Source organism: Micropterus salmoides, unplaced genomic scaffold, assembly GCF_014851395.1.
Source record: "Micropterus salmoides isolate LMB-PRFRI ecotype aquatic unplaced genomic scaffold, ASM1485139v1 Ms_hic_scaffold_16, whole genome shotgun sequence".
Classification (NCBI taxonomy): domain Eukaryota; kingdom Metazoa; phylum Chordata; class Actinopteri; order Centrarchiformes; family Centrarchidae; genus Micropterus; species Micropterus salmoides.
This window is the reverse complement of record NW_024040707.1, coordinates 22098129-22341921: the sequence shown is the minus strand read 5'-3', so window position 1 is coordinate 22341921 and position 243793 is coordinate 22098129. Positions and strand designations below refer to the sequence as shown.

The 243793-nt window shown below is 41.5% G+C and overlaps 3 protein-coding genes across 12 annotated transcripts; 2 read left to right on the top strand and 1 right to left on the bottom strand.

Annotated features, from left to right (window-relative positions):
* The first annotated feature begins 828 nt into the window (after window positions 1–828).
* Window positions 829–3308, top strand: LOC119905173 (complement C1q-like protein 2). Its single transcript, XM_038721936.1, has 5 exons — window positions 829–856; window positions 1133–1204; window positions 2526–2609; window positions 2783–2914; window positions 3022–3308. Exons 1-5 carry the CDS (start codon window positions 829–831, stop codon window positions 3306–3308), a joined length of 603 nt encoding a protein of 200 aa, XP_038577864.1.
* Window positions 3309–3407: 99 nt separating this feature from the next.
* LOC119906002 (complement C1q-like protein 2) lies at window positions 3408–5829 on the top strand. Its single transcript, XM_038723462.1, has 5 exons — window positions 3408–3638; window positions 4279–4371; window positions 4665–4748; window positions 4967–5098; window positions 5210–5829. The coding sequence occupies exons 1-5, from the start codon at window positions 3422–3424 to the stop codon at window positions 5491–5493; spliced, it is 810 nt and encodes a 269-aa protein (XP_038579390.1). The 5' UTR covers window positions 3408–3421; the 3' UTR covers window positions 5494–5829.
* Window positions 5830–12989: 7160 nt separating this feature from the next.
* Window positions 12990–190787, bottom strand: prdm16 (PR domain containing 16). Of its 10 annotated transcripts, XM_038723525.1 has the most exons (17): window positions 190656–190787; window positions 130351–130817; window positions 95938–95988; window positions 37828–37962; window positions 32814–32916; window positions 28605–28806; window positions 28332–28479; window positions 27885–28038; window positions 25648–27295; window positions 25393–25480; window positions 23369–23541; window positions 23126–23203; window positions 22257–22426; window positions 21004–21175; window positions 17684–17941; window positions 16944–17124; window positions 12990–16389 (listed from the first exon to the last, which is right to left on the bottom strand). In XM_038723525.1, exons 1-17 carry the CDS (start codon window positions 190690–190692, stop codon window positions 16255–16257), a joined length of 4200 nt encoding a protein of 1399 aa, XP_038579453.1. In that variant the 5' UTR covers window positions 190693–190787; the 3' UTR covers window positions 12990–16254. The 10 variants fall into 10 exon arrangements, with proteins under 10 accessions (XP_038579453.1, XP_038579451.1, XP_038579447.1 ...); XM_038723523.1 differs by lacking the exon at window positions 16944–17124 and having other exon boundaries at window positions 25648–27328; window positions 28314–28479; XM_038723519.1 differs by lacking the exon at window positions 12990–16389 and having other exon boundaries at window positions 16410–17124; window positions 25393–25477; window positions 25648–27328; window positions 28314–28479.
* Window positions 190788–243793: the final 53006 nt, after the last annotated feature.

Here is a 243793-nt window from a genome sequence, read left to right as displayed (position 1 = left end):
ACTTAATCCATGGGAAGAGAACCAGCAAAGACTTCAGACCACCAACAGACCTGTACACAAGATATCCATGCTGTGCTGAGAGAGATGAGCGCCTCCTTGGCTGAACAGAGGGTGTAGATCAGGCACTTACAGAGAGAGAATGAAGGTACAGTATGAAAGGTAATCCGGGAAGTAATAGAAATAGCAACCATTTTTTTGTTACAGGAGCTTTTTGTATAATGTTGTAACACTGAACTATTTTGCAGTATTACACTTACAGGTAATGATGAGTCAAAGATAAACTTCAATGGAACTATGTTTCAACACACACACCACATGTCAGGTTAGCAACAGCAACAACAGCTTTTCAGTCTAAAACATGTCTTATTCTACTTTTAACTACTTTTATTTCCCATTTACATTTCCCATGTCTTATGATGTCATACAACTTCCTACACAAATGAAGGACCGAAACAAAACAAGACTAGTTTGGCATGCTAGCATGCTATGTTATGCTAATTAGCGCAAACACAAGGTGCAGTAGGCTGATGGGGGCAACTGTTGTTTTGGTTATAAACCAGACTATCAGGCTAACTATGACATTGACCTGATGGTGACCTAGATGAAAAATTAAGATGCCCCAGAAGTTTTAATTCATCCAAAGGAGAACATGAATGTCAGTACCATGTCAATTGTTAAGACATTTTCAGAAGATCAGCAAAGTTATTACAATTCATTCTGTGGGGAACATGTATCTCTAACATGTATCTATCATGGTGATCCATCCAGTAGTTTTCAAAACATTTCACTAAACTAAAATGTCCTGCTGGTGGCAGTAAAGTCATAAAGATGTGTCCTCTGGTGATGACAGATGTCTGTACAAAATTTCATCCATCCAATAGTTGTCCAAGATATTTCAGTCTGGGCCAAAGTCAAGGACTGACTGAATAATCAGCATGCCCATCTCCAGACTTGTGCAGCTAGCATAGCTAAAAAAGCAACTCAATAATTTACAGGAGCTTTTGTGTTGTTTGTTGAATCGAGAAGTATGTCCTATTATTCACTTGTATTGGAGCAATTTCCAAGGAAACTGATGGTGCGGTAAAATAAAAACTAACTTAAAGACATTTATTTATTTATTTATTTATTCAAGCACAAGCAGCTAAACTGAGAGAACTGGAGCTACAGAAGACTGAGGTGGACAAGCTAAAGCAACAACTTCAAGGTATTTTGTGGAGAAAATCCTGGCTCTGATAATGTTTAATTAAAGTAACATTATAGTATATCATAAGCGAGTATGAGTAAGTAAATGGAAACTACGGAAGCCCTAAGCGGCCATCCATTCAAATATTTTTTTACTCCGTTTCCCCTGTAGCTAGTTAGCTTTGTTAGCCGGGAAGCTAGCTGTCCTAACAGATTCAGCCCCGGGGTGCCTAGAGCCAAACCCAGCAAGAAAACCACCTCGGTCCTGTATTCCCTGTCGTTAAACTGGCCTCTGCTGGTCTCGGAGGCTGTGTTAGGTCCCAGTCTGGCCGTAGTGTTCACTCAGTGAGAGCTGAACCAGTCTGCACAGAGTCTGCATGACATGGTGGGGGGGCGTAATGCACATTCAGCGCTATTGGCTACTATAAACGACAATATCTGCAAGTCCTTCCCTGTGGATGTGTTTTCATGCAGAAGCAAACAGCATATTCATGAGAAAATCACATCAAAAAATGTATATTAAAATGTTATAAGAACAAAATGAATCAGTTATTTGTTGTGAGAATGAATCATTAGGCTACATTGTATACGATTTAATAAAGTTAGGCCTATGTTATTTTTCCAATAACTTGCTAGATCAAACCCACAACTCCAAGAGTGAGCATTGTGTCCTCTACCAACTGAACCAGTCACACTGAAATTTCTACTGAAATTATCATTAAACTATTGTGTTAAACTATTGTTTTGTTATCTCGAGATTACAAGAAAATGATCCCATTATCACAGAAAAAAGGAGTAAAACAAATGTTTGAATCAATGGCTGCTTAGAGCTCCCATAGGAAACACAAATCAGGACAATAAAACTTTGTTTGAGTAGACATTAAGATCAAGAAATGACTTACTATTCAAGAACATTGAACCATGTGCAACATTAGGCCCCATCCACACTACTGCGTTTTCTAATTAAAATAGAGACCTTTTGCTACATTTGCACCTCCCATCCAGACTACAACGGCAAAAACGAAGACCTAAAACGGAGAAGTTTAGAAACGCTGCCGAATCCCGTTTTGCGTTTCAAAACTCTGGAGGGCGTTTTAGTGAAGACGGGCCAAAACGGATGACTTTAGAAACGATGACACAGCACCAGCACGCCATGCCCAGTGTACCTGAACGGCCAATAGATGTGCGTTTTCAGTCGTTTTAATGTAGACGGAGAACAATTCCAAAGCGCAGCTAAAACAAACAACAAACCTTTATAAAGACAGCTATGACAAAATACTTGTTACTATCAAATATTGGTTTTATCAGAGACAAATATGTCATGATGTTACTTTTATTTACAGCACAAGCAGCAGAGCTGATAAGTGTGAAAACAAGATCAAACATCACAGAAAACCAGGTAGAGGCCCTAAAGAGAGACGGAGAAGGTAAGGCTGAAAACTGAAATATCATTCTAAAAAATATCTTCATAATTAAAATACTTAATCAAAATGTGGATTATAGCACAAAAATACAGAAGATTTCAAAAAGTTGGTCACACCACTGTATCCACAGTAATTCTTTTTACAATAACGTTTCTCTCTCTCGCTCTCTCTCTCAGTCAAACAGGTAGCTTTCTCAGCCTCTCTGTTGGCTTCAGGCTCAGGAACTGTTGGACCATTCAACACATTCACTCCTCTGGTCTTCAGACACGTTGCCACAAACATTGGAAATGCCTACAACCCAAACACAGGTACTCAAATTCACAAATTTAAATATTTTATTTGACATTTTAACTGTATTTTCTTAAAATTAGTTGATGATTCTCCATGGACATTCACTGGCAAAAATGTCCTACAGGTTTCTTCATTGCACCAGTGAGAGGAGCCTACCACTTTGAGTTCTACATAGTTGCACATGGACATGCTTCACATCCTTCAGGTGCTGTGTTGGTGAAGAACGGACAGCATGTTTTTATTGCATATGAGCATCAGCCATCCCATTATGGAACTTCTGCTAATGGCGTCACGCTGCTTCTAGAGGTCGGAGATGTTGTGTTTTTACGTCTGTGGGTTAACACAAGGAAGGAAGTTTATCTAATGGATCGTCTGCACATGTCTCCTTTATCAATTTCTGGTAATGATTGATCAGCATAAGACACTATTTAAGACTGGAGTTAACACAGAAACTACAAAGTAGAACTGCATAGACTGCCACTTTGAGAATGGAGCTGACAATGTATTTTCCACTGTTGTTCCTGATGTGCTTTCTCTCCACAGCTCAGCTCCTTCAAACAGAGTCTGACAATGATATTATTCCGCGTGGAAAGCAAACTGAATCCCTGGGAAGAGAACCAGCAAATGCTTCTGACCACCAACAGACCTGTACACAAGAAATCCATGCTGTGCTGAAAGAGATGAGCGCCTCGTTGGCTGAACAGAGGGTGGAGATGAGGCACTTACAGAGAGAGAATGAAGGTACAGTATGAAAGGTATTCTGGAAATTAACAGCAATAGGAACACTTGCTTTGTTACAGGAGGGTTTTCTATAATGCTGTAACACTGAACTATTTTGCAGTATTACACTTACAGGTAATGATGAATCAAAGAGAAACTTCAGTGGAACCTTATGTTTCAACACACACACAATGTGACAGATTAACAACAGCAACAACACCTTTTCAGTCTAAAACAAGTATTTTTAACTCTTTCTTTAACTTCTCAACTATGGCAAGCAACTGAGGTCATGTTAGAACATGTTCCACAATATGATTTCCCATTTACTGTCTTATAATGTCATACAACTTCGTAGGCTACACAAATGAAGGATAGAAACAAAACAAGACTAGTTTGGCATGCTATCATGCGCTAATTAGCACTAACGCAAGGTGCAGGCTGATCGGGGCAACTGTAGTTTTACCCAATATTGGCCTGGATGAAACATTAAGATATCACAGAATTTACAGTTCTTCATGAGGAGAACTTGAATGTCCTAAATTTCTTGACTCTCATTGTAGAGTCATTAAAAGGTTCATGAAACAACAAAGATCCACCTTGTTTTGGTGTTCCATGGTGTAAACTAAAAACCAACATATTGGCATTTATTTATTTATTCAAGCACAAGCAAGTAAACTGAGAGAACTGGAGTTACAGAAGACTGAGGTGGAGAGGCAGAAGACTGAGCTGGAAAAGCTAAAGCAACAACTTCAAGGTATTTTGTGGAGAACATCATTGCTCTGATAATGTTTAATGAAAGTAACATATTATAGTGTATCATAAGCTCAAATGGAAAAAGTTCAGGACAATAAAACCTTGTTAGAGTAGACATATTACAAGAAATACTTGTACTAGTCAAGAACATTGAGCCATAATCAACCACATTATAAGTGTTTTTCTAATATAATATCTAAGTGTTCAATGGCCAAACAAACCTTTATAAAGACAACCATGATAAAATAATTTTTTAATCAGATACAAATGTCATGTTGTTACTTTTGTTTACAGCACAATCAGCAGTGCTGATCACCATGAAAGAAAGATCAAACATCACAGAAAACCAGGTAGAGGCCCTAAAGAGAGACGGAGAAGGTAAGGCTCAAAACTAAATCATTCTAAAAAATATCTTCGTAATTAAAACTTTTTCCTAAAATGGTGAATAGCACAGAATATTTTCAAAATTTGGTAACATTGCTGTATAACCAGTAATTTTACAACAATAACTCTCTCTCTCTCTCTCTCTCTCTCTCTCTCTCTCTCTCTCTCTCTCTCTCTCTCTCTCTCTCTCTCTCTCTCTCTCTCTCTCTCAGTCAAACAGGTAGCTTTCTCAGCCTCTCTGTTGGCTTCAGGTGAAGGAACTGTTGGACCATTCAACACACACACTCCTCTGGTCTTCAGACACATTGTCACAAACGCCGGAAATGCCTACAACCCAAACACAGGTACTCAAATTTGCAAGTTTAAATATTTTATTTGAAGTTTTATTTGTGTTGACTTAAAATTAGTTGACAGATTATTCCTCATTTACATTCACTGGCAAAAATGTCCTACAGGTTTCTTCATTGCACCAGTGAGAGGAGCCTACCACTTTGAGTTCTACATAGGTGCACATGGACATGCTTCACATGCTTCAGGTGCTGTGTTGGTGAAGAACGGACAGCATGTTTTTATTGCATATGAGCATCAGCCATCCCATTATGGAACTTCTGCTAATGGCGTCACGCTGCTTCTAGAGGTCGGAGATGTTGTGTTTTTACGTCTGTGGGTTAACACAAGGATATTTGACAATGGAAATCACCATAGCACCTTCAGTGGACATCTGCTTTTCACCATGTGAGAGGGAAACAATCTTTCTGTTTCTTTAGCTATATGATAGCCTTTCACACACTGCAGCAGTGTATAAGTGTGTGTTGATAAAAGTGTCTTTTTCCTTTATATGAAGCTGATTGACAACACTGGGACATAACAACAGTAATAGTTTAGATAGTAATAGTAAAGAAAAGGTTCATGAAATTTCATCTCTTTCTGGAGCTGTATCAAAATACTCAATAATAGACAATGGTGGGATACTTTTGCAAGTTTTTTGAACATTAGATTAAGGAAATGCACTAATTCATGAGGAAATTGTGGAAATGTTCAAAAATCTCTTGATTTCTGTTACAATTTTTAAAGAAGAAAATAAAAATCCTTTTTTTATTATATTCAGTCTATGGTTTTTTGTTTTTTTCACCTGAATCCAGATCAGCATCGGAAACTTTTTGCTTACTCCTTGGACCACAGCATCCAACCAAACCATCTCACCTTTACTGTCTGATTTTTTTTACACAGTTTCATACTTTGTTCTATAGAAACTTGAATGGTCTTGTGTTGTTCATGTGAGAGTGAAATTCCTTAGAATGCATGACACAGTAGCTTTGCGTTTTTTATTTAAGTAAGTACCATGACAAACAGCAGTACTGTGTACGTACCTGCAAATAAAAGTCTAATTTACAGTATTTATCCTGTATATGAAAAACCCGTGATGATGCTGGAACTTCCCAGAAAAAATAATTTGTACATTTTAAGTTTATTATATGATTGGATTAATCTTCTTTAAATGTAATTTTTCTTCCACTCATGGTAAATTTAGTTTAAAAATGAAATATTATTATTATAAAATATAATTAATTTGTCATATTTGTGTTTGGCAGTAGGAAATGTAAGATTCACCAAAAATGTATTTTTATGGTTAAACAAAGGTCCTCAAACATAAATTGTGCTTTACTTTACTCACAGTGAGTAAATGTGATTTAAACTGACTGTGTGGTTAATGAGATTATAGTTCATATTATTCAATACAAACAGTAGTTGTGTTTGGATCTCTACTTTTATAACTTTAATGTTCCTGTAATATTTCTTTCTGCCTGTTCATTCACTTTCAAATTTTAAATAGCTGTTGTCACAAGTGTTGATGAGATTACAAACTCAACACAGTCACCTTGATCCACTTTCAGTTGAGAAGCTCTACATTTTATGGCTTGGCACTTGTCTTTGGTTTTGGGAGGCACTTGTTGATATCCGTCAGGAAGAATGAGGCTGTGGTGAAGATCATATAAACTGCACACATAACTGCTGCTGCCTGCCCGTGGATGTTTCTGTAACATTATGTTGTTGCTCTTCAAAAGCAATACTTTATAAGTCTGCTGGATTTATTGAGGAAGAGAGAAAAATGTTTCTTTATTTCTCATCTAACTTGGGTTTCTGACAAGTCTTTTATCTCAGCCAATTAACAACCTGAGGGAGGTCCCTCCATTTAAACAGGTAGGGATGATATTTTTTGTTTACTTCTCCTTCAAGGACTTTAATGACTATTGAGTTATTAATTTTTTATGCTCTTAAATTTTAGTGAGGATGACAATTATATCTATCTAGCACTGTATTTCCTAGAACCTGCCAACGTTATCAGCCATGAGGTGATTTTAAACATAGATTTAACTCTTGATAATTCACATTGTAATAATTAAAATGTGTTTGCAACTCCTAAAATTACACATTGAGATTTCCTAGACATACATAGCAGTGAAAATATAGGTAGTAGGTTAACTGATTATGGGATAGAGGACTAGTCCCGTCTTGTACTCTTTCTTTAATTTCTCAGCTACAGCAAGCAACTGAGGCCATGTTAGAATATGTCCCACAATATGATTTCCCATTTACTGTTTTATATACTAAATACTGAAGCCCTAAGCAGCCATCCATTCTGTGATAACGGGATAATTTTCTTGTGATCTCCAGATAACAAACCATACCTGAATACAAGAGTCAGTACGTATGTTTTTTCACAATAATTTCATACAAATTGTCAGTGTGACTGATTAGCTCAGTTGCTAGAGCATTGGGCTTGTAATCCAGGGATTGTGTGTTTGACTTCTGCGTGCAATGATTTTTTTTTCTTCTTTTGTGTGTGTTTTTTATTATCCTCTTCAACAAAGTTGTTATTAAAAAAATTCAGGTGAATCCAATCACACATTTCCTGACGGCTATTTCCCCTGAATGAGAAGCACAGGAATATCCTCTGCCTGTGAATGATGGGGAAAAAGTTCACAGGTTGATGGATGTGGACCAATCGCTGTGATGCACACAGTCCAGCAACAGTTACTTCATAAAAACTTTGTTGAAGAGGATTATGTGAAGATTTTTTTTAAAAGTTGGTCTAATGTGAGGACCAAACACACAATCCTGCAATTCTGAGTCCTACACTCTACCAACAGAGCTAACCAGAGACATTGAAAATCATATGGAAATTACCGTTCAGAAATGTTCGAACGACCGCTGTGTTAAACTACTGTTTTGTTATCTCAAGATCATGAGAGAATTGTCCCGTTATCACGGGAAAACATTTGAATGGATGGCTTAGGGCTTCCGTATTATAATGTCTTACAACTTGATACACACTAACATGAAGTGCAGCTGAGGCTGATGGGAAAACAGTAGTTTCGGTTATAAAAATGTCACAGGACCAGTAAAGTTATCCTGAGGGGATGTCTATAATGGTCATCCATACAGTAGTAGTCACAACCCTGCCTCTCCATGATATTTCAGTCAGGGCCAAAGTGGAGGACCGACTGAATAATCATGATTTCCATCCCTAGACTCATGCAGCTAGCATGGCTAAAAAAGAACTCGCTTTTGTGTTGTTTGTTGAATCTGAGAGCACTTCCTATTGCTCAACTGTGTTGGAGCAATTTTAAAGGAAATTGATGATGCAGTAAAATAATAGTAGTAATAAATCATAGTCAAAACTTACAGGCATTGTTTATTATGTTTTCAAGCACAAGCAGCTAAACTGAGGGAAATGGAGCTGCAGAAGACTGAGCTGGACAAGCTAAAGCAACAACTTCAAGGTAGGCCTACTGTGTGGAGATCATTCTTGCCTTGATATTGTATAAACAATGACAACAATGTATCACATTAAAAACAAAAACAATAAAAGTTTTTACAAATATGTTGCATAAGACTATTTCTTTATATTATTTATATTATTTTAAGCACAAACAGCTAAACTGAATGAATTGGAGTTACAGAAAACTGAGGTGGGCAACCTAAAGCAACAACTTCAAGGTAATGTTTGGAGAACATCGTGGTTCTGATAATGAAAGTAATTTAATAATAGTCTCATCAGAGACAAATATGTAATGATGTCACTTTTTTCAAGCACAAGCAGCAGAGCTGATCACCGTGAAAGCCAGGTCAAATGTCACAGAATACCAAGTTGGGACTCTAAAGAGAGACGGAGAAGGTAAGAAATAAAACTAAACTATTTTATGTTTGAAGAGTTTCATTCTAAAAATATGTTCATCATAGCTGAAATGGTGTATAGCACAAAAAGACAGAACATTTTTGTCATATTGCTGTATCCCAACAAATTAAGATCAATGACATTGCGCTCTCTCTCTCTCTCTCTCTCTCTCTCTCTCTCTCAGTCAAACAGGTAGCTTTCTGTGTTTTTATGTCTGTGGCAGGATATTTGACAATGGAAATCACCATAACACCTTCAGTGGACATCTGCTTTTTCACCATGTGAGAGGGAAACAATCTTTCTATTTCTTTAGCTATATGATAGCCATGCACACACTGTAGCAGTGCACCCGTACTTATTGATAAAATTTCATCATAAATATTTATTGTCATTAAAAATCTTTCATTCTGGAGCCACGTGTTCACAGATTTTAAAGGAGCTGTACATTTGCTGCCACTAAATGTCAAACTAGAGCACCAGCATCTAAGAACAATCTTGCAATCATTGTCAAACATACTTCACTCAAACTGGACAGAAACAAAATTAAACTTTTTGAGTCTTTCCACAACAATAATCAACCATGTTAGATGAGAAAAGAAACCGTCTGTTATAACACTCTCCTCACAGATGAACAGTTTCACGCAGAGGGACTCTGGCTGTAAAAACTAAGCATAGAGAGGCTGGGATAACAACACAGGCAGAAGGAGTGTGAAGTCACTCTTTGCTCAGGATGCCATTAGTCTACTAAATCTTTACATAGCAAATAGCTGAGCTTTTCAGAATCCCAAATGCAGAACCTTTGAGTAGGCTACATAATTATTCTAATTTTAATCTTTTACATTTGAATAAAAGCATCATGATGTCGGAAAAGATTCTTTAACACATGATCATTTAAAAATAGAAATATCAGTCTCTTATTGTTAGTATAAAAAAAAAAGTCATAGCTGTTTAACATTCATTGTACTTCTATTAAATATATTCATTAGATATGTTTTAAACTGGCTATGTGGTAGCTCTAGTCATTCATCAGAATATGGTAACAATATTATTTATACACATAGTAGTTGCATTTCAATGTCCAATTTTTATAACTTTAATGTTATTTAATTCTGCCTGTTCTTACACATTCTAATTTTAATTTAATTTTCAGGGTCTTGTGATGCTTTCACATGCTCATTATAAATACATACTTAACTTCTGTGATCTGGTGTTTTAGGCTATGCCTTCTCTGCATTCACATATTGTATTAGTCTGCTTCTTCATTTTAATACTTTGTGTAATAGTGTCAGTGGGTATACTGACCAAAAAAAGAGTAGAAAGAAATAGTTTTGGTATTGAACTAGTTAATGTCTGCACACATATGTTTGAAGATATGTTGTTATGCAAATTCATTTTGTATGTAAACTGTTGTTACATGTATGTGGTTCATTTAAGTTAAATCTACACGGAACTTATGAAACACTGGAACCTAATTTAACAATCTTTATATAATTGTGTAAAAAGTTAGTTTAATGTTTGAACAAATAGTTGTTAATTGAGACTGTTAATGTAATTGTCCCCTAAGTAAATGGTGTTTTGTTTGACGCATGGTATTGTGACCACTTCTCTGATTTGTTCAGGGATTCAAAAGTGTAGGTTCGTTTTCTGATGGCGGACACTATTAAACCTGCAACAGGTGATTTTTTTTGGCCACTTGGGGGTGGAAACAACTTGTTGACATATCGCCTTTCGAGTTGATGGCGAACTTGTTAACAAACACAACTTACACATTCAGCAGTTACAGAACATTCAGACTCAAAGCTGTGTTTTTGGTTTCTCCTGAGGAAAATATCTGGTTCTTCAGCTGCTAATTGGTTATGCCACTATGGTCACTTATTGTGGTTGTATATTGTTTTGCAAGGCAGGAAGCGTACAGTGGGTTTTTAGAGCTATGGAAGTGTTGAGCATACAGCTGGGAAGCTAAGCAATAAACTGAAACTCAATATAAAGCTGAGGGAAGGTAATCTCTACGAGCAATCCTTTTACATTGTTATATTGTTCTCACATTGTCAGTGGATATATATGTAATTATAAAAATATCAACTATAGCCACTTTAAGTAATAGCCTGCAATAATATGCATCTGCTAAGTCTATCACAAATTACAATGGTTATCGTGTAATCCATAATAATGGTAGTACAGTACAAACAAAACACAAATAAAATAAAATAAATAACTAGAAAAAAATGCTATGTGAACCTCTTTCAACATGATTAGCACCCTGCTTAAGTCATGTTTTTGTTGATAGAGCCCTGATCCTTATATATAATGTTGTATTTTCACAGTTAGATATGCACTGTGCTTTATTACCTTACCTTTGACCGATGTTCGTTCTTCTTGTTTTTGGGAGTATATTAATACTAAATCCTCCTCTCAGATGCCATGTAGCCCCTACAACCTCCTCCTGTCAGGTAGGGCAGTCTGTATGTAGCCTCAGATGCAAGACCCAGGGCCAAAGTCCCTGCCACACCATTGGCAGCTGCCCTCAATTTTGCTGCTCTGAGAAGGCTCACAATAATAACTGAAAGCTCATCAAGCGCCTCTCTTCTCTCATTTACATCATGGTGGCTGAGCATTAAAAGGGCAGGATGTTGGTATGAAAATCAATCTCTAACCATAAAAGTGAGGGATCATATGCCCCTACCCTATCCCCAGGGGGTTAGGGTTAGGCCTGAGTGATGAGGAGCATTGGTGTAGCACAAAACTCTGGACTGTACATATCCTCCACTGCTGTCTCCACAGACACAAGACCAGAGCCCAATGCTTTGTATCTAATTTGCATTCATTGACTGTGTGTGATTTGTAGATTTTGTAGGGTAGTGGTCGGCAATAGGTGGCTGCTCACCTGCATCTGCACTCAACCTTATCCTGACACTTGCATGAACAGAAGAATAAAACTTCACATGCAGTTCACAAAGACTTGCAACTCGACTTTGACTTTAACTTTAACACAAATGACTCCTGATTTCACTTGAGCCTTTTGACTCCAACTGACTTGATAACCCCCCAAGCCCAAATCTAAATTATGATATTAAAAAAAAATGTGTGCTGCACACGGGCAACACACTGGTGCAGTGGTTAGTGCTGTCACCTGACAGCATGAAGGTTGTGGATTCAAACCCCAGCCTTTCTGTGTGCACTTTGCATGTTATCCCTGTCTGTGTGGGTTCTCTCTGGGTGCTCTGGCTTCCTCCACTGCCAATACAATAGGTTAATTGGTGACCCGAAATTGTCCTTAGGTGTGAGTGTGACTGGTTGTTTGTCTATGTGTGGCCCTGCGATGGAATGGTGACCTGTCCAGGGTGTACCCTCCCTTTTGCCCGATGTCAGCTGGGATTGGTGCTAAGACTTCAGACTTACTTGTGACTTCTAAAACAATCACTTGGTCCCACCTCTGCTGTAAACTTGGAGGCCACAAAGGTTAGCATCTCAAATACAGACTGGTTACTATAGGACCCTTCAAGTTTAGTTTGTACAGTGTCAAAGAAAATATTTATAAGGTCTGACACCTTACTGTCCCTCCACATCGCTGCTGTCCTACATGTTTCCATTCACTGTGGCCCCCGCTAGTGCACCATTGCAACGAGGTCAGAGTCCCATGAATTCACAATAATATTAACACACCTTTTATCTAGCTCTATCATTATTCTCTCTCCTCTTTTTCTACCCTTTCACCATGTCAGTGGGTAATATAGAATGATTTAACACCTGCTCAGAAATGGTGTACATTTTCAGTTGTATCTTTACTCTACATTGTGACGCAACCCATTTTAATAGGTTATAGCTATGTGGTTATTTTGGATGTGGCTGTAAATGTCACAGAAACAGAAAAGCAGCATATCGTCAAATTTGAGAAGCTGGAACTAGGAAATGCTTGTAAGTTTTGCTTGATAAATGACTTAAACAATTAATCGACTTATTGTTTGAACTTTAGCTGATCCTATATGATAAATAATGATAGGGAAAATACTTTAACAGATTCACTTATAGCTTACAAATACACAGTGGACAGCTCATTTAAAAAGCACACAGGTTTTATTGCATATCAATTTCATGTATAAATTCTTCATAGCATTGGAAAGATTACATTTGGTATACATTGCTATTCTACAGAATTAACATCAGAGTCATATCTTTTCAATGAAATTTCTCTAAAGTACATCTTCAATAATCACAAGCATCAAAAGAACTGCAATTTCAGAATTGTTCAATATTACTCTACAATCCTTTATTGTTTTTCATTATGTCTTCTCCCACAAGTCTTTTCTATGTCTTTCAGAGCCACCTGTAAGGCAGTCAAGAACTTGAAGTCAAACCTACTAACCTAACCACATGTACAATAAGTGCATCTACGGATTTATTTTTTTCTTTTCTTTTTTTCTCATTTTTTGATTTGATACACATTTCACAAATGGACATCATTATGACTGCTAAACACGTCATGCACAATATCTTTTTTTTGTTTGTTTTCAATAAACATAACAGAGGCGATATACAACTCAGATTCAAACAAAACAAGCACCATCCATTTAAACCCATATTTTTCAATGATTTTTTTCTTCAGACAAATGCATCATTGTTTTTCATTCTTTAAAATACTATACAGTTAAAAAGAAACAATATGTATATTTTTACTATCTCCTGTAACAGTGGGGGGAAAACAGCAACCATGTTCTATCATGCTGAAACATATGTCAGCGACCATCTGCCAGAATACTTTCTGAAGTTGGCAAAATGGAATACTTCAATGCCTTCAATTCCTTTGCTTTACACAGCGCGTACTTATTACAGTAGTCCATGACATGAATTACTACATATAGTCAACTAAAAACTTAGCAACCCAAGTCTTTACATTTTATAACCATGAGTTGGAAAACAATGTGTTTACCATGAATGAAATCTCATTCAGTAGAATTATATAAAAAAAAGACTTCTGTCTTTAGAAAAATGAGATGACACATCAGTCCTAGCATCACACTACCACCTGCTGTGGTGAAGAAAAATTACAGTGCTTCTGTTTCAGATTTTTTTTATTTTATTTCTCCTATTGAGCAGGAGTTGCTCATTTGCTAAAAGTGAAACTAGCCAGAAAATGTATCTGTGTTCTAAGTTCTAGAGACGTAAGCCTGATCAATTTATGGCTTGGACCCATATGGTTAAATTTGAAAATACAGCATCAGGCCTAGTTCTGAAAGTCCCAGTACGCAGGAAGGATCAAGGCAACAATGATCAACAATGCTTACCCCCCCCTGCCTCCTGCAGCTATCTACAGTTATCTACAGTAAATGACTCATGCCCTCCATGGCACAGCTACCTTGTAGAGCTTTCAGTATGATCTCACAAGTAGAACAGGGAATATAAAGTTATACTCATGATCAAGTGTTTCTCTTTTCCCCATCTAGAATCAAGTAGACTCTTGTTTTTTTTACATGTGTTGGAAGGATGGACCAGCAGAATGACAGTGTGTTTTAACACTATCTGTGTTTAGTTGACTCTCTTGTTTTGGTCTCATGAGTCCTTGCCTTATTTCTTGCATGACCAGCAATTTTGTCACTCCAATGCAGTGAAGACCAGATGTTCATGCAGATATGACCGTTTTAGACTTTTGGATTGTGTTATATAGGACAACTAATTTAAAAGAAAATATTCACTGGTTACACTACATGTATCAAATGAAAAACAGAGGGAAAAGGGAGCTTAATGTGGTAGAAACTAGTTAGATTCAATAGTTTGACAATGTAATGCCCCTTTCTGACATTTATAGTGAAAATTGTCCAGGTCTGGACGCCCCCCCATAATATTTGAAGCGATTTGAATAAGATGCATTCAGCATACTGGGTTGAACTGAATAAAAAAAACAACAACTAAACACTGCAGGACGTTACAATGCCAAATAGGATCTAAAACTAACTACAACTATCTTTCACTATAAATAAAACAATTAATTTCATGGGTTCTTTCCATTTTGGCACACTAACGCATCAAAACCAGAGATTCAGAATCTCCCTCGTGTTCTGGTAGGCGTTCATTCCTTCAGCAACAAGAAAAGAGGGATAAAATGACTTTTCTTCATTTTTACTCCTCCAGTCATGACAAAACAACCAAAAATAAATACATACACACACTTCAGAAATCAAATTTATAAGAGCGTAGTAAGAAAAAACAAACAAACTATGACAGCAAAGGCAAGCCCCTTGGAAATGAAATGATTGTCAGAGAACAAAACATTTTCTATGGGTTATTTGGCACATACCACTCTTGCTATGAACATCTAGGTTATTTTGTACATCATATGACAATATCATACAATTTTGGTCCTTCTCTAAAATAATTATATTAACAATTTAGCACGGTGGTGCCTACAAAGAAACAATACTGTGGTATCTAAGAGGAAAGAAACTAAAATAAAATTAACAAATGACGATGAAATAAACAAGCAGAGAAAGACTTTCCTCATTCTTTGAGTATGATTTAAATTCATTTTCAGCATGATCAAATTGGGTAACCAGTTACAACGGCTAGTGTCCCACATAACTCATTAAAATCACCAGTTGCTGTGCACATTTGAACATTGAACATCATTCACCATGTAATCACTCAAAAAAATCAACCAACTACTGGAACTGTCATTTCCTCAAGTAACATTTAGTGTGGTGCTAATGTTGATTCTGCAGTTATAACTGAAACAAGATCAGTAAATGAGTTGCCCATGATTGGTGGCGGAAACCTGGAGACAATAGTGCACGCGCCCACTATGTTCCTAGTGAAACACCACCACCTTGTGGACACTCAGTGCTAATGCAGTGCTGATGCTGCAGTGCTTGTAGTAGGCCGTGTACACAGACTTTAGAGACATACTCGTCATTAAGTGTCTTTAAGAGAGCCTTACGTAGGGTCTCTGTGGTGCTGGGGTGAGCCTTGTGGACTGGAGGAAAAATGCAGAGTGTTAATGCTGTTGAGAAGCATTCATCATGTCCTTCACATCAACAGGAGCTTAGCAGTGCTTTCTCTTTGATAGAGTCTTGCGAGACACCTCACCTATAGGGACAAATTCCCCCTCCTCATTCTCTCTCACACTCACACACAAACACGCGCACACAAATGAACACACATATCCACACAAATATATTCTTTCTATCTTGAATGTATGTGACACTGAATTCTTCTCCGGTCTCCACATATTCTCAATATTCACGTCCAACCAGTCTCTTGTATCTACCCATTTGCAAAACTTATGTTTCTCCTACTCTTCCTCTCTCTCTCTCTTCCTCTCTCTCTCATCTAGATGTGGTTGAGCGGGTGAAAGCTGCTTGTCTCAGACGGTCCACCTCCCATGCTCAGCCAAGCATCCAGAGAGTTCTGGGAGGGCGCGTGCAAAGGGTTGTTCTCTGAGAGAGACAGCATCATTGCATAAGCCTGCGGGAGAAAACAGGTGACTTTTAAAAAGAGGAAACTGTATGGTTAAATGTTTTCAAACACAAATTTTCTCTTGTCCAGTGACCTGTCAGAAAAATAAATGACTATTTTGATCTATTACACCTTAGGTCTAATTTCTGTAGCTTTGGCCATTATTTCTATTAGTAATTATAAGATTGTCTAACTGCTTGGCTTTCTTGCTCCTCTGGCAATGTTGCCATGTTCCCAGACCACTGGTTATTATAATATCAATTGTAATTATGCGTCATTAGAATGTGTTGGGCTGAAGGTCACAGAAGAGATAAGAGCAGTTTATAGGTAATATGTTAGTAGGTTAAGAGAGAGGAAAAGACGTGAGGGGGGCAGGACAAGAGGTGATTTTTAGCTACAGTTTCAGCCACCTTTTCTTTTATCAAGCACCTGAAAATGTGAAAGGATCTCAGCCCTTTATCTATTTATGCACAGGACACACTTTGCCCTTCCTCCTGTCTTATCAGAACAAGTCTATTCTGTCCCTCCCTCTTTTAGAGGACATCCAAAAGCCAGTCACATACCTGGGTTTTAGCCTGCCTGTACAATGTCTCTTTCAATGCCTCCGACTCTAGCGAAGTGTTAAATATGTCTTTAACATCAAAGGGTTGCTCTTCACTGGCTGCTTTACGTAACCCCTCCAGGCTCTTGGGAAAGCTGGGCAGACCCTCCAGGTCCAAGAGAGACCCCTGCTCCTCTATACACCTGCACACCGATGGATGGATGGATGGATGGATGGCAGAAATAGGGCAGTATTGAATGGTGGATTGGTGGATGAATGGATGAGTAAATGGATGTAAAGATGGACATAGGAGATAGAGGGAAAGTGATTGTAATGGAGGTGGGATTGAAATTTAAAGGAGGAAGTTTAGGTGAAAGATAACATGAAGAGAAGAGAAAAGGAGAGGTACGATTAATAAAAGGACAGGCAGAGGGAATAAATTTGGAAAGGAAAAAGGAGAGAAGAGTAGGAGAAGCTGACCCCACATTTGCTAAACTTAAACTGAGTTTTGGGTATCTGTGAAGGGAATCTAAATATTCAGTTTATGTTTTCCTTCTGTCCATCCTTCTTAGGGTGTAGCCTTGTTTTAGTACTGACATTAGTTACAATAAAAGAATCTATAAAGGGCTTAAACATAAATAGATGTTTGTCTATAGAAACAATATATGGTGTACAATTGCTGTGGTTGTTGAATTTAGATTCATGTAAAGAGTCCATGAACCCTCAACTTATGCGGCTTTCTATAGTTAACGAAATGAATACCTGCGAGTGTGTTCATAGCTCATAGCTAAAGGAGCCGTCTCCGTCTCTTCCTCCTCCTCGTCCTCCTCATACACTCCTGTTGTGACGGGACTCGGGGACTCGGGCGCCTCGTCGTGAGACTTCTCTGTCAGGCTGCCTTCCTCCTCCTCTTCATCGTCGCCCTCCACTTCCTCTTCCTCCTCCTCCAGGCCCTGGAGCCCTAGTTTGGAGTTGGACAAACTGTGGCTTGGTGGCTGCTCCTCCTCTGCCTGGTCTGATCTACAGAGGGATGAAAGTAGACAGGAAGTGTTACTGTTTCAGAAAAACAATTTTCCTCCCACACTAGTGACATTTCAGTATAAGACACAGGCATTTAGAACTCATGTAAAGGTCTATTTATCCAGTCTGAGGCGCTGCATATTCTCAAACATTATTACAAAAGCAAAAAAAAAAGTTTCTAAAATTGTGAAAGGCAAAAATAATAACTGTCTCTAGACGTTTCTGCCTCTTAGAGCAACTTTTAGCCAGCTCTCTTAGTTTCTGGAAGAACTGTATGATGTGAGCAGTCTACCTAGCCAGTCAAGGAGGCCTTAAGAAAAAAGATGTAGTACCCAGGGTTTTTCAAAGATGCATAGAGGAACTAAAAAGAGAGAATATCTGGTTCTACTGCTTTGATTTTAAAAATGTTTCTTTTTACAAATTTGCAAATTCACATTGCTGAGTGCTCTTTTTATTGTTTACCAACAATAATCCAAAAGTGAGAAGGACTTATTATTTTAGTTTGTTCTCTGAGCGCTATGTCCAGTCTTGAGCAGGGAGGCTGTTACCATTTCCCAACCATCTAAAGGCGTGACTCATCACAAGCAGAGAGAGAAACATAAATAATGTGTTGACAGCATGCATAGTCCAATTCCAGTGTCCACACAAACAACATGGGTGCTGAAAGTCTGCCTGGAGCACTTTTCAAACGGGCCACACATGATTAATTGGCCAGCTCCTCAGAAACAGAGCAGGAGATGGCCCGCTTCAGACTGGTTCCTCTACACCCTGTAATGGTGGAACATACTTTGTGTGACTGAAGGAAGACGATGGCTGATCTGCAAACAGGCTATCAGCACACCACCATTATGACCTGCCATCTGTACATTTTCCAGCCAGTATCCCAAACTCCCCCCTCCATCACCCCCAGACCACGATGTCATGGCTCATGATATCATTTCCTCTGGGACGGCAAATTTACCCTTTCCTTTTTTTGCCACACAGTGGACATTTATCAAATCAGACAGGATTACCTCTGGGAAGGGGTGCACAGGGACAGGATTGGGTCACACACAGTGGGTGGGTAAATACGGTTAGGGGGACTTTAGGGGGGAAAAAGTTCTCCTCTTTCAATCTAGATTAAATATCACCATAATCAAATTGCAGAGCTGGTTGGCGGGGGAAAAGTCCATGTCTGTGTACAGAGAAAGAAGCGTAGCTCTGACATAGGGGGCCCTGGATTTTGTCATTTAGTCTAAACACGTCAGTTGGGTGTTTGTGTTAGCGGGCTGGGGGTATGGATATATCGGTAAGGGGGAAGAGCTCCATCATCAGTGGATCTCCTAGATATGTGCCTCAACCTGAGTCCCCCTCAGGGTTCAAACTGCCAGCCACTGTAGCCCAGTCCCAGACAAGGAACTAGCTCCAAATGTAGTTTTATCCAAACCATAGAGCTCAAGCCATAGCTTGGATCCTCATTCCAGCCCTAATTATGACCTGGACTATGGTCCAGAGGAGACAAATACCTCCACTGCGCGCTGGCAATATCTGTGTACATCTAAAACCTCTAACTTTTTTGTTTGAAACTTCCCACCCTCAGAAAAGCAGTGCTGTATCAGCATCTACGACGTCCCCAGCTTGAAAACTGGTCAAACAAAGTTTTCATGTGAAAACAAAACCTACCATGGACTTCTATTTTGACTGGCTATGAAGCTGAAATTTTTTAAAAGGGGAAGAAACTATGTTGCGAGGGCGGTTAAGAGCGATTACAGATAGTCATCCATGAATGTGTGTTTGTGTTCGGCTTTTGACTTCAGTCACTCAGAGGGAGAATAAACAGTGGGCTGTCTGGTGGGAGGACAGAAAGCATAATACTTAGCCTGAATTACAGATATTAAAATGTCAGACCAGCTTGTTGTGGATGAGACTCGGTATTGATCCCAGATGGCAGAGGGGCTAAATTGCCACTGGGTCTGCTGGCCATAATGCGTGTTGACAAGAAGGAGGGGGGATGATGGAAGAAGAGACAGACAGAAAGTGAGACTACACGAAAGGAATTCACATTGAAAGAGGAAGAGATGAAGAGTATATAGAGTCAAGGAAAGAGGCAAACCACTGACTGAAAGAGAAAAACATTTCATCCTCCTTTTCTTTTCCGATACCCTCTCTTGCCTGAAAGTTTCCCACCAACTGAGCTACTAACATTGAAAGCATTTCAGGACTCAAAGCAGAAAGCTTTTTGTCCATTGGCAGTTAGGTTTAAAAATAGACCTAGCCATTTTCATAGTTTTCCAAGCAAGTTGTGTTTCTTAGAGTGCAGGAAAAAAAGACACACAGGATGATCACTCCTGCTAGAGTTACTGGTAAGCAGAGTAATTGACTAATTACAGAAGCATACAGCAGGTATAAATTGCTATTTGTCACAAAGAGAGTTTTAATAAAATGTGTGATATGGCTGAAATGTATCAAACTGGAGATGGAAAGAAAAAAAAACGTTTTGTTTTATTTTTGTAATATTTAATTAACATCCATCCATCTACCATTATCTTCCGCTAATCCGGGATCGGGTCATGTGGCCGCAAATTACAATGTAATTAGCAATGGCATTTAAAAGTTGCTGTTGCAGATTAAACGGTTCATCCTAACCTACTGTTAGTATGTGGTATGGAATTAGGACTCAACTCTGACTATTACCATACAAAATCACGCCACTAGAGATCACTGTGCACCAAGTACTAGCATGTACACTATGATGCTGTGTGCAGGGAGGGAGGGAAGGAAGAAGTAGTAAGAGCACTGTTGCTTTTAGTTGACAACATGTGTGTTTGTTCCTGCTTTTCCATACCTGTCTGGACCACATGTCATGATAAGAGAAGAAATATTTTTTTCAAAGTGAGTTAATTTCACCAGCTCTTTTTGCTTCAGAGTTAGTTTTACATTTAGATTTAGGATGAGGTTCAGGTAAGAAGTAAAGTTTGGCATGAAGAGTACAGGGTTATGCTCATGGATCAAATGTCATCACTGAAGGTCTTTGCAAAAATCACAATACAAATGTGGCCCGTGCAAGCAACTTTTCTTGTTACCTCTTATCCGTGGAGCTGGAGGCCTGGTTCATCTCACTGTTTGAAATGAAGTTGCGGATTTCTGAGAAGTACGAGTCCTCCTTCTCATCTAAAAGTGCATGATTGTCTGGCTCGGAGTTTGGGGAGGAGATGGTGGTTCCTAGGTTGGAAAGCATCCCGGACTGTTGGCTCACTGTTGGGGAAAGCGTACAAATCCATACACATGCACACCAGCCCACCACACACACACACACACACACACACACACACACACACATAAACACATCAGCGGGATTAGTTTGATGATCATCAGACATACATAATAGATGAGTTTAAGGAAATTTTTACACTGTCTTCACATTTTAATATCACATCAAAAAGCTGATTGGTTTGGTTCAAAAATGGACATGAACATATTTTGACAAACAGGATAATGTTCAGTGACGAAGTGCAGAAGACAAGCCTTGTTACATTTTGACATTTGTATTCTTGCAATTTCCTGAATGTTTTTACATAATCCTTTCCTGAAAAGTATGTAGAGGAATATCACATTTACATACTCATATTAGGCTACTGGAGACAATGTATTGCATTTTTCTTTTGCTAATTTGCTTTGATTTAAGGGTTTAAATTAAAAAAAAATTTGTGTTTAAGTTAAGGATAACGTTGGAGTGGATATAACATGAAGAAAATATAATATACTCCAAATATACTGTTTTGCCAGCGAAGCTAGTCAATTTTCCTAGTCTGTATCTTTGCAATTTACACTGAATAATTTTAGCAGATGTTATTGCCTACTCCAGTTTGACTCTAATCAAGGATACAGCAAGAAACAAAACATCTGGTCAGTCAGGCACAATGAATGGGTTTATGAATTGCCTCTTAATAACATACTCATGTCAAACAATGGCATCCCTTGGTATTTGAGAAATTTAGCTTGTATGTTGGTGATGTCACGGCTTCACTGGGAATAAGTAGCATAAGGTGGAAACCAATTGTGTTGCCTTGTTTTATTAGGGTGTCACTTTGGACATAAAACATAAAAAGGACATAAAAAGGATGTTTTTGGCAACGTTGTAGGAAAAGCAAGTGAAAATTCTTTAAATAATGGTCTTCCTACTTTAAATAATTTGCAGCACCATGCTAAACATTTATTAAGGTGAAGATTTAATATCTTCAAAATGGGTAATGCGAGCCCTTCATTATTCAGTCCAATAACATAACACAAAATACCAGGTCCCCCTCCCCCCGAATCATAGATATTGCAAACTGACCAGGAATGTTCTCATGCTCGTGCTTCTTGAGATGGCGGTCCAGGTTGGTTTGCTGACCAAAGCAGCGGTTGCACAGGTGACACTTGAAGGGTTTCTCCTTGTTATGGATGTTGCGAACGTGGCGTTGAAGATTGGATGAGATGCTGAATGAGCGGTCACAGTATTTACACCTGCCAAAGGAGAACAGGAGCATGTGAATGTGGGTTAAAAGAGCAGCAGAGTGGCTTAGTGGGCAGGGACTGCCCGTCAACCCGTCCAGACAATCCTTATGGCTGACCTTTTTTATAAAAAAATAAAAAATAATACTAGGATAAATACTTGCAAATAAACTGCCAGTTCTGAGCTACAGTCCTGCAGAGTCAGTTAAAAAAATGATATTAATTGAAACTACATAGTGGTTGCGAAGACAAAAGGTATTTTGTTAAATTCAGTTTTCATTATTAACTAATGATGTTTTCATTCTCCGATCGGATCCAGTACCTCAACTCAGGGCATCTGGCAAAACCAATTTCCAGTCTGATCCCTCTGTTGTCTTTATACCACAGGGAAGTCATGGGGATCATTCTTATTCTTAAGTACAAATAGGCCAGACATAGCTAAAAACTGTCTGTTGTAACTTAATGAATGTAACTGATACTGACACACTGAATTTTATAATGACAAAGAAACAAAATTTACGGTTGAATGGATCACTCATGTTTGGCTCTTGATACCAATACAGCATCTTTTTTAAAATAAAACAAAGATAGATTATTGGATATTTTGGCAGTAAGACAACCAGACAAAGGGAAAAATATCAACGAGAGCATCTTTGGGAGCAAAGAGCCTTTCATAAAGGTAACAGACTAGACTGAACTAGAATAGAATACCTGTAGGGTTGTTCCCCTGTGTGTGTCCGCAAGTGTCTGGTGAGGTTTGCTGAACGAGGGAAGATTTTCCCGCAGTACCTGGAGGGCAGGAAGGACAGAAAAGCAAGGAAAAATAAGTAAGTAAAGATGGTTGAGCAATGGTATCGTCACTGCAAACATTGTAACATGTAACATAATTAAGTTTTATGTATGTTAACATCTAAACAAAAACACATATACCACACTGCACCACAGGACACTTACCTGCATGCGTAACGCTCCTTGCCCTTGCGGAGGATGGCATCTGAGAGGGAAGGTGGCGGTGAGCGGAAGTTGAAGAGTGGATGAGCCGAGTGTTGCAGTGAATTGGGTGGTGCGTCTAGTTTTAGAGCACCAAAGCTCTCCAGCTTCTCTGTCATGTTCTCCATGGCTGACATCTGATAGGAAAGGAGAATAAGGAGATGCGAATCAAAAGATCACATTTTTCCCCCCAGTACAGCTGTTCAGCAATGTCATTACAGAAATTGGTTTGATTTTTAATCAAACCTTAAGAAAAGTATATACACATATATATACACATATATATACACGAGTGAGTGTGTGTGTGTGTGTGTGTGTGTGTGTGTGTGTGTTTGTGTTAAAAGAGAAGCACTAGAAACAAAGACACAATGACACAATGTCAAAAAAACAGGGAGTGAGGGAAAGAGACAGAGAGCGGAAGCTTTCAGGAAGCAGTATATCAGAGGTTAGCCTTAATGTTTGTGCTAAACGCTAGTAACCTCCATGACCTATAACACATTCACAAGTGCTCGAGTACTGTTCCTTCAGTAGCCCCATCCGTACACCCTCCCCTCCAAGGTTTAGCCAGTGCTTTGTTCTCTACCTCTTACCTTTTTCTGCCAAAGCTACTGTTGCAGGCCGTCAAACTGCCTAAATGAGGCATTCAAGAGCCACGATTGGAGCTGTACAATATAGTTTGAGATACCCCCAACTGATAGCCGCTTCCCTTCCCCCAGAAGCTTGTGAACAAAGGGGGCCAGTTATGTGGGAGTTTATTTGCCAAAAACAGCTTACATCCTTCCTTTTTTAGTGAATACGGGACGGGAGAGACACAGGGACAGACACTCCGTCTCAATGTGTTTATTCGCAGTCTGAGAACGGGTGGAGGGGGAGTGGGTGATTCCGTCATGAGACTGAATTAGTGGAGGTATTGTGTTTGTATCACCGGGAGTATCACAGCTGAGACAATCTGATACGAGACGTTTTTACATGGGAGCCTGTGAAAACATTTCATCCTGGGGCCACTGCTCAATTACGAGGTGATGCTTTCAAAAAGGCAGATCATATCATTATCATCCTATTATGAATAATACAGTGTTTTAGAGGAATATGGGTGGGTCATAAGGGTGAATGTAATTAATGTTAGCTTGTATGTCACTAATTTGTAAAGGAATAACTAAGTAATGTCATATATACAAATGCATGTTCATGTGTAAATGCATCTATCTGCATATGCACCAAATGAGTGTATTGCAAAGTCACGGTTGATAGAGGACACAGATTTCCAGGTCAGATTAAACCGTTTCCCCAACGAGAGCCCCCCATTCTCCTGGAGACAAACACAGGATGTCCTTGATGGACACGGTGCTATTATCTAGCCAGCCAGCCAGCCAGCCACAGAGAAAAAAAAACTTGGAGGGGGTTGAGTTATTAGCTGGCCTGTGGGCTCCCAGTCCACGAAACAATGCCACAACTAAGATTAGCATGGCCAAGAGAGGCAGCTTGTTACAATTCAAACGGTTATTATTCTCTCTTTTATTAATACTATCATTCCTTGTAATCAAGATTTGTAGAGGTAGGGAGGGTCTGGGGACAGTCGAACAATGTGACTGATTATCAAAGGGGCTGCGATAACAGACCGTGTCTTCTGAAATAGGTAGAAGTGACGAGGTACACAGGCGCCATTCAGTAAACAAAGGAAGAAATCATACAGAACCCTTGAGAAAATAACATCAACACTGTGGAATGATGGTGCGTAGGGCCCTATCAATTCAGGTTGCAGCAGCGTGGGAGGCAGGACTGAGGTATTTTCACATAATACATGGTTTGAAAATAATAGTCGATAACATCTGGGAATAATCAGCCTGTATGCAATATCTGGAGGTCAATTCCCCTGTTTGGTATTCCCTTGCTGTAGTTTCTGTTCACAGAACTGTTTATTGTTTCTACTTAAGATTATACCAAGTGCCTTCCTAGATCTGAAAAGTGTGTGTGTGCTGTAAGCCTACCTGTGGATGGAAGAGTGGTGGTGAGGGCCTGAGGAACTTTTCCTTCAGAGCTCCTACAGGGTCGAGTAGCTTCCTCTTCTCCACCCTGCTGGACCAACAACAAGGAAGAGGGTTACGTACCAAAGTCAGAGTTCATCTACAATCTCCAACCAAACACTAAACGTCAACCTCTACCTTCTTCAGCGTGTGAACATAAAAGCGTTGATGTTGGTCATGTGGAAATAGCAGTTTCTGGTCTAATCGGGGCTGAAATACCTGTATATGGGGTCCATGAAGAATGCTGATGGCTTGGCATAGTGCAGGGGTGGCGGCTGGTGTGGCTGTGCCTGGGGCTGCTGGTGCTGGGACATTGAGGATTGGTGCAGTAACTGGGAATGAGGGTGTGGAAACCCAGCTGGGGTTTCATCCTTGATAGAGACCCCCTTTCCAATTCCAAAGATGTGGTTTTTTCTATTTTGTGGCTCAGCTGCCACACCATTATGACCACCACGGTTCCGGCTGCCAATGCTAAGGTCCAACGGCTGTTCTTCACCACTTGATATTGCTAAAGTTCCACTACTGCTCCCAGAAGTACTGTTGGGGTTTGAGGGGTTTGTTGGGGTAGAAGGAGCTACCTTGGTGTCCTTGGGCTTTGTGGTGAGATCAAATGGTGACTCTGCTGTGGAAGCAGGAGCTCCTGGTACACCAGAAACCATCTTGTGCAGCTGCTCACGAGGTGACTTGGGCTCTGCCTTAAAGAACATGCTAGGATTGAGGGCCCCTCGATCAGCGCCGATGGGATAGAGGGAGTTGTGGAAGTTAGGCAGGAACTGGAAGGGAAACATGGAATGGTAGGGCAGTGGACCCATCTTTTTCTCCTGATGAAGACCAATCAAACCTGGACCAAAATATTTCTCAGCAATAGAGGCGATGGCTTTAATGGAATCTGTGGTGGCTGAATTGGCATTTGCAGTGGTGGGCGGGAGGGCTTGCTCATCAGGCGGAGGGAAGAAGGAGTGCTGGGATGATGCAGAAGAGAGAAAGGGACGATCAATAGCAAGGTTCCCCGAACAAGACACGGCTGATATCAACGCACTGTTTGTGTCTTCTATCTGGTGACCTTCTTGACTTGACACAGTCCCAGACGGCTTCCTTCTTTTACCACTTCGCTCACGTTCACTCTCTCCATCACTATCCAGGTCAGAACCGTCACCTGAAGCAGTACCAGTGGTGGTGTCCAAATCTGTCCCACTTGTGGTATTAACGTCTTCAAGGTCACTACAATCAGACATGTCTGCCATCTTCGATTTAGGTTTGGCTTCTCCACTAGAAGACAAATCCAGTTTGTTCTCTTTCTCTTTGTCTTCCAACTGACTCAAACTGTGGCCTCCATTGCTGTTTGTGGAGCTAACCAGGGACAGAGGAGGGGCATCTAGGGGACTCCGGGGCAGTTTCACCTCCTGACTGCTGCAACCCAGAGGGTTCTTTATCAATGAACTGGCTGGCAATAAAGGTGGTCGGGGATACAATGATGGGGGGAAGATACCTGGGAAACCATGTGGGAGGGATGGGAAGCCATGAGGTCCTGTGGAAAAGGGCAAGCCAGCGTGAGGGTGAGGTCGAGAGGGAAAGTAGTCAGTGAAGCCTAAACCTGACTGGTTTAGACCTGCAAGGTGAGGATGGTGAGACTTGGCCTTGGCCATGATGGGGCTGGAGCTCATGGGGATGCCAGGGTTGAACATCCCTGCTGGAGAGCCATAATGGTTTTTGCCCTCACAGAAGCGACGATGTTTGTTGAGGGAGGAGGTAGTGCTGAACAACTGCCCACAGTCCTTACACTTGATCTGGGTGCGGCAGTCAGCATGCATACGTTTGTGGCGGCAAAGGTTGGAGAACTGGGTGTATGATTTGTGGCACACCTCACCTGGGGGAGCAAAAAGACGCAGCCCATCAGGGCCTGGTTAAACCCATTTTAACACTGTCTCTAACTTTGTATACCAAATCAACAGCAACATATACATCTGAATGGAAACTGCAGATGAAATAGCTCTAGAAATGACTGTTTTCTATGAATTAAACCAACTACTTGCCAAAGTTTCTGATTTACTGTGTTTACACTGTATGTATTTTACTGCCCAATAATAACTCAACATGTGCAAGAAAGTTAATAAAATATATATGTATTTAATTACCTTAAAGAGAGCAAAGATAGGTCTCTGATACATAATTAAAACATATTTATCCAAACAAATTTAACTACATGTCAAAAAGTTTGTCTAGAAAAAAAAGCATAAGCGATATATTTATTATTTACAGTATATCATTAAATTAATAGCAACAGAAAACTGTGAGCTTGGTTCAAACAATGTAAAAAGGACAAAAAAGCTGGTGTACATGGAGAAGAAAGAGACTGCAGAGTGATAGAGAAGTAGATGAGGTAGAATGAAAAGAAGTGTCAAATAAATGGACTGGTAAGAATAATGCGGTATTTATCTTCCAAAGCTCTCACTTACAGATAAAAGGTTTAACACTGCTGTGGATGTGCTTATGCTGCTTGAGGCCTGACGAGGTGGCAAAGGTCTTGCCACACTCAGGACATGTGTGAGCACGTGCCCCCACGTGTTGGGAGCGGATGTGGCGTTGAAGGTTGCTGGGATCTGTGAACACCTGAAATATCAAATAAGCATATAAAAATGCAGTGTACGCCATAATTGACAATGCAAACATTTGATATTTCCCCTTTTTGTATTATATTTTGCCATTATTAGCATTGTGGAAATATAATGGAAATATACAGTTTTCATTGCTTTAATATATATACAATAAACATTCTTTCAGGATTACTAAATATATGTCCAGTACCATTATGAATGAAGACTAAAAAACTAAACCAGCAGAATTTCTGAAGCAGATGAAGCCTGTGTGTCCTGTGCACAACTTACGTGCCGGGTATGCTGTACCTTATCACAGTTTTCACACTCAAAACGCTTGCCACTGTCATGTGACATCTGGTGACGGATGAGGTTGGACTTCCAGTTGAAGGCTTTGGGGCACTGGTCACACTTGTACTCCCTCTCCTCTGTATGGACTATCATGTGTTGGCCCAGACTTAATAAGGAGAGGACAAGCTCGTGAGTGAATTAAAAAAAATCATCCAAGTCACATTTGGATTAAGTGGACTGTATATGTTGAAATGTGTTGTCTTGTACATATTTTATCACGTGTCTGTGTACCTGTACTCATTTGGGAAGATCTTCTCACAGTCTTTACACTCGTGGACGGGTTCGTCGCTGTCCTCACGTTCCTGTTTGAAGTCTTCTCTCAGTGTGTCAAAGATGGAGCCTGTACTGGAGCATGAATACTTCTGGTGCCGCCGCAGCTCGAGTGTTGAGGAGAACAGCTCATCACAGTCTTCACAGCGGTACATCTGCTCGTCTGCACATACACACGCAAAAACACACTTGTTTAGCCATCAAGCAATTGAGCTCCCTGAAATATATAATACACATCAAAATCCACCTTCAATGCGCAACGGAAACTTTTACACACTTTTGACTTGAATAATAAAACAACAATCTGTTAACAATGAAAGAAAACCTACAAAATTCCTTATTTTTGCCTGTTGTCTTAACTGCATTTTCCAGTTCCATGTTTCCTAAACAAAATATCTTTATCCTATAATCCTATAATGTGTAGTATATTATAAAAATTAAGCAGTTTTTTTACACACAAATATGTACTAAACTGTCATAAAGTCATAAAGTCATAAAGATAAAGAACAAATGTAACATTCTCCAATTATAGCTTCACAAAAACCAAATGTAGATTCTTATATTTTTTGTATCATAGGTACTAAATAGTTCCATAGGGATGTTTAATTGTGGCTACTGGATTTTAATGTATAACAATACAACTACATTTTATGGGAGTCAAGACAGAACCAACTTTGCTGTGCACATTGAAACAATTATGAAGATGCACTACCAAATATCCAATTGTAAATAAAAACTTTTAATACAACTACACAAGAACACAAATCTACCGATCTGTGTGTTAATTACAGCTAAATAGACTACCATTCAAATGGTGAAAGAAACAATCCTGCAATTGACATTCGCATAAAATAGAAATCAATTAGCAGTGAAATGTAGCCTACATTAACAAAGGTAATTGCTTGTTAAAGCAAGTGTTTGCTTGAGACTGTAGGTGTAATTGCACACAGGGGAAACAATAGGGGCCAGTCCTCCCCTTCCATGTTGATAACCTTTACAATACTTCTCACCACCAAGGTCAAATGCATAAAACTTGGGCCAGCTTTTTCAATAGCAAGTTCCTGAGTCAGACGCCAAGTTCAACAGATCAGGGGAAAGCCCAGCGGAGTTTCTCTGTGCACAGGCATACATGTGTGTATGTGTATGTGTGTGAGTGTGCATGTTTTTATGCGAACATTTTCCAAAAAGAATGAGCCACAAGAAACAGAGGTAAGCAGGGGCACAGTGGCGCCAACCCCATGGTGATTTCAGCGCCAACCTGCCATACCCTCTTTGCCATGACCCAAGTGGCCGACGCCTGAGTCGCCCCCCCAGGTGTCTCCAACACGCCATGCACGCCCATCCATCATTTCAAGCTGCGCTAAATGAGTTTATCCAAAATGACTTACAGTGCATGGCTCACCTGGTTTCTACTGCATGTGACCATTTATCCAGCTGGAACTTCTTGTACACATTAAAAGGGCATTAGTGTAGCAACATCAATGTGTCTGACCTTGGGGAGAAGGATAAATGACCTTCTGGTCAATGGCCCATTACACTGAGCTCAAATGCTAAACTAACTCCCTCTCTTTGACACCAGTGTGCACTTCCATTTCACAGACAGCAAGTGTTTTACTGTGAGAGAGTTGGGTATCATTTGCTCTGAAGATCAGACTCAACACTGAGACACTTTTTGTATGTCACCTTTAAGAGTGGACAATGTTTTTGGAAAAAAGAGGTGGTTCATACACTGTGACAATAAAATTTGGATGTGTGTGTATGTGTGTGTGTGTGTGTGTGTGTGTGTGTGTGTGTCACAAAAAAACTTTGTGACGCCTCTCGCAAAAGGGTGTTGAGAAAATATCTGAGTGGATGCCCAGGTGTGCATGTATGAGCGTTTCAGTGAGAATGCAGATAAATAAAGGTGCTTGCGTGTGTGCCTGTGTTTTTTCAGTCAGTCTGGTCTGGGTGGTGTGGGGTGGGGTGTGGTGGGGTTATAAAGGGGAGACTAATAGCTCTCTGGGAGACGAAGGGAAGCACAATTATGTGCAGTTTAGCAGCTAATCTGGGAGCATGGGTGAGGTCCCAGGGGACTCCTCAAGTCCTCTACTTCAAATTCCTTCTCCGATAAGCCAGACACAGCGAGAAGGGCTGCACTGCCAAGCTCCCACTCAGCTCTGCTACCTTTCTCTCGCTCTCTCTCTCTCTCTCTCTCTCTCTCTCTCTCTCTCCCTCTCTCTCTCTCTCTCACACACACACAGAAAGAAATAAGCTCACAAAACAGACACTCTCATCCCTACAGTTGGTGACAGTCTCACTCTTTGTCCTTCTCTCGTTCTGCTTTTCTGTCTGTCTGTCTGTCTCACTCACAAATAAAGATCTTGAAACAGTAGATGACCTGTTACACTTTTTTTGTCTGTCTTCATCCCTCTCTCACACCAACACACAAATCTGCCAAATGCTTTGGCTCTGACACACACATTCTGGCAGGTGGAGTGTCTCTCTTTTCTCTCCGTCTGCCTCCCTCTCTCTATATATTTTACATGCACACAATCACACAGAGGAATTGAACAAATCATGATGAACAAGTCTGCTCCATCTTTGAGGCACGCCTACAACATGCCAACCTGCTTCTTTTCAATAATCAAGCTCGCTTCAAGCTCCCGTTTCCTCCTGCTCCTCTGGCACAGAGATCTATGGATAAACTGCGCATCATGCAGGGGGAAAAACTGGTGAACTGCAAACCATCTCACGAACGTCTTGTTTTCCCTTCCACTATTTTATAATCAATGACAAGTAAGAGTAATCAGATTTTTTTCATCCCTGGTTCCAGAAAGACTGGAAACACAACAAAACAATGTTACCTGACAACAGCAGTTCACCACAATAAGTCCAAGATGTTTAAAGAAATACAACGGAACTACAGCCCCTTTTCCGCTTAAGTGAATTTTGAAAGAAAAGCCCAGATCGACAGTGAACAGCTGTCCAAGTTAGATTATACGATAGAACATTGGACATATTCAGTCTGACGTATAGAGGCACGGTTGAAAGTGAATCAGGTTACCCATTCAGAAGGAAGACGGGTGGGTGAGAGCACCTAAAAACATAAAGCACTTTGAAATGTGAGCCAATTTGCAGACAACAGTGTACACACAGCAAGGTGTATGGGAGCACTTAATGCACACAATCTTGCAAATATTAATGTTATAAGGACAGCAAAGATCAAACTAAAATACAAAGGCTTTTATTTAGAAGATAGATACATAGACAGATATCCAAAATTAGGCTATAGCATATATCACAAATGATGCAACAGCCAGTGTTAGGGAATATAACTGTTTTCTCTAACACATGTCTAACTAAAAATGTGGGCTAAAAGTGGATTAAATGATTAATGAAAGGCTGAGATGAGATTTCACTTATTTTTTCATATATAAATTTAATGCTTGATCACATGTGCTGCTTGTTATTCTTTTTGGAAATGAATATTAAAAGTACCACTAAGAACAAGAAAATAGGTTTGATCAACTGTTTTGGGTTGTATGTTGTTGTTTTTTTAAACTCAGGAGCTGATTCCCAGGGGCATCAAGTCACTAAACACATGGCCATCCCCGTGAGTCTCACACTATATTAGGCCACTAAAAATTCCACAAATGCCTAGGTGAATTTCTGGGGACAAACTGCAACTTTGACTTATGAATAACAAGATATAATTATTCTTTGGCCGATGTGATCAATAGAATTCCAAAATCTGGTCTCAAAGGTCCTGAGTGTTCCCATATAGGTCTTGAGGATATGGCTTCCTAATAATTTCTGTTTGATCTTGGCTTTCTGTTAAAAGACATTGATGCCCTATAATACAGAATTTCAGGCAAAGAGGCCCATTACATTGCAGCATTGTATAAACGCACAATTCAGACCAGACTAGCCTTCATTATTGGCAGGGCTATTTTAAATGACAGGTCCAAAACGGCCTTCAACCAGATGCTTTAATGCGGGATTTAATTCCATCCTGGAAATTTATGATTCGAATAATTCACATTTCTTTAGGGGGGTGATCTTGAAGGGAGAGATGGTGTCTTTTTCCCCGTCACATTAGCGAGGTTATGGAGTGTGTTGGCCGCGAAAGCAGCACAGGATGCAGGTTGGAGTTTGTTTAAAATGTGCGCTAATGACGCGCATTAATCTTACCTTGTAGGTTGGGTGCCATGGATCCCTCGGGGAAAATCCCGTCCTTCATATACACTAAAAGCTCCTCCCCTGCTTCAATGTCCCGGACAGCTTTATAATAAATCTGAGAGGGAGAAAGAGAGAGGGAGACTTTAACTTAAGGTCAAGATGGAATTAATGGACCCCCCCCCCCCTCCCCCTTCCCATATCTATTATCGCAGTTAAAGACGGGCCTAATGTTGAAATTGACAATATTAGCATAATAATATTGTAATAAAAATAAGATACACAGCAGAGTAATGAAAACATCTCTTGTTCACAAATGTTCACCATATTTCACAATTTATTTCTAGGCCCACAAATTAAAAGCCTGGTCGTCAGGGGTTATTTTAATATATGATACAACACAATGATTTGTTTCAGGCTATTCCATATTTACTTGAACTTAATGAAATAAACAAAACGAATATAAACTGTCCCGTCTTAAGAATCACTTGAAAACAAACAAAACACAGGTCCGCCTTCTCTTATAAACAATTACTCAAACATTCACACACACGTAGAAAGAAAATGTAGACGTGATCCAGACGATACAAATGCGGCTGTAATGGGTCTAAACAGTGTGAAGAGTGGTGGGTGAAACGAAAATAAACAACAAACCGCTCAGCTGCTCTCGAGCGTTTTTTGTTTTGTATTTACAGCTGCAACAATCCGGGAAATTTCGGGTCTTTATTTAGGCGACATACAACTATTCATTTGATTTTTTAAACTTGTGTGATCGGTCATAAATTACTGCTGGACTATGGGTTTTAGCTAGTAGCCTACTAAAGACAAGTAAAACTAAGAAAACCGAAATAATGGCAATATTCGAGGCCATTCTGAGCCGAGGCCTTAACCAGTCTCTATCCAACACATAGAACATCTGTGAACCAAAACAAGCTCAGCCTATAGCCTACATACACATATACACTGAAGAAAATGAATTAAACTCGCTCACAATTAACGTTTATAGGCTAATTATCAAATAAAAAAAATAGTAAATAGCTTCATGCTTTCCAATTAACCACAACGCAAACTGTCACTTCAAGCTGCATGCCGAAGCTGTGATCTCTGAACACATGGGGGCGCTCTGCACCAGTTCAACGAAGCCACCACAACAAGGAAGCCAGAGCACTCATTCATACACACACACGGAGGCATCCACGCAAACACTCATAAAGGCCAATGAAACTAACTTCCACGACTTAGTGCAGAATGTGAAAATATCACGTACTGTTTATTCTTCTTATCATTATTATTTGTAACCTATTTACAACCATCAGACTTCACACACCAGCTGCGGCAGCCTCTCTGCACTGTTTGGACCTGACCTTTCTTTTCTCCGTGAGATGGAAGAGTTGAGAAAGTTGCGCGGCGCTGCGGAGAGCCTCCAGCTGTAGTAGCACTTCAGTCCCGGTGGAGTTAGCGACACAACCCATAGTAGGACTACCGGAGAGGGAGCGGGGCGCTGGAGCGGACAGGGCCGGGGCGAGGATGTCGCGGAACGGCCCGGCGCGCTACGGACGGTCGGTGATCGTTCTCTCTGGTTGGATGAAGCCCGGCGTTCCTCCGCTGGGCTACTCTCTAATCTAGTCAGTGAGCGCGTCTTTGATGATGATGAGTCTCCCCCTTTCTCTCTTTCTGACTCTCTCTCTCTCTCATTAGTGATTCCCTATTGCCCCTTGGTGCTCTCTCGGTTACCCGTCGGCCACTCCTCCTCGTCTTATCTCCAGCCAAAAGGATTGAAGGATCTGCGGCGCAGACCCCTCCCCGCATCTCCGATCCCAGCCGCCGCTTTGGCCTCTTGATAAATCTATTATTGATATAAATAATAGATAAAGCAGCCGGACAGAGACTTGAGACACTCTATCTCCCTCGAACATGTTGCGGACCAAAACACGCACGCGCACACAAAACATAAAGATAAGCACAGACAATGTATCAGTTGCTGCTTATTGTTGTTAAAGTTTTGTGCAGAAATGCAGAAAAAAATATTTCGTTCACTTTCTTCCAGTCTGGCCCAAACATAACTGCAATTTCTTTAACCTCTGAGGTCAGGTTTGGATTAAATAGGGTCAAAATAGTAATCTGGTAAACTGTTTTGGTAAATGTTTTATTTTTGGTAAAAAAATAAAATGTCTATTTTTTATGGTTTCACCATGAAACGTTTATTTAAATAAGCTATTCATAATTTAATTATTATTAATTATTATTAATTATTTCCTCAGTTATTTTGATTTATATTTGTAGCTAATAAAACAAAGAGAATACCTTCAATACAGGACACACGCAAATGTATTGAAGAAAAACACTTCAATGAATTATCAAGAATGAACAAAGTTGCAATATTCTATTTAAATACTTCAACAATATTTATATGTAATTTACCTTGCCATCTATTTATTTTAAATCATTAACAGTAGCTTAATTTGTGAAATTAATGACACGTTGTCCTTATTATTATGGCAGGATTATAGATTAGCATATATCAGCAAAGATTAGCCCTACACACTTTTTCTTTTTAATGAATACAGCCAGCTGATAAATCAAGGAAATTTTAATTATATTCCTAATTGATATTTGTAGTTTCTGCAGCATTTTCAATCTTTATGAATCGTTGTTTGTGTGTGTGCAAGTGAGGCCCACACACTCAGACCTGTCTTGACCTCTTCCCATCTCTGTCCAGTGTTCAGAGGACAGATGCCTCATCGATCAATGCCAGCCGTAGGGCCCACAATAATCCCCCACAGTGGCCTCATATACACACACACACACACACACACTATTTATTGATGGATCCATCCTGGGGTAGAAGGGCAGATCAAACAGCATTGGAAAGGGCTCCACTCCAAAACACAAAAGATGAAGGACTGACAAGAAGGTGGACATGGTTCGTCTTCTCTTCAAACCCACATCAACTACCCACCAAACACACACACACACACACACACACACACCACCTCGGCCGTTTCTTTCAGTACATGCAACTTGGCCTTAGAACACCCCAGTTTTGGGTGATTGTTGGCATTCTAAATGAATGGAAACTATTTCATTGGGGTGGACACACGCGCACACACACACACACACACATACACACACACACACACAAACTCACACACACACACACACAAACTCACACATACTTACATACACACATGTACACAGATGCCTACACAATGCACTGGTACATCTTTTTGACACACACATTTCTCTTGTTAGGAACACTCAAAGCCAAACAGAACTTCTAAAGAAACTGTGTCCAGAGCACATTTATTAAATGCACCTGATATATGGAAACAAACATATAAAATAATACCAAATTATTACATGACCATAAATATCTAAATTATGCATGATCTTGCACACATTTGTTCATCTTACATCATTAATGACAAACAAATAAACAAATAAATTATCCACTTGCTTTTTAAAAGGTTACTGCCTGCATTTGAATTTGCCCCGTGTGCACATATTTCCATAAACTCATGCATTGTGCATGCTGATCCAAAAAAAAGGAAAGAAAAATCACTGAATAGTCTGTTAAATTATACATTTTAGCACTGAGTGGCTGTGTATATGCGCGTGTGTGGTGTTTGTAAATAAATGATAGGGTCATACCTGTGAGCCACTACGCCAAGCAACTGGTCAGGCAAACAAAAGCAAAGCCGTTTGCTGAGTACCAACAACCGCAAAACACATCAAAAAACAATCGTGCACGTGGCCTTTTCTGGGTCTGATAATTCTCCACAATTTTCGGCAGTGCCCTGATTCTTTCTTTGACATTGTGTGGCAGTGGCAGGGGGCACTGATGTGAAAATCTTAAAAGGATTAGACGGGTTGGTGTTGCCAGCCAATTGGTGCTTGTCAATCTCGGAGGCCCCTGTGTGTTCCCTCTCTTACTTGGTCCAAGCTCCCTTTCTCTCTATCGGTCAGGCTTAATGTCTGAAGCTTAAATGGACACACTAGCCTGTCCCCTCGGTGTGACAGAGTGACAGGTGGCAGATCAAGACATGAGGACAGAGAAAGGATACAAAGACAGCAAGGAACAGGCGGCTAGAGACCGAGACAGGAGGGGGAAAGAGCCATGTAGGCAGGGATTAGGAAACAAATAAGTGCAGAGTGACATGAATGTGGAAACACACAGGCAAGTCATATGGATGCATTTGGCTACTGTCATACCGGGATTGTTTTGTCTTGGTTCGTTTCCATGTGTTTGTTTTGAGCTGACAGTTTTTAATTGTCATTGCTCCTTCAAATAAATTTTTTTGTCTTGTATTTCCTAGTGCATGACTGCGAGTTATCGTAACAGTCCAAACTGAACTGAAAGTGAAATGTGTGTCAAGTAATAGCAGAGTAACACCACTGGTATTTCATTTCCAGAAACTAGGACAACAGTCAGCAAAGAAAAACAAGAAAAAAACACATCCTCTGCTGGATAAACAGAAACAGAAAAATAAGCTAATATATTGCAGTGGTACACTGTGGCACACACATTGCATGGGGTTGGGGTTAGGGCCTAGTTAAGCAGTTGGGATTTTATGGGCACTGGCTGGGCATCTTTCCAAAAGTATCCGATGCCTTACCCAGGTTTCTTTAGAGAGAGAGAGGACAGGATATAAGAAGCAAAAAGGGAGCGAGACTGCTCCTCCATAGAAGAAGGCCATGCATTGGATAATGGTTATTATGGGACTCAGGAGTGTCAGGCTATTCTTCAGCCTCTTTACATGGGTCATTTCCTAACAGCATTGGCAACTGGCCCAGCCACAGACACACAATAGAGCCATTCCTTGGTCATTACCAGCGCACACATTTTACTACCACAATGGTAAACACACACACACACACACACACACACAGACACACAGACACACACATATTCAGATAGATCAACACAGTGTCCACTCCCGCCCCTTGTCTCTTGCTGACAACATGGTGCTGTTTCTCTCATATCTTGGACCACAAATCCAACCAGGGACATCTCTGTCATGTCACTCACCTGGTCTCCAGTGAGGTGACAGGCGGCAAGGTTTTGCTCCTCAAATGACGGGGCGGAGCGGACGTATTTGAGCCAGCTGGTGCCGTCCGGGCCTGTGTCCAGTGCAAACTTGACGTTGCCCATGTCGTCCACCACCTGTTGGAGAGCAACAGGAGATATTAAAAAAGGGACCAAAAAAAAGACATTTACAACAAACAACATGCTTTCATCTACCACCTACCAAATCAGTTGGAATATTACTATAAATTACATTTTCCAAGGAGGTTTTTTAAAAAAAAAAAAAAAGCATCATTTTGAAGGTGCACATGAGGTGGCCGTGCCAGTAGTTTATTGTCAGTCAACTTTAAGACACAGAGAGGCAACATGTCAGTGGGTGTTAGGGCCACCTAACCTTGTCAATCCCGACAACAAGAAGAGGAAAGAGGGTAAGGAGGAGAAAGGAGGAGGGAGTAGACAAACTGTGGCTTCTTTCACTTTACTAAAGACTTTCTCTGGCACATATTGATCACCCTTTGTAACCCCTACACCCCCCTGAGACTCCAAGAGCGGGTTTCACGTTACCCGCTTTCACAGAGAATGAAGGAGGATGGAGGTAGAGGTGAAGGAAGAAGAGGAGGAGAAGAAGAAGAGAAGAGGGGCTTATTGTGGAGCACAAGGAGAGGGGGAAACCCAGGAAAGGGTTACAATGCTTTATGTATGTATTATAAAAATGGGACCATTTAAAAAAAAAAACTACATTATGACATTTTTGAATGACACGGAATGAGAAGGCCTTAAATTTGCTAAGAGATAGTAGAGCATTTATGAAACAGCAGAGATCGCAGCGAGACTGCAAACATTTTAAAGGCCAGAAAAGTTGCCGTCTTCTACTCCTGGCTCCTTCGAGAGCATTTGTGTGTGTTTTGGAAATTTGTGTGTGGTGGAGTACAGAAGTGCTGGGGAATCTGGGGGCGGCTCCGCTGAACCCCCTAAGCTCACCCTCCCGACCAAGTTGGGGTTGAAGCTCCGATTTCGCCCCAGCGCTGCATGTGATACTGAGCCTGTGTAAATCCTCCAGGGAGAAGTGGCCTGAGACAGAGCAACTCCTCTAATTACAACTCCCAATCAGCCCGGTCTGCGTTCAGCGCTGACCTCTAGCTTGACTCTCTGCACTCCTAATCACAGTCAAATGTCTGCTGAAGGAAATCGAGGTGTGATGGAGAAGAACCAACAAGCCGTATGACGTTTTTAGATGTGCAAAGTTCGTGAACCCCTCTAACTGGCTGCTTTTCTAAAGGCACATTCGTGTACCCCCCCCCCCCACCCCAGCTCGTAAATTGTGAATGGTCATGTTCTTGTTGTCTGGGTGAGGCCGTGCAGAAGGTGTATTTTCGTGGGTGGGGGTGCAGGTGCCAAGTTTGGTGAGTAAATATGCAATGGGCCTGGTTGGAGGTGTGGAAGAACTGGCATGTACTTGTTTGTATAAATACGGCAACCGTTTTAGGTGAATGCATGTGCGCACTGGTTGAGTTCACAGCTTGAGGTAACAGAAATGTACTTTTGTGCCAAGGTGCAAGTTTACCCTCTTCACTAAATGTACCTGCTTTAGAATAACAATGCCTGTTATTGCCTTTGCTAAAATAATCAAAACCTTGACCTATGTTTAAAAACCTTGTTTCACAAGCCTGAAAGAAAAACTGTGGCTACTGCTTATGTAAATGTATTTGCTGACTGAGAGTGGGAAAAGAGACTGTTCAAAGCAGTTCATGTTATGTATTTTCTATAATTCACACTGAGATACTCAGAAGAAAGTAATGTAACAATGTCTACTGGAAGAGCTCATAAATAAAAACTTAATCTTATCCATTCCTCACACTCCACAACTGCCTCTTCTGCTTCCAGTTTACAGTTTAAACACTCGGCTTGATCGAGTCCAGGCCTTTATTTTATGTGTGAAAACAGTCACTGAAAACTAACCAGGCATACCCCCTCCTACACACCTATGATTCCGCCCAATATCTTTTCTGCAGGCGGTGGAGTCAGAGTGCACTTGTCACGGTCTTGCCAGGGAGCTGCGACAGGTATTGTACATGTTTTATGAACACATGGAGAAAAGCTGAGATCCAGGTGGAGTCAAAGTGGGATTATTTCTTTTTTTTAGGGGGAATAGGTGTGGGAAGGGAGGTGGGGAACTGCACAGACTGACTCTCAGATGTATGAACACTGCCATGCCTACATATTGGGTATAGCAGTATGCACACATATTTTGGTTCCCCCCTTCTCCTGTACACACACCCATGGGTCTGATCATGGCCTTAATGAGCAGCAGACCCGTGTGTGTTGTGCGTTTTTGTATGCTCGTGTGTGTGTGTGTTGTCTGGGAGGCCTGCTAACACCCTGTCTCCGGGTGGAAGCCTGATTTATAAGGCTTCAAATGAGGTGCAACAGAGAAGGAGAACCAGAACAAGCCCGCGGCTGATTGTTTGTTTATTTACCTTTCTTTTTCATTCTTCCACCCTCCCTGCGTCATGGGGGGAGGAAATCATCAGCTCCACGTGCAAAAAGGGTTTCAACAAAACAAAGCAAACCAGGCTGCTTAAAGTTTGCCACTAAGGATCTAGAAAGGCTAGAAACAGAAACTGGGACACTAAAGATATCAGGAATGCTGTTTGAATATTAATGTCTAACAATAACCACCTTGCACTGACTCATTGATAAATTTGCCATGTCTTCATTTATCCACTTGTTCTCCTTAATCTGTTCATCTGGGCAGATCAACATTTCACTTCTAACCTAACTGACCAAACCAATTTACTGATCTCCTGTGTCTGAGAACCTCCTTCCTCTCCACAAGTAAAGGGTACGTCTGGTTTATTTCAAAGAGCATCAATTTTTATAGTTGAGGCGATCATTCCTATCAGTACGAATAAAATTATTTTCATCATGTTAATTGCTACAACCTGGGGATGTTAAGAATAAGTTTGACAGGGCAAGAAACACCAGCAGTCAGACAATCAACAAACAAAACCTGATGGTTAGCCAAATTTATTTGGAAGAGAAAATGAAGACAAACAGTTTTTGCCCAAACCTTCCATTCTAAACATCCATCACAGTTTAGAGATTGACTTCCTGTTTCAACTTTAACCTACAAAGCTGTTGTTGTGAGTGAACACAGTTTGCCCATACAAAGAAGGATTATTGTCCTGGATCTGATAATTGGGCTGCTTGTGTTTCTTGCCTCATCACACTACATTGTAGAAATTTCGCTGTGTTTCTAGATCTCAGTGAGCAAAATGGTATTATAACTGAACAAATGATGGCAAAACATATGAAAATAAGAGAATCGAAGTGAATTCACTTCAGTATCTCCGAATTACTAAGAATACATTTTGAGACATTTCCTTTCAGAGCTTGATCTATAGTTTTATTTGATTAAACACCATTTGAAAATGACTCACATGACAGCACACACGCACATGTACCAACACGTGCACGTATGCACAGACACAATCAGACTTCAGTGAAAGAGAAGCAGCTCTGAGTGGACAGGATGCAGAGCAAACTCCACAGGAAGCTCTGATAAGAGCACGACACTTATATCGCTCCTCACAACACAAAGGGGAACCTTTGACAGCTAGGAACCTTTAATGGATGTCTCGGCATGCCCTCTCCTCCGCCAGTTATATCTGACGGATGTGTGTGGCGTGCAGGGCTGAATTAGTAGAGGAAAGTTGCCTGCACGGGTAGACGTTGGTGACAAGGTACATATTATTTTCTGTTTGACAGAGGGCAGAAAATGGAAATGGCAGCTCAGGAGCGCAGTGGTGATTGTGATTTTGATGTGAGATGTAGATAGAAGCAGACTTACAGCATGTGAGACATAACTGCTAGGTTATTATGTGTCTCTAAGGGAGTATTTTTATGAAGCGTGATTTTAGTGCTTTGTTGCCCTGCCCTGGGTTTGGATGTGTGAACACACCCTAGTTTGCATGTATTTGACTATGAGCCTGTGATAGAGAGGAGAGTAGTTGTTTTTATACTATTCAATATTTTTGTTGTTTCAAAACTGACTGATGTTTTACTTGGCAGGAAATAGACAAAGGTTTGTTTTTGTTTTTTGTAATACATGCTTTAGCATAATGACAAAATATTGTTTAGCCTTTTTCACATCAGAGGGTATCAAGACAAGCAAAAGTCACGACCCTTCATCAAGGTAAAAATCTACCACACACATCTTTTTTGGATTCAGGTAGTCAAGAGATTATCACACAAAGACACATAGAGAAGGAGACTCTTGACCAATAAAAGTTTGCTGAAGAATTCTCTGCATTGAATGTTTTTTCTGCATGTGGACAGCACTTTGAATATGTAGAGATGCCTAACCCTCCCCTGGTCCCCCCACTCATGTCCTGGGAAAGTGGCTGACAGATAAAAAAAGGTTGTTTAAAAGAGGAAGAGCAACAAATAAGCGGCTGACTGCCTTTCAATATGGATCTTGCTTTTTATCTATTTAGATAATGAATATGTGAAACTGTAGAGAAAGACAAGCAGAGAGAGACAAGGAGTAAAAAGAGGGGGGTGCACTTCTCCTTGAAGCAGCTAGGGGGCAGCCTAGAATGAAATCTCTCCAGGTATAATAGCAGATGTTGAAATTAAACTTCCCTCTCCTCTCTGCAGCTCTACTGACATACATATACAAAAACGGAATATAAAAATGGTAGAGCGAGTAAGAATTACAAGCAAATACACACACACACACACACTCAGATTTACTCCAGCGTGAGGGCCAGTCATGGAAACAGAGCAGTGACAGTGAAAGATTGAGTGGCTGTGAAGTGGGCTGCGGAGCTGGTTGTTAGAGGTGTTGCAAATTAAGGTGCAGGACGTCTAACAAGAAATAAAGAAGTGTGTGTGAGAGTGTGTATCCTTTCTGGAGAAGGGTCTGTTTCCATTTGGGAGGCCCCTTAACATGCACGCACACACACACAAACACACAGACGGACTAATAAAGCGGCTGACAGAGTACAGATCCCCACAGCCTTCGATGTGTTTGTGCACATTTATGTGTGTGTGTGTGTGTGTGTGTGTGTGTGTGTGTGTGTGTGTGTGTGTTTGTGTGCATGCTCCCGTGTGTGATGGATGGGGGCCTGCAGAGATGACCCTACCCTGCCACATCACTCAACAGTCTAAATGAGTGTGTGTCTGAATTTGTGTGTGTGTGTGGAGGTGAGAGGTGGACAGGAACACAAGGGGTCCTGTCAAAAAAAACTTCTCTTGGAGCAGGAAGGGAAAAGACAGAGAATAAAAGACAAACAGAAATAGAGACAAAGGGAGATTATTCATATTTTATTAACTTCACTGTCTCTTGGTGATGATGATGTGGGGGTGGGGGGGGAAGTGAAACCCTAGAGGATGAACAGTAAGATGAAGGAGGAAACATGCACACATAAAGTGATAAAACTGTCTAACTCTTAATTCTTCATGCATGTTAGTAAACCTAGGAGGGTGTTTGTGGATGTGAGTATGTGAGTACATGTGGAGTATACGTAAGAAGGATGAAGAGTCGGAGAAAACTATGGGCTCAAAAAGATCTTGACCTTCTGAAATGACGTTCAAAGCCTGTGGTTTTGATATCACTCTTTGTAAACACGAGATATTTAAGTTTGTGCATGAAAAGATTTGTAGTTAAAGAAAAAGTCTGAGCATTTCTAAATAAAATGTGTAAAAAATGTGTTTCTATTCATGATGAAGTTATAACAAAGACTCCAAGTGTTTGCTGTAAATTTGCACTCAGATGTTAACAAAGGCATTTCTTATTTCTCAGTCTAACCTCACTGATGATATAATTTGTGCTCAAACTTTACTTTGCTTTTACTTTACTCATGCTAAATACACTAAACACTAAATTGTTTTTTTTTTACAGGTTTACAAAATGCTATATATAATCAGAACATGTTGCATCATCATCACAAACTCAAAATCTTACTGACCTTTATATGAGCCCACAGAAAACAGCATGCAAAATACATGCAAGCACAAATTGCAGTGTTACACTATGTCAAAAAATGCTAAATTGATGTGGGAGAAACCGCAAACCAGAAGAGATGCAGGGGAGTTGATATATTCCTTGATAAGGCTTCAGTTCATTTCACTTCGTTCAAAATCATATTTCGACACGAGTGTAACATTTATCAATCCATGCTTTTCAGCACTGCTCTGATGGTGAAGTTGACAGTATTTGTCAAGCATGACTCTAATCCACATTTTCCCAGACAATCCAGAGATTTAAACAGACACAAGCTCTTGCAGAATGAGTTGGTGTTAATGCTGCACTTGCACATCTTACAAGAGTCCTTCTTTTGATACTATACATTTCCTTTTCCTCTCTTTCTGTTACCACCACATTTCCTCATTCCTGACTTTTTATGCATGTACTGTATATACACAAAAAGATACCAAACTCCATTCACGCTACATTACCAAAAGCCTAAAGTAACTGTCAAATATAGAAGCCAAGAATTTGTTTGTCCAGCAAAATGCAAGTTACATTCAAATATTATTTAAATGTGTTCTTCAGACAGCTTAAATGTGGGAAGACGTATGCACGTCAACTGTCTTAGCCCATCAAATTGTTCTGACAATGTCACTTTTATTAATAAACATGCTCAAAGATTCAGTTCAAACCATTGGAATCTTTAACTTACAGATTTAGCTGTCACTTACACATGCTTGAATGAAAATTTAAGATTTCAAATATTTTCAGTAAAAATATGTTGAGTCCAAAATAAAGAGAATCAGTGGCAGAGCCAAAGTGTTTCATCAGGGGGAGCCATACTGTGAGTATAGATTGGGCCTTTAAAAATGTATGTGTGTGTGAGTGTGTATCTGTGTGTGTGTGTGTGTGTGTGTGTGTGTGTGTGTGTGTGTGTGTGTGTGTGTGTAAGTCCAATTACTGATGCTGGTAATAGTACACCTGTGTAGCCATGTCTGGCAACCTAATGAAAACTAAAGAGGAAACAGAATGTAAATCCACACACACGGACACACACACTCACTTTTCCGCGATAAAAGTGAGTGTGTGTGTAAGAACTCTTGTGTTGACTATCACATGTTGTCTCTGTCAAAGGCACAAGTGAATACTGTAAAACGGCGTGTGTCTGTACCTTGTGTTCATTGTATCACTAGTAATATGTATGCAAGGTGTTGGAGTGTGTGTTTGCAGTGTGTGAGTGTAAGTGGTGTGTGTGTGTGTGTGTGTGTGTGTGTGTGTGTGTGTGAAGGTGAGTGAAGGCGTGTTAAATGTGACCCATTTTATCTGGGCCGGGCAGCCATCGACATAATTAAAAACCAGGCAGGCAGACCAGGGAGGGCCTGGGGCCTTGTAAAAGCCATCTGGGTTGTAGTGTGTGAGTGTGTGTGAGTGTGTGTGTGTGTCTACATGCATTGTGAGTGTGAGAATGTGGCCCGGCTCGCTAATGACCCAACTTACTTCTCTTAAATCAGCGTCTCTACAGTCACCGTCACACAGCTATCATTTGTTGCGATTGTGCATTTGCCACACTGAAAACAGCTTGTGAAAAGTTCCAGTGTCTCTCTCCCACACTCACAAATCATTGTAAAGTCAGATCTCATTTTGTTTAGAGTTTGACGCTTTTAACTTTTCCCGTTAAGTGAGACTTGAACAACAGTTCCCATGTAGCTAAATGTGTAATAGGCTAAATGTGGCGATTTATAATCATGATTTAATTTTAGAATTGTTGAATTTGGTAGGCATTATACGCACAGAGACAGACAGAATGATAATAAGTTTTGTAGTATCTGATAATATAATAATCACTAGATAGTGTTGTGTGTGTTGTGTTTTTTAGTTTCTAGATTATGTAGTTATAACATAATGAAGTTTGTGAGTCACATATATTATTACCTGACTATATAATAATACCAACTACTATGGATTATTATATTAAGAGGTTTCAATATATTTTGACTTCTTTTCCTGTTAAGTTACCCTGCAGTCATGACAGTTATTTTTACATACAGTCAGTAGCTACATATGTTTTTCACTCTCTGCTACCTTTTTTCCAGCAGCAGGAGGCCAGACATCAATTCGGCTTTTAAAATTATGTGACTATTGTGAACCCATTTTTCAAATTTGGGTTGCTAATATGTCTAATTGAAAAAGGAGAGGGGCTTTTTTCATGTGTGAAGCCAGTGATTACATATTTGCTGTCACATTGTGTTATTTTTAGCATCACACCACCATGTCCACCTCCGCACCCCCTGCAGCTCATCTGAATGAGCAGGTTGCCATGTGCTGGGTTGCCAGGTTAGGGTAACTTTAAACAGGAAGTGTGCACTCATTTTAAATGCAGAGAGGCAGTGAGTGTTCAGGCTGGACCTCGTTAATGAAATGGCTTTGTGTTATTTACAGCCCCTTGTTAAAAGGCTAGTTGAGTGTGTGTAAGAGTGTATGTATGTGTACGACTGCACATGCTTGTGTATGCCATCTTATATGTGTTGTGTGTATACGTGCAGGTGTATATGCACAACTTTTTTGCCTTCGTACATGTGTGTTTTTATGTATGTGTGATGTGTTCAGTGTATGAGTGTATATGTGTGTGTGCACACAGGTTACCATCATGCCATGTCTGTTTTACTGTTGGACAGCCTTTTACAGGCCGGGCTTTATGATATGTATTTAGGGCAATTAGTGAGCAGATATATTGGCTCATTATAGTGAAGCAGGTGCAGTGTAAATGGGGAAATATATGAACAGTACATCAGGGTCACACACTCTGTCCGTGGTGTTTGAAGGCTAACAGCTAGACACACTGAACTGAGAGCCACACTGAGGAAACATGTTCTCATACCGGCCTCTGTCAAAGAAATCATGCGATGAATGAAGAACATCGTTCACTTTTTAAAATTAGCTAAAATAATTGTTAACAGGCTCAAGGGGAGAACAAAGTGAGTTAACTGGTTGAATATTAACTGAGATGGAGGCAGAGTAGTACAAATTTAGTCCAGTATGTGTTTATTGGCTGGAAGGAACGCACAGTGAGCAAAGTGGTTGTTTATTGGCTACAGGGACTAATGTTTGATGGTGCCGCTGGGCTTGTCTCTTGAGAAGAGTCCACACACACAGACACACATAAACCTACAAACACATATACATATACTGAATTATAACTGAGTTTTTCTTAACTGTGAATTTTCATATTTCACACATGTTTTCTAGAGCAAAATCACAATGTGTTTTTTTATACCATTGCAGCACACAATGAATGTGTTTTGTACTACTTGCGTCATTTGGAGCATAGCCTCCACACCAAGAATCTATACATTTCAACAAGCCATCCTGGAAATATTTAAAACACAAGACATTTACTTAATGACACATCAAAATGAGGAGAGTAAAATATGGACCTCAAAATTAAATTATTGCCTATCAGCAATCGTAGCTTTCTCTTTTCCAAGTTTTCAAATAGTGGGGATCCAAAATAAAATTCCCTGCGTTCAAGCAAAGCAACTAAATCAATCAAGTCTAATGCATCCATGCCAAGAATAATGGCAAATAATAATGAGGCAAGGAAGCTTGCATTCAACACTGACACAACTTGACCTGCACTCTATCGACTGACATCGGAAGTGAAACACAGAATGGGACAATTCCTGGAACCGTGCAAACACAAATAGGGAAGTGGTGCTCGGTGCAAATTTGTAGAGCATGTAACGCTATCAATTATTTATTAACACCCAAATAAAGGAATACTTCCTTCAACAACATTTGCTTTTATGATCCAATGGAGAATGATGGTGGGAGAGGGAAGCAGACAATGAGAGACAAAGAAACGCAGTGACAAAAACTATCAATTTACAATCATATTTCTAGTGAGCTAAACCAGACAACAGGGGTTTCCAATATGAACTGAAAGAGAATGTTTCCCTCTGGATGTCAGTTCCTGCTCAGTATCAAATTAATGTTCCTCAGCATTTTTCCCACCAACTACCTGATTCCTTGAATCACAGAGAAGGAGACTGACACAAAGCAGAAGGTGTCACTTCTATCTCCAACCATGTTGTTTAAATTCCTTTTGTTTGGGAAATTTCATTTGGTCCCTGCATTGTAGAAAGCTGCGACGTCCTTATGTGTTATGAGATCAATAAGTTGTCAGGACAGCAAGTAAACTCTGTGAGGTACATTCAAACCGGAGAGAGCCAGCAAGAGAGTGATAGGCACTCATGCATTCCTCATTCTTTTTGTCTTTTAGTCTTCCTCTCTCTTTCTCACCCCATCATCACCCATACATGCACCTGGGCAGGAGGTTTGAATTTGAAAGCCCAAAAATGGATAGTGCAGTAAATTGGTCAGAACAGCGTGTGGCAGAACCCCTGTGGTTGCAGGCCTGGGACTTATTGGAACCATCTGAGCTGAGCTCTTCGTTTACTGTAACGGCCATCCTAAGCTTGCTCCTCTCACCACCTTCTTACTTCTCCTCTTCACCTGTAGCGAGAGCAGGCTTTACTCCTCAGCCAAATAAAGATTTACTCTAGAATCAAACTTTTCCTAATTAGAATAAGAGACCTTGTATAGGCTAAATAAAAACTAGTAGAGACCTAGTTTTAGATAAAAACTTTAAAGACGAAAGGAATATTTAGAATGATGTTAATGTGTATATATAGTTTCCCCACACAAACAACAGTTTTAAATTAAGTTAATTGGTGGTAAATAAAATAAAGTAAAAACATTCAACTAAAACCTTCTGTTTTTTTTATACATTTAAAAATTAAAATGTGACAGCTCAGTTCTTGGCTGCTTTATACTGTAGATGACTCTGTCTGGAGCATTTCTGTGGCATTTTGTATGACAGCAAAACACGTACCATGTGCAACTCCTCGGATAACTGGACACGTTTTGGGTTGACTATCTCTAGCATAAAAACTGTAGACAGACTGCCTAGCAAAATTAAAGCTAAAACCAACCATAATACAATCCTGTCTTGGAATATACAAGCTCATTCTGCAATACAAGGCCTCCCACCATTCAAAAACAAAACCTGCTGCTATGAATATAATAATAAAATAAAGTCCAGAGAATGAAATACACTGCTATATTCAGTCCAAATAACACAAAGAGACAGGCATTAACATGGACATGAGAGATGAACTTAGGATAAAGCTATTTTTCCAAAAGGAATAATTGTTAAATGTACAAATCATTACCAGCAACAACTGTAGATGCATCAAAACAACATGAAATGGAAATGCAAAACACAAAGGCAAGACAAAGCCTAATTGATTATTGGTGTTGCACGTTATTATTGTTTTAAATACTTTTTTTGTAAAAGGGGGAAGTAAAAAGGAAAAATAAAACAACTTGTAACTTTTGACTACTCTGTCTGGTGGTTGTGGCGAGAGGTGCTATGCCCAGAAGGATTAGCTCGAGTCATGGAGGCGTACGTGATGCTATGAGACGTGTTGCTCTGCTCGAACAGGATTAGAGGAATATCTGGCTATTCTCATCTCTACCAAAGGATAACTCTCATGTGTGTGTTCTCATCAGCGCACTGTGTGTGGCTGCTGAACATAGGTCTGCATATGTCTCAGTCCAACACTAGCCTCTATGTCTGGCTCTCCTGTCTTCTGCCCTACTGGCTGAGACTAGCCAGGACAGGGGGGCCAATAAAGCTTACTCTCTGAGTGTTGGGCCTGCCGGCGAGAAACAGAGGAAAAGACCCATTTCGCTGTTGTGTAAACCATTGTTTCATTTCCACACTTCTTTCTCCCTCTCTCTGCTCTGATATTTCACAGGGTTTTTGGCCCCCGTTCAAGTGTGAACACAATACAGCTATTGAGATCATGGCTCACACCTCCTGGCCTGAGCCGGGCTCAGCGCTAGCTTTACAGCTACCACCTCATGCTCAAACCGCCATTACTACTTCTAATACTCCTTTTCTTTCCTATCCTTAATTTTAGTTTTGACTCAGTATGCGGCACAGACAGACTCACCACACACCCAGCCCCATCCCCCATCTCATCATCTTAAGCCTGTATCCTAACTCTGGCTCTGGAGGGGCCCACTTTGAAGGTAATGGATCCTGCTTGACCACCTCCAACCAGAGGCCCATATATCCAACTTTTAATTAAGAACGCTCATCCCCTCTCCTGACAGAGCGGCAAGTGGTAGAATAGGCTGAGAGTAGCAATGTGTGAGTGTATCATGTGTGTGTGCGTGTGTTGCAGAAGAGCCCTGCAGCCATATGGTTTGTGTTAGACACAATATTAAGAGTGTGTCAGTGGCCAAGGCCTGGCTGATGGCTATCAATCTGCCCTTTAATGTATGACGGGATATATGGAGGGATGGATGGATATGGGCCCCCCTCAGAGAAGCTAATGGTTAAACGGGCGCATTAAGGTGATTGAGGCCCATGGCAGAGATGGGGCCCACAGTGGAGCTGCACAAAGTGGCTTGAGGGCCTTCCTATCTCCTATGGCCTTGACGCTATTGGAAACTGCAGCTGTTGGATAAATTAAAGGATGGAGGGAGGAAGGAAGAAACGGCAGAGGACTGTGGCACTAAAACAACAGGAAATTTGCAGGAAAACACGCACAGGGGCCTGAAGCCATTAGTCAATTAAACCATATTTTTAATTAATCGTTTAGGTGACAAAACAACAGGTTGATCAATATTTGATGTAATTATTAGTTGCACAATGGGCAAATAAATGGAAATCAGCAATAATAAAACATAATAAGCAAACACTGGGCAAGCTTTTAATTTATGAGAAAGAAAAAAAAGGGCAGGAAGAAGAGAGGAGGAAAAGACTGAGAGAGATAAATGAGGAGGAGCAGCTGTTGACACAAGCCTTCTCCTCTCTGTCAGATAAGAGATAACTGGGCTGCCAGTGTTTAGACACACCATTAGTAGTGTCATCAATCACACACACGTATATTCACACACATACACACACACACACACACACACACACACACACACACACACTCGCACAGAGTGAGGAGATGGAGCAGGATTACTGCGGGGTGACACAACATATTGCTCAATTACTGCTTCAAACACGGCAGACTACATCCTTTTCTTTACAGCTCATCACACACCCACATACTCACACGTGCACACACACACCCTCTCTGTAGCTGCCGGTGAGCATTCAGTTCCATTCATCTGCCCTGCACAACGCAGCGCCAACCAACATTAGAGATTTGCTTGCAGCATATCTAGAGACTCCTAATACCACTGTGGCATAAGAACACAGGCAGCAACCCAACATCAAACTGAGCTTCTTTTTTTCTACTCTTAATGGGCATACAGTAAATATGTGTGGTTGTGATTGCATATAGTACATGTGCGCATGTATACGTTCATTATATATCATTAATTTTAGTGCAGGTAAAGTAAATGACATGAGAACTACAGCATGCAGTCACAGTTAGATATACAGAGTTAGGCTGGGTACAGAGGGGTTAGAAAGGGCGCATATCCAACTTTAACTCCCACCTGTAAACTTCTCATTATCGCTCAAACGGCCCACGGCATCCTAGCAAATAACAATGACTTTCAAACTATCCTTTGACTAATAACGCTGTCACAAAACAAAATTACGTGCGGCTTTGCAAAGACCACGAAAACTTTTTGGAGTGGTCCTGGGCTCCCCATGGTCACATTAAAAGCTAAGGCATAATTTGGCCATTCACTAACAACTCTTGGAGAATGCTTCCCTCAAGGAACACAATCAGGCATAATTGGCCAATCAACATTGGGAACAAACACAACAATATACCTCACACAGTGAGGCTGTTTGATACAGTCATGTGGACAAGACTTCAAACACAAAAAAAAAGCGGAAAAGGGCATAACACATTACTAAGACTATACATTGTACTGTTTAAAGGTTGATTGAATGAAAATATGATAGACACAATGTATTTTGTATTTAATGCAGGGACGTGCTCAAGTATATGTGTAGTGGAGTGATCGTAGAAAGAATAAACAAGCCTCTTTAAGCCTCAACATGTTTTGTTTTGAAAGTCCAGTCAATAATAATTTTAACCATAGAAATTACATGTATGGTCACATATAGATACACAACCTTGCCATCAATATAAAAGTGATAAGAGATATTCTGTGTGTTTTGAGTTTTGGTTGTGAGGTGACCCTCTTGTTTACATCTGAATAACTGATAATGCCTTTAAATCAAGCAGCTGCTAGAACAAAACTTCATGTTTTGTTTTTATAATGAGTCCCTGAAAAGTTGTAAATTTGATAAAAAGGCTTTCACCCAACTACAGTGAAATGAATTAAACTAATGTCAGTAAATATAAGCTGATCTGTTAGGCTGTTTGAGTATGATCAATAACACTGAGGACATTTATGGTGCCACGTGTCATCGCTCAGCACTTAGGAATCATTATCTATTATTGACAAACTATCGATCAGTTCAGCTAAAATGAGTCAATACAAGCATAGGAGACTTAATTTGATAGACTTTAAAGTCAATTTAAAGTATTTTAATTTGATGGCATGAAAGAACAGGGTAAACTCATCCTGAATATAGAAAAAAAACATTGCCTTCAGTCCCAGCAACTGTATTTGTCTTTGCATTTGTTTTGGCAGTATTTCAGTACTTCAAGGTGTCATGAACATACATTTGCATCCATTTTGCCTTCATGATAAAATCAACTAAATGCAATTCATTTCTATAAACAACTTTTGTATGTATGTATATGTGTGTGTGAATGTAGAGTATATCTCTCTTTACGTGGGCTTGAGCTAGTTAGTTGTACTAATTACTCCAAACAACACAACAGATCTTTTTAGCCTGAGGGGCGTATTCACAATGACCTCCCTGCGTGCTGGAGCTCAGTGGTCCTGGGGGGTATTTAGGAGGTAAACATGTTGACTGCACCTCTACCCCTCTATACCACCATCCATTTACTTCCCCACACATCCAATTAACGAGCCACTAGCTAATTTGGGGTTGGTGCATATATGTAAATGAAAGGCAAACAAAAGGAATGGGTGATGGATGACAAGAAAGGGGACTTGGGAAGGGTCCATGTGGGACACTTAGCACTGCGACACTAATTAAAAAGCCATAGCACTGAGAGCGCTGAGGTAACTCATTAGCCACAACCTGCTTCCCAGCCACACGGCCCACCGAGTGCTAATGCTAGCTAGTTGTGAAAGAAGGAAAGCCACATAGAGAAAGAGAGGGAAAAAAACAGTGAGAGAATGATGGACGTGGGCATTGAGCTAGACTGAGGTGTCCATGTGGGCATATAAGCCCAGCCAAATTAGCTTGGTTGCATTAGCCCTCCTGTGCCATTACCCATTAGTTTGGTGCAGGGGGTAGCAAGCTGAAGAAAGGTTACCATAAGCATGGCAATTAGGGCTATAATAGGATAAACAACAACCTAGCCGATGGAGGGAATGAAGCAGAACACAGCGAAGGGAATGATTACAGAGGCCAAGTGTGTAGAGGTGGGTGACTTTAGCTATATTGATCTGTGGCACTGCGGTGGAGGGAGCTGAAAGTGGCACCCGCTGAGCCTGCATGGCTTCTCTACTCAGTGGAGACAATACCAACAGGGTCCACATGAAAACACAGGCACAAACAGATGTGTACAGGCGCCTATTCTCTCATACCTACAAGCGCACACACATACACACTGAACGTGCATGTGATTTGTGTGTGTGTACAGTTAACGTAGCCTATGTGAGTGACCCCTCTCCACCAGTGTCTCCACCATGGTGGGTTTCTCCTCTGGCAATTCATTTCATCTCAGTATGAATCGTCGCAGTCTTTCCCCTGCTGCTCTTTATAAAATGCAGCCATCTCCTAACATTTACTTCACCCGTTAACAACAAAACCTCCAGAAATACCATTTTCATAGAGGTGTACCAGGAGAAGGAGAAAAAAAGAGGAGGGAGAAACAAGTGCTGTGGGATCAATGGTGCAAAAAATTGTTTTTATCGAATGCTGCGTGGCTCACATTTCCTGCAGACAAAGATAAGAGAATGCGAGTGAGCAGACCCTTCTGTGTATTTGTGTACCTGCGTGTGTGTAGTTGGTTGGATAAGAGAAAGAGAGGGGGCATGAAAATAAATGAGATTATTGATGTTACATGTCAAATGTAATTGCTGAGATTTGAGCAAAGAGGAGGAGGGGGTAGGCTGATGGGCTTGCTGATCCGTGGAATGCTTCATTTGGGAGAAAGGCCAACAAGTCATAGAATTTGGATTGTGACCTCGGGTGTGTGAATATATACTTGTGTGATATACTGTGGGGGAATGAGATTGCTTAGCCTTAAAACTGAGTTTTAAACTTTTAAACTTTAATGTCACACACACATACACCCACACACTTCTCTGGCCTGCATGTCATAATCCCAAAACAAGGCGTCAGAGTCACAGTCCGTCAGACGTAACATGTTCAGATGTTTGGCTTTGCATATACTCTTGATTTGTCATCTCTTAGGTCCGACTTTTTGGAAAGACCTGAAACCTGAGAAAGACATTATAAAATTATCTAAGGCCTTAAAGCATGCATGCTTTATTTCCACAGTGGATCAAGCTTTATTTGGTGACGAGCTGAATGATAACTTAGCTATGCATACACAGAGTATATCATCAGCATAAGTGATATAAAAAAATCATCTTACAGAACGTGGCAAAACAAGAATTTGTAGATTGGGAGATCCAATTTGATTAGAGTTTCAAGATGACTTCTGACTTCCCATTGGATGTGTCATTTTAGGTTAATTTCTTGATCAGGTGCAGTGAGATGGAAAGGCTACAGCAAACATTTAGATAAAGACTGATAAACAGACGGATGAATGAATATGTGTGTGTATTCACATACACACATATTCATGTGTGAGTTTTTGGATAATGTATAATAAAAAGTCCCATAGCTGGTGGCTGCAGTCCCAAAAAGAGAGATGTTCAGAAATTGTATGAAATTAGAGATCATCTTCGATGCCAAATGGACATCTGGCGTGCGTGTGTGTTCGTGTGTGTGTGTGTCAACCCACTCACAAAGACACATTCAGGGCCTTATGGCTCCGGAGAGGTTTGGGCTTCGTGATGGAGTCAGAAATCTCATCTCATTCACAAAGCAAACATTCCAGTTTTGCAGCCCTTTTCAACACTTTCAACTAATTCTGCTCATTTCCAGTGTACATCCTCTTCATAAGTAAACAGTTGCTCTCTCCTGGAGGAAAATCTCAAATCCTGACTTATCCATCTTAAAAGGTAACATTTTCCAGATCAGTGGCCAGGATGGCCCTCTGGCTCTGTCATTATTTAAATGTCAAATGTCAGCATCAACGTCAGGACAATATGTTCCCTTTAACAGAGAGATGTGTTTGTGGCAACACAGGAAAGTTTTACAGAGACTGAGAGCTGTGCCTGATGGCTCAACAGCCTGAGCTGTCCATCCACACAAAGGAAATATTATAATATTACAATATTCATTATAAGACAAATATACTGTTTTGTCACAATGCGATGCTGTAGCTGCACTGTAGAGCTCATTTTAAAACAGTAGCAAACTACCATATAGTCATTATATTTTCAAAAGACAAAAACAATATATGTTTTTTTTATATTTTTTTTATATTTTATTTTAAGTCGACTTTAAGATGTTGAGTTTCTTGCCACAATAAAACACTGACCATCGCAATTTACACTAAACAAGAAAACTAGCAAACCTTCAAAAACAGTTATTAAAAATGCAGAGAAATATGGGGGGAAAATGTAAACATTTTAACATTCACAATTAACAAATGTATTATGGATTCAATGTATTTTCAAAAAAAGTGAAGTGGTGCAATTATTAAATGTGTCCTTTCATCCATAGAATCATATTACGACTTTCCACTTCCTACACCAACGTACTGCTACAAATTGTGTGTCTGTCAACGAGCTTGTGGGTGATTTTGTGTCTCCGTGTGTCATTGTGTCCTCCCCATTGTATCTCTCTCCAGAGCACATCCTGTCCATCTCCGGTTAAAGCAGGCCAATTTGCAATAGGATCCCAAAGGTAGTCCAGTCACCCTGCCAAGTAGCTCATATTTTCAAGCTGACCGTTTTATGGCAAGATCTGTAAAATAAGCCCTCCACCTTGGCCTTGGGTTCACGCCACCTTCCATAAATACTGAGCTTATGACAACAGGGCACAAGGGTCAGGCCAGGTTGAACAGAGTGGTGGTTGTCAGAGAACATCTTCAAGCCAAATGGTTTTATTAGAAGTCTTGCATCTTTTATTACCAAATTTAATTCCTATTTTACTTCCTATATTCATAGCACACTTTTCAAAAATACAAGACTATTACAATCATGTTCATAGTGAGTTGTAGCTGTATGCCAGCAATCATTGTATGGATTTAAGTGTTGCATTTTAAACTTGGCAGATATATTTCCCCTTATACTGCCTCTCTTCTCACTCCCCACCCGTCTCTTTCTGTCCACAAACACTCCACGTTCTTCTGAGTTTGTGTGTGTGTATTCAGATGGTGGTGGAGAATGTATCTAATGACTTCAGCGCTGCTCTATCCATCAACTGCCTTATGTGGACAGTTAAAATCAATGGTTCCACACAGAGCTACCTGAGGTCCCCCACACTTCCTTTGTCATAACCGCTCGATACGTCAATGAGCAGAAACTACAACACATTTCAGTCAGGAGGCTATTGGCAAGCGTGGTGGGTATAAATCTTTTTGGTGTTTTCCGATGATTGTGAACTTCTCCATTTCAAAGCTGCATTGTGTTGTTTCAAAGATCACCTATTCAAGTCTGTGCCTGTAGTCTTTCTTTCATTGATAATTCATTCAGCCATTCACTTTGTTCCCCTCAGCCTCTCATATTTTGTGTACATGATCTTTCTTTGATAGCTTCAGTTTTTCTTTCTCTTTTTCCTGTCTACATTTCTCCCTCACTTTCCTAACTCTCTTCTCTCTGGGCACTTCCCTGCTAACCTTCTCTTTTACGCTCACCTTAATGTGTGCTGCCTTATCAGATGCGCAGGAGGTTTGGAGTTTCATTCGACCTCACTCCCTACTCTCCTCCTTTCCTCCAAGTTATTCATCCCTCCTTCCTGTGCTCTGAAAGTCAAGCTTCCCTTTACAAAACCCCTGCGGTCTTATCTAGGAGACCCCGCGACCCCACAGTCATTGCAGCAGCCAGTGGGAGAGAATAGACACCACAGCTCCCTTGGGAAGAGGACAACGGGACCAAGGTGTGTGTGTGCGTGTGTGCGAGTGTGTGTGTGTGTGAGTTCAGTGCCATTAGAGCAGTCTATTTACTGCCCAACTGTCTAAACACTTGTGATAACATACAGTTGTGCAGCAGTGGACTACAGTACTCCAGGGACAGGGCTGATGCTGCTCTACATGGAGTGACACTAAAAACTAGGGCTGCAATGAACAATTCTTTTCATCAGTGATTAAATCATTGATTTTTAACTGATGTTGGTATGTCAACAAAATGTCCCTGAGCTTAAGGTAATGTCCTCAAACAGCCTGTCTAAAACAGACCGAAGCCCAAAGCAATTTAAGTTACAATGCTTAAATGCTTAGATTAATCAGTCATGAAATTTGCTTCATTTTCTGTTGATTGGCAATTAAATGAATTGATTAATATTTTCAGTAATAAGAAACCCGTTGCCAGTAAATTTTGGTGTCGACTTCTGCTAAGCACACTAACAGGTTTCTCACAACTCTTGACATTTCGAGATTTAAGAAGCTGCTTTTTTTACTTAGAAACTGTAAAGTGAGAGAGAGAAAGATAGTGACCAGGTTCAAGAGAAGTTGCATGAAGCATGCATACTGTGCTATGGAATCTCACATTTCCTCTCTATGTCATTTGTTTGTGTGTGTGTGTGTGTCTGTGTGTGTGGTATTTGTCACACTCTGCAGGTGCACATATCCTATTTTCATATCCTTATTCTATTCTGGCCAAGAGGGCTCCCCAAGGAGAGCACCTGCCACACACACACACACACACACACACACACACACACACACACACACACACACACACACACACACACACACACACATTTTGATTAATAGAGAGAACAATGGAGAAAATACGCATGGAAGAGCAGGAAAGAAACCGACACCAGAGGGAATATTTAGGAATTACAATGATATGAATGGGTATTGAAAATACAATAAACCACCAAGCTCAACAATAAAGGCTTCTAAACAAATTAAAAAGTGATCAGTTGCCAAGTAATGATCGAATGAAATCATAGGAACGACAGATGATTATTTTTCACACAATCTATGTAATCTATATTATATAAACTTCAAGTAAAATTGGACTAAATGGTCTGTGCTAAAACATCTTCATATATGACTATTTAAGGTCATACATTCCAAAATGGTGAGATGGGTAGAGATAGACAGACAGGACCTGGCTGCTGCTGCTGCTGCTGAGTGTATTTATAGGTATTATCATCCAGTCTGTAATGCTGGAGATCTACACTGAAGGCATGCTATAAGGTTAAAACGGGAGAATGACATCACATCAAAATGAGAAGGATGATCGAGACATTACAGTTGCTCACAAAACTTTACTTCAATTGCCCATTTTGGAACAAAACGTCCTCCCATCAGGTATGATGTCAGATATTTTTTAAAAACCGATTTTGGGAAACAGTTATGAGCTCATTGTTATAGACGCAACAATCCACTTTCTTCACAGCTACCAACAAGGGTTTTGTATTTTTGAGAAGCTGATTACAGAGTGTGTAAACCTGCTGTTTTCACCCAGTCACAATGAAAGATGTGCAGTGGGGGTAGGAAAGAGCAGGGCTGTGTCAGTGGTAACAGGTAAACCATCTCTGCTTGAGGGGCGGGACAATTTTTCTATTGCAAAGTATTTTGACCCTGTGATAAGAAAAACAAGTGCATTGATACTGAGTGCCTGAAGTGCCACATGGGTGAAAGTTTTTGCTAACAAAACAGCCTATAGAGAGCACCACAGGCTTCATTTCAAAAATAAGTACAATATCCTTGCAGTTCACTTTATAGAAACAACTTTAAAAACAAATTATTACTCATATCAATGGCACTACTAGAGCTGGCATGTGGTGTATAGGCTAAATGACAATAATATCACAATACAACACAATAGTTAAGAAAACAAGAACAGCCTCTTATTTTGCCTTTTCATGCTCCTTTCAGTTCAGTTATAGTGTACTCCAAAACACGTTGCTTGCACCATAGTAAGAATAATGTCATTTTTTCTGAATGTCACAAATATTTTACATTATACAGTAAGTGTGGTTCTGTCCCACGTTGTCATTAGGATTAGGAAACCATAATAGACCATTATATACTTAGAAACATTTCAGATGCCACTATAAATAAGTATAACTAAGCTAATGTTGCATGACTGTTCAACGATGACACACTGAAGAATCAGGAACAGTTTAAAACAACTCCAATGTCAAACAGTGTATCTGTTCTGAAATAGTACTGTTCACAGTGCGTACTGTAAATCTGAGTAGCAAGTGCAGTGTTTCGAGAGCACTAATTTGTCACTATTTTCGGCGCTAATAAAATGTATCTATTCAACAAGTTGCCACTTCAGTTTGAGCCATATTTCTTTATCAGGTTTTGAATATTACACGTGATAAAATGGCAGAGTAAACAGCCACCTTTGGGTACGTAGAATTTGTTCTGTTGTCAGGGTCAGAGCAGCAACTGTCCACATCTACAGCAGGGAGAGGATGGATGATAAGGGACACATAAAGAAAGAAAGAGGGATGTGAAGATGAATAAGAAAGTGAAGAGGTAAATGAGAGGGAGAGGGAAAGAGAGAGCGTGCGCACACTCTGAAGTTGACGGCAGGAGGTGAGAGCCTGAAACAGCATTATGCAGGAAGTGACAATTTGGTTGTCACAGAGCGCTCTATAATCTACACCTCCTTCTGCAGCCTTGCTTTGCCTGCTGGACACTGCCCAAGGTTTGTGTGTCTGTGTCCACAGTACATACTTGTGTCTGGGTTGTAATGAGGTCTAGTGTTTCACTGCATACACAACATAAGCTTGTCTCTGTGGAGGTTGATATGTGATGATATTTAAGACAGTTTTTACTCTGTGTTTGCTTGCAGTTTTGCTGCACTCTGTTCTGTTTATATTTTCCTTATGAGATATTACCTTGGATGTCTCACCTTCACTTTTTTTGTTTCTCTCTTCTCTCCTCCTTTTCCCCCATCTTATTCTCTCCTTTCTCTCTCTTCTCTCATCATTTTTCCTTATCCTCCAAGACAGGGTCCTTCTCGATTTGACGACATCTCGTGGAATACATCTATGCTATTGTAGAATTCTTTACTGCTAAGGATAACTTGCTAGATGGCAGTGTACAGTGTTGTGTCTAGTCTATCCACTGTTGTGTTTATCACACAATACAGACAGCATCTGCTACACTACATCCCACTGTTTATATTCTCCAATGCTTGCGTACTTTAGTATCTCTTCATATACATGCTGTGTTCATGTGCACACATGTTCAAGTGAACACAAAGCCTCTCTATATCAAATGAATAATATATAATAATAATAATGTGTGAGCCTCAGTGCATGATAACCAGCCATCGGTTTGTTACTGAAACCTGGGGATCTGTGAAACTGCTGAGACGCCAGCACAGATTAAGCTGACATGTTTGCAGAGGGGCACTGGGAGTCCACATACACACACCCGTGCACACTGACACCAGTGACATCATAATCCAGACAGCAAGAAGAGTGTGTGTTTGTATTAGTTGGATACATATTATACATGGAGGTGTACACACACACACACACACACACATTCCATACACTGAACGTCGAGTTGAAGGATACAGTAGCTAAACTTCCAGACAGAAGACAAGTCTTGCCTTTCACCTAAACACTAAAGGTTCTCTGTCTTTTCAACTATTAGCCCAGGGGGCAACAGATAATGTTGTTAATGGCTAAAATAAATGGTTCTCCAATCACGGAGGGTGAGCGGCGGAGGTTATCATTCCTGGTGTAGGGAGGGAGAGGGAAAGACAGCCTAATACCTTCCAGCTGCAAGGCTCTGTGTGTGTGTGTGTGTGTGTGTGTGTGTGTGTGTGTGTGTGTGTGTGAATGACTGAATGTTCAGGGGCTAAAATGACAGATTTACTTGGCCCCTTAAATGCACCAGACAGGCCAGGCTGCATATACTGTAAGAGAGGCCTTGTTAGAAGAAGACGAGGCCCCTCACACCAGACTCTGTGTTGATGTACGTGTGTGTGCATGTTTAAGTGATCTATTTGTTGGTTTAAACAAATGTATTGATTCTATTATCACTCTAGTGCTGCTGTTTGTGAGAATCCTGCAGCACTGATATATGTTCTGTGTACTTCCGTTTGTATGTGTGTGTTTACTTTAAATATGCAGCCACCTTGACACACACACACACACTGTCTACACACACCTTTTCTCCCAAGTCCACTTAATTCATTTCCTCACTTATGTAGTTATAGTAGTGGGACCACCACAACCTCTCCTGCAAAGCCCACCTTGTGGCGAGAGGCACCTAGTTCACAGCCTCGTGCAAACACATAAACACACACACACTAAGTGGGTTTCCCAGACATATACGTTGGTCTTGGCCAATGCTCGGCCAATGCATACTGTATAAATGAGGTTGGCAGCACTCACTGTAAGGAAGCCACACATTTGGAAAGGGAGAGGTGAGTGGTAGAGAGGGAGGGACAGGAGGAGAATGAAGGAGAAGTGTTAGAGATTCTCAGATGATGGCTTGTGTTGTTTTTCAAGCAGAACTATTGAGGGGAACGGAAAAAGATTTTTTTTCCCCCCAGATTGTTGGTTGACTAGGTTTGTGTCTCTTATTGTCCCCAAGGCACCATCTTCAAATAGCTTGTTTTGTCCGACCAATAGTCCAAAACCTAAAGATATTCAATTTTCAAACAATGATACAAATCAGGGGAAAGCAGCAAAGACTCACATTTGAAGGGCTGGAACCAGTAAAAGTGAAAGACTCTGACCATTAATCATCTCTTAAAATAGTAGCCTAGTCATTTTCTGTCGTTCAAAAAAGCTATTAATCAATTAACTAGTTCAGCACAATTATCACGTTAACTGCAAACAGACTGTAACTCTATGTTACAAAGGAATGCAAAATTTTGAACACATCACACATATACTCAGGATCTTTACGCAGGACTTTGAGGAGACTATGAGATCATGATAACTGGGGTAGAGTAGAAAGACACTCATCCTCCCTCAAACCTTCAGAACAGAACGCACGCACGCACGCACGCACACACGTGCAAAAGTACATGCACAGATATTTTTCACACATGGAAAGCAAAGTCACATATGGTGCACTTACACAGTACAAGCATACACACACACATCCACATGCATGCATGCAGACAAACATAGCCAAAAGTACATGTTAAGGTGCATACTGTAGATTTGGTCACTCAACGTGTATGCATATGTACAGACACAAAGAAAAAGAAAAAAAAGACGGAGGAGGAGCACAGAAAAAAATGCAAAGGGTATAATTTTCCACAATCAGCCTCTGCTTGAAACAAGCAATTAGGGGGAATGTGCAGAGCATCCCCTTGTGCTGGGGGGAGGCTCAGTGTGTGTGTGTGTGTGTGTGTGTGTGTGTCCATGTTTGTGTAGACCTTTCGTCTCCTCCTCTGGGTCTTTCTTGTGGTTGGGTAGGCTGGTTCAGGGGCAGTGCACAGCAAATTCGATAATTCCACCACCAAATGGGCCAGAGCGTGCCCTTAGATCAGGGCCATCACATACAGCCTCAAAATACAGTTTATCTGTTATACTCACAGAAAAATACAAGCTTCTAGAGTATGTTAAATGATAAGTATCCCACATAAATGTCTTGGCTGCCTACTTAGGTTACTTATTAAAGAATGGCTAGCTATAAATATACTGGATTAATTACTGAAATATATTTCACTTTATTGGTTAAATGAGGCATTTCTTTCCATGAACAAGTAGAATAATAGGAATAAAATAAATCAACAGAACATAAAAGACAAAACACCTCAGTGTCTAAAAATGCTGCCTTATTTTTGCCATAAATGGATTTTTAAGGGAATTCAAATATTTGGTTTATAACTCCTATTAGGGTTTGTCTTAGGGGTTTTCTTTACGAAGACGTTGCTGATGAAGAGATGACAAGAGAAGCAATCATATAAGACGAGCAGAACAGAAATATATTGTCCGAGGCAGCCATGCCAGTAAATTGGAGAAACACAAGCCTTAATCCCAGAGGTGGAGTTTCCTCCTTCAGGTTACTTCAGGAGGAAAAAGAACAGAGCACACTCTTTTATCTGTGTGGTCCACCGGCTCAGCTTTCTTTCTCTCTGTCTGTCTCAGCCCCTCTTTCCCTCCTGCTATGCCTCGTTCACAGTTCACAGATGTGGCTTGTTCTCTGTTCAGGTAGTGTGTGTATGTGCATGTGAAGTCTGATCTCCTCCCTCGAGATGCCCCTTTACCCCTCGAGTCACCTGTGTGAACTGTCCTTCCTATTAGCGCTATCTATCTATGTTCATGCAAAACCCTAGATTTATACTAAAGACCACTTTTCACATCTGATTGACTATGTCCTTCACTGTTTATTTTGTCCGGTGACCTTTAACCTTTCTTCCTGCCAGTTCCAGAATCCACCTCATGCAATCGCAGAACATGTGAGGAAACAGGATATGCGGTGGCTGCTATCAGCTTGCAGCCTTGTCTGGCTATAGAATAGACACCAGTGTTTGTCCTCCAGATCACTTCAATACGTGTTCCCATCCAAAGTACACGGTGGCAGGATCTTACAATGCTTAAAACTTGCATTCTCTGGCATGATTATTTTCCTACAGGGTACTTCTGCCTAACACATGTGTATGTGTTAGGCTCTGTGTTTATCTTAGATTAATTACCAAGGCATGTGTGTGTAGGAAGAAGTGAACGTGCATGAGTGTAGGTGTGTGTGTGCGCAGCGTACAGGAGCAAGGTTTATTGAAAGCTGCCGTCCCTCAGATAAACATACAAGCACCGACAAGATTCTCCAAAGAGGAACAAGGTGTCATGGGAGATGCAGGGAAAATAATCGGCCGAGTTCAGAGGTGGAGAGAAGAAAAGTGCGGAGGAGAGAAGAGCACGGAAAACAACATGAGAGAAAAATAAACGGCAGGTGTTTGAGAAGATTTAGTGTAGCACTTGCAAAAACGGGAAAGCGGTTCACGCAGTGGAGGAGGAGGAATTCCACATTCTTAGGAAAAGACCAGCATCAGGGGTACTTTGGAGAAGCAAAGCAGGTGGGGAGACTAAAAGTAAACCTTTCTCTATTGTTATGCTACACTTTCCCTTTTGCTAAGAAAAACACATGGTAATTCAATAAACATTTACTGCTTGAACAAGAAGGGGCTTACTCCTACTCCAGTCTACAGACTCGGGGAGAATTGCGCACCCAAATGGCAGCTGGATTGAGGCTGCCCGGGTTTTGCTTTGTGGGCCGGTATTAAAATGAAGTGCTTGTGGCTGGTGTGTAGAGAGCTATGCATCTGATATGGGGTCTGTAAATGGCAGCAGTAAAGGAGGGAGACTCATTCCACCTCCTCATTTGGGGGAATTACGGTGACAAAGAGCAGGCCTAAAAAGACCAGCAGCATCCTGCCATACATATGCTCACACACACACAAATGTGGGCATGAAAACAGATGCACAGCATCTCTGTTTAAATGTGTCATTCATTGACTGCGTGCTTCACAGTGAGTGAAGGAAAAAAAAATTGGACCACATTTCAATAAAAACTTTGTAGTCCAGTCCTAGCAGGAACACAGATTAAAATAGGAACACCTCACAAACCACAGACTTGCTTTGTTGGAGAGAAATTCTGAGAAAACTCCCAGAGGAGGGAAAAAAACAGGGTAATGTATGGAGAAGGCAGAAAAAAAAAGGTTTCCTTGCTTAAGAGGTTCTTCCTCGCCGCCATGGCAGCAAAAGCCACAAAGCGACGGCAGTACCTGCTTCCCAGGACTGGAAATACGAGCACTCCTAAAATAAACCTTTAACTCTTGCCACCAGGCAAAAATGGGCACTAAATGGGGTTTTCAAAACAGCAACAGCTAAAAATACAATGTTGGTGGAGTGTGAGGTCCAGCAGCTGTGCATGTGTGTCTGTATGTGTGTGTGTCTGTGTGTGTCTGTGTGTGTGAGAGAGAGAGAGAGAGAGAGAGAGAGAGAGAGAGAGAGAGAGAGAGAGAGAGAAACAGTTTGGGCAAGAGGCTGGCATTTCTGTGGCGGGCCATGAAGCGTGAGCCAAAGGACCCGGGGCAGGCTAGCCGCTGGAATGCCTGGGCCAACCACCGGCTTCCTCCTAACAGTTATTGACAAGTCACTGCTGGCACCTGCTAGGGACGCCCGTGGGACGGCAGGAACCCTCTTTCCTCCCCATCTCTCAGTTCTAATAGCAAGATAACAAAACTCCTTTCATATTTAATCCTGGTTCATCTTTTTTGCATTACTAACTATAAACTATTGTATAACACAGGAAAGCATAGCAAGAGCACTGTTCCATAAAAATGGGTGCAATTTCTTCACAGTTCATCTGATACAGATGCACTCACCCTCAAATTAAGGGAGAGTGTCAGTACTTGGACCTCATAGATGTTCATTTGCTGGGGTACAGAACCAAAACAACAAGGTACTTACAGAGAGTAATTTGTTAAAAAAAAACTGTATGAATTCCATTTCACACCCTTTCATATACAGTATGTAGATTACATACAGTAGTCCTGAATAATCAATATGTTAGCTGACTGCCAGAAAATGTATTACTATAGGACATTAATTAATTAATTAATACTGAAAGTAATTTTTAAAGTTTGTTGCAGTCTAATACACAGAAAACATTCTATGCAGAGATCATGCAAAGGTAGAATTTGTGTTACTAATTTCCATCGCAGTGAAACATTATTTAACATTAGTCAAGGGGAAATTTAAAGGAGATTTGTTTTAGAGCTGTCACTTTTCCTCCCGATACTGAGTAGGTAAATAGCTACAGACAGGGAGAATGAAGCAGGGGAAGATTTCTGGAGTATGCCAGGTAAAATATAAGCCATGTTTCCTTTGGCCAAATGGAGGCTAATGGGGAGATTTGGGGGTTTAATGGGGGGCAATAGCAGAAGAATCTGCAAGCACTGTCAGCGTCTGGCATAACCTCTTCCCTTGTTTTAGGAGGCCAGGAGAAACCACCGTGGGCCTTTGTGGTGTGTGTGTGTGTGTGTGTGCAAATGTGTGTTCTGGGCCCATCTCCAGAAGCAATGTATTACAAGTGTTCCTGCTGTAAGATTATATTTGGATTCTCTAGGCCCGCTTCCAATTATTACTGGCACTAAATACTTTTCACACCACTCACAGATCCCCACCATCCGTCATCCTCTCTCTCTCTCTCTCTCTCCCTGTATCTCTCTCTCTCTCTCTCTCTCTCTCACACACACACACACACACACACACACACAGACACGCACACACACACACACACACACACACACACACACACACATCTTGTCAGCTTTTATTGGTTTAGGAAGGGAGGTATAGGGGCAGGAGATTGAATAAGTAAAGGAGGATGTGATTTAGCCCGTTTTAGGTTGAATCTCAAGATAACAGGAGATGACTTTGGGCAAATACATCATGCAAACACCAACTTGAGTTTTCTCTGGTGAGCTACGAACATTTGCTCATTCAGAAGAGAATTTAGTTATGTGGAAACACAACTTCACTAAAGACAAAATGCATCTTCTGTCTATCTTTTAAAGGAATGGCAGAGATTATAGTTGGTTTATTTTACTGTTCCTGATAATCACATGCACATACATATACAAACAAGATATTAAGTAGTGAAAAAACAGAGGAAGAAACTATCAAACAAGAAACTGAGGCAGCAGGGGTGAAAGAATGAATGGATGAGAGTGAGTGACAGGCTGTAACAGAACAGGGATTGTTTCAGCACTGATCTGCTTTTCATTACACCGGAGGTGTGTGTCTGTATATATGTATGTGTGCATGTGCATGTGTGTGTGTGGTATGGCTGGAAAATTTAAAAGGGGAGGCTATAAGGGAGAACATTATATGAACCCTCTTTCATGTTACCTGCCATAAATGTGTGTACATGTGTGCGTGAACTTAACGACAACAAACAAATGTGCACATTAATAATAGAACGGTAAGTGAATGGGTGTGAGTGTAAAATTCGTCACGCACACTTTTGCTACAAATATCTGTATAAATTTATATTTTCAGCAAAACATCCGTAAGCAGCATAGTATTATGCAAAATATTATTGCCAATATTATCCAAAAGAAACAATGACTAATTATTTTCGATCCAGTGAAATGTTTCAAGAAGTTGTTTCCCATTAGGAAAGCCCAGAGCTGAGAAAAGACAAGAATTGTAATGATGTTATTTTTCTTTCCTGGCATGAAATGGAGGTCAACACATTGTTAAACTGTGCCAAACGCACAGTCCATTTTAACAACCTTTTAAAATAGTACAAAGGATAAAGGCAGCCAACCAAAAGCAACTCAACTGCTTGTTTCATAATGAATGGAGACCATGCTTGTTTGGATTTTATTACCTTAATAATAGAACAGCATGGATACATGCATATAACTACTGTAGATGCAAGTCTGTGTAAATGAAGCCAATTTCAAGAGCAACGTCTCAGTTTTATTTAACAATAGCCCATTTTATTCAGTCTGTTCAAGGTGGGGATGTTGCGTCGTATCCTGCCTCGCCATTCTGTGTAAAACGTACGAACATGGAACGGGGGAACATTGTTGATAAGCCAGAAGCGAGGGGGGTGTGACATTTTGATGACATGTTATGCGTGCGACCCACCACTGGGAGATTTAAAATCAGCTAGCAGCAGTTAGCATCCAATCAATCACACAAGCACATTGATCAGACAAATCCACCATTGTTCGCATAATTTTCTATACGATGCACCACATTGCTTTGCACTTTGTGCGAGGCTAGTAAAATCACCTCAACACTCACCAGCCAATGTTGTTGTTTAGAGAGCAATATCGCTGCCCAACGTGTAGTTCACAATGGATGCAGATACTACTGTGTTACACGTCCCGCTTCTTTTGCTCCTGGAACGCCGGCATGCTTTCTAAAATCACACACTGGGGCAGCATTATGCCTGCGTTGTTTGGTTCAGTATGAAAAAGCAAAGCCGGTTCTTTACAGCAGTAGTGTGGGATCTCTGTTTAAAAAAGGGCTTATATATATGTTTGTGTGTGTGACTGGTAACTATTGTCAAAAATCTTGACTTGACAAAGGTCCATTCAGGATTTTATCTATAACCATAAGCAACTATTGATTCTTTAAGGCACTTGACAGGTTATAAATTAGCCTACTTGTCTGTGCAAGTAAGGTTATTTCCAACACACACTGCAGATAACATCAGAATACACCACCAGGGAGCCCTAATATTTGGTTAGTACTCATTTTGCTATGGATTTTTTCTCTTTTTATCACCTGGATGCCACTCATGTCAGTAATATGGCATTGGTGATTGATATGATGTCATGCAAATATAATCCATATCGTGCTCCTTTCCATGATATTATTATTACCACTATACAGTACAGTGGTGGGCCTTTCATGCAGTTAGAGCAGTAAAAGTTTCTTGCTTTGATTAAGTTTAGTAGCAGGACTATTGTTTTGGACACGAGAGCTTCCAACTCATACGTGGTCGGCAGGCACATTGAAGTTCTGCGTTTGAAGTTCAACTAAGTTCTATTTTTATGGAGCAGTAAGACACGCTTTGACTTGGATTTCTACATGGTCTGCTTGGTGTCCAGCAGTACGCCTGGTGTGTTCAAAGCTTTGTGTTCTCATCTTTGGAGTGAGAGGGGGTATGCTCTGATTTATTCAACCAGCCTGAAAATAAATGCACGATCTAGCAACATGACATGTGCACTACGGTGCTATTACAAAGATGTAAAAGGTATACTTCAGCTCACAGAAGCTGCTCAAACACTCATACCAATCAATTGGCCATGCCCCAAGAGTGCACACCTTTCTTGGGGAAAAAAAGGAATTATAATAATTCAATAAATAAACAATTGTATTTCCAGAGTCAGCAGAAACCGGATATTCCATTGTGTGTGTATGTGTGTAAGATTCCTTTTAGTTCACAAAGGTAAAACATCCCCCCACACCAAACATACACACACCTCAGCACACACACAGCCTGTGCCTCATCATCTGTGAAGAAATAATGGAATTATATATATTTTCTCCCCTGCGTGCGGCGAAGCATCAAAGTTCAGTGCTGTGATAAGTTGCCTGTGTGCTTTGCCCCTGGCCATAACGGTGTGTGGTGTTTTCCTATTACTGGCATGTCCTGTTTCATAGATGGATGGACCTCAGGCTGACGTCTGCCACTGCCACTGCCTCTGCTCTGCTCTCCGTGTTATTACCGAAATCGATGTCCATGTCTGCCGCCATTTATTATCCCCCTACCACCCCAACAAACAACTACACACAAACACACACACACATGCATGCAACATAAACAGAAATGAGATGAAGGGGGAATATTAGGAAGTTCTATAGCATGGAAATTCTGCTGGGCTTGTGAATCTCTGGGTGTGTGCGCTTCAGTGTACACTTCTGCCCCAAGACAAGCAACGGTTTGCAGATTTAGAAAAGTAAGTAATGTTATTTGTCTCATGCCGCCTGTTTTTTCCTCTTATTTTAATTTGCTCTGTATGTGCAACCCATACTTTACTTTTCTGTATTGTTTCTCATAACATGAGATCATCATAACAAGGCCAAAGGAACACATGTTAATGTGAAGAAATAATGAAAACCAAGTGTGTTGAATTAAGGTGCAGTTTTACGAATACAAACACTATCTACAAAAGATCAGATGAAATCTTCACTAATAACAGGGCTATTATAAATTCAGCTGGATTACCACAAACTCTTTTCTGAGACTAGCAAGCAAGTAAACTTTTTTGTGATATAACTACAGATACTTTTGTCTATACGTGCAAATGTATTATCATTTTAACAGCCCTGATAATACTGATAATTCTGCTCAAGCATTGTTGTCTAAATGCATTCTTCACTGGAACTGCGGACAGGAGAGTGATGCACTATGTGTAGTAGCGGTCTGTAGTATCCCTATGAAGACAACACAGACTCTTTTCTGTCACATTCGCTAAAAAAAAAATAGTGCACCATAAAGTCTGACATTCAGAGAGCAGAAAGTCCAACAATAACAGCAAGCCCAGTAAAAAAAAAGTGAAATATTTTAAGTGTGTCTCTTTGTGCATGAGTGTGTTTGCTTATATGTGTATGTATATGACTGTGTGTGTCAGTTTGAAGGCACGTATCTTTGTGCATGTGTGTGTGCGTGTGTGTTATGTGAAGGTAGTGTCTCAGCCGAGCCCCCGCGGTGCTCAGGGCCTTCTGTCCTCCCCTCATAACCTCACAAAGACACTAATAAGCCCCCCGATGATGGACGCTTATGGATTTCTGCGCCGCTAATTTCCGTAACTATCACTGTTTGAAAGATAGCTGAGGGATTTAGCAGAGGGGGCCAAGAGAAGGCCCCCTTGTATTCTGTGAGAACACAAGAGCTGTATTATGTGATATAAAAAAATGGGAACGTCCCCCCTTTTCTCTCCCTCAGGCTAAGTCCATGATATTTATCTACACACAGTCACATGAGACCATTATGTTTACAGAATATCAAATGCAAGCCAACACTGTTGTATTGAGTCGAGTCTTCGTAATTACCAGGGCAATGCACAAGTTTTCTGCCACAATCCACTCTTTCAAAGGTGACATTTGAACTTTGGCTAATAGTCTGAGATAAATGTGTGTGGGCTACTGAGTGGAAAGTGCAACGGCTAACTCATTTTACAGTTAAATGCATCAGCAGTATACAACTGGATGGCAACACCAATGTCCTGCTGATAAACACGTACAGAAAAACAAGCTAACGTGAATCCCAGTTCTCTCAAAACAACAACCTACAGTATAATGTGGCTTCAAAATGTATTAACTTTCTACAATTGATTTGCTAATAGATTTCCTATCAAGCATCCAGCTCTCCAAGCAAGAGGAGTTTGTCATTCTGAGGCCGTAGGCCCCCAAAATCCCTTAATTACATTGTAAAGACAAATGCAGGCGAACTCCTGTAACCCTATCCCATGCAGCTGAACCAAACACTGGCCAGAGACGGCACTGCCTGATAAAAACAATGAGCCAGAGAGCAGAACTTTCATCTCACATGCACCACATATCATGCACACATCTCCTCTTGCAATTCAAAAAGCTCTGTTCATGTTATGCAGCTGTTTACTTTTCCACTTCAGCTTAATTACGCTGCTTCCAACATCCAGCATTGTTACCATGTTCACTTTGCTCAGACTTTCACAAAGATTCACACATGCTGCAGTCTCTAAAAAGTGAATGTGGTACAGGTTTTCCCCCCACTTCCCCACTTACTGCTGAGTCCAACACTAAACACCATCCATCACTGCCTGTCATATTAACATGCTACTGAGCTCACTAGATACACCAGTCGAGGTAAGTCAGACCACATGCACAGTAGCTACACACACCAAAACATGAATGTGTGTATGTGCATGCGTGTGTGTGCATTTTCTCTTCCACTTGCATTAATTAATTTGTCATCACCGGTTATCCCCCCTGCCTTCACCTCTACAGTGGATGGATCCTCCCTGTGTTCCAGCCATGCTATGGCGGGTTTTGCTACCTGGGCCTTTTGCAGGGGTGGTCAGGGGCCAACTTTCTGTCAGTAAGGAATGTAATTAGGGAGAATTAAGCGGCATGGGGCTACAAGGGAGGTCAGGAAGAGCTGGCAGGGTCGAGGCGGGTCACTACCAAGCATTCTCTTTCTTTCTCCCTTTCCCTCTCTCTCTCTCTTACTCTTCTCTTGTAAGACAGGGTCAGGGTGAAGAGGTGTCATATTTAGTCCTTTGCTGCACTGTGGGGGGCTGACACAATAAGCCATGAATCTTTTCTCTCTCTGCTCCTCTCTCTTCCTCCAGGTTTACTGTCGTCCCCACTCATGGGTTACCTAGGCTTTAAGATTTCCCTGTTTTATTGACTCTTATTGTTTCGAGCCTGACCTTCTCTCAATTTCCTGCAATGAATCATTTCTGACTGAAAATCACAGATGACACTTCAGGTTTCTTTGTATAGTCCAATATAACATTGAATGTCTCAATGGAACTGAGAGTCTCACAACAGTGGGATTGAATCTTTGCCCAGTGCAAGGGAAAACGCCACCCAAAAGAACCTAAGCAATAGGGGAGAAAGAAGGAAGAAGCTATAGGAGGAGAAAGACATTTACAAGAAATTAATAGAAATTGGTAACAGTAAGCATAGCCTGGTGTCCAAAAAGATCAAGGCTATCTTAGATTGTAAGGTAAGATGCTATAAGGTCCAATGATTTATTTCTAGAAAGAGTTACTGTAATTGTTGGGGGTATTTTTTGTTGACACTGCCTGATATTAGATTTAGGATACAAAATCAAACCACAACCAAGTGCTCCAGATAAAATGTTGGTGAAGATCTAAGTCCTGACCAAGCAACAACAACCATTGGCTTCAATCACAAAAGCCAATGTAGAAAGATTTCAGACGCAAGTCCCCTAACTGGCTCTAAGATAACTGACACTATCAGAGTGAAGGACAACACGATTTTCCCCCCAAGAAGAAGTTATGGCTCCAAAAATGAATTGTACTTCTTCTTCTGGCGGTTAATGTCTTAGAAATATTAATATATTAGGAAATATTTAGGATAGTACGCTTTAAGAGAGCCATATTAGGGTGCATGTCTGCTTTGAATTGATGGGTAGCTTGTCATGAGCTGAGATGTGCCACTTACTCATCCCACCCCATATCCATTCAGGCACACGTTCCAGTCGCCCAAAACTGGCTTTTCTTGCCCTAGTGAGAAAGATGTTCCAAGATGGGGCCCAATTCATTTCTATGAAAGTTGCTCACAGGGAGACATGCATGTTTTGTGCCCACAGAGCATGAGCATGAGTATATCAGGGTGTTTCTGGTGCTCAAAAATGTATTCATCATTTTCCAGCTGGGGCTTTTGTCTAGGACTGTGTATCAGTGTGAGTTTTGTGATAATGCAGTTCTATATTTTTGTACTATCTGTGCTCCTAGCACAAATATGTGAAAGTTTCTTCAATAATTTCCGACAAGAATTTCGGGAACAGAGAGAAACAAGAAAAAAAGCTTTTTGATATTCAATATAAAGTCATGTACAAATGTAAGTTACTGTATACTTGTAGAATATTCCATTGACTTCGGACATCTGCAGTGCAATCCTAGGAGGGTAGGTGTGTATGCAAGGATAAGAGCGAGTTTATGTGTGAGACATAAAAACCACATGTGTGTTAAGGCCATCAGACACAATGTGGAACAACATTAAGACAAAATCCGGCAGGAAGACCTAGCCAGAATACATCCAAACTAACAGAACTGCTCCCGGCCATCTAACCAAGTGGGAGGCCTATATGATTCTGAATATATTAGGGACTGTGTGTGTGTGCGTGTGTGTGTGTTCCAGCAGAAGGTCTGTATAAGTGCTTTTGGATGACATAATATAGACATGGAGTCCTCGGGGTAGAATACACTGTATAAACTGAATACACCCCTCTGACTGTCTCAATTACACTGTGCGCGCTCACACACACACACACACACACACACACACACACACACACACACACACACACACAGTGCAGCTGGGTGATTTTATTGAATGTGTGCACAGAGGGGATTTCCCCACTCATCTCCGGTTCAGTCTGTCTGTCATTGGGCTACTCACTCACTAACTCACCCTACCCACTTCTCTCTCTCGAGACGTCTCCTCTTGCGCTGCCTCTGCATCTCCTCGTCTCCTTCCTTCCTTGTTTTTGGCTCTGACTCTCACTCTATTTTGGCTCAGTCTGTATTTCCTCTCCCTGTCTCTCTCTTGCTTGTCCTACAACTCCACTCTTCATCTGTCGCTTCACCTGTGCGTTATTTCTCAGTTGTCATCTTTGTCTCAGTTTTGTGTCTCTGTCAGTGTTTGCTCTTCTTGCTCTTCTTGACTAATTGAAGGATGCTCTGTTCTGCAAAATCATTTTATCATTGAAAAGCCAGCTTTGGAGGAACATATAATAAAAGGATTGTTCTGAATTTCATGAATAAACATTTGTTTTAAATTCTGGCATGTATTTCGAATATGAAAAAAATATAGTTCCAGACCACTACAGATTCCAAACTTTTATTCAGTGGTTCAAATAGGTCTGGTATTTTGCTCATTGATGGCTCTTTCCCAAGTTGGGAAAAACAACAGAGCCAATCAGAGCTTAGGCGATTAATAATGATACCTTCTTCTGGTGCCAGAGCCAGAAAAATGGTGATAAAAAAATCGTCTAATGTGTACAAACATTGAAACTACTTTAAATGTTGTCGAGTCGGAAATAAAAGCTTGTTAAACAATTTCAATCAACATGATAAATGTTAACAGCACCAAGTAACCACTACTGCAGCTTCTGTGTCAACTGAAAATGACATCAGTGGGATGAATACGTTAGTCACCACCAATAAAATAAACCCTCCTCCCACACAGAAAATGGATAAAATGAACTCAATGTCAAACTGAAGAATGAGGTGAAAATGAAATCGCCATTCAGGACTTCATTGGTTTTGAAAAGGATTCACAGCTTCACCTATGACACACATGAACTGTCAACTCAAATAAAAACATGTAAAATATGTATTAAAAGTATTTTTTTGTGACAGGAGCAAGAATTCCTTTATGATCTAACCGGGGCTTTACAGCACTGCAGTGAAAACAAATACCTCTTTTCCTTCCTTTCTCATCCCAACATCTCCTTCTCTCTCACTTTCTAAAAACTGATGAGACTGACAGGAGGCAGTGTGTGCTTTCTCCTCCTTTGGCTTGCGGCAACTGCCAAATCCTCCGAGGTAGAAGTGGAGGGAGGGGATGATCAAGGGAGAGGGAGGGGAGAGAAGGAAGGTCCCAGAGTTTGTGTTGTGTCTGCTGGATCCAATAAGAGCGTAGATGTGGACAGACAAAGACTGGCTAGACAGAGAGCGAAACAGAGACGGAGGGATGTTTCATGAAGGTTAAATCATGCCAACTTTCATGGCCACACAAAGGAAATAACCACATTTTGACAGAGAATGAACTAGAATTACACTGCACAATGATTTCCAGGTGATTTGTAACTAAAACTGAATATGGCACATTATTATGAATGCGGATTTTAAAATATTGGTTGCCTTATATTCTACTTCATACTGTACAACTCTAAAACTATTTCAGAAGTAGTATTAGCCTCGTACAGTATATTACAGTAAAAAAATGTTTTACCTTGGTCATGTTGGCTTTAAATGCCATCTATCGCTAACGCCTCCTGTCCTCCATATGGTTTATGCAACAGCTGGAGAGAATTACAGCTATGTAGGGTCTTGGAAAGCGACCCAGAGGTTTTTGAAGAGACAAGCCAGATTTAGGCCTTACATATAGTGTTTTAGACCATAATTACATATGTATCGTATAATGGTCCAAAATAGAAAATGCCTGGTAAAAAGCATAATTAGGAAGAAGTGCTGCTGCTGGCGATGACATAGCCTGAGCTGGTGCTTGTGGTGCAAAGAGGTGACTGTGCTTTATTGGTGGTGGTTTTTGGGTAATTCATGAAATCACTTTTCAAAATAAATGCCATGGGAATATTTGAAAAGGAGTCAGAACATCTGTTTATTCATTATTCATCAGAATTCTTTATTACGTGAATTATGCTCAGCATTGGTGGAAAAGTAGCAGTACAGCTTCAGTAGATGTGTCATATCTGAGTAAAATAATTATTTTCATGGTTTCAGTAAAAGGAACAAGTTCAGTTCAAGCTTTACCTTTCGATTTCAGTAATGAAGACAGATATATTACCCAGGTCTTCAACTCTCAACTTCCTGTTTCTGTCGCAAAGCCTGAGGTTGCCAATAATGTTTTTGCAACTCAATCTTACTGCTGAAGTTGGGGCAGTAACACACACGGACGCACACACGCACATACATATACACACGCTAACAAGTATCATTATGCGGCGGATGGTTGTATGATGTTTCTGTAGAAACAGTGGGGGGATATTGGAGCCAGACGTGTGGAGCTGTCAGGGCCTAGTGATAGGAATAGGTGTCAGTCACATCCCAGGGGTCCGCACACACCGTTATCGTTCACCCCTTTGCTCTCCTTTGTATGCAGACACACAGATGAGTGTGATTTGATGTGCTGTAGCGGATGTAAGTGGACACCCTTATTCTCCTTAATGAAGATATATTCTTGGCCAGGGGTGGATGTGGGGCTCTGACTCTGCACCTTTACCATGCAGGGCTCAGTCCACATCTGCTTCCCATCAGCCACAAAGCTTACCTTTTTAAGGCACAGGCGAGGGGGTGCTGGGGTGGTGGGATGAAGCAGCGTTCGGTTTTGGCTTGATTCAATTACTAGCACCACCATGAGAGAACATTCCCCCTCAAATGTCTAACTCTGTGTATGTGTGCCTTTGCTGAAAAGACTGACTATGTATCAGTCTAGGAGTGTGTTTGTGAGCGTGTGTGTATGCATGCGTATGTATGTATGTGTGCAATGGTTGACAACGCAGGGTCACTGACATGTTGGCCACTCAGTGACTCGCTTAGGCCCATGAAAAAGTTTCTGGTCTTCCTATTATTGCTCACCTGGAAATAAGCTTGTTACATTTCCTCTCTGCCAGTGGCCCACTCTGCTCTCTGTTATGCGTTTTGACAAATCAGACAAGGTAGTTCTTCAGAATTAGTGGAGAGTGGATTTGGTTAGTGGAGAAAAGACTATTACTTTGTTTATAGAAGCATTATTTTATTTAGGTTGAAAAAAACAAACAAATCCTAGTTTGTACCACTTCTCAGCCTTTAATAACTGGCATAGGTTTTTAAGGGCACCAGCAGTTACCACAAATATTCACTCTGTGCCCATGATAACAGCCGGCAGCACACGGTCCGTGTGCTGGCAAAGAGGGTAGCTGACAACTACTCATCAGGACCCTTTAAAATAAAGTGGATGAAAACAAGCAGACAGAATTCTCCTTCTGGTTTATGTTATTTTTATGCTACTGCTGGTTACAATTACAGAAAAGCTTGAGTTAGTTATCGGGGACTTATCTGTGACTACAATAATTGCAAAAGGAGCCAGCTCATACATTTAACAGTTGTCAACAATCACACACTTTGATTTTGTCAACAATTCATTCATTATTTACATTCTTTAGGGAAGGGCCACTCACGAGGGAATCGATTTATGATTGTCTTAGCTCCACCCAAAGATGACATCAGATAATTAGCACCACCACAGAACAAGAATAGTTGACGCAGTTTGTAGCGATCCATCACCTAAATGTTTGAAAAAGTGCTTATTTTCATCTTTTCTGTGATTGTGTACAGGAAAGCTGCTGACATTATTATTTAGTAAAAGAGAAACTCCTGCTGTATAATTGGATTTTTCATTATCACCACCTCCCCCTCCTCTTCAAACTATGTGACATTTTCATTTTAATAATAATATGTCATACTGATAAGGAGTGAAGGTTAGCCCATGTATGGTCTGGGATGGACTGTACTGTTGGACTGCCACATCTTAAATATGTGTAGAAATGATGACAGAGGTGCTGTCTGTGAATTTAATATGGATGCAGTAGATCGTAGATTCATTAATTCATGGTAGAGGGGAAGTCCATTCCCAAATTATGGAACTATAAAATTTAGTTTATCTGTAATAATAACACACTTTTCTACTCTTTTTTCTAACTGTGGCATGCTGTGTTTTAGAGAGCTGCTGCCTGATGGGTTCACTTTTTTGTGTTTTGAGAGGGGGTGTTGGTATCTGAGAAGGTGAACAATGGCCAAACTGTTGAGCAGCGACTCAACTCGGCCCAGAGGATTTCCTCCTCAACCCTGGACCACCTAATACTATATGACACGCTACATCATGAGGAGAGGAGACACGCATTTTAAAAAAAACAGGAAAGCTAAAAGTGAGGTCTCTTCTATGCTGTTTTGTCTTGGCTCACTAAATCAGAGCGTTGCCACTTATTCACACCCAAAATCCTGGCTTATTTCCTTATTCCCCTTATAAAAAACTGAGCGCTTGGGTGTTGGTAGCAATTGTTGGAAGGTAACACGTGGGTGTGATTTTAAAAAAAAGTAGCAGGCAGACAGACTGTTACACTTCTCACTACACTCATCATCATCAAATCAAGTTTTTGACTCACACATGGGTTCTCTTCCATCGCTTCCCCTGCCCAAATGCTTTTACATCATAAATCAGTAGTAGAAACATCACTATGTGTAGCTACTCCTCTCGTCACATGACTCGCTTTAATCTTCTCCATCAAAGATCTCCCGCTTCGGCCTACTGTAGCCTTTAGTGCTGCTAACCAGACACAGATGGACATTTACATTTGATAGAAGATAGAAAGAACTTCACGCACTGTACCCCCAAAAATGTAGTTTCGTGACACATGTAATAAGCCCTGTTTTTATGATTGCACCATGTACCATGTAAGTCTTTAATAAAAAACACATTAATAACTGATTAGAAGCTTACATTAAAAAAGTCAGTTTCAATCTGTTAATAATATAATACAGTTAACAAATAAAACTTATAATAAAGTTCATAGACCTTACAAATCTGTCTGCATTTCTCAGTTCCTAAAAGTTTACTTTTGCTATGAAACATGAACTCATAATTGTTCACAATTTACTCAAGTCTGGAACTTGTCAGTATCATTAGCAGCATTTGACATGCATTTATCATTCTCATAAAACATTTGTAGCTGTTTATTGATATATTAAACATCATGACGTCCATTATCTTGCTTTTTCTTTCCTCTCCTCTCCTCCTCGTAACCCCACCTACCCCAAACACACCCAGGGTTGTCCTGCGGTGGGCAGACAGGGCTTAGGCCAGGGATAAGAGAAAGTGCTTGGTAGACAACGCAGGCTAATTTGTAAAAGATACAGCCACTGCATGGCTTTCCAAGGCGCTGTGGGGGAACCAAAACATTCAGCAGTTGTCCAAACAGATTCCTCGCTCCACTCCACAGTGGACGACACAGCACTGCTAACATTTACACATACACACACACACATGCACACAAACACACCGGCTCTCTCTACTGACTCTCTCTTTCCTCCGGCGCAGGAATTTATTTTGCTTGGGGTGATTGCTGTGTCTGCAAGTTTTGAAGCCTTGTTAATGAATTTGAAACGGGGTCACGCTGGGATTGATGGGTGAGAATTGTGTGTGTGTGTGTGTGCAGCAGGAAAGGGAAGTAATGTGGGTAGCTATTATGGGATCATGCAAGCTAAGCACCTTTATTTCACTGTAAAGTCTGACATTATTTTGATGATGAAGATGATCTAATGGGTCAGATTTGATTAATATATGATCTTAGATGGATGATTGGTTTATATCATATATATATATATATCATATTGCTATGATAACATGATTGTGCTACATTTGCATTTATGTAAGAACATGTGTATGTGTCTGCGTTCATATCTGTAGCTTTTCTCTTGTTTGTCTTCTTCAGAGGGGAAAGTGAAAGGTAATAAGCAATAGGGGGCGCCTGTACACAGCTGGACATTCAAGTAATGCCACTACATCCACAACAGGACACACACACACACACACACACACACATTGACAAGAGAAAGCTGTGTATATGAAGCCTTTGTCTCCCCTGTCACTCATTATCTTTGATCAAATATATATTCAAACATTAACAGTACATATCCTGGTTGAGTAATCTTTTTCAGCTCGAATAACTTCAGCATAATATTGGATCTGGATCTTTTCTCTGGGCACTAGCTGTGCCAGTGTGTATGAGTGCGTGACCACCGCTGCCCTTCCCATATCTGTCTCCCATCGCTCTGTCTTATCACAGCACACATACCTCAGCATTGCCTCCTGTGATTGTGTAAAAAGCCTAGGGCTTTTTTTCCACGCCACAGAGACAAGGAGAGGAAAAGTGAGTCTAGTTATTTGTGACAATACCAGGGTGAACGGGCGCTGCAGTGCTGGGGAGATTCTGTTGTTATAGGGACAAAACAAATAAAGTGTCAGCATTCAAAAGATGGCTCGGCTCAAGAGGGTCAGGCCAAGTTAATTCCTTTGGAAAACAATCAACTGCCATCTTGTTCTCTCCCTCAGCAGCTGTCTTGACTATTTTTTGCTTTGACAACACCGATGGACATTTTGGGAAACTCTCCAATAGTTGAAACCAAGGTCAAGGGTTAGGTTACTAGCAAACATATACAATAAATTACACGTTAAAGGGTTGCAAAAAAAACAAAACATATTTTCTGTGAAGTGTGTTCATTGGAACTACTTTCTAGAGAAGAACTAGCCCCTATGAAAACTGTTGACTATGTGTTTTGTGGATTATCAGATTCTGGGAAATTGTGTTTTGCAAACTACACAGTTATTGTGTTGACCGTGCCTCTTTAGAATTTCTAACAACATTTGCTCAAGCATTGATGCCAGGTTAGGCAGGTTGCCAGTTCATCCCTTGCCTGCCTTGTTGTTTAAGGGCAACAGTCCAATGGCTCTCTTTCCTTTCTCAGTGAGAGTCAGTGCTTTTAACTTGTGTTAGAACTGGAAATGGCTGCGCTAGCTGGCTCAATACATAGGTCAGCCAGGATAACCCCCATATCCTGATTACTGATACAGAGTGCCCTCTGGAACGTAGGCCAGCAATAAAAAAGGCTTCAATGAGCTGCTGCAAACCTGCCTGCATGGCTAGTATGGCTATTTGGGACAGAAGCTGTGAGTCTGAAGAGGGAGATGAATCTACTGGGGATAAAATGTGATGCTGTGCTGTGTTTTCTTAATGTGTGTACGACACCACTGTATAGGGTTAACTACTGACAAAAAACTCATCTACAAAAAAATGTTAAAAACAGTTTGAAAAAGTGAATATGTATGTGTGTAAAAATGAATCGGATGTTGAGCCAAAGAAGGACTAGTCACAGTGGTTTTGAGGCCAGGACACCGGAGAGCTTTTTGTTTCTCCTGCTGCCTCCACTTTGTCTACCAGGCTGAAAGATTGATTGAGAGAAAAGAGAGAAAAAGAGGGAGACACATAAGAGTGAGAGATACAAAGAATAAGGGAGACTGCGTGTAAGGAGAAAAAAAAAACAAGGCTTTTAAATCTTCAGCCGATATGGCAGAGTGAGAGCCCCCCCACATGTCTATGAATATCTCTTTTATTATTACTATTGACCCATGTGCCATAAAGAACAGCAGGGACTCTGCATTACTCAAGCCTCAGAATTATGCAGCTAATACTAAAGGGCAATGGGCTCACACACAAACAAATAAACACTGCCACAGACACATTATTGTGCCCATTAAAATATGGGATCTGACATCAGATTCCTCTCAGAGCAAAGATGAACTTTTATCGATCTGTTAATCCGCATTATTTAATTATGATGATTCAAAATAATACGAAAATATGTGAACAACGCAATCAGTTCTAAGTGCAATAGCACCAGCTATACATTAATATCACAATAATAACACCAGTGTAGAAAAACTCTTTAAACTAGTTTAAAATTACAAATTGCTTACAAACAATTTGGACAACATAAATTTGTCAAACAATAACACTATATGTTCATATTATCAGGAACAATGCCACTGAAAGATGAAAAATTATTATACCAATAAGAGACAACTCATCTTAGAAATATGGCAAGATGCAAAGTTGAAGAAGATGTGCATTGTATGAACAAATGACAATATGCTACTACTAAACAGCTTTTTCCACCACTTAGACAATACTCAGCGACACCTCTAGTGTGTGTGTGTGTGTGTGTGTGTGCGCGCCTTTGTATGTGCGTGTACTGGGGGGACACGTTGATAAATGGCCAGTTTATGGTGCTGTCACACAGAGGATGTCTATGGGGAAATACTTCCCCACAAGCGCTAGTGTGTGTGTGTGCGTGTGTGTGTGTGTGTGTGTGGTGGGGGGGGGGGGGTTTATGTGTGGAGTAGGGCACAATGCTCTGGTCATCTGATTGCAAGACTGTGGTCTGGCGCATGATTAATCAAACTGATTGGATGGGGCAAATATGGTTTGTGATAGCACAAAGAGGGAGAGGGTCAGAAAGAGAAATGGATTACTCTGTTGTATGTGAAGATGTGTGCATGTGAGTGTTTGTGTATGAAAGTGCAGAGGTGTGTAGGGGAGCTGACGTGAAGCTGCTGTGAGTTTGAGGGTCAGGGGTCAAATAAATGGAACATGAAAGACTAAAAACACAGTGCTGACAAAGCCACAACCCTGTTAATATCTCACAGGGGCTACGCACTCACTTTGAGTACACAGACTTTTTCTCACGCGCGCGCGCGCACACACACACACACACAAACTCACTCACTTAAAACACATGTATCCCAACGCGGTACACAGCAACGTTTGAGTAATTGAGCTGTGCCACTGCAGCTTTGTAATCGCTGACGTGTCTTTACATAGCCTTTGTGCCTGAACAATAGAGTGCCCGGACTAAGTTGTTGCTGGTCAAGAAGGGAGGAAGAGAGAGAGAGAGAGGGAGGGAGGGGGTAAAAAAGCAAACAAGTAGCTCGGCCCGCATGTATGGGTGCCACCTGGTCTTAGATCAATGCACTGACACATAGGTCATTTCTAATATGCTTTGATCTGTCACCCCAGCTTGGCTGTGTGCGTGTGTGTTAAGAGGGGTGTTGGGTGTGCTCTATCAAGCACATCTTGTTTTAGGATGCCAGACACGGTGTGTGAACTATCAAATTGTCCCTTTAATAACCCCATTTGTCTTTGCTCATTATCTCTCTAAGTGCCGCCCTTGAGATGAGGAGAGGGAGACAAAGATGGGCCGACAATTTGAAGAAGGGGTGACATGGGAGCAATTTTATCTAGTTATTAATTAGAAATTTATTCTCTTCATTTATGAACTATTTCTATGCATATAAAAGAATTATTTTGTCAAAGTTGAAAGTAAAACAGTGATAATTTTTTCATTTCTAGAGCATATTTGTCATCTTCTAAGACTATACAATTATTTATGTTAGCTGAGTCGAAACACAACACTTATTATAGCTCTCAAAAAAAAAATAGGTAAGCCATCCATATTTACACAAACCGTTAATCAAAGTCAATCTTACTTCTTTCAACCTCACATTCTTCTCCCTTTGTACCACACCACACCACCCTTGTCAATCATGAGCTGTATGTGAGAAAAACAACTCCTAATTGTGAGAAAGAGGTGGTGGCACATAAGAGCATCCCTGGGTTTACTGATTTGTTGCACTCAATCAGCAAGACATGAAGATAATAATACACATTCTCCGTCTTTCTTTATTCCTCACTCTCTTTCATTTTCTTGTCTCTTTCTCTGTCTCTTTCCTCTCTTTCTCTCATTAAATCTGTTCCATCCTTTAACCCTGTGGGCAGGTGCTAGTGTAATTAGCCATTATTTGACTATCAAAAGTCAGGAGTTGATTAAATGGCCGCGAAGCAGCACGCAGAGCACTTTCCCTCTGAGCCCAGCCCCATAATTTCAAAAGCTTCTTGCAACCTGCTGAGGGCCTTTCAGGTCTGTGAGACGCCGCTTCCGACCGCTGGTAAGAGCCTGTTGCCGGCGGTAATCAAAACTGATAATCTTACAGGAGAGAAAGGGGGGAGGGAATGGGGTGTGGGTGGAGGAGAGAAAAGAGAGTGAAAGAAAGAAATGGTTGGGGGCTTTCGGGAGGTTGGAGCTCAAGCAGAGAGCCTTCCATTAGAAATGTGTTGTGGCTCTGAGGGGGCCGGTGGCCAGCAAGCGGTGAAAAATGCTGCCTTCTTAAGGCAAGTGAATGGCATCTCTTTAGTGATTAGGAGCGGTAATAATGGGCACCCCTGCCTGTTACCCCTAAGTCCATTTTATTGCTAATTCATTTACCTGTTATTTGAGACAAACTTGACAGGAGTCACCTGCTAAGAAGTCATGTTTGTCAGGCAGGTATGCCCATTAGCTGGGGATCTTAAATCAGCCTTACAATGGTGCCGGTAGGGGAGTAGAGAGGCTGGCCTTGTTGTTAGCAGATAACACCACACCACAGTTATCCTGACCAATGTGGAAAATCTTTTCTGCTCCAAAAATAATTAGACTTCATCCCTGGAGCGATTCTTAATTAATGCATTCTTTTTTTTCATTGTGAGTGGATTTTAAGCCAAGCTGATCTGCTTTTGTGCTGTGAAAATCCTGTACACTCAGGAAAAATATAACATCTGACATGGTGCATTAAGGAAAAACAGCTGATTGAAAATGAGTTATGAAAACATGTAATAATCCCTTTTGGTGTGAAATTAAATCTAGCTTTTGGATCCGAAGAACTGATTTTGAATTTGGTACAGTTTCAATGGCAGCGGGACCTTTTTGCATTTCCACGTCAGAATCGCCCTTCACTGAGCAAAGCCATTAACATCCAAATAAATATCTGACTAGATATCATTTATTCATTTATATTAGAATAAATCATGTCAAATACATGCCATTATATTCCCAAAGGAGAATTGGGGCAAAATAATCACTTTGATTCCCTGGTTAATGTTCTGGATAATTCTCCCCAGGGAAACACTCTCTATGATAATATCCTCATACGAGCATCTCGATGTGAAATGTCACAGCTGAGATTAAAGCAGGGTTGACTCCCACTGTATATTCTATTCCCATGGAGTATGGAAAAACAAAATGGGTTTTGGTATTAATGTAGCAGAGTGAAGAAGCACAACAAAATATGTAAATATTTACAAAGATTTGATTGGATTATTATATTTGGGCAGAGAATTTTTCTACGAAAGCCTACAGCTTGAGACAGTAATCACCACTGAAAAAAGGAGGTGTTGTTGTCTCAGTCTGCCCTCTCCTTCAGTGCCCAGTCGAGAGGCATTGTCTGTGAGGGTTTGTATCAGTATGAGAGTGCAGGTCACTCTCTGTGACAACAGAGAACTGTTCTCATCAGTTTCAATGTTGTTAGCTGAATAAAAGGATAATCCACTATGAATTAGAACTAAGACACAGAAAACCCCTCTCTCGGGATGATGCTCTGTGCGTGCGTGTGTGTATGTGTATGAGGTCCCCTCTCATTGCCTGCCTCTCCTGGGATCCCCCACGCGGCCTAATCATTGTTTCTCTAACAGATAATTCTCCATGTCCTCACACGTGTCTGTGCGTGTGTTTGAGTATGTGTTAATTAGCACAGTGCCGACTGAGGGTGCTCTTCCTTGTAATCACTTAATTAGGGGTGACGGCCCCAATGCTTGTTTACTCAATTAGCCATCCTCTTTAATTATCTAATTCAGAGCAAGTCAACTATCCTTATTAGCAAGCTCAGTGAAGGAGCGATATACGTGTATGTGTGCATGTGTGCATGTTTTGTGTGTTGTGTCCTTCCACCTGCGAGGGAGAACGTGTTTGTGGGACAGTTAAAAGCCAAATGCAGAAAAGGAATGCGAGTGTCATGTAAAATAGTCTTGTGTCATTTTCCTCCTAAGAGAACGCACTCACATATGCATCATCAGACACTAGGCCATGCTCATGGACTGCATATGAGTGCTGAGCCACATGCCTCAGATTACTGCTCTGATTCCCTGAGATTTTGTCATTAATGATAAGATCTACGTCAAAAACAAGAAAGAAAGTGAAATCTCATGGTGAGTATGATTGATGGTTGCTTTAAATGGAGGGGTCCAGAGCCGGCTCTATTGTTTCTCCTGACCAGCCTTGCCACCTACTCCACCATCTCCGCCCCCGCTCCTTCATGTGGATTAAGGCCTGCCGCTTATTTAACAGTTCATTTGAGCGAAGGGGTGACCAAGGTGAAGCTGGTGGGGCCGAGGGGGGTTGGCAGGGTGTCTGTGCTGTGCCGTTGCGGGACGTCCCTTTGCGGGACAGTGCCAGGCTGCGCTGTGGGGAGACGAGACAGGGCCTCCCCAGTGGACTAATGCCCTGTAATGAAGATTAAGACTCAGTCAAAGACCATACTGTTCAGCCGAAATCAGAGGGAAGGAGAGAGGATGGAAGGAGGGGGAGAGGGGAGGAAGTGAGGATAAAGAATAAAGTAGGGGCAGAGATGGTAGAAACCCTGTTTTCGGAATCTGTTTGAGGGTGGATTATCCTAATTTGAAGCAACAGGTACAGATAGTATAAAAAACAAATAATGCATAAAATGCTGTGATTCATGGTTCGAGGAACTATATCAACGTACATTTTTTATGTCTTCTTAAGCTACCAGGAGAAATTGTCACTTCAACCATCACTGCAGCCACAAACCTTTACAGGAAAATTCAGTGAAACAAAAACCGCTATAAAAATCACCATTCGGCATTCAAGTAAAACAACAAAAACGTTTATTGGGATAAGATTCGCACATTTCCATGCCCCTTTCCTCTGACTTGCCTAGGATCATAAACAATATGGATAGCCATTATTGAGCCAAGTCATTATTGAGCCAAGTCAAGTCAATAACAGAAATTGCCCAACACTACTTACTTACTTAGCACTCCCATCAATGCTCATTGATATAGCCCTGAAACAGATACAGTTGTCACAGCCAATGCTGCTGCTTCTTCACATCTAACAGATGCGGGTCATCATTATTGTCCCACATTCCTGACAAAAGTATTCATTGGCTTTATGGCTCTGTTTTTGTCTTCTCAAATTCACGAGAAAAACATCCCTTAAACTACAAAATGCTCGACATTCTTCTCACTACATGTAGTCACTAACTTTTTCTGTCTGCTGTTTAGTGCAGGCAGGTGTATTGCTGAGCTATGAGACAACATCATATAGGAATGGAGTTGCAGAGTTGGCTTCGAGTAACCCCTTCCACATTGCATATTATCTGATTCAGTGTTATCGTGAAAAATGTTCACTAACGCAGCTTTGAGTAGTAGGCTCTTCCTGGGGGAAAGAGTAGCTGTTGTGTTTTTGATCTTGACAAGCAGCCCCAAGGGCTCACTGTACGAGAAATGGACTGAGCCCTGTTCCCAAAGTCTAGTTGATTTTAGTGAAAGTAGCTGCTGAATTTTGAAACTTTCCAGCCACTATTGCCAATAAACAAAACAGTACATGTTCTGGCCAATCCTGGGCCCTCCAAACAGACACTAACACCTATGTGTGCCTATGTTTATGTGTGTGTCTGAGGCCCTCGTTCGAGGTATGAAGACAGTTAACCAGAGCAGCCTCAACACACGGCGCGCTTCACTTACCACTCTGTGGCTAAAAGCTCCCCTAAGACCTGTTATGCCCAGACACACTTCCACTGTCTCCAGCCATCTCCTCATCGAGTCTGTTCTCTCCACTACTATTCTCTTCTTTTATTTTTTTAAGAACAATTTTCAAATGTTTTGTCTACCTAAAATATTCAAGGGGGTACGATGTGCAGACACATGGGTGGATGGATGGATGGATGGATGGATGGATGGGTAGGTGGGTGGAGAAAGGGGGATCTTTTTTTCACATGACCTTGTGTTAGCGGGGCCAGTCTCTCACCCCCACTCTCTGTCTCTCTTCCCCAGACGGGCTGTGTCTGTGACTGGGCTGGCAGTTCTTGCCTCTCTTGGGCATTCTGGCATTCCTCCCCGTCATGCCCCCCATCCCCCTGCCTCCGGCTGTCTCTTGCCCTCTGAAGGTTTCCATCTTTACTGACGCTCACTCTCTTCCTTGAATTCCATCTTTTGCTTCTTTATCTATACATTGTTTTGTGTCAACACATTTTTGTTTTTCCTCTTTTTGGGTTGATTAATGAAGTGTTAAACATATAAAAATAATGGCGGTGGTAGTGTGTCAAAAGCGAGTGAGATTTTCTGAGCCGTACAAAATATTAAGATATGACTTTGTGCAAGATATTGTTAGCTGCAACAGCTGTTTTAAAAGGTAGACATGTCCGCAGTACAATGCGACAGAGGACTCGTCTAACACAAAAGAAATGCTCCCTCTTGTGATGTTGAGTTTCAAATGCACCCAGCCATTCTCACGTGCAGATGAACCTTTATCTCCCTTGTCTGACACGTGAAAATATTGTTGACGAGCAGGACCACACAACTCTCTGTTCTACGCCTCCCCCTGGCTTCTAGGTCTCCGTGGCAACGCCATGCGGGTCATCATGTTATTATCGCCAATGCTTGACCAGCCGGCCCTCTGCTTTCACTCTGTCTGCCTTAATGGACTCGCTGCTTTTTTGACAGACAAGACAGAGCGTGTGTGTGTGTGTTTGCTTTTGTGTGTGTGTTTGCTTTTGTGTGTGTGCGTCTATTTTTAAGCGTATGAGCACAAAAATGTCCTTAAAAGCACAGAAATGACAATATTCCTCCAAAGTGTGGACATTTTACCAATAAATAAGGCCGAGACATGACTTCAGTTTTGAATTTTATAATAGAAATAACTGAGCTTTCAACCACAGAATATTAGAACATCAGCATTGGGATCATCTTTAAGGACTCATAAAGGTTAAAGGAAAATTTGGAAGAAAATCAGTCTGACTTTGAAGGCATTCCAGGAGGGATGAAGTGTAAAAATAAAAAGTTCAGGCTGTGGCTGCATTGTATTGTGGTTTATTGAAGCTACTGTTGGCGCCTCAAACAATGATGAGCCCTAATAATATATTAATAGTCCTTGTGGCTAATAACATTTCTGTAGTTAAATAAATTTCAACTTGCAAAATATTGTAGTATGAAGTTATTTCACTTAGGCCTATATTTGACAGGATATCCATCGGGACAGAAAAAAGAAATTCATGACATGCCAAAAAGTACTACACTTAAAACAAAATAAACCCATATGTTCAAGGGCATTTTGTTTCTTTAGACATGTAGTGGAGAGGGTGATAATTAGGGAAGGTCCTCATATGGATAGTAATAACAAATGTGTGAAAGTGAATGTGTGTGTGTGAGGAAACTCATATGACAGCCCCTGCAACTGTCAGACTACTGCCCTCCTCCTTTTGTTAGGTGACCCCAGAGAATGTGGTGGGAATGGCCACTGGGAGAGAGATTATGGAGAGACAAAGACTGCAAAAGAGGGAATGAGAGAAGGATAGAAAGAGTGAAGGGCACAAGACAAGAACGAGAAAGAGAGAGAAAGTGAGTGTGAGAGAGAGAGAGAGAGAGAGGTCAGGGAGCCAGCTGATGTGAAAGTGCCTCCGATCACCTCGTGCTTCTCCTCCGCCCCCGAGCTCTGTCTCTCTATCTGTTCCACTCTTTCTTTCTTTCGTTCCCACTTGAATTCCTCTCCCAGAGCTTCACTCCATTGTGACGCCGGGTTTCGATCCGTGATAACAACAGAGATGCGTCAGTCATGGCCCACACACACAGGCACACACACACACAGACACACACACATGCACAACTTAAAAGTGCCACTGCAAGTTAAAAGTGGCACTCAGACACTCAGCGCGCACATACAGACACACACAAACGCACACATACATGACACACAGCAGTGGCCTTTGAGTGAATGCTCCTCACAAGGCATAATGACAGCATTCTGCAGCAACCATAGCTGGGACAGTTCCCACAGACAGGACAGACAGAGAGAGAGAAAGACCATTTCTTTCTGTCTTCACCTCTCCTCCTACTCCCCACCTCCTCTCCAACAACCCTGACTTTGTCCAGACCATGTGACCTGCCACAGATCAACGCTATTGGCTAACAAATTCTGGACAGATTAATCTTCTAATGCAACCGGGGATTATAGACACGATAAAGAAATACTCCACCACAAATCTGTGTTTTCAGTATCAAAACATTTGTAACCCTAAAAGTTGGCTCTGAAAAGTTTGCGGCTTGCTGAAAGTTGTCAAAATGTGCATAGAAACTTCTCAACTTCTTCAAACATGCATGCATTGAGTATTTTGGTGGATTATTCTTTCAACATGTGTAATTTCTCTATGCAGGACTGTTAAGAGGCAACCAGTACTCTGAAAGATTATCCCGCCTTAGGATTCAAACATTCCACAACATACATGATTTCGACCATGTGAGCTCAATCTCTGCACATTTGTCTGTCTGTCTGCGAGGGACCACTCCCCATCTCTCCGTTACCTACCACACAAACACACATGGAAGCTCAGTGCTGACTGTCTCTGGTTTCAAACCACTTTTTTTCCTCCTCCGACACATTGCAGGAGTCGGTGGTGTATATTTTGAAGTGGGGGAGATGGGGACGAAGATGGTGATGGTGGTGCTAGTGGTGGTGCTGGGTGGGGGGGCAGCATACAGAGCCAAATGAAAACATGTCACTCAGGGCCCATTAAAACGTAACCCTGCCCAGCAGAAGAAAGGGACCCATATCATCATTAAGTCATCTCAGGGCGAAGCAAAAACCGCAAATATTATTTCTGCGCCCCCCCCCCAACCCGCCCACCGACCCAATACACACACGCTCACACACTTTTCCTTGTAGATGACAGAGAAGATGAGATGATTGGAGTTACGGTGTGTTTGCTCACTGCCTGAGAATGACAAGAAGATGTTTGGGAACTTCCTGATCATGATCAAGGGTTTGTATGTTTTCAAGGGCAGACATGAAGTAAATCAAACATGTGAGGTCTGTTTTTCTGGTTTATATATCTTTATATATATATATATTTCTGTTGAACAACTTTAGGGATGACACATGCTTACATATACAGTATCTATGCCATACTGAGTGGAATTCAACTGTACCAGTTGTTTTGGTAAAATCCAACTTTTTCGGCCTGCACTTTAGGCTTTGTATTCATGTCTATCTGTCTGTGTGTGTGTGTGTGTGTGTGTGTGTGTGTGTGTGTGTGTGTATAGGGCATTTCCTGTTCTTCACTCCACAGTCAAGTCATGGCCCTGGGGAGCCCGCTGCCAGGCCCTGGGCATTCACACCCCCACACACAGATAAACACACACACACACACACACACAGCCACCCCTGTGACCAGGGGGCATTTGTGACGTTCAGCATTATGAAAAATGACTTACTCCCGTGGCGCACTGGGGTGGCAGTGATTATAATATCCAGATAATCATTTCAAACAAATTATCATAATTATCAATCAATCATGAGCCTATTTAAGCATGGGCAGGGAAAGGGGAGTGTGGTGCTGTTGGCAGGGGGTAAACTATGGCCCAGAGCGCTGGATCACTTCTGTGACCCATGAGCCTCCCTCTGTCCACATAATAGCCCTCATACATTCAGGGTCATTTAGCTAGCGTATTTAGAGACTCAATTCCCCAGCTTGATATGCGGGGGAAAAGATACTCACAACTGCATGCACATACACACCCATAAAATCACAACTGCAGCTGACCCCCATTTGGCTCCCTAGTCTTTCAACATGCAGTGGGAAAAATCTACTTATAGGTCAGAGTTCATATCAACCCCTCTCATTTTCCCATTTACAACTAACCCTGCATCTAAAACACACGTTTACTACATATTTTGCATTATGATGCAGATGGAACACGAACTAGCGCAAGAGTTTGACTAAAAGAACATGAAAGCGCCAGCATCTCTGTCAAGCATAGAAAAAAGACATTTATCTAAAAATCATCAGAAATATGTTAGGCAAGCATGTCTATCTTCATTCAGACAAATAAGAGAGAGTGACACAGGCGGAGAAACAGAGACTTGATCGTCTTAAAGAGATATTCCGCTGTATCTTTTCACACTAAATCCCCTGTGAAAAGCAGCATGAATTGATTCAATCTCAGTGGTATTGAGGGGTGAATGAATGGGGCTTGGAGAGAGAGACAGAGAAATTGAGAGAGAAAGAGGGATAGAAAGAGAGCGAGAGATAGATAGTAGCCTTCGGGGGGAGATGATCGTCTTGGGAAAAAAGCAATCAGTGCTCATTGATTTTCCCTGCTGGTTGAATGGAGAGTGTCTATCTGGAAGTCATTATCTGCCATCTGATCTGCTGGAGTGTTTACACACGTCGGGATGGACAGCGGCGCTCTTCTGAAGATGAGGATTAACACACACAGACACACACAAAACACATACACAGAGCATAGACTGCCTTCTTTTGCCCTGCTCCCTATCGGGCTACCACTTTTAAATCCAAGGAATCCAAAAAGAAACACAAGTCCTCCGATACCCTATTAACTTCCACACACACAGACTTAAGTGTATGTACAATGTGTGAATGAGAATATACGTAAGCAGGGCCCAGATAGACTATCAACAGACAGATAGTCCTGTTTTGAATGGCTGGACCGGACCAATTCAAACAATCCCTGATCCTATCGCCAATAGCCACCGATAGCAATCTATAGCTCCAACAACAACCATCCTGTCTGCTGAGAGAGAGAGGGGGATGAAATGAAGATTCAGATAACATATCTTTTTATTTTCTGTCAGTAGGTGGGGTGTGAAGATGCATGTGTGTAAGCCAATATGGCTTGATCCATGTCTAAGCTAGTGCAGAATCCAAGGCCTCAAACCTCATACACACATACATATACACACACACACACACACACACACACACACACACACACACACCCACCCCCCACACACGCACATATGAGTGTACAGCTGTGAGCTCTGGGCAGCTTTCAGTAAGTGGGCTGGAGAAGCTACAATAACATCTTTGCTTCCGTTTTATCCCTCGCCTTAACCCCGACTCTACCAGTGCCCCCCACTTGCCTTCACACTCCTTTCAGGCTTACTCAGCAACGTGAATCAAGCCTGTGTTTGTGGTCAATTTGAATGTGTCATTGCATTGAAAGGGTGAACACATGTTTCTATTATAAATATGATAACTAACTGAATAACTGTAATGTTACTATAAATTAAATTTTTTAAGCATACCTTTATCAGAAAGAAAACCAAGATTTTACGTGACTTTTTAATTTTACTTGTCTATTTAAATCAAATATTTTATTTTATTTTTCTTTATTTTACATTACTGGGATATGTGTAGTCTTTTTCATCATTAAAAAAATATATATTTTGTTGATTTTAATCTGCTGCCTTGTGTGAATCAGTTTGTAATCTGGGTTTTGATAAATATACAGCATTATTGTTTAAAATGACCATAATAATTACTATAACCCCATTTTACACATTAGTAGTAGCTTCTGGCTTTTTTCATAAATCCTGCTCTTCTCAATCTAATTACTATTCAGTTCAATTTTGTTTTATTTGTCTCCCATGTTTATATTATTCATAGTAGCTAAAGTAAACAGTATAATGCGCACTGTGGTTGCATATAGATATTTTCTTCTATATAAAATATGTATAACGTATATAAACACAACAACAGATCTGTGTCACTGTAATGTAAAGCACAACAACACATAATAACTAATAACACAAACTCACACACACACCTTTCAACAGTAAACTAGTTTATTCACAAGCTACAACTTAATTAACATTCTGCCTTAATCAAGCATCGCAATGGTAATCACATGGTGGTGGCAGGAGAAGTTTTACGTGCACGTGTGCGTTTGTGTGTGTGCCCATGCCCTGTGTTTGTGTGTGACTGCACGATGTGGATGAATGAGTCATGTCATAAGGAATGGCTCATGCATAATTTCATTCATATTCATAACAGGCATGTGGTCTGCTACCGCCCGATGAGGGCCCACCGCAACTCACACTCTGCATAATGAGATGTGGCCGGCGTGTGTGTGTGTTTGGATTTTATGTACTATAGGTAAGCGTACTGTATGTCTGTGTTCTGTCATCTGTGTGAGCGTTAGTGTGTGTATTATGACTTTACACTTCTATCAGTGCATGTATGTGTGTGTGTGTGTCTTTGTGCCTGTGAGTGTATAAATGTGTGTGCATGCAGAGTGGAGTGCAGAGGCCACTCCTCTGTGGAAGGTGGTTAGGTAGTTTATAAAACCATCTAGGTTTTTCCACATTGTACGAACATGTGGGGAACAGGGAACAGCCCAAACCACCTGCGGTCAACTCTTAAAATAAGCTCATTGACTAATGTAGGATTTCAAATCAACCAAGCAGTCTGTGATTTGCATGCTGTTTATAGAGGGTACAGCAAGAAGACCCTTGACCTGAAATGCAAATTAGGAAATTTAAGTGATTTTGTTTTTCTAAGGGTCAAATTGGTCATAATGGTGACTTATGCCAAAAAAGATTTGAAGTGAAATACGTCCTGCTAAGGTTGCACACGAGACATCTCTGCAAATACGTTCTCCACTCTCACACACTGCTTTTATTAAGAGGAGCTGGATATTGTACTGAAAGTAGTCCACCATTAGTTCTGGTCCTGGTGTTTTGACCGTCCTGTCATGTAAGATAAGACAATAGGCACATGCAAACCTTGGAGACAATGTCCAAATCTCAGTTTTAATTTCTTTGATAGCTAAATCCATAATTAAAAAAAAAGGCAACAACTGCAGCACATAACTCACTTGACATAATGAATGTCTTGCCAACCAACATGAATCCAAGTTCACACAAGAATTCTAAATAAATGTTTCCATTAAAAACTCATATTTCAATAAGCCATTTTAAACTGATGGTTATTGTGCAGCAACGTCAGTCAATCAATTTTGAAATGAAAAAGAAAAATAATCACATTTTTCTAGACAATGCCAATAGTAGTTTTTGACCTATTTGAAATACTGGTGCCATACTGCAAATGTAGATTGCTCCTCTAAAACTCAAATCTCATAAAAACCCACATAATTTACAGCTGTCCCATTTTCAACCATTGATTTAGGCTTCAACTAACCTGCCATTGACTTGAGTTGGCGCTACGCCTGCATGGATTCAGTCATTCTGAATCTGAAAGAGTTGTCCACTCTACTGCAGCCATTGTTCTTTCATGGACCATTAGATGGACATGAACTCTCTTGCTGTCCTGTCTTGACCCGGCAACACTGGCCGTAAAAGCAAACTGCCCAGCCTCTTCAATAAATTTATCACCTCATAAAGTGGTCAGTGACTGGTCAATGGGACGTATCGGTCACAGTGTTTGTGTGTGTGTGTGTGTGTGTCAGTGTTTTTGTTTTTGAGTGAAGAGAGGGTTTCCTAGATTGCAGATCACTGTCTGTTAGTATATGTTAGTCATCTTTGATAAACAAAACTTACAAGTTACTGAATAAACTCACCACATGTATACTCTGCTGAAGTTTTTGTAGAAAGTTCAAGTTTAATACAAATAAAAAATATTCTATTATATTAATATAGATATTTTAAAATGTGCATGCCAATCAGATGTTTTAGTTAGTTTAGCTTTATTCAAGAAATGTCATTGAGATTTAGATTTCTTCGCAAGTGAGATCTGAGGACAAAATACACTTCCACAAGAAAATCATTTCACTCAAAACAACCATCACACACACACATACACTAATTAAAACACTCACAAATATTATTAGAAATATTAGCTGTTACAGCTCTCAGATGAAAGATTGTCTCTAACGTCCAGCAGTGTTGCAGTTCATTTAGCAGTTAGGCATTTAGAACCAGAACTTCAGTCTTCCCCATTTCAGAGTTGGTATAAGAAACATTTAAAGCCATCCTGGAATCTGGTGACATGGATATTTGCTCTGAACTCAACTAAGGATGTAAAATACCCCAGCAGCTTAGATAGCAAGGCTTTATAAATGAAGACACATTTATATGGCCTTAGCATGGCCACAGAGCTATCAGTCAAACAAAGCTGCAACTGGGCATGCATGTATGAAGATATTTACTGTATGTGTGCTCAAGCAGAGCCAGAAGATTTGAAAGAAAAGATTGCTAAATTACCTTGCAAATACAGTCATACAAAGGTAAAATAGAAGTCGTATTTTTACTTTTCGTTCTTGCTATAAATTTATTTATTTATTACTTCACCCTCACAATTACTTTAATGCCTTTGATGTATAGGTAAACCCAGCAGGATATTTTAATGCAGGGCAGAGGTACAAAGCCAGGATTCAAAAAAATTGTATGAACAGGTATAACTATCCTACCTTTTTGATGCAGCTGTCAGGGGAGGCTTCTTCATGGTCATTCATCATCTGCTAAGAAAGACAAAAACAAAAAGATATGTATTTGTAAATGATTTGCAGGAATGAGAATGTTGATTCCTACGCTTCACAGGGCCTCGGCCATGGGTTCACAGTTCACCACACAGACCCTCTGGGCTACAAATGTCACCAAAGGGATATAATAATGGACTGAGAGGTCACAAAAACACACACAGAAGCAAAGATAACACTACACACACACACACACACACACACACACATACACACACACTCAGATGAATGAATGCCCCACAGATTTGACGTTAATTCTCCGCTTCAGCGTTGCAGGAAATTTCGCGGAGACTGTCTGTGAGAGTGTGTGTGTGTGTGTGTGTGTGTATAATTAAGCCTTCAAGCAATATTTACTGGGGGCAGATGGGTGGTAGAATGCTCCCAGTGTCTGCCAGAGGAAATGAAGGAAATGGGGGAATGATGAAGAGATGGGGCAGCTCTGCTGCAATGAGGGGGCATTTCACATATAATGGCAACCCGGAGTCTTTCGCCGTCTGTCTGTCTCTTTCTCTCCCTCTCTGAAGCCCATTGATGGCAACTGAGGATCAAAGAAGAGATGCAGACTGTTTTCAGAGCCATTTTAGGTGGGGTGTGGGGGATCAGCATGGTATGTTACTGAGTTTAAGTGAAATTAGGCCTATAAAACTTCCTCAAGCACAGACACACGGCATATCTGAGCCTCCCTTTTCCTGCTCCCTATCCTCTCCATCTGCACTTTAAACAGTAGGAGTGTTGTTTGGGTGTTGTGACAAGACTGGCTGCCTTTATATTTGAGCTGACATATTAAAGTTTATATTTCCAAAACCAGTGTGGCCCAACGTGATAGGGAAGGAGACATTCATCTGCTGTGGAAACTGTGGAGCTATTCTTTTCAGATCTGGCATACAGCAACTTCTTTTATGCACCTTTGTATGTAAGGCCTCAGTTTACAGGAAGTCATTTTGAATTGTGTGTATGAGCTTGTGGATGTGTGCACTCAAATGTTACTCAAGATAAAGATGTCCATAAGTCTATGTATTCCTCAGTAAAACAGTATGTGAAAACATAGTAGAACATAGAAGTTTACTCTCAATTCTTCAAAACAGTGAACCAGATGTGCACTGATGTACCATACGCAGTGGTTTCCTACATTAAGCTGTCATAGGATCTGTTTCTCAGCCTCAACAAATGGGAGCAATTACAACACAGATACTTAACAACAGTGTTCTCAGCCTACTTAAACATCATCTAAACCTTTACAGAAGCATCCTGTTCCTGAATCAGTTTCAAAGAACGCAACAGTAAACATGTCATACCCCACAAGAGATGCAGTCTCCCTCATGGCCAATCCAATTTGTCACATCGTTTTGACTCGTACCTGTAGCAATCCTATTTTTAAAAATGTGCAGAAGAGTGGTGAAGTGCAGTACTGAAAGTTTCATCAAAATGTGATGCAGATGCACTCTGGCCACTATACAGCATCTTGTGAAGGTGTGTATGAGAGAAGTGGTTAGGTGCAGGTTTGAACAAGCAAAGGAGACAGATTACAAAATGGCCATTTTGTCTAAAAACAAACAAACATAGCCATTTATTTCTCTTGTTTTTTAATTTTTTCAAAAAATAACATATTTTTCAATATGTCTGCTCTGTACGTAACAAAATGTGCTGGTGAACTTTAAACATGGCGATAGAGTGCGTAAGAGAGAGAGAGAGAGAGAGAGAGGGGTGGGGATGGGGGGGAGGACTTCCCCTTTCTTGTAATGCACTAGACCAGCTGCAACAGTTTACAAAACCAACAGCTTGGCTGGGCCATCTAAAATGCTACCAGGCGTTCAACAACTATAGGACAATTTCTGGACTTTCCCCCTGCTCTGTTCAGCTACATGCCAAGTGTAAATATGTGTGTGTATCAAATTGTGCAAGAGTAACCCAAAACTGTAGAAGACATGCAAGCAGACATGAGTGGTTTTACTGATGCCTTAATGTCTTTCAGATTCATGTGGGGGGTCGGTATGGTGTGGTCTTTCTATCGTCCAAACCTCAGTCTTTGGCCCAGAAACACAGAGCTGACTTCCAGGAAAACGCTAATTATAAAACTTCCTGTCTTTGAATTCTATGCAATTCTGATCCAAATTGTTTGTTGAAAAATTACCCAATGAGGTTGTTTATTATTGTTGTTGTTTGTTAAAAAAAGAACAACAGGTGGTTCACAGGGTTTCCAGTCATGAAAAGCAAAGGCTTGTGCGATGGTGAAAAAAAAATAAAACTGTAACACAAAGGCAGGTGGGGATGCTCTTTCAATACTGGCATACTGTATATGCACACACACTCTCATATATACACTGACACACATACCAGACAAACACACACAGACAGAAACACACACAGAATAGCCTAGCCTTGCAGCAGGACTCCACCAAGCAAATAAATAAGCTATTAATTAGGGAAGGAAAATGTGATTGCCCACTGACTGGCGGTGCTATGATTTATTGCACGTGTCACCGTCATCTCAAAGTGACTTTTACTCTGGGTCGGTGAGACAGGTCCAAATAGAGACTGGGCTATGTTGAGAGGGATAGATTTTCCACTGCACAGAGAGAGGTAAAATTGTCCATTCGTTCTGTATCTAGCCTGCTGAATGCTGACATGTCAATATGTCTTATGAAAAAGAGAAAACACTGAAGCAAGGGTAATTAGAAAGTGTGTGTAAGTGTGTGTCTGGGCACACAAACTTCTCTCTCTGGCCCATATGACCTCAAACATAAACAAATCCAGTCGTGGCTTGATGAAAGTGCAGCCACCTGCAGAATCCTTCCACCGAGAGCTGTCCAGACCCTCATTAGGGGTATGCGTAAATGTGTGTGTTTGTGTATGTGAGAATGTGTGTGTATGTGTCTCTCACCATGTCTGTGGTGTGTACATTCACACTTGGCGGTAGGGAAAACCCCCACTTTATTAGTGTTTCATAGCACAGCTTTTGTTATTGGACAGAGTCAGGAGTTTTTCAACACCACTTTAGCACCATTCGTATTGACATGCCATGATGACCAAGCGGACAAAAGAAAACACGACGTGGGGTGAGACACTCAGTCAGTGGACTGCCTCATTGTTTTTACAAGACCTGTCACAGCCTAAAACACATGACGGAGTGAAATCCCGCTCAGTTTATTTCCAGAACTCATTTAATGTGAAAAAACAGCAGAAATGCCCCAAGAGATTTTTCTATATATGGACCATAAAGCATAAGGTGGTTTTGCATGTATCGCTTAAGTCAAACTTTAAGAGAATGACCCATAAAGTAATCTTCTAGTCATAGAAATCACCAGTGAGAAGGCTGAGTAAGTAGCCATAACAACTAGAGTAGGATCTTACAAAGCTTGCTCATCATCATCATCCTTAGGCGCGAGGAGAAGAAGAGGGCCCCACTTGGAGGTTTGCGCCGTAGGAAAATGTTAGCATTCTGTTGCCAAAAACAATTCTCCTCAACTCTGGATAATATGAGGCAATACAGCAACATGGCCCAATGGATGGCTGCGGATGTCACAAAGCCACAAGTTTCCAAAAAGAACCAGCAGCAAACAAACCTCAGGGCTTTTTGAACCAGGGCCCTGACTGACAACCCATTGGCTGCAAGAGCCACACCAAGAAAGCCACAAATTGAAAGTTTTGCTACGCATTTATTGGGAACTTTTGCAGCCTCTTGGCACGTTGACAGAATTTCACTGTGGTGGCAATGCCCTGGATGGGTTATTGATCTTTTTGACATACGGATGGGAGAGGAAGCGGACTTTCACTTCACGGTCGTGTTGAATAATAAACTGCAGAGAAAGTGTATTTGTGTCAGAGAGCAAGAAGGAAAAAGAAGAAAATTGAGAGGGGATGCTCTGTTTTTCATTGTTGGAGCCTTTAAAATAGGAGCTAACTATCATGTCAAACATGATCTCAACAAATGGATCTGACTCCTTTGACTCTCAGATACTGGCAAATCAGATCGGAACACTTTTACAATCAATGAAACACAACTGCCCCAAAAAAGGAAAAAAAATATCGAGTCTCCAGTGTTTTTCTCTGAAGTATCTTGCTATCATTTGAACTCCATGATAACAAACATTTTACATGTTCCTGCCAGATTGTTTGACTAAGGATATACTTCTGATTCAGTCGGCTTTTTAGCATTAAGTCAGATGGTGCCTGGTCGTAGTTCTATGTCCTTTCTTTGGCTTGTCGTTTAAAAGGGTGTAAAATGGGGCTATTTTGGGACTTCCCAGAGATAGGTGCCTTGACAGCTGACCCAAAACAAGACCAGAGCTATCATTTCTTAAAAACATGCCTTAACAATGAGGTTGCTAACAGAGCTTAAGTAGGGAGGTGGGAAGACTGGAGTGGAGGAAATAGGGTAGAAATTTGTGCTGCTAAATACCAGGAAGCTAGGCGTCCATCAGATATATTTATGATGACTTTAATAAGCATATGACTTGAGGTGTTTCAGCCAAGGCAAACATCAAGGGGAGTGCTGATAGGAAACTTTCTCTCTCTTGCTCCCTCTCTTTCTCTTGTCTTAGTTGATAGTGAAGGTAATTATGAATATAATCACCTCTTGGATTCTTATCTCCATTTTCACTTTGCTGTGAAGCTTAATGTGAGAAAATTATACAGTTCATTAGTAAAAGTAAAATAAATTGACGTTAAAGGCATGCATGAGATGCCATTGTTTGAGAGAAAGAGGAGAGATCAGATTAGCTTGGCACTTATCACACCGCGCTAAAGCTAACACTGTTACCCAACCCTACATCCAGATGGGTCTATGCAGGGTGCGGCCTGTGACGGAACTGAGAACTGTTGGTGAGATAGAGCTTAGCGCACAAAGGTTAGATTTGGAAGGCAAACACTCAGAACTATTGTGAGACTCTGGAAAGTCACGGCCACTTGTCAAACACAAACGGCTGATATTTACAGAACGAGCATTGACCCCGAATGTCCTCAGAGTCTTTGTGTGATTTATGAAGAAAATGCCATAGTGAAATATCCTGGCAGGGTTTACATTGACGCCGGACAGGCTTGTCTCATCATTTCAATGTCCTGTATGATTCACAGGTCTTGCATAGACATGTGTGGCCTAGGTGCCACTCATACAGTTGGCACAAGTGACAACAATTCAAATATTTGTATTCATTAAGTCTGACAGTTGCTGCGTTTGAAGTCACTTCTCTGTAAGAAAGTGATGTTACAAGGTGAGGTTTGCAAACAAAGCTTGGGAAAGAGGCTCACTCACAAAAGAGAGTGAGAGGAGGTGCAAAAGGAGGTGGAGGGAGGAGGAAGAGAGCAGAATTCTGCAAATTTATTAAAAGGGTCATATTTTCATGGAGCCTTGTACTACCATCCATCACCCGACGTCCATGGCCTCTTATCCTTTTAAGGCCGTTGACTCTGAACTTGATATCGACAGAACCATACAGATAAATTAACTGCTTGGCCTCCGCTTTATTGATAAGTCATTTGGGCAGATGATCAGTAATAATCATAAGTGAATAGGGGTGTGCCGATAGATCATCTGCTAGCAGATGTTTTGACAGCCACAGGGTTGAGGCCCAATAAATAACCCTACCTTTTGGCCTAAGAGGATTGCCTACACAGCATCGGTAGCTGCTGTGGCATGCCTTTCAGATAATGATATATCACGTCCTGTCTCTTCATTTTGATAAAGGTTGCAGTTTATCGATATGTGGCAGCAGGAAGAAAAATAATATTGCCTTATTTCTAATGATCTCCTTTTCTTTCTATGACACATATTGCCTCTTAGCAAGCGGGGGTTATGGGAATAAGATTTAGGGTCTGGACTTGAGGGCATATAGATCAAATCAAAGGTCATGCCATGGATACTTTTCATTTAACATACCTCAGCTGAACAAGATGCCTACGCAGCCTATGCATATATGAATGTTTACATTTATGCACTACATAAATCTGGTATTGGCTTTTCAGCTCTACAGTGTCATATGTTTCATATCTCCATTTCCTCTTGCAAACTGAATTTGTGTATTTAGAAACATACACCAGACCACACTGTCTGCCCCTCTGTCTAGTGCCAATATGAATCCATAATTCAAACCAGGAATTCCTTTAGGTAGGTAGAAAAGGACACGGAAACACAGAGAGGGGGATCTCTCATCACGTCAGGGGCTTTTCTGGACAGCAGCCACTGAGATATTGTCACGTGACGACGGATAACTGGCGAGTAAATTGCATATCGTTTATCAGGGTCCGGCTAAATATTTACACCGTTTGCATATTTCAACATAAACAGAGGGGTTTTGGTAGCTTTTGATTTCTCCTCTCTCTCCCTTTCTTCAAATCCAATATATGTACAGGAAGGACAAGCTGGCTCAAGCAGAAAGAGTGAACGTGGACAGAAGTTAGACGCAGATGGAGGGAAGCAAGTAGAAACGAAAAGACAGAAAGCTAGTTTTTGCTTGACAGAGTGCATTTATTTTATATCTAACATCTCCCTGCAAATCCATCCTGTGGCTTTTCTGCATTTTTGGACCACACACACATACACACACACATGCATACACTCACACACATATAAAAGGAGCTTGGGTGCGGGCCCAAACATAGAAGTGAAAAGTCTCTAGTGACTTGGAGGCTAAGTGCATGTATATATGGTGTCTGGGACAAGCAAGGGCATTCTTCAGGGCTCCGAGGGTTTATACCAAGGTCAAGCCCTACACACGATGATGATGATGATGCTTAAGAAGGCCAAAGCCATGGCAAGTGACTTGCTGATGAGATTTCTCCAGCAGATAAATAAACAAGGCCTGACCGTGGATTTCCTGCTCATGGGTATGAGTGTGTTTTTGTTTGTGTGCAGCAGGGTACTTTGGATATATGGCTTTGATCTGATGCACCAAACAGAGACAAATTATACACATTTTAGAACCATTACATAATTACAGTAGTAACAGTTCAGTACTATAGATCAATTATCAAACACACCCCACAGGTCCTCTGTTTTCTGTACACTTGAAGTATCCACTTAGTTCTTTAGCCTGTCTTCACTCGCTCAATGGTCTTTTTGTATTGGCATGGCCTCTGTGTTTACAGGGAAGACGTAGAGCTTAGATGTTAGGTCATCGGTAGGACAGAGGTGAACGGTGTGGCGTGTGCTGAGGAAAGAGTAAACAGATCCTAGTATTCATAAGACACTCTTTGTTAGCTAGGTAGTCCGTGGACCAAAACACCTGAACACACTCTTTTTCGAACACTCTTTTTTAATAACCACAACAAACATGAGTATAATAAACTAAAATAACTCAGACATGGTACTTGCCTTTACTGAAACTGATCCACTGTAAGAAAAGAGTGTGTTTGTGCATTATATGATTGACTTGACATTCTACAGTGCCATCAACAAGCCAAGTCAAAAAATCAAACGACTTTAAGGTTGAATACAAACACAATTACCACTGACTGAAGCACGTACACGATATAAATACCAACAATAATAACAGCAACTTAATAGTTCTAATGGCTGCTATTTGCATGTGTATTATTTCAAGTATGATGTGGAGATAAAACACAAATAGCGTTTGTGTATAACAAATGGACTGTAACTAGTGCACTGTTTATCCTTGTGATTTCTTTTGGTGGCCAATCAGATTATTTACACGGTGGAAACATATAAAGGCCAGAGCAGTTAAGGCAGCTGCTACTGCCAAAAGATACTGTCTGAAGATACTGGCTACAAATGGTTTCTTTCACTATGGTAGCCAGAGAGGAACACATTTTGCATAGGGTTTATGCTAAGGGAAAAAAAAATACAAAGTTGATTGCCAAATGCATATAATGGCCTCTAAATCATGATGACTGGTTGTTTACAAATTCTGTTCTTCCACTAGTCATTAAGTACATGAACAATTACATACATTCCAAATAATGACATAAAAGCTTCCACAGTCTTAGGCACTGGAATTGGAAGTGTCCTTGGATTGACTGCTGACAGGTTTTGTTAAAACAAAGAACTCGCCACACTCGACAATCCACATGGAAAAAAGTGTGACTACAAATTAATACACTCTAAAGTACTGAAAGATACACTAATTCAAAGAGCAGCAAACATTCGAAACACCGAGGTAATGTTGCAAAATGATAGATCGAGCCCACTGGGTAAATGAGTCATCCACCATTCTACGCTCAACATTTGTTGCTTGCACAGCAACCTCTTTGGAGCTCTCATGCTCTGTGTCCAGTTGTTTTTCTTTCCAACCCTCCCTCAGTCTTTCTGTACACACACTCTATTTATCCTTGCTCTCAAGAGATAGCAACATTTATCACCACGAGAGCTGTCTCCAAGTCCACGGGATCAACCCATCACCTCCCCAATAAATGTCAAGCTGTCATGATTTATGCAGCTAATGAAATTGATTAGATGGCTACAATGTCCGAGAACATTGTAATCGCATGATTCACTACTATCCTGTTTACTCAACTTTCTTGAAAGACATGTGTGTGTCTGGGATGAAACCAGCAATGGGTTGAAAAAACAGGTTGTGAGGCTAACCATCGCTTGACAATGCACTGTTACATCTTTGGAGCCTCTGTCGTCAGTCTTTATGGTTTGGCCTTGAGGTCTCTTCGAAGAAGATATAATTGAGTGGAGATAATGCAGCAGTCCCACTCCCTTGTACAAAGGCCATTGTCTGATGTTTGTGCCATCCAAACCCAAGATGAGTTGAAGTGTTACTGACTTTGATAATTTCAGGGATGGTCTCAGACTTCAAAAGGCTGTCTGGTAATGATGTTGCAAAAGCGATGATATGATGCTGCTGGCTATCCTGGGGCAGTGAATGGAAAAGCCGTGTATAAGACATAACAGTGGACTTTGTGGTGCAAGGCGCTGCCAAGTAGAATTTTAATATCTGACAGATCCCTGATGTCATTCCAAAGTTCAATCTCTCTTATGATATATAAACTAAGAACTGTTACATCAGCACCAAAGATCACAATTTTGAGCACTCCATCACAGGTATGTCAGCCCAATATTCTGTACTTTTTAATAAGAAAAAACCCACCTCTAATATGCAGGTGAATGTGAATATCCATTCAGTTGACCTTCGGGCTCATCACAAATGAGTTTATTAGCTGGGCCATATAACGTGAAGGCCCTTTACAACCCTATTAGTGTGAAGCAGAGACTATCTCTGTCACTAAGATTGATGTTCCCCGGCTTATCGTGCGCTTCCGTTATCAGCAAAAGCCTTCAGCAAGGGATACTAAGTCTCATTTGCACACCTCAGACTTGAAACTCATCAAACCTTACAGGTCTTTAACACCTGCATCATCAACTGTTAAAAACTCTTATCATTGTTATCTTCATTGATGTCAGTGATAGCAGTTTTATTTTTTTTAATGTAGCGCTATCATCATCATCCTGGCTGTTAGAATAACCAAGGCATGACATGTACAGATCGGATGCTCTGCCGTGGTCTCTGAACCCTAGTTTATAGCTGTCTGTCTGCCTGGCCAGTCTACTGGATGATGACAGATGACTTTATTGGTGGAGTTGCATGGTCACAACTTGCAGCCGGGACTTTCCATTAGTCATCTAACTAGAGCAATCAGAATGGAAAATGTTTGTGAACACCCTATTGACCCTTTTTTGTTGTTTTTATATCTGTTACGAAGCCAGAACGTAAGCTATTCTTCTCCCACGCCTGAGTCTATTTCAATAACGAAAAAGAATAAAATGACCAAACAAACTAGGAGCAGGGAAGAAACTGATTTTGGAGCAGTTCACTCATTAAATTTCTTCTCATTTTGGCCCCTGCAGTTGTAATAGATGACTTACAGAGAAAGTTATTGGACAAAGGAGGAGGGAGGGTGAGGGGTGAGCATGGTGAGAGGAAACTTATCTGTCCTTGGGCTGTGGGACAGAACACAGTGCCGGCTTTATTCAGCTTCTCAGCCCTGTCGTTAAGGAACGATGACACACTTCTCCAGGCCCACATTAATCTTTAACAGTGTGATTTCTAAAATAACACAAGTGTTTTCCCTGAGGCACGTGGGGAGAGAAGGCCCGTTCAGTCCTGTAGAGCTTCGTCAGGGTTTGCTTTTTTTCCTTTTTCCCCACACTGTTAACAGTGGAGAGCAGAGAACAGGGCAAGGGGTTAGAAAACTAAAAAGATGACAGAAAGAAAGAAGAGACACACTGCATGGAACTTTAGCACCCGCTAAATGTGGGTAGAATTCGCCCGTGGCATATAACACAGTAAATCTTACTAGCAACTTTGGCTGGTGGCATTCATAGGGTTGCCCCCTAAAAGTCCATGATTCAAGTGATCAGGAGAGAAGATCCAGAGTCGACTTGCATTTTGTCAGTTGAATCAATACACTCTTTTGTACACAGAGCAATGCAGGTACAACAGCATAGCAGGTCAAACAGACCACAAACCACCAAACTAACTGTGATGGAAGCGGAGATGGGTAATAGAAGCGGAGGGCAGTGTGACACTGGACAGCTCAGCAGGACGGCACAACTGCAGTCTGATGGGTGCTCCAAAGCGCTCTGCTCCGGTGAGCAGGACACACTCCCTCTGACTGTGTGCAGATCTGATGTTTCACATCACAGATGATGAAGAGAAAAAACAGGAGACTCATGTAGGCTGATGAAAGAAAACCCAGGAACAATAATCACATCTTCATATTGAACAGCCAAATCCAAGTCCTGCATGGGAGTATGGGGAGCATAAAGAAGAGCTGGAGCAGATTCGGTGCAACGTCACCAGATGTTAAAAAGCCCTTGACCTCACTTACTCACCCTGACAGTGGCAGCTCCTGTGGCTCCCTCACGCCACACATTGCTGTTGTTAACAGTGTTATCACAGGGCTGCCCTGGGCAAGATAAAGGCTGTGGCCACTGATTGGCCTTAAGTGAATGAGGGACTGGCTGCAGACACATAGACAGAGAGGGGAGTGTCAGTCAGCCAGCCTCTGGTTAATGACAGTGGAGAGATAGAAGCTGAAACAACAACATTTTGTGGGGAACTGTGTGTGTTTAACACAGGCTGGGAAAAGGGAGCACGGGAGAAATAGGACGGTGCCACTAATGTTGTTTGGGTTTTGGGAGCCAGACAGGAATCTCTCTTTCTCTCTCCCTATCAGGGCCAAGGGAGGTAGCTTGGCCACTTGCTAGTGACCATTACACAGCATGATAGAGCTTAAGATTTGAGGTTTCCCATCAGGAGAAGCAAGAGGTCTCATAAGGCACAAAGAGAAAGATGGAAGATCTAGTGAGCTAACTCTGACAGCCAAAACCACTGGCTCGTGAAGCCAATGGATTCTAAACATCTTTTCTTGAAAAATAGCATCTCTCTCCCTTTATCTCCCTCATTCTCACCCACTGTCTAGATACAGTATATCTTGTTTCACAGCATTTTCAATTCCACAGATGTAAGAGTGATAGAGTGGAAGGCTCCCTTTATGAGACTTTTTAAGACTTTCTTCTGCTAAGTTGTCAGATAGGCTTACCCATTCTGTAGCTTTCAATAACTTTCATGTGCGTTTCATTTCTCATCTCCTCCCTCCTGCCTCTGTGTCATTTCCGCTGAGTGCTCCACACAGTATACAGAAGGTCTGGCCAAGGCTAACATGTATCTATAATGTGTTCGTCTCAGGCAGCACCCTGATGAGTGGAGCACTGCTCTGGCTTCTTGGAACAGCGGACAATGTGGGTGTTGTACAGAGGAGCTGGCTGGCTGTACACTCACGGACGAGTCAATCTGGGGCTACTGCTGAACTGCTGCCTGTCCTGCTGCTCTAATGCCTCAATAAGACCACACTCAACACATTTTAAAAGTTCTTTTCTTATTTGTTTTGTATGAAATTGTATTAAAAAATGTCTTAACTTTTTCTTTTACTCCCCATGCTGGATGTGATCTCTTCTCACCCCTCACACTCAGTACAGCAGGCTTTCTTTTATGGGCTTGTGTGTCTCTCTATAAGTGTGTGAGTGGCTACATGAGAATACTCCTTTTCACAGTGCTGACACCCGGCAGATTGAGACATCAGGCGCCTGCTTGCTGTGGTAAATTAGCCATTCTTCTTGGGGGCTAATTGGAAATCTAAATGTTTTGCAGGGGGAGAGAAGAGCTGTGAAGGAATGCGGCCTGCCTGGGAGCGGAAAATCAGATTATGTTTCTTTTTTTCAATATTTTTATTCAATGGTATTTGATATGAATTTACTCTGATCATCACGCTGTTGAGGGAAATTACAAAGAACAAAACATATTTAGTGAAAATGGATACTGGAATGCAGTAAACAATGTTTATCAAGAACCCTTTGTGGAGATGTATTCCCATCCTGAAACCCTTGACACTTGTAATGAGCAAACACTCAAAGCTCTGAATTAAAGGCAAATAAATTTCCATGCATAATGACCCAACCAAAAAAAGGGGGAAAAAAGGCATTAATTACAGTGCCTCCATCTGCATAATTCAGAATAAAATATGAAACAAAAAATGCCACTAACACTAATTGACTAATTCATCACAGGACCTTGTTGGTAAATGTTCTTTCCTGCTTGAGTAGTTTCGGCAAAATGAAAACATTTGCATAAAGTTAATGTTTGAGGCCCGCCAGTAAGCACTGAAAAGTGAGACAAAATATTTTTAAACAATGTAGCATTTCTTGATGCAATAATTATGGATACTACTTTCTTAAACCTTCAGTAATGAGTAACACTACAAAATAAAGTTTCCTTAAGAAAATGGCGACTTAATGAATGTTATAAAATTTGTTACTGCACAGCTGCAATGTATGTATACAAAAGAAGCAAATGTATATATATATTTCATTTACTAAAATTAGCTTTGAAAACGTAATCTTTAAAAAAACTTATAAATAGCATATCTTTGCAATGCTAACTGTCCCGGCAAGCATCATCTTCAAAGTATCTGACAAGTCAAAGTGGTGTGACTTTGTTCTTTATAAGCTGACAGTCCTGTGAATGTGGCCGGAGTCTGGCCCGTGCACAGTTATGGGCGGTACTCCCCGTTGTTGGGGGTGAGTTTGAGGTGCTGGGAAAAGGGCTGTGCATTCACAGTAAATGAAGCCTTGCGAGTAACCTTGGAGAGAGTGCTTCTTAACTGATGAGTCCAGAGACAACTTCCCATATCTTCTCTGCCACATGGAGACACCCACAATGCTAAAGACCTACTGCCATCTTTAGAGCAAACCACAGAAAGCCACTGAATAGCTGAGTTTTAGCCTCAGCCATGAAAACAAATCTAAACACCGTGAATTGAGTTTTGTCTCATTCTTCTTAATTGGCAGCAGCAGGTTTTTGCCTCTTTTTCTTCTCCGTTCAATATGAATAAATGCAACAAGCTTCTGATCCCCGCTTTTCAGCCTATGACTGTTTATTTATCTATTTCAACTACACCCTAGGGAACAAAAGGCATGTAGAATGGCCACTGACAGCCATGTCGAATATCTCTTTCTGCCAAATCTGGCTGTTTTCTCTCACTGCTGTCACTTGATGTCTTTATGTGAGGCTGAGAGTTCGCCACTATGAAAAGGGTGGGGGCGAGCTGAGTGAGTGACCCCCACAGGAGGGGAGTATTAAAAGTAAAAAAGAGAGCGAGACCAAGGGATGGATGAACCAGAACGCAGGAGAAAAGTGGAAGGGGGAGAGGGGGCACCCCTGCCGGGTCCCAGGCATCTCGGCTGGCAGTCCCCATCTTGGCTTCAGACGGCTTTTGTCAAGAGGGGAAAAGAGGGTCTCTTCTTCACTTGGGCATGGGACAATAGATGTTTTGTCATTCAGGGAGGGGGTGTCAGTGGGGGAGTATGGAGGGATGCTGAAAGAGGAATAAAGCCAAGGACCCATCTTCACAAGGGATGGGGTGGCGGTGGTGGGCAGCCCTTTGGGACTGGGCAGATGTTGAAACGAGGATGATTTATTAGCCTTAGTGTCCTTGGTGGCACTTGGCCACCTTCCCAGATTTAGGAGGGAGAGTGACTGAGAGTAAGAGACATGGGGAGCAGAAGGAGCAGGAGGAGGAGGAGGAGGGCAGCTATGTGTCAGGGACATCTTAATACCTTCTATGGGCATGGGGCGCTTCTTGCTCTCCGACCGTCATGGTATTTTTGCCCGATTCTCTTGTAGAAAAATAACTTGGTCGGGAGTCATCTGCATCACTGAGCTGGACCTTGTCACCCAGCATTACCCTACCGCTCCACCACAACCTCCCCCCAACAGACCCAAACACACAGACTGTGTGTGCTACCCTGCAGCACCACCATCACCACCGTCCCTCCCCTGATTATATGAAACAACAAATTACCAAATTAACATTCCCTACAGTCCTCACTCTCCCTTCACAGATCTGGGCAGAGACTCTCTCAAAGTTGCCAGAAAACAAGTGTAAAAGAAAAAACACTCTATGAATGCATGTGGTTGTGTGTGTGTGTGCGTGTGTGTGTTTCTGTGTATTATGCTATGTTTTGTTATGTTTTGCGTGCATGTGTGGTCAGGGAGCTCTCCACTTGCTGAATCTATTGATAAACAATTAAAAATTAAAAGAGGCAGCCGTAGATCTCTGTAGCATTAGCCCTGCGCTGTGCTTTAATTGGGAGGTGTCACATGTTTTTAAGTCACAGCAAGTCACCCTGTCATGCCACCCATGAAGACCCATGAGCCTAGTTGTGTGTATGTCAGAAGCTACTGAACCTGTAGTGAGAAGAAATAAGACGCATTCCTGAGTGCAAACCTTTCTGAAGTTTTCCATTTTTTTAATAAGCTCCCCTTTCCATCCCCACACCACATCTCTGCCCATTCTTTAATCCACACTCTGCCCCTTACTCCTTTCACCCACACATATTTTTTTTCTGAACTTGACCTCCCAATTTCTCTCCCTGCTCCTACAGTCCTCCCTGTATTTCACTTTCCTTCCCTCTCTCCTCCCAGCAACATTTAATCTTGTAACTTGTTTGTCTACCCTATTTCCCAGCCCTCTGCTGACAAACTGTAGGAGGGTTACTTAAAGTAGTTGGGGAAAGTTTGGACAGCTTACATCAAGGGTACACAGGGGAAAGATTGATTGGCAAAGTTAATTTACTGCCCAGTGTCCAGTCTGTACTCCTCGTTCTCTACCTCTCTCCTTGCCCTTCTCCTGAACGTCTATCCATCCATTCATTTGTCTCCAACTCTTTACAAATCCATACCTGCTGCCTGGAGGTAAAGGTCTCAGTGGCAGTGATAGTGAGTGTGTGTGTCTGTATACATGTGTGTCTATGACAAGGTCTGCAGGTCTGCATGTAAGGTTGGAGTCTTGGTAACCACTGGCACAGATGACAAAGACTGATTGTCTTTGGGTTCACTAGGAGATTGACTAGATGGCTGTGATAGTGCGTGTATGTGGCATGCACGTGCATGTGTGTATGTGCACATGTGTATACAATCGGCATGTGACTTTGGAGGTCTGTGGGACAAGAGCTTTTCAAATGAATGAGAGGGAGGGTCATTTATCATCTGAAGAGAAGGGTTGAGGAGTGGTTTGAGGAAAAGGCAAGAGAAAGGAGACGAGAGGTTGCGGGGTCAAGTCTCCATCACTCTCGCTGTCTTCTTTTCTCTTACTTTCAACCTCATGGCGACTGACCACTCAGCAGACTCCACTTCAGCCATGGCTATGGCTGTTCTCCCTCACAAACTGCTCCCCCCCTTCCACAGGGCCCCTGGAAACTTTTGTTCCGTTCATTAGTACAACAAATACATACAGATGCTTGGGGAAGAAGGATGCAGAGAGAGAAAGGATTTCTAAACACATGCCCCCACCCCAAAATGACTGCTGATTCGGAGACAATCTGCTTCTTTGTAAACAAACGGCATGCAGAGGAGCTCATGCGAGAAGTGGTCTTATTATTCAATGTAAACCTGGACAGTAAAGTGTTTAAACAGGGTATTAGTGATAGGACAGTCTGTGATTTGCTTTACTTATTTTCAGGTTAATAGTGGAAATGTAGAATGGAAAAAACGAGCTAATGCGGCATGTGACAATGAAATGGACACCCATGAGTAATGGTAAACTGACAAGTGCCCGTGGGACACTGGAGGTGCTGATTTTAAGGTTCGTGTGTGTATGTGAGTGTCTTACACATGTGAATATCATGTGAACATGTCTAAAAATGAGTCCTTATGGCTAACGTCAGCATCACCTCCCCATAATCAAGTTTAATTTCATCTGAGCAAAGCCCTGGCTCTCTCTTTCTCCGCCTTGATAGCTACAGTACATTCACGTTAATGACATTTGCCTCTGCGGTGTCCATCACATTTTCAACATCAGCAAAAAAAAGGGCATGAAACATATATTTCCCTGGTCTGCCAAGATGCGATGAAATGATTTCTTTCCCATGGAGACTTGTCTTGATAGGAAGAGAGACGGCGGCTTATACCAGATGTTAATGACGAACATGGGACAATGACTGTGTGTGTGAGGAGTGGTGATGAATGGAGAGAAGCAAGGAAGATGGTTCTGGGGGCACAAAGACTGGCATACATATCCCTCCACCCCCCATGACAGCGCCATCCAAACTTTTTTTTACTACTCAATGGCCCGTTTTCTCTTGTGTGTCCCATGAATTATGTAAACGACTATGGAATCCCTTTCTTCCCCTGGCCAGAAGAAGCTAGAAAAGACAGAAGTGAGAGAAAGGCCTCCTCCTCACTTTTTTCTCTTCCTTATGCTGCCTCTGAACAACCTTTCATGTTGGCAGGGTGGGCCTGAGTTTCGGCTCTGCGGCCATGTGAAAGGATGATGGTGGCCGCTGAGTTGGTGGAGGGGGAGGGTCAGGGCACAATGACATATACAAGGAACGGAGGAGGCAGGCGGGGAAAGAATGCAAGCCTTGTTGTTGGACGGCTTGACATTGATTAATGAGAGAGAGAAAGACAGAGAGAGAGAGAAGAGAGAAAATAAGAAGAGAGGGGTGGCATTGGTATAGTAGGTCAGACTTGGGGGAGTTGGACTCGTAGGGGTGAGAGACTCCGGAAGAGCCCCGGGCTGTACTGCTGATCAGGAAGAGGGTAGCGGCAGTGTAACACCGCCCATCAAAAATTGTGTGTTTGTGTGTGTGTGTACCTAGTGATACCCTGACTATTTAGCCTGAGGGTATGTCTGTCTTCTTTCATACACAGAAATGCATGTAGGCCCACACAATTCAACGTAAGTCACATCAATCCTCATCCATCAAAGTGCTCCTAAAGACTGCCATCATCATCATCATCATTAGGAGTTGCTTTGTTGTCAGTTTGTCACGCACATACACTTAATATGCTCAGCTGCTCCACAGAAAGGGGGGGAAACAGTAGTAGTCAGAACTCTACAGTGCACGGATCTAGTTGCTAAAGTTTTATTTTAATGATAGTTCAATCTTCTGCCTGTCCTTTTTTCTTTTCTTTTAATAGCATTGGTAATACTAAGGCCTTAAGACATATGAGACTAGTACAGCAAGAAAATCTCTACTTACATTATTGTTTGAATGTTGAGAAAATAAATGTGTTCTACCAGCTTCTATGGTAAGCAGCATCAGCTAATTCTGAAAATGAAATGAAAATTAGCTGCAAATCATCATGCTGGATTATGTGTTTAATGTCATATGTCTATGAGTTGTATTACTCCCACACCTAGATTTTAAAAGCAAATTGAAATCGGCTAATACACCTAATACTAATACAATAAATGTAAGAAGTTTCTATGGACAATTTATTTTCCTTCAAGTTAATTCCTCATCTATTTGGTGTCTGTGCACTGTTGACCTTTTCTACTCCAGGACCTACTCCAGGCCGCCTCTGTCTCCAGCCAAGAGGGATTTCAAAGCCTCTCCTGGATGTCCCAGGATCCTTTGTCTCCACTCTCATCTATAGGTAAGCACAGTGTGCACCCACTCCCCACCACCAGGCTCTTCAAAACTCTGCACAATAGCCAGATTTCCTCCCAATTTGCTGGTAGAGAAAAGGAGGCTCAGGAACTCCTTTCAGTTGCTTTGAATGGTGGGCCTAATTCAAACTCAATCCTTGGGTTTGCCAGGCCTCACCCCAACCTTAGCTGGCCTTACTTTGGAGCTCCTGACTTTGGCTAATGCTAGGGCAATCCCACTGTTGAAGGACTTACCCTTGTGCACATTTGGGCCTCTTTGGCAAAACACGCCGGCTTGCATTCATACTTTTGTGTATGCCAACTGATATTTTAAATCTTACTTGCCAAGGGTAAGCCGACAGAGCACATAAGCTCTTTCTCAGTAATGTTATGCTTCGCACGCTTACACTCATTTCCATCTGGGAGCTTCCCACTACAAACCACAGGCCTCTACTGTTGGTCATCCCTGACTGGGGAGTGGAACTGGCAACTTTTTCCATCACAGCCTCACTTTTCTAACCTCAAAGTGACCAGTGCCCTTTAAACATACATATATATGTGGTGAGAGTTTGTGTGTTTTTTATAGACTTTGAGTTCACTCTGCTGACCATTTGTTCTACTTGACCTCGCTGCACTCATCTCTGCCCCAATTATGCAAGCGCACACGTCCACTTTGCATATTTGTACTGCTTTTTCTCCTGACACTCTTGAGGTCAGTTCTAATCAACCACCCTTCGGTTGAACACACACTGCACACACACATACACACACCATTCTCACCAGAGTTCCTCAAAGACGCCCACCTTCCAGGTCCAAGGACTGCTATTAAAGCAATCAGGAGCTTTCTAAGCTAGGTCAAGAGCAAGGTGCTCACATGGGGATTCTGATTTGAATTATGCAAAGGGGGAATAGGAAAAGAAGGAAGAAAAGGGAAGGAGAGACACAGAGAGAAAGATGGGAAAGAAAACAACAAAACCTTTTGTAGTCACACGGAGGTGAAATCTTGCAAGCACAAGAAACAGTAGAAGTGAAAGTGATAAAGGTGGGCAAGTGACTTCTGATGAGACAAAAGGCACTGAAACAGTGAGGAATTTAAAAGATTAGTCTTAAGTCCAAGACCCTGACCTGTGGACCTGATGAAGCATTAGAAAACACAGTGAGGACTGAAATGGTAGGACCACACGCAGATTTTTGTGTGTGTGTGTGTGTGTGTACTTGTGTGTGTGAATATGTGTCTGTGAGATCAGCTTTCCCTGTGGTCCATTCAGTGTCTAGTGGTTCAGGATACTGAGACATAAGGAGAGAGAATTATCTTGAAATACAACTGGATCCTGTATGTGTGTGTGTCTGTGTGTGTGTGTGCAAAAGAGATGGCAAGAGAAAGAGTCAGTAAGTGAATAGTGATAGTAAACATGGTAACTGTAGAGCTGATATAGAGGCAAGGGGGGCAATGGGGCAGGCATAGTAAGTGTGTTTTGTGTGAATCCAACATTTTATGTATGTGCTTGCACGCAAGTGTGCTGATATATTAGCTGATGCATGTTTGTGTCAACAATTGAAATGAATTTAAATGCGTGACTTCACACCTCTAGTTTTATCTAGCCTTGCAGATAGTATCTGGTGCTCTATTTTGAAATACCCATCTTTATGATTTCTGCCTCCACTGAATTGTAGTGGTAGATTGGAATTCTGTTTGCCCATAGTATTGAATAATCACATTTATAAAAAACACGTGTTTCCAGAAACAATGTTTGCCTGATAATCTGCACACTTTGCTGTGAAAGGTTTTCAATGGAACTATGTTATGCTGAGAATACAGTCCCTAAACACTATTTATGGAAAGAGAAGTTTGTGATTAAATTTTAAATTATACCTTTCAATGCGCTGAGCATCACAAACTACATTCAATTTTTTTTGTCATTTTGGTTGAATTGACCCTATTGGAGAATGTTCTGACAAAGGTAACACATCATAATGACACTGGTCTCAAAATTGTCACACAACACTAATTGAAACATTTTTGCAATAGAAAGTGAAGAAAATGTAACTAACTTGTGGAAAATATAAGCCGATAATTGCCCCGGTGTCAACCTATGTCATTGTATGCGTGTCCCTTTGTGTGTATAGCCAAGTGTCCTCTGGCCAAGCCTATCCTGTGGTGAACATAATCATGGCCCTGTCGTCCCCAGGTTAAAGGCTCACTGCTGGGTCCTCTGGCACTAATGCAGTGCCAAACTATAGGGGTCACATTAGCCTCGGCTACTTCAGCAAGCATTACAGTAGAAAGAACTCCATTCCCCATTAAAAGCCACCAGCAGGCTATGATGTGGGCCTACCTGTGATGGCCTAAATGAGTCACTTAATGATAGCTGTGCTGCAGGGAAGGAGTGCTCAGACAAAGAAATGCCTGATTGGATACTGACTTACTGCGAGGGTCAAAAGAATATGAGTCAGAGTATCATATCAGTTCTGTCACTTTTGTCACTTCAGGAATAGCAGGGGTCCAAGCTTTGAGTGGATATTATTAGAGATTACATACTTTACATACTTTTTGCTACTTTTTGTCACATTAATACATGTGCGGGCTTTCCACATCCTGGCTTTCTAGATTAGACCAAAGGTATCACATCAGTTATGTATATACCAAAAAATAAAATGAAATATTACAATTATGTTCATTATCAGTTAATCTGGACATTCTTTTCTCAATGTATTTATTAATTAGTGGGTGGCTGTTGCTCAGGAGGTAAAGCAGGTTGTCCAGTAATCGCAGGGTTGGCAGTCCAATCCCCAGCTCCTTCTGACGACATGCTAAAATGTTCTTGAGCAAGACACTGAATCCCAAGTTGCATGGGCAGGCCAGTGCCTTGGTGTGGTGTGTGTGTGTTTGTGTATGTGTGTGTGTGTGTGTGTGTGTGTGTGTGTGTGTGTGTGTTTGTGTGTGTGAATGGGTGAAATAGAGGCAAATTGTAAAGCCTATACAGACTAAACAGAATACAAGTGCAGTCTGTCAACCATTCTTTTGTTTAATCTGCAAAATGACAGAAAATTGTCATTTTTAGATGATTTACAAGCACAAGGTGACATCGTCAAATTCTGTCTGACCAACAGGGGAACAACCAAATAAATTGAATTTATAATCATCTACAACAGAGAAAAGCAGCAAATCCCAACATTTGAGAAGCTGGAATCACTGAATGTTTGTCAGTTTTACTTGAGAAACGACTTCAACAATTAATCCATTATCAAAATTTCTGATTGTGTTTTTATCACTAAACTAATCAATTAATCATTACTTGACATTGGTGGCTATGCGAGCAGCAAGCTTATATTTTGTCATACCTTAAAACTGTTTCTTATCCTTCACTGGGCGTCCACTGTGTGTTGTGCTACTTGTTCATTCTGTATGTTGATTTGTGTTTCTTTAAGTAAAAACAAAAACCACCTGTGGGTCATTTTAAGATTACCGGAACTCTGTTCATCTATCTATGAGTTCATCTATTTATACAGCAGACCAGGAAGAAGGCCCACAACATCCTGGAGGACTGAAATCAACTCCTGAGTCCCCCCCGGGTCCATCAGCAAGGTCAAGTGCACAGCAAATAGGTTCAGAGCCTCCTTGGAGTCTGGGTGAGTCTGGCCATATGGCAAGTAAGCAGCATGATTAATGAGAATTTTGGGCTAATATTAGGGTTAATTGACTGTGTTAGTCACTCCTTGGATATGGAGTTTCTTGTCCTTTGCACTACTAGTGTTGACAGCAGAAGTTACCAGACTTAGTGCTTTCCGAGATTACACTCCTTATAATGACTGTGGTTGCATTTGTCCTTTCATATTTCCTTTTTCAACTATAGCAGTCAGCTAAATATGAGTTTTTCAAATGCACTTCCTCTGTGCCTGTACTGAGTTTTCTCACCAACTACATTCCTGTCTTCCTTTCACTGTCTGTATCTATTGCCTCACATGAAGCCCTTTTGTTGCCTCTAAAGCCAATATCCCAATGGAAATCAATGAAGCTGAACTTAAAGAAACCAACTGAAGAATAAATACCTGATTCTAGTTGGTTTATTTGAAATAAGACTGGCAATTGCAGCAAATCTTGGAAGTCCTTAGAATGTCGTTGGTGAGCATTCGTTTCGATGTTGGTTCATCTCAGTGGAACTGAGACGGAATTTCGTGAAGGAATCCACGAAGACTTCCTCAATGGATGTTTGTATCCTGGGTGAAGGGTGTGGGAAGAGAGGGTGAGTATGTCCCAGCAGTGGAGATGAGAAGAGGGTAAGTGAGCCATGTGGAGGAAGCCAGAGGGTGAGTGGTGATCTGTAAAACGATATCCTGCTACCTTCCCTGACCCCCCTGTCGGGCCACTCTGTTACCTGGACAAGATGGGAGGTATTAAGTGGCCCGCTGTCCCGCTAGGTTGAGTTGCTGATCCGCTAGCCAGAGAGGAAAGCCAACCCCTACTCCCATCTTCACTTCAGTGGGAGCGTTTGTTTTGATTTTTGTCCTCTCTTTCTCACAGACAAACCTGAGAGGCCCAATTTATCTGGGATAGAGTGAGGGGAAATAGGGCGCCTTGCCACTTGAACACTAGAACTTTAAGCCTGCAACGGTTCGCCGACTCTCTCTGCCAATGTCTTCCTTGACTGTAATGCAATGCTGACATACACAGAACAACAGAGAGCTTTTGATAATACATTATTGACTGATTAATAAATAATACATGATCATATCACTGTAAAAAATTGGAATCAGTGATTGAATATTCTGGTTCTTTGATGGATTTGGCATTCGAAGAAAAACAACTGATAAAAAGGGAAATCAAAAGCCAACACTTAAACCGCGATTCTTTTTTCTTTTAAAGTAGAGGACATCTCTAGGTTTCCTGTGAGGAGTCAACAATGTGTGCTGGTGCCCACCCACATCTTTAGGCTCGGGCAAAACAGGGACTGCCGAGAGAACAGGAGGAACAATTTGCTCATTCTCAACCAAGACATGGGGGCTTTGGACGAAGGGAAAAAAAAGACACCCAATATCCAAAATCCCTCTCTCAGGGCCATCATGTGAAGAATTCCCCCTCTTCTCCTCTTCATGTGCCCTCCCTCCCTCCCTCCCTCCTTTCCCCTTCTCTTCTCTTCTTTTCTTTTTTAATCAAGCCGTCTGGGGTTGTCAGGTCTTTTGAGACGAAGACTCCCAGCCATGTGAAAAGTTAATCCCTTGTGGGCCTTCTTCTCCGTGGCGCTCATCTCCCTGGGAACACTGGTGGTGGCTTGCAGGCAGGTGGTGGTTGGTGAAGGGAGGTGGGAAGGAGGAGGGATTGATGGAGCGATGAACACACGGCCACCCTGACCAATGGAGCAGATTCTCTCCAATTCTCCATCACTAACTCGGAAGCCCACACCTGAAGTTAGGGCCCAGTCATGCCCCAGTCCCTCGCACCCCCCACGCCTACACACACACCACCACTCTGACTTTACACTAACAACTTTTCTTTCCTCCCCTCTTATCCACCATCCTGCTACCCTCCACCCACTCTGTCTCAGTCCCCAACTCCTAGACCTTTTGATGAGGTTCCCTGCCTGACCAAAGGCTGGAATATAGAGCAGAGAGGATTTGCGGCGTGGAGAGCTAGTCGAGTGGCTTCTGAAGGATGACAGTGGTTCACAATGGAGACGGTACTCCTGTTGCATTGTGCCCCAAACCTCCACCAGCACAGCATCGACCCCCACCCCATCCACCCACCAGCCACTTGGCTTCAACTGTTTCTCTCTAGCTTCACTGTGTGTCAAAGCAACAATCCCGACAGACTCCTCTAGGGCCTACTGCCAAGGAATGAGGGACATGATAGATAACAATGGAGGTAAGACGAGGGGTTCAGCGGTGCTTTTTTCAGGATTCTCTCAATGAGTCGTTTCAGGGACATCAACAGCAAGTACAAGTAACTAAGACAAGCTATCTTTCACTTTTCTGGCAAAGAAATAATATTTCTGGTTGAATGTTGAAGGCAGAAAGGTCACAGAATGTGGCTCACAAAAGCCTTCTCTAGCAGTCTGAAGGAGACAGAAAAATGCACACTTGAATGCTTTGCTTGCAGTGCACTCTTTCCTCCTCGGCTTCCCTCTCAGAGCGAAGTGCCATTGGAAATATAGACAGGCTCAGTCAGCCATCTTAATCCCTCTCCCCTGTCCATCTCACGCTCACTCAATCCACCCTGACCCCACACACTCTCACTCTTTCACACACAAACACATGCACACACACTCATTCGCCTTCTCCCTCCCTCTTAATGTGCCCCAAGCCCCCACCACACACACTCAGAAAAGAGCTGGAGGCAGGGAGAATCTCTGTTGGAGGGGTGTACAGAGCGAGATTTGGGAGTTTGTAAAGGTCAGCGCGGACTTTGTTCAATCTGAGGGTTTATCTCAGCAACAGCAGGGCAGGACAATGGGGCCGCTCGCCGCGCAACAGAAACCCAAGCTGTGGCAGCTAAATTACTTCACTGATAAGGCCGAATTAGAAGCACTGGGACCCCGGAGGCCAGGAAAAGAAGAGGAGGGAGCAAAAAGAAAAGGAGAGGCGAAATAGAGAGGGAGGGCACATAAGGTTGAGAGAGGGGGTTGAAAAATCAATGAATCACAAAAGAAAAGATTTGAGTCTGTGAGTATAATTAAAGCACATGCCCTGTATTTTGTCATGAAAGCACAAAATGTCTAATGCATGACATCCGCACTTGACAGCACATTGACATGTAAAAAGAGATCACAGTCTAATATCTGTAAGCATTGTAATGGGACAGTAACATGTTCTTATATAAGTGTACAGATGAACACAAGACTCTGTCACGGAGGCTCAGAAGGCCCTGTAGCGATCGATCATGTAAATGCTAGAGAGGGGACTGTGCTTTGTGTTTGCGTACTTGTGAACGCGTGTGCAAGTGTGCGAGAACTGGGTTGAAGAGATAAAAAGAGGAAAATGGAAATGGAAAGCGATGTTAAGACAGAAAGTGATGATGACTCCTGTCACGCATCCCCCTACCCCGCAGGAGAGGAAGAAGAAGAGGGCTTGGGAAAAAAAGCAGACGTGTAATGCTTGAGTACCCTGGTAGGCACCATGCTTCAAGTGCGTGTGCACTGTGTGTTTGCTGGTGTGCTCTTATACTGTAAACTTGTATGTATTCTACTAGAATGTCTGCCTCTTTCTCTCCCTCCCTGAATAAACAACGTCACAGCACTTAGAACTTGTTCAGAAAGTGGCATTGTGAGCTCTTGGCCAGCAGAGGGGAGCAGGCTTTGTCACCAGAAACACATTCACACTCAATGAAATAACAGCAGACAAAGGTACATGCGAAAAGTAATATTAAAAACCAGGGTTTCCAGTATTTAATGTAAACTGCTAAACAATGAGGAATGGCACATAACTTATGGTGGTAGGAAAAGGGAGGATTTGGATGACATACCTTGAAGATAATATCTGCAGGTAAGGGTGGGGGGCATATGCATTTAGTAGCACTCTCACACAATATGGCACTTCTTTTGTTCTGTTTTTTTTGTCTTAACTTCTGTATCACATGGCTCTGACCTAAGAGTCTCAGAAAACTAGAATATTTGTCAGGGTTTTTTTCTGTGGTACCGGGTGGCATGCTGGGTACCGCTGAGTACCAGCTGCACCAACATCCGCTCACCTCCTCACCAGAAAGGGTGACACAGAGTAGAATCATATGACATTTACAGAAGACAGAATGACCGAGAGGCTTGCTGTGCACTGCTCTGACCAATTAGAAGATTTGCAGAAATCAAGTTTGCCTCACGCACCTTCCCTTTCTTTCAGGACACCCAAACTAATAATCAGGTTACTGTTCCTCATGGTGAGAATAAAGAGAGGACTAGATTGATATTGCTCATTTACTTGTTCCTTTGCTTGTATATAATGTTAATTTCTTCATTTGTCCATCTGCTAGTGACATTCCTGATTGTATTTTTACAAAACGTGGCTTTACCATGACTTTTCTTTTTCAGGTAAAGAAGGATTTAATGTGGTGTCTGCAGTCTCATTACCTTTTAAAGACTTTCAGGCTGTCATTTTAGGCCATCTTTAAACACAAAAATGCCACAGTTATAATGCATATTCTTACAGTTACTGTACATCTAATGATGACAATAATAAGAAACATAAAACCAACTACATACCACTGAACTAATGCTTAACAACAGGGATTAAACATCCAAATTCACTGTCACACTTACTAGTGTGCAGAATAATGAAAAGAAAATTTAATGAGGCAATGATATCTCATAAATGAAATGTCTGGGAAACATCTGTTTAAACTGTTATTTGTCATCTTGACACAAGCACTTGTACTAAATTAAGATATTACACCAATTCCTGGTGAGATCCTGTTTTACCTGGGGAAATGTGACAGATTTAGGACTATGTTGAGGGTGGACCAGTGCCCAAGAAGATAAAAGACAGTAATGCACATACACACACACAAACACGCAAACACACACACAAACACTCACACACACACACAAACACACAAGCACCCCTCTGCAAATCTTGATTCTGTCAAAACCTTCTTGTTGTCTCATGCAGAGAAGACTCCAGGCCTCGCTCCCCATGACAGTGGTGGAGAAAATGAGCGAAAATCACTCGAGCGATTCCGGAGACTTTCCAAAGTAAAGACATCCCGGTGTGTTCGACACTTCAACAATTCAACACTGTTTTTAGATCTAATGTCGTCATCGTGCTTAGCTTCTCACTCTACTCTGTTATTCTAAATGACCGAGTAGAGGAAAGAATAACACGAGGGAATGTCTTTTTCCTGCCTGCCTGTGTCTCTTTATGTTTGCGTGGCTGTATGTGCGTGTGGTAATATTCAGTTCATATGCTTGTACATGTTCGCGTTGAACCACATTACAGTATATACACACCCTAACATACAGTACATTAATACTGAGCTTTAAAATAGATGAACAGAGAATAGGAAGGTTACCTGAAACTTTAGACTGGTTAGTGAGAGCCCTCCCTTCCTAGCTAGAACCAATCATATGCTTTTGTGGGCCCTTTATACTCTCTGCTTGTACTATTACTGTTTGACTCTGACAAAGACACACACTGTGCCAAAACGTTAGTCCTTATACCTAATAAAAAGTAATTAAAAGACACCTCCTGGGCTCACTACTCAGGTCTACAGTACAGCACAAGAACTGTAAGGAGTTAACGAAAATAAGTATTTCTATAGCTGAGGCTTTTGGGCCGTGTTGTGTATCTGATTATGGAAAATGGCAATCACAACAGCCACGGGAACCTGATTAATAGGTCACCACCTCCTGCTTGAGTCACAGAAATGTTAAGCGGCACAAGGGATTGAAATTTAAAGAGAGGGAGAAAGGGAAAGTGAGTGAAAATGGAAGAATGAGTGAGTGAGTGATCTGTGACTAACAAAGGTCTTGCACCTTACGCTTATAGACACACAAATATAACACAGAGATATTTGACAAAATATGAAACTTGGTGTGTACGTTCGTGAGACAACGCAAGATGTTTCCAGTTAGTTGAGTCTCTGATGGGATTATTCATCAGGGCAATGACGAACAATGGTGTCTCACTAGATACATTGTGCAGTGTGTAGGGAATTGGACAGGAGTTACCTGCGCTTCACCACAGAGGACTGATGAGCCAATGTGAGGGATTTTAAATTGATGCTTAAAGCACCTCTGCTAAGAGAAACATTGTGCAATAAAGGATAGCATTGTGGTGGAGATGTGTGAGGAGACTGTGGGGGGGTGGGTATACAGGCAAACAAGAGGTTCCATTGAGAATGCTTGGCTGGAGTGGCTGAGGTCTGAAACCAATGACCAAGTAATAACAGCCCAAATCCCAGGGACAATATTTGTCGAGTTCCCCTCTCTTCAAAGATGGATGACTTTGCCCTGTGTACTTCCTTGGGAGCCTGCACACCTTTCATCTGAGCCCTGCAGATTAATTTATTAACTAATTAACAGATGTTGGTAACGAGTTATGAACAAATGATAAGGTATAAAGCTTCTAATCAAACCTGACATTTAATTTGCTGCCCTGCTTCCTCGTTATCAATTACAATGTTCATTGAAGATAATTGACAACGGTTTGCACTGGGACACAGGAGGCTTGTCTTTAACAGCTTTCTTTAAAAAAAAACAGCGCTGCTGTAATGTTTCTAGGGGCAACGGCAACCATATGTTTAATATTAGATGTAATCTGTTCCACTGGAGTGCTCTGAAAGCTGGGAAAATTGGATTAAATTGGCTAATGGCATGTTTAAAACCTACATAAAATGAACGTGAATGGAAGATATTACAGCACGCACGCCCGAGACTTGTGGTGTTACACTCTCTCCCTGGTGTTTTGCTCCATGTGTAAACTTGGGGTTTCTGTCAAAGTCAAATAATAATGACAGAAAACCGCACACTGCTGGTCAATACTGTTATTAGAAACCACAGGTTTGATATCCTTTTCATTACAATGTGGGTCTATATGCACATGTGCCAATGTAACCTCCTTGCGTTAACATAAAATTTCATATAACCAATCGTGAAAAATATGCAGTTAGTTCTAAATGTATGTATTCATTAGTTTCACCATTAAAAGATTTTAAAAGATTCCCTTTGTTAAAGGTTTTTTTTTTTCATCAAAGTTTTGATGTAAAATCAGGATACTTCATGTATCTATCACATTATCTGTATCTCAAAATATGTTTTTTTTACAGTCAGACAGTTTCAGTTTTATTCAGTTTTGAGAAATGTACTTCACTATCTATCTTTGTTGTGTAAGTGTAAGTCTCAGTTTTGAATATTTGACCCTTTAATATACAACTATCCTCTACTTTGCACTGAAAGTATATTTGAGGAGGTAAAACTAAGAAGGCCTGCTGTTTTTCCTGTTATGGCTTGGAGAAATACTCTCAGCTCATGGCCATGCTCATCAGAGCACAGTCCTGATTTGATTACTTAAAGACATAATAATGACCCTACGTATTTACATGAAGAGCTTCACTCATGCTATAGAACGGTAGGGGTTAAAGTTAACTAGAGGTAATGTTGGGTGTGAGTGTCTAAAAATGGATGATGAATAAATGGGTTCCTGTTTTACGGGTAGTGAATTCTTACTTTCTCTGACCTTAACCAACACTCATAATTGAAACGGCAGAACATGACTGTCACCGCGAGCACACTGGAAAGCACATTAGTCAAATCAAGCAGGAAATTACTCTCTCATTGTCTCACTCCCTCTCTTTCTCTCTCCGTCTCATACTATCCATTCACTTGGTGTGACCACTGTCTCCTGGCAGTCCTAGGGAGTTTCTGCCCTATCAGTTTGGTACCAGTCACCTTAAGGGCCAGACATCAAGATAAGAACACCTTTCTGTGGAAGGCAAACAGATCAGACAAGCTCCAAGCTGCACCTTGAATGCCCTATAGGGATATCTTGCAGCATAAGAACTTGGCCATCCGCCCTCCTCAGGCAAAACACAAAAGGCGAGCAAACACTTTAGGAGGCGAGAGGTGGGTCAGGACAGATAAGTGTCAGGGTGCGCCAGGACTTCTTCTCCCGAAAGTTTGGATACAAGGACGTTAGCTCAGCTCAGCGATTAGGACGTGAACAAAAGGAGCAAAGCGTCAGCGTGAAAAGTGAGCTGTCAAGCTGAAGATTAAGTGCCTGACATAGGGTGAGGGAGATGCATGATGCCATGGCCGAATCAGTATCCGTCACGTAGAACCTTGGCGACATGAGAGTGCCCGCCAGATGTCTTAGCCTATCACTAAGTCAATAACGGGGTAAACAGAAGAGCTAGCATACTTTTGCCTCTTTTCAAACATCACTGGATGAATGATACTGATATGGAAAATCACCCCACAAAAAGTAAACAGAAAAAGAATGAGGGACAAAGAAAAAGAAGTTTGCCTGGCAACAATGTCATCCCAAGGTCCACTTCTGCAAAGAGACAAACATGGCTGCAGGGCTGACATGGCTTCTATGATACATGTTTTTATGTGTGAAAGCATTTGTGTTGACCTTGTCCAAAGGGGCTACATCGGTGAACATCCCTAAAATCAAAATGCATAATATGTCCTTCTTACGTCCCCCGTTATCATGAATCAGAATATATGATACCCTAAAGGTGTTGTGCTGTGTAGGCCTATCATTTATATTCTATAAATTGACAACGGCAGAACACCAACATTGGCAATTACAAGTTCAGCAGCCAGTAAATTGTCCAAATGTGTCCTCTTTAAGGCAAAGGACTTATTCTTCTCCCAGTTGGTGAGATTGTGCTGCAACACTGCCTTGACCTTCAAGTAAGACTTTTGTGAGATATCAAACACTGAAGCTGGTGAAATACTGAGAAAAGACAAGGCTAATAGGTGCTAGGGGAGTTTCAAAAGCCACGATTCAGAGGCGTAAGGACACGCCCAGTGGTCACAGGGTAAGGAGATGTGAGAGTAAGCACCATTAATATCGCTTCAAGAGGGCTTGGCCATAACGTTTGTTTGCTTCACGGCTATTGTGAATATAGACTTTGATTTTCTCTTGGTTTTCCTCTAAGGATCAAAGTCAAAGCCTTTACCTACCTGAAAATGAACAGTTTGTTCCTATTAACATGCACTGATTCCTTCAAACACATCCACAAATGTGTTGCACTCTCTCCTACAATCTGAACACCCAAGGGAGTTAGATCAGTGAGTCTATTCAATGCCAGTCAGTGAAGAGTGCAATACCTCCACCATTGTATGGTGACATGACTCTATCAATAGGCAAGTCAGGTCAATCTACCGGCCAGATAATAGCAGCAGTGGCACTCTGACAGTAGATCCCCACCAGCACTCTCTGAGGGCCTTGCCTCACTGCTTGCTCAGGCCTTCCTATCCTGAGGGATTGGCAGCCCTACACACACACAACCAGAGAGACACACACACTTATAGTAGACCTGGGGCCCTGGCGTTCTATCATGTTGTGCTAAAGGGAGAGCATAATGGTTTTTAAATGGATGACTTGGTGCTGGCCCAGAGAGGGAGTCTGAGACAGAAGAGAATGGCCATGGCCTGCAGCGAAGCAGCTCTTAGATTGAGCTGTCCGTCTCACTGAAATGAGTCTGAGTTAACACCTCTTCCAGTCCCTGGTGCCCCGGGACAGACAATAGTAGGCTTCCTCTCTGCCTTCCTCTTTCTTCTTTCTCTCACTCCTATTCATTCACTCTCTCTTTCTATTACTCTCTCGCTTTCTCTCCACAAATCTACACTTCAACTCAGATATATAAAAAAGCACTACAGCATCCGCCATGTGATTGTTAGAGCTGTTTGGCTTCGTTGGTAGACCGCGGGGCTTGCAAAGCCAACATAATGAGTTATTGCCAGTGTTAGTAAAAAATCCACAAAAATGCAGTCAATGTAGTTAAACTGTTTTGGATTTAAGTGTACGACTGCAGATGGCATATATCATTGTTGATGAGTAAAACTTTGTAACTGCAATTTTGGTGTTTTCAAGGATTATACAGGTCTAAAACCTTTGATTTTAAGATAATTTAATCAACTCAAAATGATGGTCATCAAGTCAGACAAGGTTGTTTATCTCTTAGGAATATTTTGGGAAGAAAAGGTTTTATTCAACATCAGCAAGACTGTACAGTACAATTTATTATAAGTGTAAGCACACTGTAATCACTCTGATAACTACATTCAGCAACTAATCCAATTTTGAGCCACAATGTATGAGGCCTTTTTAGATATGATCATATTTATACTATAGAGACTGATGACTACACTTATTATCTTTCACAACACATCCCCCTGTTTTGGCAGGGGGCCAGTGTAAAGCACACACAAACACATATTCACAGAATTTGCATGACGAGTATAGACTCCTCTAGCCTTTCTGATGCTGTGAGAAATGTGTTTTTTTCATCTTCTTTTTTACTCTATCCATCCCCATTAATCCTTATTTCTCTCTCATTTCTTTTAACATCTTTCTTCACTCAGCCATATTTCTGTCACTCCCTTGCCTGTCTATTTGTCTAAGACCAGAGGCAGTAGAAGGGTAGAGGGGTAGATGGTGAAAGAGGGGAGAACGGGGTGTATGGGACTCCTAGGGGAGTCTGTTGATGATTATCAACAGGCTGATTGTTATGACTATCTGTGATAAGAGTCTGAGAGAGGAGAGTCCCTGAAGGCTTCCAGCTCCAAACCAGACAGGATATCTTAAAAAAATAATACAGCATAAGCCAGAGGGAGTCCTCCAACGACCACTCAGGAGGCGGAGGAAGAGAAGACGGATCAATCTTTCCCTTTTGTCAGGTTGGGAGGCAAACACCAAAGATTTTACCTTGAGGGGAAACAAAATTGACCTCAAGCTAACAGCAATATGTAAATTGATTTGAAAAAAATGCATTGCTCATAAACAAAGCTTCCAAAACAATAAGAATGTGCCAAAGTCAGTGATAGAATTTGGACTTGGGATTTGTTTGTGCCCATACTGCATCTTATGTGTGTGTTTAATAAACTTCATCTTAACTTCAAACTCCAGTGGCCAAATAACTAGACATCATTTTTGGGGAGGTGTGTGTGTGTGTGTGTGTGTGTGTGTGTGTGTGTGTGTGTGTTTGTCTATGCCAGGACATTTCTGTGAGCACATGTGTGAATGCATCTCTTTAGAGCTGAAGGTGGCCTTTTTTCCTAAGCCAGAGAGCTAAAGTTTGGTGATGAATATGCATTAGTTGGGTGTCTGGGGAGAAAAAAGGAAGGAGGAGGAAAACTGAGAGAAAACATGAGAGCTACGGGGAGATTGTAGCTTTTGGAGAGGTGCCCTTTGCACCCCGAATGGCTAGCCATAATATGAACTTTAAAAAGGAAAATGTTCAGCATGGCACACTGCCACATAGCGTGTTTCTGTATGCTCTAAACGCCTGCATGCTCCTACAACTGTTAAGAAGAAAACAGGGTAAAAAAAGAAATGAAGGCTTTCATGGAAAACACCAGGAGTTCTCCAGACTGAGCATATTTGGGGAACCATTAGAGATTCCTTTAAAATCTCGTTAATGAGGAATTTGAATTTTTGAGAAATATTATATTTAAAATATTTTATGAGAAACAATGAAAACATTTGCCACATACTTTTGCAACTAATTTAAGAATTTTAATTTCATTTTAATTTAAACTCTCCAATATTAGTTTTACTGTGCTAGTTAAAATGTACAAGAGTACAAGGTTGAACAAATTAGTACATTTTGCTGTTATGAAATAATTATTCCCGCTACTATGGTACTAGCTCTACTCCATCTGCCTAAATATCAACTACATCAGTAGCAGGCAACTCACGTTTTGATAACTATAACTTTTGCCATTGCTTTGTTGATTATAGTGCAAAATATGAGATGTGTAAGCTGAACAACAAATCCTCTACAAGTAAACCTTTTATTTCATCAGTTTATGTGGTCCAATGTGCAACCATTCAATACAAAATATTTGCTTAAAATGGAAATGGTTTTCTAAATGCACAGTTCCCAGAAACTACAATTTAACAAAACCATCTCAACATCATTGCATGGCCTGTTAATCCACAGGTAAAATTTTATAAACGTGTAACTGTGTAAGCCTACATGAGCTGGTGGTGTTTTATTCAAGCGCATCATGCCCTCTCCAACATGGCGTTCCATTGATTAACTTGTCAAAGTCTCTATTCCTTATAACGTACAAATGTAATATTAGATGTGATTAGATGTGAATGACCGGCCCCTGAAAATGAAGAGTCAAGGAGTCAGTGAAATGAAAAGCAGGCCAGTATATTTCATCTCTGATTAGGCATATGAGAAAGAGAGAAAGGGAGAGAGAGAGACAGAGATCAGGAGTTTCTTTTTTTTTTCTTAATGAGCTTACTGAAGCAACTTCAATATCCTCTAATGTCATGTTGAAATGAAAATTAATAGTTCAATATGCCGCCACCGCACTGGGCCATGCTTCTTCCATTTCCATATCGGGTGGCGTGACCAAATGAGTGTGCTCGCTCGGACCGACGCCCAGAAAAGCTGATACCTCCACTAATCAGCAAGATTTTTCCATCTGACATTGCTGTGCTGCTGGAATTCTGGGCGAGTGCGTTTTGTATGCGTGTGGAGGCCTGTGTGTATGTGCAGGATCAACGATGAGGTCCAATCATCCAGGGGACGCAAATGGAATGGCATCTTGGCTGATGATGAGATCGCATGTGACGAGTGTTGGCTGGAAATGTGAATGCGTGAACAAAGAGCGGCACGCTCATTTTACCCTCTTCAGTGTTGCTTCATTGTTTCTATCGCTCTTTCATTTCATATGTTACAGTACATTCGTGTTTGTACCACACAATATGTAAGTGGTCAAAAGTGATAGAAAAAAACAGTAAACAACCCAAAACAAAGTACAAAGAAGCCGTGCTGGTTCCTACCTCCCATCCGAAGGAGCTGTCTTTGCCCGTGGCCCCATGATGCAGCGTGCTATGAAGACCAAACCTCTCACCAGCATCAATGCGGGTCTTGGCCCAAACACCCAGACCTGCACCGGGCACAGAGGACTCCCGCAGCTCTAGTTCGCTGGGAATGGGAATGTCGTCTGGAATGTAGACAGGTGCCTCGTAGGGCGAGCCCTCCTTGGGTGTGGTGAAGTCCTGGTCATTGCTGCTGCTGTTGCTGTTGTTGTGAAGGTGGTGGTGGTGGGTGGCATAGATGTGAGGGTGCAGCAGGTGGTGGTGGTTGTTGTTTGGATGGGAAGGAATAGGTGAGGGCAGGGGGGACATGCTGATGATGCCGTCTTCTGCATCATCTTCTGGGCTGTCGGCACCACCTCCGCCGCCGGCTGCTAAACCCAGGAGGTCAGCCTCTGTGTCGTACATGCTGTCCACTGGCTCACTGTCATCTATGAGACAAAACACATGTACAGAGACGATTGTTAATAAGCATACAATTTTCAGATTACACCAAGGAGGTCATGGATTTCACCATCAGCATGTTAGGAAAAGACAGAAAATATCTGTTTTAACCCGCCAAATGTATGCTATTAATCTCAGAATTACACAGAAATACAGAGTGTGGCGAAGGGAGAGAGCAGTCACCCCACCCAGATTCAAACCCAGGTCATCATGGTAATAAACAAACTTGACCACAGTGCCTAAGAGCCAGGGTTGTTGTTGTTACGGCAGTCAGTGTGCATACTCAACCGTAGTGACGGTACTCCTTTACACAGAGACTGAAATACTTTAAGCAGGGATTCACACCAAAAACATCCCTACCTTAAAACAGCGCAGGGGGTAGAATTGGGGGTTACAACCCTACAGGTAGTCAAGTTTAAATAACAGATCAATGCATTTATCAGATGACAAAATACTGTACAACAGTTTATAATACTCACAGACAGGATTTTACATTCACCCTGGCATCTCTTTTATTTTATGTCATGTTTAAACTATTTTAGTAGCAGAAATGATCCACTCATGTTACAAAAGTAATCCACCAGGACTGTGTTCTTGCATGTATTTGTTTGGTAAGCACAGCACCTTGCCAATGCAGCCAATGTTGAGGTTCAGCACTGTTGCCGCACAATCCTTCGCTGTTTTGCCGAAGCCCTCTGCTTCAATAGATGGCTCCATTCAAATGAATAAGAGGGCTGCGTTTTCTTTCACCCAGTGCTACTGCCGGTCTGATGGCGTACGTCATATCCCTAGCCTCAGTAGACACTACGCATCCAGTGACTTCTTGACTCTAAATTACAAAAAACACCCCACCGCAATCTCCAAACCTCTAAACTGTTAGAAAACCACACTGTACAAAGAGAGAATTGGGGGGTCGTCACAAAAGAATCCTATCATTTTGATTGCCCTTCAGCTACAAGACGCTAAGTTCACAGATTTTCCAGAGGCCGTCTGAGAAGAGCCAGACAGATGACGAGAAGAAGCTTTAGGTTAGCCAAGATCTTGATGGGAAAAGTTCTCACTACCATCGCAGTCACTATTTTCTGCCAGGACTCATCTTACAAATAATGGCTATGTCTATCACTGACCTGGTTAGCCTCGTCACCTATCATTATTGTCATGTCCAGAGATTGACAATATGATTGTGCCTGCACTCCAGGATCCCATCATTCCAACAATAGTAAAAATGATGATGAGCACTACAAGTGTGTGTGTGTGTGTGTGTGTGTGTGTGTGTGTGTGTGTGTGTGTGTGTGTGTGTATGGATGCCATAACATTTGGCTTCAAGTTTCATCCGATTTCTCTAAGTGTGGTTTTATGAAATATTTTTGTGGACAGTGAAGGTTTGTAAATGGGCATGTGCAAATGTATCTTGGAGAGCTACTTCGCTGTGTGGGGCAAATGGGATTTTTAACAGCACATGATATTAGTCATAGTGTATTAGTAGACCATTCACCATATGCCTTTTTGAATATCAGTGCTGAAGTAATACCTGGGTTTACATACTTACCTACACAATACTCTTTTCAACTTATTTTTTTTAATTAAACAAAGAAACCAAACTTCCCAAGTGCTAACCCAAGCAGCCACACGAGGACTTTGTCTTCATAAAAAATATACAATTGGTAAAATTAGGTTTAAATGTTCTGATCAAAGAAATGTCACCAGATATTTGATGCAAACTGGATGCCACATCTGACCGCGTCAGTACCAAAAACAGGTTCAGCATCCAGCCCTACTCTGTCCATATTTGTTTGTGTATGTGTGTGTGTTTGCCTCAGTACATCTATATGTGTCTCCTTTTCCTCTCTGGAGGGCTCCTGGTGTCTTTAGTCAAAGCACCACTGCAGTTTTACTATCTAAACACAGGGACTGGCAATCAGCAGGCTAACTAGGCCCAAAATTACAGCAGGAGTGGTTCCAATCAAGCTCTCTCCCTCTGTTAGCCTCCATGTAGCCTGCTGCCAAGCCAGCCGCCGCTTCCCAGGTTTTAGCTGGAGCTGCAACATGACATTTAAAGAATTTGCTTGTAAGTACATGGAAGTTTATTAGGTCACAATGGAAGTTTGTGGGTTGAATTTTAATAAAACGTGATGTAAGAAATATGCATCATTAACAAGTTAAACTAAAACAACAGATAATACATTTTCTTTCAGTTTTAAGAGTGTACTAATTTCTAAACTATTTTTCTGTATATGCTTAATAAGGTGAGGAGCGAAACACTGAAGCTTGTAAACTGTAGAAAGATTGAATGAGCTAATCAAGAAGCCATTATAGACAGAGTCATCACTGAGCACATTCATCATGTAGTGCATCAGTTTTTTTCTTCTTTGATAAATATTTGGGTTTCTGCCCAGTGACAGATGTGGACTGTGAAACTTGTTAAATTAACTGACATGTAAGTTTTAAATGCGAAACGTGAAACTATGAAAGCATGCGACAAGGGCTTTTCAGTGCTTGGCAAACTTGCAGCCTGTCCACGCAGATCCGGGAAACTTATCATATAAAGCTACAGCAGTAAAATCCAGCCTTTTATGACTGATTCTGCGTCATCCAGTGATTTTGACTGGAAAAGAACCCATTTTTTAATGATCACTGTTTCATAGGGGCTCAGACCAGGCGTGCAATTAAGCATTGGAACATGTGAGCCAGCAGTAGCTTCCACTTTTCACAGATCAATTAAAGTTTTATAACATAGCCCTATCTGCTGCTCCCTCTGCACAATCAAAAGTGTTTTCAGGCTGTTAAACACTTTTTTTAAAAACTCAATCTCCCTCTTCACTCCCCCACACTGGCACTTGACCCATTGAGAGCAATTCTGACAAGCAGAAAGACAGGATTGGAAAATCTATTAAATACTATTTGGCTTTAACCGTCTCTGTGCATAAAAAAACATGCACAGATCACTACGTCAAATAATTGAGTAACAAGGAGAAAGAGAAAAAAAAACTATTAATTTTAATGAACCAAACATCTTTTGTGAGACACGTAAAAGAATTGCCTGGAGTGCAAACTGGGAAATTTTTAGATTCCTTGCCACTTGAGACAAGCTCTCTCTCTCCTGTTTTCTGTAAGACAAGTGGACCATGTTCAACCAGTGCCGATAAAAGTTGCACATGAGAAAAGTAAGCAGGAAATTAATGAAAGGGGCCATGAAGAGGACGAAGAGGAGGAGGTGAAGAGTCTAAAAACTGACGGCTACACTGCTTTTAACCAGCTGTATGTTAGCTCTGCGTCTCAAAAGACCCAGAAAGAGATGTTAGGTTCGTCTCCCAGAGGACTTCTTAAAAAACACCCGGGCCAGATAGTGCCTTCCTCTCCCTGGCTCCTTATGTTGTTCTTTCTCTCTCTGTTCCTCTCGCCATCTCTTTCTCTTTTATGGGGAGCTATTTATCCTGATTACATCAGGGGTCAATCATTAATTCGCACCTTGGGGGTCCCGGTGCTGGCTGCGGCTACAATGGGCTGCTTGTTCAGCGGCTGTTATTCCAGTGGAAAACTACGCTGCTCTGCCTGAGAGCCGGGCCCAGGCCACATGAAGGCATCCCATTTATTTGATAAATTGTAAATGCGTGCCATAAACGGAGCTCTTTGCTTTGTAGCACGGCTTGCAATAACAAAGATTTTAGGGCACGTATGAACACAGATGCAGGCTATCACACAAACACACATCTGTTTGCAACTGCAGGAGCTGTTACTGTACTCTAAACACATGTGCAAGAGATCAGATGGTGTTGTAGGTAAAGATGATATCTCATAATCACTGCATGTCACAGTGAAATTAGAAGATATGACATGGATATGACATTTATAGACACTAACCTCTAAAATACACATCTCACAATGTCAGATAATTCAAAAGACAAGTGCAGAACACTAGCACAAGCCATTAAAAAATATCTGACTATACTTCCTTTCAAGAGTCAAGATTAAAAAAATAAAAATACAAAAAAATATGAAAAGCCGATAACACTGTAATCAGCGTTGCCATGGCAAAATAACTTGACACAGTGCTGAAAATCAGCAGTTTAATCGGAGAGCCTTACAACGGGCAAATTGTTCTGTGGTTGTGTTTAATCAGGGCACTCTAGACTTAAATGCAGAAAGATAGAGATCTGGAGTCATTTTCTGCCGTCTGCCTGGACGCACACAAACACATGTGCCTTGTGGCATATAGACTGAGCTGTATTGTAGACGTAGTCTGGGGAGAAAGAAACAACACTCACTGCATCCAGGAATTCTGGGAAGAAACCTATAAATATTGCATCAAATGAGAGTTTAGAGAGCAGAATAAGCCCTCATGCCTTCATTGAGAACCATTGTGAATCTTTGTAAAGTCGTAGTTAAAGATGCATTTTTACTTGTATAGGGGCATGCACATATTGTAAAGCACAGCAGACCACCAGGTAAGAATGGATGCCAACAATAGCTTGAGTATTCAGAGTCAGGTGTATGCTTTGCTAGAGAGCGAGCAGCACACTGGAGCCATGGCTGTGGCTATGATAACAACAAAAGAGAGCTAGGAAGAGAATGTTTGTGCCAATGATGGCCATCATAAAGCACACACGTCCTATTTCTCTCACTGCCTTCCCTCTCCAACGCACACAGAGACTGTATCTTTGTCTGGCTGTAAATTGATCTGGTTCAATTCAAAAGAAAAGCCAGCCACTGATGAAAAGACAGTATCCAGGGAAAAGGCAAAACTATGCAAAATTCTGCACCGGCTCCAAATATGGGGAGAAAAGATCGTCTGGTGAAAGAAAAAAAAGAATTAAAGGCAGAGGGAGAATGTGTGGACCATGACAGATATGAAAAATGGCTAGTTGGTTGAGCAATAAATGACCAAACATTTTGATGTGGGAGCTCTCTGCGTACATGTGCACACGTGTGTGTATAAGTGTGTGAGGGGCGGCATTCAAAGCCAGACTTAATCTGCTGTTTGTGCCTCTATATTGTGTCAATATGGTCCCACTTAGCTGCATTATTGGGCCACAGAGTGATATTGGTACCTGTTTCTCTGTAGTAAGCAGGCCTTTGATGATTCTGTCTCCACACAAAAGAGCCTAAACACCCTCTGCTTTAAAACAGGAGGGGTGGAGGATAGAGGCAAGCTGTAAAAATCAAATGAGTGCAAATCAAAGGTAGAGTGAGCGAGGCTGAGAGGTGAAAAACTGTACAGTGGTGTATTTTTCCACAGTGGCACAGGGGTACCATATACTCAAAATGACGTATAAATGGAAGCATGTGACGAGGCGGCCAAAAGAGTGCGTTCAGGGGAGATGGTGTGTGTGTTTGGTGTTTGTGTGTGGGTTTGGATGTAGTGAGTGAGAAATAGGGGCACGGTCAGCTACAATATCTGCAAGCCTCTCCGTGCGAGAACGCCACACTGTTTCCCCTTGTAAAAGCACCAGGGAACATTTCCAAGCAACACTTAAAACTACAACATGGCTTCTTCAGAGTGGATCAAGAAGGATCACAGCGGCAGAAAAAAATGAAGGGAACATAGAAAGAAAGAAAGAGAAAATAGAAAATGAGGACAAAATCTGAAGGCCTGTGTGCATCCACATTGATTATTGCTGTTTAAATTTGCACATGTACTGCTGCTCTGCATAATAATTTCACAATATCATAACAACTATAGTTACTGCTACATTACATTTCGTGCTATTCTTATTCAAAGTTTATACCGTTTAATTATGTGTTTTTTATTACTTTAATTGCTAACATGACCAACACTTACATGAAAATGCACATGCACAGTGTCATTTTACTAACAGTGAAATTCATACATACTGTACTGTGCTACATTAGAGCATTCAGCATGTGTATGTCTTTTTGTGCCTCTAAATGGGTGCTGTTCCTTTCCTATGTTTGCCTAGTATAGCAAACTGTCTGTGAAAACTGCTAGGGGGAGCTGTCCTTATGCTGTTCTCTTTCTCCATTCTTTAGTATGTCTCTACCTCACTTCCTTTCTCTTGTCATAGTGAACAGTAAAAAAAACTATAATCACAGCAACGGTGAACATTTCAACATGTCTACATAAAAACAACCGACAACTGGACTGATTTTGGTCACTGCAGCTCAATAATAAACAGACTGGAGCTTTTTTGTGTTTTTATATGTGTGTGGGTGTGCACTGTGTTTGTGTGTAGTGCCGATACAACATGGTTGATGTATTGATGTGTTATTTGTGCTGAGCAGCCAAGAGGCATTCTGTCCTCCAGTAGCGCGTATGTATGTATTTGTGTGTGTGTGTGTGTGTGTGTGTGTGTGTGTGTGTGTGTGTGTGTGTGTGTATGCTGAGATCAAGCCTCCAGGCAAATAGAAGACAGCAGGCAACCTCCTGCAGCTGAGAGCAGGTGTGTGTGTTTTGTGTGTGTGTGTGTGTGTGTGTGTGTGTGTATCGTGGCCCCGTGGTCCCAAGAGGCCCCGGGGCCCAGGCTGCTGCAGACATTTATTAACAGGGCAGATTAATAGCTCCAGAAGAAAACATGGTCGCAAACATGATAAATATTAATAATAATCAATATTGAGTTACATTTGCCAAATTGAGTTGCAAACATCACCCAGGGGGGAGAGAGGGACAGAGAGGGGCAAAAACCGAGAGAATGGAAAGAGAGAGGGGCTGGATAGAACAGGAAAAGATGGGATGGGTATGAATCACATGAAAATATTATTTTTACTTATTTTCATGTGATTCACATCTTGGTGTCTTTTGAGGAGACAGAAATAAAAAGAGTAATAATTCAGCTTCATAAAAACAGAGATGATGGAGGACAAAACCTTCACAGAGGGAGCTTGGTGTCACATCTACACATTTCAATTGAGGGCCAGAGCCAGCTTTACTGTGACTTAAATTAGACCATTTACCTTTACTCAGAGTTCATTTAAACCAAGGCATTGCTACTTAAGATGCCATAGCACCTATTGGGAGAAATGCCACACACTTTTCCAGATAAGCATAGCAACCAAATGTTTTACGTATTTTCCTGTCTGCAAGGCTCCCAAGCATGGAAAACATTTGTTGGACAGTGGCACTGGGCACACAAACAAGGTGGTGCTGCAAAGTTTGAATGTCCACCAGCGTAGTCAAATCTTCTCTACCATTAATCAATTTTATGGTTTCTGTCCTATTTCACTATAGGGGTGCTTTTGGAAGTGGACAATCAGATTCACGAACACACATCTCTCAGGGGGAGGAACAGCGAGGAATGTGTGTCAACATGGATATCAATATGAAAAGCAATGAAATCAATCAAACGTTCTGACATAATTGACAGATTCTCCACAATGTGAAGTCAAATGTGGAGTTTATAATTCTAATAAATAAAACGTTAAAGAAACATGTCCTTTACGAACTCCAGTTAAACAATAATGCTAAATAAGGTGAAAAGATGCAGTTGTCCCAGATAATATAAGCAAAAGTCAATGTGAACAGAAAACACCTTCCACTATGCAGCAACAAACATTTGCCCTACTCCTCAGTGCCTCTTTCTTTTTCTCTCTTCATCTGATTGTGCGTGCATTTGTGTGCGTGTGTGTCCCTACACCCACTTTTGGTGCAGCTTCATTTAGCAAGCCACTCAGGAGGCCAGACAGCCAGCTAGGGGAGCACCAAGGCAGACAGTGTACAGAACTAACCCATCCATTCTTATTAACCAGGGAGAACAGAGGGTTAGCTTGTGTGTCTACTTGTGTGCACGTCAGTTTCCATATGTGTAAGGGGAGACATCTTTTTGGTAGCACCTTTTGTTTTAGTGTTATTCTTTGGTCTAAAATGCAAAATCATGATGTCTTACTCAAGTTCCTGTCACATCCACCTGAGTTTTGTACTGTCTTTACTCTTGTCGTACTTAAAAACTATTAAAAAAAATCTTTGCATAGATTATCTTACATGTGCAATATTTAATATAAGGGAATGTGAAGCAGAGAGAATGCTTGGTGTAAAAAGCTTAATACTTTTTATTATTTCATTTAAAAATTCTTTCCTTCTGATAATTCATAATCTTGTAAGGGTAATCTCGAAACCCATCAGCTATCATCTGACGACGATTTAGCCTCTGGGGGCAACGGTCAATATTTCGGGGCTTTGGGTGGATATCCGGTCCAAGACCTCTTGCGTGTCCCAGTCATTGTTTACCGTTCAAATTACAATCTCGGAACCCATCGGCTATCATCTGATGATAATTTGAAAGCAGATACATTTTTAAAAAGATAATAAAATGCTAATCTCTATGGTTCCGAGACTGATAAAAGGCTATATCGGCATCAGATGATAGCCAATGGGCTCCAATGTGTTCCGCCTCTTTTGCTCTCCACCCGGGCTGTTTACGTGCATGCAACCAAAGCCCTCTCAAATGTGATTAGTCAATACTAATCAGACAATACGAACTGATTACAAATGGAAACCGTAACACCAAAATAATGTCCCTTGCCTACAGATTCTGCATTCATATATAAGCAGATATCTATTTGTTGAGATTATTTTAACCGCAACAATTACCACAAGCACATCCCTAAAATATTTACAGTATCCAGTAATTCTTGGTGACAACTACCAATCACCACAATTGTCCACATAAAAATAATCCAATTAAGAACCACGTTTATGTTCCAAAGCAAAATGAAAATCTGCATAGCTAATACAGAAAGGCTCGACATATTCTTCCTTCCAAAAACTCAGTTTTACTTTCTCTGTAACTCAGTGCTGTTTAAATGTCACAAAAGTTATCTCGAAATAACAGATATTTATGGAGGGATTATTTTGGAAAAGTCACAAATGAGTAATTTTGCAGTAACTTAAAAAATGCCGTGAGTGATGAACTCTTTCATTAAACACAATTCCCAATATCTATTTCTATCTAAGTTTTAGTACTGCAAAATCATGTTCACTGCACGTGTTATTTGCTGAAACATCACCTGGGTTATATGTACCTACACATGTGTATGCGTGCAAGATCCTAGCCTTTTCTGGTTAATATAGAGTAAGTCTGAGGTTGTAGTGTGTATGGGGAGGGTTGGTGTGGATTGGGGGGGATGATTTTCACCTCTGCCAATAGAAGCAGCCTACACCCATACATCAGTCTATTACTCTGCAGCCTCGCTCCGCTCTGCTCCTCTCTTCTTCTCGCCCACTCCCTCCAGTCATTAGCCAGTGAATTAACGACAATCCAGCGTGCTATTAATCACCCTGACAAAAGTGTTAGCATTGCCTGGCTAGGCCGGCACGAGACTATGTAGGAGGAGGAGCTGGGTGGTGATGGGGGGAAGAGGAGGGTGAGAAAGAGAGGGGGGAGTCTAGAAGGGTCATGGGAGACTGTGTAGTAGGAGAGGAGAGGTGAGAAAGGATGGAAAGGTAGTAAAGGTGAAGATGAGTTGTGAGAGAGACAAAGGATATGAGATAAAGAGAAGGGAGTACTGTAGTTCTAGATAGTTTTGGATTTCTGTTATAGAACACTTACAGACGGTTAAATAGAGTTACAGAAGGCAAACTGTGCTCAAGGTGAGAGACTCACAGTGAACGAAAATAACAAACCACTTGACCAGCAGTGGTCTTGTGGAGTTCAATGGGCAGAGTGGCTGCAATTAGGAATTCAAAATAGTTTAAAATAGTACCTGTTTTTGAGCATACCACTCAGCATACAATTACATTTATTTTTAGTTCAGTGTAAAGAACTGAATGAAATTACTTCCAGTCAAATAAAAAATCCAACAAATAAGTCTGAACCTTATATCAAGTTGTATTTAAATCGAATATATTGCAACACACTATGTGCATTTTTTATAACAGCAGCCATTGTTTGTGGTGTTGTTTTTTTACATGATTATTGCCCTTTTCATACTGATTCTAAATGTCTATAAGTCTACATGTACTCTTATCTTCTGGCATACACAAAGTATTTCATTAAAAGTATGCATCCTCTATGAAAAGGTTCAGATAAGACTCAAATATTGCATCATGATACACTTTTTTATTTCATAAACCTAACCAATTATATGTAGAGAAGAAGAACAAAAGTCATAGCACCTAGAGAAAAACTCCTTAAATGTAGAAGTTCTTCATTTACTGGAGCAAACAAAAAGCACCCATCTCCAAGGCATCAAGGCTCAGACACAAAAAGACAAACAAAAAGCCACTGCTGTCCACCTAAAACTGCTGGGAACATGACTTTGCCTTTTATAAGCCCATCATGGACTTCCCCCCGTCTCTCTCTCTCTCTCCCTCCCTCCCAGAGTCAGACCACCTGCTGGGAGGCCTGAGCTGTGGACGTCAGGTGGGTCGCGGCCGTCACACAGTCCCATGTCATCAGGCTGTCACAGTGAATGGAGCTGACATGAGAGATATGCTAATCCACTTAGCTTCAAACTCAGCCAGGAGGCCGGTACGCAGCCCTGTCTCAGCCCACAACGAGCAGAACAAGCACCAGAACACACACACATCTGAGGCAGACACATTAAGCCGTGTAACACTGAACTTTCCAGAATATGTATATTAGATTAGATCAGATGAATTTTAAATGATCCCTGTGGGGATATTAAGCTGGAGCTCAATAGGATATATATTATATGAGAAGAATAGGCTATACAGGGGGTGGACACATTAACACAAACAATGTAATGTCAATGTAAGGCAAGTCAAGACAACAGGCCCTCAGTAAATACCGGCCTTGTGAAAATTTTAACATTCAGGTTTCGCTAAGATTGTGTCAGAGTGAAGTTGATTCTGCTCTGAAACAAATGACAGAACATTTCCGACAAGTTTTCTGATAATCACTTAAACACTTATCAAGCAAAAACCAAAAAATATTCTCTTGTTACAGCTTCCCAGATGTTTTGTCAGATAGTACTGTTTGTAATACTGATTTATTTTATTTTTTTCAGGACAGTTTGAAAACATAAACCATGGCTTTGGGGGAATGTCATGACAATGTATTAACTCCTTTTAGCATATTTCATAGACTAAACATTTAACGTGAAAGGTTGAGTGTCAGTTCTTCCCATAATTATGCTTCTTCTTAAACACCCACAGAACCACAGAGTGAATTGGGAATAAATACAAAGTGTGTGATTAGTGCAACATGAAATACAGTTTAAGACAACTTTGTTGATAATTATCATGCTAAAGCATTCTCTAGTTACAGCTTCAAAAATGTGAGGATGGATTTCACTTTTTTTTATTTCATAGATGAGATAGAATAGATAGAAGTGTTTAATATAAAATATGTATCAACAGTTATTGGTAATGAAAACCGCTTATCATTGCAGCCCTTCAAATCAGTGCATCCACAGCACCAACTGCTTTGAGCAGAATCTCTGTGACTCAGTCTCAACAAATACAGTAATGTTATAGGTTTACCAAAGGCAGTTACTACATTTAATCCCATTGTACTTGCAGGTGTTGTTATGTTCGCCTCATGTAAATTAGAGGTCCTACAAATATATCAACCGACTGCTCTGACAAATTTGAAAAAAAAAGTTAATTTAAACATTAACAAAGTTAGTAAAACAGCAGAAGGTGGAGAATTACAGCAATACAATATATTTCATCCTGCACGTACACACACAAACACACACACAAACACTGCACCAAAGTGATCAAAGTCAGCCAGCGAGCAGTTAGGTGTCAGAGTTCAAAACTATTGCGCCACTCAGCTAGATGATATCTCACACCGATCCATCGTATTTCCCGACCATGACTTCCCCTATTAGGAGCTGTGGCGGTGCTATTACTAATCTGTTCACTATCCCACAGAAACAGGAAGGAAGAAAGGGAAACAGATGGGAAGGTAGGAGAATGGCCAGCAAGGGACACAATGCTTACTGCTCCCTTCCTCCTCCTCATCCCCTCTCCCTCCGTCTCCCTCCTCTACTCTGCTTGCTCTCTAGCCGTCCGTGGAGCGCAAGAGAGCGGAGGCTCACAATCAGTCTGACAATACTGTATACAAGTGGTGGCGAACAATGGAGGCCAACCACAAAGAATTCTGGGAACAGGGGCACAGCCTTCTTCTCCTTCGGGTGGCTCCTGCATGCCGGACCCATCGATACACATCGGCCTGCTGAGACTGACCGGTGCCAGAGAGAGGGAGAGGGAGGGAGAGAGAGAAAGAGATACAGAGAGAGAGAGAGAATATAAAGATATGAAGCAGCTATATGAGAGCTGCATCATAATATTCCTGTGGGTGCATGTGTGTAAAAATGGCAATAATCAAACTGTTTCCTGTTTCTTACAATCAAATACATACGCACACACACAAACACACATAAACACAAACACACACACACAGGCGTCAGTGTCAAATTTTGCCATAATTAGGCCACTTAATTAACAACCAAAGAACCACAAAGTGAACTGGGAATAAATACGAAGTGTGTGTGTGTGTGTGTGTGTGTGTGTGTGTGTGTGTGTGTGTGTGTGTGTGTGTGTGTGTGCGTGTGTGGTTGAGTGGGTGGTTGGTTGGGCTGACTGCAGAGCCTGCAACAATAAGTGCAAAAGTATTTCTCACTGGATAAAAAATGCTGAAACAAGAGAAGGAGGGAGAAAAAGAAAGAGAGTGTACTTGGAAGAACGAATGAGTTACACAGACAGAGCGAGAGAGGGAGGCAATTTTGTCCCTCTCCTCTTTGAGTGTGCAGGGTGTGGGGTGAATGCGGTCCATTTGGAAATAATTGGCTGGTAATTAGGCGGGGGTCGACAGGTCGATTTGGGAACAAATGGCTGTCTTTAGCTCAGGTGGCCCTCCACACGAGATAATGGACTGCCCCCCCCCCCTACTCTCCACTTCTCTCCTGTCCTCTCGCGTTCCTTTTCTTTGACTTCCATATCTGCTAGTGTATGTGGAAAAACTAAAGCTCTGCTGACACTGTTGGCAGTGTCGAAATACCTAAAAGTAATATGAAGACAAACTTTATTCTAGAAGTCAGACCAGCAACAACACATTACACAAAACCTGATATTCTAGTGGATGCTGGATTCACATCCTGTAGCTTTAGAGCAGATGAGGGAAGGATGGAAAGTCAGAGAGGATCAATGGGTGAGAAGAAAATATGACATTTATACGTAGACACACATAACCAATCACACCAAAACAAGGTGGCTTACATTAATATGAGTATAATTGTATAATTGTGTTAAAAAAAAAAAATCTGTTGCACTCCAGTTATGTTTCTGCTAGGATCATTTAAAGATCATGTTTCCCTAAACAAACCCACTTGCTCACTTGCAGGACACAAACAGGATGTTGCTATTTTAAACCCCCTCTGCCATTGCACTTATTTGCCTTTAATTTTATATTACTGAAAACGTAAAGGAGATAAGCTTGTTGGAAAGGGGCCTTTGGTAGATGCTCTGAATATTTAGCTCTGTTTGCGCTTGAAAAATAGCACTTCTTCCTGTTTTGTGTCGTAACACAAAATTCAGCCCGATAAACTTCTTTGTAATAGTCAAGTTTATTTATGGAAATCATACTGAAAACTTCCATCTTTGACCTTTAAAGTAGGCTGCATTTTTATTCAGAGTCCCTGTATCTCTTGTCTTTGTATTAGCATGAGGTATACAGTACTGCCTAATTGTGAAGTGGAAGTGCCCCAGTTTATGGGCCCCCTGAGTTTTACTTAACCTTTATTTAAATCACAGAGAACATGTTGAGGGTGAAGAGCTCTCATTTACAATGGTGCTGAGTCGTTACAGCATAATAAGAGAGCAACATAAGAATAAAGGAAGGCAATTGCAGTTCACACAAAACTAAATAAATAACAAATCATTTTAATGTTTCAGTGTTCTCACTTTGTCAAATTTGAACTGATATTCATACAACACAGAAAATACTGTATGTTTGTAGTTTCTTAAGAACCAAAAACTATTAATGCACACATTCAACTATACACAGACATGAAAGGAAAAGCAGGAATATAATTGATCGTGCACCAAAACAGTGCATGTGTGTATGTTGGTCAACGCGAGCCCCCCAACTACAGGCGCTCACTCTCTCTCTTTCTGTTTCTCTCCGTCTCTCTCTCCCTCTCCCGTTCTCCCATTCAGCAGTGCCGGGGTCTTGTTTGGCTTCCTGCTGTTTGTGTCCAGACAAGGCCTTGATTTGAATACTGATTCCCCATTGATAGGCCCGCACTTCCGATCTAATTAACTTGTTTTGTCTTTGGCTAAATGGAAACGTCCGAGGGAGGGTGAGAGAGAGAGAGAGAGAAAAGAGGAGCGACACTAAACAATGTCACAGATCTTTGCAGGAGACACGCCGTAAATAACAACAAGTAAATACAATCAGGATGGAGGTTAAGGAAGGACATGTTAAGAATAAAAAAAAGTATTGTATTGCACATTAAAAGGATCACAATTGCTTAAAGGATACACGTTTATCCTATAGGACAATGAGGATATGATTAGAAATCAAAGCCTCGTTGAAAGGTAAGCAAGCACAACAAACTCAGGGAGTTTTGCAGTCAGAATGCAGGCCCACATTCCCAGAGCTGAGTGGTCACTGAAGCAATAAAAATAGACTGCTCTTAAAAAAAATGTGATTAAATATAGTAAATGTCATCTTATTTTAAAAAACAGACTCCATGTGTTAAGGCTGAGTTGCAACTGTGTGGCCATTTTTGACACATTTCCCCTTAGAGATCAAAGAGGATTTTCTTTTATAGCCAACTTATTTAACCCAGATGTTGGCTGACTCAATGGCCAAAATATCAGCACACACCACATCACCATTTCCTTTGATTTGATGTCCAGTCAAATACATGTCCTTCCACTTAGCACCGGAGACTTACTCATTTGGATTCATTTATGTCTAACTGTTGATTTTATAGTCATTTTATGATATCATTTAATGTCTGTGTCACATTCAATAGTGCTACATCATGAGCTGCGGATGAGAACAAGCAAAACAAGTGTGCATGTGGCTTCTCTGCTGTGTATTGTCTTCTGGTCCCCAGAGTACGTCTATTTGTGAGCGCATGTGGCCCTTGCAGCTATTTACCCTCAGCTCCGTCATAGAGGGAAACATCGGCTAACAGGGCACCAGAGGACAACACACAGCATAAAAGACACACATATGCAGCAAAGAGGAGAGGGGAGGCAGACAGAGAAAGATGACAACAACTACAGAGGCTATTGACAGGAAGGCGGAGGGGTGTGGAGAGGGGGTGCAGATAAAGACCCAAAATAAACTGCATAAACAAAAGAAAGACATGGGCTAAAGGAAGAGGAGAGGGGGAGACGGAGGAAGGATCAAAGGGGATGTCCACCGCTGATACCGCACCGCAGATAATGTGTGGCGCAATTAGCGCGCTGTGACGATTTCCATTAGGGCTAATCAAATATTTATACTGCCTTCTGAGCATGTCACAATGCTGCCCTGGCCCTTCATATCAATTTGACAAACGCCTAATGAAAGAGCGGGTGTATAGACAGTGAGAGGCGATGGAGAGACAGGCAGAATGAAAGGGAGATACAGAAAGACGGAGGGGAGGTGGAGAGGTGTTAGAAGTAGAGTTTACCCTGTCTCCCATTTCCACATTTGGTTTGCAAATGGTGAGCCCTCTGTCATCAATTACAAGGCTGGTCTGGTGGCAATGACTGGCTATGCGTGTGTGTGTGTGTGTGTGTGTGTCACTGTTTGTATGTGTGTGTGTGTGATGAAACAAGGATGTGGCAGCGTTGATGCTACCTTACCTAGAGCCATTAATCAAACTGGGCCGGCTGCAGAACCAGTTCAAATTGGGCTCATCAGTCTGGGCATTAAGTAGGAATCAAGGTACAAGGACAGGGAGTCAGGGAGAAGGAGGGAGAGGAAGAGAGAGAAAAAGGATGGGGTGGGGGGGGGGGGGGGGGGGGGGGGGGGGGGGGGGTGAAATACATTTAAATCTACACTATTTTACTTTCATGCTCCTCTGCACTGGTGACATTCCCCTTAAGAGAAAAATGTTCCTCATCTTCGGATTTTTGACTCTTCACTGAAACTTGCTTGAGACGCGGAGAGCATGACGGACTAGGGTAATATTCCTCACACCTCCACAAAATAACATTAAATCTGTCTTCTTAGGACCACATTGTCGCAGAGGTATTGGTGTTGAAAAGGTGGACAACAACAGTGATAATGTTCAACATCTGAATTTGTCATGTTTAAAATGATCTGAGCTGATCCAACTCAGTGGTATTATTTTACCCCCATTCCCCTATCTAACCAAGTACAGACATATTTTTTCTTAACATTTGTTAAAGCTACTTTCCTTTTTTCTAAAATATTACAAGAACCTTAATTTAGTTTTCACCCTAAGTGATTTTCCATTTTATGGTTGGCTTTCAAACCTTTTTCTTTGAACCTGTTTCCTATACTGTTTTCAGAGACACATTAACCATTGCTGGTCAGTGACACAATCAACTGAGGGTTATGGGTAACAAGATGGGAAGGCCTCCGGAGGTTAGAGGTCAAGTTCTGACCTGACAGACAGATGGAGGAGAGTGGTCAGTACTTGAAGGATGAGAATGGAATGAAGGATGGACCTAGTTGGGTGCTGTGACAGTCTGGGATATGGATGACCCTCCACACCAATGTGACAGAGAAATGGTTCCACGTTAACAAGGGATATACCTTTTTTTGTTTTTCAATTCAAGGGAGGGGGTTTATAGGGCAGTGGTTTTTTTTACTCAACAGACAGCATGGAAAAACATTCCCACAGCACAAAAACCAATAGTACACACAGGAATTCAAAAAACAGAGAATGCAGTGATGGTATACATAAACACATACGCTACAAAGCGTCATGCAACACAGTTAACACTTGGCCCAAATACAGGTTACAGGTTTAAAATTGTATATAGAATTATATGTATAATGAACATGAATAAGAAAAATGCATATCCTAAAATAAGGAAGCATAACAATTTCTTAAAAAGCTACAGTCCAATATTACTAAGTCCATTAGAGAGAAAATATAGATAGAAAAATGATCATTTAAAAGAAAATATGAAAACTGATATTTAAGGTTTTCTTAAATGAAGTGCTGGTCATGCAACAAACCTGCTCTGCAACTCTCTAAATATTATTTCTTTGGCATGAGGCACCTGGGCAAAGCCTTGAAAGCATGGAGATAGACCCTTCCTTCTAACCTATATATCTCAGGATAACAGAAAATGTCAGGATAAGATGCTACAGCGGGCTAATCTCCGGCGCAAGCGATAACATTCAGTGGTTGAAACCATGACAGATGGGTATTGATCCTAGTTGTTGAAGGAGGGTAAAATACATAACTAGACCACTTTATTGATATTGATTGAAGAGTCAAAGGGGGAAAATAACTTCCCCTCAAAAAAAAAACCTTGTTGAATTATTGTGCAATTAATGTGGATTACGTGGAGGACAAAAAATAAAAGATTAATGTTTAATATATGTGGAAATAAATGTTAGCAGTTGGCTATAGGAAACAACTGCAAGCGAGCAACGTATGAATTAAAGGAATATCACATGCATACACAAACAAACTAAAATATTATTTTGTGTTATCCAAAGTTGTCCACATTTAAACGTAACACGGTCGCCCCGCTCAACAAACACCAGCATGAGACGAAAACAACATCACCACAACGTGACCTCTAATTCAAACAGCCCGTGCAATGACCCTAATCTTGCACAGTGTCGTACTTCAGACATACACCTCAAACACTCATGTGTTCATAACTCACCAAAAGCCGCCATATTATCTCATGCGTCTTCTCGCTACAGCGTAGTCAAACTATAAGTTCTTCTCTACCCATAAAGTCTAGTTACCGATTAACCATGTGTGTGTGTGAGAATGTGTGTGTGACAGAGATACTAGGAGAGCACAGAGGGTGTCTGGCAGGCCTATCTGTGGCGCTGCGATGCGCTAACGTGAAAGAATTCCAGCACCAATGTGATAGAGATATGGGAAGTGCAGGGGGCCAATGGGCTGGGTGAAGGTCGATGCTGAGGTCAAGTCCTAAAGTGGTGACCACTCCAGCGACCGCCACGCGTTTGTAGAAGCAGAAAACATTCACAATGTGGTTTCTGTTGTTGAAGTATTTCAATGATTTAACACTAAAACGGTCCAAATGTGACTTTTAAGACCTTCAGTGAAGTACGTTTGTTCAGGCCGTGTGACAGCTGCTGTGAGCTAAAGAGAGAGCAGCACTTTCAGGTGAAGTCCACGTTCTGTCGACACTTTCTCACATTTTTTGAAGCCTTTTCAACACCGTCTCCTGGATATTCTTACTTTCCTCTAATCCGTCCTTTCTCTGTCACAGAAACATCCATCTTAGACTGACGAAGTATCTGCTCCCTCTGCATGCTACCGGAGATCTTTGTTTTTTCTGGTGATGGCAGGAGACAGGGCAAGTCAGTTTCAAGTCACTTTAGAAATGTCCAGGTCAAGAACTGAGTCACTGAAGACAGGTTCAAGTCAAGCGTCAAGCAATTTGGGACAACCCCCCAGTCGAGGCTTTAGTTTGTCCACTCTCAAGACCTTAGTGCGAGTTTCAAGTCATTCGAGACAAGAGCAAGTCAAGTCTTGAGTCAAAAAAATGCCCATTACAATTTCCCAGACAACACCCTTATGTTCAAGCCACACGTGCTCATTTTTATGAGTCCAAGTCTCAGGTCCTAGCTACAAGCTCTGGCAGGATATGACCCAGAGGGGAGGCAGAGGGAGAGGGTGAGAGGGTGCTTGGATGGGTGAAGCCATGGGACACTGGAGCTGGAACAGACCAGCATTCCTTATGAAGGGATGATACTGGCTAGGACGGAGCGATGTGGGGTGGGGGTTGGAGGAATGGGTGGCAGAGGGTGGGCACAGAGCGGGGGGATGAGGGGGGTCATTAGCACTAAATCTGTTCCATATGACACACTCACATGGCTTCTGTCTGGACTCTCTCTTTCTGTCTGTCTGACTGTCTCCCCACCTCTTTCTCTCTCTCTTGAAGGGAAAGGAGGTGGGTGTAAGGGGAGGGATAGAGGTGGATATTTCTCAGTCACAACAGGAGCTCTGTGATGACAGGGGCCAGGCCATGTCACACACCAGGGACTCTGGTGGCTTTCCTTATCACGCATAATATTCATCTCTGATCATCTATGATTTCTCTCTCTCTCTGTTTTGTGGCACATGGGCGAAAAGTGGGGACGGCCATAACCTGACTGCTAATACCTGATTATTATGCAGCCACAACACACACACACACACAGGCCTGGATCAGTCTAGTCCCCTCATCCGGCACACCATAGGCCTGATGACTCTCCACCATCACACACACACACACACACACACACACACACACACACGCTAATCACACAGTGCTCCATGCCGCTGCCTGTGAAACAAAAGCCGGCCTTGTCTGACCAGGTCCAGCGCTTGTAAAAGAGGCTTAGGTGCATTTTTCTCATTTTTGAACAGCTAATATCTTGCAAAAGTTGTCTAATCTCTTTGCGTTTAAGTTGAGATTTGTGCGCCCCCACCCCGCAACACCCCCACCTTCTCCACATGCCTAACACCTACCCCTGCTAGGCCCTGACGCATGGTGCTTAACCAGGCCATTTTAATAAGGTTAGACGTGCGTGTGTGTGCGTGCGTGTGTGTGTGTGTGTGTGTGTGTGTGTGTGTGTGTGTGTGTGTGTGTGTCAGCATCAGGAGCCCGTAGACTTACAAGCTGATATAATGAAACACAGCAGGTGATGAAAGATCAGGGCCGTTTAGAAATCAACCAACTCTATTTGTATAGACCTGACAAATATGAACCGGTTCCAGGAAAACACAATATCTGTTTTCTTGCGCTGGCTATTTGCCTGAAAATTAGCATCTAGTGCATATTCATTTGTCCGGAAGACGGTTTCAACCTCTGTTGCTCTTCCTGGGTTTTTTTTCCCTTTCTTTTTTACTGTTAATAGGTTCTTTTAGGGAGTTTCTTCTTATCTGAATTAAGGATCTAAGTATAAAGATTTCCATGTTCTACAGATTGTAAAGCCTTTGAGATAAACTTGTCATTTATGCAAATTAAACTGACCTGGCTTGCCCTGATCTCTATCCATCTCTCACAAACATACAGTACATGCATGCAAACTATAATGACATACTGCACATATTCACGTAAACTGACATTTGGATACACATTATAAATCATACATTTAACTAAAGGTGAAGAAGAGGAAGACGGTTGCAATGAATCCAGTTTAGTCTCTCCCTGTCTACAATGTGAAAGGGACCACAGAGATTAAAGCCACTGTGCTGGGAGGTGCAGCGCAACTACAAACCAATTCTCTCAGTGAAAGAAATAAAGGCTACCAGGGTTACAGGAAGTACAACCAACTTGGAGAGTGACAAAGAGACACAGAAAGGAAGAGAATGAAGGACAGAGAAAGAGAAGAAGGGCTGCTTTTGAGAACTGAGAGACGGACGGGCTGTTTTCCGACAGTTTGCCATGCCAGCTCCAAGCGCACTGATGGCTGTGATTTCTAACCGGCTTTAAAGAGGGTCATTTTCTGGGCTCTGCTTCTCTCTGTCTGTACACCTTACAATCTATCTTCCTCTATTTGTCATTCTTAATGTCATTCTGTCTGCTATGCTATCTCGCTGTCTGTATGTGCACAAGATTGCATGTGTGTGTGTCTACGTATATCTGTGCCAGTGTTGAGACAAAGTGAGATAGAAAAGACAAGGATAGGGTAAGGGCAATTTTGGAACATTCATATAAATGTTCCAAAATTGTTTTTACCCCTTTATGTGTACGTGCGTGTGTGTGCGCGTGTGTGCGTGTGTGCGTATTGCCGGTGTGAGCCATGTTCTGTTCTACAAAGGCAGCTGATTAGAAACAGTAGGTGAGCTTTGCTTACAATTCCTGGTGAATATGCAAAAAGAGACAGGCAAAAGAAAGAGATGGAGATGAAAATAATGAGGACAGAGAATAAAGGAATCGCAGAAAAAAACCCGGCAGGGATGCATACAGGTCTCAGACAGATGAAAATGAGACAAGCTCAGCTCAGTTTCTCTCTCTCCTGACTCCTCAAAGCAAATTCTGCTGCAGCTTTTGATCTGAGACCTTATATGGCATCATTTCATAGAACAACTTGGGCTCATACACACACAAACACACGCATGCAGACACAGATGCAAGTCAGCTTACACTCCGTGTGTGCAGGGAAAAAAGCATTTAAACAACACATGCACAGGACCACGCTTCTAAGGAAATGGCCAAGTTTTAGGCCTGACATTTAGGAGTCATGAAATAATCGAGCCACTTGACTTTGGTTAGCCTGGCCCTGCAACATACTAAAAAGTGAAAGAGGGCTGCTTATGTTGTTTTTCCATCAGTAGTATAGACAAGGAATCCACTGACTCTGTGGCAAACTCTTCCAAGTCTTAGTAAACTTTCTGTAGTTTAACAGGAAGTGACCTCCTCTGTCTGCCTCCGCATTATGTTTTAACTTTTTATACTTCACCACTTAAACACGCAGTGTGCTCAAGTATTACAGTACATGCATAATTCTATTAAATCAAATGCATATGGGTGAAGGCTGTGCTTATCTACTTGTTTTCTTGTCTTTGCCAAAAATTACATATTCTCCTGTAATATTCCCAAGATGCATGAGGGTTTCTGATCTCGAGTCCTTTCCAGACCCTGCTGAGAGTCTGATCCAAAAGAAGTTAAACTGATTCCAGAGCAGCACTTACACTCTCAAGAGCTTAACTTCCATCCCTATTACTAGAATCAAGCACTGTCGCTGGCAGCCATTGGCCTCCTTAGACAGCTGCTGAAACACTGAAGCTGAAATCAGGGAAACTAGGCTCTCACACAAAGTAGCGCTTTATGTTCAGGGAATCATGCTAATAACTGACCTTTTTATTACCTCTACCTGTCGCATGTCTCCCCTGTCTTTCCACTGTAACAGAAATTAACTTTTCTCTGAGCTCTTAAGTCAAACAGTCAGCGTCCTCTCCTCATAATAAAAATACCAATTTTTCCCTTAGCTTGAGAAGTTGGCAGACTACTCCAGTAGACATTCTCTTCCTGTTGCTTCATGTTTTTGGATGGGGGCAGCATGTACCCTTGACTCGCTGCTTTATAAATTCTAAATAAAAAGTGTTTGGGCTATTTTGGGGCCAGATATGTTTTCAACCCTCTTTAGCTGGGTCAGACAGGTCTTGGGTCAACAATAACAGAAGGCCAGTTGGAGATAACTGAGGAGGAAAGCTGTGTAAAGAATGAGAGATTCTTGAAATGAACACATATCCTCTCTCATAAAGACTTTTTTTGTATTTCAGCAGTCAAAGTGTGTGCATGTGCTCGTGTGCATCAACATGTCTCAGCAGGGCGCTTGTATTCAGGGTTGCAGGGGCTCTCGCCATCAGCTGCTCCGATTAGAACCGTAATTAAAAGCTGTGTTAATTGGTGTTGAGGCCAACACTGGCCACACACTTCATTAAGGACATCTATACAATTCTCCTTATGCATTCCACTGAATGGGGAAAGAACTGGCATTATTAATCTACTACACCCGGGGGACGAGTCAAGAGTGAAGGAGAGAGACAGAGAGAGAAACAGAGCCAAACAAAGAAGGAGAGAAAGAGGGAGCGCTTTCCACATTGATCAAGTCGATCCCTTCTTGGTCAATGTGTAAAGGCAATGGCTTCATGGTGATATAGATTAAAGCAAACTGAGGAAATCAGAGGAGTGGTGAGAAGTAAATTCACTAAATGTATCCAAAGTTATGTTGCAGAAAATTTGAAGGAATTGATTGCAGAGAACAGCAGCACATTAAACACTGGGCAAACATGAAATGCAAAAAACACACTTACCTGATTCCTGCAATTGTTTTTTTTTTCCTCATATATGTTTATCTATTGCCCTCTCTGTCTATCTCTAACACACAAACACATTTTCCCCTGTTCTCTGTCCCTTTCCCACATGCAAGAGCAATGCGTTAAATCAATCAGTCAATCATTAGCATGTAAGCTAGTGCTAACAGATTTTTTACCTGGTTTTGGTCCTTTTAACTCTAGGTGTGCTAGCTAATCGATTTCAAATGTAAACACACCAGTGCATTCAGCAACAGGAGGTAAAGGAGAGGTCGGTCTATTCTACTGACAAACTGGCTGGGTTAGTCTATACTAACCTCCATCTGATTTTCCTAATTGCCAAGTTACCGGCAGGCTCATTATCACCGATTTTCCCAAATTACTAATCAAGATCCAAGAAACAATTACTTTTCACAGGTTGGCTACAGTGAGAGCTAAAACATGTGCTGCTGATAATGACATTTTTTTTCTGGTGGTTCCTGCCCACACCTTACTCACTGTGGTGTGTGTGTGTGTGTGTCGTAGGTCAGGTGGGGTCTCTCTCTATACAGATGTCTATCTCACTGCCCTGCCGACCAGAAACAAGCTCAAGAAGGGCATTCATGCCTTAAGGAATGCTACTTTCTGCCAAACAGACCAACAATGTTTAGCAAAAGCAGCAGCGGAAGTCTGGGATACCTGAAAGGCATGGTCTTTAACTCCTTAATGCCAATATTCACAGGGGCTAACATTAAGACCTTGTTTTCCACACCAGTTTCCTGCCCTCCTTTCATACCTGTCTTATGAATGTGATATATATGCACAGCGACATCACTGTGGGAAAGTTAAGGGGAGAATCTCAGTACCCTTCCGTGACAAAAATGTTGCTTTTACTGATTAGTTAATCAGGTGCATGTAAAGTTGAACTGTACATTAAATAACTCCCTTGCACGGCGCTCCCTTTGTCAGTAAATAGTCTAGACTGTGCCCCTGTTCCCCGTATGGAGCTCACCAGCTACGATGTTGACACAATGAATCCCTCGCAATAACACTTTTGTTTTTGCGCCCTCTCTGGTTGTGTTTACATTCACCAAGCTCCACAGACAAGGAAGCTGTTCAGTGTCCAATGGCCAAAGGTTCTGTGGGTGCGTGCAGCAGAGGTGGGAGGAGAAGAGGGAGGAGACGCAGGAGGACGGTCCTGGTGCTTTCCCACGTTTTTTTATTTTTAATTTTTTTTTGGAGGTTGGAACGACAAGTACAGATGAGAGAAAGCGCAAACAAACAGGAGGGAGCAGAAGGGAGGAGCTTCAGACTTTTTCAGGTGCCCGACATTTCAACGTGGTGAAGGCAACTCGGGTTTCACCCACCCATCCCAAGGTCAGACGCTACTTTTCATGCAGCCTCGCCTGCAACAAACACCTGGCACGCTCCAGGGACAGGCCACTAGCCATGCCCAGCATTCGTTAGTCATTACTGGCTCGGCAACATGGCCCCGGCATTCTCATGTAAATATCCACACCGGTCGGCATTTTGCATGGAAGCCTGTGATTAATGATAGAAATCAAGGAAAATGGTGCGTCAGTATGTGCAGAGTAAATGTACTGAAAATGGCACAACAAATGCACAAGTAATTATAAAAAGTAAAGATAAACACTTGAGTGTATTGTTGTGTTTAATGCATCCATGACATGTTTTGAGAGAGTATGCAGCTGGGCTACAGCGCCATCATGTTTGAATCAAAAGTAAGCCGGAGCCCTTCCTCATACACTAAGCAAACACAAGCCAGCATTCCTCTTGTCTGCCATTTTAGCTCCAGTCAAACCTCACGTCGACGCGAGGGCATTAAAGCATTAGTGGCTAATGTTTTTAAAAGTGTACGGTATCTTGGAGGGATTCAGGAGGTGGGCGCCGTATGCGTGTGTGTAATGGTGGATGAGATGGGTCCGCACATGGCAACCATTACACACACAGCCCCTCTAATCGCTGCCGACCTGCCTCCTCGCCTGCAGCCATCCCACCTCTGACTGGTGTGTTTATGTATGTGTGTGTGTGTGTGTGTCAGGGGGCATCCCAGGTTCAGGAGGGCAGAATGTTCGCATAGATGCATATTTTGCCACATTAGCACACCTTTTAACACACACACACACACACACATACACACACACATATATAAACACACACATATATAAACACACACATATGAGCTTTGAACATTTTAGACAAAACTTTTTTCAATTATATAAATATGTAATAGCACTGATAAATAAACATAACGCTCCTTCACAACTTTCTCCACTCCTGTCAATAAAGTACTGTCTGCGCTCAGCGGATTGAATTTGCTTGTGTTCATGAAAAGTGGCTGCAAGTAACTTTGCCGGATAGAGTCAAGAGGAAGCACAGGGAAATAACAAGAGATATGTATATGATTATAGGAATCTGATAAATAAATGAATGATTTAGAATGGCTTTATTGTCTCTTGTGTGAAATCCGCCAAGGACAGTTGAGAATCAGTAAAGCTAGATGGATGAATCAATGGATGGATAGGACTTGGTGTTGTTTAAATGTTTTTGTTATTCAGTAATAATGTTGATATGACAGCACCAAAATAAAACCTTTTACAATACCTTTCTTTAAGCTAAGTTATCTCACAAAACCATTATTTCATTTAACAAGAAGAAGCCAAACTTCTAAAAAGTGAAATGTTGTCTAAACACAAGCGGCCACAGAAAACATTTTGCCTAAATGAAACAGTCCAAATTTGGATAAATTGAAGAAACTGTCTGATCAAAGCATAAAAACAATAGTACAAATGAGCAATTATACAATACCAGCTTTTGATACATGACACTTTTCTGTTTATTCAACACTATGAAAGCATAGTCCGTCCGGAGACGGTATTGAGGTTCAATTCACAGACTTATGGACTATTGGATCTAGGATTGGTTGTCTGACTGACGAAGCACTAAAGCTACTCGATACTGTTGAGCGTGTGAGAGACTGAAACAAAAACAGATATGAACCCAGACGAAAAGAAGCAAGAACAATGTGTCTTCGTGTGTATATACATGGGCGTGCACATGTCTGGAATTGTGTGCATAGGGAAATATCTAAATATTATGGAAGATTTTGTTGTATGTTTATGTCTTGAATCTGTGTATATGCGTGAGTGCGCGCATGCACGCTTGTCTCTATGTGTCTGTGCGCACATGTGTGCACCGGACATCGGTGGGAAGAGCAGTGTGCCCCGAAAATTGATAAAGATGCGTCATGTGTTGAATCTACACCTACTCGTCTCCATGAAGACACGCACACACACAAACACACACTCGCACGCAACAAACATGCACACACTGCCTCAGGTGAGCGTGTGTGTGTGATCTGGAGGGGGGATAACTTTGTGGCGAGACCACACAGGAGACAGCTTTCAACTGAGTAAACACCACATCAAACACACACACGCTCTCTCACACACACACAAACACACACACATATAGCACTGGATACAGTTTGCTTGCCTCCCTCCTGCGTAATTGAGAAAAGCTGCCGTCCATTAAAACTTGCTGACATCACTTAGACAGCTAAGTATGCAGGGAGCTAACGAGCTAGTGGGGCCTTTGATTGAGCTTCCAAACAGGTTCAAACTTTATCGCCAGCTACCCGCAGGACAGGACACAGGCCTGCCACACACTCGCAATTGAGCATCTCAAACAAACAATCCCAGACACCAGCAGCGGAGGTAAATATCTGGAGAGTTGCGTTTCCCATCCCCTATACATGCAACCTTGTTCGTCACACTATGCCCCCTCTAAACAGCAGGCGGCATCACAAATTTAACTTCATGTCCACACAGAAGTAGCCAGCGTCTGTGTGGACATGCTGATGCTTTAGTTTGAATGTTTTATGTTGTTTTTTTTCAAGAGCGCAGCCAGCCAACATGCAAGAGGCCTGACTGCAGTCTTCATTTCCTCCCCCACATCCTTCTATCTCTCTCTTTCTCTCGCTGTATCGCCTCCACCTCAGAGGAAGATATAAGGTTGGCTGGGGCCTGAACAAGCCTAATTAAGTCTGGTTAACTTAGCTCTGAGACTTCTATTACACGCATGCACTCACACACACACACACACACACACACAAAACACACACTCATACACACACTCTTACCGTGGCTCTCTCCTCTCTCTATTAACACCTGCTTCTTTTCCAATTAGCCCTCCAAATAGAGACAAATGGGCCAGAGGGGTCTGATTAATTCACTTCTGTCAAGGACTCTGCTGCACAATGCCGTCAGGGTGCTCAGGCAGGCGTGGACTCATGCATGTATAGACACACACACACACACACAGCATTAAAAACTTTAATTAAAAACAAAAATGGATAGTAGTCTATGATCCTAAAAATGCATTTGAATTTTGAACAAGTTTGGCATCAAGAAATGAATAAAGAGAGGAGGGATGTGTCACTGAAAAACAGACACAGGGACGTTTCTTTCTTTTCATCCTCTTATAAAGATCAACCGTCTATTTCCACCACTCCTCTTCCGGGGACAAATTCCTCTCGTCTTTGCTGAGTGTATGCGCGTATGTGTGGGTGTCTATACATGTGGATGTAAGCTGCGTGGATCCCATCATTAGTCTTGCTCTCCTGTCCTCCCCTGTTTGTTTAAGCAGGGCTCCGTGTTTGCTTGGAGCTGCGTGTCCTCCAAAGAGACTGCTACAACGCAACCACTTCAAAACCTAACCTGTTCCCTTTACACACACCTACACACACAAACACAAGCAGGTAGCACATAGACAGGCCACGGCTTGTCTGTGACTTTGACTTTTCGGGGCACGCATCTTATTGATAAAGATTTTTGTCTTAAGATCTCCTTGTATAGTTTTAGGCACTTAAACAGTGATAATGTAAATGTATTATTAAATTATGATTTTTTAAAATTATTTGTTGCTTTAACTTTAGCAATGAAGCCACATCTATCAAACTAGATAGGCAGATAGAAAGTTGACTTTGTGGGCTCAAAACAGCACAGGAGGTTTTGAGATATAGTCACAGATGAGGATATGACAATCTCACCTTTGAACTATGAATGATGAAGACAGATCTTTTTATGAAGATTACCACTGTTTACTCATTGGGTGGAGGCTTGCATTTGTCTCAAAGAGACAGAATGATGCACTACCTTCCACTGTTCAAAAAGGCAGGTGCCTATTTGCATGTTTTTCTTGCATACAATATGCTTACATCGACCTAAAAATAGAACGCCATGACCTACTCTTGGCATTTGGATTTTAGGTCCAAAGTAAAAACAGCTATGTCTATCCACCCTGGAGAAAGAGAAACCCTAATTTTAAAAAAAAAACAACCTTTGGGTCCTTTTGCCATTTCTTTATTGGTTTTTTGACAGATGACAATTCAGTCAAGCCCTATTGTCACTGGTCTTGAAATGGTATTAGCACCCACGTCTGCTGACCACCAGCTTATCCAAGCACACAGCAACTCAAACACAATGCTAACATTGCTCCAAGCCTCCGCACAATGGTGTGGCCGCGCATTAGTTCCACACCAAATAAATAGCTGCTGCTTCAGTTCATAAACTCTGGGTTCAGAGGTCAAGCTATGTCAAGTAGGGCGCTGAATGAGACGCATGGGATAAAAGAAAGACAGAGAAAGGGATTTAGACGAGGAGGTGGGTGGGGGTGCTTATAGAATACCCCGGCATCTCCCTTTCTCCGGTCCACCCGTTGAGTCTCAAATGCCACTCTACCGTTGGCCCCATTGTGCGTCCGTCTCAAAGAGCTTGTCTTCAATTAGCCTGATAAGAGGAGAGAGGATGAGGGTGGGGCAGAATTGGGGAGGGGGTTACCTGGGCAGCCACTAATCGCTTTGATGCCATTGGGCCCTCGGTTGCTTTTGTCTTTTTGCCCCCTGCGTTGATGCTAAATTTGAGTGTGCCATGTATCTTGCAGCTGGGGCAAATGGCAATTATGGAGGCAGCCACCTTTACTTTTGTTGTTTTGATAACATCAGTTGGATCTGATTATATGCGCTAAAAGGAGGTGTAGGGAACAGAAAAGAGTATGTGCAAGTGTGAAGTCAATGCCGTGTCTCATTAAATCTTCTCTGTGTATGTTGCACCTCTCTCAGACCGGAATCATGGTTCCTCCTCTGTATTCTGCATCTGTCACCAAGCCTTCCAGAAAAGCTTGGAGAAGCAAGGGCCTCTTTCTCTATGTCCTCTTTCTCCTACCTCGACCCCTTCCTGCTCCCTTTTTTCTCTCTTTTACCAATCTATTTACTGAATGATAGTTAATTTTGAGCATGTGATTTATCAGTGAACAGCCATTGAATGAACGGCTGTTCCCTGAGCCAGCTTTGTCTAACGGAGCAGGCAGGTAAGTAGGTAGGATATAATCATAGGAAAGAAAGGTAGGGGATGTGAAAAAGAAAGAGAGAGGGAGGCAAAGAGAGAAGATAAAGGAGGGAAAGTGTACGAGTGGAATTTATTACCAGCGGTGTCTGCTGATTGCATTCGGCAGGGGATAGGGAATGGGTAGCCAATGAACCATCTAAACTCTGTGCTCTGAGATCCTACTCATGCAGAAGTGGAGAAAGGAGAGAAAGGAAGGCATCAGAAAGAAAGGTTTTATGAGAGTTTATGAGTCAGGTCACTGCAATGTCACCTATTGCCAAATACATGATCAAATCCTCAACTGCTTTACTCTATAACGAAGATGAGCTGCCACTGCAGCTACTGCGGATCATTTAAATGAGGATCCATGTCTGTATAGCTATAAATCTAAGATTCTTTACATTTCCTCCTAATTGAGGTTGTCCTGGGAGTTTTTATTTGTCCTCAATGTTCTGCATTTATTATTTTCATTTAATGTTTCACAGCATGGGCTCTGTGTAGACCATGCCTACTGTTACTGTCATTAAGAGCTCTACAAATAAACTGACTTCACGTGACTTCACGTGACTTCACGTGACTTCACGTGTTGGATCTTGTGTTACGGTCACTCCAAATTATGTGGCTGTTGATTCTTCAGAATAGTTGAGTCCCAGAATATATTTCACCTCACTCCTCTGCAGCTTATTACAGCCTTAGGTCTTCACCTAGTGACAGAATAAGCTGTTGTGACAATCCAACAACACTGTCTGCCAGTATCTTGTCAATGTGTTATCAGCATGAGGCCTGATTTGGCAAGGCCACAGGCTGTCACAGCTGTAAACTCTCACACACACACCCACTAACAGACTCACAAGATCTCCTGTATGCAAGCAAAGCCCCTGACCCCAACACATCCCAATTCCAATCACCCTGTTCCACAAGTTCAACTATTATTTTCCAATGGCTCAACATCAAAGTAAAATATATTTTTTTTGTGCATTAAAGGATAATTTCGGTATTTTTAAACATGTGCCCTATTCGATATTTTGGTGTCAAAATGACTCCTGTGAGGATCCCTGTGAGTGACTCCCGGTGACACCCTTTGTCAAGGACAATTCTTACTCTGACATCTCGTTGTTGCAAGAAATGCTGGCGGAAACGAGGGAGAGGAGTTTGTTGTGTACATACAGGAACTGCTAGCAAGACTTTATTTGTTAACGTTACAACACAACAGACTTCTCTCCCCAACTCTGAATCACGTTTCCACCGTCGTCTTCCTGCAACAGCACATAGTTTATTTATAACTCAAAAAGAAAGTATAGCCAACATTCAATTTTGTTACATATTGTTGTACAACAATAAACATTTGATACATTTATCAAAAGCACCTGAGAATAGTTTGCTTATCCAACCAGTGTTCACCTCTGTTAATCACAGTCAGTCCAACTGTGCTGCAATCCACCTACTCTGCTAGTACACAGCAAGTGTACTGTATTACAAACTAATGACAGAAAACAAATAGCTTAGCTGTTTGCTAATACAGGTACGGAATGTACTAAGCCAGGGCGTGTGGGTCGGAGGGGAGTGCGCGTGTGTGTGTGTGTGTGTGTGTCTTGGCCTTTGTGTGTGTTAGATGGCAGAGTAGGGATCTACAAGCATTATGTGCGTCCTGCCTAATCACTGTCATATGGAAGGGATTGCAGTGACCACTGCCACGCAATAGGCCGAATCACACCACATCTGTCACCAAATAGGTCCCCTGAGAGTGTGTGTGTGTGTTTATATATACAGTATATTACATGTGTATATATATATATATATAGTATATTACATCTGTATTGTTCTTAGTTCAATGCCTTGATGCCACTGAAGATAGACACCAGAAAGATCCCCTATTCAACAGACTGGACTTGACAATCATGTGGCAACCTTTGCTCATGATAAGAAACACCTGAGTTCGTCTTTCTGTCTACAGACATACAGAGGGAGTGCAATATCGCCCAAACGTCTTAAAGGAAATTGAGTCTGCTAGCATGACAGGGCTAGCAGTCCATCTGTAAGTGCTTATCGTGATAGATCCAGCCCTCCAACCGCACATCTAGCTTCTCAAGAGGGACAGAGATAGAGGGACGGACAGAAGACTGAGGTCATGAGAAATGAAACAGATGACAGAGGACAGCCCAACCCAAGTAGAAGATGCTTGGCAAAGCTGAGGTCTGCACATTTTGATAAACCCCTTTCTAAATAAAGAACACATTAGAGACTCAAGACTCAATCAAAAGTGAAAATGTGTAATCACATAACGGACTGCAGAGTGGATGACATTTGGTGGAATGATGATTATTTAGTCAGATGTGAGCTACTAGATCAGGATTTACAAAGCAAATCATGGTGAATCTTGATGGTAATTTCATGCTTGAATTAATAGTAAAGTGTTCTCACCTATTTTATTATTTTTCTATGTATTGTATAATTTACCATTTTTACTACTTTGCTTTTTATTGTTTTTCTGTGTGACCCCTTATTGCACAGCCATGTCTGCTTATAATGTGTAAGGGTTGTGAGCAGTTCATCAGTTGATTGATATTGCTTTCTCAGGTTTTTTATGTGCATTTTTTAAAGGCCTGAAGAAATGAAACTATTCAGTATTTAACAAGATTTAACAAGAGAAAAAGCAAACATCTCTTTGCACCAGAAATTAGCTATTTAACATTTTCTACCCCTTGTCAACACTTAGATTCATCCTATGACTCCCTGTGAAGATGCCAACCCCTAGGTTGGGAACCACTGCTCCATATTGGGCAGTTCAGCTCTGTTCTGCACCAGCAGCAGACACAAAAAAAGCTGGAGCTATGAACTTGGAACAAGCAGCAGAGTTGCTGTTGTGCAGATGTATCCCCACAATGGCGGCTGTCACCTCTGACCCTGCACACCCAAACATTGTTCAGGAAACCATTTGTCCCCCGCAATACACCAACCAACCGCCCCTGTCTCCCCGTCTCTTTGGCCAACCCCATTTCCTCTACTGAAAACAAGCCATCACCCCCTCTTACACCCACTCCCACCCTCAGCATCCAACAGAACATGAGGCCCGGCACCAGCCACCAAGCGTTCCGTTCTTTATTGTGCCTTCTTCCTGCTGTACTTTTCTCCTGACCCCCTGTTGTAGTCCTCCCTCTACTACCCCCACCTCTTCCTCTTCTCCACCCCCTCCCGTTCCTCCACCAATCCTTGTTTCGTGCTAATTAATTTAATCCTGTAAGCAGGTGTAAGCCCCGTCATTAAGTGGAGCCAAGTCACATTAAATGGGGGGAGGGGTGCATTGTGAATGCGAGGACAGAGTGAGCATAAACAACAAATGGAGAAATAGGTCTCAAAGCGGAAAAATCCTGTTTTTTCATACAAGGGCCAACAGGAGGAGGGTATGGAGAGGAAAGGGAGTCCAAAGAGGGGGACACTCTTGTTTTCACTTTTTCTAAGGAGAGGAGTGGTAAAGTGAAGGGGCATTCAGTGAATGTTATATTGATATCTCTCTCTCTCTCACCATCCATTTCTCTCGCTTTCTCTCCTCTCTCTTTTTGTGTCTCTTCCCGGAGATAGCTCCAATGGCGGTAGAGTGAAAGAGAAAGGGGTGAAAAATGGGGACGCAGGGCTTGTTTTTCTCCTTGAGCCAAACAGAGCAGGACTATGGGCCTGAGTCTGCACAAGTTCTTTTTGTTTGCCAACCATCCTTTCTCTGTCTCTGTCTATCCCTTTTCGTGGGACCAGGGGGGTCTGAATTGAATCTGTTTGGAGGGGGTGTGGGGCATCCAAGTGTTGTGAAGCTATGGGTCTTAGCAACTGGTGATGCCCGCTGGACTGGAGTTACAGAGATGCTGCTGTAGCAATAGCGGGCAAAGGAAAGGGAAGAAAAGGAAGGAGGGGGTGAGTTTGTTAGGTGGCATCTAGACCGCATGCCAGGAGCTCCCAAGTGGTTTCTTCCGCTGGGGCTCCTCTGTCTGTCCTCCAATGGGGCAGCAGTTTACCATGCTGCTCGCAGTACCGGAGAAAGCAGGCTGAGCAGGCCGCTATTCTTCTCTGCTGCCCTCAATCCCCCGGCAGCAGTCAATCAATCCCGCTCACCCGTCCCCTCTCCTTCTGTCAGCCTCTATCAGCACCTCAATCTGCCTCCCAGCGCACATCCTCTGGCAAAATAGAGGTCGCAATTCAGGCACTCACTTTCTCTCACTCTCTCTTTTCCCCCCTCCTAATTCCTTTTTAACTCAGTGAGCGGGTGTCAGGGATACAACTTGGTGCATTCCTGCCTGGCTTGTAGCGCAACAAGCTATTGAGCAGGAGATAAGCCTCTCTTTTAGGAGGGGTTGAGGAGAATTGAATTCAGGCCCTGAGTGACGGGAGGAGGAAGATTTATCCCCGTCGGTGGACAATGCCGCCTTTTCGGGGACTTTAATCTCCCAGGGACAATGGGCCTGGTTTTCCTCCTACCATCAACTCCACCACCGCCGCCACCCCTGTCCCCCTGCGCTTTTCCCACGATAGTTGCTGATTAGTACCACGGGCCGATTGGACATAAGCCATTATCTCTATCTTGTGGGTGGGGGGTTGTTGTTTTTTTTTCAAGGAGACTCATCTATGTTTTTTGTTGAGAGGAATAAGGCAGCTTGTCGGAAATTGATAAAAAGACAGTAAGATGGTAGAGGATTTGTAAGGTGATAAAAAGAAATGAGGAGACAGACAGACAGGGAAGAAAAAAGAGGCTGGGAGTAGTGAAAAAGGTGGGTGAATGCCAAGTTCATTGAGTGTGCCCAGGACAGAGGGTGATTCCATTCAGCCGGATAGACACTCTCACAAACACACATGCACAGTCATTATTATGAGTCGTGCAACCTAGAGGAAAAGACGAGGGGTTAGAAACGAAACAGTCATCTTTAGGACAGGCAGGATTTGGGGTGGGCTGGGGTTCACCTGCACCGGTGAACCAATGTAGGCTAATACAGCAGCCTTTAAAAAATCCTACCTTCATGAAGGTTATAACTTTCAGTTTTTGCTGAAACTATTTTAGAGAGTTGTTTATTCAACTTTATGTTTATTCTCCAGCCGATGAGTAAAATCTTTACTGGAGGCAACCCCCAGAGGAAGCCTCATGCCCAGACACAGCTTTAGTGCAACATGAGCAAACAGACAGGTTTTAAAGTTCTGTTTAATCCAATTGCCTAAACCCAAGATGAACTCAAAATTATTCATAATTTAAATTGCAATTTTCCAGTGCATTGCTACTTGTAAGTGTATGTTTAGACTAAAGCTGATGATACACGGGGCAACTTTTTGAGCAATGTTGCTGGGCAATCTTGCTAATGGCAAGTCCGATGATGTTTTGAACGGCGGCTGGCAGAGTGGTGGGGGAAGGAGATTATGGTAGTAATCTTTACTCATTACCATTGACGGCAATGTTGCCCTGCACGATTGCTCTAAACGTTGCTGTGTGTATCATCAGCTTAACTGCATTCCCTGCAACAGTATTGCAGTGCAATGGCAGACAATAAGGGGAGAGCCTCCGGACTTGCAGTGTGATCCCATCCCTGTTTCTCTGCAAAAACACAAGTAAGTTATGTCGTATGAGGAAAGACAACTGTAAGCACGAATATGGAGATATCATATTAGTTTCAATATCAATCTGTTGATTGATTTTTCGATCAATCAGTTACTAATCCATTCTATGAAAGGTTAAAAAACAAAACATTCACGTCACAGTTTCCCAAAGCCATAGGTGAAACATTGCTTGTTTTGTTTAACCAACAGCTCAGCCCAAAGATATTCCATTTACAGATATAACAGAGAAAAGCAGCAAATCCTCACTTTTGATGACCAGTTACTAATCCAATATCAAAACTGTTGATTCTTTTTCTTCCAACTGACCCAAAAGTTAATTGACTCATAGTGTTATCACAAGAAATGTGTGGGTATGAAATAATAGATGTTTGCGCTGACAAAGCAGTTGTCTGGTTGTTGGTCTGTTGATGTTGTTGGTCTGATGTTTGCTGTATGACACACTATGAATTTCCGAAAGGACTAATAAATACCTATCTAATAATTTAGCAAAAGGCATGTGATGTCTGAATGCACAGTCCTACCTGAAATGTATTACTTTACATTTACATTGTATTGACAGACTATATTTATTTATAGATACAATACACATGTTGTAACAAGGTCAGTTGGGCATTATGGATGGGTCATAAGCATTATGTAATGAAATGAGACGTTATAATATCATATCTCACTCTCTTGGCATTGGTGATGCTCAATCTGTCAACCGTTCACTCTGCTGTGAAAAGTTACAGCCTCATTAGTTACAGCCCTTTCTCCTATCCTTGCATTCACACTAAGCACAAACATTCACACACACACACACACACACACACACACGCACACACATCCTCCACATTATATTAAATCTCTGAATTATGGGTTACCGATTTCTAGTCAATGTACTGTGCACCCTTTTTTCTGCTAAGCTGGATGTCTTGAGCGGAGTGTGTTTCCACGTCCAAACCACACCACGGGACGCTCCTAACCCAGCGGGACAATCTGAAAAAATAAATACTGCCATAATTACAGAAGAGAGAGACATGGGCCATGTCTGACATGACAAACCCCAGATGGATATCTCAGGCTTACCCTGCGTGTTTTTGTGAGTGTGCAACTCTATGTGTGTGTGTGTGTGTATGTGGTGGGGCATGTTTGTGTATATGTTTGCACCCCCTTTTGTGTGAGTTAGTGTGTGTGTGCTTGAATGGAAACATGACCTGTGTTCCACGTCCACATGGGCCCCTGCTCTGCTGTGTGTTTTGCTGGGGATCATGATGGAGAGATTGAGAATGAGAGTGAATGAAACAATGCAAAGATAAAGAAAAATTAATCAAAAGGCAAAGGATGAGAGAAGAACACATGGGGACAGAAACATAGGACAATGAAGAAGAGACAGAAAGCGCAGAGAGAAATCTCTGGATGTGATTTGGCGAAGTTTAGGGTAAATATTTATTTCCCATCGCTGGGCCTGTCAGTGGTAGCATGATGGATTCACCGCCTGATGTCTTCCAACACACACTGCTGCTATTCAAAGACGCCTGTCCCCCCTCATGTTTATGGTGGCATGACTTGCACTGTGGCAGACTGCTACACAATACAAACGAAAAATGAGATACTTATGCTGTGGGCTTGGGAATACACAGTTCCAGCCACACACATTTACACACACATACAGGCACGCACAAACAGACAAACACACGTGTCTCGTAAATGCGTTCCTTTGTTGAAGGGAAGATTACCAGCTCAGCTTATCCCCACTTATTTTACACTCTTTCCTATTCTGTGAGAATGTGTGTTAGTGTGTGTTTATGCGCTTGCATGTGTGTGTGTGTCTCTTGTATCCATTATTACCTGCCCTTTGTGGCTACACAATATGCTGAATCTAACATATGTCTCTCCAACTCTCCCTTGCACAGACACACACACACACACACAGTTTGTGCTTGTGTGATGTCTCTATCCTTGCTAGTAAAGAGAACAAAAAGACATTTGAAGGTAAAGTTGGAGAAGATGTGAAAAATGTGACATGAAAATATGAAACAAATTGCAAAACATAAGCACGCTGTACAACAAAGTAGAGAAGAGAAGAAAAAATTAGAGAAGCACGGTGATATAAAGTGACTCAGCCATTGAGCATAGAGAAAATAATGAGAATAAACCTTTTATCTATTCTATCTCATGATTTTTAGTCACCCATCTAGCTTTTCCATTTCTGTCTGTTCAAAATGCTTTCTCTGTGTTTCTCACTCTTTTGTTGAGTTGTGAAATCCTGTCCGGGAACCCTGCACAGATCTCAGTCTCAGGAGGCCATTTTCCCAGAGAAAGCCAGATCTTTGGCTCATCTCTCGTTCAACACGTCGCAATTGGACAGACCAGTTTGTAAGCCTGCGGGCTCTCTGTCCCTCTGTACACCCCCTTCTGGTCATCCTTCTCCCCTCAAGCCCTCCATTTTTTTCCCTCCCATCTTCCGAAATAGTCTTCCTAACGAGTGTTGGCCCATCCCTGTTCCCAGCTATAAAAACAGGCCCCGGTGGCCGAAGATGCTTAGAGAATGTGGTTATTATTGCACAGACACACACATATACACATAGGCAGGGGCCCCTCTCCAGTAGTTTGGTAAATGATGCCCCAAACTTAGCTCGGAGCAGGAATGAGTCCAAGGTTTCTTCTCATCATCATCATCATCATCATCATTCCTCGGCAGGCCCATGACTCAGCCCGAGTCACATTATTTGTTCCAGAGAAAACATCATTTTTTTCTGTCAAGCCTCTTTCTCCCTCCCTCTGTTTTCTCTCTTGCTAACATGCGCTGTTATTCTTTCTTTTCATATCCTCCTACATCTTTATCTCTTTTGCTCCCACTGTAAATTACCTCTCGTGTCTTTCTTTTTTCCCCATTTCTCCCTCTGTGTCTGTCTCTTGCTGTTCTTACTCAATACACGCTCTCTGCCCACTTTTCTTTTTTTTTTCCACGGGCAGACTGGTCTTTAAGAAGCAGGCCAGAGTAATTCAAACAACATGGCTCTAATTTGCTATGACATGTTTCATTTCTGACCTCACTTCAGATAACCATCTTGCTCTCTCCCTTTCTGTCTCCTTCTCTCGTTCTCACATTCGTGGATATGCTTTGGATGAGCCTGGTCTATTTGTGGAGGACTCTTCTAACCATGCGCTCATGCTAACGGTTTTGTGGGTACTCAAAAAGACCAAAATGTTTGCTTTTGCTTTGTAGGTCATTTAAACAAATGTGTTCCTCAGGAGCCAAAGTTGCTGGAGGCTCCGCAGGCCGTCCGTCAATTTCTTATCTGGATTCGAAAGGTTTTCAGTGACCATGTTTTGGAAGGGCCACTTTCTTTATACATTCAGCGCGGGCGACTACTAGGCGGAGGAAAAGACCTACAACAGCACATGATGTTTCGCTCTGGTGGCCTTAACAATGAAATTTGACATTATTGGCAAATACGGCATAGGGAGGTGGTTGAGGAGGGATGACAGGAAATGACTGAACAGTTCAATTTGGGTGCTGGGGTAAGTCAGAGTGAAAAAACTTGACAGGCGCACTCTGCTGCCAACTCCGAAAGCCTCAAATATGAGCGTGTTCCCTGAGAAGTCGGCTATGTGAAAACAAAAGTGCCTGGCAGTGGGCAGCGGAGAGAGGTTGAGGGATGAGAGGAGAAGGAGAGAACTGTGGAAGTTTAATTTGGGTGAGAGGTCAACACGAAGCCAAAGCCAGAGGACACTCACCAAAGATGACATGTATTTGTGCTGCCCTGCGCCAACACCCACACACATATAAAACATGCTGATGCTTTTAATCGCTCCCTCATACACATACACCACTTCAGGGCCTTCATAACCACCATATGTCCTATGGCTGCCACACAAAAACCCCATCCAGGAAACCGATGTGGATGTTCATCTGTAACAGAAGCTGAATTACTCCGGTATGGTCATATCATACAGTAAGCATCACAGTTTTAAAATGTGGCATGAGGGTGGCCTTGTGGTTGTCAAAAGTATCTCATATTAACTTAAAAGTCACCTTTGACTCCTGCAAGAACCAAAGCCCATCAACAGCCATGTGTCCCGTTGAGCTGGACATTTAACTGCTTATTCTTTGTCAGCCGCTCACTAAGTTACTCTGAAAAAAGGTGTCAGCTAAGTGGATAACATCTGAAGTGAAACAACATCTGAGAGAGCTGCACATGGTAACTCATTTGTCATTTGACACAGATTTTTCCTCGTCTAGCAAGAGCTCAGGCCAGGGATTTTTCCTCAGCAAGTAATCTACCCAACCGAAATGTACATCCAACCTCCTTCTGACTAATTTAAAAACTGTGTGATTCCCATCCGGTGCTGAGCAATAGGACAGATGCTTGGTATCTATCACATACCCTATATTCCCTGTGGAAATTCAAGAGCTCTGCAAATGGCTAGCAACCCCAAAAACAAGGCCACCCCCCCATCCCAACCACACTGGGCCAATGCAAAACTGCTGAATGCTACCAGCTAATGCCTTTGGCTGCTTCAACAGCTGCACTGCCCTGCCTCGTCCGTCATGTGCACTAACAAGTGATGTGTGTGTTTTCTGAGGGAGGAGGCACTTTGTGTATGTGTACCCTTACTGCATATGTGTGTATGCATGCAACCATTAGCATAGCGCAGGCCATAAGAAAGACTTCATTCACAGCTTCTGTGAAGTTAGCCAGAGACTCACCTCAAGATGTTCACACTCCAGACCTGCCAATTGTAAACAGACTCAACTCTGTCTCTCTGAATTTACTCTCTACCTCACTCACTCTCGCTTTGGCCTTTTTGATGGGATGCCTCAGCGTTAGCTCAAAGAACCAGTAGTTTCAGACTTTTAAGGGAGAAGTTCATTTCTGAAATTTCAGCAAGACAAAATGTAAATATGTGAGTGTTTTCATTAACTGAATTTATCTAAGCATATTTAAGAGGATGTGGGATTACATAATTAACTGTGAACCAGTAATTGATAAATCACAGCATTTAATTGCTGTCTCCCATCTAAGATAGTTTTTATTTTATTTAATGAGTTGATAGCCAGTGGCGTGGCATTCAATGAGGGTTGTTGTCTGGATTTGAACTGGGGATGTTGTGATTACCTACGCCCCAAAAAACCCTGCTTTTTTTCTATTTTGTTTTTGGTGGAGTGGAGGAAGGTAACGGTCAGTGATATGATGATGGTGAAATGTTTTATCTACAGTGGAATGCACAGAGGTACTATAACACACACATGGTATGATGGGAAAAATGTTTCTGTCTGCCTTTATCACATCTTCTCTTTGTTGATATGGCAACTTTTCCCCCTTAGCCAAGAGTAAAACCAGTTATTCAACATTTTTGCCTTTTTTCCCCTGCACATTTGTACACATAAACAGGTTGCCGGAAACATAGCTAGTGGCACAAGGTGATTAGAGTATTATGTTCTTCACAGGCTTATCTTTTTATCATATGTTCCTGAACACTACTTGAAACTGAAAGGACTACTGCTTTTCTCAATATTATTTTAGAGTTTGTTTTTTTTTCCCTCTTCATGACGTTTTACTGAAGCCTAGCATTGAACCAGTGACCCCTCAATGGCTGGCGTTTCCTCTGATGGCAGAAAACCTGCAAAGTCAATTTGATTAGCCGCCACTCTTTCTTCCAGTACAGCCTCAGGTAATGAGGTTTGTCTGGAAGTAAGTGGAAGGGGGGCAAGATAAGGTTGGAGTATTGGCATTGGGGGGGGGGGGGGGGGGTGGCTGAGGTGGGCATGTGGAGGGGCAAGGAACCCTTCAAACTTCAAAGGCTTCAGATTGGACACAAAACACACTTTTTGAAGAGGGGGAGTCGGAGGGACCACACAAATCTAATTTTCCTAAAAAGGGGAAATGCAGACAACGAGGAGCTGGAGGTAAACTACTCATGACCCCATTTTTACCTGGTTACCCCCACCTCCCTTCGTCCCTCCCTCCCTCCCTCCTTTCCAGATCTGATTAAGCCGCAGTGGAAGGGAGCCTCCACTCGTTAAGGAACCCTGTCATGACAAATAGAAACACAAAGCATAACCAGCCTTCAATTGAAAACGGATTCACAGTGGAGGGGCAAAGAGTGAGGGAGCCAGAGGAAGAGAAAGAGGGAGAGATGAAGATAATTGAATCAAGGCTGCGGGGGAAGACAGATAAATCTTATTATTGATACTTCAGTTGAGCAGAGAGACAGAGACAGAGAGTGAGAGAGAGAGATCAGTCTCACTTCATTAAAAGACAGATAATATATCTGGATCATTTAGCTGCCTGCAGAAGTTTAGAAAGTGCATACACAGGGCAGAACATGACTGTGCATATATGTGCATGCCTGTTTCTCTGTTTGTATACTTGTGCATACACAAGCTTGTGCTTTTAGTCAAGCTCATGTTTTGTGTCCAAATTGTATATTAACATTGCCTTCACTCAATACAGCAAAAACTCACACATTAAATGTTGAAAAATGTGCCACAGTTTACTTCTTCTTACATCTCCCATGATGCCTCTAAAGACTTTTCCAATCACAGAAGATGGAAAATAAAGGTGGAAAGCAAACTCTGATTTGTTTTCCCAAACAAGATATTCTCTCCAGAATAAATACAGAACAAATGTGTCATTTTTCAGCTTTCCAACTGGCTAATTTCTTGAGACCTCGTGTTGTTATTCTAATGTGCCTCTTTGCACAAATGCCAGCTAAACAATTGTTGTCTTGGTAACCATGTTCAGATAGGTGGCTGAGCAGTTACTTTCCCTCACTCCTTGGCTGCTCTGGACTGCTGAGCTCCTGCACCTGAGTTCCAGGAAATGGTGTGTGTGTGTGTGTGTGTGTGTGTGTGTGTGTGTGTGTGTGTGTGTGTGTGTGTGTGTGTGCGTGTGTGTGTGCGCGTGTGTGCGTGCGCGCGTGTGTGCATGTGTGCATGTGTGCGCGCGTGTGTGCAATGTTAAGTGTCTGAATGTAGAAACCAGCATTCAACTTTACAGCAGTGCTGAGGAAAGAACTTACACATCTGTAAATTATCCTGATGACAGTTTATACTCTGCAGTGGTCACCTCAGCCACACTGATGAACTCATACCCTTGAACGAACGAACACACACACACACATGCACACAGCAACTTCACAGTAGTCTGATTATATCAGTCCTTGGAGAGACGCTGGGAAAATAAATGTGCTCTTCTCCTTAGAAAGCCACAGAGGAGTTGTAATGAGTTCTAGAGGCTGGTGTGAATGTATGTGGTCAATAATGGATGAAGACGACTGCAAGGACAACTAGCTTATGTAGAATCTCAAAAGGCAAGCAAGTTGATGAAACTGTCTTGCTCACCTCGCCTCTTCTGTTTCTCTCTCCCCCAGTCTTCTATCGGCGCTAACATGAACTAAACAGCTGGCAGGTACATAAGTGAGCAAACACACCCTATATGTATCCAGACATGCAAACACAGAAACACAAATACACGCAGAAAGAGGAAGGGAGCTGCCGTTTGAAACATTCTGATGTGTATATAAACACCTAAGAGCTGTCCAGCCAAACAAAACCAATTTTCAAAGCTCTACAAACAACGCTGGACCAATCGGACACTGGCCTTTCTTTTCGTCAGAGGAGCCGCTCAATTAATATGTCACCACAAGTCAAGACCTCGAGACCCTGCTAAAATAAGCGAGCCACTTCAGCCCTCACCTCTAAAGAGAGACGAGAGAGGACATAAATTGCCCTCTTTAGAGTCAAAGAGTCATCCAAAAAACCAATAAGCTGTGAGCGGGCACCTGCCGCACTGAAAATAAATAAGTTGTCTTTTTTTCTGTTCCCACTCTGCTTATTCCCTCATCGCCTCATAAGCAACCTGTGAAAACAATTGTATTTATCCACTTTTATCGGGTATTCCCTGTCTATGCAGCCACCTAAATCAGTTTTTCATGCAGGTTCTGCTCTTTATGCCAGCTGTTTAACCAAGTGACAACTCTGACTTCCATCATACACAGGAACTACAACATCCAAACACACGCGAACATGGATGACAAAATTTTATTAGTACAAACACTGGGTTCTGAGTTACATTTAAAATATATTCCTAATTTGTGGCAGTTGTCTAATTCAGTCACTTTATTATTTCAGTGTTTAATTAAGCTGGTTAGGGCAGGATTGCAGTAGCGAAATTTCTTAAAACCTCTTAATAAAAATACATCTTTGCATACCTGTGAACCAACATGTGCTCAGGCCAAAAAAATGAAAAATATTCTCCTTCATACTTACGGTCAAAAAGGTTTAAGGTTTAAGGTTTAGTACAGCAAACTTAGGGCAATACTTCTGCAAAACAACAAATAAAATTACATGAAAAATGGCACACATTATCTGAGTTAGCCACATAGAAACCAGTAAATGTATTATTTGATGTACCTGCATATTTATTAGACATCTTATCTCAGGTAAATGGCATCACCAGTGTCATAACTGCCACTTTTGTCTAGGCGCTGTAGAATTTTTTGGCCAGCAATGTTCCTCACACACGCTATGACTTAAGGTGATGAAAGATGAGGAGGAGCAGCTTTGAGGAGCGCAGTGTCACTGTCACAGACACCGTGTTGGCTCGCCGCTATGCATCCCTGCATTGTCCCCTGCTACACCTGACACTGCCCCTTCCACCTGTGGTGTGTGTGTGTGTGTGTGTGTGTGCGATCTGATCTCAAACACAATGATGGTCTGAAGAGCAGAGGAAGTGAGCAAAATTTCAACCAGGACCCCTGATACTGAAAGCCCACTGTCCCCCTTGCTCGGAAATGCTATCTACACAGGTATGTAATTTAGATACCCACATAATGACAAAGACTACTAGACCTGCTCTATATTAAAAGTGCAATGAGATAACTTCTGTTACGAATTGGCGCTATATACATAGATTACTACAAGGCTTTGATGCTAGTTTAACAGAGGATTAAAGTTGTAGTCATAATAACACTACTACTTCTTTTATAACAACAAATAACAAGTGTAAGGCAAATTTCTCATATCGAGTACTGTTGATACTTTTGGAAACAATATTACAAATATACATTTTAAGAAGAAATTCTTAAAGCATTCTTAAAGACCTTATTGTCTTTCATTTTTACACTTGATAAAAGTCATGTCAGGACAATTTAAGGCTCCTGAGGAACTTTATAGATCAACAGTATGGCCATGGAAATATACTGAAACATGAAAAACATTTAAACAATCATCTGATACGGACTCAGAAGACTACTGAAATTTGAAAACCCTGTAAACAAAATCAAAGTGAAAGTTAAGAGATATATTATTTGTCTGTGGTTGGCACTGTACCTGAATCATTCTGCACCACAGATAAACTTTTAGACATAAATGATCAGTTTTTAAACCTGTTTAAATAAGATTAATTTGGAAGTCACCCATACAACTCTGCTCTACTCTCTATATACAAATATAATTGTTAGAAAGAGTGCCCTGAGAGAAAAAAAAACAGGTTGACTCCTTATGTCACATCAAAAGAAAAGAGAGCTGAGAACATAGATGGTGGATTCCATTTATCGCTTCTCCTCTGTGTGATAATGGTTTCAAAGGTACAGTTGTGAGTGAAAGACACAGGTTAGAGCACAACCCCTGTCCTAACTATGGTTCGTGTGTGTGTAGGTAGTTGTGTGCATGTGTGTGTGTGACTCTTGGCAGACCCAGATGGCAGGCGGGCAAGGGGGAAGGTGGGCCAAGCGGACAGGAAGCAGTAAAGGAGAGTTCTGGTTACGAGGATCAGACGGCGGGACGAACCACGCTCAAAGCTACCGCCGCTACTGTACCAAAGGTGTGGGTTACACTCCCCGACACAAAGGACACACACACATTCTTTTATATATGCTCCCCAAAGGAAACTGTGTGCTGGTGTGTGTGTGTATGTGTATGTGTGTGTGTGTGTGTGTGTGTGTGTGTGTGTGTGTATGTGTGTGTGTGTTGGTATCCTAATTAACATGCAAAGGCAAATGTGCACACATATGCGCTTGTATTTGGTCACACACAGACTCTCACAAGCCCCACCCACCCCCTCTTCAACCAAGCAGATCCACTTAAAAGGGTTCGTATCAATTGTCAACGGCCATGTTTAGTTGTTTAGGCCCCTTCTCCCCACTGATGAGGACCAGACCATGGAAAATGCAGCCACCCATTAGCCACATGTTGCTTTTAATACTGACCCAATAAAATGCCATTCCCCCCTGCCACGGAGAGTTCATCGGGCCTACCACACAGTTAGAGGAGGGATGGAGAGAGAACTAAAATTTAAGCAGCATGGGAGGGATACGGTGATGGACAGAGAAGAAGAGCAGGAGAGAGATAAGGAGGCGCTTAAAAATAAAGGTAACAGCTTTAAAGAAAAAAGGAAGAGCATGGGCCTGCTGCTAATTTCCCGCCCTGAGTGCAGTAATCTGAGGGGAAGATTACGGTGAAGGAGTTATTCTTGACTATTTTATTAAGAGGTGCTTTAGGCGCTGGAAGAAGGGGCTTTAGCACTCCTCCAGCAGCATGCCATACAATACAAGACAAACATTTGCTGTTATTTCACCAAAGTACTCTCAGATGTGCTGGGTAGGGGCCTTGCCTTTTGCCACGGAGAAACTTGCCATCAAAGTATCCTGGAGTTCTCTGAAAACAAAGATCTGCCCTTCTTTTCCGTGGGTCCTGCTCTCAGCCCGTTACCGACAGATAAATAGTGAGGTGTCAAAAGAAAGGACGGAAAACCTCACACTTAGTTTTAATTAAAATGGGAGGGATCAGAGAAAGAGCCAAAAACAGATGCTGAATACTGACATTAACATCTGTAATTTTATCTTAATAATATACACACAGCTTTGTTTGTTTTAATGTAGAAAGTCCTTATTGGTCTCACAGTAAAGATCAAGTCGTATTTTGTAGAAATGTATGAAATATTGACAGCAGAACGTAAAAATGCTTTGTAAAAACAAGCCATCTCTTGCTACAAACATCTTTTAAAATTTCCCAATAACCTCAAAACTGCATCTATACTCTAGGATGTACTTCACGTGCCAATCTTAGAGCTTGTTTTTTTTGTCATACAAACTAAAAATGACATTGCAGTATATAGGAGCCAAGACCAGCAGCAGCCTCACCCACCTGCCTCTTTTTGTTTTCTTTGTCATTGCTTCACCGTGCCATTCTTAAACACTTACTGTTCTTCAGTGCTGTAGAAAAACAAGATGCCTCTGTCCGTGCTTGTATGTGTATGTGTGTGTCTAGGCGCTGTAGATTTTGCATGTGTGTTTTACCAGATTCAGGAAAATTCAGAGAAACAGATTTGCAAAGCCAACACGTTGCTAAAACAGTAACACCTACCAGCATGACTTCAGCTCCCCCCCATTTTGATCAACACGCAGATCCGAGGATGCAAACATTTGTTTTTGTAATAACATCTTCCCAATTAAAACAGCTTAATTGACATGTCTCGAAAACCTCAGGAACTTTTGAGTTGAACGGTCAGCGGGGACAGACAAAAACCACAGAAGTGGCCGTTTCAACCACTCATAAAACACAATTCAGAAACCGGATCTTCCTCTTTCCTTTTCTGTACTCAGAAGAGAGGATGTGGCGAGACTTGATGAGGAGAGAGGTGGAGAGTGAGGGAGACATGAGACTTGGTTAGCCTCTCCTTAAACCAAACTATAGAAATTCTAAATGAACCACCTCTGGATTTAGACACAAGGAAGTCCATCTGATTAAACTTCTAAAACAGGAACGGTAACTGTCTCATTTAGGTGTCAGACCAGAGAAGCTATTGTAAAATCACCATTTTCCATCCATCCATCCATCGTCAACCGCTTATCCTGCGTACAAGGTTGTGGGGGGGTTTGGAGCCAATTCCAGCTGACATCAGGCGAAAGGCGGGGAACACTCTGGACAGGTCGCCAGTCCATCGCAGTGCAAAATCACCATTTGTTCATCAACAGTACAGGTAGAAATCCATCACAGTATGGAAGAAAATATCAATTTCTCCATCGACAGTACCACCAATCCTATACATCCTAAATCAGACAACTGACAATGAAAATGCATCCCTGGTGTGCATCAAATGATCACAAACAGATATCTAGCAATGTAAAAGTATCCAAATGTGGAATGTCACTTAAATGCCAGGATGATCCAACATGGATGTAGCATCCAGTTGATGGTCGTTATGGTTGAGAGGGACAAGGAAGAAGAAGCCCAGTTCATGACATCATCCTATAGGTGATGATGTGTGAAATGTACAGGGAAGGGCAGCTGTGGCTGGGAAATGGCAGCAATATAGAGACACTTAGGATGGCCAGACTGGATGGCTGGCAGCGTAATTGTCATTGAAAGGAAGTAGGGTTAAATAATTCGTGCTTCATAAAACTAACAATAATAACTGTTGGTTAGACACAGCGATCATCACAAATTCCTAAATTCAGTCTCATTTAGTTTTGGTGGGAGCTACATAAAAGTTCACATTAAAACACATTTCTTAAGTTTGTTGGAACATTGTCTATCTAAATCAGTACTACCCTTTCCTTCTGCCTGCGTTGTGTTTGATTCAATACAGGACATGTGACCACTGCTTTGCTGAACAGGGATTTTTGAGTGCGTGTGTGTGTTTTTACTGGAAAGAGTAAAAATAAAAACAGTACTGCAAAACTACTTCTGCCCACCATCTTTTTAAAAACTCAAGAAAGACTGCTAATCAGACTACACTGTGTTGATCAGTAGATAAACAAGTTTCATCTCATCTTATTGCACAGATCCAGTTTATTCAATTGCAAATGTCTAAACATAATCAAACAATAGAATTGTTTACACATATTACATATATCTCAATGGAGAAAAGATTTGCCTAATGAAAGTAAAAATAGAAACTAACACAAATCTACATGATACTTAAATTATCCTCATATCTAACTTAAGCCAGACAAAATTTTAAAAAATCATCTTCTTTGTGGCCAGGTGAACCAGTTTTACACTGAAAACCTATCATTTTCCTGTGTGGAGAACACACAATTAATAGAGGCCGAGCACTTGCCTTTGGGACACTGAGCATCACAGAGACGCAAGCTTGTAATAGAGCTATTTGTTTTCCTCAGAAAGCTGTCCAAATGCCCTCGCTGGAATCACAAGACTGCACAAAGGCAAGCTATGAATTGGTCAAATCCATTGGGGCAGGGTATTGATTAGGCCTACGGCTAGTAGAAAGCAAATATGCAACTAAATTAGATATTTGTGCTTGTGTGTGTGTGTGTGTGAGAGAGAGAGAGAGAGAGAGAGAGTGTGTGTGTGTGTGTGTGTGTGTGTGTGTATGTGTGTGTGTGTGCTTGTGTGCGTGTGTGTAATTTTCAAACCCCATCTTTTGAGCAAAGCCAATCACAAACTGAGTCAGCACTTTGATGAAGGCACCAATCCTCCACAGGTGTGCATTTTAACTACTTTAATTTTATTACTTTATTTGAAAAACTGTAAATGAGCCATGAGCCAAATGAGCCACAAATTTTCATCTGCTGTCCCTCTTTACTTCTGCAATACGTACTTATATACTGTATATGAAGGCATTTTGTTTTAACAACAGGTTAGACAGTTAGAATCTGGGATAGAACTGCATTTGTACAGTAGATGTAAATGCCACAGCCGGTTGGGCGCTCCTCAGGCAAACGTATATAATCTGACAAAATACATAATGGACTATAGATACATTCATACTTTCTACGCCTCCCTCATCTCTTCCATTTCTTGCTCACATCCGCTGCCCTCCCTCTTCGACATCTCCCTTTTCAACAAGAGCAGTTTGTCAGGGTCAGAAAGCAATTTAAAACCTCTAGTAATGAGAGTCAGTGAGAGAGAAGTGAGAGAGGGAGAAGTTAAAGGGAGGGAGAGAAAGAGAGATGAGGTAGTGGGGCGGAGAGAAGAAGAGGATGGGGAAGGCGGGAGGGGTTGGCTGGGGTGTCAGCCATCAAAGCAGGCCAGGAGAAAAGAAGGCCAGGTGCTGGTTGTGGGAATGTGCCGTCCGTGGTTCCAGCAACCAGGGAGCTGGTGGGGGCTGTGAAGGGGGAGCAGGGTGGTAATTAGCCAAGCCTGGAGGAGAGAGAGGGCCCTCCAGGGCCCGCGGGGATAGCCCCTCCGAGAGGATACCATTTGCACTTCTACAGGAGCCGCCAGCCCCAGGCCACAAAGAAGGGGAAAAGGGGAACTATGGCATCCTTTATCAGGCTGGACAAAGACGCCGCATCTTTTCAAAGGAGACCGGAGAGAGAGAGAAACTCCAGTGTTCCAGAGAAGGAGGGAAAAAGAGAAAAAGAGAAGAGAAGAAAGAATCCTAGGACTGGCCAGGAGAGAGACAGAGAGAGAGATGCCAGTGTGTGGGTTGCAAAGCGAGACAGGAGGTTACGGTCAAACTGTGACCCAGTCAGTCCTCTGAGACATCAGAAATTCACTAGTGTCCCACACATACACACACACACACACACACACATACACACACATACACATACATACACACTTAGATAGCACACAGGGTTGAGTTCCACAACTATATTCCCAGTGCACAGCAACTAAAAACAATACCATGTTGTTTTATAACATTTCTATCATTTTCCATCTCAGTTCCCATCAGTTTTAAGGGCCTGAAAATACAAAATGTCTCTTTGAACAAAAAATAGTTTTGTCACTAAAGAAGTAGAGTTTACGTTACACTTCATCTCGTGGGAGCTAAGTGGAGGCAGTGGATAAGGAGCCAAATTGGCCGCCCTCTACCTTTGACATTATCAGGGAATCTTAAGAGTTTTGCCCTCCTGTAGAGCGGAGTAAAGCGGAGGTCACTGACATTACTTTTACCTATTACCTTTGGAGTACGGCTGCACAGGGGGGTGAATGGTGGCCTTTGAGGTTGTGAGGCTTTGTGCTCCCCGTTGGAGAGCAGTCTGACAGCCTTAGCTGAGTGGGGGTCAAAGGTCAGACAGGTCATGTGATAAGGCATTTCAGACCTGCATAGAGGGCCCCAGACTGAAGAGGCCTGAAAGACCCCCCCCCCCCCCAAACACACGCACATACACACTTTCTCTGTCTCTCCTCTTCTTTCCTTTTCTTTTTCCCCTTTCTGTCCCCTGTCTCTCTCTTTCTCTCTCTTACTCTCTCCCTCTCTCTCTGGACACAAAATGCCATTTGTTGTCCGTCAGTCAGTAGCACAGGGCCCGGGTCGGGCCCGGCGCTGAAAGCTCCATTCACACACCCTCTCACCCAGGGATGTTTTTGCAATTCAATATTTTCACACGCAGGCAGCTTCGTCGTTACTTTGGAACCGTACACTTGGCAGGATGAGGCAGGGGGCCTCTGGGACAGAGGGGCTGAGAGGTGGAGGGGTGGAGAAGAGGGGGTCAGCACAGAGGAATCCTAGTGTCGGGAGGGGACCAGCAAGCACTGGCTAATGGGCCATCTTGAAATGTTTTAGCCAAGACTTCTCCAACACCTACACATACACAAACAAGTGCGCACACACACTCATGAATGGTAACACGCACATTCTGCCCTACTCATCGCTTCACAACCAATCTGACTCCAGGTTAACGAGGGGGGCTCTTATTTCCTCCATCAAAATATCTGGGCTAAAACAGTCACACTATCCTGCCAGGAAAAGACGTTCTTCTCCCTTCCTCACTCACACCAGAAATTGAGCGAGTCAGTCAAAAGGCGCCTTTAAAAGATGGAAATCTTTAAATACAATGTGACAAATTCAGCAACTTCAGCATTAGCTGATTAGCTGAGAATATCCATTTGTTTTTCAACAGGTAGTGTACACGTATAACCAGAGCAAACAGCAAGTTAACAAGTCAGAAAACAAGAAACATCTGAGAACAAAAGCATTTACTTTATTGGAATGCGCCTCGTTTTAACCAAACCAATTCAGCAGATTTGTTTCAATTCCACAACTGTGACACCTAAGGATTTGCTTAGCATACAGAGTGGCTGAGGTAAATGGAGAGCTTGCAATGAGAGGGAGATCTTAATATATTTATCCTGTGCACCACACTCTACTTAATGAAATTAAACCACACCAATAGTGGCCCTTTGTCTCTGGGGAGTTCAGTAATCAACATGCCACCAGGTTTCATTTTGTATAAAAATAAATGGCAGCCGGTGATATGGGCCTAATTGTGTTGCACCAGGGAGGAGCTGGGTGAGAAAAGAAACTTGCAGTAGCGATGTAGTGGAGCCCATTTTCAGCAGTGCTCAAGAGATGTGGTCAAATAAGCAGAGGCATTCATCTTGGGACCGGTACCCCCCTTCCACTCTCTCCCCCTCTCCCTCCTTCCCTTTCTATCCATCATACTCACAAAGAAAGTTAGCCAAGTATTAAACAAATAGAGAACTGGTGAGCCCTATGCACTAGCGCCTGGCAGGGTCACTGGATAATGACAGCTCAATTACGGTGAATCTCCTTGTACACCAACCCCCAGTACAATCCCCACAGCCACCCCACCCAGCACGGCAAATTTGTCAAACTCACTAAAACGATGGGTCTGACAGTGTAATCGCTAACCGTCCCCACCAACATGAAAGAGGTCTTTATCTGGCCAAATCAAAGAACCTGATCTCTGAGAGAAAAGGGTGGGTGGGGTGGGGGGTGACTAGGGAAGAGAAATGTCCCGCTCGGGCCCCTGTGAGACATGGAGATGTCTCTAATCCGCTTTAATGAGACACTGCATGCCCATCTTTGTGGTAACGACGGAACACAGTGAGAAAGACGGTGAGGGAGAGGGAGGGAGGATTGGGTGAGATAGAAGTGAAGATGGAGCCAAGGCTTTGAACTGGCGGTCTGATGAAAGAGGAAGCAAGGCAGAGGGAGTTTAGAGCCACGCCGCTGCTACACACAACTGTCTGTTTCAGAGACGAACAGACACACAAACCACCCAGGGGACAGAGCAGTTTGTCTGCTTATCATATCTGGACAGGATGAGCCATCATCAGCAGTGACGGATAGGGACTGCTGGAGGATGTGTTTGTGTGTGTGTATCTCCAGAGATGAGCTGCAACTTGTGAAACACTACAGAAGAAGAATAAAACTTTGATGGAAAAGTAATAGTTTGTCCAGAGCTATTCACTGAGAATTTCAAGATACTTAAGTGTCACATTTCACCATTGATAGGTAAGTGTATTTCTCTGCTGGTTAAAAGGGTTTCTGTGGTAACTTACAATATATTCAGAGTTCAAAGCAAAGAACTGTCTTCCACAGTAGTTCATTACATGAAACCAAACTCTGCATGTGTGTAAACAAAACCTAATGCTGTCCATTTTTAATCACAAATCACTTCCTCATCAATCATCAGTTGGAACAAAAGAGAGTAATAAGATCATCACAAACAAACGTTTAATCAAAACAATATTTATGCCTAATAATAATTATTAATAATCAATAATCAATAATTTCTGCCTTCAGACAAAGACAAGGTGTAAATGAAAGAGAGGAACATAAAGGACAGGAAGTTTAGGAATAGATAAAAGGAAAAGAGCAGGGTAAGGACAAATGAAGAAATAAAAAGGACAAAGAGGGAGAAAGTGAGCTGGCTAATACCAAACAAATCAGGATTAGACCCAGATAAGACTAGTCACAATGCTGAGCAATCCCTGGGATATCACAATGCAAGGGGGAATCATGAGGGCTGCTAAAACACGCTAATTAGGGACTCGACACATTTGCCCCTTGCTTTGCAAATAACACACACTGTTTAACAGCGGGTGGTGCACAATCACACCAGACACACAGATAACCATTTAGTGTTAATCAGCATAGTCAAGAAGTAAGGATGAGGTATTTCCTATGGGGTGACTTTAGCAGTTGTGGTGTATTCTTAGCCCTGAGAAGCTGGATTGGAATCTCCTAGACACGAACAAGTAGTGGTGGGACGTAACTCGATAAGCCGCCACAGGACAAGACGAAATGTATTTAACTACATTGTAATGGCTTTTCATTTTTTGAACCCCCTTTTCACAAACACGTAGCCCTCTTCAAATGCTGCCCGGCTATTTTTAACAAGACCCTGCCCCCATCTGCAGGCTGAAAACGAACGGTATGAGGAGAGACGAAAAACAGGGGGCTGCTTGAAAAGAAAACATCGGGGATATATCTTAAATTCTCTCGGGCATGCCACAGTCTCCACAGCCAAGTGACTGGGAGATTGCTGTGTTTTTACAAACATGGCGGATGAGGTCATGGTGCAAAGAGGCATATTTGCCAACTGGATAATGTGAGGTCAATGTATCAGTGGAATGAATGGGATTTAGAGCCATGTGCAAGAGCTTAATGCAGTGGTATTTGTATGTCAACTCAAAATTTCACTTAGCCAGCATGGGACCAGGCAGGAAGCATGGGGCTGAAACTGTGTGAGTGTGTGTGTCCAGGTGTGTGTGTGTGTGTGCATCCAGGTGCCCACCCATCGCTGTGCCAGACTTGGCCAAGGTCAAAGCTCAGTGACAGGACCTCCAACAACTGTACAAAATAGTGCATACACTGATTCTCACACACACACACGCGTACACACACACACACACACACACACGTACACACATATTTAGCCAGCCAACAGGGCCAGCTCCTGCTGTTTGGATGACATTTACACTCAACCTTTCTAGTTTGTGATTGATTGGGGTTAAATCCAAACATTGCCCAAAAATCTGTCACCACTAAAGTGTGCGTGTGTGTGTGTGTGAGTCCTTTCAGGATCCATCTGCATTACTGTGTATGTATGATGTTTAAGTGTGCGTGCCCATGTGTCACAGAGCTATGGAAAGCCAGTCAAATGATTTTTCAAGCCCTCGCTGAGTCTCAGTTGATGCTGAAGAGTCACTGTGACGTCAACATTCTGCTAAACTGCAAGTGGAGTTGCAGTTGTTGCTTTATTCAAAAACCAAAACCAAAGCTCCAAGTCTTCATTTCTCCTATCTCTTGTATGCAGATTGACATACTGTAGCTGTTTTTAATAGGAAAGCATTGGCAATTCATTAAATCAAGAAGAAAAACACTAAAATAATAGGGATTATTCAATAAACACATTGATCTTACTTTTGTAACTGCCCAAGTTCCCCCTTTTTACCATTAGATCTTCATATTAAGTAATATGATTTGAATTAAAAACATGCAACGGAGGGTGATGTGAGCATTGTGGAGGGAACCACTGAGCCAAAGGATCAATATGACAGGCAAATATTATATCACATCAAAAAGAGTAAAACACTGAAACAGCTAAATCTATGAATAACAGCCACATAATCACAGAAGGGTATGGGGGGGGGGGGGGGGGTCTGTATTTTGTAGGCATACAGGGATTCATTAAGGAATCCCTCCAACACCCACATCTAAATTATTTTCACATTTTATGGCACCCGTACTTGACCAGATTAGAGACATCTCTTTTTCCAAAGGACACTTGGCCAAAACAGCAGCAGCAGCAGCAGCAGCACATTTACAGCAGTAACTGACTGAACAACAATAAAAGCATTTCCCTGGAGATAAAAGACTGTGTTCAGGGAGGAAGAGGGGGAGTCATTGATAGTGAAAGAAAACATTAAAACACTGGCAGTGGAACAGTCGTGAAACAGACTATTTAAACAAATTATTGTAATATTCAATTTGAACCATATTGACGTAAATGAACATTCAGTTTTTACCTTTAGAGCACAGGTTATTCATAGAGTAACCAGTTCCTTACATTGTAATTGTTTCTTCAGCTTATTACCTGATTCAGGTGAAAGAGATCATGAAAGTTTACTTTACTGGCTGACTGTTTCAAAGATTTAGGACTAGTAAGCAGAACTGAGACTTCAGGCTACACTGTCCTCCACATGTCAGGGTAATATGAATGCTTTACTGGAAAGAACTTTCTTCAAGAGTCTGGTCTCACGGCAGATTTGAAGATATGGTTTCAAAAAGCAATGCATCTTTATTTGTATCGTATTATGTGAATCAAATGTGGACCATATGTTACTGAAAAAGACAGTGGCTTGACATTGAACTAACTGTAACCATGACCAAAACCTTAACCTTAAACATAGTAACCTCCCCTGTGGCAAAGTAATATGTAACAAATGGGCAACTTTATGGCTATGTTATGAATAAATGTGCCTTAACTTTTGGGGGGTTATGACAGAAAAAAATGTAATCCAGTATGCTCTGAGAATACAGTTGTCTTACATGTACAGTGTGGTAAGTAGGTACACTAAGGTACTTCACTGAACGTACATGGACAAAGATGAGGAATCTGCCGTGGACATAAATATGGAAAGTGCCTCACTGCTCGCAACACACATTAAACTGTATCCTACATATGCACACACACTAGGATGAGGAACTCACATCCAACAAACCATAATCAAGTACTCATGCTGCATATGTGGCCGTGCCAAATGTGGACTGATGCAATTAGTTAGGCTGCACAATTTTTCAATCCTTCAAAAATTGACACAAATGGCCCTAAAATCAGCCCAAATGCCTAGAAAAAAACACTCCTCAATAGCATGAAAAATAAAGTAAATGAAGCATTTCCGTATCAAAAATCTGATTTCACAAAATCTCTGAGAAGCAAGTCATCTTTCTGAAACAGTATTCTTATAAATTCAATAAAAGACTAGACAGAACAGACTCACACGATCTGACATCACCTGAATGGCTTCAGTTTTTGGGTGCAAAAATCCATTTGATTGTGATTATAATAACGGTCATTTTAGACATAGGAGTAAAACTGCAAAACTGGTGTTCCCTGATTCGGAGCGCTGCTCATTCACATCATCACACGTGAATGCAAATGGGCTCTCTGTGGAACCACAAGAGTCTCAGGTTTCCCACCGTGTTTTATCTATGAAAGGTCCACAGCAATAAAATAAAGAAGTCACAGGTATTTTCATTTTGCATTATGTCCAGCACCACTGACATTCAAAATCAAATAAATAAATGGCTTTATGTCTAAAGGCACTGTAGGCTAATCATTAGCCTTCATAAATTAGCAACAGTAGGCCTATTAGTATTCCGAATTAAACTGAACTGAAAATTAGCTGCACAATAAGGAAGCCTTCCAAAACTATCAAAGTAAGAGTCATCAACAAGATTTCTATGATTTCTGCTGTCTTTATTGACTCACTGATGCTCTTTAAAATAAAAGAAATTATAACTGAGAGCTTTATATTTTATAAAACTACAAAAGCAGCCAGTGAACTGCAGTCACTACCATACATTACACTGACATTACATTTCCTTTTCATTTGATGAACCTATCATTTTTATGTTCAGGCTCTAATCTGTGAACATGGTGGAGTGCTATCTGACAAACATTACAGCTGCATAGCAGTAATACGTGGGAGCCTGCATGGGACCCTGAACGTTTAGCCAGAAGTTCAACATAGCTACCATTGTTGGTTTTAAAGTGTTATGGGTTGGGTTTTATTACTTCTGTCAAAACATCAGAAGCTGTTGAGCCAGGCCAAGTTCATGACTGGGAGACCATCTAATAAGGGGCATTTAACACAAAGATCAATAGGATATCTGGCAATTGGAATACAGAGGCCAAAAAGAGTGACAGAGTGACAGAGAGGGGTGTATATGAGAGGAAAACTCTCAGAGCTTGTGTGCATTTGTATAGTGTGGTGGGTTAAGAGAGGTTGGGGGTCAGTTTGTGCAAACTCAGCAAAAAATAAATAAAAAGGGAAAAAAGCAGGTCATAAAAAAACAGTATGGCACTAACTTTCATTTTATTGACTTGATAAGGCAGAGGGACTCAGTATCTAAAATAGTTTTAGAAAATCAATAAGGTGTGGAAGTTGCGGTCAGAATCAGTGTGGATTCAACACCTTCGACTTAACGGACTGTGTGTAAAGCTGCTACAGGTTTCTATAATAATTAGGCCATATTTCTTTAGGTTTCTGCGGAGACGTTATTTCGCGGCGTGCAGTGGAGCCAGGCTTTCTATAGGTGTGTGTGTGTGTGTGTGTGTGTGTGTGTGTGTGTGTGTGTGTGTGTGTGTGTGAATTTGTCTCGCCTGTACACGGAAAAATACCGGGGGAAAAAAATGTGCACTCACTCAACTGGAAGTCTTAATTGATCCAAAGCCAATTTAAAGCTACATATGGACCCAGCAGAATCCCACAATAAAACAGCCGCAATGTGTTAAACTTTTCACACACAAACAGCCCTCTGCAGCGGACAAAAACACAGGCAGATACGGACTATGGCAGTTTTAAACTCAATGCAACATTCATTTTCACGTTGGTTCTCCATTTTCTACTACGGCCTGCATCGATTTTTTGTTATTTTATGATAACAAGAGGCCAAGTCTCATATCAAAGCCGTTATCTTCGATAAAATGAGATGTGGTGTTAGGGCTCATGATGTGTCGAAGATTTCTTCACTTAGCCTATTAAAAAAACCTGGGAATATACTATTAAATATTTTAAATACATAACGATCAATAAACTACTGTATAGAGAGAGCACTGGTCCAAATACAATTAAATATATAGCCCTGACAAAAACAATCCAACGTATAGCTTTTGATGTTACATTTAACTCTATCCAATAATATATATTAGAATATTAACGTGTGGGGAACCGAGAAAGAAAAGTGATATTTCTTTAAAAAAACAAACGTAAAAACCCATGAGAATCCAAACATGCTAACACTCCCTTAATCCTGGCCCTCAAAACATTGTGTAAACAAACCAGAACGACTGCACACTAATCAATGCAAGCCCCTATTAACACACACATATTCATATTCTACATGTGGGACTGCAGAGTCGCTCGTTTCTATAGAGTCGTTGCCTTCAGCGTGTTGTCTGTGTGTGCAATCTGCCGAGAGAAGGAAATATACACGAGGGTTAAAAATAAATGATAAAGCAGCTGGTGAATTTTGCTGTGGGCCTTCTGTATTCAGCTACGGGAGAGTACTATTTTACCTAAGCGGCAGAAAAAGAAAAAAAAAGTAGGGTGGAATATACTCCCACGCGTCGCATTCAAAAGTTGTGGGCCTGCATGTTTTGAATGTTAAGAAGAACACGATTTTTTTTTTTTTCATGCCTGCTGTCTGCTCAGTTTTTCTCTCCTACCGCTGCAACACAACAAATCTGAGGCCTCTGTGCTGCAGAGGCTTCTAGTGGTCCGATGTGCTACAAAGCCAGGTATTTGTGTTCATTAGCACCCGGATCAACAGACTATCAAGGCTGTTTAGAGATCAAGACCAAGTGCAATTACTGGCAAGAAGCAGGATCCTCGACATGTTTAAGTATTTTCACAAAATAGCCCAATTAGCGTTTTGCTTTTCGTTCCTTTTCTTTTTCCCCCTCCTTTCCCTTTTCTGTATTTGTCTTAAACTTATATGGGAACTTGATCCATGTGCGCCAATCATGGTGAAGGAGTTCATAAGGTAATAACATGGCTGCAAAAAAACAATGTAGGTAATTATTTTTATTCGTATTATTTATTTGACTGTATTTGAGCTGAAACCCCTACTGGACATTTATTAATAATCTTATCAGATGTAATAGTTAGCATTTTTAAAAATGTAGCCTACAAAGAAGCGCAAGCTAATTTAAAGTCAACATGTTTCAGGTTTGTTAAAAGCTGTGCACAAATATTTATTTCACTTAACGTCTAAAATGTAAATTTGGCAGTGTTAAAAAAAAAGCCTGAATTATGTCTAGGTATAAAGATCGAGGTTCACTTTGAACGTGGCACTGGCAAAGTTACAACGCGTTTAAAGGCCTGTAAACATGCAGCCAAGCATGGCCAACATAAAAACAATAATAGGTATATTTTAAAACAATTATTTTTAATAAGCTTGCCCTACAAAAATAAATACAAGGCCAACTGTCTCCTGTGTTTTAGTTTTGCATTTTCACAAAACTCCAAATCGAAACTCACTGTGCATAAAATATAACAAACATATTAAGACAAAACAAAAGCAAATGCGAACAGGCCTACATAAACCGTTAACCTGTTAAGCAATAGTCTTTCAAATGAATAAAAATGTGAATAAAAAGCAGATTGACCCACATAATTAGCAGAAGAAAAAATTCATGCAGGAATAAAAAAAGACGGTATCAATAAACATAAATCAACCCACCAACAATAAACCAAAGTCAAACAATAAACATGGTCCATTTCCAACAACAACGAGCTCATGTTCACAAAACTGAATACATGAATTTTCCGTGTGACGCGAGCAGCAGTCCAATAAGTGGTAGTAGTATGGGCGCTTTCTTGCACAAGACGCATTATTGATTGGCATTCCCTGGAGGAGGAACAAGTCTGCAGCAGCCGGAGGGCCCGGGGACAAAAAAAGTTGCCGGAAAGCGATATCTTCCGAGGTTCAGGCAGGACCGACTCAATAAAATCTGCATTAAAATATTGCTCTTTCTGTCGAAATTCACATCTTGGCGTCTCCGCTTGCAGGCGAGTGAACGAGTGCGCTCAGCTCGGCATGAGCTCTGTAGCAGCTCGCAGCAGAGCAGTGCCACAGCGCCCACTATTTCAAAAGCCGGGAATATAATTTCACAAGACCTGGTACGGCTCTATAAAAAAGTTACTATCCATTTCGACAACTTTCCTGGTAACTTTCAGGAAACGAGTCTGAGCCTCCACCGAACCTCCGACATCCGAAGAGAGCAAATTACAAGATCGAGCTCAGATTTGGACGGCAATGTTTATCTCTGGCTTTGTAGGAGTGTAATCAACTAAAGCACCAGCGGCGTTTCTCATCACACATTAAACTTTTTGACACCGGGAACCAACGAAGCCAAGACCGCAGCATGCAGGGGGAACGAGACCGAGTAACCGGAGCGGGACACATTTTTAGCAGAAAAGTTAACTCCGGACAAAGAGTGGCCCCCCTCCTCTCTTAAGGATATGACAAATGACAAGGACACATTGGACATCTACACCCAGGAGTTTGGTGCCGGCGGCTGAAAGCGATAAGAAGATGAAAAAGGAAGACCTACTTTTGGCCAGTTTTCTCGCCCTCGCCTTGGATCTCATCTTGTCGGCTTGTAGATTCCTCTCGTCGTCCTCCGTGAGCCCAGAAGCAGCAACAACACTATCTTCATCTCACCAGCATTGTCAGTTTGGACACCTTCGCACATGCGCACAGGCCATTCAATCTGACACCCTCGCCGGGGCCAAAAAACTTTCCAATGTATTCATCATCATCACTTTTTTTTGTCCTATCGTCTCCCCTTTAGATCACTTATCTCTTCCCCTCCTCCTCTTCCTCCTCCTCCTGCTCTCCCCTCACCATCTCACCTTCCTTCCCTCCCCCCTAACCATCCCCTTACCCTCGTCCCCCTCTCACCCCGACAACCCCCACCCACCCCATTCAGCTCCTGCCAGCGCCTTCCTGGATTTTTACCCCTTTAACAGCAACAACTTGGTTTTCTCCAACCGGCGGTGGACACAGTGAGTATGGTGAGGTCAAGGTCATATATTAATAATGGAAATGCGCCCAAGCTGTTATAATTTTTATTACTATTATTATATTTGTTAATTTTCTAACTAATATTTATTTATTTTTTGGCATAAAAAGTTACAATTATTTTCTTTTTACATAATTTACATAAACTTTGTATGTAGGCTGTTGGCGCAGCTGCTGTGCCAAAAAGTGCTCCAATTGCAGAGGTTATTTTTAACTTCATTAATGCACATGCAGGCTAGGTAGGTGCAAGTCTCGATTGCAGTTGTACAGGCTATGATTTGGTTGAGAGAGAGAGAGAGAGTGAGAGAGAGAGAGAGAGAGAGAGAGAGAGTGTGTGTGTGTGTGTGTGTGTGTGTGTGTGTGTGTGTGTGTGTGTGTGTGTGTGTGTAAACCTTGTTGCCCTCAGGACGTGCAGCGGCCAGCAGCTGTTTGACGCATGCATGGAGCCTCCACCAGCAGAGTCCAGACCGAGAAAAAGTCCAGGCTTCTTTCTCGCCCCCCCTTTTTCTCCAACGTGTACACATTTGTAACAATCGTATTTTGCAGCAGTTATTTCTCGGAGAAGTGTTTGTGTTCACTGTTTGCGCCACTGTGCCGCTAAGCGCAGGTCACCTGAACCAAGGTGGATGCAGACTTTCTCTTTGTAAGTATGAGTTTTGCCTTGCACCTGTTTGTTTGTTTTCTGCAGGCGAGAGGAGACCGGCTTTGCGTTAGTCCATGCATCCAGAAGTCTGATGTAGCGGGAAGGTTTACAAGGTAATTTGTAGATTCATATTTACTAAAATATGCTAAACAACAGAAACACCGGACAAATAATCCTGCAGTATTATTTTTATTTACTTGTTAATATTGAGGATGCAATTTAGGACATTTACTGTTTTTTATATGAGGTAAATCGGTAACCTTTATATTACGTACAACAATGTATGAATCTTTTTGCAACCATTTTGCATGATTTCAAATTTATAATATATTTTATGGCTGCCAAAGTGTTTATTATTATTATGTTAATCATTAATGTTATTTTTATTATTATAATAATTATGTCATTAAATAATATCGTATTGATAAATTAACGCTGTATATTTTTGTTTTTGAAGATATAAAATAGTAGCCTAATTTTTTATTTTTTATTTTTTAAACAAAACGAGGCTTGATAGAAGTTGTGGGCATTCAAATTTATTTGTGTTTTATTATTTATAAAAGTAATAAAGTCCAGTTTGACTGATTGTGGTAGGCTGGTCGTCATATTCATGTGCTGCCTGGGCCTTTAGCCTACATGTCATATGGGAATGGTTTCTGTCTAGTTTGGCTGAATAAAGGCGGCTCTATGTTGGAGCCTATTAAAGATCGGTGGTGATGGAGCAACTGCAGTCTGCTGGGACAGCGGCGGGGATCAATTCTCTGCGAACTAATCACACCACACTTTTATGAGATACTTTCAAATCCATGCACAAATATTATGATATATATTATAATGTTATTATTATTATTATTATTATTATTATTATTATTATTACAAGCTTTTTTTTTTTTTTTGCTTTTGCAGAACATTAAACTGACCTAAACCACTGCAAATAAGCCGCGATCTGCCTGACATGTCTTTGGTTTTCTTGCTTCATGATTGAACCGCAGCTTGATGCTTATTATAATGAAACAACAATTGATTTGAATAAAGCTCGAGTTCATCAAACACGTCTCCAGCCTATATTGGACAGAAATTGCCGTGGGATGTTTTCCCCTGAGTTGAAGTAAAATGAGTCATTAATCAATAATAATCAGCAGTAATTAGCATACATTATCTGTATATTAGGGAGTTTGTCTTGCCATCACGAGGCGAGGAGGTTAATTTTATTGGCTTTACAGAATGCAAGGAAGCGTGTGAAGTGTCAAGAGGCCACCATATTACAGACATGTAAGATTTTCATTAGCCTATGTCTAAAAAATCCCTAAAACATAGTTAATTATGTATTTAGTTGGAATACAGAATCAACAGTTACATTTTAAAGACACAAGCTCCACGGCCTTGCGCAGAGGTAAGAGTGGCGAAAAAAAGAGGAACGGGGTCGATAAACAAATAATAAATTATGTGTACAAAGGTTTTGTTTATTCCCTGGTGTCTGAAGGGAACGTGGCGACAAGCCATCAATAATCCATTAATCGATTGTTTCTGTCGATGCAGCGTCCTTCACCCAGCTTCAGTCAGAGGAGAACTGAAAAAAACCAGAACTTTCCCAGTTTGTCGAATTTATTTCCATCAGCCGCCAGAGACAGTTCAGGCCAGGCCTCTGAATATTTCTTGCACATCGGGTTGGACAAATGATTTCACATGGTGCAACACCTTTTTAAAAGGAGCAATTAACTGTGATTACGCTTGCAAAGAAAAGTGTTGCTCTCCGACACTGGCCCGTTGGGGAATACTTTTCTGCGTCATTAAAACGTCGACCTTTAACGGGTTTGTGGAAACGTAGAACGGCTGCGCGGAGGAACCTCGGAGTACTTGCGTTCCAGAAATGTGGCTCCCCCCCCCCTTTTGTCCTGCGGCTGCATGCTTGGAGGCAACGCAGGAAGGCTGCACCGCCAGCTCCGACCCCGGAAGAGAGGTGCGCTGCGGCACTTGTGTTCAATCATCTACACAGGGTCCCTCTCTGTTTCATTAATCCCCTCAATTAGGCAGAAGAGAGGCAGATTCATAATCAGCTGAAAGTGACAACAAACAAACAAAGACAATTCAAAATAGTACGGTCGGTTTAAATAAAACGCACAGAGTAGGGCATTTAGTTCAGCTTTTAAGGTTATTTCATTGTATTTTCTTTATTTTTTTAAACCGGTAACAGCTTAACTGCGCTTATAAAGGACACACTGCGACCTCTGCAGCAGGTTATCTGCACCTATAGCCAACACTTCCTCAGAGGACATTGTTTGTATGTGGAGGTATTGTCTCCACGTCTCCTATATCACATAGCCTAACAGAACAGGCCCTTACGCCTGCACCGAGTGTGTTTCTTATTGTTTGGCGAGTTCTACTATGTATACATGACACAATTTTTAGTAAGTCGGTTCAGTTTCCTTAATCGCATCTTGTTGAAGTAATGACGTCTTCACGTCACCTGAATTGACAGGCCTTTAGCCTAACTAAAAATGAACAAGTTCACATTTTCTATGCTTTTTCTTGCCATACAATATTTAAGGTTTTAAATTTTATATTTAGGCCTACAAAAGTTTATAACACTGCGGACTGGTGTGGTCAGGCTGCGGTGACTGTACACCCCTCCCACCCACCTACTCGCGCGCGCGCGCGCACACACACACGCACACACACACACACACACACACACACACAGGCGGTTGAAACTCAAGCTTTATCCACGGTGGAAAAGGCTCCGGGTCTCTGGATTAGACGTTACGCGCAGATAACATCAGCGCACATTAGATATGTGAAATGGAGCACCTCGCGATCTGGCCTGCGGATGAGGCGGGCCGGGGGACATCAAAAAGCCGCAGCGGGTCCCTTTGTGAGCGCTGTGAGCATTGTAAATTTGCTAACTGTAATTCTGCCACAGTCGATGTAATGGGAGAGTAAACATGGTAACTCGCTGCGGCAGGGCGCAGGGACTTGCGTGGAGGCACGCGCTCATGCACGCAGGTAGGTACACACACCAGGCCTACTGTACGCGGTATGACGTGACCCGCTGCAGCAGGAGGGAACAATGATAATTTTGTCATCTCAGACAAGAGAAATGATAAACACAATCACCTCCACCAACACAGTTTTTTTCTTTCTCTGGGAGATCGATAAATAGGCTATAAATTCCCCCAAGACACCAGCGCCTGATCATTTAGGAAAAAAACAGTTTCCCTTTCTAAAATGTTAGTTTGGAGGCAGCTCCCTCATGTCCTCTAATGAAGTCACCAGAAGCGGTCATAGTGTAGTGGCCTTGGTAATTATTAGCCATTAATTGGGTTCAGGACCTTGTGAGTCTAAGGGAAATGGGAAATCTGACCGCTAATCCAAGACGATTCTTTGGGGCCTTTTGCAGTGTTGTTAACATGCTGTCAGAGGCGGACGGGCGCTGCGCTACAGCTACTGATAGCAGGAATATGGAGAGGTTAGAGGGCAGCGACTGTGCAGATACACAAACGCTGCAGGAGGCCTGCACCAGAGCGCAGTTCCTAACTGGCTGCACAATATCTGGAGAGATGAGATGAGATGTTAAAAAAAAAAAAAAAAAACTCAAATAGAAACGCTTCTAATAAGCCTATATGTGTGCGTCCTGGAGTGCGGGTTAGTGGTTAATTAGACAGACTGGTGGTTTTGTAATTACTTGATGAAATTTACAGTTTGCAACAATTTATGTAAACGAACCTGAATCTATTGATTCAAATATTTTGGTTAAAAAAATTTATCCGTAACTCTTAAAATAATAGGCTATATTTTTCTTGATCAATTAGCACCACAAACCTATAGCAACATATAACGGGTTAATTTTTTCTTTCTTGATAGTTTGATTGTGTCAATTCAGTAATTCATGAAACATGCATTTAGCTGCCAGTTCAGTTAAAACACCGCTGACTCACTGCCTGCTATAGACCCGGCCAAAACCAAACACCAATACATTTAATCATTTTCATTTTCCATTTGAGCCTGAAAAAAATGATTTGACTTTATGATTCTGCCTGATTTCTTTGCAGTGACAACCGCAGGCCAATTCTGCATATAAATGAGAAAGAATGTCTAATGGCACCAGTGAAAATAACAGGGTATCCGCGACTATATTTTCTCATGACAAATGCCAACGAATATAGGTCTATATTTTCAAACAACATCATAGTGTGGTCGAATTCAAAGGAAAATTATTATTTTTCAATAAACAACATTCGGTCCAAGCAAAAATGAAACCACAACGATCAATTTGCAAAATGTAAACACGAATATGCAAAGTTTGACTGGGAATGAGGTGTTCCTCCAAAAAAAAAAAAAACGGCAAAGCATCCCGAACTCCTCCAGTCCCATCCAGTGTTGTCCCATCATCATCAATGTTGTTTCTTTTAATTAATCGCTCGTTAATGTCGCCATCCATTTCCCCGCAGATCAGAGGAGCGAGGAGCCGTCCACAACCCCGCCAAACAAATGCACATTAAAATACCGCCGGGAGGCTTGGGTGAAAATTACCCTGATGTAGAACTGACCTTAATATGATGTAATCAATCACGCTGTCAGCTGGGACACTGGGAATCACAATGTAAATCTTTTAGTTTGAAGCAGCGGGGGGAAAATAGGCTGTCATATTTTACAACTCAGCCAAAGAGTAGACATGCAGAGAAAGCCATACTGCAACATTTTAGGCTTTAAAGAAACGATATTTACAGGGAGTATTAACAGGGGGGGTCCAAACATTTTGTGGTACAGGCAAAAGGCCTTTGGGCCTGTGTGTTCTTTTTTAAATATGTCACCACACCAAGGTATCTGTAACTAAAGGCAAGACAGTGGCAAAAAATGCAGCATTTGGGTAGGCTATTTTGTAAGATCAACAGACTAGAGTGAAATCATAAAATCGATACTACAATTTAGGAAAAAAATACTCTCAAACTAAAGAGGAAGAAATTGGAACAAAAATGAATAGCCTATCCCATTGCATAATTTTTCAAATTCCCATAGACCACAGTTCACTTTAAAATTAATTTAAATAAAGAAATGAATAAAGCCATACATATTTAGGGAATATATTTGAGATTTCAGTTTTGAATTAAAATACATATTAGTCACTAAGAAAATCGTGGTCAAATTTGAAGTAAAACAAGTCAGAATGAGGTTTCACTGCCGGTCTGGTGTTAAATTATAGGGGAAATACTTGAATTAACAATGACCAAAAGAAAAAAAATACAGGTCAGCAGATGTGATAGGCTGTTGGATAAACGATCATCAAAGAAATAAAGGCTGCTGTCCACAGCAATTCCCTGGCTGCACTTTGAGAGCCATTATGCAGAGTGAGTCCAGTAGGTACCAAACACAGGTACGGAAGTATTAGCACCAAGAGCATACACACAACTTGGCAGGCAACAAGAGGCTCATGTGGGCAGCACTAAGTGCTGAGGCCGGTGCATGTTATCATTAACAACTGTGGACAGATAGAACAGGCCAAGCCCACAAGTGTCCATTTCACACTAGCCTGGCATGGCAGCAGGTTAGGACTCCAGAGAACCATCTGCTACCCCTCTACAGCCCTTTGAAGCCCACCAGATTCTGGGATTTCTGGTTCTCATCTTTGAAACAAACCCCCTTGAAGGTTTCCAACCTGAGATGTGAGTTCTCGCCTCCAGTAAATATCAGATCTGGGATTTTGTTCTCATCAAACCGGCTTCAGTGATCCCTTTTCACTGCTACTGGGCTTTGATATCACAGTGAGGCTTAGGGAAATGTGTAGTTACAAGGTTCAATGGATAAATGGAGGTTACTATATAATATACATTGATGCACACTAGCTGTAAAAGCAGGTCCAGGCGTGTTTATTATGATGCGATGGTTGAACTATATCACATAATTAATTACTGATTAAATTGCCACAGTCACTACAGTATATTATCCATTCAACATATAACTAATTAAAAGTCAGAGGTAAAAATCAATAAAAAGTACACAAACCCAACACGCACAAGATGTGTACTGAAAAGCATCAGTAAGCTAAGTAGCGAAAAAGATTCACAGCTTTAAATCCAATAAAATTCCTTATCTGGAATATGCAGGAAACCTAGTTAGATTTCCAAACAGCTCCAGATCCCCATAATACAGCCCTGGTGGTGGTTGTGGCGGTGGGGGGGTGACGTCACTGCAGCCAGCTATAGTGGGGCCCCACAATACAACACACATACTCGTGAAAATGCTTAGCAGGAGGGATGGGACAGGCTCACTTTGGGAGCATTTCCTCCGCCCAGTCTTGAAGCAAAATCAATGCTATGCGCAGTGTGGACATACTGGACCTGACACACTTAGTTTGCCTGAATAGATCATTAAATGATGACAAATATTCATAGCGCCAGAGATATCTCTTACCCAAATCCACAAGTCTTGCTGACATTCTCAGGCTAAACGGAGCTGCTTTTCTCAGTAATGTTTCCACTGCCAAGGTACGCAGACCCTCGGTTGAAGGGGCACCGTAAGGGATTTCAGCAAATCACAAAAAAAACTAAAACTCAACCTGATACACATCCACACAGACGCACGCTTTGTAATGTGTATGCACACACTTACACCAATCCAGTGCTGTGCTACCGAGTGCTGCAGTGTATTGTACTCGGATGCAAACATTTTTTAAAGTTAGCCTCTTTTCCCAACAGGAGCGGATAACTACCCGGCACAAAGGGGAAAAAATAACTTGGGCCAACCTGCACACTTAGCACTGTAAGCCTGACATCACATAGGAAACAAACCATAAAACACCAAACACTCTACAACCCAACAAAGACCAATAAAGGTTTCAACGAGTGAAGCACAAACACTGCAAGTAGCAAACAAATCTGGCAGCTCTCCTGCACCGTTTCCATTTCCATAGAGATTATTTTCTCATTCTCTCTTTAGACTCCTGTAGCCTGGCAAAGACCAGCTACAATATTTATTTGTTATTTGTTTGTTATGTTGCACAATGTGTATGTGTGTTGGTGGTGTGTCTGTAGCAACAAAACACATGTGTTGCTGGATTGACAGGATGATTAATAGGAGCTCCAGCCTGGGGGGGGGTTGGTGGTGGATGGAGGTGGGGGGCAGGGAGGGACTTCGGCAGCACATCAAAAACTATAGCACTTCCCGGGGTTTGCCGCCACTTCCTCTGTAGGACCACCCCACTGTCCGGAACCTCCTCCACCCCAGCACATAACCCTGGGGTGGCTCGATGGGGATTAACAGAGAGGAGTTAATGAAGACTTTCTTTAAGACACACACATCCTAAGAAGCCGGCTGTAGTAACTGTTGTTGAAGGGGCAGAGCAAGTGCTCACATGGCAGATAGTTTCACGCAAAACCTGGATAAATATTGACTCTGGACCCGTTTCACCTGTGATGGCTCAAGAAGGAGCACGCATTCTCGGCCAAAAAGGGTGACGGAGGGACAGGTGATGTAGCGGTGGTGAAAGGAGGAGGCGGTGGGATGGAATGACTTTTTTGAACTTGAGCTAAAGGTGGAAATGTAATGGCAAGAGAGGAAGAGGGCAAAGAGAAGTCAAACTCAAGCTAAGGTGAGGATAGAGTAGAGACATACTTTGTCTTTAAAGCTAAAGATGAAAGAACAAAAACTTGATCCAGTAAGCAAATTGAATGCCTAATAATAGAGAGCTTTTTATTAAAGAAATGACAACTGCAAAGGCAAAGTATAGTGCAACTAAACAGTATGCTGGTCTCCTCCGCAGATGGAGGGAAACTTTGAAAGACTGCCCTCCTGTGTCAGATGCACAAACACATGTTGCACAATAGACTCAGCCTGTCTCTCTCTCCACTTGAAATTGTATGTGAAAGGGCAGGGGGAAATTCTTTTTATTTACTGTACACCTATATCATACCTCCACCTAATCATGAGGGCAAAAGAGAGAAACAAACACTGGATGTTAACAGGTTGTCATCCTCCCCTCCTGCTCCTTTCTGAGGGGAGCCGGCTGCCAAATCCCTGAGCATGCTTAACAATTCCATTACCGCCGTGCAGAACACCCACACCACTCTTTTGAAGCCAGGGCATTTTAGAGGAGAACAGTTTATTGACTTCAAATTGTTACCACTTGGGCCTTCTCCTCTCGTTTCTGAAAGAAACAAAGAACCCTACATGTCAAAGTGCAACGCGTGTAGCTCTAGGGTGACTTTTTAAGTGATGTTTGTTCAGATGAGGTCGGGGAGGAGGAGCGCAGAGTTGACAGTTGACGGTGGGACGCTGACATCCAAATGTCAGCCCGCACACTAATGCTGATTGCTCATCATTGGAAGGATTTTATTCGGGAGTGTGGTTTCTGTTAACATCCACTGGCATGTTTTACAACAGAGCTCATCTGTGGACCAAATGTGTCACATAATAAGATGGGAAAGATTCGGTCTTTCTGGTTGTGCTAATAAAGTGTGACAGACGATTGGATTCGCGATCCGCCCTGTCCTCGCTTGCCATTTTCATAAGCCCATATATGTCACAGTGACATTTGCCATGTGGTAAAACTGGACAACTTGCCACTCTATTTTGGGTATTATTTCTCCCCACTGTCACGTCACACATACGCTGAAAATAATGTTTTGTTGTGACCCATGCAGTGTAACCTTTAAAGTTGTCAGTTGGAACACGGCTACTGTGGGACACTTATAGCCTGTCAGCTGCTAGGACTTCAGTGTGTGGAAGACTGGGCTTACAGACACCTGTAGGCCCTGGGTCATGGTGGCACCTCTCAACTTTCTCAGTCTGGTATGGTCTGCGTGTGTGTGTGTGTGTGTGTGAACTACCTACATGTAAGTAAACACAACTCAAAACTAAATCTCCATAATCCTTCGACAATAACATGGTTTTACTTAAGTTAACGCTCACTATTACCATCTGGAGTCTATAGCCATATGAGGTTCTACTTAACTAAAGGTTATTGCAATGTAAAACTTCGAGTTTTATCATTCTATGATGTGTTCCACGGTGTTCACACCATCAGCCACCACATCACTGTCTTGTGATTTCAAAGGCTGATTTACAATGACCGGTTCTTAGGGTTGTCCTCATGTGTGATGTTATCTAACAGTTCAGCTACAGCCGACTTTCCAGTGCCAGCAAAGAGGAAATGAAGTGACCATGGTTAACACCAGCTGGCGTCTTTGTGGTACTTAAAAGTAAATGGATTTCTGGTTGGCTGCACTGAACAAATTCCCGATTGTCTAGAATCTGGCTGTTCTTTTAATGTTGTGTAGTGATTTTACAATCAAACCCAAATAACAATGTTTTTTTTTAATCACACTGCACCTTCAAAAACAAACTACGGTGTCAATTGTTGCCACACAGAAAAGAAAAAAAAAATGTAATGCCGATTGCCACTGGGAGACAGTGCACATTGCCAGTGCATCTTAGGATCGTGGGCTGAAAGAGGAAGGGAACAGTTTGTTTGCAGAATGCTCTAAGTCCATTTTGGAAAGAAGGATTAGCTGAGGTTTATCATCCAATATCTCTGGAATATAGATGACTTAGAGTGCAATTATGTAGGCGTGTGTTTTTCTCTCATTTTGGAAGCTCTCATGGAAAATACTGAATCAAATGCAGAGAAATCAAAGCAAATTAAAAAATAATGCATTTACTGTATGTTTCATATATATATGTGCAGGTATGTGTGTAATGACCAAGTCCCACATACGTATTTTGAGAGACAGGTGTCGATGCATCTGTCATTGTTCACATAGCAAAATACCGGAGCACTTGTACGCAGGCAGACTGATCTGTTTCCTCACATTCACAATTGGCTGCTGTCTGCTCCCGGCAGCTCAGTCCTCCTCTGCCCTGCCTGGCTGCCCGCCTGCACTGGGAAACTCAGGACCTTCATCTACAGTATACAAACTGAAAAGGCGCAATCAGAGAAAAGGAGGAAAATCACACTTGTCTTTGTTCCATAATGTACTGAGCATTAGATCAAGACATGAGAGATGGGGGGGAAGGAACGGAGTCATGGAATATAGGAATAAATGCAGAGCATGAGTGTGTATGTATGGTGGTGGTGGTGGTGGTGGGGGTTCTCTGCCACTGGGTGAGCTTATCCAGAGGATCTGTTCTGCTTCAGGAGAAAGAGCGAGAGGTCTGATAGGAACAGTGTGCCACACAATTGCACTGAAACGCACACACACTCCCACAAGCCAGGCCTTACCTACCGCTGAGTGTATGAGCACCCCTGGTCCAAAATCAGAGCTCCAATAACAAACTCTACTGGCTCTTCTGATTGGTTGTGACGAATGCTCTGTGGACCCGGGTAATGTCTGCCACAAGGTGTTTGACGGCCTGTCACCTTTATTTCATGTGAGCCCGTGACTGTGTGTGATTATGTGTGCATATGAAGACTACTTACATGCACACGCGGCTATGCATCAGCTGTGAGTAATGCTTGTTTGAAGCATCTAGACTGAACAAAATCAACCGCAAGAGAGCAAAAAAACAATAACGAAGCAAGTTTGGTCAAAACAATAAACCTTTTAGAAAATAAGGTCCATCTATTTATTCAAGCTGTTTCGCATTGGCTTTAATTAAAATGTACTTTGTCTTTTATCAAAGAGTGGGCGGGGTGGGGGTGGGGGTGGAGACTTGCCCTTTATTCTGTCCACCACCTTTTTCAGTGAGGAAAGCCCGTGGGTGCCAAACGGCAAAGCCTGCCGGATCATTATTTGAGTGCCAAAACGGCGGGAGAGGAAAAGGCAGCAGAAAGCCGGTCATTAAAATTCCTACCACCTTGTTGACTGCATCTCCCCAACCAGCTTTCATTTCCCTCTCAGGACTTGGATGCAAGGGGCGGTGAGGGAGTGCAGGTTGGCGAAAGCCGAGAGACAAACCTTAAATTGGACGCGGAAGGGGTGTCCTGGAAAACAGCTCTAGACACTGAGATGTATCTAATAGTAAAACAATGCTGGCCTCTGATCCGTAAGAGTTGGTGAGTCTGAGGATGGATAAACCTACTCAGGGATGCTAGATCAGCTCTTGCCAATGGTGGAACTGATGTTTGAAGACCAAGACCAAATAAATCCCAAGAGTCACACAAAGCCTTGAGTTAGTAGTTTCTCCATTCAGAGAATTAAAAAAAACATCCAGGAAAGAAGCTAGTTTCCTATCTAAATTGCACCTCTGAGTCTCTGCCCCAGATCCAGAATAGGTAACTTCCAGAAAAGGGCAGAGCATCTCGGACAGAGACGCTTTTCTGTTTCCTCTTTGTTGAAGCACAGAGGAGGACCACACAGAGAGCTGAGGCCAGATAGTCGGTGTATATTAATGGACTGGTTTGCGCAGAGGGGGATTTGTGCAGTGGTGGTTCTCGGGGGCCTGATGGTGGTCTTCAGTATTGGTGACAGTGTCTGGGCCACTAAAAGGGAGAAAGGAGCGACCATGTGCCTCCATGGTTGACTAAAGGCCGGTAGGATTTATAGTACAAAAGGGTAACCGTGTAGTGAAATTATTATTTCTAAAAATAGAAACATTATCCAATTAGCGATTTGATGGTGCCAAAAAGTCGAAAGTTTTCTTTCAGTTACATATAAAAGTTAATTCAGCAGTTATTACAATATTCCAATCCACTTTAAATTGAAATATACTAATATCAATGCTATTTAAATAAAGATTGTGTGCCATGTTTGAGCCGCACATCAACAAAAAAATGCTTACTCGTGGCCCAATGTGCACAAAATTGTTCTAACAGCAACTTTTCACAGTACATCAGTATTTCCTGCCTCAGCATCATGATCATCAATCACTGTTTTAGAACAGGCACACAATGGAGGGCTTACTCTTCAAGCATCCGTGGCTTTATTTTGACAATTAGTAGTATTCTGTCACATCATGCATTTACTATTTAGAATGTTATGTACTATGTGTACAAATGAAACAATGTGAAACAGAAAATAAAAGTGAAGATATTACCAAAGTAACAGAAAACAAAAATGAAAATACTGCAAGAATGTATCCATGAGTACTTATAATGGATAAACATAAAAACATTAAACATAGGTGGCTAAACCCATTCACTCATGCATACTTGTGAGTGTGTGTGTGGGTGTGTGAGTGGGAGACCCCCCGGTCTAAATTACCTGCTGACGGACAGGCCAACGGCTGTCAATGAGGATGTGGTGATGGGCAACCAGTGACACACTCCTCCCCCCCTGTTGCCACCAATCCCATCCCATCAGCCGTTCCTCCCTCCTCCTCTTCCCCTCTCGCTTCAGCCTTCCTCTGTGCCCCATGATGCGCTGCGGTAGGTCAGGTAGGTCGAGACGGTGAGCAAAAAGAGAGAAAGGGAAAGAAGCAGAGGGGCACATGGGGTGAAAGGGGAGACTTTTATTATCACCATTGTTTCAAGCTCAGCGATCCCCCCTCCACCCCATCTCTGACTGCTCAAATGTCCTGTCTTTTCAACACACCTGAGCTCTCCCTCATTCTCCTCACCCCTCCGTCCCCACCACTACCCTCGCCTTTCTCTCTCAACTCTCACTTCTGCAACTCCTTCGTAACCCCCACACAACTCCTCCACTCCCCATTTGCTCTTCTCCTGTTTCCACCTACCCTCTCGATGGGCTCACACTGCGCTTGGAGGATTGGGAAGGAAACGAGGGGGAGAGAGGTAGAAAGGGAGACAGAGAAAGAGAGAAGGAGGTAGTGCAGCAGGCCTCTGCTTGTAAGGGAGAGTGCACCTGGATGGGCAGGCTTCCTGGCCACGCTGTGAGGGGCTATTGTCCTGCATGTCAGCAGCCCCTCTCTTTTAATGGGTCCCGTATATCATCGTTCTGATTATGGCAGATGACTGGGACTTGGAGGAGGAGGGGTGGAGATGGTAGATTCTGGGAGAGACATACATGTGTGTGTGTGTGTGTGTGTGTGTGTGTGTGTGTGAAAGTGAGAGAGAGAAAGAAAGAGAGAGTGTCTTGGGGAGGGAGGTGGGATGAAGGTGAGGTTTGGGGACAGAGGCTTAAAAACGCAAGGACCCCCAAATCCCCCATCGACTGAAATCCTAGCACTTAACCCCAGCTATGGCATTGTGTGCTGCCGTGGGGATTTTTTCCTCTTTTTTTTTCTCTCGTGGCCGTCATTCTTTTTAATGGACTCTCGCTCCATCTACCCCTCCCTCTCTCCATTCACCCGGTGGATTCTTTAGCTAAGAAAGTCTTTTTTTCATGTGGTTTATGACTTGTTTTCTTTTCAGAGGTAGGAGGAAGGGAGGTGAAGGCCGGTCACCTGTCCTCTCCGGCCCAAACACACTCTCAGACCAGAAACTGTTAACAGATTTCACAAAGGAGAAAATCGTGGAGTCCGCCGCTATGAACCATCCTTTTCAACATGCAACATATCTTTTTTGCAACCATGTCTGTAAATGTCAGACAGTGACAGGCAGCAGGAGTGCTACACATTTATCAGCCTATTAAGCTAATGCATACAGACTCTATCACTACTTGATGAAAATCTCTCTTTTACATGCTTACTACAGTACATTTATCTCTTTATTATTGACCTAATAGATTCAGAATCAACTCTGAAATCCAATTAATTACATAGAGTGGTTTGGCATACATGTATATATTAGGAAACATCTGTTACCAGCCAGTCTCTTAGGGCCAGGAGCTCCTAGCTGTCCTACAGTCTAGATTAAGAAAAAACTTCTTCCTCAGTAGCAACCCATGTTTCAGTAAATTATAACTAGTCCATTAACAATCTACCATGCGGCTTCTCTCATGAATTATTTAAACTTTTAAATCTAACAGCTCAATCTGTTTCAACAAAGAATATTTGTATTCACATAGGACAGGATGTACAACTAAGCCATTGAAATAGCATTACGCTTTTCCCACTGCACTAGCATTTGAATGTTAAGTGTTTCAGTACTTCACTTGTGGAAGATCTGATCCAACTCAACAGCAGATCAAAGACAGAGTGTTCATGTTTTGGGTGACTGGGGAGAGAGCGAGTCATTCATTTAAAGGGGACAAATGGCAGCTAATTGAGTAGGTGTTGTAAGAGCTTGTCTGGATACCTTTCAAATGAGTAAAGGGTCATTTCCCCCATAATTAGCTACCTATGTTGAATTTTGTACAAAGTGTGTGTGAGTCTGTGTGTGTGTGTGTGTGTGTGTGTGTAACAGATTGACATTTAGACATTGTTAATATAGTTTTATAGAGTTTACGTCCAGCAAATGCAGATACATTTTGACAGCTTCGGCTTTGTCATTACTCAGTTGTTACGATCTAGAAAGATGCATTTTTTTAAATCCGGTTTTACAATAAAAATCTTTGATAATTTACAGATTTCAAAACATTTACCAAAAAGTTGGCTTGTTGTTCACTCTATTGAAACATCTAGTTTGTGTGTCTAAATGCATGCATGTGCGCTCATTTCCCAGAGCTGATTAGGTGACAGGGGCCATACATCACACTGTGACCTGTGGTGCTGAATCTGGAACAAGTATTTACACAATTACCACTCATGGACTAAAGAAACAACCCCATTGATTTCATCATTTTTTTAAAACCTATTCAATTCTTGTATCATAGTATTAAACTACTGTATTGTCCAATTCATTATAACTTTAGATTTGTTGAAAGCCTGACATATTAACTGAAAACCTTTTTCTGAAAGCTGGGAAAGGTTGTGTCCAACTTGTGTGCTCCTTTGCAACTGCAGACAGGATGACGTTGGAGAAGGTATGTTCTGCTCAAGGAGAGTTTCAGGAGATTCATTACTTGGGAACTTTATTACATTTCCGTAAATTTCTTCAAACACAAAAACTGTGGCTGACTGAAAACAACTACAGTAGATCACATAGTAGATCATATACTCCTTTTTATTTTTCCATGAAAAAAACAAGAGGTGGTAGATTTACAGAGTGTGAGTGCATGTCAGAGTACTTCCTATTTGGATGGAGGTAGCCACGTAGAGGACTGAAAGAAACCCATAATCTCTCTATGCCGCTTGAATAGAGTCATTCTGAAAACAGTGAGTCAGTGTCCGCTCACTGCTTGGTGCGTCAGATGAGAAGCAGTTAATGTGTCAGTAATTGGACGAGCAGTATATTTTGGGAAAAGCCCTTTATAAAAATATCCACCCACGGACTCAGAGAGTGTGTGTGGTTCACAGGCGGCACTCTTTACAGCCTGAAAAAATAAACAAACAAACAAATAGAAAAGAAGTGATGGAGAGCGGTGAAAAAAGGAGGAAGAAATAGCAGCCGTATTCTTCTGGTGTGTTGGCTGGCAGTTCTCGGGGGGATTGGCGGGATTAAGTGAGAGCTGCGGATGACATCACGGGTAAGGACGGCCGCTTAACTCGTAAAGTGCCCCTCGGTTTGTGCATCTACGAGCCGAGTGCCAGAGCCAGGGTGTGGGCGAGGGGGGAAGAGGGGGATCATTAGAGAGGTTTTATTGCAGCGCTGGGGAGGAACCGCTGGTACATGGGTGCAGACTCACAGGAAAACAGGATTCAGACGGGTTATGTAGTGCAGCTATTTGATTGCTCCCAGACCCTCACTGCAGTGTGTGTGTGCGTGTGTGTGTGTGTTTGTGTGTGTGTGTGAGGGAGAGAGACAGAGAGAGAAATGATTGTGTGTTTGATATGAGGTTGGTACGCATGTTGTCGAACCCAGTGTGTGCGGGTGAGTTTTCACTTGTACTTGTGTTTGTGGCTCTCACACACACACAAGTGTGTGTATGCAAGGATTTGCTGGCACGTGTGTATAATTGTTCTTTTATACATGCCCGTGCTCGTTCGTGCACGCGTCTTTCCTCGTGATGGAAACCAGAGATATCCCATAGCCGTGGGGGCCTGATCTGCGAGTGGGCTGTCCAATGACGTTTGCTCCGAGTTCTCATAAAATGCACAAGGCAAAAGCCAGAATTCCTTTTGGTTTTCAGAGCCGGCACCTTTCCCTATGCACTCCTCCTACTTCACCTCTTTCTCCTTATGAACGTATAAAAGACGACAACGAGGATATCCAGTGCTGGCTGATACAAATCCCACTCAGTCACCTCCAGATGTGATGACTGCCTTTTAGATTGAGAGCTCAGCAGTAGCCCGTCCTGACTCATTGTTTCACTCCATATAAAATGAAATCAACCACATCTTCTGGGGGTGGCTAACTACTAGCTACCTTTTCCAGTTATGCTGGAACAGATCCCTTTGAGTGATCTGCGACTGTGTCTTCTGTCGCACCGAAATGACTCATAATGACCTATGTGGTGTGCAGTACATGAAGCAGAGCTACTAGACAGTGGTTTGACACACACTTTAAGATTTGCTCTGTCTGTGTGTCTCGTCACTGACAGCCTGGAGGAAAGGCTAGAGGAACTGCATCCTCTCCCTCATGCCACGGCTAGGAAATGAGCCATTCATTCTGACCGCTGCTGTCGAGCCGTCTGACCTCTCAGGGCTTGAAGGCCCACTGTGGTCTCATAAAAAATGCCAGTCATAAAACAGCTGAGGGGGTAAGTCACTATTGAGCTATTAGCTGGTGATACTGGATGAGATTTCAGTAGGTGTCGGGGTGCAAGATTGGAAGAGGCTAGGAGGTTGGCGTGTGTCTCAGAAATGATAGATGTGCTGAGCATGGTGAAAGCGTCAGATCATGCAGAGGTGACTTGAAGTTATTAACTTGATCATTATAGTGTCTCCATAAGCCTTTTATTTACAACATTAGTGGCAGAGCCCATTTAACATGCATATGCTGGCCGCTTCTGTCCAAAAAGAACAAAGTTGGCTTTGAAGTGTACCCTAATAGTAGCATTAGTTCACTTTCTCAAAGTTTGCATTTAAACCAATCGCTACCCACACACAGTCTCAAAGCACTAAATGCACTTGTTATCTATTGGGGTAAAGGCATTATTACCTATTAGCCGTTTTAATGGTGCAAACAGGGCCGCACAAAGTAAATACTGAGGTTTACGACTTCCCGTACTCCAGAACAGCATATGTTTGATTGTGGTTGCTAATGTTATACTAATTAGGGGGTCTGAACTGAAAAACTATGCAGAACATTCATGTTCACTCATTTGTGACTAAATACTGGCTAACTGTGAGCAAAGCGGGAGCATCCACGCTTAATAATGGCCTAAAAAAACACTTCTGTATTAATCTCTTATAACTAAACCCAATTTATCAGCCATTACAAAGGCCGTAGCATGGGGATTCTTTTCTGCATTGTGGATAAATGTGTTTTGCAAGGAACGTTAAATAGAGGCTTATCTAAAGAAACACATTTGAGGGACAATTTTAGCCAGTTATTTCTCTGTAGAGATAAAGGCATAACATTACATTTATAAAGCCATTGGTAACCACCTGTTTTAGAGCATTAGCTTTGTCTACACAGCTGTGCACAAGAAAATATTATTGTGGATAATATGTTTTTAAGCACATTTCAAGTAGTTTCATGAAATTTTTATTCTACTTTAGTTTCTTAAATTTTAAACACTCAAACCATGGGTCCTCCAAGAAATACTCATATACAGCTAATACAGTGTGGTGTAGTGGGATATAAGGCATATGTATGACCTCGAGTCTGATTATCATTAGGCAATATCAAATATAGCAATTACTTTAAAAAGAGCATTGCTTTGACTTTCTTTAACAAAAATACAAACATTCTATTAATAACCTGAGTTGTCAGTTCTCAGGTTTACTCTGCGTGTATAAATACACTAGACCAATAAGAAGCATAAAATCTATCCAGCAAATAAAAATATTAACAGTTTGGGTGTGTTCACACCCTTTTCTATCCATATTAGGAATTTTTACTGTAGATCATATATTTTTGGTCATAAAAGGCCTGCCCAGAATAATGTTTCCATATACAGAGAATGTATTCTAACACAAACAAGTAGTCAGTCTTACTTGGGTCTCACTTTATCAAAATATGGAAACATTCTTCTCAAAGATGGCAATGCTCTTAGGTCAGGCTGAAAAAATTGGCGTTATCTTAAAATGCTACGCAGAGTAAATTTTTCTGGAGTCTCTCAAAGAGAGCGTATGCTGATGAAAGAGACAGGGCAACAGCAGTGATGTCAGATACTACAAGAACAGTAATGGTCATCAAACAAAATCAGCTTCACACATCTCTTGTTTTATTTTGGTCTAAGACTCTTCTTAGGGTCTATACAGTGTACAGCATTAGCCTGGCGCCCTGGAGGAGTGACAGAGAAAAAGTGCTCTGGCATTTATTCATAGTTTCCTCCAACAAGGAAAGAAAAGGAGAAAAAAAAAGACTCAGTACTCCACTCAGCAGAAAACCTGTCTGGGTAGTATATCAGCTGACGCTATCAAACACTCACACACACTTTTCCAATTCATTCTTGACCCCCCACCATCCTCTTAATCCCATAAATGTTTTTACCACTTGGTCTGTCGCTGGACACTAAGGTGTTTACATTAGGCTAGCCATAGTAGCTAGGGGCACTGAACGCCGCATGGTCGTCTATCACAATGAAAGTGCTCTAATAAACATACTGATTAGGCTGTGCTTTATTGTTATTTAGCACACAGATCGTTAAGTTAGTGTAAACCAACAGATTAACCTCTGATTAGGTTGGCTGAGCTAATACTGTGTCATCACTGCACCACATTTATCATAGCACTGAACACAACATTTATCATAATGTCCGTCACCTGTAGCAGTAATAACCTGCGCATTAATCAAGTTAATGTCCCAAATTACAATTTGGATGCATTATGGTGGCATCTAAATGCTGGGTTTATATTTTTTTAAATGTTCAGATGAAGCTAGTAACATAAAACCACAACTGTTTTTATGCATGTATGTTAAATGAATCCAGCTGTGAGATTTCATACATCTGTATCCTTCTTACTTCGCTTCACATTTCAGTATGACAAGGACTGACAACAGCTTATTGATCTAATTTAGCCAAATATGTTTATCAGCATTTAATACCTTAACACAGAAATAAAAGCATAGTGTTTTGATGGGAATTTTTTGTTATATTTGATTAAATTCTCTCACAAAAATGAAAACTATCCTGTATTTGTGGCTGCAGGACTGTAATCAGCAATGTCTGAAACTGTCCACCTACCTATCTGTGTACACTCTGCCCATGCACTGTGCATGAAAATGTGTTTTGGAGGAGGTGTGTGTGTGTGTGTGTGTGTGTGTGTGTGTGTGTGTGTGTGTGTGTGTGTGTGTGTGTGTGTGTGTGTGTGTGTGTGTGTATTTAGAATACATGTACACAGGCCACCAAGTGTTTTCTCAAAAGTGTGTTCTCAAAAGGCACAAAATGTGCATCTGCAGTGCACTTATTAATATGTGGATATTTGTACATAGCATATTACTTGGGTGAGGTCTACATGGTGGAAGAACAGCAGCCAGACATACTGTAGTGGGATCCAAAGCAGCTGGCCTTCCAGGTAGATTATATTAAATGCATGGCCTTTAAATCTGGACAACAAGCTGATGGAACTGTATGACACCAGCTGCCTCCAGCTGAGGCATGACAAGCAGTCCTGAACCCTGTGAGATAACAGCAGCGGTTTATAGGGAACTACTAAATCTGTAATGTATTATAGGTAAGATCATTTATCTCTCTCAATGCTGAAGTACAACTTTTTAATCAATATGTTTCCAGGTAAGAAGCCAATAAAAGAAAAACTAAAATCAGAGAAATGTGTTTATTTCAGATTTGAAGACACTGAATGTGTTTACGTACCTAGTTTAACTGAAAGTATTTTAATGTAATCCCCATTACATATCAAAGTGTAACATATCATGATGGACAGATTGTGAGTGGAGAGATTTTTGACAAACACAAAGGAAATACAGTATCTGCCTAAGTTGGGTATTATTCTAAGGGGAAAATATGCTGTTTGGGACACTGCCCTTAAATGAAAGGCTGTGCAAACGGAGAAGTCTGGATCTAATATAACCCGCAAAGACTTTTAAAAGTTTCATTTTAACTGCAAACAGTGAAGCTGGGGGAGAGATAAAATACTGTGAATAAAGTATTTACAGTGCTACCAAGACTGTTCCTCTGTGGGAGACCTTAGTTGCTCAATCAACACTTCTTTGGAAACTAATCTATTGTGTACTCAATTTGTACACAACTTATGCAGATAATATGTGATGTAGAACAACTATGTGGCTAATGACATTGTATTTACATGTGTACAGAGCCGCCTGCTGTTAGGCATTAAGCTACAGGAAACCTGTTGACTTCTGGAAAAATCATCAACCGGTTGCATGGTTGATTTATCTGTTGTTCCTACTGCCAAAGGCCGATTGTCAACACTTGTCTTGTCTATGTCACTTATGAGAAAGTTTCCACTGGGATTTTTGTGGGAATAAATTACATTTTTAAACAGCATCTATTTCACCAGGATTAAAAGGACATAATCACAACACTAAATGATCTTGTGCATGTGAATGCCACTGGCTCCTTTATAAATAATCTAAACAAACCTGCATCACCACTTGTGACGTGTACATTCATTGTTAGTAAGTCATGTCAAGCTTATTTGCATTTTTTTGGTGATTTGAGTCAGCAGGTAAGTCGCTTACGTTCAGTGGCAAATCTAATATTAAAATTGCGCTACACTGAGCAGCACATTGTCTGTCTGTTTTATGTTGAACTTCCTCCTCACCGTGCTGCTAAGTTCTCCAGCTACAGGACTGTGCAGTCATTGTTTCCACTTGCATATCTCACTGCAATATTTAAGTATTATGGAGCACATTTGTGCATTTTACACCATTTATTATGTTTAATGAACATTGTATTCACGTGCTATTTAAGAAGCAGCAGCAGCCTCTTTGAGGCAAGTAGTTCCTAAATTCACGTTATCCTTTTCACTGCATCTACCTTTGCCTAGAGTTTGTCATGTCTTAGTATAATTTCTGATGTCAGAGCATGTGAATGCAGCGCTGCCTGCTGTGCAATGCTGCGGCAACACAACACCAACAACACAAACATTCAGAGCATGCTGTATATACATTTTGTCTTTTGTTTTCCACACCGGCTCAGACCAAAATCATGACTACTCAGACCTGGCTTCCAGATCCTGAATTGACCTCAACTTGGCTCAGGGATTATCATGACTGCTGTACTGTATATGTGGAAGGCATGACCCCACTGTAAACTGTGTTTTACTTTGTACATGCATGCCTTACTGAAATCAGTAACTTTTCTGTCCAGTGCTAAATTGGTCACTCGGCAGGTGTCAGAATACAGATAAGAAAAAAAATAATGGAGCAGATCGAAACCACGCTGTCAGGAGCAGACTGAAGACAGTCCTGAGTGTTGCTGCATCTGACGTGACAATCCAGCCTGGATTAGAGATGCAATGAACTGTTAAAACCTTCACCTAGTTCAACTCAGCATAGCCTTCATTAAGCCTCTAGTTCTTTGGAATTAATTATGAAATATTAATGGTGACAATGGTGAAGTGCAGGACTACATAAAATAGTTGCTGATCTTAATGTGGAGGGTCATGGCACAAACTAACTCACATTCACGAGGGCTTTAGTTGGGGCTGATGTCTGCTTGAGGGGGTTCCAAGATTCTGAATGATCAGAACGTATATTCAAGACAATTTTCTCTGACTCTATGATTATGTGCACATACTGCACAATGCTGAATAAAAATCACATTTCAGTCATGTTCTCATGATTATGTGAGCCATTATCAAGTTCACGTCTTCCTTCTTCTAAATAACGAAATCCAAAAATCTATAGACAGATTATGCTAAATCCAGAGGACGGTTTGGTGATTACAGTAACGACCTGAAATAGCACATAATGACAGACGTAGTGGAACAACATGCAGCAGGAAAAAAGCTTGAGGGTTGAAATCTTTCCGGGGGAGTATTATTGCTGACATCACACGACTAATGCTTTATATGGACATTGTCATTATCCGTCATTGGCATTCACTTAGAGAGATCAGCGGGAAATAATGTAGGTGGGTGAAAGCCCTTCAATTTCAGCTTCGACAGCAGATTATGATTTTATGACATTTAAAGTTTGTGCAAGCAGGTGTGCATGCTTATGTGTATAAATGCATTCACAAGTGCGTATACTGTAGCTCGGTATAAATCTATGTTTTCATGTATGTGTGTGAGTGTGTATACGAGGAGACAAACTCTAGGGCTGAGTAGATCTTTGCGTGAGTGTCTGTAATTGGCGGCAGAGGGAGAATCTGTGAGCTGACATCTGCAGTTGATTTTTGGTGATAATAAATCAGGTTTCTTTCTCCGCTGGTGTGCTTCCACACAGCTCTCACTCTCTCTTGTCTGTGTTTCTCTATATATTACACACGCTCTCTTTCTCTTCCTCTTCTCCTTCTCATTTCCTCAAGCCTGTGGAAACCCAAGGACTAGGTGTACAAAGTTCCTCCAAAACTTTGGACTCAGCCTCGCTTTTTGGGTGGCCACACAAGTTGAGTTGTGAAAGCTCCTTCCTGGCCAAAGCTTTAGTGGGAGAAACGGGAAGGAGTGTAAAAACGAGAGACCTGCTTTGTGATTATCAGCGAGTGGAGGTGGATGGAGACAACGAGGTGTGAACAGGCCGCAGCTGAGGGGAGCACAGTCTGGCAAAACCTAAAGCTGCCTGTGTGGAGCCCAATTTTTGCTGACTGCACCTATCTCCACCATACATGGCGGAGTTAATAGTAAAGGTTTGCCACTGAGCCATTTCTCTCCACATCAATTTCCTGTCTAGCCACAGCTTCAACACCAGATTTAGGGCACAATAACTGCTGTTTTGATTATCCTTCTTCTTGTTACATTAAACATGATCTGGAGTCAGATGGAGCAAAAAAAAAAAAAGGGAAAATCCTTTTGGAGCACAGTTGGAGATGACCACGGTTGTGATGGTTACTTTCAACACATATTCCACTGACGATTACAGAATTCATGCTCCAAAACATAATCTGAATTCCAGAAGATTACCAAAAGGTAAATATTGTTAACATTTTTTATTACTGTTTTTCATTTAACATAATTTAAAGTCACTAAATAAAATCACTCAAGGTTATGTTTACTTGAAATTTTTGTCATATTCAACTATATGTTGTGTTGATGTGGCACAACTGAAAAAGGGAACCTATCATGTTTTCTTTGGAGGAAAAAGCCCACCTGATCCTGAATATTGCCACTGCCACAGTTCATGTAGAACACCATGCCTCATTCAAGGCACTGTGTAAAGAAAATTGAGTAATATCATTCAGTTTTATTATACATATGAAGGGAATAAATAAGTGCTGAATACTTTAAAGACAAATTCATGGTTAAATATTAACTTTTTGTTTGTTTGTTTTTTGTAGCTAAGTAAGCATCTTCATATACATACATATCAACATATCCTCTAGTGGATAGCATACTGGTGCATAATTGCAAGGAAAGATATTGTTATTATTCTGCAGAAGAAACCTTTTTTAATAACCTAAAAAAGAAAATATGTTACAAACATATACAAACACCTTGAATAGGTAGGTTTATATGTAACTTAACCAAAGCAGCCTATAATATTGCTAATGCACAATATACTATTTTTTTGTTTTCAAATGTGACGGTAGAATCTGATTACACCAGGGAACCATATAAAGCTTTAACGTACAGGTCAGAGGTTTTAGATGTCTGATGAAGCAGAGCTGCCTTTCAAATGTAGGCTGTGGACTGTTGCCTCAAAGCTTTCTGTGACTAAAGAGTGATACAACCGCTATTAAAACAGAGTGAAATTGTTAGAGCCCCTAGTCTGGCTTCATGATGACTATCTGCATAAGGACACTGATACATGTGGGACAAAGATCCAAAGAACTATGAAACACACCATGCATACCTCAGTATTAGCTATGGAACAAAACCGATGTCTGAGGGACTGAAGTATCAATATGGATTTGTCAGTGTGTGTCTTTGCTTTTGTGAATGTAAAACAGTGCTGAACCAAGGGGATGGACAGACAGGTAATATCTCAAGCCAGAGGGAAAAAGAGCTGACAAGATTTTGGGAGGGAAGCCTTGGTCGTTCAACACCACCACAACATTCCCTCAGCACACAGACAACAAAGTTTCCTTGGGTCATTTCCATTACAGTAGTTTTGCACATGCAGCTTCTTTCCTCAGGGTAGCCAAGGCTAAACAGGTGAACTGATCAGCCTTTAAACCTGGTTGAAGTCTAAAGCCTAGTTCACACTACACGATTTTTAGCCCGATTTGCCGCTAAGCGATCTCAGCCGAGATCAGGCTCTGATCGGGTGTAAATCAGCGGTTGATTATTAGCAGTGATATTATTGATCGTTATGTGCGAACTAGCATGCCAAATATCTTGCGGAGTCGGCCGACTCGACATCCACATCCAGCCAATGACAGGAGGCAGCTACTTTTTCACCACAAAACACTTTTTACTCCCCTCATCTCTCTCTGTAGCACAGACAATCCCTACTACATGAGTATGCTAATCCATTCTTTCACACAGATTTTTTGTCTTTATAATTGGTATCTTTATAATAACAAACAACAGCTTTTTTTGTGTGTAGGTTCGCATCATTTCCCATGTGACAGCTGTCAGCTCGTGTAGTGTGTGACCCCCTGTCACCTATCAGTCACGTAGTGTGAACGCCACAATGACTTCAAGACTCCTGTGACAAGACGGCAAGTTGTGTAGTGTGAACAGCACGGCCATCGGCCGATGCTGAAAATCGTGTAGTCTGCACAAGCTTTAATAAGCAAGACAAAGGGTCTGTGGTTGAATCAACAGATGCCTGATAGAATGTCACTTCCTCCCTCATCTGTCAAAATTTCAAACAAGAAAGGAAGAGCAGTTCTTATAAATCTAAATATTTACAGCTGAAACAAGATAGGTCAGGAATACTAACCCTTTCAATACTGAGTAAAGCCAACACTGTGAGATAGTGTGTCTTAGATTAAATACTGTCTTTGGGAGTCACTTTTAATAAAGAAGGGGTGCAGTGGGTGGGGGGTTTTATGCAGTAAAAGTCAAGGTATTTAAATAAAAATTATTATTATTATTATATTTTTTCCTGAAATTGCACATTTTCATTTACAGTTTATGAGCTTATGATATGTAGACTTTGCCACAAAGGGCACAGTATTTTATTTATTTAATTAAAAAGAAAGTAAAATTAGAGGTACACTACCTGATTGAGACCACAGTTGAAGTTTAAAAAAGATCACAAATAAACTGAACACTAATTGATATAGAGGAGGTAAAGTCCCCTCTCAGTGTCTATGCAATGTGTCTCTGATTGATTTCTGAGAGGCTACCTGTATAGGGTGTTGTTGTATTTGTGCATCCAATCATCTTTTCTTCACAAGGAAAAAGCAGCATCCTTCCCTCAGGCAACTGTAAACATTGGGCCTCAGCCTGTCAACACTGTTGTGTGTTTAGACATGTGTTTCAACCACAACTTTGCACTGATCGTCAGTATCATGTGGCTGTAGTCTGGAGTTACATCCACACTCCCAAATACATGTTGTCTGTTACCACATTTGGATCTAATTCTAGGGAGTGTTTAGCGGTTGCGGTGGTGAAAGACCTATCCTCTCTTGTTGTTATGAAATTTGTAAGAGATGGTTAGCATCAGAGCATGCATGCGGCGCAGCGTTATGGAATTAGGCATGAGCGCTCTGAATGATAAAAGTTGAACTGGCAAGAATACCCAGAATTCATCATCACATATCACACACTTGTAAATTCTTGTAAAGTGTCCTGTGACATGTGTTAAACACACATTCAGCCCTGAAACTAATTAAACCAAGATCAGAATTGACTATGGATTCCACTATAGTCCTTTTTAAAATGCTGTGTACACATTTGGCTTAACAATTCAATTTACTTTAATGTAATTTTACAATCCCTTATTTATAAAAGTGTGGTTACATGTTATAGGACAGTTTTCTAAAACAAAATCCCCCATTTTGCAATGAAGAACATAATTCAATTATTTTAGTAAACTGAGCAATCCCACATTCTTAGCATTTAAATCTATATGAAGACTAGACTGAAAATGTGTTATTATTATATCGGTTACCATCATTAACATCCATACAGTACATCAAGCTCACTAGCTGAACCACAAACCTCATCCCCTGCCTCAGCATTTTGAATCTCACATAAGAAGAGAAATATATGACCTGGTCCAGTGTACCATTAAAGTATATGGAGCATTACCCATGCTGCACATAGGGGCCTTGCCACAGTTTTATTGCAGGTTTACAGCTCGCTGGTGGAATAACAGCAGCTTGTTTCCTTAGGTGGAAGATGAGAACAGAGAGAGGGGTGGAGCATGTGTGTGTGTGCGTGTGCCTATTAGGACCAGGTGTACTGTAGGAGGCTTAACGGAATACCAGGTAGCTAAAAGTAGCAGTCCAGTAAGTTGGTCCATCATTAGTCAAGATGGAGATTGCAAAAATTATTGTTGTTGTACTTTGAAGGTAGGATGGTGATAAAATAAAATCAAACAAGTAGTCCCAGCATGCGTCTCACCAACAAGTTCCACTAATTATAACCTCAAACTATTTTAACATGATGCCTACACGTATAATCTGTGTGCGTTCTCTCACCTACAAACTAACAGGCCAGGAAGAGGCAGGAAGTCATTTTGCAAGTTATATAAAACATAATATTTTGCACTAAACCATAGCAGTAGTATTACTATTAACAATAACGGTAATAATGATCATTTTACTCTTAGTGGAACATGTAATTGGTGCTATAATGTAGTTGCAAATTAACAACAAACATCACAAATTGCATCACAATAGTTACAGAAACAACACTGTATATTCAACTGTACAAGATTCTAGTTTGACTGAAAAATAAACTTGAATTTAACTTTAATGTGTATTAATATGGACATATGCATTCAGTGTAAAACTGTTCCTCTAACAACAGAATAATTACTAATTGCTTAGGCTGCAATCACCAAGTGAAAAGAAATGGAAGTTATATTTATTGGGTGCACTCTGGCAAAAATGTGCAATTTTCTGAACAGTGCGACAACTGACAGCTGAGTAGTATTTTCATTCTGTTATTGTTCATGAGCATTTGTGATTATTCTAAAAGCATACATTAATTGAAAATGCCAGACAGACAGATTCTAAGTTGACTCAGACATGTGAAAATGGACCCTGTGTCAAGCCCTGAGTATTGCTCCAGAGTGAATTTCACTGCTCATACAGTAAATAATCATATTAATCTCTCTAATGGCAATAGATCTCAAATAACCTGAGGGACATGGAAAATAATACCTGTTAAAAGCCTTTTTATATCTATACAATGCAGGACTTGTGGTTTAATAGCACGATTGAGGTTGATAATCTATATAGAACTAAATCAATACTGGAGGGGAGTGTGGGGGATCAATTCCCTGAGGGGGAGGTTTGCCATTGAACATGACACCAAGGGACGAGCGTGCCTAATCTATGTTTGAACTTTAAGTGAGCGTGGGCCTCTCTCTTCTTTACATGACCACTCCATTCCAACAGAACCCTCCAATGCTGGCAAGAGCCCTCAGTGATTGTATGTAGGAGTCAGTGCGCCCATGTGTGAAATATTGGCGACTGGACTGGTCTCTGTTCTATAACCAGTCATCCACCAAAACGTCTACCCTGAGAAAAGCAAATTTCCCCTACGCTCTTATAGTTCCAGGTGTTTTGGTCATTAGGGCCTCTGACTATTAGAAGCGTCGTGGTGCTTGCTTAACGGTTATAAGGCCAACCGTCGTGCTCAGATCACACCTCCACAGCTGTAAAGAGTGGCGGGGAGGGGTGGCAGCCGGGGAGGCATGCGCAAGGGGGGACCAGGCCAAAACACCCGCTTTGTTCTCTGGGGGCTCCGGTTACCCCCAGCCATCCCCACAGCCCGCGTGACATTCAATACTGCAACTGTAAATTTTACATTAAGCGTGTGAAATCACAGATGCACATGTCACAGCAGTGTCATAAAGTGAATTTACTTAGCTCGACTTTAGCACGCACCTTAACGCTTTAAGTCTCTGTAGGGGGCGGCTGGGGGTGGGGATAGTGTACAAAATTACAGCAATTAATTCTTAAAAAGTGGCTCCCAAAAAGTACACTATGTAGACGTGTTCAGGGTGCGCACCTGGTCCTGTTCACCTTATTAACAATAGCCCACCATCATTATATTTTCTTTGGTACTGCATATTAAAGAATAATTGATATTCAGGCTTGGCTTACAGCTTGTTAAAATGTTTAATGGTCTGTGAATGTGAATAATAACTATGGGTGAAAACTAAGAGAGTGAGAATGACCTTTGTAGTACACACAAATAGCACAGTAGAAGTGCAGTGTGTATGCACACAAACAAACACACATGTAGTACAATTCAGGAACTGTATATGAGACTGGAATTTGCAATTGACAGTAATATTTATGTGCAATGGTAAAATAATGTAGGACTATCACTTGATTTCAGTCTGATAGCATTTTAAACATTCAAAGACAACGGAGCTGCAAATCTCTGTTCCTACTGGTGACAGAGCCTGAGTCCACCTGTTCCCTCTCAGATCATCCCTCCACTAAAAATACAAAGAGAGGAATCCAGACAAGTCCCAGTCGTAAACAGCAACCAAGGGAGACCCATACATAACGCGCCTCCATACTTGTGTTAAGCAACCATGACTTATGCTTTGATTATGTCACCCATATCAGAATTTGGTCATCCACCACTCTCTGATATTTTGATACTTTTTGTCCACTTTTTAAGGTTCCATTTATACAGCATTAAGTCAGCAGCATCCAACATGTGGTCCACTAGCCACTTTGTGTGTGACTCTGCATATAGATTTAAGGGAAAAAAAACTTTTGGAGGGTCTATCCCTTGCAACTTCCCAACTTCCTATTCATAAAATGCTGAATATGACTAATTCATGCATTCTCTTAACCCCCACAGTTCATTTGGCAATGGCTCAATAAATTCTGCAGAGCACCCCGCGCTGCCTACCTTTTAAGAGTATTCCCCAGCTCAAAGAGTAAGGGGGAGCCAACATTAAGACTGGTGGCTTGTAAAGTGAGCTGGGAAGTTTAATTGATCTAAAAGAATTTAATGTGGCGTAGTGAATCGCAGCAGACAGCATGGATTTATATCGCAACCCTGCAGAAACGAACATAATATTGCCAGGGTTTTACAGCAGAAGGGGGATTTTTTTAATTGTGGCCACAAAAATGATTGACTTTGTGTTGAGTAAAACTGCAGTTCAATAACAGCCCTGAATAACCATTTTAATTCTCACTCTTGCATAAAAAGTTGTGGAAAGACCAAGACAATGTACTCCAGAATGTATGTTTTTTTTAGAAAGGATAGATTTAGAGTATAAATTAAAGCCATCCTACTTCTAGAAGACAATTATTTGGCACTGACCCATTTCACACATCACAAAGCAATATTCACGCCTGAGCTGTATCATTTTAAACTAAGCTCTTGTCCTCTCAAGTGTTAAGTCCATCCTGCATGGACTTCTATGAAAGCACAGAGAACTCTGCAATGTGTTAGAGATTTTGAATGTAAAACCAAGATTACCACACAGCCACAGGGAAAGGGATTCAGCACAATCCCCACAGGATGTGTAGCGGCCAAGTCAAACAAGAGCACTGATATTTACCAATATGTTCTGGATATCGTGGCCACACAGATATAGAGATGACCAACAAATAACAGATGGATGTTAAAAAATGTTATTTCTTTCACTCTGACTTTAAAAACGTGTGCAGTGTAATGTATGGTGTTCTGTAGATACTTCAGTCCTAAGTGCTTTTTAGAGTAATGAATGCATACATTTTTAAAGTTTACAAGTTCCGTAACAAGTACATAACGATCAAGATGGGACTCCAACCTATAGTGTGTGTGCATATGTATTGATTAGTAGTCTTGTGTGACTACCAAGTTTTCCTCAAAAACTGATCCGTTTTTGTTGTTCAGACACTTAGTGATCAATAATCATAACTCTTAAAGTGGTCATATTATGTTAATTTCCGGGATCATCATTTTATTTAGTGGTTGTACCAGAACAGGTTTACGTGGTTTCATTTAAAAAAAATTTGTTGTCATACTTCACATTGCTGCAGCACCTCTTTTCACCCTGTGTGCTCCGTTTTAGCTCTGGAGTGATGCATCTCACCTCTACGACATCTTTGTTGGGAGTAGCATATTTGCAGTACCTAGTTAAGGACTACTACCCAATCAGAAGCAGAGTAGAGCGGGCCCTGAAAAGCCGACAAACACTGCTTTGATTCAGCTGTATATGTTGTAGTGATTGCAAGTTCGAATCTTTTTACTGACTCGTTTCTTCAAATCTCGTTCATTAAAATGAACTAATCTTTTTTGAGTCATTTTGTTCATTTGAACTAGGCCCATAATTGCGGCGCTGCAGTTCTCAAACACGGATGTCTACAAGGTTCGCTTTACATTATTGACAAAGTATAATGCACAAATTCACCTCTTGATCATTCTCACTCGTCTTTCTATAAAGCCCCATGGGGACACAACCAAATTCAAACCATGTAAAAACCACAGAAATATGTTGTCAATATTCAATTGCCACTACTCCGGCTAAATCTAAAATAATCTGGATAAAGCCACCAACTTCTTAAAAGAACTGCAGCACAGAGAAAATAACAAAGAAATATTAACACATTATATAAATGCAGCAGTTTGGCAGTTCTGGACGCAGAATGGGCCACATCAGGTCTGGATTCTGCAGACAGAAAGAAACAAACAGCTCTCAGACACTGCCAGGTTGTTCACCAGTCAAGAGCTGTGAAACAACAGCACCACTCTGTTGATAAATAAAAAGTAAAAGTTGCCTTCTCTGGCGGACCCGGATCAGCTGTTAGCTGTAAACACACCACAGGGCTAACGCTAATGTTGCTATGGGGCTGTGTTTTAATGTTTTAATGATGGGGTCCGTTTGTTTTGGAGAGGAGACGACCTCGGAGGTAATTCAGCTGTCTGCAGAACCCTGCCAGGGCTCTGAAGTGGAGCGGACCCAGAACAACTCTCATGAGCTGTTAGCTGTAAACACTACTATGACTAAAGTTACAGTATGGCTGTGTTAAAACTATAGCACATCACTGCGCTGTAAAAATGTTATGCTTTATTAAATGTCACTTAACTAACAAAATAGATTTATATAAATATATTTCTATAATAATAATAATAGAATAATGTCAGTCCAGTGACTGTTAGCTGACAACCGACTTGCCTCTCATTCTCCGGCGCTGGCAGTAACTCAGCCTGCCGAATGAACAAAAGACTCAGAGGACTGCATAGTTCGTGTCTGCTCCACAGTGGCCGAGCTGTCACATGACAAATGAACGACTCAAACCTAGAGACCCACACAGTAGAGAGTCGTGAACTAATCAATTCTGTTTCCTGTGCTGACAGAGCCCATGCAGCTGCCGTGTGACGAGTGAACGTAAGAGTCCAAGACTATTCATGCATGCATGAAAATGAACGAATTACTCACTGAGACTACTCGTTCCTCCTGAGTGTTGCTCTTACCAGCTTAGCAACATGGACTGGAGCCAGAGTTTCAGAGTGGTGAGTTGTAATCTATAACAAATGTATCTTTCATCCATAAAGTTTTAACTGTGCTCTGTCTCTACATCATGGTAACTTTATATCCATTGACTGCCTGCAGGGTAGTTGTGTTTAGAAGGGAGAGGAGAGGCAGCAGACGGATGTTTTTCCACCAGTATTTTTGAGGGCGTGTTTGACCAGCCATTTGGCGACCATTATGACACGTATTTTGCTGTGACGTCACAGCAAAGCGGAAGAAAGGGCTGGACTACAAATGAGCTGTTTTCAGGCAGTTCAGAGCAGTGTTTTCTGTGGGAGATGGGAACTCCCTTTGGGCTGGACTTTGAGGTTTTTCACTTTGCAAACCTATTACATGCACAAAAAAGGTATCTAACTCCAAAAAGGAGAGGGAAAAAGCCAAAAAGCATAATATGACCTCTTTAAACAAATCCAAGACCTGCTTGGCTGCCCTAATCTCAACTCATGGTACACGATTTTATGTGAAGAATAGATCCCAAATGCACTGCTTTGTGTTTTCTCTAACCGATATAAGTATCACACTGAAGTGCTCTGATTTTCTTTTCACCTGACTCATTAAACGGTAAGTTTTTCTCAGTATTTTGCATAGTGTGTGTTAATTTGAAGTGATGAGCATTAAAATCTATATTTTAAAAAGTCGAATCTAAAAAATAAATGCATGCTGAAAGACAGAACATCGGATATTCCGGCACGACTTGCTATATTTATTTTTTAGGGAGTGAACAATTTTAACTGTTTTCACTGTTGACTTGTACAGTGATGCTACATGTTACAGGAAAACACCATCTTATTATTAAAGTTCTAATTCTAATCGCTTGTGACTTACTTATAGTACTTTAGGACTGCGTACTGCTTTTTACATGTCTACTTAAAAGCTATCTTTTGAATGCAGGGAAATGCTTTTGGTACCAATCCCCATCAAATGTTGACTGAGGAGATAATTAGGCTAAACTCCAAAGTATTTGTTAAAGTCATTTTAACACAGGGTAGTACTAGCTGAATCTGGTTTAAAACTAGACTAAGAAATGTGTAAAATTTAAACATGTAACTAATGACGCTCAACTAATACTGTTGATTTAGCTTGGCCATCCTATCTGGGAAAAACCAGATAGACCACAGCTCAGCAAAACTTATTTACATTTCTGTAGGGGGCACCGGATGAGGAAGATTGAGTCAGGGAAAATGTATGATGCATCATAAAAATGTGATTCTTCTCCAAGGAAAAATGTTCCACTGTGACTTCCCGTTGGAATGATTTTCAGACAGACACAAGCTCATGGGAGGAAACCAAGCACTCATTAAACCTACCAGACCTGGCTGAGACCACACCTAGGCCTGGCTATCCATCAGACTGACTGGACAGAATTTACAGTGTGACCTGATCGGTCATCATTTATTACTTTTACTGGTCCTAAGTGGAGGCAATCACCGGCTGGTGTTTGTGTAAGAGGAGACCTCCACCTGCGAGGGTCTCCCATTAACACAAACCAAACTTGGGGGGAGATATGTCATCTGTCGGCGTTCGTTTGGACTGGGCATGGAGTTTGCTCTGACAGATTTTTTTCTCCCTAAATGAGCTGCTGTGTATCTTTAATCAAAAAAGATGACTGACTAATCTGGGTGTGTAATACTGCCCTTAAACAATTCCTCAGAACCATGACTTTTCTCATGCAGGAACTTTTCAACCAAGTCGTCTGGAACACCATTACAAACAAAGATGTGCAATGGAATTACCATATCTTAGCATTTAAATGGCAAACAGAGAATAATGGGCAGCAAAAATCGACCATGTGTGCAAGACACTTGTTCTCAACCAGATCTTGTTGCAGTCTTATCTTCTTGATCAGTGAAAGATCTAAGAGAGAGGTTGAACTGAAAAACCACAGAATGGATGATGGTATAACTACTGGAGCCCGTAACATAGCTCCCCTGAAGCTACTGTCACCTCAGGCGGTATAGGTAGCTTGTGGCTTTGAAGTGCAGCTGATATTGGCTTCTGTTCAAGCTCATGACACGTCCTTTGGACGCTCCATTGAACTTGATCAGTAACTCAGCAAATAAATGTACAACCAAAGAGAGGGACAAAGAGAGGCAGATAAAGATACCTGGAGGAAAGCAACCGTAAAATAACAATACATGAGTGAGACACACCATGAAAACGTTCACACAAGGTCATGACCTTCTGGATACGTCCACAAAGTTCATGTTGAAGAAAGCTCATATTTGGGTCAAGGTGCTAATGTTCCAAACAGGGGAAGGAGACAAAAAGAAAACAGAGAGAGTGACTGCAAAGGCATCTGATGAAAATATGTTTGGCCCTTCATCACATCCCTGTTTGGATGTTCATCAATTAGCCAAATTTGATCAAATGCCACTGGTGAAGTGCTCCAGCATGTGTACCCCGACACTCTCGACTTCATAACATGGGGCTAATTCTGCATAATGGGCCTCAGGGGGATGTGTCAGGGGCTGTAGCAGGTTAACTAAGGTCAAGAGAAAGAGAGTAATAGAAAAAGAGAATAATAGACAAGAGTCCACCTGACGTTCACCTTCATTTCCCTGTCTAATCACTAACACATGCTGATGAGAGGCACATGGGAAGTCCCTAAAAAAAATATGCATTCTTTCTCATTCACCTCACTTCCCTGGTTCCAAGGGTTTGGGATTTCCTAATCTGATCTGAATTATAGCTGTAGTTGTAGCTAACATCTAACTTCAAAAGTTAACACTAACCGAAACAGCTAACACACATCATTCAGAACTAGGAATTTTAATGTTGAAATGGTACTGCTAATGATTGTATGGGAAGTAAACTCCAATGACGACGCAGGTTAAAACCACTTAAAAGGCAGAAAAGTTACTCTTCCTGGCTGAGGCATAAAAAACCTTCACCAAAAGCAACTAACTGTCTCAGAGAAGGTGTGGGAACCCAAGCCACAACCTGGCATTGCACAGCTGACAAATAAATAGCATACCCTCCCTCAAATCTCATCTAATTACAGGTGTGGTTTACCAGCTATGGCTTATTAGTGTTTCCTTTGCAAACTATAAAAAATGACACAATTTTGTAGTTGCCTTGGTCTTCTTGAACTTCCCTTTCTTCCCATGTTCTTGGAGTGTGCAGATTATTTTTAGCCCTGACTGGTGAGCGTTAAACATTCACAGCCAAAGCTAACGTCTGTTTTCTCCTGGGTCAGCATTTAACATCCTGCAGAGTTTTGCTTGGAGTTTTAAGACAAGGCTGCTGCTGTGAATGAAACATAGATGGAACGCATTTGTAATAAAATAATACCTGCACGTCTGCTGTGACAGTGTCTCTTACATTTTAGAAAAATAAGCAAGAGTATGTTTTAATAGTGAAATGACAATAAATTTAAGATGGATGATAAATTATTCTTTAATGAATTCACCACAGTAACCACCATAAATTCACCACAGTGTTTTCCATCCCAGTCCTCTCGTAACACTGCTCTGACAGAACTGTCTTCTGTGGTGAGTACTTCTAATAGACTTGCTCCCCCTAGTGCCAGGGGCTTTAACTTCAGTCAACACTGTTCTAAATATGCATTGCTGTTTCTGCACTTCGCTTTTTTGTCACATACCTAATTCTTTCAAACACGTGTGCTTGTCACAGGTCTTACGATTATACAGATGAATGTGCAGATTTTAAGCAATGCTCCCCAATTTTTTGAGTTGGTCATTTGACAAGCCTATCTTCCTAATTTTGAACTTTAGGACATTAAGCATTGGCTGTGCGGCTCCAAAATGTATTTAAATACTGTGACATTTTAGCCAAACATAAAGCCAAGGCCACCGTGTGAGTTATCACAGACCACAGGCTTGTACTCAGTTTCGCTTCCACAGGTTATACTTTAGCTGTGTGTGAGTATCAGGGTGTCCAGACACTAAAACAGGCTTGAATGACTTTAGTGCTGTCCTCAGGGCAGCTAGAGTCCTCTGACCTTCCTGAACAAACTTCACAGACAGTGTAGCTGAATACTTTGTGGGTATGTTTATTAATGTTAAGTTCCGCTTGGATGGGAATGGACACAACACAATGGTAGAAAATAAGACTATAGGTCACCACAAGTTGAATTGGAATTAAACTTGAAATATAAATGATTTTCTTTTAAGTGGTTATTATTAGAAAGAAAGTCTTTTAGCACTTCTGCCTCAAAAAGTAGGAAACAGATGACTTTCTCATGCAGTGTTCACAGATGAGCAAGCCTACCTGTGTGAGCACTGAAAAGCAGGTTACAAAAATACATTAAGATTAGTGAAACATCATCACTAAAAAATACAAGCAAGCAAAACTGTCACAGTGCTTTTGTCTAGAAAACCATGCATGTAGTCTCGCATCCATTATCAAACATTCCCCACCATCCATTAAAACATCTTGTTTGCTTGTTTGTTTAGTCCACCATCTTATATACATTCCACCCATTCAGCGGTGTTTCAATATTCACAATGATGTAAAACATGCACATCTAATATATTATTTATGCATATTCCCTAGTAATAAAACACATTTTTGATTCTCTCTGGTGTAATCCTGACATTGTATTTCCATTATTTTCTCTTTAAACATTAACCATGGCTTTGTTTGAGATGCATTCCATCTTCTTCTTCTACTTAAAGATTCAAATGGCCTGCTAGTCAGGACAGGCAGCCAATAACATTTAAACAGAGCTGACAGAGGAAACTGAGGAAGGAATGTTTTGCCTAAAATCTGCTGAATATTCACTTTATCCACTCTCTCACTAGAATAGTGCTATGACTGCAGTTTAAGGCTTGCTAGGTGCTGAGTGGGGACTTCTTCCCCACTCAGGCTGATAATAACCTTGACTAACACACATACAATAACTCACAGTATTTACTGTATTACTGACCTATATTGTAAAATGATAATCTCAAATACTGTCAAAGAACACGTAGGGATATTCATATTATGTTATGTTAATGTACACAGTTTTAATATCAACGAGGTTAAAGTAACATCATATTATTATATTATATTTAGTAAGAGGGAGACACTAAACACTAATCTTGGAGTCTAAATTGCCATTTTGATTAAGCTGGCTTGTCTGGATATTACATATTTCTAAAAAGCTATTTAAAGCCACATACTGTACTTGTAATATGTAATATAGGAAAAAAATGAATAGACACAGAATAACAATGGTTTATTACCCTGTGCATGGCGCACATGCTTATGAGCCAATCCATTATTTTAACTCTTAAAACTGCATTGAATGGTGCAGTTTTATTGTTCTCTTTAATCCTTTATTAAATCCATAATTCATTGAAAAATTAAACATGCCTTAATTTAGTTTGGCAACATGTTTGGAAACAGTGTGATCAAAGTAATTTCAAAAGGTGTTTTTTTAATTGCTACACATAATCCACAAGGACATCATATCAAAGCCAGCCAGCCTTGGCTGTCCACTTATTTTAATAAATGAAACGAGAGACTTTAAAAGAGACTTTCTATTGACCAAGTGACTTACTGGTATATTTTTGAGCAACAGTAGAACATACAATTCAGGTACTTGAATTACATTTTTTTCAGAAATTGCTATCGATAGTGTATGAGCAAAGATACTGAGGAGTAATTTCATGATATTTTTAGTTCATAGCACCTCATGGCATCACCAAATTCAAAATTATATTACCAAAAATATCACATGCATTGTAAAATAATGTTACTTCCTTAATCACTTGACTGAGGTAGACCTTAAAAGTGTCAGGACCGCACTGCAGGTGGAAGAAAGGATCCTTGTTATCCCAAAAGTTCCCATTCTGTTTCAGTTATTATAGAAGCCATGGGTCTCCAGAAGCACTGGATGTCCCCTATTGCTGCTTGTCAGCTGATTGGCAAGCTGCTCAAAGCTTTTCTCACATGGTGTCCAGACTGAATTCCGAATCAGACCCTGATTAGATCAAATTGCAGAGAGAAACCTGTGTACCCCTGTGTGCCCACCTTTGTATCACCTCAGTGCCAGCAGATAAATTGGACCTTTGGAGGCAGGGAAGCCCTGTCTTTGATTATACATTGACATAGATGGGATATTGAAATCTATGGGGTTTTGTATCTGCTTATCATGAATAGAGGAGCTAAGACTTTAGGTGTCAGAACTTGGTTCCTGCTGGCTCGCCACCAATTTAATCCCAGCTGGCAGCAGAGAACAGTATGGAGGGATACACTACAGCCATACAAACTGGAAACTCAAAATATTGCACAATTACTTCTTAGTCTTTGTCAAGGCCTCGACCGTGGCTCAATGACATCACCAAAGGGACAGATGGGGCTCATTTTACAAGCACTGAGGGGAGAGGGCAGCATCCCAACTGCCTGGTTAACATTACAAATGAGCGACGCGTGTCTGTCTCATCATTTATCTGTCAGACACACACTCAGGATGTTCACGCTGGCTTTGACAGCGCGGGCACGGAAGACGTAACTGAGACCAGAAATGTCAACGTCTGTCAGAGAGGATGGAAAGTATGATGGCGGGGGGGACGGGGCAGAGGTGTATAAGTGAATGTGTCCCCTCACTATAATTGTTTTATTATATGGGCAGCTCATTATTAGCAACGGAGACAGGAGGGTAATGAATGACGCAAATAGGCGTCCTCTATGGCTGACAGCTAGGCCAGGATGAAGGAGCGTCTCCTTGGGAAAGAGACAGAGAGCAGAGGAGTGTGTGTGTGTCTAGCACATATTACTATACTTGTGGATCTTCAAATATATTCCAACCACAGCACATTGTAAAACTGCAATTACAAAGCAGTTGTATTGTAAAAAGATCCAATTGTTGAGTATGAGTATGTCTTGTCTTCACAAGCATGGTAATACCACCACTAACACATTAGTACATTATACTGTATGTGTATGTATGTCCTGTATATACTCTATGTATGTGCATGTGTGTGCACATGTATGCCGTAATTGTGAATCAGAATGTGTGTGCATGTGAAGGCAAAAGAAAGTCAGCCATAGGGAAAAACTGAAAAAAAGAGACAGGAGTGGAGGAAAAAAGATGATGATCATTAGCTTTTGATGGATCTAATGACCAGGTGGATTTATGTAAAGCGGAGCTGGATAATGGGAAAGAGGCGAGAGGCAGGAGAAAATCATTTAGAGGAAGAGAGGAGGAGGGGGGTATATCAATGGCACGCTGAGGGGCTAACGACAACAAGCTGAGAGCCATCATGACCAAAGATATAGATCAATAACTCCTCCATTATGTTATGAAGAACAGGGAGATGCGAAGAGGAGGGGTGGCAATGAAGGATTAATTTGCTTGATAAGTACACAGGGGAGAAGAACGTGCATGTGTAGGGGGGTAGTGACAGGGTCACATAAACAAGTGGCAGCATCTATCCCCAGAGGACCAGCAGTGATGATGAGGAGAGGAGACGCCGCTGGAGCCTAGCGGGGTGAACGGCGGGACGCGCTCCAGCAGCATCCCTCTCTTGCCAGGTAAAAATAAAAGTCAACAGGAAAGGGCTGGCGCACGGGTGCTGCCGTGATAGCTGCCATCCGTTACGGGTAAATTGAACTGTCAACCCCTCTATGTCATTTCCACGGCTGGATGAGAGGGAGAGGCAGAGGCAGAGAGAATTATGGGGGTATTCACTAGGTGATCACATTGTGCAGCGGGAATGTTCCGGCAAATTAACTCCCAAAGGAGAAAGGGAACGATGTTAGTGCTGTCAGAGAGATACAGTAGAAAGATGGGAGGATAAACAGGCAGAGGGGCAGAGAGAAAAGGTGCGGCAGTATGATTTGAAAACATATCTACCCTGTTTTCTTTTGCTCAGTTATGGTGTTAGAACAAATTTTGTCAGTGGATGCATTTGGTTCATGTTAGCACCATGCACACACGCAGCTAAAACATGGTGGTTGTTTATATTCTACCAGCATGAGTGCCAAAGCCCGGGTTGTTGTGTGTGTAGCTCCAAAGTTGATTGCGTGTGAAAACGTTAAAACATTTCGTCAGTTTCACTTAAAGTTGCCCATACGCTCATTTTTGACACACGTTTGTACACATCTATTATGGATTAGCCTACACGCAGGCATACACACAGACATCCTCTTATAGGTGCAAAAAAAAAGTTAATGGCATAAACCAGACTATACAAAATGTGGACCTACTTCTGCTTTCTTGTTTTTTCACTGTTAATCTGCATGAGTGTGCATATGCGCCAACTGTGCACTCAGTAGTACACATAGCTCCTCTGACTTTTTGCTCCCACCTCTCTATCCTCTTACTTAAATATTTATACAGATTCCTATTATTATATTAACTATTTATTGATTTATAATTTAAAAGATTTATACTGGGCCCGTATAACTGCAAAGGAGAGTCTCTTTCCCTCAGAAGAGGTAGACATCTAGGGCCATTGTTTGTCTTTTAATGTAAAACCTGTGCCTGTTTGCCTCTTGGCATTCAGAAGCATAGAAAAAATACATTCAAAGAAAGAGAGGCACATGGAGAGAAAGACAGAGACAGAGAAAATGATTTTGAAGGATGATATGGCTTAATAATGGTCCTGTTTAGATGTTGTTGAGCTATGCTCCTTCTCCCTCTGGGAGCAGGTCACGCACTGGCAGTCAAGCCAGAGCCTCAACAATGAAAATGTATTGCCTTGCTCCATCTCTTATTGATTTACATCTTAAAACTCTTCGGCTGTAAAGTGCTCTTCTATAGGTCTGCAGCTCTCACCTCTGCTGTCAATAGACCAAAATATAGACTGAGAGCAGAGGGTACGACACATGCGTCTTGTGACAAACCCACTGGCATTTGGCAAATTTCATCTAAAGATCAGGGAGAAAGCACAAGGATATTAAATGCTTGCTATGAAATGTCAGCTGTCACACATCATCATTTGACATGAGGATCTTGTGAACTTAGATTTCTGCCCAGTTTTTCCTCACTTTTTACTTTTAACACTGCAGTTTGTGGGGAGAAAAAACTGTTTGTGTACACAGTATATACAGTATTAAAAAAAACAAACAACAAGTTACTTGGCAAGTCCAGAGTCTGTTTGATGGTGGCACAGAAGGAACAAAAAAACTAGAAAAACAAGTATTATAGTTAACACGAATGCAGCAAGTGAGTAATTTGTTCTCTCATTAGGGAGGAGGGGGGGGGGACCTCCTAAAGCATGACAAGGGGCAGATTCATCATAATTCAAGGGCTCAATCAAAAGACAAGGGATGGAGGGAGGGAATAAAGAATAAGTCTGTGGTGGTCAGCAGGAGGAAAGGATGCTTGGGTCTAGGAGTGGTGGGCTAGGGTAGGAGGGATGGAGCAGAAAGAAAGAAAGGTGTTGGGAGTGAAAAGCAGAGTGTGCTTTTATGCAGTGCCCGGTGAGTGACAAGGAAACCATTAACGGAATAGCTCTGGCCAAAGGGATTAAGTCCACACATGCATGGCTATTATTCAAGCTAATTAAAGGGTCTTTTTTCTGGGAGGCCAGGTTTACCTCTACAACAAAGCCAGCAGAGAAAGAAGCAGGAAACAGCTCAGGCAATTTTGCTTAGCTGGCAAATCTTTAGCATACGTTAATCCAAAGGGTACAAATAATTGAACAATTTGGAGAACCTTGTCTGTACTATAATAGAAATCTAATAAATGACATGTTTTTAAAGGCCTGCTCCAAAGGGTTGATGTTTCATGATCTTTCATTCAGTCTGTTCTCATACAATATGTTCAGAAGTGTGAGATTTTCTTACCCTACTTCACTCAAGGGTAGGTTATCAACTGTAACACATCTCTTTCTCTCCTGGTGGGTTTAAACTAAATAAAAAATAAGTAACAGTTCGTCCAATACAGCATAGTAACTTTTTTCAAAATAAAAATATATAAAGTATCCACAATTGCAGACATTTTCATGCCCTTAGAAGCTCATTCCTTTTCGTTTCCAATATTGCGACTTTCCCCCCTCCTTTTGGGGGACTAAGAGGGGGAAAATCCTATGTTCTTAGCACATAATTAACCACATTGTACATGCATTGAGGAAGAAATAGCACTGTGGTTGGTAAATGTATACTATATGCTGGATAATGTTTGATGACAACAATAGTATTCAAGTTGCAGCCTATATATTAGAATTAACGGTCAAGTAATCCTCTGAAGTTTATTTATACCATTCATAAACGTCTTCTAGTATCAACCAAGTTCAGTTGCCCTTGACTTTAACCTTCTTTGGATAACTATGACCTGGATGACTGAGAATCGTCACAGACACCATTCTAGGAAGCAGTCAATACCCCAAAAAAGTAAATCAAAGGATTTCCAGGAAGTCCATTTAAATAGACATTTTACTAAAGTTTGACCAATAACTCACCCATGCCAATTTATCAGATGGCAACCAATGAGTAAGGAGAAACAACATTAAAGAAATGCCAAAGATGTGTTTGAGGAAGTTTCAACACAGTGGCACCATCTCATAATTAGTCCACCTGACAGCACTGACAAGTAAATTTTTCAGATTGAGGGGCAGGGCCTATTGTCACACACCTGTCTCCCATTAAACCCTATAATAAGACAAAACCTTTAACTTATTCTGTCTGGAAAGCGAGGTAGATGTCAGCTGGTTCCTGGCATCAGCAATAAGAGCTAGAGGCAGCATGCTACAGGTGCAGCTAATTGAGTTAATAAAGGGCACAAGAATGAGTAACTGGCCGTTGTGTGGTTAAGGAGTAGTAGTTTTAGGCTTAGGTTTTAGGCTTATTGGATAGTGTGATCCAGGAAAGATTTGGCCCTTGCATTATAAACTGATAGCAAAATAGAGGGAAGCAAAAAATAGAAGAGTGAGCAGAGGAGAAAAATAAGATTCACTTTGTATAATTTAAAGCTAATTGAGTTTAATTGGGAGTAACAATAGTGTTATTAACTAAATAAGCATAATAGAAAGAGACATTCCATCAATTTTACGTGTTGACTTACATGTCATGGGAACTACTGCTCTGAAAACAGTAATGTCCTCTGCGGATCTGGATGGTTTAAGTATGCAATAAATTCTTACTTCCTTATAACAGTACAACCAGAATAAGCTTTTGAACGTTCTGACACTAGTAACCATGAACCCTGAATTAACAAGTCAGTCTCTGGAGCATCACTATAGACTCGGCCACGAACGGCCTGTGAGACACAGCCAAGCTACTCACCAACAGGGGGATCGGTAGAGGTTCTGTCCCTAGTGGCTGTAAATGGCTGTCAAGTATCTTTGCTGGGGGGATTTCACCCTAACAGCTCCTGGGAGACCGCTGAGGGCCTGCTGGCCTCTCACCAAGCAAGAGCTTTACCAATGCAGACAGCGGGAGGGAGGGAGGGAGGGAAGGATGTGGGAGAAGGGGAGGGAGCGAGCAGGGCACATCACTTTACTGGTTTTACGCCCACGCACACGCCACAGTGGATCAGTCAGCTGGGATTGCACCTGACACTTGACATGCAGCCAACAAAGCAGACAAGCATGGAGGGATGAGAGCGAGCGTGAGTAAGAGCAAGAGAAGTAGAATGGCAAAGAGAGAGGGAGTGGATGTTGGAGCTCAGTGAATGACAGACAACAAGCTGATGGGAAGAGGCGGGTGTAATGGGGTGTGAAGTGGAAGACCTCGGGAGACAGCGAGAGAGACCGTCTGCCTGTCAGCACAGCACAGACTTCTCTCTCTCCCTCCATGTTTTACTGTCTCATTCAGTCTGTCATTCAGACACACAAACACAAACGCGTAAACACACCACTCAGAACACTTGTTGGAAATAGGCTGCTAGTCACTAAATTGCAACACCTGAACACTAGTTATGAGCATATTCCTAGAATTTGGATCTGATTACCTTTAATGAAATTATAAGATGCTATAGTATTACTCCTCTGTAACCATAGAAGGAAATATCAATTTCCCATTGAAAACGGTAAATGGCTTCCAGTGAGGTCCAGTTGTTTCGCATCTACTCTTGGCATATATGACTTTCTTAGGTATTGAATGAACTAATTTCTCAGGAATATTAATTGATTGCTTTGAAAAACATACTACGTTCCATCACATTACAAGCACTTCTCGTACATAGCTGCTATAAATTTTACATTTACGCAGCAAAATTAAGGCGTCTGTAAAATGCCTAATGAAGAGTGGATGAACCCATAGCTTAAGGGCAGGAAGACTAGTTTTGTTTGTGCTCTTTAAATAATACTTATATATGTGTAGCAATATATGTAAAGAGGTTTTACTTTAGATATGGTGGGTATGGTGTTTTGGATAGTGGTGGAGGGTCAGCTTCATCGTTAATTCTTCAGCTCCAACAAGCTTGAGTCAGTAACTGAAAATTGTCAACACTATCTGTCAAATAATACTTTTTTTGTCTTGACAGTGTATATGCTGTAAATAACTAAATAATCCATGTAAATATGTAACAACTGGTAATGTACATGATTTCATGCTTACACATTATGTAGAAAAGGTTAATGTTATTCTTTGATAATAACTTATGCACTTTCCAACTTTATCAATCAACTTTGTCATTTATGTAACACACAAATACACACTTACCCAGTGGTGTACTGGAGAAACTACCTCCTGTATGGCTTACTTTATCTCAGACAACTTCTGAAGAGGATCTGTGACAACCCAAAAGGGGCACGATCACTGTGGGCAGCAGTTTTATCTTTTTTAAAACTATATAATTTCTCAGATGATACTCATTAGAAATGTTGAAATAATGTACATTTAGATAAATCTACCACAATTAGCTTATATGGCTGCACGATTAATCTAATCGCAATCGTGATGTCGTCATGTGCGATTACATAACCACAAAAAGCGATTTAATAAAACAGAAAAAAAGTGTGTGTGACACTCTCTTCTGTGTGTGCGCTGCAGTCTGCTCATTATCTCCGCCCACACAGGGCTTTTGCATCTGGCCCTAAAACAGAAAAGCCTATGTGCAATGAGAAAAATGTTTTATGAGCAGTGTGCCAGTAACTTTTAAGACAACAACCTACCGTAAGTCGTTCAAAACATAGTCACCAGAGCGACGACAGAAATGCCGTTGCTCCGGTCGCTCTGAGACAGAGCTCCACTGCAGCTAAAGCAGTAGGCTAAGACAGAAGAAAACTAGAAGATAAGGAGGGATTGGGTTTGGCTCGCTGCCATTTAACGTTCGCTGTGTCGGTGCCTTTTGTTGTTTAACATGTTCAACTTTTCACAGAGCCGGCCATGCTTGTCAGTATCATTTCGTCAACCGACCAATCACAGCCTGGATGGGGCGGGACAAAGTTTGACGTGCTCCAGCAAATCATTAAATGTTGAACAAAATTATTATTGACAAGTTAGTACTTAGCATTAATAAATTAGAGACCAATATAGATAATTTTGCTTGCACAATGATTTAATGAATAGAAACTACCCACAGAAATTAACTAGTGGTAAAAAAAAAAAAAGTATACTATTAGACTATATAAAATTCTAATGAATGTAGTATTTAATATATTATTGTTTAACTAACAGTAAACTATTAACTAAACAGTATACTCTTTATCTCTTTATTTAATACATTCATGTACAGTTCCTCCTCCAGGTTGTGGATACTGAGACTGTGCAGTGGACAGATGTACACAGAGCCGGTGCCAGTGTGCCCATATTTGCTGCTTCTAGCCACCTCCTCTGTAGAGCAACTTGCTCCGCTTGTTCTGTTTTACATCTGTTTTACTTGTTATTGTTATACATTTGTTTATTGTTTAACTTTATTCAAGTTGAGAAATACACATTTCAAAATGTCAGTATGTTGTGCATTCCTTGATAATTAAGCAATTAGACTCATAGTAGCCTACCATTTGTTTCATTATAATTGCATTGTAATCGCAATATTGTCCACAATAATCGCAATATGACTTTTTCGTCAAATCGTGCAGCTCTATTAGCTTATTGCAGATATACCAGTTTCGATGTATATCTTGGATGTAACAAGGAATTACAGCACAGATATGGTAAACTATGTCTGAGGTAATTTGGAACAATTACATGGTTTGTCTACCAGAGAGCAAATGTAACCTGTATCTTGTGCATAATTAAAATAAACAACAACAGAAAAACATCAACAACCAATAATTGTAAGGGATCCATATAAAAAGGTTTGTTTTGTGTTTAAAAAATCCCTATTGGCCAATATGTCATTATCTGATATTTATCTGATATCTATATTATCTGATAGTTATCTGATATCCCACACATCGATATCAGTATCGGTGTGCCTATAAGTCACACAGGCCAAAGTTAAAAATCACAAAATTACTTCTAATGGCATTAATATCTGTGCAACATACAACACCTTCTATTCTTAAGCAATCTGTTCGTACAAGAAAAAAAGATAGATATACATGTAATAGATATCATATGTATGTAACAGACCAAAATAACCATTACAGAATTACAATATGGGAAATCAGGATGACAATATTATAGATAGATTGAAGAATATATATATATATATACATATGAAGAATATGGATCTGAGAGTACATCAAGCAACTTCCAGGTGACAAAAGACACAGCCACACAGGTACACACAGCACAGTACTTAAATTAGTACATTTGTGACAGCTTTGAGTAAGTGATTTTATATGACATCTAACAAACAATAAAGAAATAAACATAAAAGTAGAACCACCACAAATTCACATTACAACTCAGTATTATTCATCCAACTGCCACAACTTTAAAACTCAAGCTCAAATCATAAACACCACAATGTGAAGGGAATCCCAAAGATATACTGTGTAATACGTTTAACATGAGGAAGCAGCGTTTAGCTTCATTTATTTCATAGTAAACATTTAAGTATTTATGTAATCATATCATATTGTTCATATATCAATATATCTTGATGCTTTAGTACCATGTGCTTAGTCACTCACATTTATGATAAACATTACATTGGCTGTTTATGGGAAGACCTTAAAGGAGCAGTGTGTATGATTTAGTGGGATCTAACAGTGAAACTGCAGATTGCAATCAACTGAATACCACTCTCCTCACCCTTCCGTTCCAAGCATCTAGGAAAAACTACAGTGGCTGCGAAACTCACACGAAACGTGCAAGGTCGTATCTGGAGCCAGTGTGTGATTTGTCCTTTCTGGGCTACTGTAGGAACAACAGGGGTGGAAGGAAACCCGCTCCCTCTCTAGATATAAAGATAAGGAAACCGCAACAATTATTTTTTTCAGGTGATTATACACTAATGAAAACTAACATCAATATTATCGCCATACACCGATCAGCCATAACATTATGACCACTGACAGGTGAAGTGAATAACCCTGTTTATCTTGTTACCATGACACCTGTCAGTGTGTGGGATATATTAGGCAAGGAGAGAACAGAAAAATGGCCAAGTGTAAGGATTTGAGCGACTTTGTTAAGGGCGAAATGTGTGATGGCTAAAGGAGAGGGTCAGAACATCTCCAAAACTGCAGCTCTTGTGGGTGTTCCCAGTCTGTAGTGGTCAGTATCAAAAGTGGTCCAAGGAAGGAAAAGCAAGGACCAGTGACAGGGTCATTGAAGCACGTGGGGTGGGGTGATCTAACAGAGGAGTTACTGTAGGTCAAATTGCTGAAAACATTAATGCTGGTTCTGATAGAAAAGTGTCAGAACACACGGTGCATCGCAGTTTGTTGCGTATGGGGCTAAGTAGCTGCAGACCAGTCAGGGTGCCAATGCTGACCCCTGTCCATTGACGAAAGCACTTGGAAAGGTGCACATGAGCATCAGAACTGGATCACAGCGCAATGAAAGAAGGTAACCTGGTCTGATGAATCATGTTTCTTTTACATTACATAGATGGCCAGGTATGTGTGCGTCTTGGGAACACATGGCACCAGAATTCACTATGGGAAGAAGGCAAGTTGACAGAGGCAATGTGATGCTTTAGACAATGTTCTGCCAGGAACTTGGGTCCTGCCATTCATGTGGATGTTACATTGACATCTACCTAAGCATTGTTGCAGACGATGTATACACCCTTTCATGGAAACGTTTTTTTCCTCTGATGGCAGTGGCCTCTTTCAGCAGGATAATGTGCCCTGCCACAAAGCAAAAATGGTTCAGGAATGGTTTAAAGGTTCAGTGTGTAAGATTTAGTGGCATCTAGTGGTGAGGGTTGTGAACTGTAACCATCTGTCCAGTCCACCACTGCCCCCTACCCTGTCAAAGAGCGTAGGACAGCTTCGGTGGCTGACACAGCACAAAAGGGTCTCTTATGAGACAGCAGAGAATGGCCAGTTAAGAAATGAGGTTTCTTTAGGTATATTAAGAAATGATATTTACTTAATTATTCAGTAAAACCATATGTTATTGTGACTTTGCCACTGACAGATGATATGGAAAACGTAAGCCAAGAGTGTGTAACATTGTTACTGTTTCTGCACCACAGTCCATTATAAACCACACATTAAATAAGTTTATTCAAACATTGACATGGGAAACACAATTCTCTCTGTGATTATGGACCCTCGCCAAAACTGCCCACCAGCAATAATATCTGGCCCGCTGCCAGATAACAAACCTTTGATAGCGGCAAAAAATATAAATAAATACTTTGATAGCGGTGCTGAACTAGATCTCAGTCATGACAGCAACAGTTACTCACATAATCACTTCCTCTTTAGTGGTTTTGCCTACAATACAAAAGCGTGAGAAGCTTGTTTACTGTAATGCTTTATGTGGAGTTGAACTGAGCTTCTACTGAGCTGTCAGGAGACGTGATTCCCCTAAATGTCCTCCGCCTGGAGATACTGGGGAATTACAAAAGCGTTCATAGGTTGATGGATGTGGATCAAACACCGAAACAAAAACGGTGCAGCACATGCGAAACACGCTCTGTAGTGCTGTTTGTCCGTTTTCAGCTACTGTAGAAACATAATGATACAACCTGGCGACGTACATGGAAGGGGCCTGTGATTATGTAGATATAAATGTCTCATTCTAAGGTAATAAAAACATAATGGTTTATTATGTAAGGTATTTACACACCACTGAAAACATACTTATGGATCTTATATTGCATTTCTCAGACATATTACACACTGGACCTTTAAGGAACACAACAATGAGTTTACTGTGTTGACTTCCAAATTCCCCAGATCTCAATCCAATTGAGCATCTGTAGGATGTGCTGGACAAACAAGTCCGAGTCATGCAGGCCTCACCTCGCAACTTACAGGACTTACATGTTATCTCACCATAAAAACTAATTTTAATTAAAACATGTCCAGTGTGTGTGCAAAATACTTTTATATTATTATGTATTGTTATGTTCTTATAATGCTGCATAGTGATATGTGATTATGATATAAAAAGTTACAAGCCAACATGTAAAGCCCCAAATACTGCAAATAACAATTAAAATCAATTGTACAACAATTAGGATGGGCATGTATTTGACTAATGCATTGTAATCAAGACTGTCATAATGACCAACAAATAAATCTAAAAACATTGTCGTCCTTGTGTTGGTGTGCGACAGTTATTGCTAAGCCAGACACCCAATAATTCCCTCTTCTGCCCTGTTCAACCATCCATCCATCCATGGCTTCATTTGAGGCGTCTGTTTTTGTTGCCTAATTACATCTCTCTACCTTCTGTTTGGTCTCTTCATCTGTCTATTTGCTGACTTTCTCTCTCTCTCGGGCAGTGATAAAAAACAGTAACAAGGGAGGGGAACCAAACTGCTTCTTAATTTTCCCTGACAGCCTCCTTTAAACACACAGGCCCAAATCCACACTTTAATTGAAAGCACATTCCTATTCCAAACAAATTAAGCACAATTAAGGCCCCTGAGTTATGAGTATCTATCACTGTGCGATGTTTTTGTAAAAATCACTGTGCTCTAGATCAAAGTCTCTTGACCCCTCAGCTTAATTGCCTCATTAAGAGCTCCCTTCTTTGTGCTACGGCCTTCATAAATACAGGGTCTGCGCGTTTCATTTGGGAATTACACTAAAAGACGCCCCTTAAACTAATCGCTTCCACGTTTTCAATAAAAGTTCATCTGTTTTTAGGTAGAGAACAGAATGAGATTTTCCTCCATTTATAGAGCATAATTTGCAAGGCCCTTTTAGCTTGGAGTGTGATATATCATTTCATTGTGTCTGTGACAAGGCACAAACCTGTAACCATGTTTAGCTACTTTATAGCACATGTTAAAAAGGCTTCCATAACATTTCAAAAGTATGGTTGAACTAAAAGAAATGCCTGGATACATTGGCTTTAGGGTCTTAGGTGTGGCATTTGACACATCATAGCAGGTGACAGGAAGAAGGTGTCACCACCAGGAACTAGCCAATCACATGACAGGAAGATGATTGTGTGCAGCTGAAATGGTTCCCTCCTCCCATAACCTCCCTCCTCCTCCTCCTCCTCCTCATCATCACAAAATGCCATCCAAGCATGGCTGGCTTTTAATTTAATCTTATAAATGAGGTGCGCACTCCTAGACAACATGCTGTTCCAATTTGAAATGGCTGCTTTACTGGGGGACAGCGACACTGGGGAGAGAGAGAGGGGGAAAGCGAGAGAGAGAGAGAGAGAGAGAGAGAGAGAGAGAGGGAGAGAGGGAGTGAGAGAGGAGGGGGCTTGTGAAGAAAAAAAGAAAGCCAGGGGAAAGACGGTGGTATGGAACATTTGTTAGTAATCCAATTCCACATACCATATGGCTTCATTACCATTATGCGGGAGAGAAGACTTCAGTCAGTCTGAAAATAAAGACCTACTTAGCCCCATCCAAACTGACCCCAAATGAGACATGTTTGTCTCCGTGTGACAGTGTTAGTGTTATTGCCCTGCTCTTGCATTCTTTGTGGTCGGTTTAGATTGAGCCCGCAGCTGTGCATGGTTCCGATGTGTGTGTATGTGTGCGCGCACATGGCCGCCTGTGTCTGGGTGTGTGCAAGATAGGGATCGGGCGGTTTCCCAGTGACTGATTATTTCGGAAGACAGTCCTTAGTCATTACTACAGAGAGAGAGAGAGAGAGAGAGACAGAGAGAGACAGAGAAAGAGAGAGAGAGAGGGAGAGAGAAGAGAAGGCCCATAAGCCAGCTCCATTCAGATGTGAAGATGACTGATAATGCAGGAGCAGCAGGACCCCTCACTGGGTTCATTGGCCCCTAAGTGCTCCTTTGCTGAATGTGTCCCTTATCTTGCCCTGACAGCAGTAATAGAATATGCATAGCTCTATTAGCATACAAGGTAATGGCACCCTTGAGGGAGGGCACTGACATAAAACTTTAAGTAGAAATCAAAACATTGGTGAAGGCAGAAGCAGTATAAAAGGGGTTATTGTCACCCAGTGCAAACATGGCCCGAGGCCTCGACTGTGGCTGCGTGCAAGGTATGCTCCCTTTACGCTTCCATGCACATCTGTCTGTACACACATGCTCTCTCTCACACACACGGATACACGGGTCATTTTATCATAAACAAAGAGCACATTACATATTATGTACATATTTTGCACATAGGCGTGCATAAATGCACTCTACTGAATCATTCTCCTCAGGGCATCTAAGTAAATGAAATGGGGTGCAAAAAATGGCGCCGTACCATCTCACCTCGAAGTCTTCAAATAAAGGAGAAAAACAGTGAATTTATGGCAAGAGAAGAACATTTGCCATTTTCATGAACATTCACACAGTGTAACAGAACTGAGAAACCTCAAAATCTCTGCTGAAGTGCCAAAATAGGCTGTAATGAAAAGGCATTTAGAAGACATAAAACAGTCCTCAAATAAGTCTGTAGAGAAATTTGGCTGACATGAGAGGCTGACAAGAAGAATGGCGGGGAGGTGATGGGCAAGGTAAGGTGATGAGAGGGTTTTTTGCACACACTATCTGACTGTAGTTTCTACCAAACCCCAGGCTGCAACTATGAAAATCAAAGCAGGTCAGACAAACAACACAAGGCTGTCAGCAGTACGAACATTCAGCATAAGAAAGTAATTTACTGCTCCTCACACGTCACCCAAAAAAATGATACAGAGAAAGGCCGGGTCCAGTGAGAAGTCTAATTAAGTCGGGTGAGGGCTGCCCGGAAGAGTGTTAGCTTTTCCACATATTAACTTTTATTAAAGATATTAACCTTGAGGAAGAGGCCAAGGAAGCTCTGTCAGTGGAGGTTAAGAATTAACGCCACTTGGGGGCAAGCGGTTAAAGAAGTATAACACTGCTCAAAAAACAGCACAAGCTCTTCCCTTTTTTCTTTTCTTTGTGCAGCTTTGGTAAGTGTGCAAAACAAAATCAACACTAACGCAATAATATCAGTAATTGCATCCTCAACTGTAATTATGGTGATTATGAAGTCCTCTTTGATATGCAGTTCTGCTTCACTGTCGATACGAGCCATATGTGAACA

Coding starts and splice junctions, on each gene's coding strand:
- LOC119906002 (XM_038723462.1), top strand. CDS start 3,422: ATGTGCTTTCTCTCCACAGCTCAGCTCCTTCAAACAGAGTCTGACAAT. Junction 3,639..4,278: donor CTTACAGAGAGAGAATGAAG/GTACAGTATGAA, acceptor TATTTATTCAAG/CACAAGCAAGTAAACTGAGA. Junction 5,099..5,209: donor TGCCTACAACCCAAACACAG/GTACTCAAATTT, acceptor AATGTCCTACAG/GTTTCTTCATTGCACCAGTG.
- prdm16 (XM_038723525.1), bottom strand. CDS start 190,692: ATGAGATCCAAGGCGAGGGCGAGAAAACTGGCCAAAA. Junction 28,807..32,813: donor CATGGCACCCAACCTACAAG/GTAAGATTAATG, acceptor GTGTATGTGCAG/ACGAGCAGATGTACCGCTGT. Junction 17,125..17,683: donor AGCTATGAACACACTCGCAG/GTATTCATTTCG, acceptor ATCGGTGTGCAG/GTGTATAGAGGAGCAGGGGT.
- LOC119905173 (XM_038721936.1), top strand. CDS start 829: ATGTGTCCTCTGGTGATGACAGATGTCT. Junction 1,205..2,525: donor GCTAAAGCAACAACTTCAAG/GTATTTTGTGGA, acceptor TTTTATTTACAG/CACAAGCAGCAGAGCTGATA. Junction 2,610..2,782: donor CCTAAAGAGAGACGGAGAAG/GTAAGGCTGAAA, acceptor TCTCTCTCTCAG/TCAAACAGGTAGCTTTCTCA.